General features: G+C 39.7%; 8 protein-coding genes across 9 annotated transcripts; 3 read left to right on the plus strand and 5 right to left on the minus strand.

Annotated features, from left to right (window-relative positions):
• Positions 1-103,666: 103,666 nt before the first annotated feature.
• ptger2a (prostaglandin E receptor 2a (subtype EP2)) lies at positions 103,667-118,075 on the minus strand. The gene is made up of 3 exons (XM_084922160.1): positions 117,856-118,075; positions 113,842-114,688; positions 103,667-107,021 (listed from the first exon to the last, which is right to left on the minus strand). Exons 2-3 carry the CDS (start codon positions 114,685-114,687, stop codon positions 106,746-106,748), a joined length of 1,122 nt encoding a protein of 373 aa, XP_084778286.1. The 5' UTR covers position 114,688; positions 117,856-118,075; the 3' UTR covers positions 103,667-106,745.
• A 6,908-nt stretch (positions 118,076-124,983) lies between these two features.
• On the plus strand, positions 124,984-191,648 carry nid2a (nidogen 2a (osteonidogen)). Its single transcript, XM_084921026.1, has 42 exons — positions 124,984-125,242; positions 126,628-126,813; positions 127,014-127,130; positions 137,753-137,854; positions 138,093-138,232; positions 138,761-138,893; positions 142,035-142,340; positions 142,703-142,814; positions 145,498-145,537; positions 145,859-145,968; positions 146,065-146,198; positions 147,124-147,235; positions 147,559-147,759; positions 147,840-148,070; positions 157,205-157,345; positions 158,767-158,895; positions 160,438-160,563; positions 160,968-161,101; positions 161,208-161,313; positions 161,682-161,815; positions 161,967-162,072; positions 162,698-162,825; positions 163,140-163,245; positions 163,338-163,471; positions 163,779-163,884; positions 167,391-167,524; positions 167,832-167,937; positions 171,444-171,577; positions 171,885-171,990; positions 175,497-175,630; positions 175,938-176,043; positions 179,550-179,683; positions 179,790-179,895; positions 180,848-180,977; positions 181,082-181,182; positions 181,289-181,461; positions 182,192-182,321; positions 182,437-182,608; positions 185,515-185,672; positions 185,909-186,032; positions 186,142-186,254; positions 188,114-191,648. The coding sequence occupies exons 1-42, from the start codon at positions 125,039-125,041 to the stop codon at positions 188,122-188,124; spliced, it is 5,550 nt and encodes a 1,849-aa protein (XP_084777152.1). The 5' UTR covers positions 124,984-125,038; the 3' UTR covers positions 188,125-191,648.
• Positions 191,649-191,716: 68 nt separating this feature from the next.
• On the minus strand, positions 191,717-195,357 carry rtraf (RNA transcription, translation and transport factor). The gene is made up of 8 exons (XM_084921027.1): positions 195,175-195,357; positions 194,572-194,696; positions 194,342-194,441; positions 193,412-193,492; positions 193,096-193,184; positions 192,638-192,706; positions 192,454-192,502; positions 191,717-192,303 (listed from the first exon to the last, which is right to left on the minus strand). The coding sequence occupies exons 1-8, from the start codon at positions 195,233-195,235 to the stop codon at positions 192,149-192,151; spliced, it is 729 nt and encodes a 242-aa protein (XP_084777153.1). The 5' UTR covers positions 195,236-195,357; the 3' UTR covers positions 191,717-192,148.
• A 2,331-nt stretch (positions 195,358-197,688) lies between these two features.
• Positions 197,689-201,280, minus strand: sap18 (Sin3A associated protein 18). The gene is made up of 4 exons (XM_084921028.1): positions 201,102-201,280; positions 198,456-198,565; positions 198,075-198,197; positions 197,689-197,967 (listed from the first exon to the last, which is right to left on the minus strand). The coding sequence occupies exons 1-4, from the start codon at positions 201,171-201,173 to the stop codon at positions 197,811-197,813; spliced, it is 462 nt and encodes a 153-aa protein (XP_084777154.1). The 5' UTR covers positions 201,174-201,280; the 3' UTR covers positions 197,689-197,810.
• Positions 201,281-204,543: 3,263 nt separating this feature from the next.
• LOC146361006 (gap junction beta-2 protein-like) lies at positions 204,544-210,126 on the plus strand. The gene is made up of 7 exons (XM_084922196.1): positions 204,544-204,616; positions 204,743-204,791; positions 205,448-205,619; positions 207,558-207,710; positions 207,948-208,096; positions 208,173-208,379; positions 208,513-210,126. Exons 3-7 carry the CDS (start codon positions 205,449-205,451, stop codon positions 208,598-208,600), a joined length of 768 nt encoding a protein of 255 aa, XP_084778322.1. The 5' UTR covers positions 204,544-204,616; positions 204,743-204,791; position 205,448; the 3' UTR covers positions 208,601-210,126.
• A 4,656-nt stretch (positions 210,127-214,782) lies between these two features.
• On the plus strand, positions 214,783-219,057 carry LOC146361007 (gap junction alpha-3 protein-like). Of its 2 annotated transcripts, XM_084921105.1 has the most exons (4): positions 214,783-214,851; positions 215,103-215,653; positions 218,244-218,517; positions 218,596-219,057. In XM_084921105.1, exons 1-4 carry the CDS (start codon positions 214,783-214,785, stop codon positions 219,055-219,057), a joined length of 1,356 nt encoding a protein of 451 aa, XP_084777231.1. The 2 variants fall into 2 exon arrangements, with proteins under 2 accessions (XP_084777231.1, XP_084777229.1); XM_084921103.1 differs by having other exon boundaries at positions 218,244-219,057.
• An 8,624-nt stretch (positions 219,058-227,681) lies between these two features.
• Positions 227,682-231,219, minus strand: hpxb (hemopexin b). Its single transcript, XM_084922104.1, has 10 exons — positions 231,086-231,219; positions 230,548-230,573; positions 230,281-230,373; positions 230,043-230,200; positions 229,799-229,952; positions 229,426-229,638; positions 229,249-229,341; positions 228,473-228,603; positions 228,231-228,378; positions 227,682-228,159 (listed from the first exon to the last, which is right to left on the minus strand). The coding sequence occupies exons 1-10, from the start codon at positions 231,148-231,150 to the stop codon at positions 227,933-227,935; spliced, it is 1,308 nt and encodes a 435-aa protein (XP_084778230.1). The 5' UTR covers positions 231,151-231,219; the 3' UTR covers positions 227,682-227,932.
• A 2,204-nt stretch (positions 231,220-233,423) lies between these two features.
• On the minus strand, positions 233,424-236,054 carry LOC146361009 (uncharacterized). Its single transcript, XM_084922560.1, has one exon. It carries the CDS (start codon positions 236,052-236,054, stop codon positions 233,496-233,498), a length of 2,559 nt encoding a protein of 852 aa, XP_084778686.1. The 3' UTR covers positions 233,424-233,495.
• Positions 236,055-243,793: the final 7,739 nt, after the last annotated feature.

Below are 243,793 nucleotides of genomic sequence, written 5' to 3' on the forward strand. Positions count from 1 at the left end.
TTTCTGTAAAGTTATTTATTTCATATTCTGTATAGTTTTTCATATTTATATCCTGTTCATAGCCTGTACATAGCTTGTACTCACTACAGCCTGTACATACCTATAGTTATAGAATATTCACAACATACTTCATACCGTGTACATTATAACATACCATAATAGACCCATTTCTGTAATATACTTACATATCTATATTATTGCTAATATATATTGTAATATATCTATATCACTAAAGCACTTCTGGATGGATGCAAACTGCATTTCGTTGCCCTGTACCTGTGCATGTGCAATGACAATGAAGTTGAATTCTAATTCTATTCTAAAAGACTCCTCACGCCGCGTTTCATTCCTTCCATTCAACGTCTCCTGATCATGTATTCACAGCCACCGAAGGCGCTGTACAGCACCGAGCACCTGAAACACGGACAGTTTGTTGATATTGTAATCAAAAATACAGCCCCGGGGGGGGGGGGAGGGGGGCATTTTAAAAACGCACCCTCCCTATTGCGCATGTCCCTAAAAGGTATGGCCTTCCAGATTGCCTCAGTTGTATCGTGAGTGTAATTTCAAATAAAATAAAATAAAACTCAGAAGTGTCTGTGTGTTGTATTCTTCTTTTTCTTCTTCTTCTTCTTCTTCTTCTTCTTATTATCATTATTGTGATTATGCTTGATTTTTATGTACTGGGGTATCAATGACCCCCACGCTGCCACAGCAGCTTCTGTGCGTGGCCCCCAAGTGCTACGTTTTCTTTCCCGATCCCCTGACGAACCCATTAGAATCGCTCTGGGGCACTCTTCGACCCCAAATGATCGTTCTGTTTTTTTCATTTTCATTCACCTGTCTCTACTGAGGGTGGGGTACTTTGGGACCCCCGGGGTCTGGGGCTGCCCCGAAGGGGAGCACAAGGGTTAAATGTTAGAGGACGGTTTCATTTTGTAGAGCACTCAGTGACCAGGTTTGAAACCAATCTGAAGTCTGTATCACTTCCCTGAATTACATTTGAGCTTTGCATGGCACAGTGACTCAGCATAATCACTCAAAAAGGAAATGGCCGTGCATATTTCAGGTGTATAACTAGATTATGGTCTAATCACACAGCCCTGTGTCACACGCGAGTGATGACATTAGCGTCCCCAGACTGTGTGTATCATTACATTTGTGGAAATTAAAAACACACACACACAGACCACATTTCTATGTCGCCTGCGTGTTTGTTTGTTCTCTTGGTAGTACTTAAAAGAAGTCATGTTTTTTTTATGCTCACATCACCATACAGTACTTTGAGTAAAAGCAGGCCATAGTTGTAAAGGAAAAAATGGCAAATTTCATGTGCTGTTTCTTCAAAGTATTTTTCTGGTTTGCATAACATCGACCACAGCCTGTGGTTCCAGCTATTTGCGCGTAAAGGAAGAATCTGGCTTGTTTACAAGTGCAGGATATGCTATGTGTAGTCTATGGCATAGTGACAGACAGATGTAAGCATGTAAAAAGCCAAAGAAAAAATCCAATGATAGAGACAGAGAAATACAGAAGAAGAGAGAGGAGGATGCTTTTTATAAGCTTAATCTTGTCTGTTGGAAATAGGATGTGTTATCTGTGATTGTATATTTTATATCCAAACCAAAGCTCATGCATTATTCACTTTTATTAGTCCTGTTTTTCAGGACTTCAGCATTTATGTGTGCTTTCAGCATTTAAGTGTGCTTGTGGGTGGCTGTAGCTCAGGTGGAAGAACAAGTAAGCTACTAACCGATCCCAGGCATGCCAAATATCCTTGTTGTATCCCATGTTGCTCTCCGATGCATCCATGTGAATGTGTATGAATGTTAGTAAGTAAGCACTTAAAAACTTAGAAAAAACGTGCTTGTGTGATTGGGTGAAAGAAGCGCTTTGAGTGCTCAGATAGAGTAGAAAAGCGCTATATATAAGAACCAGTCCATTTGTGTGTCATAGTTCTGCAGGTTACAGAGATAAGGAGTTGTGTTGGGATCGTAGTCTGTGTGTCCTGTGTGTGTGTGAGTAAAGTTTATCTGGCTGGGAATATATACTCCCAAGTTTGTGTGTATCTAAATCTCAACCATAATTGCACAAAAAACTCCTACGGGAGGTCAGATAATCTGTGTTCTCACAGACACAGATGCCATTGCCAAAACCACACTGCATATCTACAAGATGACGCGCATCACCCCTCCCCAAGCTCAGTCATGATAATCAGTAAGTCTTTATTACTGCAACGTTATCACTGGATGACATTAAAGCCTTTATCACAAATAAGGGACTGAACTGGAACCAAAGACAGCTTCTTTCTGTGGCATGTGGTTTTACAGAAAGGCAAGCACAGACACAACTTGTACCACATTAAAACATACTGTTCTGTACTGCCTGTCTTTTATTCTTTTAAATACACCGATAGCCTCCTGCAGCTTGCTGTACTCTTTCCTGTGTGAAAAACTGTAATATATTATTACTTATGCAGTTAAATAAATATCTACTGCATTACCAAAAATTATTATTTTTTAAATATTTTGATGAAATAGTAAAAAAATTATTGTTTTCTGTCAGACTTAGGATACATGTATTTGTTTAAGAAATACAATTGTCCCCTTATTGCTGGCAGAGGCAGGAATTTCTCTGTTCTACATAATCTGCTATTCAATTAGGACACAGATTTCAGGTTGCATTAAAACACATATTATTTCCATCATGTGTTCAGATATGAATGCTTATTTATTTTTAGCACGCAAATCTATAATAAACTAAGAAAAATGAATAGCATGTGACACAATTATTGTGTGTCCTTGCCCCAGGGTTGTTGTTGCAGTCTCCACTGTGTGCAGTGCTGCATGGGGATGCTCCAGTCACTCAGAGCTAAAAGCATGGATGTACAGTCATCCAACTGACACCACGACGTGAAAAATGGCTTAATTTAAAAAATTAATCTTAGATATGGATTAAAACTATAACAAATAAAAAATGGAAACATATCATATGATTTTTTCTTTCAAAAATCAGACCATTGGGAAGTGTAGCATTTAGTTTATTGAAAATAAGTAGCAGGTAAAGCTTGGTAGGGTCAGGGAGCTGTCTCAGTGCAGAAAGTCCTCAGGCTGAGACAGAAAGGAGGAAAAAAAAATGTAGTCTTGGGCAGGTAAATGCATTAGGAGATGAGGTGTGGTCATTTATTTAGTTTACTTTATTTGGTATAATTGGCTAGTTAGCCTTACACAATTACTTTTTTTCAACTGGTGGCTTATTTTAAATTTCTATTTTCAGTATTTTCAGTCTCATTTGAGTTTTCCACCTCGTCAGACAGTCACGGTCAAAAGGACAGCAAAGCCTGGAAAAACTATTTACAAGACTTCTTAAATGTGCTCTCTGCCTTATTTATAGCCATATTTCACAGATGTATTGGTTAAACAAATAAACTTGTTTAAATAAACCACAAAACCACATGCCATAATGTTATATTTTATTTGATATTTCACTCAGTCAACCAACCAAAATGTTGTTGGAAGAAAAAGCACAAGATAAAATAATTTACAATTAATTAATTTTTCCTAGTTCTCATTATGTGTTTGCTAGCATCACCAGGCATCAGTTAGCCTATCAAAAATCTACTAATTTATTCATGAATATGCCAACATGTTTTACTAAAGAGGTGAGTTTGACTTATGTGTGCTGATGACATACATTCTTGTTTTGTTTTGTTTTTAAAGAAAAACAGCTTACCTTTTAAAAATGCACTTCAAATTTCTATGCTGCTATATATCTATGGCATGATTAGTGTGCATTGCTTACTTATAATTATTGTGGGTGATTTTAACATCCATGTAGATGCTAAAAATGACAGCCTCAACATGGCATTTAGTCTGTTATTAGACTCAATTGGCTTCTCTCAAAATGTAAAAGAACCCACCCACCACTTTAATCACACTCTAGATCTTGTTTTAACATATGGCATAGAAACTGAACATTTAACAGTGTTTCCTGAAAACCCTCTCCTGTCTGATCATTTCCTGATAACATTTACATTTACAATAATTGATTACACAGCAGTGGAGAGTAGATTTTATCAAAGTAGATGTCTTTCTGAAAGCGCTGTAACTAAGTTTAAGAATATAATCCACCCACTGTTATCATCTTCAATGCCCTGTACCAACACAGAGCAGAGCAGCTATCTGAACGCTACCCCAACAGAGGTCGATTATCTTGTTAATAATTTCACCTCCTCACTACGTACGACTCTGGATACTGTAGCTCCAGTGAAAACTAAGGTCTCTAATCAGAAGTACCTGACTCCGTGGTATAATTCTCAAACACGTACCCTAAAGCAGATGACTCGTAATCTGGAGAGGAAATGGCGTGTCACAAATTTAGAGGATCATCATTTAGCCTGGAGAAATAGTTTGCTGCTTTATAAGAAAGCCCTCCGCAAAGCCAGAACATCTTACTATTCATCACTGATTGAAGAAAATAAGAACAACCCCAGGTTTCTCTTCAGCACTGTAGCCAGGCTGACAAAGAGTCAGAGCTCTGTTGAGCCAACCATCCCTTTAACGTTAACTAGTAATGACTTCATGAACTTCTTCACAAATAAAATTTTTATCATTAGAGAAAAAATTACCAGTAATCATCCCACAGATGTAATATTATCTACAGCTACTCTTAGTACCATTGATGTTAAGTTAGACTCTTTTTCTCCAATTGATCTTTCTGAGTTAACTTCAATAATTACTTCCTCCAAACCATCAACGTGTCTTTTAGACCCCATTCCTACAAAACTGCTCAAAGAAGTCCTGCCATTGATTAATTCTTCGATCTTAAATATGATCAACCTATCTCTAATAATCGGCTATGTACCACAGGCCTTCAAGCTGGCTGTGGTTAAACCTTTACTCAAAAAGCCATCTCTAGACCCAGCAGTCTTAGCTAATTATAGGCCAATCTCCAACCTTCCTTTCATATCAAAAATCCTTGAAAGAGTAGTTGTCAAACAGCTAACAGATCATCTGCAGAGGAATGGTTTATTTGAAGAGTTTCAGTCAGGTTTCAGAGCTCATCACAGCACAGAAACAGCTTTAGTGAAGGTTACAAATGATCTTCTTATGGCCTCTGACAGTGGACTCATCTCTGTGCTTGTCCTGCTAGACCTCAGTGCAGCGTTCGATACTGTCGACCATAATATCCTATTAGAGCGATTAGAACATGCTGTAGGTATTACAGGTACTGCACTGCAGTGGTTTGTATCATATCTATCTAATAGACTCCAATTTGTGCATGTAAATGGAGAGTCCTCTTCACACACTGAGGTCAATTATGGAGTTCCACAGGGTTCAGTGCTAGGACCAATTCTGTTTACATTATACATGCTTCCCTTAGGCAGCATCATTAGAAGACATAGCATACATTTTCACTGCTATGCAGATGACACCCAGCTCTATCTGTCCATGAAGCCAGATAACACACACCAATTAGTTAAACTGCAGGAATGTCTTAAAGACATAAAGACCTGGATGGCCGCTAACTTTCTGCTTCTTAATTCAGATAAAACTGAGGTTATTGTACTCGGCCCTGAAAATCTTAGAAATATGGTATCTAACCAGATTCATACTCTGGATGGCATTACCTTGGCCTCCAGTAACGCTGTGAGGAACCTTGGAGTCATTTTTGACCAGGACATGTCCTTCAACGCACATATTAAACAAATATGTAAGACTGCTTTCTTCCATTTGCGCAACATCTCTAAAATTAGAAATATCCTGTCTCAGAGTGACGCTGAAAAACTAGTTCATGCATTTATTACTTCCAGGCTGGACTACTGTAATTCATTATTATCAGGATGTCCAAAAAACTCACTGAAAAGCCTTCAGCTAATCCAAAATGCTGCAGCAAGAGTACTGACAGGGACTAGAAGGAGAGAGCATATTTCTCCTGTTTTGGCTTCCCTTCATTGGCTTCCTGTTAAATCCAGAATTGAATTCAAAACCCTGCTCCTCACATACAAGGTCTTAAATAATCAGGCCCCATCTTATCTTAATGACCTTGTAGTACCATATCACCCTATTAGAGCACTTCGCTCTCGCTCTGCAGGCCTACTTGTTGTTCCTAGAGTATTTAAAAGTAGAATGGGAGGCAGAGCCTTCAGTTTTCAGGCCCCTCTTCTGTGGAACCAGCTTCCAGTTTGGATTCGGGAGACAGAAACTATCTCTACTTTCAAGATTAGGCTTAAAACTTTCCTTTTTGCTAAAGCATATAGTTAGGGCTGGACCAGGTGACCCTGAATCCTCCCTTAGTTATGCTGCAATAGACGTAGGCTGCCGGGGGATTCCCAAGATGCATTGAGTTTTTCCTTTCCAGTCACCTTTCTCACTCACTATGTATTAATAGACCTCTCTGCATTGAATCATATCTGTTATTAACCTCTGTCTCTCTTCCACAGCATGTCTTTTATCCTGTCTTCCTTCTCTCACCCCAACCGGTCGCAGCAGATGGCCGCCCCTCCCTGAGCCTGGTTCTGCCGGAGGTTTCTTCCTGTTAAAAGGGAGTTTTTCCTTCCCACTGTCGCCAAAGTGCTTGCTCATAGGGGGTCATATGATTGTTGGGTTTTTCTCTGTATCTATGAAGCGCCTTGAGGCGACTTTTGTTGTGATTTGGCGCTATATAAATAAAATTGAATTGAATTGAATTGAACTTGTGGCCACAATTGCAAGGCTCCAAGTTTTATCTTTGCTATGAAGAAAACTGGTCCTGGGATCAAGGGAGATGAGAAGACTCCAATCAAGGACTCAGAGGTCCAAGTACTCATACACATCCATTAAATGGAGTCAAACTACAGTTTTCAACTGGAACCAGGGAAAGCAGAGCTTTATATGCGGTCTGGTTATTGTCCACAAAGACACATCCAAGGGAGGTGAAAGACATTTTCATGTTGGCATACCATACCCCAAAGCCTTAAGAAATCTTTAAAAAGTGGGAGAAAATGTGTCTCCTTCCTGGTTCATTGTTCATGTTGCAACCCCCTAAAGTCATCCTCATGACCCATTTAACACGTGCTAATCTCACGTATTATCATATTTAATGCAGTGATGGTTTGTCTTACAGTCAGGTCACACTGAAAGATGTTACAAGGCAACTTTTCTTTGGCATACACTTATTTTTCCTCTGTTCTGTTTTGGATTTGTTTCCAATAAATACAGGAATATCTGCCAGATCCTGGGTCCTCAGGGGCAAAGGAACGAGCCAGGATGTATTTTTGTTACAGCTGCTTAGCAGAACTGTTTTCTTGGGTTTAAATTGTCCTATGGTTCCCCTGCTTCAGGGTGCGGCTATTGAATGGCTGTGATTTAAATTTGTATTTTCATTCTGTAATCTATCTTTTTGTGCAGACCTATAAAATTGACTGTTGAGAACGATTTTATTACACACCATAACCTGAAATTCCAAATACTGTGTTTTAGTATGTTTATCGTGAGTTTTCCAAGGAAATTCTCTTTTCTCTCTTGGGGAATGACAAAGTTATGCATCAGTGTTGTATGTGTTTTTTTCTATTTTTAAACTCCATTGAACATTACTAAGATTTGTTGCAATGTCACTGGTGACGCATGTTACCCTGGAAAACACCTACCACCATTTCCGATCTTTAAGCCAAGGCATAAAAAGACTGACAGAATGGCGTGGTAACCCTGTTGAGTCAATTTTAGTAAATTCGGACTAATGACATAATGAGTTGAGTTATTTATTTTGCCTATTACACTGACCCAGTCATGACTGTTGAATAAAGGTATGAGTTCTCTTTCTGTCTCTGCAGTCTAACTCTGTAGACAACTCAGAGAAGCTTTGTTGGAAGCTTTGTTGAAAATATAATTTAATAGTGCATGTTAAGCACTATTTTTATTCTTTTGAAGTAAAATTCTATTTTTGTCCTATAAAAGAACAGACTTTCCCACCGCTAAGCTCCTTGACTTAGCTTTCATAATAAAACAGATCATTCATCTTAACAAATAATTTAGGTCTGCAAATATTTACACAGTAATTTTATACTCTATTGACTAAAATAGGAAGCTTTTCTGAACAGTTTTTATGGCAGCGGGCCATTCAGTGAAATAAATTACTTGTACTTCCTGACCTTGGTTTCTGTGATTTGTCCAAAATGCCCGGAAACCTGACAACATCAACTATGCAACAATTTTCTAAAACTGGTTAGTCGGTTCAGCAGCATTTTAAATTATCTTTAGCAAGCAAAGCAAAGAAAAAAGGTGGTGAAGAGAGAATAATTAGTATACTGCTAGGAATCTGGATTTGAGCAAGTGGTGTCTCACTGAGGACAAGCAAGGCAGGCAGTGCTTGTTTGCAATTTTTACATTGCTGCCAACTCCAGTTGGCTGTTGTTGCTGAAAGCTACACTCATTTCATTCTCATAGGAAAGTTTAGTGGTGTAATGGTTTTTTATGGATGTGTCTGTCTCCCATGAACAGTGACTTGAGCTGGGTAAGCTGAGAGGCCAGCAGCTTTCTTCGGGCGGTTAGTGCATGCACATTGTGGATTGACATCTAGTCACTGACTCTAAATTGATGTGAGACCAGCATGCAAGGCAAGCTGGTGCTGGCGTTGCTTTAACTGCTGTGAGATCAGTTACGATCTGCTCTTTCTGTGGAACCACCACATGCAAGCTTAGCAAGTAAACAGGCTTTAGGGATTTATCATAGTAACAGAGGAGTTTTCTCTTGCTAACCACCTTGTAGAGAAGTCAGTAGAAGAAGAAGTCAGAGGGTAAAAAAAGTTGTTAACTCCTTTAATACATGATCAATGAAAGCACTGACAATGATAGAGAGGGGACAGCAACTCTGACTTTTTCTATAAAGGTTGACCAAATGCAAGCTCAGAAGAACTTTCAGATTAGCATCTGAGATTAGCATGAGAGCTCACTAGAATACCTAAATGTATTAACTTTAACCATCCGCTCTGGCAACACTCCACTTTCATTTTTCAATAATATTTTGAATCTCCCCTGTAGATTTTGACAGTTAACCGTGCCACGCACTACTCACATCTTTTCATTCAACTGATTTTGTCACAGTCTGAGCTGGCAGACCGTGTAGAGTGTAGAGTGGACCCAAAAGCAGACACTTGCAGAAAAAAGTAATATTAAACAAAAGGTGAGCCATTTATTAAAGGCACAAAACAAAATGCAAAATGAGAAATGAGAATTGACTAAATAAAATAAACTGAGCAGACTAAACCTCAAACTAACACACAGGAAAGATGGAAACCTGGAGACCTTCTTGCTGTGCGGCAACAGTGCTAACCACCATACCACCGTGCTGCCCCAATCAATTCAATTCAATTTTATTTATATATTGCCAAATCACAACAATAGTCGCCTCAACTAGCTTTATATTGTAAGGTAGACCCTACAATAATACATACAGAGAAAAACCCAACAATCATATGACCCCCTATGAGCAAGCACTTTGGCAACAGTGGGAAGGAAAAACTCCCTTTTAACAGGAAGAAACCTCCGGCAGAACCAGGCTAAGGGAGGGGCGGGGCCATCTGCTGTGACCGGTTGGGGTGAGAGAAGGAAGACAGGATAAATACATGAAACAGGATAAAGACATGGTGTTCATGTCTTTATCAAATCAAAATCATAATCATAATACATAACAATCTAAAAACAAAAAAATCTGTCATGTTCTGGGTATTTGACCGAGCTTCTTGAGTTTCTTGTGTTTTTTATATTTATTGTAATTGACCCCCCCCCCCCCCCCCTTTTTCTTTTACATAGTCCTTACGGGAAGGCCACAACAAACGCAATTTATAAAATTACGGTGCATTTGGTAAATATTCACAGTGATTTACTTGTTCTGGATTTTGTCACGTTACAGCCTTATTCCAAAATAGATGAAATTCAGTTTCACCTTTTTCGGTTTTTCAAAACTCTACACCAATACCTCATAATGACAAAGTAAAAATGTTTAAATTAAATAAAAAAACAACAACAACAAAAATATAATATATACATAAGTATCAACAGCCTTTTCAGTGTGAGTATTTTGCAACAAGCTTGACACACTTATTTTTGGGCACTTTCCGAAGTAATGATATTTTATGGTTCTTTTACAATTCTTCAGCCACGAATGAGTGTGGAAAGGTGAAAACCTCCATGTAGACTGCAGCAAGCAGGTAGCATATTTGAAGACGATGATGTGAGTTTGTAGCATTAGCTTAGATAAATGTGTCCATTAACCCTGCCGTCGACTGCATTAGTCATAATGCAGATAGAAATCTAGAATGATGCTATTGATGTTATTAATTGTTATCTGCAATTACTTTTGCGCTTGTATGTGTGTGTGCAATAGAGAGAATGTGAAGATAGAGTTTTTTCTAATGAGGACAATGTGCATGGAAATGGCCTAATTAGTGTATTTTTGTGGGTTTTTAGGAATAGTTTCAGTATGTTTATATATTTGCTAGATAAGGGGACATTCACTCTTCTCTTTTCGACTCGTCTTTATAATTTTGCTTGTGAATGGGAACTTGCAAACAGTACTTGACTATTTATTTTTTTGTTTTTAACTAAAAAGTCAAAGTTATCTAAAGTATTTGACAGTCAAACCGAAAAAAGCTCCCAGCTCTTAAATACTATACTGACACAGGATTACTCCAAAGATACAGTAGTGTCTGTACCTTTGGAGTCTTGTTAGAGTCTTTATGCAAAGTTGTCTTAATTGAGTTCTTCTGCCTTTTGGTGATAATGCAACAATGCATCACAACGTTTTAAGAAGTACATCTAACATCGAGACATGCAATTATGAACACACTGTCTGATTAACTGACACTGGAGGTAATTAGTGGTTTACTTTGTGGTTAATGCTATACCATCAAAAACAAGCTGGACAGAGACCACTAGAGCAGCTGATGCCTGGAACATGCATGGAAAACAGAGTGTGTCGACCTATGTAAAATAGAGAAAGTAATACAAGATTAATGTGATTGGTGGTAATTAAGATGTTTGTTTAATTGAATTTTATATATGGTGGGGTGGTATGGTGGCGCAGTGGTCAGCACTATCACTTCACAGTTAGAAGGGTTCAAATTTAGCCTGATGCCTTTCTGTGTGGAATTGGCATGTTCTCCCTGTGTCTGTGTGAGTTCTATCTGAGTTCTCCAGCTTTTGTCTAAAGAAACGTTAAGTGATTCTAAATTGGCCATAGGTGTACTTCACCATAACAGGCTCCAGCTTCCCCACAACCTTTAATTGAATGGATGATTCTTTTGAGAGGAACAAAGCTTGTGGATGAGCAGAACATGACACCAATTCTTTAAAAAAGCAGCCTCTCAATAAAATAACCATATTCACCTAAATAGCTCCCAATCACATAGAGATAACACATAGAATTTTATGGTAGACATACAAATATATGTATGTCTACCAGTGTATCGAAATTTGTGACAACACTGTACAAAAACAGTGGTCTTCACAAAAAGCCACAGCTTCAGCTGAGCAGTAAAAGCATGGTAAGTACGTATTGATTTTTTCATAAGCCCTGAGAGTAAATTACTGTCTTTAGATGGCATTAGAGAAAATGCTGACAGACCAGAAGATTGAATGACTTCAAGTAAGAATGATAGAGGCTCCTGTTGTGGTATTTCTCGTAAGTCACATTCTTGGAGTTTGCATATTAAATGTTCAGTATAATATCTGATAGTCAAAGTCAGCTGTATGTATTTATACTAGCTCTCACTGTAGTACTGTCATACCTGTCATATCTATTCCTGCTTAATTTGTGTGGCAATTAATGACTAACTTCTACAGTATTATTTATTCTGTTGGTGTAACCTATAAGTGCTTTATTAGAAGCACACTTCTGCTGTTTATAGTATTCACTCACGGGGTCTAAAGTGACATGCTAGTTTAAAGTGACTATTAGCCTAGCTTAGCTCCTATTTGCACCAGCAGCATGGCAGCAACAACTGTCTCACCAACACTTTTCGGCTAAGTTTGTCACCAGTGTTGGTCAAGTTACTTGAAAAAAGTAATAGTAATTAATTATTGATTACTTCTCCAAAAAAGTAATCCAGTTACTTTACTGATTACTTATTTTCAAAAGTAATTAGTTACTTAGTTACTTAGTTACTTTTTAAAAACATGATACACAACCTGAATGGGTAATAAAGGAATAGACCTTTCAGCCCAGTTCTATTGCAAAATCCATCATATAAAATTGAATCAAATGAAAAAGTCTCTTAATCTTTTAACTTTATGCACATTGCGTCAAGCAAAAATTAAATTATATAGAACAGTCTTTGACTTGAAGAAATTCTTTAACATTTATACATATTTTCTGCATATTCCAGCATATATAATAAAATAATGTTTTGTGTTTACATTCACTCTTTCAAATAGATGCAAGTAAAACAAACCAAACAAATAAAATCAAAGATTCAGTGGCACTAAGTCCTGTCACTCTTAAATCTATCTTCACCTGTGTAGCAGGAGTGGAGCAGGTGGATGTTTGCCTGGTGCCGCAGCGGTCATGTGAGTGTCTGGGTTTCTCTGTGAATTTCACATTCCCCATGGCAGCCTGCTCGGTACTTGCTTTAATGGAGTCAGCCTTAAATAAATGGCTCATCCTTATTTAAATCAAAGTTTTGTTTTGAGTGTCTGCACTTGGGTCCTCCTGCTCACTCCACACAGTCAGCTTCAGCCAGACTGTGACAGGAGTCTCAGCTCCACACCATTGAAAATAACCATGTAGCTAGCCAGGCCGCTGCAGTCCATGCGAGCATTGCTTAATGTCATTTAGATTAACAACAATAGCTTACACAGCAATGGGGAATATGTTTCACTACAGTAAGGTGCGCTTCTGAAATAGTTGTGAATTCACCATATATTTTATAATACATCATCTCAATGTTCAGTCCATGCTCTTATTTTGTAAGTTTTAAAAATTAACTATATAAAAATAAACTAAGTTGAAAGAAACATGATCTATAAATATGCTTTCTGTGATTTAAAAAAAAAAAAGCCTTTCTAGTGAAGTAAAAGTGTTCCTGTAGCACCACCAGGTTTAATTTAAGTTTTAGTGATTTTTTGTTGTTGTTAATAATGACAGTTTTTACCATGGCAGTCATTGACCAAGAAGGTTTGATGTGAGATATTTATCCTTTACCTCATACTCACATACTCATGCTTATTTTGACCACTAGTATTTGTTAAAAGATTAAAAACAAAGAGTGTACTAGACCTTACTAGATTAAACTTTTAGTTTTAGTTTTTTTTTTTTAAATCCATCAATAATTACAGTCTGTACCAAGGCAGTGATTACCTGAGAAGGTATTAAATAAATTAAGTAAAACACAAATTCACAGAGTCTAAATTTCAATATTAAATTGTTTTGATGACCTGTTGCGATTGACACCATTCATAATCTAATTGTGCCTACCCCTCTAGTCTCATGAATATGATACTCTCTCTCTCTCTCTCTCTCTCTGTGTGTGTGTGTGTGTGTGTGTGTGTGTGTGTGTGTGTGTGTGTGTGTGTGTGTGTGTGTGTGGGAAAGAGAGAGAGAGAGATCTAAGAGCTTTTATTGAGTGTGTCACACGGTTCTGGGAAGAGAAACACAATAACTGGCCTTAGAGGAGAAGAGGAGGAAATCTGGTGTTTTTGTGTGAGCGTCTGTTGAGAAATAGAGAGAAAAACAAAGAAATAGAGACAATACGGCAGACAGTAACTCTTGCATAAGTCCTCTGTCACCTTTCCAGAACTTGATGCATTTTTATTCCTGTAATGTTACAAATACAGTGTGGGTGGTCATTTTTCACATTTTGTAGTACATTAGTTTAACAGTTGTTATTTTGAGTTGTGATAGCATCTCTGTAACATGGTTAATGAGTTCTGGGGCCGAAACAAATTTGTAATGTGCACTGCAGTTTTTCAAAGCAGACCTTTTCGGGAGGTTTCCTTTCAGGAATTCAGCTGCAGATAATCACTCATGTGGTGCTTCATGCTTCATGTTTTCAAAACGAAATACAGCTTTAACACTTTAATTTCAAACAGCTGACAGAAAATGTCAATAGATACAATTGTGATTTATATCATAATGATATTTGTCTTAATGGTTAAATGGATAAAATAAATCCTCCACTTATTGGCCAAAATGTCCATTTGTGGTGTTAATGATTCGCTTCTCTGACCAAATGATTTTAAATATTATAAATCTAATATTCCACCACGCTTTTTGTATTGGCATTGATATATAATGATGAATGGGGAATTCAAAGATGAATATAATGTTGGTTATAATGATTCAATAAGGGTAAATACTTGTGGACGCAGATTTCTGTACAAAGTAGAGGAAGCTTCTTTTTCATACGGGATCACCTCAGCAGATGGAGCCCCATGTTTGAGTTGGCAGACTTTTAGGCTTGATGCCCTTTCTGATGCAACCCTTGTGTTGATGGCAAAGAGGGGATTACAAGTACAGAAACACAATCTCCAAACATCTATCAGCTGATGCAGTCATAAAAGACCTGCCCTCAGGAAAATAAGACATCCCTATTTATTACTGGATAGTCTGCTGACTGGGCAGCATGATTGTGCAGTCATCTCACAGCAAGAAGTTCCCTTAAATCCAGTCTGGTGCCCATCTGTGTGGAGTTTACTTTCTCCGGGTACTCGGAGTCAAACTCATCCAATGTTCAGTTTTAGACAAGGGGTAGATGATCTATGGCAGACCTTCCCAAAGTGTGTGTGTGTGTGTGGGGGGGGGGGGGGGGGGGCAGAGCCATGGCGGGGGGGCGCAGGATGAAAAGGGGGGAAAAAAAACAAAACGCTGCTAGCACGGGCGCCTACAGAAACGCAAAGCAGGAGATGAAGCATCGCTGAATATGTTTCCAAACCAACTTCATTCTAAGCCAAAGACTAGAAAATATGGTGAAGCATATCTTCCCTTTGGCTTCACCTGCACAAGTGCCGAGGTAGGTCTCCCCTGCAGAATTGCTTTTCCCTTCGTCAGGAGCAGCGCTGGGCTGTTTAAATCACGGACAAACAGTATCCCACATTCGTGATTTTTAGTTCACAAACACTTCTTGTAATGACTAACTACGCCTGACATTTTGGAGATATACATACTATACTATACTTTATACAGTAAAGTTACAGCGGGATACAAATAATATCAGGCTGATCCTGCCACGATTTGTTCCCCCTGTTCAAATCACAGACAAACGTGACGAACTCTGTATTCCTCGTCCACACGTGAAAGAGTTAGTAGTTTATTTTATTACTACCTGTAATTTATTCCAGATTACGTGTATTTGCTTAATTGTTTACTAAATGTTTGAGGTGTGAAATAAACCTCAATGGACCAAAATATGGGTGTGTGTGGTTGGAGGATGTGTGCGTGCGTGCGTGCGGGGGGCGCGAACATTTTTCTTGTAAAACAAAGGGGGGCCCAGCAAAAAAAGTTTGGGAACCACTGATCTATGGTAACAATGTGCCGAATACTGTCAGGAAATACAAAAATGCATGAATTGGTTAAGAGGTAAAATATCATCCGTGCTCCTTGTGTTTCACCACAACACAAAGAAATGCTCTGCTTTGTCCAGCACTTGGCAGCCACACAATAGAACACCTTTTAGCACCCACTGGATTAGCTGACAAAAGTTCTATTATGTGTGTGCGCGTGTGTGCGCGTGTGTGCGTGTGTTTGAGTTCAGAACAGGGAAGCAAAATAAGTGTTTGTCAGTGGCACAGTCTGGCTGGCAGCTGCTGTCTAAAGCTTTTCACAAAGATTTTCAGAAGGAACACCCTAATACAGAATATTTGATTCCCCCCCCCATTCTTTGTCTCGACCAGAGAAGAAAAACATCGCCATCCATGAACAGTACTTTTTTTTGTTGCCTTTCAGCAAGTGCTCAGGCATGCCTAGAATTGGTAACACATCCCAAGTTCAACTCCAGGGGAATCTGGGAGCTGTTTTATTTGATTAGGAGATCCAATCTGATGGAATTTTGAGACAATTAATAGTTGAGAGTTACATTAGGTTTAAATGTATCCATGCTTATCCAACCTTAGATTGCAGAGGCTTGGAACCAGTCCCAGCTGTCATAGGCTGTGAGTCAAGGTACACATTGGTTACCAGTCCATCACAGGGCCGACACATACAGACAAATTAAAGTGGGCCAGTACAACAGTGGGAAGAGGACAGTTCAATAAAATGTCTTAGTGTTTGTTAATTACTGAGTGCAGGTTTGAAATACTTGTTAATGGGAGAACAGATGTAGTCTAAGGAGCTTGGTAGGAAAAGCATTTGGACTTCTTTAAGTTGCTTGAAGACGTTTCACCTCTCATCCGAGAAGCTTCTTCAGTTCAAAGGTCAAATGGTGGAGTCCCAGATTTAAGCCCTATGGGAGTGTCCCCCAAGAGGGACATGGACCCCCTATTGATCCTCTACCTAATCACACAAGCCAAGGTGTGAAAATGGGTGTAGGTCACAATCAGCCAAGGTAGAGGATCAATAGGGGGTCCATGTCACTCTTAACTTAAAGAGGTCCAGATGCTTTTCTTTCCAAGCTCCTTATTATACAAGGTGTGAAATATTGACTGTATCTGTCCTTGGGCAGTGGAGCCGAATATTAGAGAAGGCTGCCTGTCCAGTAAATGACGCAGAGGGTGGTCAGCATTATCTGTGATTGATAACAGTTTGTTTAGTGACCTTCACAACTGATAGAAAATCTCTGACATTTTGCTTTCCACATTGAAGGATCTCATTTTCCAAAGGAAATAGAGCACACTCATCCTTTCTGTATATAGTCTCTGTGCTGGTCTTCCACTTACGCCTGTTGATGATGTGGACAATCAGGTACTTCTCCTCCATCACATCAACATCCTGTTCCAGTTTAAACATGGGTCACGCAGCTTTCCTCTTCCTTCTCAAGTTAAGCACTATCGCTCTGATATTATTCACATTCAGGAGTTGGTGAGTCCTTCCAGAACACCCCGCAACATCATCATTAGTGCTCTGTACTCTTCCTGTTGCCCATCATTAATACATCAAAGCACTGCAGAATCATTAGGGTATTAGTGTAGGTAATGACTGAAAGTGAGATTTACACGATGAACATAAATGGAGACAGGACAGTCACCTGCAAAGCTCCTCTACTGCACATGACCGTTTATAATCAGTACAACTTGTGCATGCAACAGGTGATGCAGCTACTGTATTGAGTAGCTAGCTCAATCTACATAGTCTACATATGTCAGTCTATACGTTAACCAAGTGCTGTGTATCCTGTTTGCTAGGGTAGAAAAAGTAATTACAATGAATTGAAAGCCCCAAGATTCCAGCTGTTAGCTCCATGTTAGCCATAATTCTTGACATTTTTATGAGCTGCCTTAAATATTATAGACACCTGAAATAAAAGTAGTCATATAAATAGTATTTATATAAAAAACAAAACAATTATACTAATTATAATAACTATACAAGTATTTATAAATTTGTTGTTTAAATTCATATGCACATGTATTAGCTTCTTGCTCTGGGAAGCTAACCTTGCGGGATATTCTTGCTGTGAGGGAACACTGCTAACCACCATGCAACTGTTCTGCAAGATACGTGATATTCCCCAATAAAATACAGCTATCTGTCCTCACTTCGCTCTCAGTGTCACTACAAAGGCTCTGTAGTACTGGTGAGTATTCCAGCTATATTTTCTTTAGCTGTTTAAATCATATTTGGGGGTTTTAAATGATGATGAAGATGTGTTCTCTCCCTCTCCATCAATGAAAATATAGCAAAAAAAAAAAAACTTCTTCCCAAAAATTATATCAAATATAGCCAACAATATTTTTAAAGGCTGATTTTTTCAGTCATTTAAACAAATCAAGATTTGAAGTGATGTCTGCAAAGTGATCCTAGGAGACATCAGCAGTCAAAGGCTGACTCTACGCAGACTTCCTGGATCTTTTGCAGAACTTACAAACAAAGCCAATCAGAGACAGCGCGGCCTGAACGTCAAGCATTGATTAATGGCAATGCTTTTAGGAAATTACTCAACTTCTCTTCAGTGGGACAACAGTTCAACCCCAAAGTGTGCTGAGGTCACTTGCACTTCAGCTACTGAAGCAATGACTTGAGAGTTTCGCTATTGATATACTGGCTCTCCTACTCTCTGAGACATTCAGCTCATCCAGCCTAATTACATTTTGGCCCTGTATCTTACAGGTTTCTCAGTTTTGATTTGACACAGAGCTGAGACACAGTTGTGACATTGCACTTATTTTACACCCAAGGATCCACTGGCGAGACCACCGTATCACACCTGTATTCAGAGTTTAAAGTGAACATAAACACAACATGTATAAAGGCTAATTTACACCATGGAGTGGAGTTTTGAGATGCTCTCAAAAACTGACATAGATTAAACACTGTCTGTCTGTATAGGTAGATTTAAATAATAAATGCTTAAAGTTTTTAAGTTTTAGGACATGTTTGGTCTGACCTGTAAGAAAATTTTGCTTTGTGTGAATGTAAAACTAAATATCTCATCCATATCTAATCCTTTCACACATTCTGTCCTCTGTTGATAATGCATGTTTCCTCTTATTGTATTACAAAAAAAGACAGACTGATTTTGTCTTTTTGTTCTGTCGTTTTTTCCCACGTCACTCAGTTAGCCAATTCCAAATCCTTTTAGGCCACTTACAAAGCCCTGGGACTGTCTACCTTTGACTAATTCTGAGATCTTTACTCCCTTCATGAACCAAGTTGTCATCACATTGGCATGTCAATGCACTGAGGGAGACCCACAGCGTGAGTACATGCATGTTGTCTTTACTTGTGCATGTCCATGTCATGTCCTTGTGTTACAGAAATCACTGTAGGGTCACCGTCCCAAACAGCATAGTGATTTAAGGATGTGTGGGAGAGGGATGCTGTCCAAGATCTGTTAAGTGAACTTTTACTGGTCCTACGTATACAGGGAGGCTGCTTTATTTTTCTTCCTTTGTGCCTTTATTTTGCAGCATAATTTCAGTCAGTCCTTAAACAGTGTTTTGTGGAGACCAACAAAAAATCATTTGCTTGCTCAAAAAATATGTATTAGATAACCAAAGCTAACATTGTGATGACTAAATGTAAGTTTATACTCAACCAGTATATTTATAGACTACTATCATCCTGTCCAGGGTTTAGCCTGCCTTTCACCCTGTGTAACCCCTGCAAGCTCCAATAAGTGATGAAGAGAACTTATGTATGTTTATATAGCCTGCTGTGAAAGAACACTGTTATTCTGAACCTGAGCACTATTTTTGTTGAGCATGGAGCATAGAGTGAGATGTAGCACAGTGAAATTCATAAGCATTTTTGTTTTCAGCATTCTGGTGAATTTTTATGCACTATTTTTCTATTTTTTCTGTATCGATTTATGGTGGTAATGTCTTTGTTTATGTGATAGAATACACATTAATAAGCTATTGTGTCCTGCCGAAAATCTGCTCCTGTGTTTCTGTACTATGTCCTGCAGCTGAACCAAGATGTAAGGTGGTGTTAGCAATGTTGTTATACTGTTATTCCTAAATTTTAATGTCCTCTGATATTTCAGTACTATTCCAGATATTTATTATTACTTCTCAACTGCTAAGTGGATTATATTCAATTTAATTCAATTTTATTTATAAGCACCAAATCACAACAACAGTCGCCTCAAGGTGCTTTATTTTGTAAGAGTCATATGACCCCGTATGAGCAAGCACTTTGGCGACAGTGGGAAGGAAAAACTTTCTTTTAACAGGAAGAAACGTCTGGCAGAACCAGGCTCAGGGAGGGGAGGGGTCATCTGCTGCGACCAGCTGGGGTTCAATAACAGCTCTTTTTAATTAAAGCAACACTTTGATGGCCACTGTTTGGTTAGACTCAGTCAGCAGGAACATTTGAAGCCTAGTTAAGGTTATGGAAACTTTGTAGTTTTGCTTAAATGTTAAATAGAGTCATAGTTTCTGTAGAGTATTATAGTATTATAGTGGTGTACAGTGTTTGCTGAAAACACTGTATGAGAAACATTTCAGCCTAAACCTTTACTGATGAGTAACTTACTTTTATGAGCCTCTCAGGCCCTTTGTTTTATCTGACATCTCCGTTATTGTTCCTAAGGGACCACTTCATTAAAGTGCTGGTTTGCTCGAAATCAAAACAGCCCTTTAATGAATGTTTATACATCAAGTTTGAAGAAGCAGGAAAGGTAAGAGGAACCCTGTAAATCATTGTAATAAAGTCTAAAAATGGAGAAGTAACCTTTTTATTCTCCTTCTCCAAACATTTACATTTGTTTTGCTTCAGAGACGTCTAATTTGGCGTGGCTCCCTGTCAGACAGGAGGTCTGACCTGAGGCCTTGCTCTGATGGTCTGAATGTCCATATTGTAAGTCCTTTGATAGTGAGCTTCCACTGAAGAGAATGATAAATAGCACTGAAAACCCACGTATTATCCCAAGAACTGAAGGTCAAAGACACTATCGCAATCATTTTGGTGCCTTTGTTCTCTTGGTTACATTGCTCCAGTTTATTTCTCCGTGGCTGATGTCACTCCCTCAGCTGCAATAACAGTAGCAAAATCAAGCAAAATCTCTACTGCTTGAAGCTCTCCAAATTCAGCGAGGATTAAAAAGCCTGTGTTTTTATTGGAAACTCACTGGAAAGCAAGGGAGGAGGAAACCCAAATGAAGAAGAGCAGAGGTCAGCATTCTTGCTCATCCTCAGAGACTCTGGAAAGAATCCCATCATGAAACAGAAGAAAACAAGGGGCATGCTGTTCAAAAGAAGACTTTCAAACCACTTGGATGAGTAAAATGACTGCTCAGAGTCATCCAAGATGGATCCAAGATAAACATCCAAGATAAACCCCTAAACTTGTTAGCTGAACTGTTTTTGCACAACAGTTTTTTAGCATTTAGAGCAGTGAAGTTGTGATGCATTAGTTGTCTGTTGTTCTGTAGTTTAATCTATAAACCGATTATATGCTGTCAGAGACACAGCCGTCACTCCTGAACTCAGTTTAGTTTCACTGACTGTAAATGGTGGTGTGGCTAAATTACAGTTTAGAATTGGCCTCTGTTCCAGATGACATAGTGTCCTGAATGTTGCACTCCCCGCACAATGAAATTGGTTATGACCCAGGCATGAAAAACATAATATTACCATCCAGGCTTCTGGCCAGTGTATCCGTTTTATAATTACAAAGTGGCCAAATACATCCATTTTTCTTTGCTTGTTATCAGCTGACAGGTCATTTTATACCTTAATTTGTGTTGGTCCGTAAGCACAAGCTTGTGATTAGCAATTAGTAATGAATGCGGATCCAAATGCAGACTTAAAACATGACTATCAAATTAACACAGGATGTAACACAGCAAAAGAACACTGAAACCAGAGATGAAGGTTTAACAAGATACAAACAACGTTACTGAAAGTAAGATAAAATGTAAATAATAACTGCAAGCAGCTATAGAGCCATTCTCATCAGATAAATACAAATAAAAACATAAAAAAGAAAAACTAAACTCAAGACTCAACCGAGTCCAACAACACCGAATGCTGCCTCAAGACCCATCAGGGATCAACTGTAAGTGCCATTGTTGCAGTCTTGAAGTGTTTAAGTGGGAGACCATATAAACTTACAGAGCTGAGGCACATAGTGCCCATCACCTCCAAACAGTCGTGGGAGACGGCTGCCCCTCCCTTAGTCTGGTTCTGGTTAAAAGAGTTTTTCCTTCCCACTGTCACCAAAGTGCTGGCTATTAGAGGGTCGTATGGTTGTTGGGGTTTCTCTGTATTATTATGTCCTTACCATACAATATGAAGCACCTTGAGATGAATGTTGTGATGATTTGAACCTAAAAATTGCAATTGAAATTGTAAAAAGTTGCCACGTTTTCTCCTGAAATTGCCTCCTACTTCACTCTGTAATAATTGCTTCTCGTGCCTCCAGCCTTTCTATGTACCACCTGTGTTCAGTAACCCAGTGTCCTGATTATATACACCGCCCATTCTTCACCTTCCAGTTACCACTTTATCTTTGGGCAGCTTTCCAGGCATTTCCTTTTGTTCACATTTAAAGTCTTTTGTCCTCATTCATGCCTTTTTCCCAACAGATTATCAGAATTGTTCACTGTGTTGATCGTTTACTTGATGTGCATCATCACTTGTCCTGAGTTTGGGTCCCCTCTTCCATCCTCTTTTATAGCTGCCATTGTTGCTAATAATAATGCTGCTTGATTTCCTTCTTCGTTTCTGATTGACAGGAGTCAAAATTGCTCCTAAGGCTACAGGCCTTTGTCGCTTTTACAAAATCTTCCATTGGCAGCTTTTGGCATGTGCAAAAATATCTGCAGAAAAAAACAAAAAGCTGAAATGAAGCCCTAGCCCCAGGGACACTGGGATTCAGTAATCTGTTTGCAATAAAATTGTGTTGCTTAAAAAAAAAAAGTAAACCTCTGGTTTTCATGAACATAAAATCTGCAAGAAAGACCAAAAAACCCCAACATCCACAGTGTGTCTCTTTATTATGACTCTAACATGAAAATCCAGGTGTGTTAGAGCTTGGATGTTTCTGTTGGCGGATGAAATCCCTGTGATTTCACAGGAATACCAAAGCCAGCACAAAACAAAGCACATCAACCTCAAAAAAGAGAAGCCCCCCCCCTTCACCTTTACCCAATCATTAGAGATTTTAGCAAGGTTTCCCTGAAACTGGATCATCAACATAAAACCCAAGCAGGAAACCTTTTAAGTGGTTGAATTTGATTTATTAATGAATGTTGTTTATAGTACATGCCATTTTCTATAATAGAAATGCTGCATTAGTGTAACACACCTCTTTTTAATAACATCTGCTCCCATTAAGAGGTTTTTGCTGGATCAATATGGAGGCAAGTCCTACATATTCTGACAAAAACTGCACTTTCATATATTATTAGAATGCATTTAGGTGGAAAGGGGGGGATTGATAGTGTTCTCTGTGTGTGCCCTAGACCCCTGCAGCTTTTCTTAGTATATCCCAGCTATATATATACCTGCAGTACAGAAAACATCCTCCTCTTTGTCCCTCTCTCTGTTTCCACATGCACAGCCTGGTAAACATCCTCCTCTTTTCTTGTTCTTCAGGAATGTCCTAAGGGGCTTATGTTCATGATTAGACAGTGTGTGAGTGTGTGTGTGTTTGAGTGTGTGTGTGTGTGTGTGTCTGTGCCTGTCATCCTTAATAAGCCCGGGCAACTCTCTCTTGTTAAATTCGTGTGTGTGGCAACTTTAATGATGTCAGAGCTCTCGTCTCTCGTTTGTGTCTACATTCCAATTCAACCTCACACACTTAGATGGTTTGATGGAAGTTTGTTGTGTTTCAGCATGTACTGCGTTGGCAGTGGCAACCCGACAAAATCCTGTATTCCCACTGGATTAGTTAATCTATTGGTTGATTACATAAAAGTAACTGACAATATTTTTCCAATACATATAGCTCAGTGGATTATAGTCAAAGATGATTTCCTCCTGTTTTACAGCTGTAGGTCCACTAAGTTAAGTAAAATTAGAGAAGAATTTCAAAATGACCTGAAATCTTATGGTTACTGTGTTTTTATTTACCAATTTCTGTGCATGTTTTTCACATTTTTCCACATTTCATTTCCAAAAATGTTCAAAAAAGGTTTTAAAGTTTCTGAGATGGAGAACTGATTTATTTATTTAAGCAATAAAATTCAGTTTTGATGTACACTATTTGCTTCGCTGATGAGACTGCAAACGGGAGCTGGTGAAAATATTGCATGTGTGATGAGCAGTTGGAAAAATGTACTTTTCAAGCTCTTCACATTCATACAATACATGAAGCAAACCTGAATATTAATTTTTTTTTCTTAGATTTTCAATTTTTGAGGTTTTACTGCGGTGATTTGGTGCCAATTATTATTTTCTCTCTTTGACTTTGATGTAAAAAAGTTACGTACTAGAGTATGTTCCAAACCAAATAGTTTGTACCACTTACCACCACCTTTAAAAGCACAAGTGTTGCATATTTACTTAATTATGCACAGCCTTAGTATTGTTATATAGCCACCGATTGTTCACAGTAGATGTGATGGAAATAACTGCATATAGATCAAAAAAGTGAAACCTCCTTGAAAATAATTAGTTTGGCCTTTGTCAACCTTTTCTTATCCCTGAGGACAAAGTTTGGCTTTTGCAGTGAGGTAAAACACAAAACACATGTGTGGTCAAAGTTCAAATCTAGCCCATGTTGTGACCAGCATGCATCAGGAGCCTGATGCCTAAAATCTGTGAGGAACTATGACCAAACTGTGTGCATGCACAAAGGCAGATGTATATGTCGCGCTTATGTGTGGTCATGTTTTGCAATGTAAACCTCTTGGATATGCACAAGTCTAATTTCAACTCCCATCTCTATACATTTATTTTATGTGGACACTCCTTTATTTTATTATTGTCATACAACATTACAGTCTGAATCTGGTCAGTTAAGAAAGGAGAAAGTGGTACATTGACAGAGGCATCAGTATGTAGCTATTTACTGGCAGATCTACTGGCTCTTACCCTCACCTATGGCCATGAGCTTTGGGTCTTGACTCAACAAATGAGACACATTCTTTTGGACGCAAGAGATGAAAATGAGCTTCCTCTGAATGCTGTCTGGGCTCCCCCTGACAGACAAGGTGAAAATCTTGACCTTTCAGGGGCTACTCTTCCACATTAAGAGGAGCCAACTGAGGTTTGAACATGCACCCACATGTCTGTGTTTTAACTTCTGGTGCAGACATATCCCCCTCCCCCGGTCAATAGTATGTGTGAAATCAGCACATTTTTAACACACATTCTTCCAATAAAATATGAGTTAATTTCTGGGGAATGACTGTGCATGTTTTTTTGACCATTTCAGAAAAAAAAAACCTCAGGAAAAAATGCCACATGATACCACCCCACAGGCCCATAAACGCTCCTGGTTCTCTTGCATTCCAGAAGTATTTTTATCCTTCAAACTGAACGATTACAATGTACGCATATCCAGCAATCACAAACTCGGTAGGACTTTAAAACTCATAACTTGATGTGTGGCTTGGTTAGCTAACGTGCAAGAAACACGTGATATGATGCATTTATAAATAAGGAATGATGAACCGAAGTGGGAATAAAGAAGCAATTTTGTCTTTCCCAAAAGACTGTAAAAAGACCTGTTGGCCGGTGAAAAGGCACGTTTGTGTGCAATCGATTGAGGATGCTGGTGCCTGATTGGTAATGCAGGTGTGCCTTTGCATACCAGAGCTGATGAAGTGGTCAGAGTAAACTGGTGCACATAAATCACTCAAGTTTTGCTGCTGCATGCAGAGCTAAAAGACACACATTGTGACCTGATGCCCTATAAGAAGGATGTTTTGTTCTTGGTGTTCTTTTGTTCAGTTGTGTTCCCCCAGGTGTTTCCACCCTTCGGTGTATTTGACTCCTCTGTCTCCCTCTGTTCATTGTCAGGTCGTCTGTTTAGCTCATCTCATGTTCCTGGATTTCATGTCATCTCAAGTCTAGGTTTTCTCAGGTTCATGCACATGTTTTAGGTTTGTATATAGAGTTTTCCCTGTCTAGCTTTAGCTTTCCCAGTTTAGATTATAATTTAGTTTTCACCATTGCCATTTTGTTTCTACGTTTTTCTAACAGCCAGAATAAAAGGCTCACTTTTTGTTCAACTTCAGTTCTGTCCCTTATTTTTCCTGCTTCTGGGTCTGCTCCTCAAACACACCAGCCATCCCAGATGTGACAAGTTGTCCTTTTGAAAGACAGACCATGATTTCTGGAATTCAGGAACAATTAAAAAGTAAAACAGTTTCAGTTGGTGTAAGGTGGCTTTGTCAAAAAGTTCTGTGTCTTGGATTCAGTTTGGTTAATGTGAATTAGACTGATCTTCTCTTGCACCTCTGGATAAAGTCACAAGGAGTCAAGTAATCTATCCAGTGGTCCAGCATTTCGCGATTTGTGTACACAATTTCACAAACCTCAGTTTAAGCTTTTTCTGAATTTTCTTCCCCAGAAGACTCAGGACTATACATCAGTGCTTCGCTCTGAAGGTCTCACCTGAGGGTTGAATTCATAGTGCCCATGCCAACAAAAAGCACACTGGTTTGAGCTTGGAATGTGGATTGTCTGTCATAGTCAGAGACCGAGCTCTCACCTGAAAGAATGCAGCAGAACATACAACAGAGGTTTGTTTGCTCTCCACACCCATTTTGTCTTCTTAGCATGCGTGTGTCTGTAAACTTGGCATTCAGTCATCACATGCCCTTCAGTCATTTTGCACACTTGACAGCCAGATTCAAATTCTGCAGCTTTTCTGTCCTACAGTGGCTTTCAAAAGTATTCGGCCCCCTTGAACTTTCCCACATTTTGTCACATTACAGCCACAAATATGAATCAATGTTATTGGAACTCCACGTGAAAGACCAATACAAAGTGATGTACACATGAGAAGTGGAACGAAAATCATACATGATTCCAAACATTTTTTACAAATAAATAACTGCAAAGTGGGGTGTGCATAATTATTCAGCCCCCTGAGTCAATACTTTGTAGAACCACCTTTTGCTGCAATTACAGCTGCCAGTCTTTTAGGGTATGTCTCTACCAGCTTTGCACATCTAGAGACTGAAATCCTTGCCCATTCTTCTTTGCAAAACAGCTCCAGCTCAGTCAGATTAGATGGACAGCGTTTGTGAACAGCAGTTTTCAGATCTTGCCACAGATTCTCGATTGGATTTAGATCTGGACTTTGACTGGGCCATTCTAACACATGGATATGTTTTGTTTTAAACCATTCCATTGTTGTCCTGGCTTTATGTTTAGGGTCGTTGTCCTGCTGGAAGGTGAACCTCCGCCCCAGTCTCAATTCTTTTGCAGACTCCAAGAGGTTTTCTTCCAAGATTGCCCTGTATTTGGCTCCATCCATCTTCCCATCAACTCTGACCAGCTTCCCTGTCCCTGCTGAAGAGAAGCACCCCCAGAGCATGATGCTGCCACCACCATATTTGACAGTGGGGATGGTGTGTTCAGAGTGATGTGCAGTGTTAGTTTTCCGCCACACATAGCGTTTTGCATTTTGGCCAAAAAGTTCCATTTTGGTCTCATCTGACCAGAGCACCTTCTTCCACATGTTTGCTGTGTCCCCCACATGGCTTGTGGCAAACTGCAAACAGGACTTCTTATGGTTTTCTGTTAACAATGGCTTTCTTCTTGCCACTCTTCCATAAAGGCCAACTTTGTGCAGTGCACGACTAATAGTTGTCCTATGGACAGATTCCCCCACCTGAGCTGTAGATCTCTGCAGCTCGTCCAGAGTCACCATGGGCCTCTTGGCTGCATTTCTGATCAGCGCTCTCCTTGTTCGGCCTGTGAGTTTAGGTGGACGGCCTTGTCTTGGTAGGTTTACAGTTGTGCCATACTCCTTCCATTTCTGACTGATCGCTTGAACAGTGCTCCGTGGGATGTTCAAGGCTTGGGAAATCTTTTTGTAGCCTAAGCCTGCTTTAAATTTCTCAATAACTTTATCCCTGACCTGTCTGGTGTGTTCTTTGGACTTCATGGTGTCGTTGCTCCCAATATTCTCTTAGACAACCTCTGAGGCCGTCACAGAGCAGCTGTATTTGTACTGACATTAGATTACACACAGGTGCACTCTATTTAGTCATTGGCACTCATCAGGCAATGTCTATGGGCAACTGACTGCACTCAGACCAAAGGGGGCTGAATAATTACGCACAACCCACTTTGCACTTATTTATTTGTAAAAAAAAAAATGTTTGGAATCATGTATGATTTTTGTTCCACTTCTCACTTGTGCACCACTTTGTATTGGTCTTTCACATGGAATTGTCCAGGCTAGAAGTGATATACCTGTGTGAACCATCCAGTGTGCTCTGATGTAAGTCACAGTGGGGAAAACTGTCTGTTGTAATACAATTCACCCTAAATGTTTTTATGGGTGTTTATCTGCTCTACCAGGGGTGGGGCAACTGCAGGCCTGAAGGGTCGGTGTCCAGCAGGTTTTAGATGTGTCCTTGACAGTGTTGGGTAAGTTACTTTAAATTAGTAAGTTACATTACTAGTTACTTCTATCAAAAGTAACTCAGTTACTTCTCGTTACTTTCAAAGTAACTAGTTACTAGGGAAAGTAACTATGGTTTTACTCAGAATTCTCTTGTTAATGTGTTGCTTCCATAACTTTGCCAGTCTTCTAGCTTGCTTACTTGCCAGAAGTGCACTGTGCCACCTACCAATAGAAAGGAAAAAATAATGTGCATATTTCCACAAGAGAAATCCCACGCCTGGACTGTCGTTGACCGCCGCCATGATTCTAGCCTATGTCACAGCGTCATGTGCGCTTTTTACATCCAACACAAAAACTGCAGTCGTGGTGCTTTCGATTGTACTCAGAACTCGGAAATTCTGCCTTCCGAATAGGAAGATGTAGGTAACACCAGACTGCAGATGAGCTGCATACAGGGCTGGACTGGGACAAAAAAATCGTCATTTTGACTAGAGACCGGCCCAACATTATGGGAAAAATCATGAAGCCTTTGAATGAAAAAAAAAACACTGTTGTCACAGTGATGTACACTGTTCTGATGGTATAAATGCATCAATCTATCAATCGTTTGTTGTAAGATTCAGATAATTATTTTTTAAAAGCTAGATATTTTAAATGAGAATAAGAAAGAAAAGTATTTCTTTGTGCCCCCCTCTCCCTGTTAATGCCCTACCTGCCCCCCTGGCAACACTTTGCTAGACCTGCCCCTGCACAGTTACCAGCTGTCAGCTACACCGAAAAGGATCCTGGTGTTATTTCTCAGAAACAGTTCATAACTTCCCTTCAACTCATTCATGTCACCTAAAAGGTAAACCTGTTTGTCCATCACCTGTTCAGCTCTGATGATTCAGTAAGGACATCTCCTGGTTTCATCTTCATATTTTCCTCTCACCACATATCCAAACCGACATCATGACCAGCAGCATTTACAGCTGTGGCTCCAGCAAACATCAGCTGATACTAGAAAGTAATATTAAATAAATTCTAACAACAGCTGACCAAGCTTAAACTTGCTGCTGTTGTTTAACGCGACCGCCGCTGGTTTCTTCTTTCTGGTGCAAAGTGGGCGATAAACAAGCAAGAGAGAAAAGCTGATCAGCTGATCATTGATCAGTTTCATGATTGAAGTAGAAACAGGAGAGGGAGGGGGAGAGAATGAGAGAAGAAGAGGCAGCTGTGCAGCAAAGACACAGAATAACTCCTGCTTTGTGTCTTTTTCATTGTAGCTGAAGTACGGGACAAACTGCATTCCTTTTCACCTCAATACGAAACGCGTAATATTTTCTCTGAATACGAGACGATTCCGTTTTTTAGGGGACGGTTGGCAACTCTAATAATTAACCTTTTGAATAAAATAAAGTTCAACATCACAGCACCCACCCAGCTGTATAGAAACTCCGTCATGCTAGCTGGTACCCAGTACGAAAAATTCAGCATAACGAAAATAAACTCCACCTAAACTTGGTTTATATCTGACCCAGATAGACTGCAGGTCATAACTTCTTACCTGAAGTTCAGTTCACCTGACACTCGGACCGGCGGCCGCCTCGGGTCTCTGCTCCTCCTGCCTCCCCTTTCCCTCATCCACCTGCTGGCCTCCACCACTTGCTAATGTTACTGAATCTGTGGAAGCTCCGCGATAGCCACCACACGAAGTAACGAATAACGACCCTATCTAAACCCCATTAACAATTAACACGTTCCTGATTTTGGCATAATAACTAGTTACCGCGCTCGTTACCACAATAATAACGTAGTTACTGTAACACGTTACTTAATAACGCGTTAGTCCCAACACTGGTCCTTGATCTAACACAGCTGATTTAAATGATCAACCCAGGTTGATCTCTAAAACCTGCAGGACCTGGCACTTGAGGCCTGGAGTTCCCCACACCTGTGCCAGACCAATGCAATGATTTGCAATTAAAGCCTATAATTTGGTGAACAGTTTGGGGATGTTCACCGTACTGTTCCAACATTACTCCGCACCAGTGAGCAAAGCAAGGTCCAAAAACATGGATGAGTGAGTTTGGTGTGGAAGAACTTGACTCATTCAACTTCAGTGTCTGACCTCACAAATGTGCTTCTGGAAAGGTCAAAAGTTCTCACAAACACTTCTAAATCATGTGGAAAGTCTTCCCACATAGCTGAGGCCAACATCATATTAAACCCCTTGGATTAAGAATGGGATTGCCACTCAAGTGTGAAGGCAGATGAGTGAATACGTTTGGCAACATAGTTTAGATGTATCCTACTAACATTGTAGTCTGCATGTACTTATTTCTATTTTATTTATCTCTCTTTATTTACCTGTCTTTGTGAATAGATTCAACTGATACATCAGTGTCCATTTAACCATTAAAATCTCCACATAACTCACGTGCACAAAATTGATTTTTTTGACATAATCTGAAGTCCTTTAATGTTCTGTCTTTGCTGCTATGGACACATTTACATAACCTGACAAATTCTAATTGAATTGTCTAAGGTCACAGGATGACATCGATTTATAGTAGATATAAATCGATGACTGGACCCTTTCAGGGTTAATTAACTGTCTTGTCACTGAGTCGCAGGAAACCATGAATAGAGTGTGTTCAGTTCTATAGAAATGATCTCCCAGGAGCCGTATGACAAAGGGCACTTCAGTGTATGTCCAACAGCAAAATTAAACAAATTGCAGAATCAATAAAAATGTTCCATCTAAAATAAGATTTCCAAAGATTTCTACTCTGACTGAAGTGGATTTAGGTTGCATGAATCTTTTAAAGCACCTTACCATTGATATGTAAAATAAAAGGCGTGATCTGGGCATAAAGTGAACACTGCACATTAATGGTAAATGGCCTGTATTTGTATAGCGCTTTTACTAGTCCCTATGGACCCCAAAGCGCTTTACACATCCAGTCATCCACCCACTCACACACACATTCACACACTGGTGATGGCAAGCTACATTGTAGCCACAGCCACCCTGGGGCGCACTGACAGAGGCGAATGGTTCAGTAGGTCAGTTTTACAAAATATTCAACTATATGACGGTAAATCAAAGTCAAAATGCAATATTATTTAAATATTAAAATCATCATCTCATTTTATATGAATATCTCGACTTTTATTTGTGATTATTTATAAAGTTTTTAAGTCATGTTTAGCTTTTTTGTATTTAATATTGTTTAACAAGGGATGGACAACAATAAGATACTCCTGGTTGCAATTCCTTAATGATTATTTTCTTGATTTCTGATCAGTTTTCTGTGTGGACGTAGTGTAAAAACACAGTCATGCTTTCATTATTATTCGTGTAACTGAGGTCGTTGATGTTTGACATCATTGTTTTGCATCTGATAGAAAAATACGCTGGAACTGACAAGCTTGTAGATGTATGATTCAGATGGATTGGACAACATGGCACTAAATACGTATCTTAGATTAAACCTCATTATATCACTTCCTGCCATGCTGTGATACTGTGCCGGGAAATAGCTGCAGACGTATCTTTGCAAACTCCGACAGCAGCTGGTGGTTCAAAGGCTGTCACCAGTAAAATGTTTTTATAATTTGCTGACACAGAAACATGGAAGCAATAGCAGCTTGCAGTTCTGAGCTGATTGTAAAGTCTCATTACGTGATTGTTTTCTGGTGGTGTGAAACAGAGCGTGGGAATAACAAGCTGGGCTGTACGGATGTTCTGCTATCAGGGAGATCATCTGTGATGAAAATGCTCTTTGGTTGCTTTTGCACTGAAATAGTAACTACATCTGTATCATTTATAAGTCCTCTGAAATCATCATAAGACAAGACAATTACAGAATTATTTTATTGTGTTTTTGATATTTACTAGGGTTGATCCCTGACTTCATGTATATTACTATTATTTAAATATATATATATATATATATATATATATATATATATATATAATGTTACTAGATCATAATTAATTAATTTATGCAAATTGTCATGGTCCTGGGTCATTTAACCCAGCGTTTTGAGTTTTCTTGTATTTTGATGTGATTTTGTGTTTATGGTTTAGATTGAAGTTCATTTAGTTAGTCTTGAGGTTATTGTATATTTCCCTGTTATAGCTCCTTGTTTATTAGATTCCCCTTGTGTCTTTGTCCCCTGTGTCCCTCTTGGTGTATGTCCTTGTGTCTTGTTTCCCTTTTCTTATCCCATGTTCCCCTCCTAGTCTTTCATTCCATGTCTCCCCTGTCGGTCATGTTCGTCCATGTTTCCTCAGCCCGTCATGTCTCCCTCGCTCTCTCTATGTCTCGACCCCCTTACCTGTTTCCTCACCCTCCCCTTGTTATTGCGTTATCGCCTTCTGTTTTCTCTCTAGTCCATCTCGTTTCCCCGAGCGTTCCTTCCTTCCAGTTTCCGTGTCATATTGTGTGAATTGTGTGAGTCTGTGTCAACTTCAGCTGTGTTCCCTCATTTGCCCTCGTGTGTATTTATGTCTGCGTCTCCCTCTGTCCTGCGTCGCAGTCTCCCCCATGGCTGTGTGTTTCTCTGTTTGTTTAGTTTCCTGTAATTCCCCAGTTTTTCTTTGCAGTATTTTCCATTCAGCAATAAAAGCTGTGTTTTTTTAGTTAAAGTCTCGCCTATGAGTCTGCATTTGGATGCTATCCTGCATGCTTTACACAGACATTTCATGACACAAATAATACTTCAAAAAGGGCCTAACACTTATAAAGCTACTTACTGTAATATTGTACAATAGTATACAACATGACTACACAATACAATGTAAAGAAACACAAGGATCAGGGATGAGTGTGTACAAGCAAACTTTTCTGACCTTTTTTTTGGCTTCAAACTGAAATTAAGAAAGCAAAATTTTTCTCTTTCTTTCTATGGAAACCTCAGTTTTATCCCAACAAAATGTCATATTCAAATCAAATAACTTGATCAGAAGTGCTAATCTTTGGTGGAGTTAATTGACGTATTATGGTCACTGTCATGGTCAGTTGTATATAACGGTTGATAATAGTTTTGAAATTCTGAATTTCTTTCTTTTGGGTTTTCTAAATATCTGCCATCATCTGTTTTAATACTGTAAATGTATCTTTCAGTATCTTCCTTTTTGATTTGCCACAATAGTAGTTTGGCAACCTTACAACCAAATTCATCATAATGATATCTAGTTCTGACATATCATCACATAAAATTAATTTTTGTTTTATGGTACTAAGTAATTCTGTTTGTTTTGTTCTCGAATGATCTATTTCCAAAGGCCTTATATCGTTTTCTAATTGAAAACGCTGCTCCCTTTTGTGTTTGTTTTTATATGAGACACATGAAATATGTGACCTCTCATATAAGCTTTAAGCGCTTCCCATATATTTGAATGTGAGGAGGTATTTAAGTTTGATTCTAGATACATGTCTATTTTAATATTCATAAAAGTAATACATTCGGGGGCTTTTAACAAATATCCTTTAACTCTCCACCTAGTAGGAAAATTCAGATTGGTAGAGCTCCAAATCCATTTTTATAGGATTAGGATCTGAAATTGTAGCAGCTTAATTACTAGCTGGTTTTAATTTGTGAGAGGAGTGTCTGTGAAGCCAAAAACATGCCTATTCTTGAGTAAGTAAGTAATGAACAGTTGAATAAAATTAAAGTCCCCAACCCCCAGGCCACGAGAGTTGAGGCTTGCGTGTGAAATTTACGTTTTTCAGGGTTTTTATCGGTTTTTATCGTTATTTTTTTTAAATCATTTTTAATGTTAACTCCGTTTCCCTATGTCTTTTCCTGTGTGTTATGAATAAATCTTCTTTTTTCTGTGGTACTGGTACTGGTTTGATTTTGTTGTATTTATCCGTGACACCTTAAAGGCCGGTCCGTGAAAATATTGTCAGACATAAACCGGTCTGTGGCACAAAAAAGGTTTTGGGGACCGCTGACAGAGGCCTAATTCTCTCATGCCCTGAGTTAGAGCTATTAGAGATTTGAATAGCGTACTAGTTTCTGAGAAAAACAATCCATTGATGGGTTTGAAACTAGGTTGTAATCGCTACCCAAAACACATTGAACTTCAACTGCTGCCAGCTTTATAATTAAATTATTTAAAAAATGTGGGTTGTCTTAATTTGGGCCATAGATATCAATAGTAATTGTTCATTGTTCAAGCAAATACACTCCTCTAGCGTAGGATGAGAATGACGAATAGAAAACATGATCAACCCAGTCTCTGCGCAGTTTTAAATGTTCTATATCAGTGAGGTGGGTCTCTTGGATAAATGCAATATGTTAGCACTTTCTTCTTTTTAATGGGTGAGTTAAACCCTCTAACATTTACCAAAATGCAGTTTAACTGTCCTGTCCTTTTTATTTTATGTCTTATAAATCAATCTTTCCCTGGTTAGGAAAACAGCTTAAAATCTAAATAAACCTCCAATCTGTTGCCAAATGTTTAAAATTTCCAATACTTACAGAATCAAACATGGTATAGAGAGAGCATCCCAAAAGTCCCTCAAAATGAATAAAAGGAAAAACAAAAAAAACAAAAACACCCTACAATCCCCTCAAAACAAAACCCAGGGTAGGTAAGACTCCGTGTCTAAATGTTCGACTTTTCTTCAACACTGGACAGGAGAGTTTCCACCTCAGATGATGTAAGAGATATTTTGAATTCCCCTCTGTGCCGGATCCGCAGTTTGGCGGGGGGTAGCAGCTGATGTACTCGATGTTCTTCTCCCACAACTTTTTCTTCATTCTAGCGATCATCCTATGCTGCACCTCCATGCTGTATTCTGGGTAAAAGGAGACTCGATTAGTGTCTGGGTATACAGTCCCTTTGTCTCTGGCCAAGCGGACCACTTTGTACTTCTCCCTGTTGTTCAGAAACTTCACGAGGATACGTCTGACCTGATCTGCTTCTGTTCGCAAGCCGTGTGCGCTCTCTATGGTGACCGGGATTAGGAAGTGTTCCTCCCCGAAAAGCCGGGGGATGAGACTCTCCACGTAGTCAACAACATCGTTGCGATGTTAACAATTTTAACATTAGACCTCGTGCTCTGGTTTTCTAGATCGTCTGCTTTCTCTTTTAGAAGAGCAATCTCTGTCTCGGCCCGTACGTTGGTCAGGTTGTCTTCATTAGCTCCAATCCTGGTCACCATCTCCTGCACCCACTCGGCTAGCTTTGAAAACAATCTTTGTTAGTGACTTACAAATGTCATCTGTCTTTTTGTTTATATGAACATTGAGTTCCTCTCTCAATTCACGAATAGCTTTCATCAGTGATTTTAATGGTGGTTTCTAATGTTTAGTTGCCATCTTCTCAACTTGTGAGTCTTCAGCTTTGAGCCGATCCCCCCTTGAAACGAGTAGTTTCCTGCTAAAATTGGTTTAGTCTTGGGTGCAAAGCAACGGTCCATGATTATCTAAAAGTAGATGAAGCGTATATGACAGAGATGTAGCCACTGTGACCTCACATATTGGTTTAAAACAAACCTGGGGAATGGAATTATCTTTATATCATAAGTTTGTGCATGAAAGAAAAACACAACTGGAGCAAATAATTTCATTTCACGGCCGTAATTAAATTCCTTGCGTGTAAATTCAACAACCAGCGCATGCAGAACACACACATCGCTTTCCACCCCCACCCACCCCCCGGTCTTTCGCTACTCAGGTTAAACAGGTCTCTTACATAACTTCGAAATGTTAATATTTGGTTTATTTCACTGTTTTATTTGTTCCTGAGTAAATCGGTTTGGCTGAGATATATTTCAATTCAGGAGGAAACATTTTCACCGGGAACAAAAACAGCATGTTAATACGGGAGATTCTGAAGGCTGCTTCAAAACGATCAAATTATATTTTAAATATTTGTTCAGTTCTCTTCCAAACCCCAGCAGCTGTCTATTGTAATTTTTGCGTGGCCACTAAAATGAAAATAAAAGCGTTCTAACATCTCACCTGTTTGTTTTTTTATTAAGGCATACACGTACACTATTTTTATTAATAGAGATTTTGCTACTGAGGTTAAACATGATATATAAGTCACTTAGATAACTTCTAAATGTTAATGTTTGGTTTATTTCAGTGTTTTATTTGTTCCTGAGTAAACCAGTTTGGCTGAGATTTTTACACAGCTGAATAAACGTCAAGCAGACAACTGATTATCAGAAGTGTGAGATGCTCGAGAATTTACTCCGGTGTCCCGTTATATTTTAGACAGCAAGGAGCAGATGGCTGAGCTTATTAAACTCCTCCGAAACAATCTGCAAATTTCATTAAAATTTAATAAAATATCATCTTGTCTTTATTTTTAGTTAGCACATACCTTAAACACTTAAAGCTAATGATAGTTATATAAGAACAGATGCATGCTGGTGTAATAAACTGTACGTTTTACGTCCAATGGATGCATGATCTGATTAGTCGACTAATCGCAAAAATAATCGGTGACTAGTCGACTATCAAAATAATTGTTTGTGGCAGCCCTAACTGAAATACACTATCTCAAATACAATGTTTAGATCATGAAATGTTGGCATAAAATTATGGCGCTACTTAAAGCCTGAAAACGATCTCCCACAAAAACTGATTTAGCAAACGGCAGTAGCAGAAGTGCTGACTGGGTTTTATGTTAACATTTAGATCCCTTCAGAGTTTTGTGCACTCGGTTTAGGTAAAAATGAAAAAGATTAAGGTTTTGAATTTATTACGGAATTCTGTGTTCTTCAGTTGTTTGAGAGAGCACCATTTTAACAAACATGTTCTGGGTATAATATTTGCCTTGAAACATGGGAAATTTGTTCAGAATCTAGAATTGTCTTACTTGGCTTAACACAAGTTATGGATTAGGACTGGGCTATATCATACCGTTCACGGTAATACTGGTGTAATTTTGGGCAACGATAGGAAAATGACATATCACGATAGAATATGGGTAAAACGCGCATGCGCAGTGCCTATTATGCACATGGTGGTGACGCAGAATGAGAAGAGTGAAAGTGGATCGTTGAATGAAACGGATGAACCAGAATTGGTTTGTAAAAATGCTGCAACTTCAGTGGTGTGAAACTGGTTTAGCTTTCGTCGGTCAGATACACAACAAAGCACTATTTTTGGGAGCGCATGCAAGCGGGCCGTCGTTATTACCGCGTTGTTTGGAAAATACGGCACACTTTTTTTTTTTTTTTTGTGTCCCGTTTGGATCTTTAGCCATCAGAATTGTTGTCTTAAGGCCAAGAAAGATGCCAAGCGGATTTATTTTACCAAGTGGATCATCATGGCCTTGCCATATTGGTCCATTTGATTGACCTTTATTATAATTATGTATTTATTTTATTTTCGGTTGCTACAAACGGGACAGACGTGACTGGGGGATAGGACAGGGAGAAAGGATGAAAGAAAGAGAGGGAGAGAAAGAAAACCAAAGGGGAGAAGAGACGGTGAGAAGGGGGGGAAGAAAGGAACAAACAAACAAACAAACAAACAAACAAAACGCCTGGATCACCTGTATGGAGAAAAAAAACAGAAGAGAAAGCAAACAACAAAGAGCAACATAATAAAAACAGCACCATCACAATAAACTAGCTAGCAGTAGATAACAGTAGATACTAAATAATAAACGATATTGTGCAGCACGCAAGATAGACAGCGCACAATGTGCTTTGAGGCAGCAGCCAAGAAAGGTGTAGTCCGCGTCTGTGAACACCCGTGTGTACACCTGTGTGCATACCTGTGTGGATCAGCATGCTTGTATTCCAAAGGTTTCTCCATGTAACGATCTGCTAGGGAGTGTGGGGAGCCATAGCCCCGTCCACCAGGGTATGAAGCAGGTATGGAGGAGATCCAGGCCCCAGATATCCAGAGGCCCCAGAGTACAAGGACCCGAGGAGGACCACCAAAGGGGGGGGGAACCGTGCCACCCTCCTGGGAAGAGCTGAGTAGAGCCCCAAACGAGAGGTCACCCCGCAGGCCAGAGGGGGTTGCAGTGGCGTGCCCGCGGGCTCCGCCGGCAGCCAGCTGTGCCAGAGAGGACCGAGCTTCAGGCCCAGAGGCCAGAGGCCTGAGGGCATCCCACCCCCCGGAAGGAGCCCAGCCGGGCCACAGGCGCCCGGCCCCGCCAATCGGCCACCAGGAGTGAGCCGGTACATGCATGAGCGCCCAGCCCCAGATGACAAGGACCACCAACACACCAACGTCTAAGGGCATCAGCCACCGGCAGGGAGTGTGGTGAGGGGAGATAGGCCTCCGTACTTTAGAGGATGGAGGTTTTAAGGGGCATGAGAAATCTGAAGGTCATATGAATGCCATGTATGCTTGGAGTTAGGGCTGGGCGATATGGCCTAAAATCCATATCCATATCGTGCGGCTCGATCGGGAATGGTGTGCTATGACTTTTGGTAGGGATTCGTCGCTCGGCTTACCCAAAATTCCCCAAAAAAGACCCCATTTTTCCCCATTCATTTCGATGGGAAGGGCCCGAAAAAAGGTGCCAACCCAGGCCACTTTGAAGGCCTACCGCTCGGCCATACTTTGTCGCAGAAACATCATTTAAACTTTATACTGGTCACAAGACTTTGGACTTTTATTGACCAAATCCATGTTGAGATATATTTTATGGTTGTTTCACAAGAGCAGTTTATGTTTCAGGAAAATTGAGATTTTTCACGGAATGTTCGCGCCACTGTCAACTGCCATAAAACCAGATTGTGGAGAATAATTTGAAAAATTTGTCTTTCCCTTCCTGTCCCACCCAAACCGTTTGCCCTACATCTATAATTTGTACATCAAAACGTAGCTATCGTTGTCTTCTTTCATCCAGTGGCTTCCTCATTGAGATCAGATTTACGGTTTTCTCACAAATGCCATCAAAGCGCAGCCTCCTCCCTCTCTGTCCCCCATAGATGACCATTCTAAAACTGCTCTCAATTTTCAGCTCAAATTTAACATCGGAGGGTGTCTTTACACTGTCACCACATCAGTATAATACACTCTACAGGCATGAAAATTTAATATGTCGTAGTCTGGAAGTTCCTGCCACTCACAGTTTTCTCTTGGGAAGCATTTGTTTCAGAGCCTAATTCCTGTTTGCCTTTCTCTGTGTCTGACCCCAACTGTGGTGTGTGTGTGTCCCATCCCCTCCTGCCACTCACAGGAGTTACTATAGCAACCACCCCTGTCAGCTGAGTACTGATGACTCTCTACTTAAAACTAAAAAAAAAAACAAAAACAAAAACATCCCCATTCTGTCATGTGACAATCTGATTGGCTTACGGAGTGATGATGTCACAAGCACATCTTTAATACCTTTGATCCTTTGAAGTTCTGAAGTCCTTAAATAGGGAACAGAAGCAGCAATTCTAAAGCAGTTTGTTCGCAGCCTTCAAACGTTCGACAACATTTGGGTACATTTGGAAATATTTCTAAGCCTTTTCAGAGTCACTGTGCACAGGCTCCAATATGCGTCCACGAAAACGCAGACAAAGAAAAAAAGATAATGCTGCCTCTCCTTTGTGGTCTGGCCAGCCAAACTCTCCAGGAGAAATGACCATGGATGCTGTCTTATCAGTCCAAAGGGCATTACAGGAAAGTCAGAAGGAAAACTCTGACCTCCATTACAAAGTTAAACAAATTGAAGAAGAGAAGCTTCAACTAGAGGAGAAGTGCAGACAATTGGAAGCACGAAATAAAGACCTGGAAGGAAAACAGCAACGCCAGCCTGATATAAAAATGATCAATGAGGGCTGGGGAATGAAGTTTGGTCAAGGACGAAAGAAGTTTTTTTCCCGTTTTCTTTCGTCGGGAACACAGAGTGCTGAATTAAAAGAAACATCTGCCCAGCTTCAAGGAAAGAAAGCTACTATTGAGGAGATACAATGGGATCTCCAAAACATGGAGCAAAAGAATCAGGTGCTTCAAGGAAAGCTCAATGAAGCTGAGAAAACAATTGAAAAAATCCGCCAACAGGAAGAAGAAAAACGTATTCTCCAGGACTTTGAGAGAAGGAATCTAGAACTGCGAGAATTTTGTAATGAAATGAAGGACAAAAAATCTGAACTGGAAAGAGAAAAGGGAATACAGATGCAGCACATACTCAAAGCCATGAGGGAAATGTACGTAGATCTGACAGTCAGGTTTGATGAAACAGAGTGCAAAAATAAAGAGCTTCTTGAAGAAAAAAAGCAACAGGAAGAAGAAAAACGTATTCTCCGGGACTTTGAGAGAAGGAATCTAAAACTGCAAGAATTTTGTAATGAAATGAAGGACAAAACACCTGAACTGGAAAGAGAAAAAGAAACACCAATGGAGCACAAACTCAAAGCCATGAGGGAAATGTACGTAGATCTGAAAGTCAGGTTTGATGAAACAGAGTGCAAAAATGAAGAGCTTCTTGAAGAAAAAAAGCAACAGGAAGAAGAAAAACGTATTCTCCAGGACTTTGAGAGAAGGAATCTAGAACTGCGAGAATTTTGTAATGAAATGAAGGACAAAACACCTGAACTGGAAAGAGAAAAGGAAATACTGGAAAAACAATGTTCAGAGATGCAGTGTACGATCGATGGAATAAGGAAAAAACACTCAGAGCTCATGAATGTGATGTTGTTGAGGGTCACTGACTTGAAGAGCCAAATAACTGAAATGGAGGCACAAAAGCAACAACAAGAGAAAAAATGTGAACACCTGCTGCGTATGCATGAAGAATTCAAGAGAAAAATTGACCTGATAGAAGAGATGTACAACAAAAAACAAGAGAGAAATACAGACATGTGCAAGGCAAATCGAATGGAGAAGGCAACATACAAAGACCCGAAAGAAAAGCCTAGAAAAGAACAAGCAGGATTAAAAGAAATGGAGCAAAGATGCGAGCAACTCGAGAAGCAAAATGCAGAAACAAACGATCAGTTGAGAACCCTTATCCTGGAGAAAAAAGCGCTCATGGAAAAATACCTGGAAACGAAGAAAAGAGGCTTCTTCTGGTTATTCAGATGATTTAGCCTCGTCCTCCTCCACCTGTGATCCATCTTAATTTTCACCTCTCTTGTCCCCCCTCTCCCTTTCTCTCCTAACACATATTCCCTACCTTCTTAATCTTTTTTCTTTTTTTTACCCTCACCCCCCAACCAGTCCCAGCAGTTGACTGCCCCCTCCTGAGCCTGGTTCTGCTGGAGGCTTCTGCCCGTTAAAAGGCAGTTTTTCCTCCCCACTGTCGCCTAGTGCTTGCTCAGAGGGGATTGTTGGGGTTTTCTCTACTCCTCCCTTCCCCCCCCCTTCATTTACTTATTCCCCCCCCCTTCATTTACTTATTTGATTGTTTAACTTTTCTTTTATGTTGTTTCTGTAGTTACTTGTTTTACTTTTTTCAACTTATGTATCAAAATAATAAACCAATTGAATTTATCCTTTGAGTATTTTTCATCTAATCTTTACAGAATTAAGCTCTGTTTTTTTTTGCTTGTTAAAACTCCATAAATGGTGAAGTAAAAACCCTGGGATATGGTTTAAAACATTGAAATAGACTAACCAACTAGTCTAAAACTAAGAAACACTTAAATATTACGTTAAATTGAAAACAGTTAAAAAGAAATATCCCCGTTCAAAAATGTCATGTGATAATCTCATTGGTTTATGGAGTGATGATGACATCATCACTCCTGGAGGGAAAAAGGCGCACAAAAGTGGCAGGCAGACGAAGAAAAAACAAAGCATAATGATACGTTTACGTTTTGAAATCTACAAAGGTTTGCACTGTGAGAATCAACTTGTGAGAACTGTGACTAATCTTCATGTGTGTGTAAAAAAAAAATAAAGTGTATAAAGTGTGTGGCGAGGGGCTAGTTATTCTGAGAAACCCTGCTGCAATAAATGAGGGACCACTGTATATACTTTCTCTATGAGTCTCCAGGTGAAGGCACAGCCATGAAGTCATCCACTAGACAGTCCCAGATGGCCGTCGCTACCTGGGGGATGATCTGGCACACCGTGGACACACCGACTCTGTAACTGAACGCGATGGTCCTGAAGGAGTCCCTGGTGGCAAGGAACCTGGACAAAATTGTTCAAAATTAGTATTATGTGTACTGCAGTTACAAAATACATTATTCAAAGTCCAAAATACTTTTGTGATGTCAGATTTAAATTACAAAACATAAATCTTACATAAAACATTTTGTAATTATAAGGATAATTACATAATATATATTAGATATAATATAAAACAGTCAGTTGTGTTTTGTTTTAACTTTCCCATACGGTAAAAAAAATACATTTTTCCTGGCCAAAATATATTTCAAATATATGGTAAATATATGTTGTATTTGTGATGCTCAAAAAAATATATTTTTGAAATTGAAAATATATTTTTTTCAAACCAAAATACATTTCAAATGATATTTCAGGGTGAAGAAAATACATTTCCAACCTTACAGTAGAATGTATATCAAAGTATCCTTTATTTAAAATGTAAGTGCAATAATGATGATAATAATAATAATACTAAAAGTAACAACATGTTCTATGTACATCTGCAAAAAACAGTTGGATTCAAACAAAACAGAGTCAAAGGTTTAGCAAGAATTAGGTTGTTTATTCATTTGCTTACAGTATTTCACATTACACAATATCTCACTATAATGTAGCATTCACTTGACTTTGAAATTATCTGTCAGTGATACAGTAAACAAGATACAACAACTGCTATGTACACTTTAGTTTTTGACATTATATACAATATAGTACATAAAGGAACACACTCCACTTTTTTTGGAAATAGGCTCATTCTCCATCTCCCTCAGAGTTAAAAATGCAGCGTCTTCTTTCTAGATCCGTACGTTAATAGGGCTCTGGAGCGTGATCTTACCGGATGGGGCGTAGCCAGGATTTTTGGTTGAAGCGCCATATTAGCAGGCCAAACAAATGCTTGCTGTGTGGTCGGTTGTAATGTTAGATTGCACTACTGGCAAAGGAATAAGCTTGAAAACGGGCTCTTTTCATTGTTTCGTCACCTGGAAGCATATATAGGGAGCTTATGTGTTGGATGTTACCAAAAGAAGGCGTCTAGCCTGGATAGCAGCTGTGAGACGAGCTGATATTCAGTTCTCTACCATCCACAGATATCTGTTGGTGTGCTTCAGTATTTTCATTCTGGTAAGTTCTAAATAAGTTCATATTACTCTTTTTATTTTCAATGCGCTCTGAGGTCATAGCAAATTAGAACAAACATGCAGAACTACCTTTATTTATAGAGTTGCTAATTATTTGGTATTATTGCAGCAAACCAGCCGATGAAATGGATGAAACAAATCCTGACTGGGTTCCAACACTACACATGGGGCACTACGAAATCTTGGTTTCAAACTACATGCTACATACCACCAAGCCAATCAGATTACTTCTTCCATGTGAGGGTGAAGAGGTGACCCTCCTGGATAAGATGGCAAAGGTTTGCTGCGTTTTGGTGAACATGTGTCCCAGTGTGTTAGTAAAACCAGGGGAAGATACTCTTGTTAAATACTCTTAAGTCTTGTGCTGTATATGTAGTGATACATTTTCAAAAGAGACAGTAAATTACAGAATGCTAGTAGTGGGTGACATTATATAAATGCTGTCATGATTTTATGTAAACATTTTGTCATTTGTAAACTATACATGACATTGATTCTGGTTGTAACATTGTAACTGGTCTGATGTTCTACAAAGTGCTTTTAATTAAAAATAGGCAAACATTTGTTTGTTTCTTTATTCAACTTTTGAACAGTGGTAATTAGTAAGTACATATTCAGTTAGTAAGTACATATTCAGTAAATGCAAATTATTTACATGGCCCCCTAAATTAAAACATTATGGGTTATTCAGAACAGAACTATGCTTGGAAAAATATTTTCCCATCAGTTGATCCAACTCCTCCACAGTAGCAGGTGGAATTTTTCTGTTTTGAGGACGGCTTCTTTTCCCTGTCACTACAGATGGTCTGTTTATGTTTTGATTGAGAGCCTTTTTTTGGGGCAGCTGAAGAGGAGAAGTCTATCTTATGGCCAACCTCTGGCTGTATCTTGGTCATATTAGCCAGCAAAACCCAGTATGCAGGTTCATCTGTAACAGTCCTTGTGCCACGGATCAACACTGTTGCTGTTACTTTAAACAGAAGAGCAGGGACATGGGTGCAGGTCTCCACGACTCCGGCCATACAGCTGCAGTGGGCGGCTTCAACCTTCCCTGTGATGCTCACAGTGACCCATGGCTGCAATGCTGGTTGATTCAGTCTTTGAGAGTGCAGTACCTGAAACACACACAGACAAAGTTCAAGACAAGAACTTTAATAAGCCAAGGCCGACACAAATGTGTTGTATCTACGTTCAAATACATTAATCATAAATGTAACAAATAAAGTGTTTTATGTATCCATCTATAGAAAGCTGCATGTTATATTTTAAATCTGCATGTTTCTTTTTAGAAACCTATCAGCAAAAAACTTAAGTATGTAATGCAAGGATGTAATCACTTTCAAGAGTGAGAAAGCATAAAGTTCGACTTTAAGTGACAATTGTGGACACCTAATATGATAAGGAGATTCTGCAGGTCATTAATCAATGTATAAAACTAAAATAAAATGTATTTTTAGTGACACAGCACAAACACGGAAGCAAGATGTTTAATTAGGATTATTTATAATAAATATGAATTAATTACTGCAATTTCTTTAACCATAGAGAATAACTAAATCCTTCAGGACAATGTCACATCAGTGCACTGAACTCACTATGTTATCCCTCTAACAGCCTCCACATGTTCTCACTGTAATTTCCCCCTCATGAATGAATTTATGCTGCACTAATCTGAATGTTTGGAGGGAAATCAAACACATTTTACCCGCAGTACTCAAGCTGACTTACCTTTGTTTGAATGACGGCGTACTCACAATTGTACCCAGTCCTTGGTGAATTGGATGTGCGCCTCCAGAGATTTTTTGCAAGTACCGTCTCTTTGCATCTGGACACAATCTGTCTCTATACCGTCCTTTTTCTTTTGAGCTACTTTTCAGAATTGCTTGTCCTTCCAACACAGTGTGTTTGTTTTGATTCGTGGCCTACTAATATGGTGCTGCGCTCCCACAATGTATTGCGGCGTTACGCCAAGTAGAGAGTATGCGCATGTGCATTGTGCCATGGTGATGTTAAAAATAAAGATAAAATGAAAAGTAATTGACAAAAAGTAAATATTTAAACATTCCCACAAATGTGCAATGAACGTGCAAAAAATTCTGTTTAGTAGTTGTTGCTGTTTCTTTCTTTCTTTCTTTCTTTTTTTTGAAAAATAACGACGTCTCTGAGGCGCCAATTCCGACAGTGAGAGGAACGGCCGGATACAGGAGACGGGAAGAAACAAGCCGATTATGTTCGCGTTAATTAAGTGGTTGGAAGATGTAAAATTCTCAATTCTGCCAACTAAACATATACGAGATTTTAATGAGGATGAATAATTAGCCGGCATGGAGGAAACGGACCTTTATTTCGTGGAGTGGCGACAAGGAGCCAAAAGGCGGGTGGCCGGTCTGCGAAGCCTCCATCATCAAGATAGCAGGTGCCTTTTCTCAAATATAATATTACTTTATTCTCGCTTATTTGGCACGGAAGCGTAGAGCTGCCACCCAGGCAAAAGAGAAATATAAGTATATCACGTTATAACGTGAAAAGTATATCGTGCTAACAATATACTATCATGTTTGTACAATATATTTTTCATGTTTGAACAATGTAATATCACGTTTTTATAATATACATAATTTCCATGTTCGTACAATATTGTGCGAACGTGATAATTATGTATAATATAATAATGTGATATTATATTATACAAACATGAAAAGCATAATGTTAGAACAATAAACTTTTCATGTTATCACGTGATATAGCTCTATTTTGCTTTTGCCTGGGTGGCAGCTCCAAGCTTCCATAATTTGATAATCAAAATATGTAAGTTACTGAATTATATTGTGACGTACTTTTGCCTTTTCTTATTATTCTGCCTTCTCAGAAAGGGAAAAAATTACAAATAAAACTTTTTACACCTGTTATATACAATATTCACATTTAATTTGACTTTTACAGAAATCCCACCTCTCCTTCTGGCTACAGAGCACTTACTTACCAAGGTGAGAAACAAAGCACAGTTATGCTTTATTAATATTCACTAATTACAATGTTCCACATTTCCTTGCTTTTTTTTGTCATTTTTAGGCTTTTTAGAGGTTTTTTTTGGTTGTTTAGCAGCAATGTTTCTGCCTATTTATTTCAGCCCATGAAATCGAATGCAGATCTTCCTGATGTGAGATTTACATAAATGTTTTTGTTTGTTTTGTTTGTCGTTATCATTAATGTTGTTGCTGTTGTTGTTTTTGTGCAGTTTACAATCATATAAACCTAGCAAGCATCAGTCAGCACAGTAACTAACCTAAACAGATTCTTGCTTTATTCACATATATTATATGTAATTATATATACTTGTACATTGTACCTAGGGTTGCAGCCACTTGGCCCCACCTCATTGTTGTGACAGCCCTAATTGTCCTTATACACTGCATCTGAGCAGGGAACAGTCTCAACCTCATGCTGCCCTCTCCCATCCTCCTAAAGTAAGTATTTGTTGTTGTAGTTTTTTATGCAGTGTCTGTGTCACATGCTAAGCATAATTATTGAAATAATAACTGTTTTCTAACAGATTTTCCCAAACACTTGCTATGTTTGTTGTCATTCAGACCAGTACTACTGCTTAGACATTGCTTAGTGGTCATGCATGTTTGACAAGCTTGTTATGATACCAAAACAGTAGGCCTGTCACAATAATCGATATATCGACTTAACGCACAATATATGTACATGACCTCAATAATTGTTGATGATGCAATATATCTGCCATTATATTTACATAAAAAATACAAAAATAAAATATAATAATAACAAAACAATAACATTAAATAACATTGTTTTCTGTTTGTTAGAAATTTTACTATTTATACAAGTTTTTAAGGTATCTAATATTTTGATACCTAATTTCAATGATCTAAATACTTTAAGAATTAGATGTTGGTTTGTCAATTGAAAGTGTGTAGATCTTGCATTATTATGGTGTTATATTATGATTATACATTCAAAGACATAAAATGGTCTTAAAATGACAATGACATAACTTGTTGCAATTGTTTATGGGGCAATATACAGACCAACAAAAACTTGTTATCGTAACAGGCCTACAAAACAGACGGTTTTATGATTGTAAATTCAAAGAATAGATACATTTAATTTCTCTGAGATTCTCTGATATTCAGTTACAGTTCACAAAACAGCTACCTGTACATGCAGTACTATACTGTAAATTTAAATCTCTGCATTTAGCATCCGACTAGAAGAGTCACAGTTACTGCCTCGTTTTGTTTTTTTTTTTTTTTTACAAATACCTGGACTATTACTAACACATTTACTGTTTTACTTTTAGCCTGTGGATACAAATACAGATGTCCTTAATGTAAGTTGTGCATTTTAATTACATCATGTTATTTTTATTATTATTTATTTATTTTGAATACCTCTTTTGTTGGCCTTTTTTGACCATAACAAGACATTTTTGCAGGATATATATGGTGAATTTATATGCATAGATACAGTCGTAGAGCTTGACACATGCACAGAGCAGTAGATGGACTCGGAGGGAAATAATTACAATCATGATGTTGATTGCTGATGTCAGTATATATATTTTAGAGGAATGTTTTGTTTTTCACCCAAAATGAACTATATTGCTTTAGAAGAGATTTATTACCCTACCGGACTCTTATATGTTGTTCTGTTTTCTGTTTGTTTGTTTTTGTTGTTTTCAGGTTCAATGGTGCCTGTTCTTCTAATGGCCGCCTTCCCACTGGAGGTTTTGATCCACAGCAATTTAAAAGGTAAACAGCTTTGAAAGTCAGTTCAAATGGTTAGCTAATGGTATTCTAAAAAGCCTACTTCTCTGTCACCAGTTTCTTTACCAAAAAGTACCCATAAAAGTATCTCTCAATAGCATATCATTGTAGTTCAAATGTTTAGTTGTACAAATATCAGATTTTTGGAAATCTAAAACTAGTCAGATACTCAAATGTTCATGCTTTTTATAGGAGGACAGAGCAAAATGCACATTGGCGCAGAGTGAAGAACTGCCCTTAATAAGGACACTATGACAGCCATATATAGTAAGTGAAGACTTTCTGTGTATCTAAAATTGCATACAGCACAAGTAACTTACTTTGCAACCACTAAAAAAATTGCACAAGTAGGTGATGATGCATTGTAGTGGGTGGTCTCAGACAAAGAAGGTCAGATTTATGAATGCTGGAGGGTAAGGAGAGTTGACCAAAAGGGGTGTTAGCATTACTGTAATGTGAACTGGATAGACTTTCCATCTAGGAAAAAAAAAAAGAGGTAAACTTATGCGTAAAATATATCTGTATTAATATCTGTATCTATATAAACAGAATTATCTCTTTGCTAAATGAAGCCAGCTAACATAAATCATATTTTTATTTTAAATCTGATAAAAGTAATAGAACTGTGACTTTTGTTTGTTACAGTGGCAGTAAGGAAGAGGTTTCCCAATGTGTCCAGAAGGGCTTTGAGGATTGCAGTGAAAGCTGGGGGAATGAGACTGCTGGAAAAGGAAAAGAAATTACATTTTAAGTATGTTGACGTATGTTCATACAATCACACACACATATACACATACATATATATATATACAGTGGAACCCCGACTTACGAATACCCCGTTTAACGAAAAATTCAAGTTACGAAGGCACTGAACGGCAATATTTCTGGCCGTGTTATGGCAAAAGGCCCGTGTAACGAAATCCGCTGACTCTGATTGCCTGAGCCTACAATGCCCACAGTGCCTTCTGAATCATGTGACAACCCCTTGGCTTTCGTAATTGCGCTTTGCTGTTCCACTTGAATGATGTATTGTTGTTCTAGTTAGCAATTAGCCTATAGCCTATCGTTTAGCATCGCCTCACTCAACAGGCGCGATGGGAGCTTCGATGGGAGCTTCGAACCCCAACTCGTAAGTCGGGGTTCCACTATATATATATATATGTATATGTATGTATACAGGGAGTGCAGAATTATTAGGCAAGTTGTATTTTTGAGGAATAATTTTATTATTGAACAACAACCATGTTCTCAATGAACCCACAAAACTCATTAATATCAAAGCTGAATGTTTTTGGAAGTAGTTTTTAGTTTGTTTTTAGTTTTAGCTATTTTAGGGGGATATCTGTGTGTGCAGGTGACTATTACTGTGCATAATTATTAGGCAACTTAACAAAAAACAAATATATACCCATTTCAATGATTTATTTTTACCTATGAAACAAATATAACATCTCCACATTCACAAATATACATTTCTGACATTCAAAAACAAAACAAAAACAAATCAGCGACCAATATAGCCACCTTTCTTTGCAAGGACACTCAAAAGCCTGCCATCCATGGATTCTGTCAGTGTTTTGATCTGTTCACCATCAACATTGCGTGCAGCAGTAACCACATCCTCCCAGACACTGTTCAGAGAGGTGTACTGTTTTCCCTCCTTGTAAATCTCACATTTGATGATGGACCACAGGTTCTCAATGGGGTTCAGATCAGGTGAACAAGGAGGCCATGTCATTAGTTTTTCTTCTTTTATACCCTTTCTTGCCAGCCACGCTGTGGAGTACTTGGACGCGTGTGATGGAGCATTGTCCTGCATGAAAATCATGTTTTTCTTGAAGGATGCAGACTTCTTCCTGTACCACTGCTTGAAGAAGGTGTCTTCCAGAAACTGGCAATAGGACTGGGAGTTGAGCTTGACTCCATCCTCAACCCGAAAAGGCCCCACAAGCTCATCTTTGATTATACCAGCCCAAACCAGTACTCCACCTCCACCTTGCTGGCGTCTGAGTCGGACTGGAGCTCTCTGCCCTTTACCAATCCAGCCACGGGCCCATCCATCTGGCCCATCAAGACTCACTCTCATTTCATCAGTCCATAAAACCTTAGAAAAATCAGTCTTGAGATATTTCTTGGCCCAGTCTTGACGTTTCAGCTTGTGTGTCTTGTTCAGTGGTGGTCGTCTTTCAGCCTTTCTTACCTTGGCCATGTCTCTGAGTATTGCACACCTTGTGCTTTTGGGCATCCAGTGATGTTGCAGCTCTGAAATATGGCCAAACTGGTGGCAAGTGGCATCTTGGCAGCTGCACGCTTGACTTTTCTCAGTTCATGGGCAGTTATTTTGCGCCTTGGTTTTTCCACACGCTTCTTGCCCTGTTGACTATTTTGAATGAAACGCTTGATTGTTCGATGATCACGCTTCAGAAGCTTTGCAATTTTGAGATTGCTGCATCCCTCTGCAAGATATCTCACTATTTTTGACTTTTCTGAGCCTGTCAAGTCCTTCTTTTGACCCATTTTGCCAAAGGAAAGGACGTTGCCTAATAATTATGCACACCTGATATACGGTGTTGATGTCATTAGACCACACCCCTTCTCATTACAGAGATGCACATCACCTAATATGCTTAATTGGTAGTAGGCTTTCGAGCCTATACAGCTTGGAGTAAGACAACATGCATGCAGAGGATGATGTGGACAAAATACTCATTTGCCTAATAATTCTGCACTCCCTGTATGTGTGTGTGTTTCTTTTAGAATGTTTAAGTATGTAATTAGAAAAATAAAATTGTAAAATGAATATTCCTTGCTTGATTGATATGCTATATGTATGTTTTAGACATCAAATAAAGATTTCTTTCAGCTGTTACATGTGAATGTGTTTTCTTAGAAATATATGAAGGGTTAAATTTATATATTTTTGGATGATTTTAAATAAGTTTAAATTGTATTTTGAAATATATTTTGAAATATATTTCAAAATATATTTCAAAATATAAAATAATGGCCAAAAAATATATGTGTTAAAACACATTTCAAACTATATTATGAATATATTTTTAAATATATTTCAAAATATACAAAAAATGCCCAAAAAATATATGTGCTAAAATACATTTTAAAATATATTTATATATTTTGAAGCACATATATTTTTTGGCCATTTTTTGTATATTTTGAAATATATTTAAAAAATATATTTTTTTTACCGTATACCATATCATAATTTGATTGGTAGCAACTTTTACCACTACAGTGAGCCAATGACTCATAATTCCTAAACATGTCAATCAGGTAGGAATGAAGTAAGACATTAATAGAAATAAAGAGTTGTATGTAGCCCTTTCCTTGCATAAATCATTGTTAATATTTTTGAAAAATTAACCTGTGATAAGACAGCATATCAAGATAGAATATGCTGGATAGAACCATATAACTAAAGATGAACCAAACTGTTCACAATTTTATCTCTCAGTTTTAAGAAAGGCTGGTGACCCCTGTTATAGAGTCTGACAGCTGCGGGGATTATATACAAATATTCAACTATACCAGAATTAAACCAGGTCTAAATAAAAAAAAAGGAGTGAGTATCACTACAAAGATTAACCCACAGTGGTCCTCATACCACAGTTTGATATCAGCAAACACCGAGAGCATACACTGATATGACACCACAGCCATGCTATCAATGCAAACACTGATAACATAGCATAAATCAAATTAAATCGTCACTTGATGAGACCTTTTGAGTAGGGCTGGGCAATATGGCCAAAAATCCATATCGCGATATAATTTGAAGCATGTGCGGTAACGATATATATCACGATATATATTCTTTTCTTCTGTATAACGTATTTTCCACACAAAAAAATCCTTTAATTTTCTCAAAAATCGAGAGTGTGCCTTATGTATGAATTCTGGTTGTGCTTACTGACCTCGAACCGATTTCTGCGTGCAGAAATCTGTTAAAAAATGTTTTAGTACAACTTTGGTAAGCCGCACTGCTTGATGGATTGTCAGAGCATTACGGCTGCCGTAGTGAGGAGCTTCGCGGAGTAATCTGGGTCCAAAACTCCGTCCATTTCAGGTCCCAAAGTCAAACGAACACTAAGAGTTAAAAACGGTCTAAATTCTTTCATCTTTAATTAAATCATCAGCGTTGCTGCTTTATCAGGTGTAACAATTAAGTTTTACATCCATGAAAACAGAATTTATTAAATTTAATGGAGTTAGAAGTTAACAGAAAGTTAGCTCACTAGTTTACACCTAAACATTTCATACCATGTTCTGACAGAGACTTGGATGAACGCCAACTTTTTTTCCACTCATTAAAAGTTAACGTGAGGGATTCTGGTGGTCAGGGACAAATGCAATCGCATAGCAGGATGCTATACACGGGCCAAACTTCAGTCAGGAGAAAAACTGAGATTATTCATCCACAATACGAGGTTAGTTATTAATATACTGCAACAACATGGGAATAGAACAGCTGCGAGAGAATTCAACATTAATGAATCAATGTTACGGAAGTGGAGGAAGCGCAGTTTTTGGCTTTCTCCATATTTCAAAAGTGCTTCATCTCTTTGCTATGACTGTCGCCCGCCATAATTTGCAGATGATAATGGTTTTAGCCGCCGCTATGCTTTCGACCAAAACAGGCGCAGCTTGATGACATCATCAACATGCGCTATCGGATAAAGCGGTATAGTCAAAATCTCTATCGTTGGCCAAATTTATATTGTTTCTATTGTATATCGTTTATATCGCCCACCCCTACTTGGAGTGAACATAAGAACAACATTTTGACATTTTGTGCGTGATGCTTTGACAAGGCATATAAAAAAAAGTAGAGGAAAATTGCATATATATCAAAACTTTTGCTGAAGTACTTCTCCTTACAGCTATGCAAAACCTCTCCCAAAGGGGGCATCTTGAGACAGATACATCACAAAACAAAGGAAACTTTTTAGAGATAATGGAACTTACTTCTAAGCATAATCCACTGATTGCATAAAAAAACTAAAGCTGCAGAAAATGCAAAATATACCAGTAACACCATTCAGAATGAAGTAATGGAATGTCTGTCAGAGATGGTACATGAAGACATTATCAGAGAAGTGAAGGAGAGTGAGTACTTCTCTGTGATTGCAGATGAAACAAAAGACCTAAAGGAAACAGAGCAACTGTCATTAGTACTAAGGTATTACTACAATGGGGCTGTTCAAGAGAGTTTTTTAGAGTTCCAGAGACCAAGTCAGCTAGATGCGGCAGGGCTCACCCAAAACATCATACAGTGTCTGGAAAGGTATGGCCTTGAATATCGATCCAATCTTGTAGGCCAAGGATATGATGGGCCGTCAGTAATGGCAGGGAAATGCAGGGGTGTTGCAGCCAGGATCAAAACAGAGGCAAAACGTGCATTTTATGTACATTGCAATGCACATAGCCTTAACCTTGTTATCGCTGATGCAGTGAAAGCAGTCCCTGAAGCTGACTGCTTTTTTTCATTGTTGCAGAAATTGTATGTCTATATGTCAGGTTCATATGTTCACCAAAAATGGATCACAGTTCAAAAAGACATTTATTCAGAGGCTCCTAGAGAGCTTCAGAGACTCAGTGATACCAGGTGGGCATGTCGTTACAGTGCATGCAAAACTGTAATGGACAGATTACCAGCTATATTAATAGTACTACATGAGATACATTTAGAGAACAGTGGTGACAGATCAGTGGAGGCACGGGGTCTGTTGGCACAAATTGACCTCACATTTATTGGCAATTTATCCACATTTAGAAAAATTCTAGGGGAAATTAAGTTGCTTTCTGATGCACTTCAGTCTCCATCTCTTGATCTAGCAAAGGCTGTAGACCTAATTCATGCACTTCAAGACACCTTGGACCAATATAGAAGTGAATCCTGTTTTGATGAGCTGTGGCAAGACGCAATGGATATTGCAGAACAGTGTACTGTTGCCCCTGAGACAGTTAGAGAAGGGTGCAGAGAGAGAGCCTTAGGCTTAAGGGTTATTTTGTAGATTCTTCAATCGGGCAACACAGGTGTAAGTTTAAGAGGGAAGTATTTTACCCCATTCTTGACCATGTACATGCAGAGATGGAGAAGCGCTTCAACAAGACCAATTGTGATATTATGAGGGGTATACAGGCACTAAACCCCAAGAATAAGAGCTTTTTGTCAGAGGAAATAGTTCTAAGCTTGGCTGGTCTGTATGACTGTGATATTGAAGACCTCAAACATGAGCTGTATCAAGCTAGAAATGTTGTTCAAAGGAGAGCAGGGTGTGGGAATGAACTCTCCAGTGTTTTGGAGTTTACTAGCTTCCTAGAGCCTTACAAAGAGGTGTTTCAACAGCTTTTTCATTTATGTCGAATAGCTTTAGCCTTACCTGTCAGCAGTGCTACTTGTGAACGTAGCTTTTCAGTGCTAAAGCTTATAAAAAATCATCGATGAACAACTATGACTGATGAGAGGCTTAGCAATATTGGAGTTTTGAGTATTGAGAGGAAAAGGGCAAGATCATTAAGCCTGGATGACTTTGTAACACGTTTTGCCACCCGTCACCATAACAGGCGGATCCACCTATTCTAAGTCATTGATAATATTTTCAAAACATAAATATTTTGCAACTACAAGTGCTGCTGTTTACAAATGTTTTTGTACTTCTTGTCTTCTTAACATGTAACAGAGTCTTATTAAAAGTTCAAGAGGTTTGTTTGTGTACAATTTCTACTTAAAACATTATCAAAAGAAGGCATAGAAAGTATTTACTTGCTTTCAGGTTTAATTCAAATGTTAGTCTTTTCATTTGTTTTTCCTGTTTCAAAATCAAACACCAGCTTGTGAGAAGATTATGTTCTTTTTTTTGATAAGTTTTGCATTGCATTGGCTAATTTGCCAATTGTATGTTAAAAATGTTTGTATTTTAATGTTCAAAAATGTTGAGTGAAAATCTTATTCTAATAAAAGTTAAAAGCGCATTCGGTTATTAGGTTTATAGGGTTATTGAATTATGGTTAACGGTTGGTAGAATTTTTTTTTAACATTATCTGCCAATTACATCTGCCACCCTTCTCCAAATCTGTGCCCCTACCTGGCCCCCCAACAAAAATTTTCTAGACACGCCACTGCACGCCAGCCTTGTGCTTTGCGCTGGGAAGAGAGATATTAAAGATATTTAATTGTGTTGTGGTTTGCAGTGTTTTGTGTTGTTTCACTTTAAATTTGTTTAAAAGCAAAAAGCTTAAAATTTAAATAGTTAAAAGTTGAAATGTGAATAGTTGCTTTTTGTATTATATCATTTATTTATTACATTTTATGTGGAGTGAATAAATAAAAGTATATTTACGGTGGCCCCTAGAGACAAAGCACATACAAACTCCAAAACACGTACAAACCCCGAAGCACGTAAAAACTCCAAAACACGTAAAAACTCCATAGCACGTACAAACTCTAAAACACATACGAACTCTGAAGCACGTACAAACCCTGAAGCACATATAAACTCCAAAACACATACGAACTCCAAAACACGTACAAACCCCGAAACACGTACAAACTCCAAAACATGTGAAAACTCCAAAACACGTAAAAACTCCGAAGCACGTACAAAACACAACAGAATTGCTCCAGGATGCTAGGGGCAGTGTTGAGCTTTTGTTACCTAGTGGCTACACAAGCCAGGAAGTACCAACGACCGGATTTGGTGTGTCGTAGTAACAGGTAAATGAACTTATTATTATTATTTTATTATTTGAATATATATGAGTGCTTGTGTATAAATACACAAACAATACACATATGCTTTCAATTGTGTAATTTAAGTGATCTAGGTAGCTCTGTTTGGAAAGTTCAGTTAACGCTAGAAATGTGTTTTGGAGTTTGTACATGCTTTGGAATTTATATGTGCTTTTTAGAATTTGTACGTGCTTTGTCTCTAGGGGCCACCGTATATATTTAAATATAAACATATATAAATAAAACCAAGGGTTTTTTTACATTAGTAATTCCTTTTGTGCATAATTTTATATTGTTGTTAATAATAAATCAATTAAAGCAACAAAACAACCTGAAGAGCTGGTTGGGAGCCAAAAGAGCCGGCTCTTTTTAGTGAGCCAAGCCGGAAGAGCCTCTAAAAAGAGCCGGAAATCCCATCACTATTTGGAAGCTCCCAAATTGTGGAACGTATTGCCATTACAATTTAGGCCTCCTCAATCAATATTTTTAAAATGTTAATTTTATTTTCATTTTATTGTCTTTTTGATATAGTGTTCTTTATTGTTTACCCTTATTGTATTTTTATTTTTAGTATTTATGTTTTTTCTTATTTCATGCTCAGCACTTTTTAAAGTGCTTTATAAGTAAAGCTGGCTTGGATTGGATTGGCTAGATCCATCCCTGTGGAATCTGGTTCTGGACCTGAAGACCACAGGGAAAAACCACACATCTATCTGCTGTCTGTTGCCACTGTTCAAATATTTTTTGTACAAATTTCTTGAAATTATTTAAATTTTTGTTTGTTAAGTTGAATGTTTGTTTATTTTAGATCTTAATTGAATTTATAAAGAGACTAGCAAGAACAATATTAAAGAGCTGGTTATTACTAAAACTCTATTGATGAACAGTAAACTAATTATCAACTTTTTACAGTTGTGGAAGAAATACCTATCCTATACTTGTATAAAAGTATTAATACTATATATGTACATTCTGTAAAAATAATTTTTTACTGATGGAAAAGTATAAGTATACTGCATTAAAATATACTTCAAACTCTATATAATTGTTGAGTCATTAAAGTGTGCACCACAGCTGGAGCTAATTCATTGAAGCTACATAACACCACAATTTATTAGCTGATTTATATTTTATGTTAAACTAATTCTGCTACATAGAATTACAGTTCAAAATGAAATATTCGCATTTGTATAAATAAAATAAAAAAATCAATTTGAAACCACAGATCTCTGCCACACATCAGTCTTGAGGATTTATTGTCACGTCCGGTGTGGCAGACGTGTGGAGTTAGTAGAAAGGACCCAAAATGCGGCAGCTCTGGTGCAGGTGAGTATTTATTAACAGGAGTGGGTACAAACAGCAATGGCGGGGGAACATGAAGCTGGAACCTAAACTGGGCAGAGCTAATAAAACAAACCAGAACGAAGATGCAGGGAGGACGGATGGAGAGACGCAGGGAGACCGAGGTAAACAACACAGAATGACGGAAGGGAATAGCGCAGACGAACCAGCAACTACTAAGACAGAAGACATGACTTAAATACACCCAGGAAAACACAAGGAGATTGCACACGGGTGGAGCGACACAGCTGGGAGTGATTAACATGACGAGACCAGGGAGGCAATCCGAAAACACTCACATAAGACGCAGACCTTCACAATAAAACAGGAAACAAATACAAGCAATGACACAACACAAACTTAACACAGGCTGTATCCCAATTCAGGATCTGCAGCCTTAAAGGCAGTGTTGCCAACTCCTCAGTAAGGAAAATCGCTATTGGTTGTCCTAAAAGTCGCTAGAAGTCGCTAAATGACGTCATCGCCTAATTTGCATAATTGGTCATGCTAATCTAATTGTAACCTATGTTGTTGGAGAGAGAAATAACATCGTGGAAGAGACATAAAGTGAGTAAAAAACGTCCTAAATGCATTTAGAGTTTATTTAGAACTACAAATTAAATTTCTTTTAGGAATTATTGTTTTTTTTAATGTCACAATTCCAACCCTGCTCCTTTACCCGGGCTTGGACCGGCAAAAGTGACCCGAAATAGGCACTCTGGTGGAGTTACTTTGTGTGTGTGTGTTTATAAGTAGTTTTAAACCTTGTGATCCACAAAACAGCATAAGAGTAAAAGAGTAAAAGAAGAACTGACTGCGTTACAGCACCCGCTGCTTGTTGAGAGTAAAAGCGATACGCGCTTTCACGTCTTTTTTTAGCGACTTTTTTTCTAAAAAAAAGTCGCTAAGGGGTCTGAAAACTCGCTAAATATAGCGACAAAGTCGCTAAGTTGGCAACACTGCTTAAAGGCCGCATTTTAAGGCCGATTACGTCACAGCGACGCGACGAAGGCTGTCCCAATTCGAAGGCTGCTCGAAATGCGGCCCTCAAATGCGTCCTTCATTTCCCTGAATTTTAAGGATGTGGCGGTGTAGACTTTGTGGCCCAACATATCCCAGAATGCATAGCACGGCGGTGGGTGTGGATAATTTTGCCGAAAAAAAACGGCGGATGAGGGGCGCCCGAAGAGTAAACTTTAAGTAAGTACTGAATATTATGTCACTTATTTATGTGCAAATGTTTAATAACGAAGAACATTAAAACATTACTGTTGGCCACATGTCGGCAAAGTTATGTGACAATAGTGACGTTTGTACTAACTTGGTTTTAAAGCCTTTACTTTAAAATATACGCCGTTCAATAGCTGACCTTAATCTTACAGAGAATGATCAAAGCTCATGTAGAAACAAACAAACAAATGAACAAAAGGTTTTCTCCTTCATTTCTGTCACACAAAGCTGTATGAAACGTTTCCAGCTGTTAGTATCATGGTTGCTAGGCAACCTGGGCAGCGCGACGGAGGCTAGAGCGTCTCATTTCACAAGCCTCGCACTTCTGGCCTTAGCGGTCTTTGAGTCCCTTGAGGGCCATTAAGGCTGCGTACTTTAAGGCTGCAGACCCTGAATTGGGATACAGCCTCTGACTGGGGAACACAGCACAAAGGAACATAAAACGTGAAACAGGAGAGTACAAAAAACCCAAGATAACCAAAACCCCAGAATAATAATAATAACATAACCACGACATTTATTGAGTTTTTGAAAGCGCAGTTTTCCAGTTTACCTACGTACTGATTTATCACTAAGCTTCACTTTAATACTGAAAAATATCTTAAAAACCATAGAAATCATGGGCAAGTTTTGAAACACTGCTATCGAGTTGTGTATGTGCAGTTACATGTGTTTGCTGCAGAATGAGAAACGTTTTCTTGGCAGGTTTAAATGTCTGTATTTTGGCCCAAGTGCCAGTGTTGATTTTTCAGTGTTAGTTGAATTAAACAGCATTCCGAGTTAGTTCAACATCTAATCGAGTCACAATAACACGTTGATTCCTGAAAAGTGTTAGTGTCGATTTTAGTTGTTTCTGCATTTTAACACTGTGAGTGTTAAATTAGGCCACACCTTTATTTCCTGTGGAACCGTGCATTTCAGAATCTTCGGTCGCCATGTTTTCTTGCTGCTGCGTAAGCTTTATTGTGTGAATGCTGTAATTGTGTGAATGTTGTAAAGCATTCACACTATTGAGTTCCTGTTTCTCTTTATTCTTTATCGTGTATTATTCTTCAAGTTGCTTCCATTTTTCGCCATGGAAGTACTTCCACAATGTTTGTGCTATTTTCACCATTCAAAATTTACAACATTCTAGTATTTCTGCTAATGCCCGCTATGAGTTTTGGTACTTATTACTGTTAGACTTTTTAAAATATTAAGCTTTTTATGAATTTTGTTTTGCTTGAAATCAGAGCTGGAATTCAATAACGGGATGCATTTTCAAATCATCATATCTTCTGAACGAAACAATTTCAAGACATGAGCCTTGTGTCAATATATATCTTCAAACACTCCTGACACTAATGATTCAAGAATTTTTTTTGTCACCTTTTACTGTTTTCCCATGAATTATGTTTGTTTGAGGGTACGAAATCTGTCCTTCTCTCAGATTTCTTCAGATTTCAAACTCTGGAAATGAAGCACTTTTTTCTCTTGTCATATCTCCTACATGGATTTCCACAGAGACCTTAAAACTTCCATGATTTTTCACCAAAGCCTGCTGATTCTTACGGTGAAGAAAATTATATTGATACTCCATATAGATTCCGAGTTACAAAACGTTGTTTGAGAGCAAGTCAAGGCAGTTTGCGCTTCTCATCTGCTCAGTTATGGTACAAGTCCTATATCTTTAATAATTCATATTTTAATTATTAATTGTCAACACTTGAATATTTCCCCATCTGTTCTGAACAGAACGGGGCAAGAATGACCACTCTAGCCCCTACGGTTTTTTAGTGATTTGGAAATTATGGTGATTTGTTCAAGGGGAATCCTCAATATCAGCTTGTTTGTGGGCAAAAATGGCCACCCCTTGTTTACATTTACAAAATGCTATAAAAATTTATGTATATTTAAAATAAAATCCACTTTCATTGACTTGATTTTTTGAATTGGCATCAGTGCTCATTTCACCTTCACCTGTTTACTTTGCCTTGTTTGGTATCTTTTTTTTTTTTTCAGCACAACCTCATGTGTCTGAATTTACAGTAAGTTTTTCATTTTGACTAACTGCATTGGCATAAGTGATACAAAATCAGACACAAAACATAAAATCCGAGTAGGAAAAAAGTGATATTTTTTATTGTAAAAACCACAAACATGTTTAACGAATGGTTTTCAGAAATGAAAATGAAAATATAAATAGTAAACTTTAAAAACCTATGTACAATTTTTGAAACAACAAACTTATATGGAACTATTTGACTAAAAATGCAGCCAATGCCTCAGGTGTTTTTTGTCCATCTATTTACAAGATGATCAGGTGTCACATAAAGACTTCATACAAATCATTTGTGCCATTCAAGAAAACAGTTCCTGTCCACCACAAGACACAGGGGCACACTATTCAATTCAATTCAATTTTATTTATATAGCGCCAAATCACAACAAAAGTCGCCTCAAGGCGCTTCATAGATACAGAGAAAAACCCAACAATCATATGACCCCCTATGAGCAAGCACTTTGGCGACAGTGGGAAGGAAAAACTCCCTTTTAACAGGAAGAAACCTCCGGCAGAACCAGGCTCAGGGAGGGGCGGCCATCTGCTGCGACCGGTTGGGGTGAGAGAAGGAAGACAGGATAAAAGACATGCTGTGGAAGAGAGACAGAGGTTAATAACAGATATGATTCAATGCAGAGAGGTCTATTAATACATAGTGAGTGAGAAAGGTGACTGGAAAGGAAAAACTCAATGCATCATGGGAATCCCCCGGCAGCCTACGTCTATTGCAGCATAACTAAGGGAGGATTCAGGGTCACCTGGTCCAGCCCTAACTATATGCTTTAGCAAAAAGGAAAGTTTTAAGCCTAATCTTAAAAGTAGAGATAGTTTCTGTCTCCCGAATCCAAACTGGAAGCTGGTTCCACAGAAGAGGGGCCTGAAAACTGAAGGCTCTGCCTCCCATTCTACTTTTAAATACTCTAGGAACAACAAGTAGGCCTGCAGAGCGAGAGCGAAGTGCTCTAATAGGGTGATATGGTACTACAAGGTCATTAAGATAAGATGGGGCCTGATTATTTAAGACCTTGTATGTGAGGAGCAGGATTTTGAATTCAATTCTGGACTTAACAGGAAGCCAATGAAGGGAAGCCAAAACAGGAGAAATATGCTCTCTCCTTCTAGTCCCTGTCAGTACTCTTGCTGCAGCATTTTGGATTAGCTGAAGGCTTTTCAGTGAGTTTTTTGGACATCCTGATAATAATGAATTACAGTAGTCCAGCCTGGAAGTAATAAATGCATGAACTAGTTTTTCAGCGTCACTCTGAGACAGGATATTTCTAATTTTAGAGATGTTGCTCAAATGGAAGAAAGCAGTCTTACATATTTGTTTAATATGTGCGTTGAAGGACATGTCCTGGTCAAAAATGACTCCAAGGTTCCTCACAGCGTTACTGGAGGCCAAGGTAATGCCATCCAGAGTATGAATCTGGTTAGATACCATATTTCTAAGATTTTCAGGGCCGAGTACAATAACCTCAGTTTTATCTGAATTAAGAAGCAGAAAGTTAGCGGCCATCCAGCTCTTTATGTCTTTAAGACATTCCTGCAGTTTAACTAATTGGTGTGTGTTATCTGGATTCATGGACAGATAGAGCTGGGTGTCATCTGCATAGCAGTGAAAATGTATGCTATGTCTTCTAATGATGCTGCCTAAGGGAAGCATGTATAATGTAAACAGAATTGGTCCTAGCACTGAACCCTGTGGAACTCCATAATTAACCTCAGTGTGTGAAGAGGACTCTCCATTTACATGCACAAATTGGAGTCTATTAGATAGATATGATACAAACCACTGCAGTGCAGTACCTGTAATACCTACAGCATGTTCTAATCGCTCTAATAGGATATTATGGTCAACAGTATCGAACGCTGCACTGAGGTCTAGCAGGACAAGCACAGAGATGAGTCCACTGTCAGAGGCCATAAGAAGATCATTTGTAACCTTCACTAAAGCTGTTTCTGTGCTGTGATGAGCTCTGAAACCTGACTGAAACTCTTCAAATAAACCATTCCTCTGCAGATGATCTGTTAGCTGTTTGACAACTACTCTTTCAAGGATTTTTGATATGAAAGGAAGGTTGGAGATTGGCCTATAATTAGGTAAGACTGCTGGGTCTAGAGATGGCTTTTTGAGTAAAGGTTTAACCACAGCCAGCTTGAAGGCCAGTGGTACATAGCCGACCATTAGAGATAGGTTGATCATATTTAAGATCGAAGAATTAATCAATGGCAGGACTTCTTTGAGCAGTTTTGTAGGAATGGGGTCTAAAAGACACGTTGATGGTTTGGAGGAAGTAATTATTGAAGTTAACTCAGAAAGATCAATTGGAGAAAAAGAGTCTAACTTAACATCAATGGTACTAAGAGTAGCTGTAGATAATATTACATCTGTGGGATGATTACTGGTAATTTTTTCTCTAATGATAAAAATTTTATTTGTGAAGAAGTTCATGAAGTCATTACTAGTTAACGTTAAAGGGATGGTTGGCTCAACAGAGCTCTGACTGTTTGTCAGCCTGGCTACAGTGCTGAAGAGAAACCTGGGGTTGTTCTTATTTTCTTCAATCAGTGATGAATAGTAAGATGTTCTGGCTTTGCGGAGGGCTTTCTTATAAAGCAGCAAACTATTTCTCCAGGCTAAATGATGATCCTCTAAATTTGTGACACGCCATTTCCTCTCCAGATTACGAGTCATCTGCTTTAGGGTACGTGTCTGAGAATTATACCACGGAGTCAGGTACTTCTGATTAGAGACCTTAGTTTTCACTGGAGCTACAGTATCCAGAGTCGTACGTAGTGAGGAGGTGAAATTATTAACAAGATAATCAACCTCTGTTGGGGTAGCGTTCAGATAGCTGCTCTGCTCTGTGTTGGTACAGGGCATTGAAGATGATAACAGTGGGTGGATTATATTCTTAAAGTTAGTTACAGCGCTTTCAGAAAGACATCTACTTTGATAAAATCTACTCTCCACCGCTGTGTAATCAATTATTGTAAATGTAAATGTTATCAGGAAATGATCAGACAGGAGAGGGTTTTCAGGAAACACTGTTAAATGTTCAGTTTCTATGCCATATGTTAAAACAAGATCTAGAGTGTGATTAAAGTGGTGGGTGGGTTCTTTTACATTTTGAGAGAAGCCAATTGAGTCTAATAACAGACTAAATGCCATGTTGAGGCTGTCATTTTTAGCATCTACATGGATGTTAAAATCACCCACAATAATTATTTTATTTGAGCTCAGAACTAAATTAGATATAAAGTCTGAGAAATCAGACAGAAACTCTGTGTAAGGCCCAGGTGGACAATAGATGATAACAAGTAAGACTGGTTTCTGAGTTTCACAGCTGGGGTGGACAATGTTAAGCATCAGGCTTTCAAATGAATTAAAAGTCTGTCTTGGTCTTTCATTAATTAATAGGCTGGTGTGAAAAATTGCTGCCACACCGCCCCCTCGGCCTGTGCTTCGAGGTTTCTGGTAGTTAGAATGACTCGGGGGTGTTGATTCATTTAAACTAACATAATCATCCTGCTGCAACCAGGTTTCTGTAAGGCAGAGTAAATCAATTTGTTGATCAATTATTAAGTCATGTACTAACAGAGACTTGGAGGAGAGAGACCTAATATTTAATAATCCACATTTCACTGTTTTACTCTTTGGTTCAGATGTGGATACTGTACTGTTCTTTCTTTGTAATTGTTTATGTTTAAGTTGTTTGTTGCTGGTTTTTAGTTTGTTTTTTGTCTTTTTGGAAGCTGACACAGTCTCTATGGAGATGGGTTTTTGGGGGGGTAGCAGGAGGAGAGAAGCTGCAGAGAGGCGTGTAAGACTGCAACTCTGCTTCCTGGTCCCAACTCTGGATAGTCATATTTTGGGGGTTTAATAAATTTGTCCATATTTCTAGAAATGAGAGCTGCTCCATCCAAAGTGGGATGGATGCCGTCTCTCCTAACAAGACCAGGTTTCCTCCAGACACTACAGGCTTGACACTTCCAGGGTGTGTCACTCCTCCTGTTGTCCTCCTGGAGACAGCGCTTACATTTGAGTCTGCCTTTAGTGGCTTTCTGGACAGCATCTGTGTCTGTGAGAATGGGAACAGGAATGTGTTCAGCTCTCCTGCTGTGGGGAACACCTGTCTTGTCCATGCCACAAAGCTGACACACCAGCTCCACCATGAAATCTTTATGTGCCATGGGCTGAACCTGCTTGGCACTGCACATCTCACGATGCATGATGAATGCATTTGTGGTCGCAATGTCCAAAAAATGCAGCAACATGGTCCTGTACCAGCGGGCAGTTTTTCTGTGAGTGGAATATTACTGAATGAGCTGGTCAGACAGGTCAACCCCGCCCATATTTTTGTTATATGCCATGATTGGTGTGGGACAAGGGATTTCTCTCGTAGCCCAGTGTCCATCTCTATCCTTCACCTTTCTCTTCACCGTCTCCCCTGAAAATGCAGGATGGATGGTGGAGCACACAGACACCTCCCGTGTGTCCATCCACTTCACAAAAAACAAGTGGGCTCTCTCTGATCCATCTCACAGATCCCCTTGGACATTTTCTGTTCAGAGGATTTGCCCTGTCTTTGGGACACCCTTTTCTGTTTTCCCTGTAGGTGCCACATGCACCAAATCTCATGCTTGTCAGGTCCAGGAACAGTCTGGGACTTGTATAAAAATTGTCCATGTAAATATGGTACCCAGTGCCAAGACAGGAAGGCTGAATAAGATTCATCACCACATCATAGGCCAGCCCATGCTCACTTGCAGTTTGATTCTTGCCAGTGTATAAGGTAAAGCTGATGGTGTAGCCACTTCTCGATTCAGCCAATATAAACATTTTCATGCCCCATTTACTCGGTTTGTCTTTCATATATTGTGTCATCCCAGTTTTTGCTTTGGTTTCCACCATCCTTTCATCTACTGACAACTCCCTCCTTGGGTGGTAATAAGCCTGGCAGGCACTGAGGATCTCATCATATAGAGGCCTGATTCTAAAAAGCTTGTCATGGCCTGGTGTTCCCTTCTTTGCATCATTTTTTAGATCCTCCTCAGGATCACTAAGGTGGATGTTCCAAAATATGCTGCGGAACCTGTCTCTTGTCATCACTTTGGATGGAAGGGGCACAGACAAGATATGATTCTGCCTCCAGTAATCTCTGAGACTTGTAAGTGACACAAGTGACATGTAAATCAGGAGACCAAAAAACTGATAGAGATGTTCTGTCTCTACATCAGTCCATTTGTATTTTTTGCCTAAATGCTGATTTTTTGTAGCATTTTTGTTTGTGTTTGCACAAATTGTACTGACTGTGTCAGTAGCAAAAAACAATAAGAAAAGATCTTTTGGGCTTTGGGGGCAAAGTGTCTCTATCTGGACTCCTGGTGTTCTCCGTGGCTGAAACCTGCTACACTCTGGGGTAATATCAGCATCCCCCTCTGACTTCCAGGGCTCAGACCTGAGATGTGGCTCTGCTGCCTGAGGCAGTGGAGATCTGGACCTGGTGGGCGTGTCACGCCTTCCCTGTCTCTCTGCAGACCTCCTACTAACAACCCCGCGACAACCAAATGTCGCGGGGTTGCCATATCTTTTTTTGATTGGTTGATGTGGTTAATTTTTCCACCAATAGGAAAGGGGATCCCTTGTTGATGGGTGGGGTGTGGGTGGAGTGTGGGTGGGAGCGGATTCGCTTGCAATGCGAGCGCTGTCTTTAGAAAGTCCGGTGATTATCGGCTCGTCTTGCGGTAAACGTGACAGTAGTGCTCGGGAAAAAGTATGCCAAACATAATTAATCATAACTTTGGTTAATCTTGGCCTATCGACACAATTTAAAAACTGGTATGTAGTTTGAAGTTTGCACTTTCAACACAAATTGAAACGGAATCTCAGTGAGGCTCCGTCTCGCTGCTACATCATCTTTAATTACCAGTTAGATCATATAATTGTAATGATTTACAAACGGATAAAAGCATAAAATTCCTTTTCTAACAATGGAGGTTAGATGCATAGCAATAATTAGCAGTACCAATGATTATATATGCATTACTTTTTGTGCATTGACAGAAAAACAAAAAAACTCCCTCTCAGCTTGTTTGTGTCCAAAAATGGCCACCCCCTGTTTACGTTTACAAAATGCTATAAAATTAATATATATTAAAACATTTATCTACTTTCATTGACTTGATTTTTTTAAATTAGCACCGGTCCTGGTCATGGAAACCAAAATATAATTCAAATTCAGAAATTATACCCTTTTGAATACCAGTCAGATTAAGTATTATTACTACGTTTTGGGGGGAAATTTTTTTTTCATCATATGAATGATGAAACCTAATATTTTTTTTAATCATCATTGCAGGTCAGTAACAGTAACAATGATTTATTTTTGCTTTATTTTATTTTACTTTTTTGGATGAATTGCCAAAAAGAAAATCACACATGGTGTGTTAGTGGCCAGAAAGGCAATTTAATGACCAAATAACCACTGAAATGATCAAAATTTATGTTTCAGTGTGTGTGCTTCTGTGTGCATCCTCATTAGCAGCAAGATGTGCAAACCACAGTAGAGTGGTTTTTGTAGGCACACTTTCCACAGCTGGAGCAAGTGGCTGCTGGTCCAATCCTGGAGGTGTGCCTTTTGCACCTTCTTGTCATTTTGTTGGTGGGGTGTGGGTCACACTCTGGTTCAGTCTACTGTATCTTGAGATCAATGGCAGAAGTGGCTGAGAATTGGGGACAAGGCCATCTTGCAGTTGCTGAGGTCACCAGCATGTGCCCCAGCTCTTCCAGGATCGCTCTTCATTTGTAGGTTTTAGAGGACTCCCCCACTTCTGTGAAGACGGGACAAAGACATCGTATCCCAAGACATCCAGGAGATTGGAGAAAAGAGCCAGCAGCCATCAGTTAGTTTTCCTTCAATAACTCAAGGCGCCAACATCCTCTCTAAGATATCCAAGCTGTACTTGTGCCTATTGTAGTCCAGGATTGCTTCTTGCTTCCAGGCTTCCTCTCTTTCCCATCACTGACTGCTGGTTCCTTGTGTGTTGCTGTCAAAAGAAGCACATTCCTCAGTTGCTTTGGCATGTGGGATATTGCCGTGGTAGTTTTGGTGAAGCCAAAGACAGATAACAAAATCTTCCTCTGTTGCAACTGAAGGAGCTGGGGAGGAAGCTCTGGGTTATTTCCCCTGTGCCAGTTTTCATCTGAGGAGTTCCTCTGCCAAGGTGACCAAATTAAAGACGTTGTCCTTGGAACTCTGAACCGCTTTCCCCTTTTTACTTCCTGAGAACTTCCAGTGTTGTCATCCAACATGCTATGTATTGCTTTATTCTAGTGTAGGCTCACATTTCCACTTTCTCTATAATCCTCCAATCCTCACACCTTGGCCTCTGTGCAGGTTTGTAAGGGTGCACAGCAGCTAACAGGGTTCGTACGGGTGCACAGCAGCTAACAGGGTTCGTGCGGGTGCTTGAAATCCTTGAAAATGCTTGAATTATAATGTTGTCTTTTCAAGGTTTGAAAAGTGCTTGAATTTCAGATGTGGTGCTTAAAACTGCTTGAATGTGTAACTGTATTTCATTCACCACAAATAACTATCTGATTGAATAGTTTTCTTATCAGAAATAAAATGAGTCGCAAAATGTAAAAGCAAAATTTCCCCGCCTGGGCTGCCTTGTGCCGCTGTCTGTTTCAACGTGTGACCCCGCCCCTCCCTCGGACAGTCGGGGATGAGTGCGCTAACATCAGTGTTGCCAACTTAGCGACTTTGTTGCTATATTTAGCGAGTTTTCAGACCAGCGACAAATCTGGCGACTTTTTCTGTTGTTATTGGAGACTTATTTATGTCAACTTTTTGACGTGAAAACGCGTATCGCTCTTACTCTCAACAAGCAGCGGTGCTTTGGCATGGTGCACCTCACAGGTGGAGGATAGTCATCCCCCAGCTGCTGTCAGGGCAGGAGATGTTAACACCTATGCATCCAAACTGCAAATTAAGCGCGCATGAGCGAAGCCGCTGCTCCTGCACTGACTGTAACGCAGTCAGTTCTTCTTTTACTGTTATGCTAATTTTTGAATCACAAGGTTTAAAACTACTTATAAACACACACACAACGTAACTCCACCAGAGTGCCAATTTCAGGTCACTTTTGCTGGTCCAAGCCGGGATAAAGGATCAGGGTTCGAATTGTGACATTAAAAAACAATAATTGCTTAAAGGAATTTAATTTGTATTTCTAAATAAATTCTAAATGCATTTAGAATGTTTTTTACTCACTTTATGTCTCTTCCAAGATGTTATTTCTCTCTTCAACAACGTAGGTTACAATTACATTTGCATGACCAACTATGCAAATTAGGCGATGACGTCATTTAGCGACTTTTAGGACAGCCAATAGCGATTTTCCTTAATGAGGAGTTGGCAACACTGGCTAACATACCTGTAGGTTGCTGTTTTAATGAGTGTTTGATGGAAAACGACAATGGCGGCGTTTGCGCTCTCTAGTCGCATGATAGGTGAGTGCTAGTAAATAATTTTCCAGTACGTGTACGTTACACATGCTATTTTTTAAAATTCTGATTATTATTTTCCTAGCGATCAAACTCGCTGGAGAAATGATTGAAATGCACTGAGTGTGATGCAGTATAGCAGCGCTGTTATGGAATATGCTGTGAACTTAGTTATATGAGTTAATTTACTCAAGTGAAAGCTTTAAACATCAGCCCGATACATAACTAGCCAACTTTAGGCTTTCTGATTAACCCTCTGGGGTCGACGGACCCAGAGTCTCCATTTCAACTTGGGTCGAACGTGCGGACTTCAAACTATATACCAGTTTTCAAATTGTGTTGATAGGCCACGTAAAACCAATGTTTTTTGTTTTTTTCTGAATAAAACAGTGGCGTTCACTCTGGGAAGAAACTGTTAAAACGCCGTTTTCTAAGGAGAGTGCTAGCAAACACGCTTTGCTTGTGAGTGAAAAAAGAAAAAGAAAAAACACTCCTTCCCTATTGGTGGAAAAATGTACCATGTCAACCAATCAAAAAATGATATGGCAACATGTGGCATTTTGTTGTTTGGGAAGAGGGGGAAATTTTAGGAGTGACCGGCGAGAGAGAGCGAGTGAGCGAAAGAGAGAGAGAGAGAGTTTTGATATGTGAAAGATTTGTGACGTGTACCATGTTTGGAGTCTCAAGTTAGTGTGTTGTCTTGTGTAGTTAGTGTGTGGTGTAGTCGTTTTGTTTTGTGTGTCAGTTCTACTAGTGAATGTGACAGTTGCTGCAAAAAAGCCACCAAAGGCAGATTGCAGTGTAAACGCTGAGTGACACACCTGCTGTCAGACCTGCAGGATTTATCCCTGTGCTGTTCTCATCTGTGTTATAGTGGACACAAACTATTTTTTGGAGTTGCATAAATAATTTGTGTGCCTTCTTATTTGATGCAGAACACCTGATCGTTCTGTAAATAATTTTAAATGGTTATATAAAAAACTTTTGAGCCTTGGCTGCATTTTTAGGTAAATAGTACCATATAACTTTGTTGTTTGCAAAACTTGTGCATATTTTTTTTAAAAAATGTACAATTTCTATTTGCATTTCAAGTTATGAAAATGATTCGTTAAACATGCTTGTGGTTTTTACAGTCAAAAATATCACTTTCTAGTCGGAATTTAAATTTTGTCTGAATTTAGATCAGTTGTGCTGATACAGTTTGTCAAAATGAGTAAATAACAGATTGGCAAGATAAACAGTTTTTAAAGGTGAAATATAGAGGCCAAATCAAAAGTAGTCAAAAACGGCCAATTATACCCTGGACCCCAGAGGGTTAGAGGCTAAAAGCAAAGTTGTCACCAAGTACTGTTTATATTTGTGTGTATTGCTGCAGCTTTTTTGAGTATTAACTTGGTGCCTTTGGGTGAAATAATGGTAATATGAGGGACCGATCCATATGGTCACAAAGAATAGCCACTTGTTTCTGTGCTACCAAAGTTCCCCGGCTTTCATTCAAAATGTGTTTATCGTCAGCACCAACACATTAAACTACTTAAACATTATAAATGTCTTCAAGCTCACACTGAGGCCTGTGGGGCACTATCAGCCACTGAGACAGCACACACATTTATATGTGTATTTGTATATGAATATTTCATACTTTAAGGCTGCCTGTTTATTTAAGGGAGATGAACAAAATACATTGGAATTGTACATAATAATATCAGAAGACGAAGGAGATTGTCGTGGACTTCAGGAGAATGCACACCCAACATGCTCCTCTGACCATCGACGGAGCGTCTGTGGAGAGAGTGAGCAGCACCAAGTTCTTGGGTGTGCATATCACAGAGGATCTCTCCTGGACGCACAACACCACAGCACTGGCCAAGAAATCACAGCAGCGTCTCTTCTTTCTCCGCAAACTAAGAAGAGCAGGAGCACCAGCCCCCATCATGTACACTTTCTACAGAGGCACCATCGAGAGCATCCTGTCGAGCTGCATCACTGTGTGGTTTGGAGCCTGCAATGCGTCCTGTCATAGAACCCTCCAACGCATAGTGAGGGCTGCAGAGAGGATCATTGGTGTCTCTCTCCCTTCCCTCCAGGACATTTACAGCACCCGTCTCACTAAAAAAGCCCTTTGCATAGCGGCTGATCCCACGCACCCAATGCAAAGCTTCTTCAAGCTGCTGCCGTCAGGGAGGAGACTGCGGAGTCTCCAGGCCAGGACCAGCAGACTGAAGGACAGCTTCATCCATCAGGCTGTCAGGAAGCTTAACTCCCTTCCGATTCTGCCTCCTCTCCCCTCTTCTCCTTCATGGTCTCACTGAACTCTGTCACACACACTCACACACACACACACACTCTCTGACTTCACTCACTGGCCTGCACCAGTTACCAGTCACTTTGTGGAGCGTTGGACTGCCAGTACCTCATAAGACTTTGTTGTCATACCATCTCTTACCGTATATTACTAATCTCCATTTGCACTATTTGCTTATTTGCACTACTCTGCCTGGTTTACACTCATGGTCATTTATCCTTACTTGAATATTGTATATTGTATATTGCATAGCTTTCTTGTTATATGTAAAATTGTATTGTATTTATTTAAATTTTTATTTTTAATTATTTTATTTGCATTTTTTAATCTAGGGTTTGAGAGTAACGAAATTTCTATTCTCTGTATGTCCTGTACATGTGGCAGAATTGACAAATAAAGTTGACTTGACTTGACTTGACTTGATCACAAATGATAAATTCAATAGATTTTAAGTAGATACTTGTGCATTCTTAAAGTCTTATATGTTGAATTTAACTATGTGATCTATTCAAAGCCACTCCCAGTCAGTGCTGTTCTCCATGCCTGTCTGACTGTACATGATGTTATTAGCACAAACACTTTAAAGGTGATCGTTTAGGACTTCAGCAATAATACAGACAGCAATGTAGAAATAAAACAGTTTTATTGGGAATTAACTTAAAAAACAAAAAAACCACAAACAAACATCTATCTCCTATTTTTTGTCACACAGGAAAGAAGCATCAATATCTGATGAGAAGACTTATTTATTTCTATTTAGTTTTTTGTTTTTTCCCAACAGGAGAAGAATATCTCTAACAAGTTGATTTGTTCACATTTTCACATCTTAATTTTTAAGTGCATTTTGAGTTTATACACGATGTATATAAGGCGACCATTTCCTTTTGGAGTATTTTTGTGTGGTGTGTTTTTCTATGTCTTAACAAAAGGGGAACAAAGGTGTTTAAGTTCACCTAGGATGATTTGTTTTAATTTTCACATGGTCTTACTGAGGTGATGCGAATTGAAACATGCATTCTTTTTTTTTTCTTTTTTTTTGGGGGGGGGGTTGCTGGAAAAGCTTGAAAATGGACCTTGAAAGTGCTTAAAAAGTGCTTGAATTTGACCCTGAAAAAGGCGTATGAACCCTGAGCTAAAAGATCTCCTTTGTTATAAAAAAGTCAAAAGTAGATGCTGCTAATGCAGGGAACTGCATACAGGGTGAACCCTCCTTTGATACCAATGGCTACTGGATTGTAGAGCAGTCTCTCTTCAGTAGTGGTACCCACATGGTTTTTCTTTCATGAGGGATCCACTCAGTCACTGGCTCCTTGTTCTCAGAAAAAGCTCCTGCATTCTTTTCCATCAGCTGCTCGGCCTCCACCTCCATGCCCCCTAACCCCAATCCCCATCAAAGAAGAGGATTCAGGCACTGGCTAGTACTCCTCATCAGTGGTAATGCGGTCACCCTCTTTGGAGATTGTCCCCTCATCTTCTGGAGAGGAAGTTTCTTCATCTTGGTCAGATGTCTTTTCTTCAAGAGCAGAGGACTGCTTCGTGTGCTTGCTCTCTGACCAGATCATATAGACAGTGCTTGAAGCAGTGATGACGTTGCCATATTGCCAGAATAAATGATTTGGAAGTTGTTAGGCTTACTTACAGAAGTAACAACGTCTGCACCTGCATAAACTCCAGGACACGTTTACAAACAGTGTTTGTTGTTGTTTGCCCTGCAGCTGCAGCTGCAGGTTTGAATTCTGCAAAATGTCCTTTGATTGGGTTGTGTTTTTTTGAGAGTTTATATTTTGGGTATGGTATCTTTTTATGAAAAGCACAAGAGTAAAAGTGCTTTTAGCATGTGCTTCAAAGCTAAGTTTGACTGGGAACCTCAAAGCTCAATAACCTGCATCAACAGAAATTCACTGCAGCCTATGTAATATTTGATACATCATAATTTATTCCAGTCTATCTTGCAAATATATGTTTGTGCTGCAATGTCATTCACAAACACAAACTATTAGATCCTTAAGATCAAACCTATGTCAAAATTGTGTCATTCATTTGGTCCATTGGAGTGTGGTAAGCCATCAAACGCCCCTATTGGAAACTAAGAATATTACATGAAATTGCTTGTTTGGCCAAAAATGGGCAAATGGCGTAATTTGGTAAAAAGAAAAAAAAACATTAAAAACTACAATTTTCATGTGTTGAGTTTAGAATGAAAGCAGTTTTACTTTAATTACATGATTTAGTACTGTCAATAACAAGGAATCAAAAAAGGTGGTTATAATGGGTTTCAGTTGGCCAAAAATGGCCACGATAGAGCCAAGAGCAATTTGATATATTTAAGGAGCTGAAGTTAAAAATTAAAAAATCTGAAAAAAATCTAGACCCTTGGGAAGTTTCATTCCATTTGCATTAACACAGCGAAAATGGTTGAAAAAAGAAAAGTGAAGTGGCCACAAATGGCCACCATAGAGCCCAGAGGGTTAAAATGACATACATTAGGTGTGTCCAAATTCATAGGCTGCATCCTCCTGAGGACCCGTCCTTCGCGGTCTATGTGGGCCGGATCCTCAGAAGGTCGGGTAGGCCGGAAGTAAACGGCTGTGAAATTGGACGGTCTAGCCTTCAGATTTGCGTCACCGCTGTCTCGGTGTAGTTTAATAAACTCGGCCGTCTGCTCCTTACTATCTAAAATATAACAGGACACTGGCGTAAATTCTCCACCATCTCACACTTCTGTTTAATCAGTTTTCTGTTTGACATTTATTCAGTTGTGTGAAAACCAAGGAGGAACCCACCCGGGGGATTAATAAAGTTTTATTTTATGTAATCTAATCTAATAACTTTAATCTCAGCCAAACCGATTTACTCCAGAATAAAACACTGAAAAAAGCCAAACAATAACATTTTTAGGTTATCTAAGTGACTTTTATATTACGTTTAACCTGAGTAGCCAAAGACGGCGGTCATCTGAAAATGATATGCCAGGAGTTTGCCATTCTCCCCAGCTCTAGTGACCCACGAGCTCCCAGCTAGCTATCGAACTCCGAAAACATCGGAGCACTTTTGCGAATATGTGATATGTTGATAAACTGAGCAGATATTTGAAGTTTACACAGCTATATTCTCGCCTGAAAATATGTTAAAAGTTTATTTTGTGACCCAGAAAGAGTATTAAGAGTAATATTAAAACTTAGTAGCGGCCGCCATCGTTGAAAACTGGAATTGGCTGGGCCACGCTCTAATTTCTGGGATATGGTGGATACACCCGATCCATCCTTAAAATTCGGGGAAAAGGAGGACGAATTTGTCGGCTGCATTCGGAGGAGTCTATGAATTTGGACAGCCTTCGTTGCGTCGCTGTGACGTAATCAGCCTACAAATGCGGCCTCAGGAGGATGCAGCCCATGAATTTGGACACCCCCATTTTTGACAATGCCCATTTTGTGTAATGCCATAATTTCCCACTACCCGTGAACGTCACTTATTTTTGGTGTCTGGCTCACTCCTGCATCTCCACCCACTCCATCCCCATCTGCTGCCAGTGAGTGCTGCTTCTCTGCTCTGAAATGAAATATCTATATGCTGTTTGAGTGATTTACCGAGTTGTTGATAGTGACTTATAAAGCCAGTCGAAGTATAAGTCATATTAAAGTAACACAATGGCTGCTTTTTTAGTGAAAAGTTACAATTTTAAATAAAATTGTATTTAAAAGGAGTGTTTGATGAGCTAACCCTAACGACCCAATGCTAACGGCTAGCACTACTATAAGCCCAGTGTGAAATGAATATGTTTCAAATGACTGTATACTACAGTTTGTGTTGTTTTATAGACCCTGTGCACGAGAAAATTCTAACTTCCTGTTTTAAGACCGGATGAAGGGTTGTACATTTCCGGTAGCTTTATTTTGCGGTCAATCGCTACTCCGAAGGTGGACTCCAAAATCATGTCCAAAATACGAAAACGGAAAGATCGCGTTAAGTTACAAAGAGCAGGAGGTGGGAACACTCACCATTGCTATGTCATAAAAAAATCAAATAATTAATTTTGACCTTTGAAGCGTGTAGATCGATTGGTTGTTTACATCACTCAACACAAGCAAAACTGTATTACAAAATCAGAAGACACATCGTCCACATTCAGAAGCACATCTCTGTATAGTGACAGTTCTTATGATTTAAACAGGGAAATGTCCAGTATTCAAAATACAGGTGAACAATAGTCAAAGCCAGGTTTCCCCGTTATGTCGATATCAGCTGGTCAAGTGCACACCTACACAGCATGTCAACAAACCGTGAAAAAAAGCCACAGGATATAAAAAATACATGAATGATTGTGGGTAAGGGTCTCTATATATTAGTATTTACGAAGGGTATGTTGTGACTTACCTTCACAATTACAGTGGTCCCTCGCTATAACGCGGTTCACCTTTGCAGCCTCGTCGATCTCCTCCATGCCGTCTCTCCTGTACAGTACAGAATCGCTACATCAATCGCTAGCAGTGTGACTCTGAAGTGCTGTACTGTATGTTTGTAAGTTTTCTCCCCAACAAAAACAATGTTGACGAAACGTTTTGCACCGTCATAGGCACCCAAAAGGCAGAGGAAGATAACCATCGCACAAAAAACGTTGGACTTCTGGGACCATACGGCGCACCGGATTATAAGGTGCATTAAGCTTAAAGTTAAATTCATTAGTTCTAAAATCCGTCATTATTATTTATAGAAAAAAACAAATATACTGTATGTTTATTTTTCAAATAAAGTTTTGGGACTGAAAACAGGTTTTGATCTTCGGTTTCATTCTATAACACTGGCCTTTTTTTTTTCTTTTTACAAAGTGTTGAACTTTGAGAGTGTTTAAACAAGAGAGAAAAGTAGGAAAATGTGGATGCCTGCCTGAGAAAAGTGTATAAAGTGTGTAGTGAGGGGTTTTACAGCCTTAAAACATATAAAATAATTGTAAAAAAAATAAAGTTGGCTACTTTGCGGATTTCACCTATTGCTGGTTATTTTTAAAACATAACACCCGTGATAAACGAGAGAACACAAATACTGAGAAATATAAAATTTCAATCTTTTCTCTATTTTTCTCTGAGGCGAGGGGGAAAAGTATCGACAAGTCGATGAACATCATCTACAAATATATTTGGTAAATGCTCAAGACATCTTGAGAAATGTAAATCGCCGCTTGATTCGTCCATTTGGTTGACTTTTTCTGGAAAACCCGACCGTAAACAAGACGCGAATATCACACCGGAAACGAAGCGCCTTACAGAAGTTTCCCCACCGGAAGTAGCATATGCTAAGGTGCTAAGTGTTTCTGAGTCTGTTAGGGAAGGTGCAGTTAGTTCTCCCGTTTACAAATCAGTAGGTTAAAACAGCATCATTAGGTTGTAATGTAACGAGCCGCCATTTTAGAATCAGTGATTGACTGCTGAAGCGGCAGGTTCAAAGAGCTGCTGCTTGCTCAGACAGTTGACGGCAACATCAAAGGAGCCATTTTACCGCCTCTGGCCAAACACAGGTAGAAAAAGAGTCAAGTGTGTGCACATGTGTGTCTGTGATGCTGGTTAATTAACGGAATTAACGGAAGGATAAAACACATACTTAATACAAGAATAATAAGGTCTCTTAATAAGAAGGAGACTTTTTCATTTTTAAGAACTGTTTAACAAACGCTTGTTTGCGCAGGCCCACTTTTAAATAAAACCTAAATCTGCAGCTCTGTCTGACTTCTCACTTTTGGGAAAATTAATGAAATAAAAAAATAGCCCACCTTCAAATAAATAAAATGCAGTAGTGGGCCATTAATATTATTAATATGGTATATAGATATAAGATAAAAAATAACAGCATACTAAATGATTCTAAATGATACTGTGTGCAGTTGATAATATTTTTAGGAAGTAGAATTTGAATGCAGGTGACCTCAAATGTAAAAGCCTACAAATGTATCATCCAAGTTAAATGAATCTTTTTGACTACATAGAGTGATGCAGTATTGACTCTGATGCTGATTTGAGTTGTCTGATTCTGTATTTTTGTTTTTGTTTTGTCACACAAATTGAAATAGAACCCTGATTTTGCCATTGCTGGTAAGTAAACAGTCATTGTAACTGAAGCAATTGAGCCTGCCATTGTGTAGCACATTTGGCAATTTACATACAATACTTTGGCTTTTTGTGATGTTTCCATTTACTGATGGGCAAAAAAATATAGTCAGGATTTATAATCTGTGATAGCAAAGCCCCCACACAGGACCTCTGACTTTACCTGAAGATTTCCCTGAAGTTTAATAACCCATTTATGTCTGATTTTAGGTTTTTAATTTAATTTTTAATTTTAATTTTATCAAATCCAAACATAGCTAAACGTCAGATGTCTTTACACAGTTTTTCGTGTTCTCCTTATGTTTGTGGATTTAAATAGCAGACAAAACTATGAAAGTGTTTTTAGGTGGGTCAGTATAAGTGATAGCTTAAATACTTAAGAGCACCCCAGCTGTTGATTTATATTGTCTCTCATATTCTGCCTATGAATTAGCATTGAAGTCAAATCACTATAGAAGTATTTTTGCCTGAGTGAAGATAAGTAGTAGCTCAAACACTTAAGCAATAATAAAATCTACGAGAGCCAGAGATGTGAGTGGATAATTTTTGGAATATTAAAGCCAGTGTTTAATTAGTTTGATTATTTAGTAAATAGAATGTGTCTTAAAATTAAATATAAATATTGCAAAGAAAAAAGGGAGAAATTGCAAAATGCATAAATATTCCTAGCAACAGATACAATGGAAGGACTTTTTAGTGCAGGGGTAGTCTTCAAGTGCCGGTGTCCTGCAGGTTTTAGGTCTCACCCTGGGTCAACACACCTGAATCAAATGATTAGTTCATTAGCAGGCCTCTGGAGAACTTCAAGACATGTTGAGGAGAACATTTAGCCATTTCAATCAAAAACCTGCAGGATACTGGCACTCGAGGCCTGGAGTTGTCTACCCCTGTTTTAGTGTGATATTTTAAGAAAATGTTGCCAAGGGGACATATTGTAAAATACATACTCTCTCATGGCATGCATTTTGACTTTCTCTTTGATTTTTGGATGTATTGGGACCTGATGAATGTAAAAACAAACAATTACTAGATTTTTTTTTAACTTGATTTTTGTTTCTGGTAAGCATGAGATCCACATATAAGGGCATTCGATTTAAATTTCGATAGGACAGTGGCAGAATAATGTCCTCGTAAGTGGATGTCAGGCCCTTGTAAAACAAAACTTTGTATTTTGGTCTAGACAACCCAAAATGTGACATATATGGACGCCTTGTGTGGTCCTAGGAGATTAATTTAAAAAATGGTGTGCCACTGATGTTGCTGTAACATGTCAATATTTGCATGTATTTTAGGATTTACATAAAGTTGTGGTTTTTCAGACTTTAGTAGCTCTGACTTGTGATAGAAAATGTTGGAGCCACAAAACGTCTGTGGTAGGAAATATTTGGTATAGCCTGCATTCATGCCAACAAATACTGGTGCCTATTCTTTGCACTTCTGTAGTAATGAATGCTTTGATTACACATACTATAGCCATGTGAGACCTAAAAATTCATTCCTGTCCTCTAGAGTACAGTGAGTTCATAAAAGCTTGAAGAAATTGAGGATTTTACTAGTTAATTTATGTCACAGTAAATTGGATTGTTTGTGAAGAGGCTGCACAGTCTTTCTCTAGACTTCTGGTTCATTTCTTGGACCTTTTTGAAGTGGAATCAACTTTGGATACCATGGAAACCATCAGTGCATCTCTCAGAGTTCAATGAAGAGGACCATTAAGAAGGAGCTCAAAAAGCTTTCCTCACATACCAAGGGTAAAAAAAAAAAAACAAGCTTTCTTTACCTGTTTCATTTGTAACTGGTGGTCAGGTAGTTCTAGTAAATCAAAGGACATTCACAGTGTTTTGTACTTTTCTTTGTGTTATTTTCAATTGAATTCATGTTTGTTGGGTCTGTGCTTCCACAGGCCCCGCTGGTTTAGAAACAAGACGAACATCTTTTACTTGCTAGCAAGGGAGACTGGTCGGAACCAAGCTCTTGGAGCTAAACGCTCCTCACCTGTCAACTAGCCAGCATCAAATAAACAGCCTTCCTTGCCGCCTTTTATTGAAAACAGTTACAGTACACACAAGCACCTCCCACTGTAAAAACCCCCCTATGGTTACAAAAGATAAGGTAGTATGTGTTTATGTGTGTGCACGTGTATGCTTGTGCGAGAATGTGTGTGTTTGTGTGTATGTATGTGAGTGTGTGTGTTTGGGGGTGCGTTTGTGTGAACCTCCTGCTTACCTAAAGGATAATAAAAGCTGGAAGTTTACTAAGCAAGAAAACAGAACCTTCAAATAGATGTCCCTATAATAAAACACTACAACAAACTGGCTGGAGAGGTGGTCAGAAACAAAGGAATGTCTTTGATCCTACAGTTTGAACTAAGACTTACAAATTTAAGTAACACAATGACAACATTTAACAATTTGACTCCAACAATGTTTCAGTTCCAGTTTATCTTTAAAAAATCGCACAAACATAAGATGAAATGTCTGTATAATTTGAGGTATCTGACTTTCTTATTGCTACTTGTCACGATCCGGTGTCTTTTGACCCAGCATTTTGAGTTTTAGTTTATTTTTATGTCTACGTCCTTTAGGTTTTCTAAGTTCATTTCTATTATGCCTAGGTTGCTATTATAGTTCTTTGTTATTAGATCCCCCTTGTGTCTTTAACCCCTGTGTTAAGTCTCCCTCGCCCCTCATGTATTCATGTCTACGTCTCTTTGTTTCTTGTTTTATTTTGAAGAGGTTTTGTGTTTCTATGGTCAATGTGTTTAGTTTTACTCATGTTATGTTATGTTCATTCATATGAGCTTTTTCCCCATGTGTTTCCACCTCCCCTGATCACATCCTGTGTGTATTTAGTCTGCGTGTTTCCGTTCAGTCGTTGTCAGGTCATCTGCTAAGTTCATGTCATGTTTCCAGGTTTTTCTATGTATGCCAGGTCTCCAGTTTAAGGTTTTTTCATGTTTTAATTTTAGTTCACCCAGTTTAGGTTATTGTTTAGTTTCACCCATATCCTTTGTTGGTATTTATTTTTCTAGCCTTAATAAATAGCTTGTTTTCTGTTAAGATTAAGTTTTGTTCTTGCGTGTCTGCACTTGGGTCCTCTTCCTCACTCCACACAGTCTGCTTCGCTGTGACACTACTTAAAAGTATTTCATCTTACTCTCAAGCTAAATTTTTAAGGTAAATATGTGGTGATTCATTTGTGTTTGGATGAGAAGTCTTAACATCAGTGTTGTTTTTAAGGCAGTATTTGGATCATTTTCTCTAACTTATTATCTTTATGTTTGTCAGATGTGATTAACTGATGGAGGAATTTGTGGAGCAGGCTAACACCAGCAGCCAAATGCTGACAGTGGCAGAGGTAAGTCATTTTAACCTGACACATGCTGAATAGAAACCTATAGGAGAATCCTGTAAAGATGCCCTAACCCCGAAGAGCCAATCAACAGGCCAGAACATATGAGCCAAACTCTGCTGCACAGAAGAGATTTATCACAGAGCAAAAGGGCCAGGGGAACGGTTAATTTAGCGTATTTGGCATTACAGGTACAACCAGGATATATTTTTACTTAACTTTCACTAAAATTGAGTTTCCCTGCTCACTCCAATTATAGAATGGGATGGGCAAAACAAAGCAATTAATATTAAAAATTATTGTTGTGGTAATCAGCATGCTGACAAAGGGGGAACATACCGCTGATAGATAAACTTGATGCCTAGTGAGACACCTAATTGATATTAAGGGAGGCTTTCTTTTTTCTGAACATCATCAAAACATCTTCTGACTACACACTTTTTTTCCTGACGCACCTGACAGGAGGAGTTCATGAAAGAAGCACACGACAACTCTTCTGACATTTCCCATTTCCACTTTCTTCATGACACCTCAGTCTCTGTAAGGAGGAAGTCTATCAAATCAAATATGGTTGTAGATTGTTGTTACTCTGTCCATCTCTTCTTTCTCTTTAGATACAGACCTGCAACCCCAAAAAGACCTCACAATCAGAACAGGGTAGATGTTATGGAAGGGCAGCTGGACCTTCCCAGGCAAGATGACAGCAAACTATTCCTCTGTGAGCTGTGTGGGAAAATATTCAATCGATTATGACATTTGAAGCATCATCATCGTACCCTCACTGGGGAAAAGCCCTACTTCTGTCATGAGTGCAACAAGCGTTTAAGTCACTCATCAGCTTTGAAGCATCATCATCGTACCCACACTGGAGAGAAATGTTAGATCTGCCACAGATGCAGGAGGCGTTTCAGCAACTCCTCCACTTTAAGACATCAGAATTCCTGTCCTGCCCTCTAACCTTTGTTAAAATATTTCATTAAACCATTTAACTTAATCCAAGCATATTAAAATGTTGTTATTCAGATGTTATTTTTAAATAAAAGCCAATGACAGAGAGATTTTGAAGCACTTACAGAGGTGGGAACTGTACTTAAGTAGAATTTTCAGGTATCTATACTTCACTCGAGCATTTCTTGACAACTTCTACTTTTACTCCCTACATTTTTAAACAAATATCTACTTTCTACTTTAATGTACTCCCAGACAGCTTTGCCAAAGTGGCTGAAGAAGGGCAGGAGACAGATGCTGTCCAGTGTAGCAGGTGAATTATTTACATCTGCCGCGACCGGTTGGGGTGAGAGAAGGAACACAGGATAAAGACATGCTGTGGATGAGAGACAGAGATTAATAACAAGTATGATTCAGTGCACTGAGGTGTATTAACACAGATTCAGACAGAAAAAGCAGGGACTGAGGTTAACAAGACTTTATTCATAAACACAAGAAAAAACAATACTCAAGGGAATCGTATGTAGCGTGTGAAACTTGAATGGGGGTCTCTGAAACTGAGGGAGAGAGAGGTTAGACTGGAAGAGATGTATCAAATGGTTTCCTATGGCTTACGTGACTAGCAGGTGTAGAGTCCCTGGGGGGGAGGCACTGTTGGCTGGGTGAGTGTCCAGACGGGAGTGTGTCTTCATGAGTAAAATAACTGCGAAGGTGGAGTATGATGGATCTGTGAAGCTGCTAGAACACAAGGAGAAGAATATAAGTTTATGATAAATCGCAAGAAGCAAGGCTGGCCTAACACTAACGTAGGTTAGCAGACGAATTAGCCAAGAATAGTTTTGTGTGCTGGTCTTAAATATTGCTGATTGAATATCCCAGATCACAATCATGTGAGTAAGACAGGTGTGTTGATGAGTGCTCCGCCCAGAGATGGACTCAACGAAACGGTGGAAAAACGTAGCCACTCACCTGGACCATGACAGTTTTGTATTATTATTATTATTATTATTGTTATTATACTATACCTTTGGAAGGAATCATGTGCTCGTCCACCATCACCTCGGGACTAGGATCGTACATGACGGGCATCCTCTTGGACATCTTGTCCCACACCTCTCTTATGGCAGCAAGTTTGTCTTCTCCAGCTCCAGCCTCCCCAGCAGCTCCAGCTTGTCTTGTTTGTCTTGTGGCGCGATCACCAAAGCGTATTACGTTCGAGTACACGTAAAATATTTTGAGGGACACCATGGCCCGGAAAATAGACCTGCTGCTCTCTGTGTCTCACAGACTGGTGGTAGCCTCTCTTCGAGACCTATAAACGATGGCCAAGATCAGCAGGCCCAAGTGGGTGAGTAGGCTCGCCCATGCCTCTCGTCCTTTGCTTAAACAATGCTTGGTCTATTTACTCTGGAGGACACTGTAAAAACTGACAGTCTGTTACAGGTTACTGAGTCAAATGTTCAGGATACGCTGAACTTTTCCGTTCATAAGAACTGCAGTTTTTGATGCCATTACTGTAGCTTTCTTGGACCTAACATCCAAGGAGAAAGTGATTAAACGTGTGCCAAGTCCAAAAAATTGCAAAGTAGGAACTTGTTATTGTTCCATTTAGTGATGTTATTCGTAGCTAGGGGGTATCACAACCTCTGAAATCACTTCAGTCCTGTTGTTCAGTCCTAGAGGCCACGCGGAATACAAGAATAACGCATTTTTATGGCATTTAAGCAACTCTTACATAACACATATTTGTGTATAATAAACCGACACAAATGCGTCTGTACTTTTGTCCTGGCTAAAGTCAGCGCTAGAGACACAAGGAGCATTTGACATTTTCATCTGGCTGGAATAAACTCTCAGACAGAACAGTGGAGAGCTGACTAAGTGTGGCTCTCAGTGAAGCAGAGCAGGTGAGAGGAGGTAGCGTTGCAATAACGTTAGAGTGAATCTCAATATGTTCAGACCTGCAGCACAGGAAGAGCAGACGGGGGAGGAGCTTGTAGAACACAGCTCTGGGACAGTGTTGTGTAATAGGTAATACGAGACAATAATGAAGTCGTCAGCTGTTTTTTTTTCCACCTCAAAAGGTGGAAACCAAAGGTTTGCTTTAGTGTTTTTATAAATCTCACATAAATCAGCAGTCTGGTTTTTTTTTTTAAGCATTATTATTGTTTTTTGTGCATATATGTTCCCCATTGCTTATATTCAATATTCAGATATTCACTCTTTCATTATTTTCTTGAAGATTTTTATTGATTTTTACAACATAAATCCTTATAATGTTTGATCTAAAAGTATAAGGATTACATGTTGGATAGACTGTTTACCTGTATTATTTAACTGACCGTGTAATATATGCAAAATAGAGCACAACTCCTTGATTAGCCACTTGAGGCTGGCCCGAAAAGTGATTTGTTGCATCTGGACCGTTAGGACCATAATACCTAATGTATAATTTGCGTTACATAGAGTTTTTGAGACTCGTACATCATCAGTGTGAATTTGTTCCCCTGATGAAACCTAAATAACTTGCACAATATATTTTTAACCATTTAAAAAAAACATTCCAGATGTCATTCCAGAAATCATAAATCAAAATAATAATTATTTTAATTATTTTAATTATTTTTTTTCACGAATTTTTAATGGTTCATAAACTCTCCATTAAAAAAAAGGAATTTTATGGTAATTTTATATTCAAGGACTTAAGGGGTTAAAGTGACACACTGTGATAAAAGATACACATAAATCTTGGTCTCTGTAGCTAATTTCGCCTTTCATAACATCCACGAGGGTGATTTTTTTTAAGTAAAGACATAAATTTGTGGGTTTAGCTGCTCTGACTAAAAGCTGTAGCTGGACACTGACTGCTAGGCTTAACCTTCATTACTATTTTTAGTAAAATGGGCCTTTTAACTGTGTCAGTGAATTTTGGACCATTTTAAATTGAATTATCTGTATCATAACTTCCAAGTTTAGTGGTTTGTGCTTGACTTTGGTAATTACTCAGCACTAACCAGCATGCATGTGTGTAGAGCCTTCAGTTTTCAGGCCCCTCTTCTGTGGAACCAGCTTCCAGTTTGGATTCGGGAGACAGACACTATCTCTACTTTTAAGATTAGGCTTAAAACTTTCCTTTTTGCTAAAGCATATAGTTAGGGCTGGACCAGGTGACCCTGAATCCTCCCTTAGTTATGCTGCAATAGACGTAGGCTGCCGGGGGATTCCCAAGATGCATTGAGTTTTTCCTTTCCAGTCACCTTTCTCACTCACTATGTATTAATAGACCTCTCTGCATTGAATCATATCTGTTATTAACCTCTGTCTCTCTTCCACAGCATGTCTTTTATCCTGTCTTCCTTCTCTCACCCCAACCGGTCGCAGCAGATGGCCGCCCCTCCCTGAGCCTGGTTCTGCCGGAGGTTTCTTCCTGTTAAAAGGGAGTTTTTCCTTCCCACTGTCGCCAAAGTGCTTGCTCATAGGGGGTCATATGATTGTTGGGTTTTTCTCTGTATCTATGAAGCGCCTTGAGGCGACTTTTGTTGTGATTTAGCGCTATATAAATAAAATTGAATTGAATTGAATTGAATAGTGCGACGCAAGTGTAAAATCTATGGTTGCGTCTCACTAACTCATCCCTCTCAAAAAACACTCTGGTTGCAGCGGGTTTCATTGTGGCCTTTCACAAATCAACGTTTCCCATAAAGGTAACTGCATTCCTCTTTTTGAGTCCAGTCTAAGTTACATGTTGTGCTATTTACAGTTAAAACGAGTACTTAGAAACTTTGTTACTCATCTCCTTCTGTGCAGAACAACTACTTCTCCCCAGGACATAACTGGTCTAGACTGCTGACTTCTCACCCTCTCAACTTTTTAAACATAACACACAAACACACCTCTGACCTAGTCCACTGTGGACACTTGCTGTTGTCTTTGGCATCAACTCTAGACTCACAACACCATGTGTCTGTATCATTAAAGTACAGAAACACTTTTTGTACTTTGTACTCTGTAACCAGATGTGCCCTGGATGTGCCGTCTCCGGATAAACACAGAATACGGCTACAAACTACAAATTCTTTTGTAGCTACTATTAGTCGTTTTTCCCATCTTTGCCTGTAAATTATTAGCATAGTAAATGTATTTAGTGGAAAGTTTGTCCCCAGTTGTTATGAAGAGCAAAAATAGCCACACTGACCAAAACGTATTTTGTTAATTTCTCCTTTAAAGTTGAACATTTTAACAGACTTAAGTGACCATTCGAGGAAATGCAGTTTTAATATATATTTATTTTTAGAGTTGGCTGTTTGGATTTAAAAAATTTTTTTTATTATTGGTTGTTTAAAACATACTTTTTGCATGTGGTTCTCAAAAGACTAAGATCAGAATTACATGAGTATCAGCCCACCTCTCACTCAACCATAACTCAATGCTGATGCATGTTTCACTTTCTGTTGCCTGGAAAATGACATAATTTACCTTTTTTAGATTTCAAGAATACATGAATCCTGTTCCCCCTCTCAACAACCTGCTCAATTATGCACCTCATTGCTCAACTCTGCCCTTATTATGACGGGCAAATCCCCCTTGAGCGTGAAAGATCTCACTGAACTAAGATAACGCTTAAAATCTGAGCCCAGCCACATTTAAGGCACCCAGTGAAATGTGTTTTAATTATCTGATCGCGTATTTCAGGATCAGCATGGGCCTTTGGGGGTTGATGACACAGTTAAAGATGGTCAGTCTGAATGAAATAAAAGTTGTTATTTGAGAGAAATCACTGCCTTTTACTGTTTTTGTAATGATTCCTAGTGATTTTCTTTTGAATAATTGAAAACCAGATTAAAGTAGAGCATTACTTTACAGTGTCAGTTATTTACTCTTATTCTTCCGTGCAGCTGAACATAAACACGCTCATGCAGCATGAATAAAGTGTAACCCTAACCTATTTCTCTCTGTTTCACATGCACAATGATTGTGATTTTGTATTAGCCCCGAGGACAGTTATTTTTGTCTGAGTGACTTCAGCATTATTATTCAATGTTTCCTTTTCACCTTTATCCCTGTTTGTTGAAATATTCCTGCTGCTCCAGCTTTTGGAACAGCCAGCCACACAACATGCAACACTCTGAGAATCTGACTAACACAGATGGTGAATCACTTTCTTTAGAAGGAAGGTTTTTCCCACATATGTTTTGATGCACACTTGTGACTCTGTTTGGGAAAGCCTGTGTTTTGCTATAATTACACTGCGTGTCTAGAGATTATTTTTCAGTGCTGTGTAATTTTGGATATTTCTGTGTTGTGACATCCTTCCAATCTTCTGGATTTCTCCACGCTCTGTGACCAAAGGTGAAATCCCTCTGTATCTAATCAATTCTTTTTCACTGCCTCAAACTGACCACTAATCTTTCTTTCTTCACCAGTGTTTCTACAAGTGTGTCAGTGAGATTTGGACTGATGTGACAGTAAGCAAAGAGGAAAGCCTTAGTGGTTTGCAGAAGAAGTGGCTTCATGATTAAGATGGGTGAGAGGAAAAGAGGAAGAGATCTATCTTAGGAAAAAGTCTATGACTGTGATTATGATCTAAATTCCAAGTAATGAGTTTGTCAGTGATTAAGCTGTATAGAACTTAAGTGGGTAGAGTGGAGGTTTCATGAATCACATGATGCACTGAGTGTTTCTTCACTTACCTTTTTTACTCGCCATTTGTTTACACACCACTCTACATTTTATCTTTAGTTGTTATTAATCTCTGGCTCCCTTCCACAGCTTGTCTTTGTCCTGTCTTCAATTTGTCCTGATTCGTGATTGAGGTGTGAGACAAACGACTACTGGTCCAAGTGTGTCAAAACAATGATTTTATTAAACACGTGTGGAAAGATGCACAGCTTTATATTGTCAACACTGATCTTCCGTCAAAACATACTTTCAGCGTGGTTTTATTATGTCGGGGTTAACGCCCCTTCTCGCGTCAGACAAAACATCACATATATACGTTATAATTAACGACAGTTCAACAAGTTTCCGTGTTCAACAGCATTTTTCCCTATATGGTTGTCTGGCCCCTCCAGATGTTTCCTGTAGACCCCGGATAACTACAGGGAGTGCAGAATTATTAGGCAAGTTGTATTTTTGAGGAATAATTTTATTATTGAACAACAACCATGTTCTCAGTGAACCCACAAAACTCATTAATATCAAAGCTGAATGTTTTTGGAAGTAGTTTTTAGTTTGTTTTTAGTTTTAGCTATTTTAGGGGGATATCTGTGTGTGCAGGTGACTATTACTGTGCATAATTATTAGGCAACTTAACAAAAAACAAATATATACCCATTTCAATTATTTATTTTTACCAGTGAAACCAATATAACATCTCCACATTCACAAATATACATTTCTGACATTCAAAAACAAAACAAAAACAAATCAGCGACCAATATAGCCACCTTTCTTTGCAAGGACACTCAAAAGCCTGCCATCCATGGATTCTGTCAGTGTTTTGATCTGTTCACCATCAACATTGCGTGCAGCAGCAACCACAGCCTCCCAGACACTGTTCAGAGAGGTGTACTGTTTTCCCTCCTTGTAAATCTCACATTTGATGATGGACCACAGGTTCTCAATGGGGTTCAGATCAGGTGAACAAGGTGGCCATGTCATTAGTTTTTCTTCTTTTATACCCTTTCTCGCCAGCCACGCTGTGGAGTACTTGGACGCGTGTGATGGAGCATTGTCCTGCATGAAAATCATGTTTTTCTTGAAGGATGCAGACTTCTTCCTGTACCACTGCTTGAAGAAGGTGTCTTCCAGAAACTGGCAGTAGGACTGGGAGTTGAGCTTGACTCCATCCTCAACCCGAAAAGGCCCCACAAGCTCATCTTTGATGATACCAGCCCAAACCAGTACTCCACCTCCACCTTGCTGGCGTCTGAGTCGGACTGGAGCTCTCTGCCCTTTACCAATCCAGCCACGGGCCCATCCATCTGGCCCATCAAGACTCACTCTCATTTCATCAGTCCATAAAACCTTAGAAAAACCAGTCTTGAGATATTTCTTGGCCCAGTCTTGGCGTTTCAGCTTGTGTGTCTTGTTCAGTGGTGGTCGTCTTTCAGCCTTTCTTACCTTGGCCATGTCTCTGAGTATTGCACACCTTGTGCTTTTGGGCACTCCAGTGATGTTGCAGCTCTGAAATATGGCCAAACTGGTGGCAAGTGGCATCTTGGCAGCTGCACGCTTGACTTTTCTCAGTTCATGGGCAGTTATTTTGCGCCTTGGTTTTTCCACACGCTTCTTGCGACCCTGTTGACTATTTTGAATGAAACGCTTGATTGTTCGATGATCACGCTTCAGAAGCTTTGCAATTTTGAGATTGCTGCATCCCTCTGCAAGATATCTCACTATTTTTGACTTTTCTGCGCCCGTCAAGTCCTTCTTTTGACCCATTTTGCCAAAGGAAAGGACGTTGCCTAATAATTATGCACACCTGATATAGGGTGTTGATGTCATTAGACCACACCCCTTCTCATTACAGAGATGCACATCACCTAATATGCTTAATTGGTAGTAGGCTTTCGAGCCTATACAGCTTGGAGTAAGACAACATGCATGCAGAGGATGGTGTGGACAAAATACTCATTTGCCTAATAATTCTGCACTCCCTGTAGTTGCTAAGCAGAGACAAAGCAAGATGTCTTTCACCTTTACCCTAGAAATTATACTTAATGTCTATGTGTATGTAAGCATGTTAGGCCTTCATTCACAGCATACAAGTCATTTCATCAATATATCAGTTCAGACATAGCGCTGAACGATGCTTTTAACCTTCATTAGACTGTATGCTCAACTCTATCATAGGCACAAATGCAATGTGTGTAATAACATGATTGAAACTGTATGTTTAATAAATGGAATAAATGTTTAATCAAACGGCACTGCTCAAAGCTAAATAAAAAGATGTAAAAGAACTAATATGATATAAAATGATATAATCCCCACAAATTCAAATTTGAAATCAACATTTGGGAAACATGGATGACCCATCCTCCAAATCAAAGAGGAGATGGAGCATCTGTGCTTATCGAATTGACAGCTTACACGTCTTTAAAGTCAACATCAATTCTCAAATGTATATACAGGATTTAGAACAATGTATGCTCCCTTCAAGATCTCTTTTTTCAGTTAAGGCATTTATGGAGTGTTACTGAAATGACCACATTAAGAGTCTATGATCTCAAATCTGAAATCATACAGATCAAGACTGGACAAAGTGTATGAGCATCCCTAAGGATGAGTTATGGTTCATAAAAACTGTACATACAGTGACCTCATTACAAACCACTATTATAATACAAGAGAAAATAAAGGAACTTCTAAAAGGTCCTCTTCAGAGTTAGTTGCAAATGTGAGTACTGAGCAGGAAAACTAAAAAGGATGCTGGAGTTTGGAAGACCGAGCCAAAGGACAAACATCCTAATGTCAAATAGTCTGAACTACTGTCTGTTTGGAAGTGTTCTTTTTCCTCCCAAACAGACATGTGAATGAGATGAAAAGCAAGATTTCTAAATGGTTTGGGAAAGCCAGTCATAGATTCCATTGCATGTTGTAGCAAGACCATCAAAGTTACAGCAGTGAGCCAACAACCAGACCTGTTAGTTTCTGTTCAGCCAATTCCCCCCCTCCCCCAAAAAGTGGGAGGTGTGTCAAAATTAGTACATCTAAAAAGCCGGTTGTGTCTCTCTTACAAACCTGTTGCCTGAGCTCCCCCATGTTTACATTTGGTTTTTTTTCTCCACTACATGATAGTGCAATTAGTGTAGTGTAATTTCCCCTTATCTCTTACATGTTAAATGACATATAATCCTTAAAAACGTTTGTCTGGATCTGCACAGCAGATTAGATGCAACCACCCATTGGGTATCTGGAATGAATATATTACAATTTTGAACAAATCTGTAATTTATTCAATTAGTGGTGGTCTGTGTTACGATGATCAGTGGACAAATGGAGCATACTATCTTCTCTATATCAAGACCTGAAATCACAGATGATTACTAGAGGGCAAAACGGATAAAATCGTCTGATTTAGTGTAATTTCATCTTAAAAAATGACACATTCTAATCTTCTGTCAGTACAGCTTTGTACATTAAAGAAAGCTCAGGGCTCCATCTTAAAATGATTATGACTTTGTCCACATTATTTATCTTTTCATGTATGTGAATTAAACAGGAAGCTGAAAAAAATTAAACTAACACTAGGGTGTCCAGTTGGCCCCAGTTCCCTATACCCTCCCAGTTCAATTCAATTTTTTTTATATAGCGCCAAATCACAACAACAGTTGGCTCAAGGTACTTTACGGTGTAAGGTAAAGACCCAACAATAACACAGAGAAAACAGAGAAAGCCTCAGAAATGAGATGTGAGCCAGGTGGGAAGGAAACCCCTTTTAACAGGAAGACACCTCTGACAGAACCAGACTCAGGGAGTGGGAGCCATCTGCTATGACTCATGAGGTGAGGGGAGGAAGACAGGACAAAGACATTGTATAGATAAGAGCAAGATATAAATAACAACCATGATAAAATGTCCAGTTTTAATAAAGAAATAAACTAAATGTTATTTCTCATGTTACTAGTTCTTAGTCTCATGTCTTGGTTCCCTCTTGTGTTGTGGTAACCTTGGTTTGGCCTCTTTGTGTCCTTCAGTCTGTCATGTTTGTTGTATGTTTACCTTTTGTGTATATCAGGTTTGTGTGTCTCTACCTCAGTGTTCATGCTTCCTGTTTTAATTTTGTGGTCTCTCGCCTCATGTGTGTTATGTTATGTTCAGTTCTGCTTCCCTTGCCTCATTACTTAGATTCAGTTCTGCTATGTGTTTTTTCCCCAGGTGTTTCCACTTCTCCTAATCGCCGTCTATACAGTTTCTGTCTCCCCTTGCTGATTGTCAAAATGTCTCCCAGCTTTAGTAGTCCTGTCTCCTAGTGTTGGTTCCCAGTTTAGGTTTCTGTTAGTGAGAATTTTCAGTTTCCGTCTGTATGTTATGTTTTACCTTTATTTTTTACTGTAACTGCCTAAATAAACAGCTCGCTTTTTGTTTTCTTCAGTTTGTCTCCACGTGTCTGCATTTGGGTCCTATGTTCAGCATTTTCAGCCTCATAGCTTATTTCAGATTTCACTAAAACTGAATAGCAGATTAATTTTATGTAAAACATCAGTTTAAATTGAAGTCTAAAGCTGTGTATTTTTAGGTGTGTGGCCAGTTTTAGTGACAGATGGGTGAGTTTATGTATTCATGGTCCCTACTGCTTATGCTAAATGTCCAGTTCTACATGATTTTGTCATTGAAAATCTTAATGATCATTATAACCAAAGTCCTTTTAAAGATGTGCAGTGGTCCAATGGTACAATCTTATTTCCTCCACACCTTTTTTTCCCCCTCTTTCACACACACAAGACTTACAGAAGCAGTGTTGACAATTAAACACCGAAGCTTGGACAACATTTTAATTGCACTGCAAGAGGTAATGTCACTAAACAGCATGTAGATCTACTCAGAAAGAGCAAAATTCAGGAAAGGAGTACAATTTCAAAAGGTCTCAGTAAGAAATATTTGTTTTTCAACAAGTTTAGAAGTTGCTTTGTGGCAGCCTTTTAATATTGATGTTAGGTTTGCCTTTAAATTCAAATAAAAATAGACTTTATCTCATGCCAGCGTGTGAGAAGTAGCACAAGTGTGTGTGGATAATTTCAAATTCCTAAAAGGTCCCCTGGTATACCAGATTCCATGTGAATTGTTTTTATGATTTTGATCAGCTATAACAGAAAATGGTCATTAAAATGTAATACACATACTATTTCAGTTGTGTGGCCTCTTATTCACACAGAAGGTGTAAATGGTGATATTTTTTCATACGACCTAACTCACTGCCTGCTCACTCTTACAGCAGCCTTAATAAGAACATTTCACTGTGGAAGTGTGTTTTTCAAATATCTGGGGTGCATGGTAAGTAAACAACATATTCATTTCTGTTTTTATCCTTCCTTTATCTGAATTCCTCTCATTCAGGACAATACAGATAAGGATATGCAACACAGATGTTGGAACATGTCTGTCAAAGCCAAAACGTTACAGGTAAGCCCTTTGGTTGGTGGAGGTCAAATGATCTGAACAATATATGCAGAGAGTGAAAAAAGTTGAGTGAGGTTAAGAAGACACACTCAGAACATCCTGGGAATCCACTCAACAGACTATTATTGCAGCATAACTAAGGCATGGTTCACGGTCACGTTACCAGAATTCTAGTGTCTGGTGTCTTTACCTTACAATTTACAGCATCTAGACATTGTTGTTGTTGTAAATTAGCACAAGATAAGTAAAACTGAATTGAATTGAATCTGCAAACTGGCTTTTTTTTCTCATGACTTTTGCTTCAACAAGCCATTTAGCCATTTAGGGGCCTTAATTTGTCAGCTGCCTGAGGAAAAGCAGGCCCCTTAATTAGATACCGAAGAGGAGGAGAGCAACCTTTTAAATGAAGCTGTGCTTTCTGCAGCGTTTGTGTTTGCGGTTTCAAATATCACATACATTCACATTGTGACAGGATGCGATTTCCGCAATAAAAGCCTTGCAGACACTTTGAGCAGTTTTCAAAGCTATTAGCTGAAGAATGTCTCCAAATTATAGTGAGGACGAAGGAGATGAGTGCCAGTTTTCAAATAGAAGTCTATGTCAGACTGGAAAAGTACAACAAAAGATTCTCAACTTCTTCTGGCAGTTACCTGACTTTCTCATTGGTTATATTAGTATAACTGGGTTATGACTAACAATACTGCAGCAGTGAGAGCATCACGTATTGTAGATTTCGTTCTTAAATTACACAGTCATAAGCTGTCAATGTGTTCCCAGACTTTTACAATATAAGGAAGCTTTTGTCACCAGTGTCACCAGTTATAGATGGACTTTGACACTAAAGAAACCCTACACGGTGGTAGAGTTTGTATGTTTCCCTGACCCTGGATCGATTTCTCCAGTTTCTGGCCCACAGTGCAAAGAATGAATGGTTATTTAGTTATATGGTGATCCTAAAATCTAATCTAATTTAGTTCTGAGCTCAAATAAAATAATTATTGTGGGTGATTTTAACATCCATGTAGATGCTAAAAATGACAGCCTCAACATGGCATTTAGTCTGTTATTAGACTCAATTGGCTTCTCTCAAAATGTAAAAGAACCCACCCACCACTTTAATCACACTCTAGATCTTGTTTTAACATATGGCATAGAAACTGAACATTTAACAGTGTTTCCTGAAAACCCTCTCCTGTCTGATCATTTCCTGATAACATTTACATTTACAATAATTGATTACACAGCGGTGGAGAGTAGATTTTATCAAAGTAGATGTCTTTCTGAAAGCGCTGTAACTAACTTTAAGAATATAATCCACCCACTGTTATCATCTTCAATGCCCTGTACCAACACAGAGCAGAGCAGCTATCTGAACGCTACCCCAACAGAGGTCGATTATCTTGTTAATAATTTCACCTCCTCACTACGTACGACTCTGGATACTGTAGCTCCAGTGAAAACTAAGGTCTCTAATCAGAAGTACCTGACTCCGTGGTATAATTCTCAAACACGTACCCTAAAGCAGATGACTCGTAATCTGGAGAGGAAATGGCGTGTCACAAATTTAGAGGATCATCATTTAGCCTGGAGAAATAGTTTGCTGCTTTATAAGAAAGCCCTCCGCAAAGCCAGAACATCTTACTATTCATCACTGATTGAAGAAAATAAGAACAACCCCAGGTTTCTCTTCAGCACTGTAGCCAGGCTGACAAACAGTCAGAGCTCTGTTGAGCCAACCATCCCTTTAACGTTAACTAGTAATGACTTCATGAACTTCTTCACAAATAAAATTTTTATCATTAGAGAAAAAATTACCAGTAATCATCCCACAGATGTAATATTATCTACAGCTACTCTTAGTACCATTGATGTTAAGTTAGACTCTTTTTCTCCAATTGATCTTTCTGAGTTAACTTCAATAATTACTTCCTCCAAACCATCAACGTGTCTTTTAGACCCCATTCCTACAAAACTGCTCAAAGAAGTCCTGCCATTGATTAATTCTTCGATCTTAAATATGATCAACCTATCTCTAATGGTCGGCTATGTACCACAGGCCTTCAAGCTGGCTGTGGTTAAACCTTTACTCAAAAAGCCATCTCTAGACCCAGCAGTCTTAGCTAATTATAGGCCAATCTCCAACCTTCCTTTCATATCAAAAATCCTTGAAAGAGTAGTTGTCAAACAGCTAACAGATCATCTGCAGAGGAATGGTTTATTTGAAGAGTTTCAGTCAGGTTTCAGAGCTCATCACAGCACAGAAACAGCTTTAGTGAAGGTTACAAATGATCTTCTTATGGCCTCTGACAGTGGACTCATCTCTGTGCTTGTCCTGCTAGACCTCAGTGCAGCGTTCGATACTGTCGACCATAACATCCTATTAGAGCGATTAGAACATGCTGTAGGTATTACAGGTACTGCACTGCAGTGGTTTGTATCATATCTATCTAATAGACTCCAATTTGTGCATGTAAATGGAGAGTCCTCTTCACACACTGAGGTTAATTATGGAGTTCCACAGGGTTCAGTGCTAGGACCAATTCTGTTTACATTATACATGCTTCCCTTAGGCAGCATCATTAGAAGACATAGCATACATTTTCACTGCTATGCAGATGACACCCAGCTCTATCTGTCCATGAAGCCAGATAACACACACCAATTAGTTAAACTGCAGGAATGCTTAAAGACATTAGTAAATGCAGGAATGTCTTAAGACTTAAGCTGATGGCTTAATTCTGATCTAATCTGAGAAAACTGAGGTTATTGTACTCGGCCCTGAAAATCTTAGAAATATGGTATCTAACCAGATTCATACTCTGAATGGCATTACCTTGGCCTCCAGTAACGCTGTGAGGAACCTTGGAGTCATTTTTGACCAGGACATGTCCTTCAACGCACATATTAAACAAATATATAAGACTGCTTTCTTCCATTTGCGCAACATCTCTAAAATTAGAAATATCCTGTCTCAGAGTGACGCTGAAAAACTAGTTCATGCATTTATTACTTCCAGGCTGGACTACTGTAATTCATTATTATCAGGATGTCCAAAAAACTCACTGAAAAGCCTTCAGCTAATCCAAAATGCTGCAGCAAGAGTACTGACAGGGACTAGAAGGAGAGAGCATATTTCTCCTGTTTTGGCTTCCCTTCATTGGCTTCCTGTTAAGTCCAGAATTGAATTCAAAATCCTGCTCCTCACATACAAGGTCTTAAATAATCAGGCCCCATCTTATCTTAATGACCTTGTAGTACCATATCACCCTATTAGAGCACTTCGCTCTCGCTCTGCAGGCCTACTTGTTGTTCCTAGAGTATTTAAAAGTAGAATGGGAGGCAGAGCCTTCAGTTTTCAGGCCCCTCTTCTGTGGAACCAGCTTCCAGTTTGGATTCGGGAGACAGAAACTATCTCTACTTTTAAGATTAGGCTTAAAACTTTCCTTTTTGCTAAAGCATATAGTTAGGGCTGGACCAGGTGACCCTGAATCCTCCCTTAGTTATGCTGCAATAGACGTAGGCTGCCGGGGGATTCCCAAGATGCATTGAGTTTTTCCTTTCCAGTCACCTTTCTCACTCACTATGTATTAATAGACCTCTCTGCATTGAATCATATCTGTTATTAACCTCTGTCTCTCTTCCACAGCATGTCTTTTATCCTGTCTTCCTTCTCTCACCCCAACCGGTCGCAGCAGATGGCCGCCCCTCCCTGAGCCTGGTTCTGCCGGAGGTTTCTTCCTGTTAAAAGGGAGTTTTTCCTTCCCACTGTCGCCAAAGTGCTTGCTCATAGGGGGTCATATGATTGTTGGGTTTTTCTCTGTATCTATGAAGTGCCTTGAGGCGACTTTTGTTGTGATTTGGCGCTATATAAATAAAATTGAATTGAATTGAATTGAATTGAATTAAAATTGATTGTAAATGTGAATGTGTGCATGGGTGTTCCACTTGTGAGAGTTAGTCCTCTGACTAATTTACAACCTAGGGTTTACTCTGCTTTTTATCCGCTGCCAGACTCCAATGACAAGTCAGAGAAGCAGAAAATTGAATCAGACACTTGGTAACATGAAATTAGGCGTATAGATAGATAGATAGACATATGTACATATATACATATACACACACACACACACTGTAGCTCAGGAGGTAGAGCAGGTCGCCTACTGATTGGAAGGTTGGTGGTTCAATACTTGGCTCCTCCTCCAGTCTGCATGTCAAGTATCTTTGGGCAAGATAATAACCCCAAGTTGCTCTCCGATGCATCCATCGGAGTATGAATGTAGTCAGAAAGCACTTTATCCACATAAAAGTTTTATGTGGATGAAGTGCTTTCTGAATGTGAATGAATGTGAAAACTATAAAACTTTCAATAAAAATAAAGTATATTTAAAAAAAGAAAGCACTAAGTACAGAGAAAGTGCTTGTGAGAATGGGTGTGATTGGGTGAATGTGGTATGTTGTATAGAGCGCTTTGAGTACTCCGGGAGAGTAAAAAAGCGCTATATAAGAATCAGTCCATTTACCATTTACACACACACACACACACACACACACACACATATAGTGCTGTCAATAGATTAAAAAAAACTAATTAATCTTGCAATTTTTTGTAATTAATCGTGATTAATCACAATTACTTGATCAATAGCCTGGCTCCAATTACACTTTTTCAACTTTCTATTTAAGCTTGTAACAGACATTTATGCAATACAATGAAGTAAATGAAGAATAAACACAAAGAATGTATGCTTAAATTCAAAGAGAATTTGAATAGGTTTCTTTTAGCACAGGTTCTCTCCTGTGAAATACAGCTTTTTAAAAAACCTACATACTAATAGATAAGTACACACTATGTTAGTATCAGAAATTCAACTTGATTTCCTTTTATCTTTTTTCTTTTTTTTCCCCGTCTGTCCCGTTTGGCTCTTTTGGCATCAGAATTGTTGTCTAAAGGCAAAGAAAGATGCCCAACGGATTTACTTTACCAAATGGACCATCCCAGCCTTGCCGTAATGGTCTATTTGACTCACCTTTGCTTTTATATGTAGTGTTGATGCATGTGTGTTCTAAGGTGCATTTAAAACCCAGGAGGGCATGGAGCTACCTGCCAGAGAGCAGCAGCTAAGCGCATAGCCCCTCCTGATAGCCCTCAATGTCTACGTGTATTTAAAATTGAGAGGTGGGCAACGGCACCAGGGGTGAGGTTGTACACCCTGATGGTCTTCTGGATGACGTGTAGCGTGCCCACCCCCAAGGTCCTATATGTATGTGTTATGAGAGTGTGAGTAATGTCTAAGTTGTGAGATAAAATTGAGGCACAGGCAGCCAGAAGGGGACAGAGGGGGGGGATGCCTCCCCTGCACCCTGGTGACACACCTTTACCCCAAGGCCCTGCATGTGTGGGTGATTGTAGTGGAGCGGGAAGAGGGAGGCAGCTGGAGATGGGGAGGGGAGAAAGGGAGGGGCCACTTGCCCCTCCCTGGGGCCAGCTCCCCTGCTGACCCCAGTAGGCACCCCCACACTCTGCAACCCACCAGGGAAAGGGGGCCCAGGCCCATCCGGACCGGGGCCCAGTTCAGCAGCGCCGCCCGGCCCCACAGAGCCCGGGGCAGCCCACCCGACCCCATCACAGAGAAAACTGCACCCACCCCGTCATCCACTCATCTTCCAGACTACACAAGACAATAGACGCCCAGGCTGAGATCTTCCTTCACCTCTCCTGTATCTCTCCCCACCTGCAGAGTCAGTTCCTGGAGAGAGGAGACCTCCTGCAAGATGTAACAGCCTTCCCCACCAGTTGAAGAGCCCCCCAGGTGGCTCGATGCACCGACGGCACCCTGCGCCAGGGCTGGGCTAAACTCAAACTCAGAGAGTGAAACAAGGTGAGTGAAGGAATATATTGCAATGTAACTACAAGAGGGTTCAGGGTCACCTGATCAAGCATTAACTAAAAGTAGAGGGTGTGTGTTTCCTGATCCCAAACTGAGAGCTGGTTCAACAGAGGAGAGGCCTGAAAGGTGAAGGCATGGTACTGTGAGGTCTTTAAGATGGGGCCTTGAAAATTGACACAGCAACAATATTGTAATAATCTTAAGTGTTATCGTTAACTGCAGCAGCAGCTGGAAAGGTCAAAGATCAAAGTCTATATCTCACTCTCACTTGCCTGGAACATATTGACCTGGTGACCTGCTCAAAATTTCCTTTTCTAGCCTCTGAATCACTGACTTCTCCACGTGATCATCTGATAACTGCAGAGAGAAGGTAAGGTAATTGTAAATGATAAATAAAAGAACCACAAACAGTAAAACCTTAAAATCAGATTTCTTTTTTGTATTTGGTTGTACGTAGACTGTCCCCTGGTACTGCACTGTGAAATGTAAGAGAAACATTGCAAATGTGTACAACCAAAGTCCAAAAAAATTTGGACACTATGGAAAATTCCAAAATAAGGCCTAGGAGATGAAGGGAAAGAACCGTTGTATAACCAGGAAAAAAAATAAGCCAAATTGAGTAAAGTGTGAAAAAATAATGAAGCTTTATTAAAAAGGACTCAACTCATAGACGCCTAAGCTGCTGTTTCAGCCAAACAATGGGTCAGCCACAAATTTAAAATGTCCTGAAAAGTAAAGGATATGGTTCACCAAGTGCAAGAAATATGCTTCTGTTGCCAGAAGAGCTACTCACTAGGAGCTTAAAAACAAGACTAATCTCAGTTAACACTCCAGGAGAATGTCTGGGAGAAGAATGCTCTCCTGTTCCTGTCTGATAAAGGATTCTAGCTGCTCAACAGTGCTGGGTCTTCTCTATTGTTGTTTTCAAAGCCATGCTGTAGTTGCAGTATGCAGTTTAGCATTGTCCTGCAGACATATGCATTTTAAAAAGAAGTCATCTGGATGGCAGCAAAATGCATTGACGGTCCCTTTCCAGATGTGCAAGCTGCGAGGCATTAACGCACCCCTACACCATCAGGGATGCAGGATCTTGAACTTAGCTCTGATAACAAGCTGGATGGTCCTCACTCTGGAGGACACGGTCCATGTCCATGTTTTCCAAAAGAATTGACATTTGTCTGACAACAGAGCAGTTTTCCACTTCAGTTCACTTTGGGCAAGAGATAACCTTTAATCTGCATTTGAACTGTGTTCACAGACAGTGATGTCTCAAAGTGTTACAGGAACCATGCAATGATTTCCACGATAGAATCATGTCTGCTTTAAATGCTGTGCAATAATCAAAGGCATCCAGTGCTGATATTTCTTCCACACAGAGATTTCCCCAGAAATTATGATTTTATGATTTTTCAAATTTCTATGTTGAGCAAAATTCTTCTGAAATCATTTCATTATTTATAGATGCAGGTTTTTTTTTGGGGGGGGGGGGGGGGGGGGGGGGGGAATCTCTGCTTGTTTTAACTACTCAGAGACTCTCTAAAAGGCTCTTTTTATATCCAGTCATGTTACTGGCATGTTGCCAATTAGATGCAAAATGCTCCTCCAGCTGTTTTTTTTAGTACCTCTTACTTTTCCAGCCTTTTGCTATTGCCAGAGTTTTATATATATATATATATATATATTAGTCAATAAGCGAGAACAAATGGGAAGTGAAAGGGATTGCTATGCTATTCTTCATACATACTCTTTCCTGGCAGAAATAAAGCTACAAGCTCAGCCATGACTTTTTTTCATTAAGTTAACAACTTGTTTTTCCTCAGAACTAATGAGTTGTGAAATTTGCATATTAAAACAATATTGTTGATTATTCATCAGCAACTTGAAATTAAGTGGGTGATTACACATGATGGGAATGCTGGTTGACTAATACCAATATTACTCATGAGGAAGTGGTTATCTAGGAAGAGGTTCGAGTTTTACTCGAAATGCTACACAAAGTTAAAAAAGGGGGGCGGGATCTAAACCACAAGTTTACTGAAACCTAAAAGCAAATGTTCCTAAACATCATTCGACCACTGTAAAAATGCAGAGTGGTGTATAACACAGTTCAGAATAATCCTTATTTATATTATATAGGCCTTGATGCAGCACCTCACCCACTTTTAGCTCTTCTCCCTCCAAGGCCACCCCTGCTTTAATCCAGTTTCCTTTTGATTCACTTTTTCTTGTAAAGCAAATAAAGGTGGGTGGGGGATTGGGGCTTCTGTGACTTATATCTCATGTTAAGCCTATGATCTCTGTTGACATTATGCAGATTCAAGAGTAGGAACAGTCTTAAACTAAGTGTGACGTAACGTTTGTCTTACAGGAATTACTTGTGGACACACTGACCGCATTACAGTGTTTGCAATTTTGGTCGTATTTAATATGAGCATAAACATGGGCTAGTAAAATAAAATCAAAGCTAATAAACACCACTTAAAGCTAATAAGTTCCAAATAAACGGAGACAGGGCTGAAAATGCAAGATCAACTGCCAAGAATCTGCCCTGCATTTTGCTACAAGCTGCCAACCGGGAAATGCAAAATGATCTTACTTCACCTGTGACAAAATAAGAACCAGGAATCTTGACAGTCTATTTTTGTCTTCGTGTTCCCACTAAAACTGAAATGAAAGCACATGGCTATAGCCTGTTCGAAAATAAGTGGTTTTCCCCAAAACTTTAAACGGAAATTCTGGACCTCACAGTCTTTGATCCACAGGCCACACTGTTGTCGTTTTTGCCTGTACTTTCAGCCAAACACAACTTTTCCCACACATTCAGATGTGAAAGAGGTTAGACCTCAAAAATGCTGAGTTGTTGTCATTTCCTGGAAATTACTCAGCTTGAGCTTCCTTTTAGCTTTTATCTGCTGCTGCTGCTGCTGCTGCTGCTTTTGTCTCCCTATTCCACTCCGAACCTCATATCGAGGTTTCTGATTTGTGAGTCAAGCTGGCTGCCTCCTGTGCTTTAATTTCCCTCCAGCATGTGAGAAATCAGATCAGTCTTCTAGTCCTACTAGCTGTGGATCAGTATCATTTGTAATTCTACCCACCATCCTTCGGGTAAGCCCACAGCCACTATCTGGAATTAGCAATCTATAAAACACAAACACAAAGTAAACACACATGGGAGCTCCTTCCTTCCTTCCTCTGACCTAATCGAAATACAACAAGAAGAGATTATCAAATTAACCAGACAGGGTTAATTAATCAGTTTTCAATTTTGCAGAATAAACTTAGTTAAGGCTAATGTGTTCCTGATGTCTGGTCTGCTGACTGGACGTTAGCCGTTTGTTGTTGGGACATTAACTAACAGAACACATGGTGGAATACAGGTAATTATAAAGGGAAATGGCATTCCTAACAAGTGGAATCAAATGATGTGAGCTTTCAGTGATGACAGTGTGGGTCTGACTCATGAATTAATTTATTATTGGTTGACGTTTGTAGATCGAGGACTTGGTTATGACGTGCCTGACTGCTAATTAGTGTGTTTCTAGTAATTAAACCATGTCTTATGTACTATCATTAAATCAAGTTGGTATAGACACTGATTGCTGATGTTTTAATGGAACATTATTATATATTGTGGTTCCAAATGCCCTAAAAATGAAAGTACTGTGTTAATGGCTTGGTTCCACTGTGTTGTCTACATTGGCCATCATGGAAAAATGTATTCCCCCGGCAAACATGCTAGTGGTAGTGTGATGGCCTTCGGTTGCTTTACTCCTTTTGGATAGCTGTTTTTACTTAATAAATTAAAGCAACATTGAAAAATTGCAATTAGTTATTTATGTGGGTTAGCTCTAGCTAATATTAAAATTTGTTTAGCAATCTGAAACATTTAAGTTTGATAAATATGCCCCCCCCCCCCCCCAAAAAAAAAACACAAAAAAAACAAAACAAAAACAAAAACGAAAAAAAGAGAAACCTGGATGGGGCAGATATTTTTTCTCAGCACTGTACCAGTGTTTCCTGTTCTGACTTGTTCAAATATTATTCACATTTTCTGGGCAGTAGCACCTCTCATTTAGGACAACGCTGCAGCAAATCAAGTGCTCCAGTTTGCACAATTACCCAGCTAAGAATAAATTAGCAACACAGTATGTTGGTTAGCACTGTGATGGCAAAAAGGTTCTTATTTAAATAGTTGGGGCCTTGCTGTGTAAAGTTATTCACCCATGCTTGCATGCTTGGTTTTGGCCCAAAGCAGGAGCGATCTTTTTCCATTTGCATTCCACAATTCATTTGAGTGCACGCTGGAATATTACCTTCAAAAGCAAACAATATTAGTTAAATGGCCTTTGGAGTGTCTAAGAATAAATTTAAATGAATAATCACACATTTCAATAAAATACACCGGTTTTTGTCTCAAATCTGAGGCAAAGGCTCAATATGTGACTTGCAGAATTTTCCAAAATATGTTAAAGATTTTTGCACTTGTTCTCAGGCTGTATTTAGTCTGCCTCAGTGGTTTCAACTTGGTTAAACACATGTTTGAACAGGCCTCAGGGGTAGAGTAGCCCAATAAAATCACTGTGGCCCCTCAATTGAATTCTACTGATACACTTTAACTATGAGTTAGATTAAACCATATAATTTGGTAATGAAAACTTGCAAACTCAATTTAGTAATTTACTTCACAGTTGTTTAGTACTTCTGCAGTGATCATGGGCCTGTGCAGGTCAGACTTTTCCCCTCTCAAACAAGGGCATTCATCTCCCCGCTTTGTCCTGATTGTCTTCTGCTTTACCAGGACAGATGTTTTAGCACCTTTATAACATAGCATATATGGTTGTACGTTGCATCCAAAAGTAAGAGAGCTGATCATAAACAAAGCAGACGGTCTTGGTATGTAGTTTGAGCTGCCATATTCGACTCTGTTATCTACATCTGGAACCCATCCACATACTGCATATAAAAAGTGTGTGTGTGTGTGAGTGTGTGAAAAAAGTTACAAATCTGGTTGCTCAAAATACTTGGTAGATGAGATGTTTATTTACACAAGCCATAAAACACACACACAAGCTTGTGCGCTCAGTGCATTCAATTTCATGTACAGTACTTAATTACAGAAAAATCCAGGTAGGTAGCATTCAGGTTTGACATTACATTTGCTGTCTGTCACACAAGCTGATACATATCACAGGCACACTGATGCAAAGACTCACACACGCTCATTCTCAAAATCACAAGAGAACACAATGGCATTAGTGCACACAGAAAGAACACATTACCACTGACAGGAAGCAGTAAGTCTCTGTTGTAAACACTGAACATATTGAGCCTGAGCTAAGAATCAACAACATACCAGCAGAGGCAATAAACTGCAGATTTTAACAACACAACGGGCAATTCTCACACTGATGCTCACTGAATCTTCTGGCCTTTACCACACATTTCTGTGAAGATTTTTCCACTTTGTACTCATTTGAGCACCAAACTATTTCAATTCCTAAACCCAGTCACGTCAGTGGGAGAGTTTTCCCTTTTTTTGAGAGATAATGGCAGGAGAGCAGGCAGAAGTTTGCAGTAGCTTTATTTTATTCCCGGATAATCCGTCCACATTTTATTAGGGTTCCTTTAAAAGAAAGATATTGTGTAATTCAACCACATATAACTTTTTATCCCATTGAAAGTCTGCAAAAAAACAAAAAAACAAAGTGGAGAATACTACCCACATTTTCCAAGAAAATCAGTAGTCATCTGATTTCAGCTGCTTTGCTAAAAGTGACATCACTGTTGTGTAATGGTGGGTGGCTGATCAGTAAAGCGCGTGACCTGTGTAGGCTAACTGCAAAATGATTAATGCGGGGTACAATTTTTAAGGACCTGAAAGGAAACTTACATTGGAAACCTTTGCTTTACCAGCTGAATTTCTAAGAGGATCTTAGCTGTGAGCCCTAATTTAGAAAGATGTCTTGTTTCAACACCAGATCGTTACTGTAGGAGACACCCCCCCCTACAATGTCTTAATTTTGTATGAGCAAGTCAAGTTGCCATATTAGGCTACTTGAGTTACAGTAAAGTTTTATTCAACAGTATTTCAGTCAGAACCACTATAGTCAAAAGTTATGGAAGGGGATTAGGGCTACAGGAAAAAAACAAAAAACAAAAAAATGGGGACGTCTTTTTTTTTTTTTTAATCTCTCAGAATTCCAACTTTTTTCTCAGAACTCTGGGGGGAAAAAAAGACCTCCCCGCTTTTTTACCCCCAATGCCCTTATCGTCTTCTGTAAAAAGTTTTATGCATAAATTAGAAAATGTGTGTCAACGTTAGATAGAAAGAACTTTGAGAAGCACAGAAAAACTGCTTGTGTGAATGAGGCAAGTTTATAACATTTAAATGGACTGTTTTTTCTCTACCTGAACACTCAAAGCACCTTTCCATTTAAAGTTACAGTCGTTCCACACTATAAGGATAAAGATAAATTCAAAGAAATCATTAAACGCCCCAAACTATGAAATTCATGTCCATGAGAACTTCTGAACACAACTGTTTATGGAAAGCTAGAAGACGACCCCAAATAGGACATAGCAAACACACGGTAGGTGAAGTGTCTTGTCCTTGGGCAAGACACTTCACCTACCGCCTACTGGTGTTGGCCAGAAGGGCCGATGGCGCGATATGGCAGCCTCGCTTCTGTCAGTCTGCCCCAGGGCAGCTGTGGCTACAACTGTAGCTTGCCTCCACCAGTGTGTGAATGTGTGTGTGAATGGGTGGATGACTGGGTGTGTAAAGCGCTTTTGGGTCCCTAGTGGGGACTAGTAAAAGCGCTATACAAATACAGGCCATTTACCATTTACCAAAACAAAAATCACATCATCGGCTTAGAAGGTGGAGTTGGGTAGAGATGAGTTGGATACATAGCAACTTTAGCCAGACTAAAACCCAATAAATGGCGTGGCGTGGTTCATATTCGCCAAACAGGTGTGTAAAAGGGTATCATCTCAAACCAGCTGATGTGGATGTAGGGCTAAAGCTCAAGACTTCAGATATTTGTTGTGTAAATATTTATAATGAAAACTTTGAGACAGGATTTATAAATGGCCACTGCATATTCTTTGTATTGTGCATAAAGATGCATTTGCACGTGTATTTAGTGAACTGCTGCTAATAACTGTTTGCCATTACAGTGATAAATACTGAATGTAATCAGCCATTTCTTTACAAATCACGCAGCTGACATAATTTAATCTACAGTATCATTTAAGGCAGAAAAGGTACGTTTATGCTATAATAGTTAGACCTACCTGGTCTGGAAAATTAACTTGATCACATTATTTTTAATTATTTTGTCATTAATAAGACCCACTTTAAAAAGTACCCTAAGTTCATAAAGTGCATCAAAAGCATTACAATAACAGCCACGTGTCATGAGATTATTGATCCGCTTTTCCTTAACAGTTTAAGAAGCTTAAATCAAAATACAGCTGCATTTGCACATGAAAACCTTGTTGTTAATAACATGGTAGTGTATCCTGTATACTACACACTATACATAAAAAATAAATACTGTAGCTCGCTACCTTTTTTGGTTAAAAGATAGCTTAATCTAAGACTATGTAGGCATCCTGCCCTTTGACTTTTCTAACATCAATCTGGCAGCCTAGATTAAAGTACGAGGTTTAGACTCTCAGGGTTGATAAGAGAAGTATCATAATACCAGTGATCAATATTTGTAACGCACTTGCAGATTGTCTATGACATCACTGCCAAACTTCGGCTATTTCCTTTCCCATCAGCAGCCATTTTTCTTTCATTCATAAAGAATGCAATTCATGAGGGAGACAAAATCTCCGGAGAAGTCAGTGTGCATTTAGCTGAAATGCTGGAAGTGTATGGAAATGCCCAGTAATTGGCAAGAGACGGCCCAAAACTGATAAAGCTGCTAAGAAGTTCTTATCAGCTTGATGGCATGGACCATTACCCAAAAGAAACACTGCTGTGACCCAGCAAACTTCTGCAGCTTCGGTGCTCAGGTAGGACAGCGCACAGTCTACTTTCATGTCCAGTAAACATAAATATCACGTGATGGCAAAGCACTGCTGCAGTCACATATTTTTTACTGAATCAATTTGCTCCGTGTACAGCGTTGGCCGAGACAGTTCTAGTTTGGCATTTTCTTTAGCCAGCGATGATTTAAACACAGATCCCCTCTGGTCTATCAGGGTGGACTGGCAGACAGAGGTCCAGCAAAAGTGCTGAACACCAGGGGAGAGTAGGATGAAGACCCAGGGGTCAACGATGGAGTTGACGGAGATGAAGCGGAGAGCAATCAGGTCTGAGGGGTGATCATTCTCGCCATTGTAGTTGATGTACACTCGAATCTGAGGGAGAAAAGAGGAAGCAAGGAGTGAGGATAGAGAGATTATGAAGATTCCAAGGTACAATCTCAAAGCGAACATCATGAGAGAAAGGCACACCACAGCTAGCATCCTGGTTCCAAATCAAACATTAAGCCTTTAATAGTAAACCATCACATAAAGACAGTTTGATATAGGGGGCTGAATTTGACTTAATTTTAATTTAATGCTGCCTGCATGTGGAAGGAGTTTGGAATCATCTTGACAGTGAACAGTGCAAAAGCCAGCCAACATCCAAAGAAGAAATTACAAGAAAGCCAATGTTGTAGAATAAAAGTGGTAAAAAAATATATGTTTCATGTTTTTGCATTATTGCTCTAGCTAGCAAAATCACATCCGCTTATACTAGCCCATTTATTTATTTATCTATGCAGAATCTGTGGCTCTACTATATATTGATTATTTTGATTATTGAGGAAATACTGTTGGCACATCTAAGAAACTGGAGACTTTTTCTTTGTTTCTTCCAGCGAGATTAGCATGATAGCAATCAATCCAATGGCGAAAATGTTGCTGGCAAGTGGACTAGTGCGAGTGCTGTAAATTTTCAAAAAGGTGGAGAAATGGTCTCCACTTACACAAAAGGCTGAGGATAGAAGCCCAGATCTAAACTAGATTACATAATAACCAATGATAATTTGGGCTCAGTTTATCTTACAACCTGATCTCATTATGCATAGTTTTAATTGTTTCGGTTTTAGTCTGCATAACTGATTTCTCAAAAATAAATAGCACTACAATTTATCCCTAGTAATGCGCACACAAGATATTTTTACTAACTAATGTTCTACATCAGGAAGAATATTTGAATTTCTTGCAACTCCCAAATATGGGCTCTCATGCTTACAGCCATTCACTCAGTTTACAGACAAAAATAACAATAAAATGAAAGTATGCTTACATATTTCAGTTTTTTTTTAGCTCATCCTATCAATAATTCAAGAAATCTCCACCATTTTCAAAGCACATAGATACTTCGGGCCGTTTGGATAAACAGACCAAATATTAAAAATGAAACTCCGTACTTTCTAACCTAAAAAACAAACTAAAATCACACTCTAAGACACTCTTGTGGTAGTTCATGATGTACTCGTGTCCCCCCGTGTTTTAGGACATAAATTTTCCTTTTTTTTTTTTTATGTTCCAGGATATAAAGTTCCCTCCTTTAACTTTGTTTGCATGAAAAAGATTTCTCAGGCCAATCACATATCTACTGATATAGTAAACTACTTGGTTAGGGTTAGGTAATAATAAGCAGTTTGGTTAGCTGTACATGGTCTGGATAAAAATCCTCTCTAAAGAGTCTCAAAGCACCTTTTAAACTCGACTGAGTTCAAATTCAGATCTTTTCTGTTTTTGTAAGCTCACCATATGATTTTCATCTGCCTTGGTCTACAACCTCCAACCTTGTTCAAAAGACAAAATCAAAGAAAGGTAGTAGAAAAATTGATGTATTATAAAGTACTTGAGCTTTTAAATACAGCTGCTTTCATTAGCACCCCTTAGGCCAAGAATGAGCATCAAATTACACTGATTAGTTCCTCCTTTGCAGCTGGAATGTCAGTGAAATCAGCCACTGCATTTATTGGCAGGAAGAAGCAGTAAATTCCCTCAGCACATAACCACAAGGTTGAGAACCAGCATGTTAATACAATCCATGGAAGCTGTGACTAGTCTGCAGGTTTAGAAATGACTGCTTCTCTCTCGGGGATCGAGGGGAACAATATACAGTTAAAAGGATCAAGTAACAAGGGACAATAACCTCCTAATATTTTACATGCTCGCTGTATTCCCTAACAGTGCTTCTCTTATTCACTTCCTGTCCTCCACCCACCCTTTTCTCTTTCTCTGAAATTCTTTTTTTATTGCTATCTGCAAGTTTTTATTTAGCGCTTTCTCTTTTGCTTTCCATTCTACATTTGTGTTGGCACCTATGAGAGCACTCAATTTATCACCTGGAAATAGGGAGTAATTTGCATGAAAAGGTGTAAGAAAAATCAGCATGTATTTCAAAAATACAAATGATGAAGGAACAATGTGAACAACCTTGGAATAAAACACAAAATGTGCCTTTTGCGTGTTCTGTTCTTTAAGTGCAAACCCCAGTGCCATTTTAAACAAAGCCAGATGGGATCATTACTCTGATTAGTGACAGCCTTCACCATGTGTGAGAAACGAGAATGCGAGGAGACAGAAGTCAGACTTTCACCGTGAGCCCACGTTTCTCTCACAGCACCAACAGGAAGTATATTAATAAAAGCGTTGTTGTGAGTCTTTGAGGGTATTGATCAGAGAACTAATGTCATCTGTTTTAGTTTCATTTCGAAGAGCAAAATGTTACACAGCCACAGTGTATGCTGAGCAGATACTAAGTCAGAGGTGATGACATTATTAATTTTTCCCTCATGTTATCGTGTTACTTATTAATATTGGCTAGCGTTTTCAAATTTTAATGCAATCACAGATAACCACATCATCTGTCCACGATTTCATATCCGCAGAAAAATGTAATATGATCTTGCCATGTGGCTGTGTGTATTTGATATCCTGACTGTGGTCTCACATTGCAATCTGGACACCCAAGAGTATATACAGTATATCATTGTGTACTTGGGAATCTCACAACCATTTTGCAAACATGAAAAACCTTAAATATTTATTCAAGCCCCACCTTCTTGAGCTACAGTCATTATTAGAGAACTGCCCAGTGATGACAGTCACAACATCAGATCTTATCAGTGAAAAGGGTAGCAGTTTTATCACTTTAAAATACACTTGGCTTGAATGCTAACGTATGACTCTACTTTGAAGGCAAACCTCCATCTTCAATGTGTGCTGCACTTGATAATTTGCACTAACATTCGGCTAGTATTTGCAGGCCAACATGAAAAACTACAGGCAACTATGGCAATCTGCTAGGAACCAAAGCAATGAAGCTTTTGGTGCAACTACTTCTTTGCATCCAACTTCACCCAAGCGACCGCCAAAAACCAGCGAGCGGTGGTAAAAAGTCTGATGACTCAGCCACTTGTTGCCGCATAATAGCTGAACATGACTGACATGAAGATGCAGTCTGTCCAACAGAATCACCAACTTTTTTTCTATTAAAAAAATACAGAATAAGTTTGCATCTAAATGATGCCATCAAGTCACCATAATCATACACCCTAACTAACAGCTTTGCATGGTAAAATTAGCAGTTTTGTCAATGTAGTCTGGTGGAGTTCAAGAGTTTGACTTCTTGTTAAGAAGCGCTATCTGAAACCAGGAAAAGCACTGAAAATGTTCAACATATAACATACATTTAAACTGATATCAACAGATGTAAGTTTACTTTCTTGCTAGAAGGCAATACTGCATCGTTGATGGTGTTAAAAAAGACTACTATGGGTAACACGTACTTAAAGCTGATTATCCCCAACTAAGTGAAAACAATTTACTCAGAGAATATGATAAAAATCTTTAAATGGTTCTATGGACTGAAAAAAGGCAACCCAGTTCTGGAGATATACATCATCAAATACATATTTTTATTTTATCTCTCTCCAGTAAAAATAAAACCACCAAAATTTGACTCTTCATTTATTTGGAATTTAGCAAACTTACAAATTTAGTAGGGGACCAAATAATTATTTCCCCCACTGCGTTCTACTGTAGCCCAAGTAGATTTCCTTCCTCCCTCATGTCCCTGTTTACCCTCGCTGTACCAAAAGTCATGCATTTCACTGAGTTGCCTGTTGAGGCAGTGAAGAAACCTGATCTCAGTGTCTTGTACCTGCCTACAGAATTCTACATCTGGCTGCAGTTGTCTGATAGTTGATTCTCATTAACACAATTAGAAGCTGTCAAAATGTTCAGTTTTACGGCATCCTGTGATGATTACGCTCCTCATTAGTGTTAAAGACATTTTTTTTAAAAGTCCTGTGTATGAATAGCTTATGTTACAAAAGCACTAGAAATTTTAAGTGAGTGGATGTGTGACAATTTGAGGGATTTACATAACGATCCAACAATAACTGTTAAATGAATAATACTCCTTGAGGAACACTCTCTGAAGGGCTCTGCTTGTAAGAACATGGTTCATAAAGTGGCTTCCGCCTTGGCGTCGTCTGCTTTTTATATTGTGGCTGATATTAAGTTAAGTATAATGCACAACTTGGCAGACACTGCAGAGCTGAAGGTTATGACTCCGTATTTCAGGTCAGAGCTGAGAAGCAACAGCACACGGGATGGCACTTTAGCACATAACCGATGTCTGCAACAAAGTGCATGGCATCATATTCTGCTGGGAAAGCTACTCATTTAGCATTTAAAGAACAAAGTGACGCTTAGGAAATCAAATTTTCTCATATGTCTACTTTGTAAACACGCTAAGCTAGTCAGAAATATCATATAACAAAGTCTAACAACATAGAGGTTTTGTTTTTGGTGTTTTACTACCATCCCCCTGAGCAATCATCACAGATGTTGTTACATTTGTGATGTTGTTACAAGTGACATTTCTAATTGCACTTGGAAAGACAGATACTCCTGATCTTCTCATTACAGCCTGAATCCAAATTGCTTTCTGATGACATTACTGATAAAATCTTAAAGGTTGCTTCCAGTTACCAAGCATACTGCAAGTGAAGCCTGCTGTTTGGAATGATAACTTGACCTTAAAACATAACTTATATTTGATGGGGGTGTCGGGTGGGGTTGGATTGTAGTCTTGGACATTTCATTATATACTCACTATTTAAATAAAACTTGAGCATAATAACAATGTTTATGTGTTAGTCCCCGTAGGGAAATTATTCCTCTGCATTTAACCCATTCACCCAGTGAAGCAGTGGGCAGCCACCAGTGTAGGGACGGTACCTTGCTCAGGGGTACCTCAGGGTAGCTGTTCAGTAGATTTGAACCCCTAACCTTCCAATCATGGGGCAACCACTTTACCTACTGAGCTATCCCTAAATATGTGAATCAATATGTGATGGAAGAAATCATTAGGAAAAATATAGCTTGGGATCATAAATAGCTTTATAAATATCTTGGATTTGTTTATTTTTAATTTAATAATTTCGTAATTCAGAGTTGTGGCAGTGCAGAAGCCTGGCCAAGCTGTAATAAACCCTTTCACATAGGAAGTGGCATGTGCTGTGCTGCGCTCTGAAACCCAGTCTTTTCTATGGCTTGTGCCATGCAGTTTCCTGCTGTTTTGAGCAATGCATAGCATAAGTTTGCCGGACAGGGAGCACTTGTGGAGGCGTGGCTCAACACAAATTTCTGGCTGATCATTCAACATAGCCGTTAGTGCAGCGCATGCTGGAAAACACCCTGAAAAACTCACCAGTCTATTTTATTCATGCATCCATCCATGCATCTATCCATTCATTCTCTTCCGCTTATCCTTATCAGGGATAACTTTTCAGACACAATTTCTCTGCTGTAGCTGCTTAGTGGCAAAGTGCCTAAAGATACCATTTAAGTTTTCTGATATGTAGACAAAACACTGGTTTATCCCTTGAGTTAGGTAGTTTTGTATGCTTGAATGATTCATAGGCCAGTGTTACGTGGCTTAACAAAAAAAAAAAATCAAAAACAAAACAAGACAAAAAAAAAAAGTTAAAAAAGAAAAGATGTGAATATTTTAGCAAGCCGCTGTACACAAACTGAAGTGCATCATCTTTGGCTTTAAAATAGGCAGCAGCTTCACAAAGGCACTACAGAAATTCCTGTCTACACATTGGCATCAAAGCAACCGATAATCTACTGCAATGTTTATGAGTACTGCATTTCCACCACGTGTCCACAGAGAAACGGTTACATTTGCATATGTATCAGACTTCACATAATAAACAGTATTGGCTGTGGGTGACATTTTGACACACATCTGATAAGATAGCAGTTTTTCAGCAACCAGGCTAAAAAAACAAAACAAAAAACAGTTTTATCTTTCAATCAGTACTCGAGATCAGATAAGCTGAAAAGAGATGCATATACATGAGTTGCATATCAGTCAAACCGCTAAGCCAGTACTTAGCGGTTTGCTTTCCTTTTGTAAATAGCTAAACATTGTCTCTAATTTTGTATAAGTGGAACGTGGTTTGTGTTCTAAGAGGTCTGAAATAGTGGTAGTGTAGTATTAAGGTAATGTGACACAGTGTGAACCTAATAACAAGTACTAACAAGTAATATCACTATCACCAAAGTGTATAAAGGATATAAAGTGTCCAAAAAGACTAGCCTGTAAGCCTGCATGACCAACAATGTAGCACAAAAACTGCAGTGACCTAATCAGGCCGGTCACAAATAGTAGACAAGGGATGTTAAACATGTGGTCTGGCGGGCAGAACCAGACAGCTAGGAGTCAGTTCAGTGAAGGGTCTTGCAATTGTGAAAATTGTAGGCATTGAAGAATTTTTTTATTTATTTATTTTGTCTACGGGAGGAGGCGCTGACCCTTCCTATTGGTCCCCACTCCCTGCTGTGATTAAGCGGGAGACGGGACATATTTAGGGATGGGGAGAAAAGGACCCCAGTGCCCATCTGACCCCACCACAGAGAAAAAAACTACACCCGCCCTAACATTCAGTTAACTCCCAGACTGCATAAGACAATAAACAACAAGGTTAAGTCCATCCTCCACCTCTGGTAGATTCATCCACCTGTAGAGTGGTCTCCTCAAAAGAAGAGACAAAAAAAACTGAATTGGCCATGAATGGCTCCTACGGATTCAGTTCAGCCCAAACAAACTGATGAACAAAGGTCATTTGCAGAACAACACTCCATTGTCACTTACCACTAGTGGTAGTGTACAGATGATAAAGATAACGGTCATGACGACCATCATGATCAGATGCTCCACCTCCTCTGACATGGACAGAAGCTTGCGCTCACTGTTGGATCTCATTGTGGACATCACTGTGCCATTTCTCCTCCGGCGCTGGTACATCCTATACAGCTGGTACACCACAAAGGCGTTGCACACTACAATGGCCACCACGAGCACCAACATAATAGTGGCATACAGAATGGCATAGGCTTTGTTCTGTGGTTTCACTGCATTCATGTCAATGAAGCACCATGTGCCCGGGCAGTATTGTACATATCTCCCAAATCCAGCAAAAGGGAGGAGACAGAATATTGTGCACAACAAAAACACCAGCAATATTGTGATGTATGCACACTTCTTGGTGACATGCCGGCTGTACAGGTAGGGGTACCCAATGGCAAAGCATCTTTCTAGTGCTGTAGAGAAGAGGAGCAACATGGTAGCCAGGCTGAAGAAGGTCATACTGGCACCAAAGTACGAACACAAGCTGCAAGTTTTAGGCCTCATACCAATCAGGGTTAAGTTGCGCGAGTATGAAAGCAGCACTAACGGGCTGACCAAACAGGTTCCAGTCAAGTCTGTAACCACCAATGATGTGATGAGGATGTGGAACAAGCTGCGCTGCCACGTGCCTCCACTCCTTACGTTCCTGCGTCGCCGTATTTCCAAGATCACCAGGGCAGCTACGTTTCCAAAGATGCCTATAGCAAACATGGAGGCGCTGATCAGGGGGTTCACAGGAGGGTTAATGTGGTGCTTGAAGTGGCATGTATCGTTGTCTACATCTATCCTTGAGCAGTTGCTTTCACCCATCCTGTTAAACCAAAAGGAGGAAAAGAGATCTGTGAGACTTAGTCTTGACAACAAAATTTTTTTTCACTATTATTAGCTTGATCAAAATGATTGGTGAAAAATGTCTTAACAAAATACAACTCAATTGATATAAGTACTTTTAACAGAGTTCCAAATAACACTAGCAAAATTGAATATGGGAATTATTATCACACTATCAGTATGTATTATTTACTTTTAAGAAAACGGAAAGAACTAGACTCCACATTGCCTTTCTTTCACTGTACCACCGTGGCCCTCATCAGCATACAAAAGTACAAAGAACCAACCATGTTTAGTATGAGCCAATGCCACGGTGACAGTATATACAGTCTGGTCCAATAAAATAAAATATAATAAATTACCACCTAGACTTATATATTTTATGATATTCAAGGAAACTGCTGAAACTGCTAAGAAGTATGAACATTGCAACAAATTATTAAGACCTGGAAAGATGGTGCTCAACCATAAGCTTTGAGTAACAAATTCAGTTAGATTAAAATAACTAAATAAAGATACACTGTTGTATGTAACATGTTACAAAGTTACAAAGTAACGTGATTACAAAGTAACATGATTACAAAGTAACGATTGACTGTAATCATATTAGAGTTTTCTATAATGCAGTAAAGTAAATTACTGTACCAACTGCATTATAAGGCTAACACAACTTCAGCTCTTTGCAAGCACCTGCACAGACAGCATGCAAACACAAATCTAGCCAAGAACCCAGAGTGATGATAAAGCCGAGTCCATGATGACTCCAGCACAGTAACCAGGCCCCGAATTTCCACAGTGATGGGCCATCAGCCTGCAGCCTCCATTTCTACCTGTTCTTTGTTCTAAAACAGAATTACTGTGGCGATTCTACTTTAATGTTTAGGCTGGTTTTCATCTTTGTTTGGCTTTGTGTTTATAAGTAAAATGTAATTATGTTTTACAGAGTAACGAGAAAGTAATATGCCAAGCAGTCAAATTACTTTCTCCGGCATCTAATTTCATTCCATAGTGCATTCTTTTAAGTCGAGTAAAGAGGAATGTGTAATGCAAGTGTAATACATTGCAAGAAAGGCACTTTCATACACATATTATGTAAAGAACTCAAGAGATTGGGTTTCCAGAGCTATGTAGCCCTTAAAAGACCGCTTATCAGTGAAGCTAACCAGAAGAAAGGCTTCAATTTGATAGGGAGTGTAAATATTGGTCTCTACACCAGTAGAAAAAAAGTCACATGGTCTAATGAGCCCAGTTTTACCCTGTTCCAGGGTAATCGGAACATCAGGGTAAGAAATGAGGCATATCATGAGCCCATCATGCATAGTGCTTATTTTACAAACCTGTGGAGGCAGTGTTATGATCTGAGGTTACTTCATGCGCCCAGAAAAAAAAAATAGGTCAGATGATTACCTAAATATGCTTAATGATTTTTCCATGAATTCATTTCTTTCTTCCCTGATTGTGCGGCTATATCCCGAAAGCTACATACTATCCTTTTAAATTGTGAAAGAGTAGTTCGGGGGGCACAAGACATCATTTTCACATACTGTGGCCACCACTGACTCCGGACCTTCACACCACTCAGAATCTTTGGGATGTCCATGTGTGTCCATGTGACATCATAAAAGCTAAAGTCAGGTCAATGATATAATAGTGTATGATGACAAATAAAATGAAAGAGCATGATAGATTCCCCTCCAGAGAAAAACAAACATGCTACATAACTCAACTACACCCAGTCATAGTCATCTTTCATGTTTGCAGTTGCTCATGTGTTTTGTGGGTGAAACCGAACTGCTGGCAGTTGAAGACAAACTCAAGTCTATGCAAAGGAAAAACTAGAGGCCTACAAATCTCTTATCCAGGACTTTTAATACAAAGATTTGTTGATTTATGGGTGTAATGTAAATGATAAAATACTGGCTTTAACAACGGAGCAATATCATAAAATATACTGAACTAACAGAAGTAATGCATGCAGCTCCAGCAGGTGCCTCAAACTCTGTGTCACAGTTGTGGCTTAATAAGACAAGAAAAAAGAAATCATGTTTTCCTGTACTAAACCACTCGACAACTGCATGAAAACTGTTGGTTTTAATGTTCATTTTGACATGATGAGGGAACATGAACCTCAACACATGATCTTCACTGCAAAGCAAATTGAATTCTGACTCAGCTTTAGGGAATGCTCTAAGCGCTAAGTTCCAGCAGTTTCAAAATGACTTTCATTTGTTTAACTTCCGCTCACTGGTCCAAGAAAACCCAGTGTTGGCTGCCAAGAATGTTTACTGGTGTCATTTAAATTCACACCATTTTGACTGAAGCCAATAACGCTGATAACACATGGCGCACACTTGATGTTTGTATGACTTTGTCTGACCTTATTGACCGCACGCATGCTGTGCGCAAAGGAAGATTTTCTCCCCCCCCCCATTTCTCATTTTTTACATTTGCAAAAATTCCACTAGTATATCTTTTGGAATTGTGAAACCCAAAGTTGTTCCTCTTTTTCCTCAGCAGTTAAGAGATATCAGCTGACAGGCAGAAAATCAGAAAGTGTATCTCAAGGTTTCACACAGTTACTTTTACAACAGCTGTGCTGATTTTTCAAAGTCTACGTCTGCATACTAATATTGCACATTTGCGCCGTTTGCATGACTTTCTGTGGGTGTGATTGCCTTCACTTCCACTGGATGTGTAACAGGCTCACTTGCTGTGACTGATTACGCCCGCTGCTACTTTGAGTTTCAGATGCTCCTGAACTGTTTAAAGAGCTACAAAAACAACGTCGGGAGTCTGAAAGATGTGTCCAGGTTTTGGTTCTTGGATGAAGTTCTTTGCAGATTTTTCATGAAGTCAGTTTTTGACAGCTATTTTAAAACGTTGCGAAAATTCTGGAAAAATGTGACTTTATTAATTAACACGCTTTAATGAAAACAAACAAGCCGGCTTCCGTTTAATTTAATATCAATGACTTCTTGTAAACAAGACACGGCGGTTTGCTGTCTGGTTTCAAAGTATTTATTTAATTGGTAAAAATGATGTTTGAAGCATGTGACGAAGGCTTTCAGTTACATCATTCACACTCAAGGAAACAACGCGACTGTCCCTCACAGAAGCAACACACATCCAAAAAAATTAAGTTCTCACCTGCTTTTTGACTTTCTTTCACTAGTGTAGAAGTTTGTCGTTTATCAATGTCCCAGTCGAGTCGCAATGCAGGTAAAAACACAAGAAAATACCCACCGTATATTCCCGCTTCTTTCACTTACGGCGCCGCTCTGGATTCAAGGTAAGTTGGTGCGAGAGCGAGGCGCGCGCTGCTGTGAGAGTCAGGCATGAGTGGACCCGGGTAAAGGGAATCGTGCGGTGACGTCACACCCAAAAGGTCCACCCACGCAGTGAATGCGTGCCCGTGCAAGCCTTACCTTAAAATACTGCTAAATAGCGCTCACTGTGAGTTCAGCTGCAGAACAGTCTTTGTTCAGTTTGTCTGTCAGACTGCAGTCACATGACGGGGATGATACTTCCCTGTTTAAACAAGTAATGTAGCTTCACTTTGGTAAGAATGACAACCGATCACTCCTAAGTTAAAGAAAGTACCACAGAAGCGAATTATCTACATTGTTTGTAACATTATATGTCTTTATTTTTGGAAATGCTGCATTATACTAACAAATAGGTTATTTAATGAAGAAGGGGTTTCACACTAGCCTTCAACTGGCTTACAATGTTTTTAGAAACAAGGCCACTCTCCAGATTGTACACAAGACTTTTAAATGCGACAAGCAGCTATTTTGGGGGTACTATTGTAAAAAAAAATTTTAAACAAACAGCTGTAGCACTAATGTGAAGTAATTATATAAAAATGTAATCTGCTCCCTTTCTTTCTGAAGTCCCTAAAGCAATATTTCATTAAACAACTAAAAACACCCTCACATGTACATGGCATTATTATTCATGGTGAGTTTCCAACACTAAAAACAGAAACAAAAGTTATAGCATGGACTGTTTCCTGTCTGATAAAATGACATGTGTGTGTGTGTGTGTGTGTGTGTGTGTGTGTGTCTGTCTGTGTCCTGCTTTTATCTCGAATGTACAATTAGGACATTCAAAGAAAGATGTCTGTTTTCCCATATGTAGGGTTTGTGCATTCTTTTGGGGTTTGTTTTTTTTCTTCAAATTAATGTACATTTGAGGTGAGTTTCCCAAGAAGATGAATAAAAGTGTTTGTCCCGTATGAATCAGTATAAAAAAACCAAACAAACCAAACAAAAAAACTGTAGAAAAATTCCATGCCAATACCAATACATCACTTGATAAAACAGGTAGAAGAAGAAAACAGAATAAATGCCAAACAAGATCCAATAATGTGCCTTTATTGGAACATGTTGCCATCATTGGACATTGTAAGATTAAGCTCAATGGGGATTTCAGGTCAGTGAGTGACCTTTTTTCTTTTTCTTTCTTTCTTTTTTTTTTTTTTTACAATTCGTCTCCTCTGGTTTGAAAAGTCTTGTAATCAGCTAAAGTCTCATAATGTCTAAAGCACACGTGCAACCACAGAATTGTATCACATATAATCTCCTGCCCAACACCTCAAATTCTAAATGTTATTTACAGTTTTCACAGCTCACACACAGAAATTTTACACACCCTTCCTTCCTGCCTGGTCTTTCTTCCTTTTTTAAAAACTCTTTCTATCTCTCGCTCTCTTTCATATTGTAGATCTTGTAGCTTCCCCTTTTATTTCCTGTAATACCTTTCACATCCCGTACAGCTTGTCTGCTCCCATTTTGTTTCCTTTCCTTTCTTTTTCCTAACTTTCCTCTGTCAGCACCTTTTCCATTATGTCCTTTTTCTTGTCATTTCCCCGTCCTTCTACTTTTTGCCCTTAAATTTACAGTTGATTTCATGCTTTCTTTGATCATCTAACCATTACAAATTAAAAGACTCAATCACAATTTTCAGCTTATAGATACAAAACCTACAAATCCAGATTTTTCAAGTAACAGCCCCACCCGTGAGTGGATATTGATCCAAGCAAAGGATTTATAAATAGCAATCATTGTTGTCTGTCTTTGCTCTTTATTTAGAACCATTTCAATTATTGATCAAGGTCTTGATCCACAAAGTCTATGTCCTGCTGCTCTGGTAAACAGCCTTTGTTGGGAGTTTGGCATCAGTCAAAGTGCTGACAGCTGCTGTACAAATTGTTAGTCTCTCGTGATTTCTTTTCTGCACAAACACACACAAGCCCCACTGCTGTCAACAGGATACGACTGTATGTGTGTACTTTGCTGTAGCCTGCTAATGGTCTGTGTTTGAATCATTGATGAGTTCATCGATTTGTTTTTCTTTTTTCTTTTTTTAGTGAATATTGACTTTCACAGCTGAAGCATAAAGAACTGACATCCTGTAATTACACACTGAAACAGTGAAAAGCAAAACTGAAGATGAACACATCAAACCTTCCAATCACACTATGGGAAATGCACTTTGTTATATATGTGTATTTATTTTATGGCACACGGTCGTCCAATTATAAATATGGGATATGATTGCATGTGGGTCTTCCTTTATTACATGATAGACAGACGGTTTAAAATATCTCTCTCTGTGTGTGTGTGTGTGTGTGTGGTTTTGTGTGTGCAAAGTAAACCACAAATCAGACAGCAAAATCACACAGAATAGACGACCCACACTGTGTGGAATTTAATCTCTCTGCTTTGTCTTTGTCTCCACCTACAGGTTTCTGTGTGTAAGTGCAAGCTCGGATTTCCTGTCTGAAGAAAAGCTCGCTGATACAGGTATGTACAGTAGGAAATACTCCTCACTTGTGTCCCATCACTTCACAACACGTTTGCGGTTGTTTTTAGGTCTCGTTTAACTTAAAGGAGAAAGTATTCATTTTTTGGCAATCAGTTCTGCACACAGTAACCTCAATGTCAAGAATCTACCTGTATGAACTTCCCTTGGCTGTTGGACAGGGGCATTTTCAGGGTTTTTGAAATGAAAAGTGGACAAGTGGAGACAAAACAAGAAGTGGCAGACCTAAAAAGGACAAACAGTCTGAAAGTCATGTTATTAATAAACAGGAAATTATTCAGCAAAAATCTGACCCAGGACCTGATCCTTATGTCAGTCTCAGTGGAAGACTGGCTGTCACAAGGCCATTCTTTAAGAAGGGAAAAGTCTGAGGTATGCTAAATTACACAAACCTGACTAATATCATACAAAGTAACAGGCTATATGTTATTACTGATTTGTAAATATTATCATCTGGTTGTTACACTGTTTTAAGAAGGTTGCCGGTTCGAGCCCCGGCTCAGACAGTCTCGGTCGTTGTGTCCTTGGGCAAGACACTTCACCCGTTGCCCACTGGTGGTGGTCAGAGGGCCCGGTGGCGCCAGTGTCCGGCAGCCTCGCCTCTGTCAGTGCGCCCCAGGGTGGCTGTGGCTACACTGTAGCTTGCTATCACCAGTGTGTGAGTGTGTGAATGTGTGTGTGAATGGGTGGATGATTGTGTATAGTGTAAAGCACTTTGGGGTACTTAGGACCAAGTAAAGCGCTATACAAATACAGACCATTTACCATTTTACCATTTATTGTTAACAATGACTTTAAAGTATGTAAATGATGGTCTTTAAAGTGGAGTGGTTTGTGTCCACATGAGGAGTTCCAGAGAGAGAGAGAGAGAGCCGAGAGGCTATAGCTGGGACACCAAGACAATTCTAAGAAAGGGGAGAAGAGAAACTGGTAAGTACAAAGAGTAATTTAGCATGACACTACAAGTCTGTATGCTAGCTGTTGATGAGGTAACGCAGAGCAGATATGCCAGTTATTTCAGCTCATGCTCCAGCAGTGCAGCTTGGAGGCCGTGTCTCACAGGAACAGTAAGCCTGTCACTCACACACATCAGCACACAACAGGGTGATGGGGGAGAGTGAGAAAAGGGATGGTAAATCACACTGGTGGGATCGCAAAAAAATATCTTATTATTAAATTGTTTTTCCCCTTGAATCTTTGATTGATTGGTGCCTAAGATACATTTCCCAAAACAATTCATACATGCAGCAAAATACTACAGATAATTGGATACTATGGATACCTTTAACAGTGTCTAAACCAGAGTGGTCAAAATGTTCGGTACCGTCAGAATCACAAAGTGAATATTTCTCCATGGGAGACGTAACCTCTGCTTTTGTCAGATGCTGATTTCAGGGTTTTGCATTCTACTACTGGCATGAATTATCTGCAGAGAACCCAAGGGCAGAACAAATAAGCAGATTCAAACAAAAAAAAAAAAGACCATTTATTTGGGTAAACAAAGTAGTACACTTTACAAAAAATCAAAAAATCAAAAATGAAAATCTACCCATCACTGAACAGAACAAAGCATATGGACCATCTGTACTACAACTATGGAAATAAAGCATAGGCTGTGTACAATAATACACCGCTCACAAAAATGAAAGGAACACTTTTTAATCAGAGTATAGCATCAAGTCAGTTAAACTCCTGGGATCTTGGTTAGTTAGGTAGCAGATGGGGTTGTTAGTCAGTTTCAGCTGATTTGGTGAAATTAACAACAGGGGCAGTAGAGGAGCTAGACTAGAGAATCTTTTCCCCTCGTAGTCTTTTATCTGACTGTTTTTCACTTGTTTTGCATTTGGCCAGGTTCTGTGTCACTAATGGTAACATGAAGCCATACCTGGACCCTACAGAGGTTGAACTGGCAATCCAATTCCAGATGGCTTGGTGTGTCTCCTAGCACGGTGTCAATGCATGGAGGAGATTCCAGGAGACAGAAAGTTACCCCAGATGCTACCCAGTTACTAATCAGCAGGACCAGTATCTGCTCCTTTGTGGAACTGCCAGCGCTGCAAAATGACCTCCAGCAGGCCACTGGCATGAATGTCTTTCTCCAAACAATTAGAGACAGGTTTCATGATGGTGGCCTGAGGGTCTGATATCCTGTAGTGGGACCCGTGTTCACTGCCTGGCACCATGGAGCTCAGTTGTCATTTGCCATAGAATAGCAGAGCTGACTGGCGCCTGGTGCTCTGTGCTTTTTGCAGATGAGAACACATTCCAACCATGAATACATGTGACAGATATGAAAGAGTCTGCAGAACTTGTGGAAAACATTTTGCTGCTGTTACATTCAGCTTGACAAGTTTGGTGGTGAAGGGATGTGCAGACCTTTTCCGGCTAGGCAATGGCACCCTGACTGTCATGAGGTAAAGGGTTTAAAATCCTTGGACCCACTGTCAGACCTGGTGCAGTGGGTCCTGGGTTCCTTCTGGTGCACGGCATTGCCCAGAGTATGCAGGCAGTTCTTGAAGGATCTGGAACTGATCTAGGAACTGATACTACTTACTGGTTCCCAAGCTTGTCTGAACTAAATCCAATAGAACACCTCTGGGATATTATGTCTCGGTCCATCTGATGCTGCCAGGTTGCCCCTCAGATTGTCCAGATCTGGAAGGAGTTCCCCAAGTACACCATACACCACAAACTAAACACACTCTCACTCACTGAAGCGCAATTTGCACAATAATTCGATGCAGAACATTGACCACAGATGCCAAAAGTTGAAGCAATAGAAGCCAGAACCCACAAAAACAGAGAGAGACTTAAATTCAACACTAAAATGTAGAAACAATATGCGAGACATGTCTGCTTTATATTTTGGTAATCATTGTAATATTGTGAAACAACCACTTGAGATTAAAGGTCCAAGTTCCAGTTCCTGCACCAGTTGTTTTCAATTTTTTTGATGTGGTGTGCTCTGAATGCCCAGTATTTTCATCATTTGATTGCATGCATGATCAGATAAAACGGTGTGGTTTGAAGCACATCAAAACACAGCTGTTTTGATGTGTTTGTGAGTGTTTTTGTAAATGCAGGGTGGAAACTTTCAAGAGAAACAATGGGCTGTGACCTGCCCAGCCTGTCCAGTCCTAAATGGATGGATTCAAAAAACGTTTCTTAGCAATTGCTGAAAACTGTAAATGACTGTTTTCAAACTCAATTTAGCTGGGGCATGGTGCATATGCTGCAGTATGCCTTTGCAGACACCAGGTGGCACACAAGATTGAGTTTTTAAGGCTTCTTGCATGGTTCTGGGTTTTCAGTAAGTAGTCTCTGAAATGCTCATACATTGGACGTGGTGTAAATTGTCTGTAAGTGTGTGTCTGAATTTGTACACCCCATAAAAAGCACGAAAGAATTGTTTATGTTATAACCGTACTACTTTTTCTTACTTAGTCAGCTAAGAAAAGTTCGTAATAATTTTATTTTTTGATTTTAAGTGACACCCTCTAAGGCAGAGGTGTCAAACGTAAGGTTTGGGAGTCCAAAGTTGGCCCGCAAAGACTCTAGTCTAGCCCATTGGACGGCTTTTCCAAAAATGTGATAGAGTGCATAAAATTTCAGACTTATTGCTGTATTTCCACAAGTTTTACAGCTGGTCCTACTGATAAAGATTACCATCACTACCATTGCCATTCATGTTGTCTGTACCTCAGACAACTGGACGTAGCACTATAAGCTTTATTTATTTCCTTGTTTTTAGCATTTTGCCTAATCGTACAGCCCATCCAAGAAGCAGATGTGGATTGTCAGGTGATCATACAGGTATATGCTTAGAAACAAAGGGTGCAAAACCAAGAGTGCTAACTCCTTATTATTCCATCTAAATATCTCATCTCATTCAAATGTGGCTTCCAAAAAAACAGACAAAGAAAAAAACGAAGAAAAAACGATCTATATACAGTATATAGAAGTGTGAACCTAACATACCTGTTGTGTCGGAATTTTATGTTTTCCTTTACATAAAGATATTTCCATTACGAATAAATGCAGAAAAGGCACATATTTGTGAAGAAAACTTTACAAGAATTCAGGAAGTAAGTTAAAAGTTTCCCAGGGAAGTCCTCCAGATCCCCTCACTTAATGTGTCCTCCTCGAAAACCTCAAATTAAACCTACAAACTATTTAAGAAAACATGTTTCTCACTTTGTTTGTTTTTTTAAATGACACCACATGTCTTTTCAGTGTTGTGAAACAGATAGAGTTACATCCGGATTAAAAATGCTCTATTTGTCTTTTCTTTAATACGAGCCAGATGTTACCTCCAGCCCCGGCCTGCTGTCACTCACCCCGCCTTTGACCAATCACAGTGGGCATAAACTCCTCCTTCCCTCCCCGTGGAGTTTGCGGGGGCTCGGTGGAGAGGAGGAGTGAGTAAAGATCTCTTTCTGAGTCCAGCTGTGCTTCTCTCCTGCTGCTCCCTCTCATAGCGCTGCTCGATCACTCAGGCTGTGCAATGGAGAGATGGGCGATGCTGGCCGCGTGCGTGTTGCTGTGCTGCAGCTGCACTATGGTTACTGCCATCCAGAGGGCTGACATGTTTCCTTACGGCAATTTAAATGGAGATTCGGTGTTGAGAGAGGGCGACGATGAGACGTCCAAAGTGCTGTCCCTTCCCAGACCCTTGTACTTCTACAACTCCACTTTCTCCCAGCTATATGTAAGTACGACTTCATTACTATTCATTTGCACTCAGTCGAGGTTGTCTATTTTGTGAGCGCCTAAAAAGATTCGCTGAAGTTCCCGCTTCACGTGTCTCAGGTGATATTTGCAGCTGTTGAATAATCTGCGCAGGAGAGTTGTGCTGCTGTTTCCCCTCTGCTCAATGGAGCGATTCATTCACGGCTGAATAAAAAAAAGACATTGACAACAGAGGACATTGGGTTTATTATCATGTGTACTCTTTTTTTCATGAAGGACCAATGTTTGCATAGGATTTCAACAAACTGCGCTCCTAATATTTAAATCCAAATCTTTCAGCAACTTCACTTTTATATTCAGCAGATGTCAACAGATGCAAATGAATTAACTCTTTTTCTTTTTCCATAACTGCTGTAGGAGCATCCAGTATAAGTAAAAGTGTTGCTCAGTCAAATGTACTTAATGCTTTAAAAGTAAAAGTAATTATTGCCCAGAGTGCCTCCTGTCAGAGCCTGCAAAGTAGCCATGCTGCAAAGTAGGAGTGAACCAATGGGTTCAAAGGAAAAAAGCCACTTAAAGCTTCTACTTAACTATTTTCTAACTGACTATTATTTGATAGCTTGCAGATCTGGGAAAATAACTCAAAATATAACCAAGAAATAAATGATGTTGTATTGTTCTTGTTTGAGATCAACAACGTTTTTTAGATCCAAAGAAAGTGGTAAACTGTTATTATCCTCACTTAAAACTTGAACTAAGTCTCAGCAATGCACTTCTACAACACCATGGGCTGGTATGTGATAAATAGAGATTATGTTGAACTGTGACTCATGCAAGCTATCCAAGGAGAATCAAAGATAGATAGATAGATAGATAGATAGATAGATAGATAGATAGATAGATAGATAGATAGGTTTAAGTGGTAGCAACATTGCACTGAATAGTACTGTCACATGTGAGAATGCTCATTATGGGGCTTCTGTGCTCACAGTCAAAGGTTTGGGCTCTCAATGACCATATTAGGGATAGTCCCTCTGACTGATGTCATACAGAGCCAAGAGTAGAAAAAAACTGATCTTTTGACTCACGGGGATCTATCTACAGCCTTGTAAAAATCTCCTTCTAAAATGTTGTGAAATAGCATCAAATGGAAATATTGAATTGCTTGAGTACAGCTGTGGCTGCATGTGGTCAGGACTTTTCTAAATCTTGATCAGAAAAATTTGGGAGGGCACCCCGAGGTTGTTCCAGTGGTTTTTGAGGAGAATAGGGGTTCATTATGTGGTTCCTGGAGTCCATGAAGGGGTTCTAGTGGTTTACAAGGGCGAATGGGTTCATTAGGAAGTTTGTTGGGTTCGTGATAGTATTCCAAATATTCCAAACTAAAGCTTTCCCTCCCTTTAGGTGGCCACCAATGGCATCATATCAGCCCAGGACTTGCCAATGGAGAAGCAATACGTTGATGACGGATTCCCCACAGACTTCCCTGTGGTGGCTCCATTCCTAGCTGACATTGACACAAGCGGAGGGCGAGGACAGATTTACTACAGGGTGACTGAAACACCCAGTGTGCTCAACAGAGTCGCACAGGTGTGTAATGATTACAGTTTTAGTGTTGAAAACTCATAAGATGCTATAAAACACTAGAGAAAAAAATACCTGTTGAACTTTAATTAACTACAGATTTGGTTTGTCTCAATCCATCAGCTCAGTGTTTGTCTTTCATTCCCTTATTTCATGTGTCGTCCTTTCCCTTCCTCCCTCATTCGTTCATTCATCTCCTCACCTAGGAAGTACACCGGGGGTTCCCAGATGCAAAGTTCACACCCACACACGCTGTAGTGGCAACGTGGGAAAATGTCCCGGCATACGAAGAACAAACTCGACCCCCTAGCCCTCCAAACAAGGTAAGATGTTTTGAGGAAGAGACACCAGTAGCTCCAGGGCCTCCCTGTGTGGAGGAGTTCTGTTTTATCATCATGTAAACAGCCCACATACCCCACACTAGTATGTTTTGGTTCTTGTGTGACACTTAATCCCAAATTCCTGGCTGTTGTGCATGACTTGTAATCACCCTAAGGTGGGGGAGATTATTTGTAATCCCTCTTCCCCAAATTTGCCTCTTAACCTTTTTAAAGGGTCAAAGATCATCTTTAAGAGTCATCAAAGTGTCCCCCGCCCTCTTTATCCTCTCCAGTTCACACACCAGTAGACACAAACATGTATTGACCATTGTTCCCCTCCGCCACTAATGGTTTTCCTCGTGTTTCACTCTTTAAATCCTTTTTTGTCTTTCCGTTTTGTGTAATATAGGATAATTGTGCCATTTTTTAAATGCTGTATTTGCCATTTAAAGTATTGGTCGCTGATAGTTCCTGTTTGCTGTGTAACCACGACCGTAATGACAGCTATCACTAAAGCATGATGATTCTCAGGAATGGTCAATATCAAATCAGTGGAGTCTAAGAATTCCTGCCTCTCGTGTGGGTGCAGAAGCAGTGCAGTCTTAATGTCATAATGCAGCTCAGCAGTGACCCTTGCATGAGACCTTTCCTGTCACCTACATGCTCATGTCTTTTAAAGTGTAACAAAGTGTAGTGACACTAGCAGGGTTTAAATTATGGTGTATCCGTCAGACATTTGTATCTGTTTTCTTTCATATTAATGTCAATATCAATACTTTCTAAAATCTTGTCCAAGCAAATGATTCAGAACTTAAAGAGCTGTATTAAGAAGAGTTAACAGGAGAAGCATTAGTTGCTTTGTTACAGTCCAACTTTGGGAGAGACTCCAAGTAAAGCCAGGCCTACTATTGATCAAACAAACAGCGCCTTGATGTTCTTGGTGTGCAGAATTTGGGGTGAAGAGGAATAAAGGGAGTGGTAGATTTAAGGAAAAACACCAGGGGATCTTTCTTTCTGTCAGCCCTCCTCGTCTCTGTTTGTTCTTTTTGTTGCTCTCACAGTCTGCTTTCTTTTAGGCTTGTTTCTTCCTCCTTGAATGTTTAAAAAATTATCATAGAGTAGTCTAATGGGTACTGCAACATTAAGCCTCTTAACAGCTTTCTCTGGAGCTGATCGGGATTTACAAGCCCCCAAGTGGACAAGGGCTTTTTCTCTGAGCCCCAAAATTGGAATTTTGTCTTAGCTCAGTTCTTGACAACATGCTAATTAGAGGATGGAGCGTACCTCTTAAAGTACAAGAAGTGACGTGTTTTGCTATTTAAGCGCTCCGTGCTGCTCATCAGATTGGAGCGCTCTCTGATTTGCTTGAGTGGGTCTCTCTTTAGACTGATAGCATCTTCCTTTGAAGTGATTAGCCAGAGGTGCTGGGTGGGGTGTGTTGAGGGCAGATTGGTTTGTGTGTGACCTGAAGTGTGTGATTGTTGGGGTGGGTACTGGGGGGTGTTGGGATGCTGTTTCAGGGGGAGGGGGCAGAATGTGTGGCGTCTGGACGTCGGCTGTGGAGATGAAATAACAGGAAAACAGAAGACAGAGAGAATTAAAGCGAAAGAGTGAAGGCTCACACTTCTAATAAGCTGAGCTGTGTTTTTGATGAAATTAGCCTTAGAGATGCTATTATCAAAATTGGACAGAAATTACTTGACTTAAAATACACACCCATACATCAACTAGCAGGAAGCTCTGTTAGCTAATTACCGCAGTCATTTCGCTAAAGACTGCTTTCAGTGTTTAGATCTTTTAAGAAGTGTTGACTTTACTTTGAGCGATTATCAGTAACACTAAGCAGCCCTAAGTTGGAAAAATATGTCATCCAAAGAAGCACTAGAGTTATCTTGATGTTAAAGGAGCAGGTTGACATTTCACACATACTCACTGTCTTGTCACGAATTAGATAAAAAAGATGACTATCTTAGCTTAACGCAGAGGCCAGATGAAAGGTAAACAGCTAGCCAGGCTCTGCAAGTTACAACAGCTACAGATTCACAAGCTAACTAATTGCATGTTATAACTTGCTTGTTCATCAAAGCAAAACTTGATAACTTCAGTTCCTTGTGTCCTACTGGCCATTGTCAACCTAGAAGCACGACTCCCATCAGAACAGGCATGTTTCATAGCATAAAGGTAAACAATCAGAAACGCCTGTGTGTCCCTTGAAGTGAGCATTCTCTCTGAGGTGATAAGTGGAGCCAAACCGCAGGTTTATCAGTTCATCTGTCAGATGTCTCTATTTATGTTTAATATTAATATATTGTAGGGGTGGGGAAAATGTTGTGATACCGTATAGTATTGCAATACTTTGCTTGGGGGTATTATATCAATATAGGAACACCAAATATCAATATTTTATCAAATACATTTAAAAAACTCTGGGAATACTACGAGCAAAGGGGCTCATCTCATGCACCACCATCCTGAGATAACGTTAGCCAAGCAAACTTACATTAAATCGTCTATATTAAAAAAAAACAAAAAAACAACAAACATTCGACACTGGACACACTCTAATTCAGAGCAAGCTAAGTGCCCGGTCATGCGATTGAAAATAGGACAACAGTCTTTGGACAGACTGCAATTACTCTCAGAGAGAGTCAAAGTTTTGCACATAACTTCTGTCTAATGTATAAATGCAGCAAAAATTTTCTGGCACAACTTCACCTGCTTCCAAGGTGCATGGAGAGGATCAATGAGTTTTTATGAACTATACCTCCTTTTTTTTTATCAGTTAAATTACTCTCACATGAGTAATGTTTATTCAATTAATCTTATTATTTTAGCCAAAGAAGAAGTAACGTTTTAGACATCTCATCTTAAGTCTACAATTTAAGTCTAAATTTTAGAGATTTTACACTTTAGAGACATAAATAAGGATCTTTTAACAAATGTGTTCCTATGTGATGATGTAATCTTGTTTTCAAATTCAAACGTGCTTTTACCATTAAAGACCTCCCCCCTTTTTTTTTTTTTTTTAAACCTGTGTGTATATTTATAGCATCCTCCTTATGCATTTCATGCATGTGTTATTTTCAGACATATGGGGGTTATGTCACCCCCCCCTCCTCCTCATCAGTAATGATCTAGTCCGGTATTTACTTGGGCGTGACTTAGCCAATTAACCAATACCTACCTATTATATGTCAGCTGACCTATCTATGAAGTTTTGACTGGTTAATTTGAAATTTTTTTCTGTTTCCTGTCTTGTATTTAAGCAATTTTTTACAATGTTTTACTATGACCCTGATGAAGGCCACAAGCCGAAAGGCGTTGGTCATTTATTAAAGTTGTTCATCTTCCCTCAAGTGTTGCTGGAGTTCCTGCTTAATGTATAAATGCAGACAGATTACCAACATGTTGCCATCACGCTTAGGTCTTTGTCACTCGACTCAAGTGGTCTTGAGTTGACTTGAGTGGACTCGACTCAGCTGGCTGCCCGCTGGTTGTATTCTGGTTATATTCCTACAGAACAGGTGGTTTGCTGACAGCAAATGTAATAGTTAAATGTGAATTTCTGTCTACGTAAACAGCTACAGATATGTCATTTTCAATGATTTATCCCTGTTAATTGCTGGATTATCAGAAACAGATTGCACATAATTGAGAACCTGACCCCATTCAATTGCAGACTGTCTGCAGACTGACTCCATCCTATGGCAAAATTTGGCCAGGTTTATTGACAGCGTTGGTATGCTTGTCAATCTGAATTTGCAGCAAAAAATAAGTGAGGTAACTTTATCTTGTTATATAAGATAGATACTGACAAAGTTTAACTTTGAAGACATAATTTATGGTTAACAAAAGGTGATAAATCTTAATTTATATATTATTACAGTACTTAATATATTGCAAAATATTAAAAAATTGATTCTGTTTTTCACAGATTTTGGAGTGCCTTAAACCTGTGCTCTTGCTAATGATTGGCATGAGGGGAATCATTTGGTCGTAAAAACAAAATCTAGGTGTATAATAGAAGTCAATAGCAAAATGATTCTCGGCTCCCTTGACCTATTATCTCATTACCTGATGAATTTATGATGATGTGATTGTCCAGTGTCCCTCTGTTTCTAAGCTAGATCCGTCTCTCACCCATACGGAGGATGGCAATAATGCTCAACAGCTGGACTTACAAACCAATAGGTGCCATCCATCATTTTGTATAGTTATATATGGTTTTACTCAGCTTCAGTTCGAGACGTAGTTCACAAGCATTATGTAGATCAACTCAGATAGTGCGTGATGCCATATGTAACATGACTGTCTTTCAAAGTGACAACACAGTCATTTCTTAGCAATCGTCCTGGGTTTTCAAGAGGAAACATGAAGAAGATTTGATCTTAGAATATATCTTTGCATGTTTTCTGGTTTTATAAATCTGTCCTCTGCATTTGCTATATGTGGAAAAAGAAAGGTATTGCCAGCTGAACTGTCTTGTTACTGTACCACAATAGGAAGTGCTGTTGCCATCGGTGTTATTTGTTATTTCTGGTGGCTCCTTGCAGTGACACAGGAGGCATCCCCCTGAAATATGTTCATCCCGGTCCAAAGCAGACTGACTGAACTTCAAGTTTTAGAAGATGTTACTCTGCTTTTACGCCCTGAGAAAGATTCTGCTTATTAGTGGACAAAAAGTAGGGGAAAAAATGAGTTTGCCTTAGTGTACTGCTCTGTGATGTCCAAAAAATGACTCATGATGACTTGGGACATCGCTTTAGTAATTATAAGTACACATTCATAGCTGTCTGGTTTGTAGTTACGTAATAGATTCATGTTCGCAAACCTTTGAGGATCTAAGAAAATCAGCTATGGTTAACCACCATTTGCTCTTGATTTTAAAAAAAGCTTTTGAAAAGCTTTCAAAAGCCCCAAAGCTGGACAGAAAAAAAAAAAAAGTCACAAAAAAATAAAATTAGTGTAGAGATTTTCATATGACAACAGTAAAATACTGACAGGAGTGTTGGGCTGTAGTCAGTATGTGTGTATGTGTGTGCCAGTTCCCACGCTGCAGGCAGTTCCGTTTGTAGCACTCTGGTGAGGCTGGCAACTGGGCTGCAGCTGCTGTCTGCCTCAGTCTGCCTGCTTGCAGCTGTGCGGCCGACGAGATAAAACACCAGCAACTGACAAACAAGTGAAGTCCATTTATCCCGAACTCGTTTCCCTGGGATGTTCCAGGCAAAGCAGACTGGGTTCCAGCTTTAAATATCTGTGACATGATTCAGAACATCAGCTACAGTGTGTTGAGTCATTTATTTAAAAGCCAGATGAGACGGAAAATCAACGAAACTGTCTTCAGTTTAATTTATGTGAGGTAAAGTAGACTCAACTATCTCAAGGCAGTAAACCACACTACTAATAAATAAGTAAATAGTAAACAAGCCCAAAGTAAGATAAACTATGTTGAGTAAACTGAGAGAGTCCTAAAATTAATTCTACACAACAGTTTGATATATGTTTGCAGCTGCTGTCGTTTATTCAAAGCCTTGTTAACGTCGTGTCAAGAAAAGAGTGTATATAAAAGATGGATACAGCCAGTGTGCTTACAGAGCGCACTGTGGATTCATGAATTCTAAGTTTGTAGTTTGGCAATCAGTCTTGACCATGCATGACCATATTTGCATGAGATGTTGTCATACACGTAGTTTAGTGTAATGCTGTATGGCATGCTAATTTTGGCAAGAAATATCCTAGAAAGCAAAGTTAACTTAGTGGAAAAACTGAGGAAGCAACTCACTAAAGTGATTTTTAGTACAACTGAATGCTGAAAGCGATGACATTTTAAAGTGGCTGTTTAACAACATTAAACATGAATAGATTTTGATAGGGTGAGTGATATGAATATTATCATATCAGATAGTTTTTAGAAATAGGGAAACAGTTTTTGTACCAGGCTGTAAGAAAATAAGTTAGGTGTTTGGATTGACTCCTTTTAGCTTCTTTTTCATTGCTACTTGGCATCAGCTAAGCAAACTTTTGCAAAAATAACTTCTTGGCTGTAAATAATTGGATCTATATTACAGTATATGTAAAATGTTGTTTAGATTAGGGCTGATGAGGAATATTTCTTGCTTACATGATCTGTGTATACAGAATAAAGCTTATTAAATAGTATTATAGTATCAAGTCTGTATGCTAAGCAAAGCTAATCATAGCTAACTAGCTAAGCTAGTTCTAGCTTCATATTTAGAGTGCAAACTTAAAAGTGATATCAGTATTTTAATTTTAATTCTATTCCTTTAAAAGTAAAACGCCAAAAGAAGGAAGATTGTTATGCAATCACATATATCACCGGGCCACTCAAAATGCAACAAACGATACTTCATAGGCTGCCATTGAGAGACAAAAATAATGAAGAAAACAAAACTTGATACAGGTTTCAGTCTTCTTTCTCTTCTGTTTTGTCCTGTTTGTTGTACCTGGTCTCATTCCTCTTCTTTTTACCTTCTCTGTCTCCTCAGTCCCGATTTGTCATAGCGAACAGCCGCCTCTCTCTGAGCCTGGTTCTGCAGGTGGCTGCTTAATGTTAAAGGGGAGTTCTTCCTTCCCACCATCGTGATCACCTGATATGTTGGGCGTATGTCTCGAATATTGTAGGCTTGTTTCCTTACAGTGCAGTAAAAATCACTTTGCGACAGCGGTTGAAGAGAACTGGTCCCATGATAATAAAACATAATTGACTTTAATGTGATTTATACACAGGTCTATAAAGCCAAGTTCATGTAAGTGCTTATCACCTTTCTAAATAAACTTCCGGTATTTTTCTTTAGAGGTGTTTTCAGACTCTCTCACCACTTGCTGTGAAGCAGACAGGCCTAGCAGATGGATGATGTTACCACCTAAACCTTAAAACAGTCAGCATGGCCCCCAAAAGAAACATTTGTTGGTCCCAGAGACAATTAAACGTCTGTGCCCGTGTCTGCTCGCAGCAAAGAGTGTGAGGAAACGCTTTAAAAAGGTGTGACACAACGCCTGTAGGGAGTCTGAGTGTTGTATATGTATGCGTGTGTGTGTGTGTGTGTGTGTGTGGAGCGGGGGACCTCTCACATGCATACTGAGCTACCGAGTCTAACCGTCTTTGATGTGTGTTGGCTGCAATTTGTTGTTCTCCAGCTGTGAGACTTCTTTACACACTTGGGGAGACAGACAAACACATGAGTACAAAGACAGAGACGGGATGGGGACCAGCACAGAGGGCCTTAGAGGACTGAGGCTACGTCCACACTAGCCTGGATAGATTTGAAAACGGTGTTTTCACAGAGTTGTGCATCCACATTGTAACGGCCGAAAACGCTTACGTTCCAGTACTGTGCATGCGTGAAATGCAAGGAGATTCAACCTGCCTCATTTCTGTCTGCCGTTTATTTACTTTCCGGTTCTTTGAAACATCGCGGCAAAATGTTGAGGAAAAGTTTTTTGAATGGACTAACAATGAGGTGGAGTTGCTGCTGTGAGTAACACAAAAGTACAAAGTTGCAAAAGCGAGTGAGAGTTAAAGAATTTGAAGAAAAGCTATCTGAAGCATGTACAAACTGATATTAATCTTTAATAGGGCTGTCAAAATTGAGAGTAAACAAAACAACTGCTGTACAATGCCCTCTGCTATCTTAGTTTAATTGGTCACATGACTGCATCATATGACTAATATGCATCATCGTTTTCTAAAGTCTCAGTTTTCACTGTCCACACTGCATTTGAAGCACCGTCTTCAAATGTATGGTTTTCAAGAGCGTTTTCAAAACGCTGTGTTTTCCTCCATCTCAGTGTGGACGGGAGGCCAAAACTGAGAGAAAACGATGCGTTTTCATTAGTGTGGACGTAGCCTGAGTTCAGCATTTTATGAATGGATTTATTTCTTGTGAAAATGAGATCATCATCTATATCCCCGCCATGTCCATCACCACACTCTATCTCTACAGGCTGGAACAGGCTGGTGTTTGCTTGAACACTTGGGAAAGATTAAATACTCTCAGCTACTTTCAGTTGTGTGTTTTAACTTCTTTTATCTGTGTTTTCAGTGCTGATGCAGTCCTTTTTTTCTGATTAGCAACACTTATAGTTCAGGAGTAAATCACATCGAGTTGAGGGGTTACTAGGTTTTATAGGGTTGTAGTTTACAACAATATTTCAGTGGATAGTACCTATCAAAGTAACATCCACATGGATGTCAGGCCCAAGGTTTCCTAGCACTCACCTTATCGTAAAGACATGATCAGCGTTACTCACCTTACCTGTCACTGTTTTTAATGTTGTGGCTGATTGGTATATGTTACATGTAGACAGAGAAAAAACAAACAAACTTCCCTTTGCTTTTCTCAACTTAACCTTACATTTTAGTGCTCCTTTTGCTTCTCACTCTGTCCTTCATTTCTCCTCCTCCTGCTCCCAAGAAAGCGGCAACAAAAACAGGAGAGAATAGTACAGACATCTAGTTGGAGTATCAGAATTCCCCCCCCAAAAGTCTTCTCCTCCTTCCCTGAAGACAGAAAGCAGAAAAACACAAGCCCCCCTCCTCACTAACTGCGCAGAGCCTCCAAAATCTCTCCCTCCCACAAACAGCAAGAGCATTTAAAGATGTTGATGTAAACAAGGTGGGGGACACACACATGCATTCACATGAGATTAATATAGGTGGAGGAACATCTGTAGGTGTGTGTGTGTGTGTGTGTGTGTGTGTGTGTGTGTGTGTGTGTGTGTGTGTGTGTGTGTGTGTGTGTGTGTGTGTGTGTTCCCTCCATGGCCCCTGGCTCACATTGTAGCTGGTCTCTGGTTTGCATGTTGTAAAGTCATCCTGAAAGATGTTCAGACACACAGGAAGACAGCTGTGGAGATCAACATCTGGGCTGGGGGCTGAGAGTATGAGGTGTGTGTATATCTGTTGCTTTCTTTTTATGTGTGAGTCTACGGATAATTGGATTTTGTCCCAAAGGAAAACAACATGGGATCACTCACAGTGTTTCCTTCATTCACTAAATCTGTGTTTGTTCAACTGTGGTTGAGCAGTGGGCTTGGCCTCCCCCATACGTGTAGGAGATAAGTTCTTCAAGTCACAGTCTCCCGTGTAAATGGAATTCCCTCATTCGTCAGTCCATGCAGACTCAATTCATTCAATTCAGCTTAGTTTGTGTAAAGTGAGATGAGATTAAGTAGTCGTTTTGGTGACCGCAAGGCGTGGGGGGTGTGAAAGGTGAGAAGTCTAAACATGGGACCCAGCAGATGAGAGAAGAAGAGCAGGCTACACAGGGAGCAGGAGAGGGTAGGTGCGAGGAGAGATGTGAAGTTTAAACATGAGGAGTAAGTGTAAAAATAATGAATAATCTGAGGGAGGTTAAGCTGAGCAGGACACTTTGGAGGTGATTTTATAGATGTGTAAAAACTGGATTCAACACTACGTTAATCAGAAAAACATAAATATGTAGTGTAGTTTGCTTCCAGTGAGCCAGACTTTCTTATTTTATTTTTATTTTTTGGGTTAAGTAACTTAACCTGCGAATAGTTCAAGCATAAAAAAGGGAAAGGGGAAAACAAGGCTCAAGCAATGAACTGAATTAAACTGTACTTTAGGTACTTTCTTATTAGTAGCCTTTCACAAAAACTTTTGTTTCCATTTATTTAGTTCAATCGATGAAAGATTGCAAATATAGAACAGTCTCACAGGCATACAATACAATAGAATACAACAGTGACGTTTATAACCATCTGTAAACACGTTGGAGGTTTTGTCATGGTTAGGAGCTGCATGTCAGCCAATGGCGTTGGGGACCTTGTCATATCTGTTTAGATGTTCCAGATTTGATCCACCTGGAAAGTGTTTGATTGACGCCATACAAGCCCCTTTTCCATTAGTAGCTACTCAGATCGGTTCGACATGGATCGACTGGTTTTCCATTACAATTTAGTACCTCTTGATGGACCTGGTTGTCGTCATAGCAACGCGTCTGAGCGTCCCACAATGTAATCAATATGCAACACAAAACCAACAATAAAAGTGGACTTCGAGGCAAGATTATACCTGCTGCTCGGGGGAACACGGCGTTGTTCGGCCTTGTTGCTAGGTTTCAAAAATGTGGTTTTGATTTTCCTGAACGACACGCTCTCATGACTCATGGAATGACGCCACTGACTAGCCAATCGGTGGCATGCAGTGTGATGATGTCACATGCGGGCAACCGTGGAACAGGGGGTTGGGAAGCGCGTCTGTAACCGGAAGGTCGCCGGTTCGATCCCTGGGCTCTCTGTCCTAGTCGTTGTGTCCTTGGGCAAGACACTTTACCCTACCGCCTACTGGTGATGGCCAGAGGGGCCGATGGCGCAATATGGCAGCCTCGCTTCTGTCAGTCTGCCCCAGGGCAGCTGTGGCTACAACCGTAGCTTGCCTCCACCAGTGTGTGAATGCGAGAGTGAATGAATAGTGGAATTGTAAAGCGCTTTTGGTGCCTTGAAAAGCGCTATATAAATGCAATCCATTATTATTATTATTTTAGTACCTGCTCAGATCGCTTGGAACCCTGGCTAAGCAGGTTAGAGTTAGGGTTATTTTTCCTTGCTGCCCATGTTGTAATCCGCTTTTGCCTCCACAGGTCAATACGTTCCAGGCTGTTATTGGTTATGATGAGACAGACTCATATGTCCTCTTCCTCTACCCTGAAGGCGGTCTGAACTTCTTTGGCACACTGCCTAAGGTAAGCAAACAAGAGTTAAGTCATCACTGTTACAGCTGTAGGGCAAAATGTACACGAGCAAAATGAACCATTGTATTTATATCACTATTTTTATCACTTCACATAGCCACTGCTGTTATTGTTAGTATTCGTTGATAAATATTTGACAAATTATTTTATTTTATTTTATTTTATTTGAGAACGTGGTTATTATGTTGTTCTGTTTTTTGTTTGTTTGTTTTGTTTTTAATTTTTCTAGGAGTCGTATAATGTTGAGATAGAGCTTCCAGCAAGAGTTGGCTTCAGCAGAGGAGAAATTCCAAATTTCCTAACTTACCGAAATGAAGGCCATTACTACAGTGTCACCAGTAATGAGCAGAGTGTTAAAAACCTCTACCAGTAAGTAAAAAAGGTTAAACCATAAATTTCTTTGCAGCCAACAGTTTAACCTTAGAATTAGATGTACGCAAATAATGACTTGTTCCATGATCAGAATCGAAATATATCCAAACTCCACAGAATTAAATAATTCGCTTATTGCTAACTACCTAACATGCTTACTAAACAATGCAAACAATGCAACTTTTTAGTAACAAGATGCATACACACACAGTAATCGCTAAAACAAATACTGGTAAATAAATGTGTATGTAGTAAGAGCTTGCTAATGACAGTGCATGTATAGCACAATAAGGGGCAGATAGCTAATAATTACAGGTTGTAAATGTAAAGCTAAAATTAGTGACTCAAAAAAAGACGTTCACATTCATTGTTATGTGCCTTGCTTTATGTGTGCTTTGTTGAACCTTTTCTTCAAATGCTGTTGCAGGAGAAGCTTCGGACATTTATAACAACAGAAAATGTTTTTTTTGTGGTGCACATAATTATTTACATCCTTCTGTGAATGTCTGATTTCTTCTGCTCTAGGTTTGGTAACAGTGGAATTCCAGGCCTTTGGCTTTTCCACACTGGAAACCGTTATTCCTTTGACAACATTGTACCTGCATCCATTAAAGGTCTTGATTCTATTCCACCAACTGTAGGATATGACTCCCATATGGTAATTTTGTTATTTGCTTGATTTAGCTTTTGGACAATAACAATATATCTTCTTGAAATATACCTGTAGTGCATCAAAAATCTATATTTTCTGCCTTATTTGCTTGCTTATTATGCACCAGTCTACTGCTGTGTACAGTGTTGTCGGCCACAATTTTTTCTCCCCAAATGACCTCTAACAAGAAAGCCTAATTTCTGCTGTTGAGTACATCAGAAATTTCAACTTTCATAAATCATTCCAGATTATGCTAAATTGCAAAATGCTTAGCCATGTCTTTAGTAAAACCTCTGTAACTTTGTGAAAAACAGAAAAGTTTGGTTTTCAATTTCTACTATAGATATTTCATTTTTTTATGACTACAGTTAAAAACAAAACAATTAAAAAACAATTAAAAAAACAAATAACACAAAACTGGAAGTCTGAGCAATGAGCTACCAGAACTTTTACTTTAATTTTATTTCTTACAATTTAAGTCCAAAGAGCCGTGCTGACAGATTTCTGTTATGTAGAAAAACAGTTAAATATGTAACTTCTTTACAGAATGGGGAGTTTCAGTCGTCCGGACCGCTTAAGATCAAAGTGGGTTGCACGTAGCCCGCCATGTAAAATGAGTTTGACACACCTGCTGTAGCACATCTCTGCCATCGTGGGTTTCCCAACACACACAGTCAGACACAACGTTCTTGCTATGCTGCTTTCTTTATTCATTCAGTGTTATCTCTAACGCTTTTTTAACAGTGACATGTCCACTCAATTTTATCAGCTCTAGTAGCTCTTCTGGCTGCTAGTCCAAGTGATTGCTATACACACCTTGGTCCCAGCGAGCTACTGCATAAATAATGAGACAATTGCTGACAGCTGTGCCAGCCAGCCCAAAGAACCCTCTGCTCCAGCCCTCCCGGAGCTGAGCCAAAACCACACCCCGCCACCAAATACCCCGATCGCCCAACCTGGGATGAGGAGCCATCCGGCCTAAACTTCCTTCGCCCACAGAAGAGGAAATCAGCCACAACCATCTATACCTCAAGCCTTTGGATCATCTTGAATTTGAAAGGCTGTCAAACTAGATATCGTTGGATGATCTGGGTGTTGGCATCCTTCGTGCAATGGAGCCATCATTCAGCAAAACATTGCCCGAACATAGCATCAGCATATCAGGAGATAACAGTGGAGGGCTTCAACTGCCTACAGAATGGCCAGACATTCTTTATCTGCTGTGCTGTATTTAGTCTTGCGCTCTGACAGCTTACAACCGATGTATACCTCAGTCGAATCCCCTCACCTGCAAACACAAAACGGCCACCTGCCCTCAGGGAGAAGTTAGGAGTATGGAGCATGGTTACCCCCAGAGAGTTTATTTTACCTAGTCAAATGGAATTTAAAGCTTCCTTGGCACTGCTCTGTCAATGGACCAGGTCTGACTCACACTTTCGGGTGAGGTTGGTCAGGGGACTAGTTAGCTCTGCAAAGTTCTTGATGAACCCATTCAGCTCCAAGAACCACCTAACAGCATCTGCTCTCTGGGCTTGTGTGAGATGGTCGTCACGAAGGAATGGCGGGAATGGGCCCCAACCCATCTTTGTCTTTCATCAAGCTCACCAGAGAAACAGGATCTGCATGCCTCTGCACTTTCAGGCGGTATATTTTTGTTGCTCTACCCCTGGCAGAATGTGCTAACTCATAATTGACATCACCCACCCATCACGTGTGACCACAAAAGACCCTTACTACTTGGCAAGTACTTTTCAGCTGGAGGATGGGAGAAACACAAGTAGTTTACCTCCTGGTGTAAACTACTTGAGTCTAGCCTCTCTGTTGTCATCCTCTGACATCCTCTCTTCTTTTATTTTTGCTTGGACTTTTCTCACAGTTTTCTGTAAGTAGGTCCAACACCACACGTGGTTTTCTGCCAAACAGCATTTCAAAGGAAAAGAAAAATTCAGTGGAGGCCTGGGGCACCTCCTACAGTGGAAACAACAGTGGGTCTAATCACCAGTCCCAAGTTCATTCATCCTTGTGAATGAACTTCTCCTCAAACATCATGGAATTTAATGCTTTATTCACACACTCCACCAGACCATGTGTGAGATTTGAAAAAATTGCCCTGGTCAGTAAATATTTCTTTTGGGATTCAGAATATGGCCAGAAACAGCTCATGCACCACACTCTCAGCAGAAATTGAAATGCTTCACAAAGCCACCTGTTCATGATATTGTGTTGCATAATTCACCAAGACTAAAAACAAAAGGATATCCTTGTGCACTCCAGTGAAATGACCTGACTGGCATTCCAAGTAGGACTCATCCAGAAGAATTGGGTCATGATTTTATTATGGTTTTATCATATTATATCAGCACCACCAACAACATCCCTAGTTACAGCCAGCTGGGTGTGGCCAATAGCTGATCTCCCACTCCCAGTCTGGAGTTGTGGAATTGGCAGCACTGGTCTTTATGGGAGTATCCCAAGCAGTCCAGCACAGTCTTCCGGACATCTTTAAAGTTCCCCTGAAAACCGCTGGTAGGCTGAGCGCTGCTGCCTGCCCTTCATCAAACAATAGGGGAAGCAGCCACACAGCCTTTTCCTCCACCAGCTGCTTACCAGCCTCCAACACTGTATCCTCAAACATATCCAAGACCAGCTGCGGTCATACGTCTCCACTGTCTTGTGTGGCATGATCAAAGAACCATGGTAAGTAGAGGCAGTTGAGTTGCGGCCCCAGACCAGACCACAAGGTTTTCCAGCACCAAGTTGTGCCGCTCGGCCTGGGCCTGCAGTTCCTCCATCTGCCCTCAGTTAACCACCTCCTGCTCCTATTGCATATGGGAAGTTTTGCCACCATCTGATCCAGGGCGTAGACTTGTTTAACAGTACAATCTGTTGGTGTGACCCTTCTTTGGGTGTTGGGTGGAGTTGGCACCAGTGTAGGACATTTCTACCACCTTGGGCTTCCCAACAGATAAGACAGTCAGACACAACCCTCTTGTTATGCTTGTTTTCACTGTTCTTTATCTTACACACTGTTTCTGATGTTCTTTTTAGCTAATCCCCAGTCCAATCAGTTTTATTAGCTGCCACCACAACCTCAGACACCCATGCTGCTCTTTACTCCTCTGACTTTTCCATTCTTTTTCCTTCCAGGGCACCACCACCCCAGACTATGATGAGTTTGAAGAATATGTGGAGAATACGTTCGACCCTAATACCCAAGAAAGAGAAGATGATTATCCTTTAACAGGGAGGAACCCTGAATTCCAGCCTGCACCTGCTGATGGTGACCGATCAAGTTTCCTTCTACCGCAAAACCATTATGGGAGCGACAATATACCATTGACCTTTGAACCTGTGTATGGTTTCGAGCCACCAGAGAGGCAGTACGCTTCCCCTAATCCTCCACAGACAGCCGCAGAGGGCGGTGCTCAGCAGCCCCAGGAACAGCAACCACAGGTAACACTGAAAAACAGGGCAAGTGGTTCAAATGTGCAAAGAACTGTAGTATAACCCACTAACCATTTATCATGCACAACTTGGTATTATGCACACCTTTTGCCATCACAACTGCCTTAGTTAGATATGAAAAAACGGAATTGAAACAGCAGGGTTGTCAGGTGTTAAAAGGATTTTAAATTCAAAGGACAGTTTAAGAAAATATCATGGTCATAGTGGGATGGTGTTGTCAACAAAATAATGAGAACATAGCGCAGATCATAACTTTCTGGATTATGATATTTGTAGAGAATTACAGCTACAGGCTTGGATTTCAGTGCTTCCAATGCCAGAACATATTTCTCCTGTGTCTTCCTCTGCAGCTGCCTCTGGAAGTGGTGAATGTGCACACCCCACATAGAAATGCTCCGCCTCTTTCCCCTGGAGCACATGTGGTCAGTGTGGATGAAGATCAGGTTAATTTTGACACAGGAGGTAAGAAAAAAACAATGAGTATTTTTCTTTTTTTTAAACTTATCAGCAAACTTCATCCTAAAGAAGTGCACAGAGCAGTCAAATCAATATGTGGTACCTCACTGAATCGTCTAGATACACTTTCCAACAGTTTTCCAAGTTACTTCGAAGCTTAGGCCAAAATAGGCCATTTAAAGGACGTCAGAAGAAAAAGGACAACTGGTCAAAAGTCTTTTTCACAGTCAAGTTGTCATAGTGATAACTGGGCAAGTACACACTATGTTTGTTTGTTTTTCATGCAATTTTATTTATTTATTTGTCTTTGGATTCCTGTGACAATGAAGTGAGTCACATGAGACTATGTTTTGAGGAGCCATTCTCAAGAAAGCCACAGCCAACAATGTGCCTATTTCACACAGCCACATTTTGAACAGGCACAGTCAAACCCATACACATATACAGAGAGTGAATTCTCATAGCTGTCCTCTTTTCATATCAGTAACTTTGTCACTGCCTGCATGTGATGCATTTGGGGACATCTGTACATTGTAGCTATAACAAAATAACCTGGGTTGCACTTTCTCTACTCTTTGAAATTAGTTTCATGGAAAACGCTACCTCGCTGTCTTGGCCAGCTGCCGAGCGGTACCTAATACAATACTGCCGTTGTGCTGTGTAGCTACCAGGTGTGTGTGCTCACGCTCCCTCCCCTTCAAACTACTCCCACAGGATTTTGCCATAAATAAGAATGTGTTCTCAGTAAACCTCTTATATAAGGTCAAGCAAACTGTCTGTGTAAGTGAGTTCATCTTATTAGGTCAGTTTGGGAAAAAGAAACAGTTTTTTCTGAGAAGCCTTCGAGATCTGTCGCCAAGTGTTTAATGTTCTATCTGACATTTTTATGCATGTTTTTAGGAAAACAAGATATGTCTTTAAGCTCACTATTTTGTTGTAGAGCTATAGTAAAAGTGGAAACAGGCAGGATAGGAAATGGAGCATCTTGCTGCTAAGGCCATTTTAGACCATATCTTGTAGACTTAAAGAATATCAGACTTCATGTACTAGTATACGTACATAGAGTATTTGGCTATATTTATCAAATCAAATCAAATCAAATTTATTCATAAGCACATTTAAAAACAACACGGGTTGAACCAAAGTGCTGTACATAATGGAAATAGTAAACATTCATAGTAAAAAAACAATGAAAGACTAGTCACAATTAAAAGCTAAAGAATACAAGTGTGTTTTCAAGCGGGTTTTAAAAATGTCAAATGTCAAGTGCTATATTTATGTGTTTTGAAGTTTTTAGAAAGCACATTTATATTTTTCGGCATTTTTATGGATTTGATGTTTATGAAACTTGGAGTGGAATTGTTACGTCTTTGTCTCCCTAGAAAATTCCGACATCCTGCCCCCCCAAAAAGAGAGAAAGAAAATGAGAAAGTCAAAGAGAACAATACACTCGCTCAGGAGTTATGCAAGCTTCATGTGATGTTTTTTGTTAAGAGAAGTTACTTAAGCATGTGAGGCTGTGGTCAGACTTGAGCAGTTCTAATAAGAATAGGCATTAAAGGTTTCATGCAAAATATCTTAAGTCAGCAGTTTTCTTGCTGACTCAGTTATTTATTTATTTTTTTGTCGATTCAAAAAAAAAATTGAGCAGCATTCAAGTCAGAGACACTTTCAACAAATAAACAGTCTTTTAGTTTAGAGTCTGTTTAGAGTCGTAGTCAGAACATGTATATGCTGTGAAGACATTGGGTCTCATCTTGGCCACATCCAAGGACTGTTTATTACTTGGTATTGAGGTTTAGGTTAATATTTGGCTTAGTTTAGGGCTGTGGTTAGCCAGTGAGTGGTGAGGGTTACAAGACTACACAATGTATTATGTCAATGAAGGTTCTCATTAAAGAGGAAAGATGTGCATGTGTGGATGTTTGAAGCAGGACTGCAGCAGCTGGTTTTCTTTTCCTATAGCATCTTGGAGTGTATGCATATATGTCTGCATGTATGTGTGCAAATTTCATGTTGTTCCACTCACCCCCAACCAGTTGCAGAGTCTCTTCCTGTTAAAAGAGTTTTTCCTTCCCACTGTCAGTAAGTTCTTGGTCACAGGGGGTCATCTGATTTCTTTGTGTTATTGTAGGGTCTTTACTTTGCAGTATAACGCGCCTTGAGCTGACTGTTGGTGTGATCTGGTGCTATACAAATACATTTGAATTGAAGTTTTTGTACAATGTGTAGATTGGAGACAAAATATAAATTGTTCAAGTGAATCATCTTACCATCGCTCATTTTCAGGTAAAAGTCATAAAAATAATATAGAATGTTGATCATTATAACATCTTTTTCATAAATTTTGCAGAAGACATTCACAGATGATACAGAGGGAGATGTTGCAACAGTTTGAAAAGATAAGACTTAGTCGGAAAAACTCTTCTCCCCCTAAACCATCAGCAATATGAAGGTTTTGTCTGAGTAGCAACACTTACTGTTCAGGAGAATACTGCAAGTACCTGCGCCATAACAGAGAGCTTAAATGAATATGGCTGAGTGATGATGTCACCAGTGGAGCGCAAACTAACCAATGTAGTGGGTATAACTGAAGCATTAGAGTGGAAACATTAGGCTAATGAGTTTAAATGTCGTGTATTATCTATGTATCATGTATCCTCTAATCTTACTTTTTTTTCTCTCATAGTGATTCAATATACTACAGAGAATAAGGAAACATGTGCCAGGTATGTAAAGAGTAGACATGCAATTTAATTTTCTTACCTACACAGCCAATCAGACATTGCTGGTAAGACATTGAAAAGACATCAAAGACAACTTTGTTAGGTGTCTTAACAACACTGAGATTTGTTCAAAACAATGTAAAGAGTAAAAGTTGCTTTCTCAGAATCTGAAGATCTTTCTTAAAAAAGAAAAGCTCTTTCCTGCAGAAATAATATTTTAAGTTAGTGTCTGCTTGATCTGACACTTGTCCATTCTCATGCCTTGTCTGATGCCATAAATACATCGATCGTACTTAAAACTACAACTTTCTCCTTCTCATTTAGATTCCTGCAGCAGTGCTCCCAGAATGCATTTTGCACTGACTATGCCACAGGCTTCTGCTGTCACTGCCAACCAGGCTTCTATGGAAATGGACGCCAGTGTCTGCCTGATGGTTAGATCTTGGCCATTTTTTCTAAGTGCTGTGCCCATTGGTTGTCTTTACATATTAAAGCTGCTTTGTTGTGTGCGTTCTGTGCTGCTCATCCAGGTGCCCCCCAGCGTGTTAGCGGTAAGGTGAGCGGCACTGTGTTTGTGGGATCGACTCCAGTATCGCTGAACAACATTGATCTCCATGCCTACATCGTGGTGGGAGACGGGAGGGCGTATACTGCCATCAGTGAGGTACAACCTGAGAAACAGCCCCATTAATCGTGTACAAGCTTCTTCTATATTGTAATTAAGATTAAGACAGCCAGTACTTTTTCCATAACAAATTTAAGGAACCAATCTGGTAAGCATTCAGAGTGGGGCTAACTTATCAGATCAGGAGATCAGGAGCAAGGTTTAACTTACAGTCATGAAAAAGAAAGTTTTCAGAGGACTGCACGTAGACATGAGACAAACTAAGCATACCCTTACTGCTTCCACAGGAATTAAGAGGGTAACCCTAATACTTGGCTAATCGAATGTTTTTGATTAATTGACATCAGCAGGTTTGAGCACCTCTATAAAAGTTTTGTCAGTTTGCTGGTCTGGAGCATTGAGGTGTGTTAACATGATGGAAATCCCAGTGAATTCATTCCAATGTCAGACCAAGAACTACATCTCAGACTCTACAGCATGCAGCGTGGGCATGCTGAGGCCTGTAGAGTCTGAGTCCATCAATGTTTAATGTCATGACAGCATCGTTATTTAATAAAAAAGTGCATGTATGGTTTGCTTGGAAGTGTTATCAGGAGAAAGCCTCTAAGAAACAGACAGCACAGCTTAGGTTTTCCACTTTGCATCTGAACAAATCACAAAACTTCTGAAACAATGTTCTTTGGATGGATGAAACTAAAGTTTGGCTATAATGCACAACACCAAATAAGGAGGAAACCAAACACAGCATATCAGCACAAACACCTGATATAGTGTCCATTGGGGGAATTCGATTCGAATTTTTTTCAACCACAATTTTTTCAAATCCACCTTGGATTTAATCATTTTTAAGTAAAGGAAATTGAAATATGTTGGTTAAAAAGCCTCTGAAAAAATGAACATCTTAATGTCTTGCGTCATTTACGTAAACTTAGTCAACTTAGCAAACATTATCTCTCTTGGTCAGGTACCAGAACCAGTGGGCTGGGCACTGATGCCAGTTGCACCCATTGGAGAGCTATTTGGATGGCTGTTTGCTTTGGAGCTGCAGAATAGCCAAGCGGGATTCAAACTGACAGGTAAACATGTTTGCACAGTTTTTTGCCTTGTACGTCCTGACTCTTGACATTCTGGAGAGGCATGAGGGAACTCCTTAATAGCAAGGACATCGTGTGTCTGTTTCTTTGCATGTGTGTGTTTCTGGTCTCCCAGCCAGATGTAGTGTCTCCAGGGATGTGATGTGATATCAGTCTTCCCCCTCCCCTCACTAATGGGAAACAGCTGTGTGGTTGTGTTAGTGTGTAACCATTGTAGACACTGCACTTTTTCTGAAATGTAGCTTCTGCATGTTTGTTATATATAAACCAGTAAATAAAAGATTGATGATTATTTGTGTTACAAGGTGCTGAGTTCAGTCGTCACGCAGAGGTTGTATTTTACCCTGGGAACCAGCGCTTGTCAATTATTCAGACGGCCCGTGGCCTCGATGACCACAACCACCTAACCGTGGGTACTGTAATCAGCGGCAGTGTGCCCTTCCTTCCTCCTGGTGCTGAAGTTACCATGGAGCCCTTCAAAGAGACTTACCAGTACTACCCCTCAGGTAAAGTCAAGGATTGAACAGTATACATCATTCGATTGCCCTTTTTGTTGCTTAAAGTGATTCCATCTCTCTTTCTACAGTTGCCACCTCCACCTCTGTTAGAGAGTATTCAGTGGTTACAGCAGACCGAGGGTCCGAGTCCTTCTCTTTCCAGCTGAAACAGAATATCACCTACCGTGACTGCCCACACAACAACCAAGCTGCCACCCCGGAGACTTTGCAGATCCTTATGGAGAGGGTGTTTGTCATGTTCGTGAAGGAGGAGCAGACCCTGAGATACGCCATCACCAACAAAATCAGCCCAGTTAGAGGTGAGACAAACTATGTTTACAGAGATCACACTTTAATAGCAATTCACAGGGGGTCCAGTTACTGTATATACTACATATTTACTCATATAATGTGTTTTAACATGGTAGTGTTTTCTTAAATCGACCATAGCAAGTAGTGCCTTGACCTGAAGTAAAGTGAACATTTGCGACTTGTCAAGCCTCTGACCAAACGTAATGCAAAGTTCTTATAAAATCAAGTCAACAAATTTAGACACATAAACAGCAAACAACAACACAACACAACAGTAGTTTAAAAGCCTGAAGTCTTGCTGGTTTTTTAGACAAATACAATAAGTCTAATGCATTGTGTTATCACACATAAAAACCAGCTTGAAATAAAACATGTTTAAGGTATTTAAGAATATTATAGTCAGATATTTAATATCAATCCAATTCTTTCCACTGTAGAGTAAATCAACATATATGTGACCCTGACTTGATGCTGTCCCACTGGAATATTTTATACTGCAAGTGGGAATTTAACCAGTCTCTCCACCTGCATGCACATTTAAAGATCTTCTGTTTTGTCTGTGCCTTTGCACAATCACCACTTACCATGATAGCTCTATATGGCTGCAACATGAAATTGTTATAATGTTAAGTAGCTCTGTACTCAAGTTTGTTTTTTTGACAAAATATGAAGACAGATAGCAGTCATGCTAAGTGCTGTATTTATTTAAGTATTTATTGGCCAGCAATAAATAATAATAAGAATAACATTAAATTTTAGCTAACATTAGCAGGAAAAATTTGTCTACTGAAGCCTGTCTAGACAGAAATGTGCACGCCAAGCGATTGCTATGGCCCACATCAATAGGGCGTTTGATTCATGAAGGGACTGTTTGGTTTCGGGATAATATTTGTCTTTCCCTGCCGACAGAGACAGATTGCAAGCTCACATAAGAAAATACTGTCTTGAGTAGTTGCCCCTTGTTATAAAATTATAAAAGTATTCGGTAAATCAATTACATTTGCTTTACGCTGTAATTGCCAGCATGGGTGTGGTTAGCAGGCTTGCTGGCATTTTTTGTGCCAAAAGTGAAAAAGTTTTTATCATTTTCATGATACTTGGTATATAGATATAGGTATTTAGTACACATGCCATTCCCCTACTTGTAATATAAGATAAATAACGCATGGTACAATGGACAGTGTTTACAAGGTTGCACACATTTTATGAACCTAAACTCATGAAAAGATAACTGACACTGCAGTTCACTTAATGACTGGAGGTGTCGATAACTGTGACAGTTTTTTGAGCTGAGATTTTTCTTTAAATGGTAAATGGACTGATTGTTATATAGCGCTTTTTTACTCTCCCAGAGTACTCAAAGCCCTCTATGCAATATGCCACGTTCACACAAGCACTGTCTTCTATGCTTTTAACTCCTTAGTAACTACCATTCACACACATTCATAGTCCAATGGACGCATCGGAGAGCAACCTGGGGTTAATATCTTGCCAAAGGATATTTGGCATGCAGACTGGGGAAGCCAGGGATTGAACCTTCCAATCAGTAGATGACCTGCTCTACCTCCTGAGCTACAGCAGTAAATGCTGCCATTATGTAAACTGTTTCTCAGCAAGCTTTCATAAAAACATCTATTAGATACATGATACATGATACAGTCATACATGATGACCAAAAAAACAGGCTGTTCTCCAAACTGAAACAATTTAAAGTTTAAATCAACAAATCTTATGGTTCTAATGCCTAAATGGATTTCAGACCATCCCTGTCATGTATATTTTATGATCTACCAGTTGTGTCTGTTTGCGTATGGCATTCCATATGGACAGTTTCTGGTGAGGGGTTTTCACCCACCGCAAACATCTTCCTGTGCAGTCTTCCAAAACCCCAACTGCACGTTGCTGGATGCAGATCAAGCTGTCTGTTGTCGAATGCTAACTGGTTGACAAGTGGGCCGCAACAGAGTTCGCCAGAGGAAAGAGAGAAGCACACAAAACTCCATCAAAGATAATAATAAAAAATACAATATGAAAACCACAGATAGTGACTGCAGTGAACACGTCCCATCATTTTTAAAACTTGCTTTCACTTCAGCTCTTTGTATGTTATAACTTGGATGGACCAACAACACAAGCCAGACTAGTCCCGAGAATGGTGTACCACATATTTTGTAACTTCAGTCTTTCAGCTTCAGTCAACGCCTACAGTGTTGGAAACATGACTTCTCTTCCAGAGCCTTTAACCATTCAGCTATTAATTATTGCAGGGTTGCCACAGAAACCTCAGCCAAACCAATGGCACAGAGTTTGATAGAGCACAGGTTTAAGAACACATGCTGTGGATTTACAGATTGAAACCATAGAAAATGTTGTCATAATGTCTCCATTTTCACTTCAGTGTCTACCATGGTGCAGACACACCAGACCCTTTTAAGGATCATTTGAACCACAGTTTACGTCACAGCTGTTAAGGATTTTAACAAATTCAGCTGCAGATGAATCCAGACATGTGTTAACACAGTTAACCAAAAGAGCTGGTCAAGGAGTGAAAACTGTAGACAGGCCAACAGAATTTAATGAGAACTTAGCATGAGTGGAAAAAAAATCTCAGAGTGTTGAAAAAAAAAGATTTGCCTTACTGTTGGACTCTGTTTTTAAAAGCACCTTCTGTTTCCAGAGCACAAGCCAAAACCACCAAACCAGACTGGTTTGGTTCTGTGGCATATGGACTTGGATAGTTGTTTCTTAATGGGATTTGCCCCGAAGTTTGTGTTCTGCCTTATCGTCTGCAACCTACTGATCGGAATGTTGGTGGTTCAATTCCTGGCTTCCCCTGGTCTGCATGCCAAATATCCTTGGGCAAGATACCAAATTGCTCTCCAATGCATCCATTGTAGTATGAATCTGTTTGTGAATTAAGAAAATGTGCTTGGGTGAATGCACAAGTTGTGTAAAGTGCTTTGAGTGCTCAGAAGAGTAGAAAAGTGCTATATAAGAACGAGTTTACCATTTACTATGTTTCTTTGATGGCCTGGGAAAGAACAGCTGGAGGTAATGACCTTGGAAAAGAACATCTGGGCACTTCTGCTAGAACTTTGACATGGTTTCAAATAAGTAATGAAATTGAATTGATCGAAGGTCTTTAGGTATCAAAAGAATAAAGGATCATTCGGAATTCAACTGCGTCCTACAACTTACATTTTATTTTTTGACATTAATATAGTTTTACTAATAGAAGGTGTAGCACTGTCATGTGATGCGACAAGCCAATGATCACTCTGGATGTTAGTCCGCTGTAAAACTTTAATGCGTACCCCAGCACACGACAAAACACAATGCCAGTACCGGAAGAACAAAACTCCCCCCACCATGCTATTCCAGTTGGACCACAGTTACGGCAGGTCTCATAAACAAATATTGCTTGGCGATCATTTAACCAATGATCTACAGAAGGTAAACCTGAAATTCTTTTCGCTGCATTGGTCACAGAATAGTAACTGTAGGCAGTTAGGTCCAGTGCTATCCAAGGTATGGGTTGGATTTGAATGTGTTTGGGGAGTGTGTGTGGTTGACAGGCATATTTGATGTAATCTTTCCTATTTACAGTTTTATCGTTGTTAAAGCTTTACTGCACCCAAGTGAATGGTAAATCAAGCACTTTGAGAATCACAGAGGTCTTTGTGGCTTGCTAAGCCAAAGAAAATATCCTTTTAGATGAATTATGTTACATTAGATGAAAAGTTTTTCAACAATTTTTCCCACATTGTTTTTAATTTTTATGTCCATTACCTTCATCTGCTCTCCTTAAAATAATGGAAGAAAAAATGTTCATAGATATATAAATACAGGACAGAACATGTGTTGTGTTCTTTTTCTGTCAACATGCAGCAGTTGTGCTGTCTTTACCCACTTTGTCTGCTGAAAAGCAGATAGTGACAGTTGGATACGTGACCTTGTAAGATGACGGGAAAAAGAAGTCTGAAAAAGAATTTGAGACAGACACCACCACCTTGTTTTTGGATTCAGACCAGGAATCTGTCGTTGAGACGTCAGCACGCTGATTAAAAACGTTATGATGACATATCTCACACATGCACATGCTCACACACAATGATCCACCCAGACCACAGCTGGAAGAGCTTTTGGGGATAAGGGATTTTGTAAACATGGGTTAAGTATGAGCTTGTCACACAGAGGGCATACATGTGTGCTGTGGAGTGGGGGGGGGGTGTCTTGAATGGGGGTTGCCAGGTAGAATAGCTGACTAGTGATGTCATGAGAATTGTGGAAGAAAAGACGCTGAACTGACAGGTAAACCAATAGATTTCTTACATTGTTATGTACATTAGTGTCAAGCTAAAATTGGTGGACCTGCCCACTCCACTAGCACACTTGGCTTTCTACTCACGCATACGCTTTATTAAACTGCAAATTAACTAGTTGTGGTATAGTTTATTGAGGGCCCCCTATTTTCAGTGATTTAATTGAATCTAATGTAGCCACCTGTTATTTAAAGTATTGGAGTAAATAGTTTTGAAGTAAATATTTGAAATTATTCATCCATCTGGAGCCTATCCCAGCTGTCTTAGGGTGAGAGGCAGGGTACATCCTGGACAGGTCACCAGTCTGTCTCAGGGCTAACAGATAGACAAAGACAACCATTCGCACTCACATTCACACCCATAGGCAATTTAGTGTTTTCCTATCCCCACTAACTGCATGTCTTTGGACTGTGGAAGGAAGCCGGAGCAACCGGGGAGAACCCACGCAACATGGGGAGAACATGTAAACTCTGCACAGAAAGACCCCACCGTGCCACGGTACCGCTAAAATGATTCATCCATCCATTTGCTTCCGCTTATCCTTTTCAGGGTCGCGGGGGGCGCTGAAACCTATCTCAGCTGTCATAGGGCGAGAGGCGGGGTACACCCTGGACAGGTCGCCAGTCTGTCGCAGGGCTAACATACAGAGACAGACAATCATTTGCACTCACATTCACTCCCGCATTCACACCTATGGCCAATTTAGATTGCATTTTAGACCTAAAATGATTCATATTTGTCTTACTTATCTGGATTTTGCTTTGAACAAACATCTCATCATTTTAAAGAGTCTGAGTCTGTTAATGAGACTTGGGCCCCTGTTGTACATTCCCCGTAGTGCAAAAGCCAAAGCTGCATATTTTAAAAGAACTGCATGTTAATTGCCCCCATGTTTTAAGCACCATGCCTGCAGTTAGTTTTTTATTTGCAGCCTCACTTTAGCTAACTGTTGACACCACTATGGATTCATTTGGGTAGTTTTCTCCTTAGCTGTGCTGGGTTTTTTTTTAGCCCGATAAACCACTTAAATCCAGCTTTCAGTGCGTTCAGATGATTTAGTGTTGCTGGACTTTAAGTGTCCAGTGCATAAACCCAGTTTGTTTGTGTCTACGTGTTTATGCGTGTGTGGAGGAGATTTTTGAAAAGCAACAGGTGGGAAACTGCACTCACCACTTTGATGATGATGATGATGATGTGTGTGTGTGTGCGTGTGCGTGCGTGCGTGCGTGCTTCTCCCATTCTCTCTCTCTTTAATTATCCCTCAGCCTTTTCTTCAGTCCATGTGTATCTCACCCTCTCATCTCCCCTTTTTTACCGCCACATTCAGACTTTGCAGGGTCTCTCTCTCTCTCTCTCTCTCTCTCCCTCTCTGATAATGAGCCAAAATTGCTCTCTGGCCTCAGGAGATGAAAACAAGCTGCGTGTGTGTATGTTTGTTTTTGTTTATGTGCAAGTGTATTGTTGTTTATGGCATATGATGAAGCTGACAGTAAAGCAAAAGTCCAGCATGAAACACTCTAAGATTATTAAAAACAGATATTATAACAGATGTGTTCATGTGCATAACTGAGAATATTTTACATCCCAGCCAACTGGAGCCGACTAACTATAGATGTCCTTGAAATAAAAGCGAAACCATGCAGACACTGAAGGTTTGTGTTTGAGCCGAATCTAAATTCCATATTTGGGCCAATATTTAAATTGTGTGGGTAGAAGGAATATTTAAAGAATGCCTGAGCAGTGTGGGGTATTTTACATTAGATAATATTTTTACATGACACGAGACCAAAGTTATCGATCAAAGATGCTGAGACTTGTTTTAACGACACTATAATATTGCTTAATGTTAAAGTTATAATAATACAAAAAAATAAGAGTTGGCGCATTCTTATAACAGTGCCAGGATCATTGCTGTATCCTGCTGTACAGAGCAAATTTGAACTTTAAGCATATTTATTCATCTTTAACATTTCTGTTTTTCCCCCATGGTTTTCTTTGCTCTTTTGTTTATATTTCTGATTTTTTCAAAATTCGTCTGAGGTTTGTTTTTGAAATTGTCTGTCTGAGCCACGCAGCAGTATGAAGAAACCCTGAACTCACATCCGCTCACTCATCCCTCTGTCCATGTGTCTACCCCTCCATATGCGTCTAAGCTTGTCCATATGTTGAACATAGAGAACATGAAGGGAGTTGCTTCCTAAGAGGAGTCCGTCCTGTGGGAGTTTGTCTGGAGTGATTTTACATGTGTGTTTGGTTAACTTGCCCTGTAATCATTGCCCTAATCACTGAAGTTTCACTAAATAATCCAGACCTCAGTTGATCTGAGTTCAGGATATTTGGTGTGTAGCAGATTTTGTGTGGTTGTCTGGTTGAATTTTCTCACACCAGCTTTAACAATGTTGCTCTTTTATGTCTAATGCAGTTTATTTTCAGATTATAATGTCTGTTAATGTTATTGTCTGCTTCTTTAAATTCTCTCTTTTTTAACATTTGTTGAAGGTGCCACTTTTAATGTGCTTTGAAAGACTAGAAAATGAAAATGAAATCAAATGGACAACAGGACATTACTGACAGTACACAAGCAATTTTTTCTAATAGAGTAGCTTTGCATGAGTTCCATCAGGTTACCTGAAACAAGCCATTTTACCTGCTTTTGGCTCTTTAGGCCATCTTTCGTCTGATTGGCTGCTACTCCTAAACAGAAGGTTTTACCAGCAAGTGGGTGGGGCTTCTGTAACCATAGCCAAAACAGTTTGACTGAGATGACTATAACAGGGATATGGTCTCTCTTTGTCATCATACAGAGCCAGTGTAAGACAAAATAACGTCTGAAATAGAAGAATATTAGGTGATGTGCATTGCTGTAATGAGAAGGGGTGTGGTCTAATGACATCAACACCCTATATCAGGTGTGCATAATTATTAGGCAACGTCCTTTCCTTTGGCAAAATGGGTCAAAAGAAGGACTTGACGGGCTCAGAAAAGTCAAAAATAGTGAGATATCTTGCAGAGGGATGCAGCAGTCTCAAAATTGCAAAGCTTCTGAAGCGTGATCATCGAACAATCAAGCGTTTCATTCAAAATAGTCAACAGGGTCGCAAGAAGCGTGTGGAAAAACCAAGGCGCAAAATAACTGCCCATGAACTGAGAAAAGTCAAGCGTGCAGCTGCCAAGATGCCACTTGCCACCAGTTTGGCCATATTTCAGAGCTGCAACATCACTGGAGTGCCCAAAAGCACAAGGTGTGCAATACTCAGAGACATGGCCAAGGTAAGAAAGGCTGAAAGACGACCACCACTGAACAAGACACACAAGCTGAAACGTCAAGACTGGGCCAAGAAATATCTCAAGACTGATTTTTCTAAGGTTTTATGGACTGATGAAATGAGAGTGAGTCTTGATGGGCCAGATGGATGGGCCCGTGGCTGGATTGGTAAAGGGCAGAGAGCTCCAGTCCGACTCAGACGCCAGCAAGGTGGAGGTGGAGTACTGGTTTGGGCTGGTATCATCAAAGATGAGCTTGTGGGGCCTTTTCGGGTTGAGGATGGAGTCAAGCTCAACTCCCAGTCCTACTGCCAGTTTCTGGAAGACACCTTCTTCAAGCAGTGGTACAGGAAGAAGTCTGCATCCTTCAAGAAAAACATGATTTTCATGCAGGACAATGCTTCATCACACGCGTCCAAGTACTCCACAGCGTGGCTGGCAAGAAAGGGTATAAAAGAAGAAAAACTAATGACATGGCCTCCTTGTTCACCTGATCTGAACCCCATTGAGAACCTGTGGTCCATCATCAAATGTGAGATTTACAAGGAGGGAAAACAGTACACCTCTCTGAACAGTGTCTGGGAGGCTGTGGTTGCTGCTGCACGCAATGTTGATGGTGAACAGATCAAAACACTGACAGAATCCATGGATGGCAGGCTTTTGAGTGTCCTTGCAAAGAAAGGTGGCTATATTGGTCGCTGATTTGTTTTTGTTTTGTTTTTGAATGTCAGAAATGTATTTGTGAATGTGGAGATGTTATATTGGTTTCACTGGTAAAAATAAATAATTAAAATGGGTATATATTTGTTTTTTGTTAAGTTGCCTAATAATTATGCACAGTAATAGTCACCTGCACACACAGATATCCCCCTAAAATAGCTAAAACTAAAAACAAACTAAAAACTACTTCCAAAAACATTCAGCTTTGCTATTAATGAGTTTTTTGGGTTCATTGAGAACATGGTTGTTGTTCAATAATAAAATTATTCCTCAAAAATACAACTTGCCTAATAATTCTGCACTCCCTGTATATTAAATAAGGAAATTATATTAGACACTGGTTACAGGGAGTTATATGAAAGTTAGCATATAAAAAGTACTTAAGCTTACTTATTTGTGTAAATGGGAAGTCCTCTTCACACACTAAGGTTAATTATTCCACAGGATTCCTTGCAAGAGCCAATTCTATTTACATTATACATGCTATCCTTAGCCAGTATTATTAGAAGGAATAGCATACATTTTCTCTGCTATGCAGATGATACCCAGCTTATCTATCCATGAAACCAGATGACAAATACCAACTAGTTAGACTGTAGGTATGTATGAAAGACATAAAGATCTGGATGACCTGTTTCTAAATTCAGACAAAACTGAGTTATTGTACTTGACCCTAAAAATCATAGACACGTGGTGTCCAAACGGATCCTCTCTCTCCAGCAGCACTGTTAGGAATCTTAGAGTAATTTTTCACTGTCACTCTCGGTCACTGTTAAGTTGCATCCACTGTGATTAAAAACACAATCCTTTCTTTTTCTTCCCTCATGAAATGGAAGCTCCAGGCCCTGAGCTGCACAACCCTTGCTATGCCGGGACCCACGACTGTGACACCACGGCCCAGTGCATCCCGTTAGAGGACCTGGCTTTCCAGTGCCAGTGCGCTACTGGTTATACAGGAGATGGGCACAACTGTTACGGTATCTATCTGTGTCTGTGTCGGTCCTTCTGTGAACAAGCACATAGAGTGAATTCTTCTGTGGATATACTGTGCAGCAATGAGATGGTTTATGTACATTTCAGAGTGCTTCCTCTGCCTTTGTTTAGTCTAGCGTTTTCTGTCGCATACAAAATGTCGAAGTCCAAGACAGTGTTTCTGTGTTTTATCAACATCTGTCCAGCCAGTGTAGAGGGGTCAAGTACAAGCTGGTTGAGCAGAATCGTCTGTAATCACTCTTTTCTTTTCTTTTCTTTTCTTTTCTTTTCTTTTCTTTTCTTTTCTTCATCCTTCCTCTCCATTCGTCTCTTCAAGGTTAATTTTCAAGTTAAAAGGGCCTTCAGGACTTCAAGCTGGTGTGTGGTCTGTCATTAGCCCAGCAGCAGGTCTTTTTCGCTGCTGACAGCAAAGAAAGCCCCAGGCTCATCCTAAGTTCTCATGGATGGGCCTCAGTGCGCCTTTCTGCTCAGATGATCTCCATGTTGTATTACACAATGCATTTTACAGTCATGTGAGGAAAAAAAATGTGCACAAGACTCGCCACCATTTCTCAGTTTAGCAGCAATAACTTGAAGTAATTGTTTTCTTTACGACTTATCATTATTTCACGTTGTTGTGGAGGAGTTTTGGCTCATTATTCTTTGCAGTGTCACTTCAGGTCATTGAAGTTTGCAGGCATTTGTTCATGTACAGTTCTCTTAATGTCCCTCCACACATATTAATCGGGTAAAGATCTGGACTTCGAATGGTTTGATGCAACACCTTGATTCTTTTCTTTTTCAGCATTTCTGTTGTAGATTTGTTGGCACGCTTGAGATTCTTATCCTTTTGCATAGCCAATGTATGTGCAAGCTTCAGCTGTAAGACAGATGGCCTGACATTTGTCTAGAATACTTTGGTATGCAGAGGAGATCCTGGTCGACTTAATGGCTACAAAGTCCCCAGGTCCTGCAAATTAACCCTGAATCATCACTCCTCCACCAACCTTTAATATTTAACATGCTAACTGAGGTCTGTAGAGTCTGAGTTGTAGCTCGTCAGTTGTACTGACCTTAGACATTTACTTCTTGGAAGATTGTGGCATCGTGTTAGCACACACCTGGATGTGTCAGAACAGCAAACTGCCAAAACCCCTGCTTTTCTAGAGGTGCTCAAACTTGGTGATGATCGCTTAATCAAGGGAAGCACCTGCCTGTTATTTACCCTCTTAATTCCTTTAGAAGCTGTTAAGGGTGTACTACTAGACTGCACAGAGTCCTATGAAACCTTGCTTTTTCTTTTTATACAGTAAAAGCACCAGTAATGAGCCCTAATTACAGCTTTTACATGTGTTGACAAGGAATTCCTGATTTACAGACTTGTAAATTTAAAGAAAAGCTAATTTCTCTGTCTCCCTCTCTGCAGACATAGATGAGTGCGCTGAGGGTTTGGGCACATGTGGGGATAATTCTGAGTGTGTGAACCTGCCTGGGAGTCACCGCTGTCACTGCCAGAGGGGCTACGAATTTGGCTACGATGGGCGTACCTGTGTTGGTGAGTTTGGAAATTCCTTCAAGAAATGCACAAAACATCTGTATAAAATGTGAGAGGAAATTTTTTTGCAAAGTCAGTAGATCTCATCAGTTATTACGGGTCGCTCTGAGGGAAACATGAATGACTTGACATCAATCAATGGAACTGTATCCAATAATTTCATTAGAAGCCAAAAATGTTGTGTTTCTTTTCTATGTTCTTTTACTTCTCGTCCACCTCTTTTGCTATCTCTTGCATGAATTCTTCGTCTTTTGCCTCTCAGATTGTTTACATTAAGGGCTGATATCAGCTTCCTTGCGACACTTGCAGCCTGCACATTCTGAACTGCCTCCTATCAGTTTAATCACATCATCAGCAACAAGTGTGAACATTTTCAGTTGTTCTGCATAAGAACTGACATGTGTTGCATCATCTATCATCAGTTTATTGTTGGAAAACCCTTTCTTATGAGCTCTTATTTTTAAAATTTTCACTATTTGTCAGCTGGCTAGCCAGGTGACTGGTGTTGTGGCGCTCGGTGTTATTCAGTTGCTTCTCTAGAGAGGATCCAGTCCCTCGGTTGATGATGATGATGACGGTGGTGGAGGGCTGATGATTAGCTTCAGCGAACAGACAGTTAATTTCAACTAAACCGAATGTTTAGCATTTCAGAATTCCCACTTAAGAATATCCCCTGTGTGCAAAGAAATCAACTGGAAGCCATAACACCGTGTCAGTTTTATCAATCTCTGCTTAGAAACGTGCTGGTTTCTGCTGACTTTTTAAGCTGTGGCATCCTGTCTGCTTTCACATACCGTACCTTTGATGCAAATGCAAATTTTAACCAAATATGTGCACACATATATTTTGTGGCAAACACATCATTCTTCCATTCTGCCTTTGTTGCATTTTATCCGTTGTCAGCTGGACTAACTGTCCCCCTGAGAAGTATTCTCGGAGCATTTTGTCCTCCAAGTTCCAAAATGAGTTGAATATTTGGAAAAGGTCCACTTGTTTGTCCAAACAGAGCTACAACATTTCTTCATCCACAGCTGCAAAAAGCTAGAAAACACAGGCAGAGGGGAGGATAGATGAGAAATGTGAGAACAGAACTAATGTGAGAACGACAGGGTGAGATTAGACAGGGCGGGTGGGGGTTAAGGGAAAGACAAATGGAGCAATGGCACAATGTGTTTGTTGCTTTGGAATGTGTGGAGGAGCAAGATCCTGGCTGTGTGTGTGTTTGTGTGTCTGTCTGTGAATGTGTGCGCGCATACATGTCCTCCTTTTTCGCAACAGTGTGAACTTTTGATGAACTTTCTTTGAGGCCCCCACCCCCCCCAAAAAAAAATAAAAAATAAAATAAAATAAAACTAAGTATAATACTTTACATTTAGATAATCATACTACTGATAAATCACCACTGAAATAAATAACATCTATTAAGCAGCCAGCTAGTATTTTTTGTGTGAGTGTTTAGTTGTATTGGTAGTGCAGTTTCCAGTCCAGTTGTGGTTTTTGACTCCTTTCTCTCCTTCTGTTTTTTTTTTTTCTTTTTTTCAGATATAGATGAGTGCAGCTCTTCTCCATGTCACATCAATGCCAGATGTATTAATGGACTGGGATCTTTCCAGTGTCAGTGTCAGCTGGGGTTTTTTGGGAATGGTTTCTACTGCTCTCAGCAGGAAGGTCAGTAGCACTCCATGGATATTGTATTCTGGGCTAAATCTAGTCAACCAGTGCCTTTGCAAAAGATGCCTTTGGTTTAAAGGCAAAGACTCCAATTCAGTCTGATTTTAACCACTAAGGGATTGTCTCGAGGGCTAATATATGTCCCTGCTGACAAGGGGTTTTGATATGGTTCATAGCTTTACACTAGAAGCTCTTTGTGCCTTAATCCCAGAGGGGCTTTGTGATTTCAGGTGGAATTGAACTGTTCACCCTTGACTTTCCAAACAGGTGTCTTTGCCAGTCCGAAACTTCTGATGTTGACAGACTGTCTCTTGCAACTCGGGAATTTATGCTTTTTTCTGGTTTGTTTGTTATTTTTCCTAATAGCTTTTTTCTGTCTTTGTGTTTTTTTTCTCATTCAGATCGACCGGAGCGTCTTAAAACTCGCTGTGAGCACCACAGAGACAGCGTAAAGACCACCAGTGCTGATGGATATCCTATAACTGGAGTCTACAAACCACAGTGTGATGCAGAAGGACAGTATCTACCTCAGCAGGTGAAACTCTGACTTTATATTTATTTGTCAGTTAGTTTGGCTTTGGGCTTTCATCTAAAACTTAATTTTGTTCTTCTAAATAATGTGTTTCTCATCTTTATTTCAGTGCCATGGCTCCACTGGCTATTGTTGGTGTGTGGACAGTAGAGGAGAGGAGAGAGCAGGAACCAGGACTCCACCTGGTGCAGCACCTGTAGACTGTGACAGACCAGGTGAGACTCTTATTCTAGTGTCCTGTACTTCATTCAGATTAGTTTTATTACCCCTCAGCCCTAAAAAGCTGTGGGGGTATTGTTGTCACCCTGCAATAACTCGAGAATAAGGCGACATGGGATTTTCAGATTGGTACCACAGGTGTATCTAATAAAAATCTCAGATGATTTCAAATCTCAGTGACCTTGACCTAAAGGTCAGAGGTCAAGTTTTCTAAAACTCTTATTTGTGAACAAGGATTTTGACATTGATGCATGCAGGTGCAGCTACTATGAAGCTGAGGGGTAGTACTGGCGGCCGCCAGTATTTTACAGGTTTATTTGGAGTTGACACAGGAAGGTTTAGATGTGCTTTGTTTCTCTTTCAGATCAACCAGAGCATGTTAAAACTCACTGTGAGCACCACAGAGACAGCGTAAAGACCACCAGTGCTGATGGATATCCTATAGTTGGAGCCTATGTACCACAGTGTGATGCAGAAGGACAGTATCTATCTCAGCAGGTGAAACTCTGACTTTATATTTATTAAGTGAATAAGTACAGTTTCTTCTGCCACTCTTCCTCCCTTCTTTCATGTCTGAAAACTCTTCACTGTTTATCAAATAAAGTTCAAAATGCCCCAAAATGGAATGTATTTCTCATCTGTATTTCAGTGCCATGGCTCCACTGGCTATTGTTGGTGTGTGGACAGTAGAGGAGAGGAGAGAGCAGGAACCAGGACTCCACCTGGTGCAGCACCTGTAGACTGTGACAGACCAGGTGAGACTGTTTCCTTCCAAAGACAGGATGTATGTAATCAGTTCCATTGGTTTGGTTGTCTCTCTGTTTGTTTGTTAGCAAACTAGCGTCCACTGTTGCAAATATATAGTTTTGGATTGGCCTTTGTCTATGATTTGTGATGGCAGACCCCAATAACAGCTTGAGCTAATTTCATTTTAGTGACAATCAGTTCAGGTCACACCAAATGTGAAAAGTAGTAAACATTTTATGTTACTCACCAGTTTATACAGATTACATTCAAACTTCATAACAATATACAGGGTCTTGGGGGACATGAGTACCGAGGTTGGCTAACCAATTGACTTTGACTTTCATTGTTAACACTCAAGGTCAAAGCTTAAAAACCAGACTGACGTCAGCATGTTGTAATGAAATGTAATTATTAATCATTTTGTTACACATTCTTGTATAATGATGATAAAGTTTTGTATCATAAAAACATAATATCACTGTTTTTGTATAGCCTTAGCCCTTGAGGAGCAGTGGTCCTCTTTGGATGCTGTTGGTATTCTAGTGGCCCGTACTTCATTCAGATTGTTTTACACAGGTTTATTTGCTGTTGACACAGAGAGATTTAGATCAGTGTTTAAATATTCTCTTTCAGATGAGCGTCTCAAAACTCACTGTGAGCACCACAGAGACAGCGTGAAGGCCACCAGTCCAGATGGAAATCCTATAACTGGAGTCTATGTACCACAGTGTGATGCAGAAGGACAGTATCTACCTCAGCAGGTGAAACTGTAACTTTTTATATATTACGTTTTTATATATATTTATACCTTTTATTTATTTAGTGAATAACTACAGTTTCTCTTTGACTTTTGTCTATAATTTCTTTTTGTTCTTCCTAACAAATCATTTGTTGGTGGCAGTTTAGCTCTCCTGGTTGAGCAGGCAAATGTAAACTACAGGGCTCAATGCAGCGGCCTGTATTTGATTCTGTCCCAGTTGCTTTTGCTGTGTGTCTTTCCTGTCTGAAAACACTTAATTGCTTATCAAATGAAGAACAAAAAGCCCCCAAAATAATGTATTTCTCTTTATTTCAGTGCCATGGCTCCACTGGCTATTGTTGGTGTGTGGACAGTAGAGGAGAGGAGAAAGCAGGAACCAGGACTCCACCTGGTGCAGCACCTGTAGCCTGTGACAGACCAGGTGAGACTTCTTCATTCAGATTGTTTTACGCAGGTTGATTTCATGTTGACACAGCACAGCTTGTATGTGATTATTTTTATTTTTGCCTTCAGGTGTACCGGAGCGTGCTAAAACTCACTGTGAGCACCACAGAGACAGTGTAAAGGCCACCAGTGCTGATGGATATCCTATAACTGGAGTCTACAAACCACAGTGTGATGCAGAAGGACAGTATCTACCTCAGCAGGTGAAACTCTGACTTTTTATTTATTTAGTGAATAACTACAGTTTCTTCTTTGGCTTTTATCAGTGATTTCTTTTTGTTCTTCTTAAGACTGTTTTTATTGGTGTTAGTTTAGCTCACGTGGTTGAGCAGGCAACTTTATGCTGAAAAGCTCAACACAGCAGTCTATGTTCGACCCTCACTCAGAGAGCTTTGCTGCGTGGTTTCCACCACTCTTCCTCCCTTCTTTCATGTCTGAAAACTCTTCACTGTTTGTCAAATAAAGGTCAAAATGCCCCAAAATGGAATGTATTTCTCATCTTTATTTCAGTGCCATGGCTCCACTGGCTATTGTTGGTGTGTGGACAGTAGAGGAGAGGAGAGAGCAGGAACCAGGACTCCACCTGGTGCAGCACCTGTAGACTGTGACAGACCAGGTGAGACTGTTCCCCCCCAAAGATTTATGTAATCAGTTCCATTTGTTTGGTTTTCTGTCTGTCTGTTTGTTAGCAATCTAGCGTTCCGAACCAGAGACATCATTATCCTTATGGGAGATTTTAATGTGAACCCAAGATTGGGTTTGACAACACAGGATATGAACAAATCATAGGGATACATGGGCTGGGAGTGATGAATGATAATGGGCAGAGATTCGTTGATTTGTGTGCATTCAACAACCTGGTCATTGGAGGTAGCATTTTTCCGCACAAGTGGATCCACAAAAGAACCTGGGTATCACCGGACAGTGTGACAGAGAACCAGACTGACCACATCAGCATTAGGAAGAAGTTTAGAAGATTTCTCCAGGATGTTAGGGTGAGAAGAGGAGCAGATGTGGCATCTGACCACCATCTTGTAGTAGCCAACATGCAGCTGAAGTTAAAGAAGAACTGGACAAAAACAACACGGCGTAGAGCGAAGTATGATGTCAGTCGATTAAAGATAAAGGGAGGAGTTCAGTTGAAGAGCAAGATCAAGGTGCTTAATTAGCTGCACCAGGGAGAGGAGAAAAGCAGCATACAGGCCAATTGGCAGACCATAAAGAAGACACTGAGAACAAACAGTGAAGAAGTGGTTGGAATAAAGAAACAGCATCATAAAGAGTGGATCACAGCTGAGACCTTGGGCAAGATAGAAGAGAGAAAACACAAGAAGGTGGCAGTAAACAACAGCAGGACTAGGGCAGAAAAAGCCAAGGCCCAAGCGGAATAGGCAGAAGCCCACAGAGCAGTGACGAAGAGCATTAGGAAAGACAAGAATGTCTACATAGATGGACTGGGAGCTGAAGCAGAACAGGCAGCATACAATGGTAACATGAAACACCTTTACGCAATAATCAAGAAATTGTCTGGTAAGTACAGCAAGCCAGAACGACCCATCAAGGACAAAGAGGGAAAGGCCATCACAGAACTAGTGCAACAGATGAAAAGATGATCTGAACACTTTGAGGAGCTCCAAGAAAAGACCAGCATATTGGCAGCCACATCAGCACATGTTGGACTCATCATCAACAAGGAGAAGACCAAACTCCTTAGGATCAACTCCAATAGTATTAGTAACAACCCAGTCATCCTCAGTGGAAGGCCCCTGAGGAAATACACTCTTTTACTTAACTAGGTGGAACCAATGCAGATGTCAAGACAAGGATTGGCAAAGCAAGAGCCGCCTTCATCCTGCTCAAGAACATTTGGGCATCCAGAGAGATTCCCTTACTACCAAGATCCGACTGTTCAACTCCAACGTGAAGTCAGTACTGCTGTAAGGGGCTGAAACCTGGAAGACAAATAAAACCTCAAATAGGAAAATCCAGACATTCCTCAACAGCTGTCTCAGAAGGATTCTCCACATTCGCTGGCCAGACACGATCAGTAACATTAAACTATGGGAAATAACCTGTCAACTCGCTGCTAAGGAAGAAATCAGGCAGAGAAGATGGTGCTGAGTAGAGCAGGGCGATATGGCCAAAAATATTTATCACGATATATACTTGAAAATTTGCGATAACGATATAACTGACGATATAATTGATGCGAGACGAAATACAAAATACAACTTTACAACATTACTAACGCAAAAAACCCATCCATTTATTTTCACTTAAACAAGCAGCTGTTTTTTATGTGCATTAAAGCTATATAAAAATTTAACAGTGCAAATGCAAATTCCTTGCTGAAAGTTTAACCAAAGGGCATTTCCAGTAGAAATGGGCTGACATATCCTGAGCATAACCATGTATAATATCCACTAAAGGTAACCCTTGTGGTGTCCTCGGATCACAAATGGTCCCTAGGTGAATGGCAAACAAGCATATGAGGACACCACAAAGGTTTAAAAAGAGGTGCTTTGCAACATTAAACTGCAGTGTGCCAAATAAAAAAGTCAAATACGTATTCTTCGAACCATAAGGTGCACGGGTTTATAAGGCACATTAAGCAAAACAAAGCGGTCAAATAAATCAAACTTTATTCAACTCATTCTTCTTGCTTCCTCCACTTCTGTACTATTGATTCATTAATGCTGTATTCTATCACAGCTGCTCTATTCCCATGTTGTTGCAGTATATTAATGACTAACTTCGTATTGTGGATGGATTATCTCAGTTGTTCTCCTGACTGAAGTTTGGTCCGTTTACAGCATCCTGCCATGCGATTGCATTTGTCTCTAACCATCAGGAACCTTCACGTTAACTTTTATCGAGTGGAAAAGTGTTAGCATTCATCCTCCAGCTTTACTGTTTATGTTATGCTAACATAGCTGTGTTGCTAGCAATCACGTAGCACATCATTATATACCAGCTAGCCCAACTTCAGTAACCCTACAAACATCACTGCTGTTTAGTTTCCTGTCTTCATTTATGTTGGAAGTGATAGGCGAGCTGTACGTTTTAATTTTTTTTCAGAAATCTCTCAGTCAGAACATGCTATATCATGCTTAGTTTCCCTAGTTACCCAACTTCCTCAAACTTCCTGCTAACTTCTAACTCCGTTAAATGTAATAAATTCTGTTTTCATGGATGCCTGGATGTTAAACTTAATTGTTACACCTGGTAAAGCAGCAATGCTGATCATTTTATTAAAGGTGAAAGAATTTAGACAGTTTTTAACTCTCAATGTGCCGCAGTGTTCGTTTGACTTTGGGACCTGAAGCAGACGGAGTTTTGGACCCAGATTACTCCCAGATTTACGAGCACCTTAGTCCGACAAATACGGCAATAACGACGGCCCTACAAAATAAATGTGCTTTGGTGGGTATCTTACGGACAAACCCCAAACCAGTTCCACACCACTGAAGGTGCACGATTTTTACAAACCAATTCTGGTTCATCCGTTTCACTCAACGATCCGCTTTCCCCCTTCTCATTCTCCGTTGCCGCCATGCTTTTTCGGCCATGTGCGTATGAAAACAAAGGCACTGTGCATGCGTGTTTTACCCATATTCTATCGCGATATTTTATTTTCTTATCGTTGCCTAACATTATACCGGAATTACCGTGAACGGTATAATATGGCCCAGCCCTAGTGCTTGGTAGGGCACGCTTTACGCAAAATACCAACCAACATCACCAGGCAGGCTCTCAGGTGGAACCCCCAAGGCAAGTGAAAGAGAGGCCGCCCAAGGAAGACCTGACGACAGGACCTCGAGGCAGAAACAAAAAAGATTGGCTACACCTGGACCCAACTAGAAATAATGGCCCAGAACAGAAATCTCTGGAGATCTACAGTACCTTTGGAGGCCCATACCCTGGGAGAGGTGACAGGCAGTAATAATAGCGTCCACAAATATTAAAGTTTTAGTGGAGCCCTTTTCCTTCAGGAGCAGTTGTTCTCTCTCTGTGCTGTTGGTATTCTAGTGGCCCGTACTTCATTCTGATTGTTTTTATTCAGGTTTATTTCCTGTTGGCACAACAAGGCATAAATTTCCTTTTTTCTTTTTTCTGATTCAGTTCAACCAGAGCGTGCTAAAACTCACTGTGAGCACCACAGAGACAGCGTAAAGACCACCAGTGCTGATGGACATCCTATAACTGGAGTCTACAAACCACAGTGTGATGCAGAAGGACAGTATCTACCTCAGCAGGTGAAACTCTGACTTTTTATTTATTTAGTGAATAACTACAGTTTCTTCTTTGGCTTTTATCAGTGATTTCTTTTTGTTCTTCTTAAGACTGTTTTTATTGGTGTTAGTTTAGCTCACGTGGTTGAGCAGGCAACTTTATGCTGAAAAGCTCAACACAGCAGTCTATGTTCGACCCTCACTCAGAGAGCTTTGCTGCGTGGTTTCCACCACTCTTCCTCCCTTCTTTCATGTCTGAAAACTCTTGACTGTTTGTCAAATAAAGGTCAAAATGCCCCAAAATGGAATGTATTTCTCATCTTTATTTCAGTGCCATGGCTCCACTGGCTATTGTTGGTGTGTGGACAGTAGAGGAGAGGAGAGAGCAGGAACCAGGACTCCACCTGGTGCAGCACCTGTAGACTGTGACAGACCAGGTGAGACTGTTCCCCCCCAAAGATTTATGTAATCAGTTCCATTTGTTTGGTTTTCTGTCTGTCTGTTTGTTAGCAATCTAGCGTTCCGAACCAGAGACATCATTATCCTTATGGGAGATTTTAATGTGAACCCAAGATTGGGTTTGACAACACAGGATATGAACAAATCATAGGGATACATGGGCTGGGAGTGATGAATGATAATGGGCAGAGATTCGTTGATTTGTGTGCATTCAACAACCTGGTCATTGGAGGTAGCATTTTTCCGCACAAGTGGATCCACAAAAGAACCTGGGTATCACCGGACAGTGTGACAGAGAACCAGACTGACCACATCAGCATTAGCAAGAAGTTTAGAAGATTTCTCCAGGATGTTAGGGTGAGAAGAGGAGCAGATGTGGCATCTGACCACCATCTTGTAGTAGCCAACATGCAGCTGAAGTTAAAGAAGAACTGGACAAAAACAACACGGCGTAGAGCGAAGTATGATGTCAGTCGATTAAAGATAAAGGGAGGAGTTCAGTTGAAGAGCAAGATCAAGGTGCTTAATTAGCTGCACCAGGGAGAGGAGAAAAGCAGCATACAGGCCAATTGGCAGACCATAAAGAAGACACTGAGAACAAACAGTGAAGAAGTGGTCGGAATAAAGAAACAGCATCATAAAGAGTGGATCACAGCTGAGACCTTGGGCAAGATAGAAGAGAGAAAACACAAGAAGGTGGCAGTAAACAACAGCAGGACTAGGGCAGAAAAAGCCAAGGCCCAAGCGGAATAGGCAGAAGCCCACAGAGCAGTGACGAAGAGCATTAGGAAAGACAAGAATGTCTACATAGATGGACTGGGAGCTGAAGCAGAACAGGCAGCATACAATGGTAACATGAAACACCTTTACGCAATAATCAAGAAATTGTCTGGTAAGTACAGCAAGCCAAAACGACCCATCAAGGACAAAGAGGGAAAGGCCATCACAGAACTAGTGCAACAGATGAAAAGATGATCTGAACACTTTGAGGAGCTCCAAGAAAAGACCAGCATATTGGCAGCCACATCAGCACATGTTGGACTCATCATCAACAAGGAGAAGACCAAACTCCTTAGGATCAACTCCAATAGTATTAGTAACAACCCAGTCATCCTCAGTGGAAGGCCCCTGAGGAAATACACTCTTTTACTTAACTAGGTGGAACCAATGCAGATGTCAAGACAAGGATTGGCAAAGCAAGAGCCGCCTTCATCCTGCTCAAGAACATTTGGGCATCCAGAGAGATTCCCTTACTACCAAGATCCGACTGTTCAACTCCAACGTGAAGTCAGTACTGCTGTAAGGGGCTGAAACCTGGAAGACAAATAAAACCTCAAATAGGAAAATCCAGACATTCCTCAACAGCTGTCTCAGAAGGATTCTCCACATTCGCTGGCCAGACACGATCAGTAACATTAAACTATGGGAAATAACCTGTCAACTCGCTGCTAAGGAAGAAATCAGGCAGAGAAGATGGTGCTGAGTAGAGCAGGGCGATATGGCCAAAAATATTTATCACGATATATACTTGAAAATTTGCGATAACGATATAACTGACGATATAATTGATGCGAGACGAAATACAAAATACAACTTTACAACATTACTAACGCAAAAAACCCATCCATTTATTTTCACTTAAACAAGCAGCTGTTTTTTATGTGCATTAAAGCTATATAAAAATTTAACAGTGCAAATGCAAATTCCTTGCTGAAAGTTTAACCAAAGGGCATTTCCAGTAGAAATGGGCTGACATATCCTGAGCATAACCATGTATAATATCCACTAAAGGTAACCCTTGTGGTGTCCTCGGATCACAAATGGTCCCTAGGTGAATGGCAAACAAGCATATGAGGACACCACAAAGGTTTAAAAAGAGGTGCTTTGCAACATTAAACTGCAGTGTGCCAAATAAAAAAGTCAAATACGTATTCTTCGAACCATAAGGTGCACGGGTTTATAAGGCACATTAAGCAAAACAAAGCGGTCAAATAAATCAAACTTTATTCAACTCATTCTTCTTGCTTCCTCCACTTCTGTACTATTGATTCATTAATGCTGTATTCTATCACAGCTGCTCTATTCCCATGTTGTTGCAGTATATTAATGACTAACTTCGTATTGTGGATGGATTATCTCAGTTGTTCTCCTGACTGAAGTTTGGTCCGTTTACAGCATCCTGCCATGCGATTGCATTTGTCTCTAACCATCAGGAACCTTCACGTTAACTTTTATCGAGTGGAAAAGTGTTAGCATTCATCCTCCAGCTTTACTGTTTATGTTATGCTAACATAGCTGTGTTGCTAGCAATCACGTAGCACATCATTATATACCAGCTAGCCCAACTTCAGTAACCCTACAAACATCACTGCTGTTTAGTTTCCTGTCTTCATTTATGTTGGAAGTGATAGGCGAGCTGTACGTTTTAATTTTTTTTCAGAAATCTCTCAGTCAGAACATGCTATATCATGCTTAGTTTCCCTAGTTACCCAACTTCCTCAAACTTCCTGCTAACTTCTAACTCCGTTAAATGTAATAAATTCTGTTTTCATGGATGCCTGGATGTTAAACTTAATTGTTACACCTGGTAAAGCAGCAATGCTGATCATTTTATTAAAGGTGAAAGAATTTAGACAGTTTTTAACTCTCAATGTGCCGCAGTGTTCGTTTGACTTTGGGACCTGAAGCAGACGGAGTTTTGGACCCAGATTACTCCCAGATTTACGAGCACCTTAGTCCGACAAATACGGCAATAACGACGGCCCTACAAAATAAATGTGCTTTGGTGGGTATCTTACGGACAAACCCCAAACCAGTTCCACACCACTGAAGGTGCACGATTTTTACAAACCAATTCTGGTTCATCCGTTTCACTCAACGATCCGCTTTCCCCCTTCTCATTCTCCGTTGCCGCCATGCTTTTTCGGCCATGTGCGTATGAAAACAAAGGCACTGTGCATGCGTGTTTTACCCATATTCTATCGCGATATTTTATTTTCTTATCGTTGCCTAACATTATACCGGAATTACCGTGAACGGTATAATATGGCCCAGCCCTAGTGCTTGGTAGGGCACGCTTTACGCAAAATACCAACCAACATCACCAGGCAGGCTCTCAGGTGGAACCCCCAAGGCAAGTGAAAGAGAGGCCGCCCAAGGAAGACCTGACGACAGGACCTCGAGGCAGAAACAAAAAAGATTGGCTACACCTGGACCCAACTAGAAATAATGGCCCAGAACAGAAATCTCTGGAGATCTACAGTACCTTTGGAGGCCCATACCCTGGGAGAGGTGACAGGCAGTAATAATAGCGTCCACAAATATTAAAGTTTTAGTGGAGCCCTTTTCCTTCAGGAGCAGTTGTTCTCTCTCTGTGCTGTTGGTATTCTAGTGGCCCGTACTTCATTCTGATTGTTTTTATTCAGGTTTATTTCCTGTTGGCACAACAAGGCATAAATTTCCTTTTTTCTTTTTTCTGATTCAGTTCAACCAGAGCGTGCTAAAACTCACTGTGAGCACCACAGAGACAGCGTAAAGACCACCAGTGCTGATGGACATCCTATAACTGGAGTCTACAAACCACAGTGTGATGCAGAAGGACAGTATCTACCTCAGCAGGTGAAACTCTGACTTTTTATTTATTTAGTGAATAACTACAGTTTCTTCTTTGGCTTTTATCAGTGATTTCTTTTTGTTCTTCTTAAGACTGTTTTTATTGGTGTTAGTTTAGCTCACGTGGTTGAGCAGGCAACTTTATGCTGAAAAGCTCAACACAGCAGTCTATGTTCGACCCTCACTCAGAGAGCTTTGCTGCATGGTTTCCACCACTCTTCCTCCCTTCTTTCATGTCTGAAAACTCTTGACTGTTTGCCAAATAAAGGTCAAAATGCCCCAAAATGGAATGTATTTCTCATCTTTATTTCAGTGCCATGGCTCCACTGGCTATTGTTGGTGTGTGGACAGTAGAGGAGAGGAGAGAGCAGGAACCAGGACTCCACCTGGTGCAGCACCTGTAGACTGTGACAGACCAGGTGAGACTGTTCCCCCCCAAAGATTTATGTAATCAGTTCCATTTGTTTGGTTTTCTGTCTGTCTGTTTGTTAGCAATCTAGCGTTCCGAACCAGAGACATCATTATCCTTATGGGAGATTTTAATGTGAACCCAAGATTGGGTTTGACAACACAGGATATGAACAAATCATAGGGATACATGGGCTGGGAGTGATGAATGATAATGGGCAGAGATTCGTTGATTTGTGTGCATTCAACAACCTGGTCATTGGAGGTAGCATTTTTCCGCACAAGTGGATCCACAAAAGAACCTGGGTATCACCGGACAGTGTGACAGAGAACCAGACTGACCACATCAGCATTAGCAAGAAGTTTAGAAGATTTCTCCAGGATGTTAGGGTGAGAAGAGGAGCAGATGTGGCATCTGACCACCATCTTGTAGTAGCCAACATGCAGCTGAAGTTAAAGAAGAACTGGACAAAAACAACACGGCGTAGAGCGAAGTATGATGTCAGTCGATTAAAGATAAAGGGAGGAGTTCAGTTGAAGAGCAAGATCAAGGTGCTTAATTAGCTGCACCAGGGAGAGGAGAAAAGCAGCATACAGGCCAATTGGCAGACCATAAAGAAGACACTGAGAACAAACAGTGAAGAAGTGGTCGGAATAAAGAAACAGCATCATAAAGAGTGGATCACAGCTGAGACCTTGGGCAAGATAGAAGAGAGAAAACACAAGAAGGTGGCAGTAAACAACAGCAGGACTAGGGCAGAAAAAGCCAAGGCCCAAGCGGAATAGGCAGAAGCCCACAGAGCAGTGACGAAGAGCATTAGGAAAGACAAGAATGTCTACATAGATGGACTGGGAGCTGAAGCAGAACAGGCAGCATACAATGGTAACATGAAACACCTTTACGCAATAATCAAGAAATTGTCTGGTAAGTACAGCAAGCCAGAACGACCCATCAAGGACAAAGAGGGAAAGGCCATCACAGAACTAGTGCAACAGATGAAAAGATGATCTGAACACTTTGAGGAGCTCCAAGAAAAGACCAGCATATTGGCAGCCACATCAGCACATGTTGGACTCATCATCAACAAGGAGAAGACCAAACTCCTTAGGATCAACTCCAATAGTATTAGTAACAACCCAGTCATCCTCAGTGGAAGGCCCCTGAGGAAATACACTCTTTTACTTAACTAGGTGGAACCAATGCAGATGTCAAGACAAGGATTGGCAAAGCAAGAGCCGCCTTCATCCTGCTCAAGAACATTTGGGCATCCAGAGAGATTCCCTTACTACCAAGATCCGACTGTTCAACTCCAACGTGAAGTCAGTACTGCTGTAAGGGGCTGAAACCTGGAAGACAAATAAAACCTCAAATAGGAAAATCCAGACATTCCTCAACAGCTGTCTCAGAAGGATTCTCCACATTCGCTGGCCAGACACGATCAGTAACATTAAACTATGGTAAATAACCTGTCAACTCGCTGCTAAGGAAGAAATCAGGCAGAGAAGATGGTGCTGAGTAGAGCAGGGCGATATGGCCAAAAATATTTATCACGATATATACTTGAAAATTTGCGATAACGATATAACTGACGATATAATTGATGCGAGACGAAATACAAAATACAACTTTACAACATTACTAACGCAAAAAACCCATCCATTTATTTTCACTTAAACAAGCAGCTGTTTTTTATGTGCATTAAAGCTATATAAAAATTTAACAGTGCAAATGCAAATTCCTTGCTGAAAGTTTAACCAAAGGGCATTTCCAGTAGAAATGGGCTGACATATCCTGAGCATAACCATGTATAATATCCACTAAAGGTAACCCTTGTGGTGTCCTCGGATCACAAATGGTCCCTAGGTGAATGGCAAACAAGCATATGAGGACACCACAAAGGTTTAAAAAGAGGTGCTTTGCAACATTAAACTGCAGTGTGCCAAATAAAAAAGTCAAATACGTATTCTTCGAACCATAAGGTGCACGGGTTTATAAGGCACATTAAGCAAAACAAAGCGGTCAAATAAATCAAACTTTATTCAACTCATTCTTCTTGCTTCCTCCACTTCTGTACTATTGATTCATTAATGCTGTATTCTATCACAGCTGCTCTATTCCCATGTTGTTGCAGTATATTAATGACTAACTTCGTATTGTGGATGGATTATCTCAGTTGTTCTCCTGACTGAAGTTTGGTCCGTTTACAGCATCCTGCCATGCGATTGCATTTGTCTCTAACCATCAGGAACCTTCACGTTAACTTTTATCGAGTGGAAAAGTGTTAGCATTCATCCTCCAGCTTTACTGTTTATGTTATGCTAACATAGCTGTGTTGCTAGCAATCACGTAGCACATCATTATATACCAGCTAGCCCAACTTCAGTAACCCTACAAACATCACTGCTGTTTAGTTTCCTGTCTTCATTTATGTTGGAAGTGATAGGCGAGCTGTACGTTTTAATTTTTTTTCAGAAATCTCTCAGTCAGAACATGCTATATCATGCTTAGTTTCCCTAGTTACCCAACTTCCTCAAACTTCCTGCTAACTTCTAACTCCGTTAAATGTAATAAATTCTGTTTTCATGGATGCCTGGATGTTAAACTTAATTGTTACACCTGGTAAAGCAGCAATGCTGATCATTTTATTAAAGGTGAAAGAATTTAGACAGTTTTTAACTCTCAATGTGCCGCAGTGTTCGTTTGACTTTGGGACCTGAAGCAGACGGAGTTTTGGACCCAGATTACTCCCAGATTTACGAGCACCTTAGTCCGACAAATACGGCAATAACGACGGCCCTACAAAATAAATGTGCTTTGGTGGGTATCTTACGGACAAACCCCAAACCAGTTCCACACCACTGAAGGTGCACGATTTTTACAAACCAATTCTGGTTCATCCGTTTCACTCAACGATCCGCTTTCCCCCTTCTCATTCTCCGTTGCCGCCATGCTTTTTCGGCCATGTGCGTATGAAAACAAAGGCACTGTGCATGCGTGTTTTACCCATATTCTATCGCGATATTTTATTTTCTTATCGTTGCCTAACATTATACCGGAATTACCGTGAACGGTATAATATGGCCCAGCCCTAGTGCTTGGTAGGGCACGCTTTACGCAAAATACCAACCAACATCACCAGGCAGGCTCTCAGGTGGAACCCCCAAGGCAAGTGAAAGAGAGGCCGCCCAAGGAAGACCTGACGACAGGACCTCGAGGCAGAAACAAAAAAGATTGGCTACACCTGGACCCAACTAGAAATAATGGCCCAGAACAGAAATCTCTGGAGATCTACAGTACCTTTGGAGGCCCATACCCTGGGAGAGGTGACAGGCAGTAATAATAGCGTCCACAAATATTAAAGTTTTAGTGGAGCCCTTTTCCTTCAGGAGCAGTTGTTCTCTCTCTGTGCTGTTGGTATTCTAGTGGCCCGTACTTCATTCTGATTGTTTTTATTCAGGTTTATTTCCTGTTGGCACAACAAGGCATAAATTTCCTTTTTTCTTTTTTCTGATTCAGTTCAACCAGAGCGTGCTAAAACTCACTGTGAGCACCACAGAGACAGCGTAAAGACCACCAGTGCTGATGGACATCCTATAACTGGAGTCTACAAACCACAGTGTGATGCAGAAGGACAGTATCTACCTCAGCAGGTGAAACTCTGACTTTTTATTTATTTAGTGAATAACTACAGTTTCTTCTTTGGCTTTTATCAGTGATTTCTTTTTGTTCTTCTTAAGACTGTTTTTATTGGTGTTAGTTTAGCTCACGTGGTTGAGCAGGCAACTTTATGCTGAAAAGCTCAACACAGCAGTCTATGTTCGACCCTCACTCAGAGAGCTTTGCTGCGTGGTTTCCACCACTCTTCCTCCCTTCTTTCATGTCTGAAAACTCTTGACTGTTTGTCAAATAAAGGTCAAAATGCCCCAAAATGGAATGTATTTCTCATCTTTATTTCAGTGCCATGGCTCCACTGGCTATTGTTGGTGTGTGGACAGTAGAGGAGAGGAGAGAGCAGGAACCAGGACTCCACCTGGTGCAGCACCTGTAGACTGTGACAGACCAGGTGAGACTGTTCCCCCCCAAAGATTTATGTAATCAGTTCCATTTGTTTGGTTTTCTGTCTGTCTGTTTGTTAGCAATCTAGCGTTCCGAACCAGAGACATCATTATCCTTATGGGAGATTTTAATGTGAACCCAAGATTGGGTTTGACAACACAGGATATGAACAAATCATAGGGATACATGGGCTGGGAGTGATGAATGATAATGGGCAGAGATTCGTTGATTTGTGTGCATTCAACAACCTGGTCATTGGAGGTAGCATTTTTCCGCACAAGTGGATCCACAAAAGAACCTGGGTATCACCGGACAGTGTGACAGAGAACCAGACTGACCACATCAGCATTAGCAAGAAGTTTAGAAGATTTCTCCAGGATGTTAGGGTGAGAAGAGGAGCAGATGTGGCATCTGACCACCATCTTGTAGTAGCCAACATGCAGCTGAAGTTAAAGAAGAACTGGACAAAAACAACACGGCGTAGAGCGAAGTATGATGTCAGTCGATTAAAGATAAAGGGAGGAGTTCAGTTGAAGAGCAAGATCAAGGTGCTTAATTAGCTGCACCAGGGAGAGGAGAAAAGCAGCATACAGGCCAATTGGCAGACCATAAAGAAGACACTGAGAACAAACAGTGAAGAAGTGGTCGGAATAAAGAAACAGCATCATAAAGAGTGGATCACAGCTGAGACCTTGGGCAAGATAGAAGAGAGAAAACACAAGAAGGTGGCAGTAAACAACAGCAGGACTAGGGCAGAAAAAGCCAAGGCCCAAGCGGAATAGGCAGAAGCCCACAGAGCAGTGACGAAGAGCATTAGGAAAGACAAGAATGTCTACATAGATGGACTGGGAGCTGAAGCAGAACAGGCAGCATACAATGGTAACATGAAACACCTTTACGCAATAATCAAGAAATTGTCTGGTAAGTACAGCAAGCCAGAACGACCCATCAAGGACAAAGAGGGAAAGGCCATCACAGAACTAGTGCAACAGATGAAAAGATGATCTGAACACTTTGAGGAGCTCCAAGAAAAGACCAGCATATTGGCAGCCACATCAGCACATGTTGGACTCATCATCAACAAGGAGAAGACCAAACTCCTTAGGATCAACTCCAATAGTATTAGTAACAACCCAGTCATCCTCAGTGGAAGGCCCCTGAGGAAATACACTCTTTTACTTAACTAGGTGGAACCAATGCAGATGTCAAGACAAGGATTGACAAAGCAAGAGCCGCCTTCATCCAGCTCAAGAACATTTGGGCATCCAGAGAGATTCCCTTACTACCAAGATCCGACTGTTCAACTCCAACGTGAAGTCAGTACTGCTGTAAGGGGCTGAAACCTGGAAGACAAATAAAACCTCAAATAGGAAAATCCAGACATTCCTCAACAGCTGTCTCAGAAGGATTCTCCACATTCGCTGGCCAGACACGATCAGTAACATTAAACTATGGGAAATAACCTGTCAACTCGCTGCTAAGGAAGAAATCAGGCAGAGAAGATGGTGCTGAGTAGAGCAGGGCGATATGGCCAAAAATATTTATCACGATATATACTTGAAAATTTGCGATAACGATATAACTGACGATATAATTGATGCGAGACGAAATACAAAATACAACTTTACAACATTACTAACGCAAAAAACCCATCCATTTATTTTCACTTAAACAAGCAGCTGTTTTTTATGTGCATTAAAGCTATATAAAAATTTAACAGTGCAAATGCAAATTCCTTGCTGAAAGTTTAACCAAAGGGCATTTCCAGTAGAAATGGGCTGACATATCCTGAGCATAACCATGTATAATATCCACTAAAGGTAACCCTTGTGGTGTCCTCGGATCACAAATGGTCCCTAGGTGAATGGCAAACAAGCATATGAGGACACCACAAAGGTTTAAAAAGAGGTGCTTTGCAACATTAAACTGCAGTGTGCCAAATAAAAAAGTCAAATACGTATTCTTCGAACCATAAGGTGCACGGGTTTATAAGGCACATTAAGCAAAACAAAGCGGTCAAATAAATCAAACTTTATTCAACTCATTCTTCTTGCTTCCTCCACTTCTGTACTATTGATTCATTAATGCTGTATTCTATCACAGCTGCTCTATTCCCATGTTGTTGCAGTATATTAATGACTAACTTCGTATTGTGGATGGATTATCTCAGTTGTTCTCCTGACTGAAGTTTGGTCCGTTTACAGCATCCTGCCATGCGATTGCATTTGTCTCTAACCATCAGGAACCTTCACGTTAACTTTTATCGAGTGGAAAAGTGTTAGCATTCATCCTCCAGCTTTACTGTTTATGTTATGCTAACATAGCTGTGTTGCTAGCAATCACGTAGCACATCATTATATACCAGCTAGCCCAACTTCAGTAACCCTACAAACATCACTGCTGTTTAGTTTCCTGTCTTCATTTATGTTGGAAGTGATAGGCGAGCTGTACGTTTTAATTTTTTTTCAGAAATCTCTCAGTCAGAACATGCTATATCATGCTTAGTTTCCCTAGTTACCCAACTTCCTCAAACTTCCTGCTAACTTCTAACTCCGTTAAATGTAATAAATTCTGTTTTCATGGATGCCTGGATGTTAAACTTAATTGTTACACCTGGTAAAGCAGCAATGCTGATCATTTTATTAAAGGTGAAAGAATTTAGACAGTTTTTAACTCTCAATGTGCCGCAGTGTTCGTTTGACTTTGGGACCTGAAGCAGACGGAGTTTTGGACCCAGATTACTCCCAGATTTACGAGCACCTTAGTCCGACAAATACGGCAATAACGACGGCCCTACAAAATAAATGTGCTTTGGTGGGTATCTTACGGACAAACCCCAAACCAGTTCCACACCACTGAAGGTGCACGATTTTTACAAACCAATTCTGGTTCATCCGTTTCACTCAACGATCCGCTTTCCCCCTTCTCATTCTCCGTTGCCGCCATGCTTTTTCGGCCATGTGCGTATGAAAACAAAGGCACTGTGCATGCGTGTTTTACCCATATTCTATCTCAATATTTTATTTTCTTATCGTTGCCTAACATTATACCGGAATTACCGTGAACGGTATAATATGGCCCAGCCCTAGTGCTTGGTAGGGCACGCTTTACGCAAAATACCAACCAACATCACCAGGCAGGCTCTCAGGTGGAACCCCCAAGGCAAGTGAAAGAGAGGCCGCCCAAGGAAGACCTGACGACAGGACCTCGAGGCAGAAACAAAAAAGATTGGCTACACCTGGACCCAACTAGAAATAATGGCCCAGAACAGAAATCTCTGGAGATCTACAGTACCTTTGGAGGCCCATACCCTGAGAGAGGTGACAGGCAGTAATAATAGCGTCCACAAATATTAAAGTTTTAGTGGAGCCCTTTTCCTTCAGGAGCAGTTGTTCTCTCTCTGTGCTGTTGGTATTCTAGTGGCCCGTACTTCATTCTGATTGTTTTTATTCAGGTTTATTTCCTGTTGGCACAACAAGGCATAAATTTCCTTTTTTCTTTTTTCTGATTCAGTTCAACCAGAGCGTGCTAAAACTCACTGTGAGCACCACAGAGACAGCGTAAAGACCACCAGTGCTGATGGACATCCTATAACTGGAGTCTACAAACCACAGTGTGATGCAGAAGGACAGTATCTACCTCAGCAGGTGAAACTCTGACTTTATATTAATTTGTCAGTTAGTTTGGCTTTGGACTTTCATCTATAACTTGTTTTTGTTCTTCTAAATAATGTGTTTCTCATCGTTATTTCAGTGCCATGGCTCCACTGGCTATTGTTGGTGTGTGGACAGTAGAGGAGAGGAGAGAGCAGAAACCAGGACTCCACCTGGTGCAGCACCTGTAGACTGTGACAGACCAGGTGAGACTTCTTCACCCCCAGCCCCCTCACCTCTCACAACCAGTTTTAAATCACCAAGAATACAACAGACAAAATGCCTGTTGTAGCTGCAAAACAAGTACATCTTTAATATATAGTCTATGAACTGCAAACGAGATTTATTATTTCATAATGACAACATTTCTCACTCACATTTGGTTTAGGATCTGAAGATATCTGGCCCACACAGGCAATTTGTCTGATTTAGTCATACTGACAAATTTATTTTGTTCAAATTCAATTGTAGACTTTTTTTCTATCTGTTTTTATCTGCTTCCACATAACTCATTGCCATCCTAGTTTGCCAGTCTGCAGATGGAACTGATGGATCATCCAGTTGTTGCTCTTTTCCAAACCACCATATTTAGTGGGTAGTCTGAACATTAAATAGAAGCATAACCAAGTGATCCAGAAGACTAAATTGCAACATGCTAACTGCCACTATAATAAACACTTCTGGAAAAGCTAACTGCATTTAATTGTTTGGTTTGTCTTTATCTCACAATAGAGAACTGTTCCCTTTCAAATTGTGTCCTCCTCTCCTTCTCAGTCTACAAACAGCAAAGTCTCACATTCAAAATTGACACTGAGAGAGCAAGGCCAGCGTAAACACAAGTAGAAGCCAGAAATGCTCTGAGGTTTAGTTTTAATGCTCCAATAAAGCAAGTCATTAAAGGGATTTGAACGTGGTAAACATTTCTGACAAAAGTACGATCTGTGTATATGTGTGCCTCTTTAAACACGAAGCATCCCCTCACCATTAGCCTCCAACTAACACTGTAGTATAAACTCAGCAAAGTAGGGAACATCCTGAGAGTATAATTGAATAAATAATGATGAACTACAGAAGAATATCATCTGACTTGTAATTTATCTTTAGCTTTATGAATGGAAGTACTGATGGGTTGTTTTGGGGTTTTTGGCTTCCCCTTAGTTGCAGTGACTCCAACAGAACGCCCTGAGAGCATGTGTGAGCGATGGAGAGCCAGTTTGATTGAGCACTATGGTGGGAAACCTGGCCCACAGCAGTATGTACCTCAGTGTGAGCCAGATGGAGAGTTCAGGTAAGCAGCAGATATGCAGTCATCAAAGGAAGTTCTCAAGAAAAAAATAATTGCATTGCTGTTTAAAAGTCTTATGATTTTTCCGTTTGCCTGCACCATCCCAGTCCAGTCCAGTGTTACGGGGAGACCAACTACTGTTGGTGTGTGGACCAGAATGGACACATGGTTCCCGGAACCAAATCAGATGATGCTGTCAAACCTGCATGTAAGCAATAATCGTCAAAGACACATGTCATTGTACTGTATTATATAAGTTTTGTCTTTCACTAATTATGACTCAAACATTTCTATCCATCCAAATCACATCCCAGGCATCTCGTCAGTGCCACCGCCTACGGTGCGTCCAACATCCCGTCCAGATGTCACCCCTCCCACAAACACTGGCATCACACTGCTGTACGCTCAGGGCCAGAAAATAGGAGCGCTGCCTCTCAACGGGACCAGACTAGACGAAAGCCGATCCAAAACACTATTGGCTCTACATGTAAGAAATTAATGGGTAGATCACATACTCTATAAAAAAATTTTTTTAATCTTTGTTAATTTTTGTAGTAAATTTCTTTGCTACTTAAAAGAAAGAAAGAAAAAAAACTGTCAGCATTATGTCTTAAGCAGAATTATGTCTCAGAATTATAAGTAAAAACTGACTTCACATCGTGTATTTCAAATTGTATGTCATTGTGAATACCCTGCACCTCGATTATAGAAAATATCTGACTAGTATAATAAATATTATGTATATAAATATAAAATATTACATATTTGGGTAGAAAGTTTTAAATCTGTCAGATATATAAATATGGTATTTTAGTTATTTTGTTTAGTTATTTTTAGTCATCTCAGGGCACTTTATACTTTAGGAAAAACTAACTAAAATATTAGAGAAAGAACCCCAGTGAATAGGCAGTCCCCAATAAGCAAGCACTTGGTGACAGCGGGGAGGAAGAACTTCATTTTTTAACAGGAAGAGACCTCTGGCAGGATCAGGCTTAGGGAGAGGCAGCTATCTGTCTCGACCAATTTGGTGATGGGAAAGAGAGACCACAATAGAAGAAAAGCACATAGTTCATAGTATCTATAACTAACTTTGAGTTTTGTTGTTGGTTCACACCATGACCAAAATGTTGGAGGTGAGTTCTCATCTTTGAGGTACACTTGTGTGAACTGATGTATGTCAACACTGGTGAAGCTTGTATTTATGTGTGTGTCTCCAGGGTTCCATAGTTGTTGGTATAGCCTATGACTGCAAGGAAAACCAAGTCTATTGGACAGATTTGTCTGCGAGATCAATCAACAGAGCTTCAATGGTGTCTGGTGCTGAGCCTGAGGTTCTCATTAACACAAGTAAGCTTTCACAGTTGTGTGGTGCTTGTTCCTGTAGTGATTGTTGTGGAATGCCTTAAATGATTTCAATATCTCCTCTATGATGTCCGGATCTCTGTTCTTCTCGTTTCTGCAGATCTCGTCAGTCCAGAAGGTTTGGCAGTGGATGTCAAACGCCGGCTGATGTTCTGGGTTGACTCTACTCCTGATGTGATTGAAAGAGCCAACTTGGACGGCAGTGGGAGGAGGACCCTGTTTGACACAGACTTGGTCAACCCCCGTGCAATCATAGTGGTTTCTTCCACCGGGTAAAACCATTTGTTCATCTTTCTTTGCTTTCACTAATTTCAAAATGCCAATTTCCAGATTTTATTTGAAAAAAACTGTCCTTCTTGCTGTTGACGTCAACGTGATGCACTGTCTGAAGCAACCCGTCTCTTCCTCTAACTCCTGCTCTCCTTCCCTTAAGCCCACTGCCTCTCACAAAGAGCAGATTTGAACAGATGGAGTCACAATGACGTCTTCCGTGGGGTTCTGGATTCCCCATACGAAAGCTTCAACATTAGCAATTTGGCTACGCTTATGTTGTTTTTTTTTAAGACCCTGACGTAATCACATTTGGATGAGATGACTGAATGTTGAGTTGTCAGCTAATGCTAACAGAGTTCTTGATAGTCTGTGCCACATAGCAAGTTGTTAGATAATTCCAATAGTAGAGAGGAGACCTAGCAAACAGTTACTAGCTACATCTGCTGTCAGCACACCTGCTAATCAAAGCAGCCAATTGTTCTTAAGATATATATTAAAAAAACAAAACATCCACCATATGTTCATGGATACAGATTGCTAGCCATAGCTTGGGTAAGAGATATGCGTATGCAATCTAATCTGTCGGTTTGAAACTGGCTGCAGTATTATGACAAAAAAGGTTAGGGCTTTTCGATGTCACTATCAAGAATATTTTGCTTAAATTATTTTGTCATAGTTTGAAGAATTAGAAGAATTGTAAGAAGGGATAATATGAAGTCTGCCTTGAACACAGAATACCATTGTTGAACAGTCAAACAGAGGCATGCAGGTGATGTTCAAGAAGTACAGCGAGTTGATGGCAAACTTACATCTCAGTGTCTGCACAGCTTTCATTTTGAAAGTATTTTTCAGACTAGATAGGATAAAATATACTGAACATTGAAATGTTTGCAGGGTTACCACTCAGTTCTCCCATACAAATAAGGATAGCCTTGGCTGAGTGTTTAGAGCAGTCTGAAGCCTCAACAACATCACAACATATGTATATGGAAAAAAATACAGAAAGGCATAAAAGCTCTACTTAGAAATGAAGAAAAGTATGTTAACATAATCTGGATTTGCAGACATGGAACAAGAAACAAACAAGAGCCCACACACTGTCTTGCAACAATTTGGAGGTGCTCTGCTGAGATAGCCTTCACTGTAGCCACAGAGATTTTATGGAAGAAGAGGGCACAGATGGTTTTCAGTCTGTTACTACGAGAATGAAAATTAAACACTAGTTCTTTAACAGGCTATGACTCAATGAGGCTGTACCTAATTCATTAGTACAGTGCAAACTCTGTTTTTAAGGCTATTTGGCAGTAAGGGGGGTTGTTGAGTCTGGATTCTAAGATTTAGACTGTGACCAAAACATGACTTCATCATTATGAGACTGGCACTCATAGAAAAAATATGGCAATGGGGATTTTCAGGTGGAGTCTGTCTTTAGTAACACATGTTTGCTAATTCTATCACAAGTGACTTTTAGTGCTGTGTGTGTCGCAGCAAACTGAGCCAAGAAGACTGTCCTGAATTTACTGATGCCATTAATCCTGGACACACACACTCATAGGATGAAAGCAAGAGGCCTTGATTGGCCAACTCGCCAGGAATAACATCTGCTCTTCATCACAGCAACTAATCACATAATCAACAGTTATGCGCGTGCATGTTTGTGTGTGTGTGTGTGTTGGTTAATGTGGTTGTTACAAATGATTAAACACAGCAGCAATAACCCTGGTCATAAAACCTGAAATGTTTGCTTGACATTATTGATTTTACAGCTTAGTTTCTGATTTAGGGGTAAATATATGGGGTGTGTGTGTTCTGACAAAAACTCAGGTTTGAAAAGTAATTACTGTTCCATACGGGCACACTTATGCACTTATGATTAAGCATGTCCTCTGTGGTTTCTTAGGCTGTAAAGTGAACATGTGCAGTTAACCCTAACCAATAACAGGCGAATAGACCAAATTGGGGAGGGTCGCTGAATATTCTCATCCCTAACCACGACACTCAGCGAAGCAGACACACCAAAATGACACGCAAAGGCTTTATAAAAGCATATACACATGTGTGAACGTGTCAGACATCTGCTGCCCTGCACCTTCACCAAATTCATAAGTGTGTGTGTGTATAAGCTGAATGTTCATGTGGTGTGTATTACCTGTAGTTCCCAGAGGACTGCCAGCACGTAAGCAGCCCACACACAGTGCACTGTTTAAAATATTATTTAAATCTTCATTAAACAGGAAATATGAAAACACTGATAAATATGCCTGCATGTGTGAGGCAGTGTGGTCCACGTTCTCTATGTACACAGATAAAGCATGACTAAAAACTAAAAAGATAAGCCTGACCTTGACCTCATTATCAGGGGACCACTGGTCCCTTTAGTCATGTGTGTGTGATTTACCACTCATATAAGTGCCCGGCACTGAAACAAATCAATGCAAAATGACTGTAGTCAACAATGCAGATGGAAGGGGGTGGAAAGGGGTTCATTCTGCACATGTCCAGCTCCATATTTTTAATGTTGGACTCTAGAGTAGCTTTGCTTGACTCCCACAAGTAGGTCCCTTTTAACTCTTTTAGTCCCTGAAAGCTCACTAGAAGAAATGCTTGAATTTCTTTTCCCAACAGAGTAGTTTCTGTCATATTCCAGGCCTGCTTAAGAAGGAAATGACTGGGTTTGCATCAGAAATTAATGAGGGTGGTTTCTGCATATGCAGCTACCTGTTGGAAAAACCTGGACACTATTCTAACGGTCGTCAAATCACGTCTTTATTAATATATTCTGAGGTGTTAAAAATCACCATCATGGTTTCGGGGGAGGTTATCAAATGTTGTCTTTATGGAGAAAAGAGTAAAGGAACAATCAGAGTAAGAGTAATAAGTTTTCCCCTCCTGTGTCTCCCTGCAGTACTCTGTATTGGACAGACTGGAACAGAGAGGCCCCTAAGATCGAGAGCTCATCAGTGGATGGTCAAAACCGCCAGGTGATAGTGTCTGATGGGATTGGTTTGCCAAATGCTCTAACATATGACTCTGCTTCTGAACAGATCTGCTGGGCTGACGCAGGTAAACGTGGCCTCTATGCTGATGCTGCATTCATGTCAATTGGTCCCTTATTTATTGTCCCAGGGTTTTAAGACATCTGTAAACAGTGTACAGCTGCCTCTCAGACTATATACTGTCATATCTTGCTTATTGAGATAGTTGAAAACTCTTCAGTTAAAAGTTAATGCTCTAGAATTGACCTAACCTATATTTTCTTGATGTTGTAATGAGCCATGCTGTCTTCCTGTGTCTGTCAGGTACAAAGCGTCTAGAGTGTATATCCTCAGATGGTTCAGGTCGAAGAGTAATCCACGCCAACCTCAACTACCCATTCAGCATGGTCTACTACAGGAACCACTTCTATTACACTGACTGGCGGAGGTAGTCTTCATTCATCTCCCTCTACTCAGATCACAGTGGTTGGTTGCAGTTCAATAAGTTGATATGTGTATATCGCTGATATCATTCCTCTCTAACCTGTTACTCACAGGGATGGTGTGATTGCAGTGAACAAACACAGAAGTCTGTTCACTGATGAGTACTTGCCTGAGCAGCGCTCTCATTTGTATGGCATCACCGTAGCAACGACCCACTGCCTACCAGGTGAGATATATTGTGTAATCAGAGTCAGTCTTTCAAGTTTGAAGGAACATCCACCCATCCATCCATTTTCTTAACCACTTGTCCAGTTAAGAGTTATGGCAGGGGGCAGAGCTGGAGCCTATCCCAGCTGTCATTGGGTGAAACACAGGATATACCCTGGATAGGCTGCCAGTCTGTCACAGGGCTAAACTGAAGGAAAACTAACTATATTATGCACACACTCTAACTTAAAGGAGTTGCAGACAGTGAACTCATTGGTTTGTGTACCAACTTTGCTTTTCCTGCACTGCACTTTCCTATAATCTCACAGATCCTTTGAAAAACATGACATTTGACAGTATGAATGAAATGAAACTAGATGCCTTCAGCAACATGTTGTGCAGGCTATATCCACTGATTACAGTTCCTCTGAAATGAATGGTGTTACTTGTGTGAGATTTACATTTCTCTCAGTTCATCAGAAACATTTCTGAGTAGGGTATCTTTCTGCCATCTGTTGCCATCCTTAAGAATCGTTATCACCCATTATTGTTCTCTCTAACCAGGACATGCAGCTACTGTGCTCAGTTTTTAAAACCTTACGATGTAACTACAGCCCAGCCCATGCAGCAGTATATTAATAACTAACCTCGTATTGTGGATGGATTATCTCAGTTGTTCTCCTGACTGAAGTTTGGTCCATTTACAGGATCCTGCCATGGGATTGCATTTGTCCCTAACCATCGGGAACCCTCATGTTAACTTTTATCGAGTGGAAAAAAGTTAGCGTTCATCCTCCAGCTTCACTGTGTTTGCTATGTTATGCTAACCATAGCTGTGTAGCTAGCCATCACGCAGCACTTCATTATATACCAGCTAGTCCAACTTCTGTGACCCTACAAATGTCACTACTGTTTAGTTTCCTGCCATCATTTATGTTGGAAGTGATAGCAGAGCTGTACGTTTTAATTTTTTCAGAAATCCATGTTACTGATAAAGGTTAATCAAACTGGTTTCTTTGGGCAGTCTTTGTTGTTGGAAGTAATCACAGCTCGTGTTTGATCACTCTGCACTCATCACACAGCTGGCTAACACCCACCACTCTGCAGATATATGTGTCTGAGGGGTGACTTCACATACACCCATGAAATAGACAGGAACAAAGATTGCACAGCTGTCTGTGACCGTCTACTTGTGACCTGCGTGTGTGAGAGACCAAAGAACAAAGATTACACAGCTGTGTGCGACCCTCTACCTGTTTTTTTGCACGCATCATGTTTGATGTGTTGTTGTCTGCAGATGGCTTCGAGTCCTTTAAAAGCCTCACGTTAAAGTACAAAGTACACAGGATAATCCCTAAAGTAGCACTTTGGCAAATGTCACCATTAAAACTACACACATCTGCAGAGTACATAATCTCGTCACAATGCATCTGCCTTTGAAAACAGTCGGAAGGAACACTATCACTGGTGTGTGTTGCTGTAAAAGTCACATCCTTCAACAGTCAGACTAGATTATAGTCGCTAGCTTTAAAGATGACGATGTGTGGTGTAATTGTTGCCATGATGACAGGTCTAAAACACAGATCCTGAAGTTTGGGAGGAGCTTGCGAGAGGCTTAAAAGCTCTTATTGTGCAATACATAAATATACACACATTCTTTACAGAGATAATTCTCAGTCGCTTCCAGTTACAAAGTGCACGACTGTTTGTTCTGTCATTAGAGCACTGCAGCGCCCAAGTTTTCATCCTGTCACATTTGGATTCACACAGAAAATGAAACCTTTAACCTCTCATTTTAACTTATCCTTAAAGTACTTCCACTATAGGATGATGATTCAAAGTGATGAGCTTTTATCTTTGTGTGTGTGTGTGTCACAGGGAGCCACTAACGACAGCCTGCACCCGCAGTGTGCTTTGGTGCTAAAGTTCTGAGGCGATTCATGGACATAGGGCAGGTCCAGGCCCTCTGGTGTCCCTCTGGAAGAAGGACACTCAGCAGGGAGCAAAGATGGCTTACGACAGCCAGATCAGCAATCAGAGCAAATTTACACCCACTCCAACCCCAGTATCTCACCTTAATGTAACCCAAAGTAAATGATTTGTAAATTTGTTTTATACCTCATTTTTAGTTTTTTTCTACTGTATTTTTGTATTGCTTGAGATTTTTGTTTTTCTGTTGAATAAAGGTGCAGAACAATGAAATCAGATGTTAAAATGCATGGTTGTAGTTTTTGGGGGTTTAATTGTACTTTAAAGCCAAAGAAGAATAATTTGAAGCTTTTCCTTTTGGGAAAACTAACATCAAGCTGTTGGGTTTTTTTTTATATATCAACAAATAACATTGGCCATTAAGTTGAGAAGTTACAGCTGCACTCATAGTGGTCTCTGGTTAACAACAAGAACAACTGCACATTAAAGGTGCAGTCTGGCTTTTTGGGGAATACTTTTTGGGAATAACACTGCACTCACATCTGTGAGCTAAATACACAGACTAAGAAAAAACTGGATATACGATATATGGACAAACGTCCTTGCCACACATTACACCTAAAGGAGTTGCTCAACCATGGAAACCCATGCCATGAAGTTCCTAGCACACAGCTTTTTGTGCTGATGTTAATGACAGAGGAGGTTCGAAACTCAGCGGTAACTGAGTTAGCAGATTTTGGCGACTTTTGCGCACTTCGTGTCGCAGCACTTTACGTGGTTTGATAATGTGTCCAAATTGTAATAAAACAACACTTATGTCTTTGTTACACTGAAGCTAGTTCTGCCCATAAAATGCTAGCATTATGCTAATGTATGTTAAAGATTTACATCAGAAAATGCTCGATTGATGTTAGAATTTAGGTACACTTTAGAAGTTGGTTGTTGGTGACTGTTATTAGGAGACATTGTCTGGCTACTGCTCCACCGAGCCCCTTTCATTCTGGACTGTCTTGTAAACAGTCTGTAAGAAATAACAGTTAAGAGAACAAGAGCTCTCAGACATTAAACTCTCAGCGTGCAAAGTCCTAGTTTCTCAGTCAGATCTATGCCATGCTGTCTTACACCTTGGCATTTCACTCAGGCTACATCCACACGTACACGGGTATTTTTGAAAACTGAGATTTTCCGTTTTCGTTTTTTAAAAAAAAAAAAATCCTGTCCACACGTAAACGCAAAAACGAAGAAAAACGCTGCAAGGAACATGCCAAAACAATAGGTGGCGATATATTCCTAACCGTGTAGAAATGTTGGCCAATCAGAAGCCTAGAAGCCTGGGTGGGAAAGCGTAAACAAAGATGGTGCATAGAAGCAGAACTGAGTCCTATGTGTGGAGGGACATAAACTGTCTGTATATATGTAAGCATTTAAACAGTAAAATTAACAGTAACAGTATTTTGTCTAAGTCCGCCATTGTAGAAATTCATTTCACCAAAACAATAACGTGGCGCACAATGTTCCCTCTAATTTTTCACGTGTCTGAGCGAACACACAAACTCCCTGAGCGGTCCCTTGGACCACTGTGAGCAACAGCAGACGTGTGCACTGTGGTCACGCCAGCATCGAATCCATCCAAGTTACATGGTTTATAAAAATAATCAAATTACAGCATTTACATCTATGTTAGACTACTTTTAATTAACTGCTTTAGCCCACTTACAATGAAAAATTAAAAAAAATCTAGTCATTGACCTGTGTAGTATGTTAACACTATTGGAAGTAAAAATAACTTGAACTCCAATTTCGAAAACACAACTTACTTTTTTCTTCTTCTTCTTTTTTATAAAGCTCTGATTTGTATTATGAGTCTGTGGTCTGGGAGAGAGTCCTGTAACTCTCTGTCTGTAAAATACAGTATATAATGACCAATGCTGGGCAGTTAATTATATAGTTACTTCTTCAAAAAAGTAACTGAGTTTGGCAAACAACAAATTTTTTTGCAGCTATTTTTTTTTTTTAAAATGCAGCCAAGGCGTTTTTAAATAAACATTTCAAAATATTTACAGAACAATCAGCTGTTCTGCATCAAATTTGATGCCACACAAATTATTTGTGCCACTCCCGCCGTCACTCCTAAAACTTCCCCCCGTTTCTTAACAACTAGATGCCACGTTGCCATATCATTTTTTGATTGGTCGACATGGTACTTTTTTGGACGAATAGGAAAGGGAGAGGGGGTGGAGTTTGTTTTTGCTCACAGGCGGAGAGCGCTTTCAAGCCTTTTTTCTTATAAAACGCCGTTTTTACCGTTTCTTCCCGCAGTAAATATAAACAATGATAGTATTCAGCAAGGAAACCAAACATTGCAGATATTTTTTTTTATCGTAACTCTGGTTTTACGTGGCCTATCAACACAATTTAAAAACTGGTCCACACTTTTTCCGTCAATTGTTCCGTCTGTCCTGCTCACATCTCCAATGGTTGTACACGTTGTCATTAACGTGGCTTCACTCCACATCAGCCATGCCGCTTTGCTAGCTAAAACACCGGTGTCGGCACATAAAGACGCTGTCATAGGCTGTTGATTAGCTGCGTATATACGAATGTGAATCGCATTATTGGCTGGACTATGGGATACGGGAGCAGCCAGTCACTCACTGACTAACACTGCAAAACAGAATCTTTAAAGTATTAATTTTAATTTCAATTCAGGTTAGATTTTTTTTGTGTGCAAGGCAGATTTTCTGTGCGCAGAGACCGTGCCAGCAGTGCGCAATTGCGCACGTGCGCAGCTTAGAGGGAACATTGGTGGCGCACAGTGTGACGTCAAAAAAGGCGCACACCTTTGACGCTGCGTTTTCCTCGTCCACACGTAAATGCAAAATATGAGTTTTTGAAAATCTCCACCCTGGCAGGACTTTTTAAAAATCTCTGTTTTTAGTGACCGGAAATGTTGTTTACGTGTGGACGAAAGGTGCAAACGCATAGAAAAATCTGTGTTTTCAAAAATACCCAGGTACATGTGGACATAACCTCAGTGGGTAAAGTCACAGTGGCTACTTTAAGCATACAGTATATGCTTAAACATAAAGCCACAGTCAGGAGAAGACTGGTTTACCATCACTGAACGAGTGGAAGCAGGGATAAAATACAGCACCTAACACTAAAGATTAAAGATGACTTGATTCTTTTATATCAGCAAAGTAAAATGTAAGAGCATCTTTTCCCCCAAATGTATCGATACCCGTCAAGGAATCATGATACTTGTAACCCTTGTCACTGATACTGTTGTATGCTTACCAGTTTTTGTAATCCGATTACTATAATCAGAGTATGTTTCTCCAGCCTCCCCCATCCAATTAGCCCTACTATACATATCTGCACTACTAATTGTATTTCACACAAATGACATTTTTTTTAGCAAATACTTTTTCTTCTTCTACTTTTTAATTTTTTCATAAGGTGTGATATTTATAAAATAAAATGTGACTTGTTACGGGAGATGCTTTTTGAACATTTGTCTGATTCACCACAAAAGAAGCGCAGGAGTCAAACTGTGTGCAGCTGGATTTATATATTTTCCCCTCACACCTCAAAATAACAATTTCTGTCCATCTGCAAAAAATATTTCATCAGAAACACCAGAAACAAATATAACAGTCAGTTTGAATATTGCAGAAGAAAAGATGCTGTTTCAGAAGCTTTAAACTTTGTTACTGGATAATTAATGGAAACCATTTTTTTATTATTATTATTTATACATTATTAAGTTTTAAGAACTTATCCAGGCTGCATGTCCACACATGAACACTTGGGTCTTTTATTTATGAGATTCCCAATTTAAACAGTCCGATCTCATGCAACAATGGAAAAAAAACCAACAAATATTCTTTGATGTCCTTTAACCAAACAAAAGGTTTTTCCTCTCAAAAAATCAAATCAGGTTCAGTCCCTCACTTCCTCTGCGGTCCGTCACCGTCCTCGCTCTCATCTGCCAACCTTGCCCAGCCGGTGGTCTGTCTTGGGGTCGGCTATGATGGCCTGAACAGCTACGATGGCCTCGTTGATCTTGGTTTGAAGCTCCCTCAGCTCCTCAATGTGAAGCAGGCGCAGGATCTGAGCCGCTTCGTTTAAAGTTGCATCTGAGGAGAAAAGACAGAAGTTTTACCAAAATCTGACCAATACTTTAAGAGAAGCAATTATTATGAACTGTGGGCAGACCGATCGTCATAGCATTTGCTCATCGGCTTTCAGCCTTTCTGCTGAAAAAATTAATTAAATAAATAACTCACCTCCAGTGTCAAAACCCAAGATGTGCTTGTCTAAAGCTACTGGAACACCCTGTAGGAAAAAAGAAAATATAGCTGGCTGAGTTTTGTCAGTAACGCCGCTGAAATCATGGCTCTAGACTTGCAGCAGTCGGTACACAGACATATGATTTTTGATGCATATTATGTACATGTGTCTTCAGTTTACCTCTCTATTGTTGCTGGCTTTAGCAATGGCTTCTGGAGAAAGTCTCTCTTGGATCAAAATACGAATGGCCTGGCAGTTGCAAAGAAAAACAAGAAAAACTCTTCTTAATGATTTGAGATCATTCCAATACATAAGACTTCCATTAAAAAAACAAAAAAAAAAACATACCCTTAATATGGTTAACAGGATTACTTTCTATTGCGAGTGGCAAGTGAGAGTGCAAAATTTCTATTCTGCATTTTTTGAGTGCCAACTATTATCTCCGTGTTATCAGTCTGACCATTACCCTGCATTAAAAGAACGACTCAGGCCTGCTGGCTCACATGGAAAGCATTAAATCATTTTAAGGGCTTTTATTGTGAAGCAAACGCAAACTTCACCAACTGACCAACTTGTTCTTTCTCTGTGCCCAGGGAAGCTTTGCTACAGTATTAAAGAGCCTTTTAGTGCGCTCTCACCTTAAGCATAACCAGGTAGTCGTCATGCCGCTGTATCTTGAGGATGTTGGACAAAGCTGTTACTCCAGCTTTGAAATCTGGAGAATTACCTGAAAAACAAAAACAAAAACAAAAAAACAAAACAAAACAAAACAAAAAAAAAAAAACACACACACACACACACACACACACACACACACACACACACACACACACACACACACACACACACACACACACACACACGTACGTTTTAACTTTTATCCTGCAAAGATTTAAAGAGGGAAAGAAGAAAGAATGCCAGCACAGAGGAAGCTCAAATCCAAGTTTTACTTACTGTCGAGGTTAACCAGAGGGTCTACGGCTTTATTGCTGTTACTGGAAGCTGCCAGGGGCTGACAGTTTTTGTACTTCTCCACTGTGAAGAGACACACAAAACACGTCACTGATGAACAGACTGACTTGCACTACATTAACAGGGGAGCTCACAGTAACGAGTAGAAGAGTAACAATTTGTTCTTCTTATTCTGCAGTAAAAGTAGACATATGATCTGACACTTAGCAAAAAGTATTCCTTTTGTAATGTCTCCATCTCCTGGTCATCGTTGGCATTTCAACTAGTGACACAGGTTAAAATGACACAGAAAAATGTTTGTTCTAGTGGCACCAATAAAACAAAAAATGTCTTCATGTAACCTCTTATATGCACACAACTTAAAGGGTATGCAATAATAGATTGGTGATACTTTTTTCCAGGGAACTGACTGGCCAGTAAGTGGCAGTTTTGTGCACATTATCCCTTATCCTAACCATAACCTACTAAAAGTCCGATTAGGAGTGCGGCACACAACTGTGTTGATGTGAACCCCCTCTGCAAACCTGTAAATCCAAGTTAACCCTCAGGTTTCCCCAATAAACCTCTGCTCTGTAGCACAGCTCTCTACACGTACTGCATTCAATTCAGTTTTATTGATATAGCACCAAATCACAACAACAGACACCTCAAGGCACTTTATATTATAAGGCAAAGACTCTACAATAATACAGAGAGAAAACCCCGACAATCACATGACCAACTTTGAGAGAACACTTGGAAAACAGCGGGAAGGAAAAACTCCCTTACTGTAGCTACTTGCACTTTTGCACTTGATGGTGGTCCCCTCCAGTCTGGTTCTGCCAGGAGTCTTTTTTTTTTTTTTTTTTTTTTTTTTTTTTTAAGGGATTCTTGCGCTATACAAGTAAATGTGACCCAAATGAAACCCCTTACCATTGTCTCCATATTCATACCGCACAGCAAGGCCCAGTAACCAATCTACAGCCTCCTTCCTCTCATCGACTTCAAATGGACAGTTCACATCCTGTAAGTACTGCACACAGGTAAAGAAAACTCAAACACAACTCACCATGCTCCTCATATTATATCAGAAATGCAGTTTTATGTTAGTAATACCCATTAATAACAACAGTGATTACTTTCAGATGATCCAGCAGTCTTACCTTTTGGTAGGCTTTGGGCCACTCTGAGCTGGGGATGTTTCTCAGGTTGCCTCGGTCTTCGATTTTATAATGTCGAATCTTCTGGTCCTCCAGCCACACAATGCAGTTCCTAAACTGTGTCTCATCTGAGCAGAAATTAGACAATACCGATAACAACACATCAGCAGCTACACATGGCAAGTAAGTGAAGAAGTGAATAAATAAAACTGAGGTTCCAAGACCATATCTGCTGAATCACTCACTACAGGACGCAAACAATTTACTTTGGCACCAGGGAGTAGCCAGCGTTTGAACTTACTGGTATGACTGTGCTAAGCTGGTATCTGCAGCCTACCTACTAATGAAGCCCGAGTGTGTGTTTATTGCGTGTAAAATGCAAACAACCTATAGTCAAAACTAGTTAAAATTATTAAAAGTGTCGAGCATAAGCACCTTGTACATTGCTTTTTTTCATAAAGATACACGTTTGCCTCATACTGAACATACATGTTCTACGTTATTAATCTGGCAGCTCTCTGTCTCCATACAGACAGGACACGTTAGCCGGCTCCACGTTCAACTCAACTGACCAACCGAACTGCTCTTTCATAAGTTTATTCTTACCTGTGCAGTCAAAGCCGTCGGGGTTGTGATAATCTAGAGCGCCCAGTTTTCTCCGAAACATTTCACCCCGTGTTTAATACGGAAACCAAATAGTTTCTTTAGCTAACAGTCACTTGGATTTTCTGCTAGCCTTCAGTATGTAGCTTCGCGCATGCGCTGTCGGAGAGCGTACAACTTCCTCTTATAGCTATCAAAATAAAACTTTTCCCACACTGACTACCGCCGTTAGACATTAACAAGAGTAAACTAATTAATTAAAACAGTTACAAAATAATTATAGTCAGCCTAGATCGGGGAAATCTGTACTTAGATTAGTTATAGTTGGTTATTTTTAATAGAGTAGCTTGATTTGAACACTTTTAAATTCGTTTATACAAAATTAAACGAATGGTGACCAATGTTCCCTCTAATTTTTCATGTGTCTGAGCAAACACACAAACTCCCTGAGCGGTCCCTTGGCGTTTTTTTTGTGCCACTATTCTGAGCCCACGTAAAAAAAATTGCAGGTGCAAGTGTTGCATTTTGAGGAGAAATTTATTTTGAGCGAAGAAAAGCTAAATTTGAGTGAACAAAATTCATTGCTGCGTGCAAAAAAATGTATTTCAGTGTTTGCTATTATCCATACACATACACAATAGCAGCCCCTCTCGCTCAGTTTTTGCATTTGCGCTCGCTCGCAATGTGTTGCTTGTGCTCTCAACATTTCTGCCCGCGCGTTCAACTCTTTCTGTACATCCTTATAGTTGTGCCACAAAACCAGCCAATCACAGACTTGGATGCAAAAAAATCTGATTGGCTGTTTTGGTCTATAAGGCTGAACTGACAAAAAAATCAGCCAACTACACCACCAGGTATTATAGGAAAAACCATAAAGCCTTTGAATTAAAACAAACGCTGTTGTGACAGTGATGTACACTGTCTTGTTGGTATATATGTATGATTTGTATCACCTTCATGTTTCCCTCTCACCACATATCCAAACCGATATCATGACCAGCAGCTTTTACAGCTGTGGCTCCAGAAAACATCAGCTGATACTAGAAAGTAATATTAAATAAATTCTAACAACAGCTTATCAAGCTTGCTGCTGTTGTTTTAATTTTTTTTTTCAATAAAGCTCTGACTTGTATTATGAGTCTGTGGTCTGGGAGAGAGTCCTGTAACTCTCTGTCTGTCTACCAATGTTGGGCAATTAATTATATAGTTACTTCTTCAAAAAAGTAACTGAGCTATGCAAACAACAAAGTTTTTGCAGCTGTTTACCTAAAAATGCAGCCAAGGCATTTTTTTAAATAAGCATTTCAAACTATTTACAGAACAATCAGGTGTTCTGCATCAAATTTGCATCAAACACTATGAGATAAAGGAGAACAACAGCCTGATACCTGCAGGCCTGACAGCAGGAGATGTGTCACTCCTGTAACACCTGTAGCATTCACACAACAAAACTATTGACTACACTACACACTAACTACACAAAACTTGCGCTAAACGTCGCAAATCTCTCACATCTCAAAACACCTCCGTCACTCCTAAAACTTCCCCCTTCCTAAACAATTAAATGCCATGTTGCCATATAATTTTTTGATTGGTCGACATGGTACTTTTTTCGACAAATAGGAAAGGTGGGGTATTTGGTTTTGCTCACAGGCAGAGAGTGCTTTCGAGCATTTCTTCCCGCAGTAAATATAAACAACGATAATATTCAGGAAGAAAACGAAACATTGCATATATTTTTATCACAACTCTGGTTTTACGTGGCCTATCAACACAATTTAAAAACTGGTATAAAGTCCACACTTTTTCCGTCAATTGTTCCGTCTGTCCTGCTCACATCTCCAGTGGTTGTGTCGGCACATAAGGACGCTGTTACAACCTGTCAACGACGTTGATTAGCTGCGTATATACGAATGTGAATCGCATTATTGGCTGGACTATGGGATAAGGTAGCATCGTTCTAATCCCATACGGGAGCAGCCAGTCACTTACTAACACTGCAAAACAGAATTGTTAAAGTTTTAATTTCAATTTAGGTTAGATTTTTTTTTCTGTGCGCAGACACCGTGCCAGCAGTGCGCAATTGTGCACGCGCGCAGTTTAGAGGGAACATTGTTGGCGACCATGTTTTTCTCATTGATCTTTAACTATAGATCAATGAACATTTTGATCAAGCAGTTCTTGCCTTACATGTAGCTTGGACTCATTTGACATGGTGATTTGTGGGTACTGTGAATATTGAATATGAACTTTTTGGCATTCAATTTTGTTTTGCACTTAATTTGTAACATTTATTCATGTTTTTAATTAAAATGCAATTCAGTTAATTTTAATATTATAGATTACAAATACAAAGGTAGCGAAATAATGTGAATTCAGTAAATGGCTACATTTCCAATCGTGGAAATTAATACAGCATTCAAGGAAGAGGCGAGCTGCCTGCTTCACTTCTGTTTCTTTGCTAGTTTAACAAGTTCAATAATCACCTCACAGTGACACAGAAAAAACTATTCAGACTTTGGAAAAAAAAAGGGACAATTTTATTACAGATCACATTCTAAAAAAAACTGAGTCAAAATCATCCAAGATGATGAAAATAAGACAAAATACAGAAGGAGTAGGTTTGTGCATGTGTATTTTCAGAATGGCCTCATGCGTGTGCCAAGGGGCGGTGCTCTGTTGGGTGGTGTGATGGCTATATCCAGATAGTCTCCAATCTGGAAGCGCTGAGACTGCAGTGTCATTGAGTCATCTGCACCTTTTCTGCCAGACACAGTGCTGCCAATCTCTTTCAACCTGAGGGAGGTGGGAGAAGAGAGGTTATTAAAGACGCAATATACATAGATCACCACATTCTTTAGCTGCGTGAATCCAAAGAGCGCAGTCTTTGGTGTGATACTCACTTGTACATCTTCCCTCTGGGATCAGGGTAGACAATGGCAAAGCTAAAGTAGGTGCCCTTTTTCCTGGCCTCTGGATATACCTCCTTCACCAAGCTGGTCAGCTCTTTTAGTGTAGCATCCATCCTGAAACACAAACACAATCAGAGACCAGCTCCACTGATCAGCGATGCTACAGGGAGATGGCCAGGAGCACTGATTTGAGAAAATTATCCAACCCCGAAGAGCATCATAACACTATGCTTCTGTTGTTTTACAAACTCAGCTTAAAACACTGGCAAATCCTCGACTCCGGCCAAAACACCCACACTCACAAAAAAACCAACCAACCAAACAAACAAACAAACAAAAAAAAAGAAAACAGTGACACATCTGTGATCTTACCAAGTATATATCTGCAGTTCGCTGGAAGGAACATTTCCTCGAGCAAATTCATCGACTCTGTGGTGTCTCCCACTGTTGGTGGTGAAGACTCGCAGCAGAAGCGGGCAGGTCTGCAGCAAAGAAACATAATAATATTACTGAACAAATTCAGTTTACAATGGAAGAAACACAATGAAAACATTTGATTCATAAGAGATATAAAAAAATATTGATTTCAAATAATTCAGGTGTGTATTCTCTGTTATTTTTTAAATGACTACTAAGAAACCCTGCACAAAATAACAGAACCTGATACTAGAGCAGGGCGATATGACCAAAAATATTTATCACGATATATATTTGAAAATTTGCGATAACGATATAACTGACGATATAATTGACATTAGACAAAATACTTTACGACTCCACAACTTCATTAGTGCAACCCCCCCCCCAAAAAAAACAAAACATCAATGTATTTTCACTTAAACAAGCAGCTGTTTTTATGTGCATTAAAGTTATATAAAAATTTAACAGTGCAAATGCAAATTCCTTGCTGACAGTTTAACCAAAAGGCATTTCCAGTGGAAACTGGCCGACAGATCCTCAGCATAACCATGTATAATATCTACAAAACTTAAAAAGAGGTTATACACACACAATACAGTAATATTATGTTGAAGCACAGTACATATTACTACGCGCGGCTCCTGCGTACGACAGCCGTAATGCTCCGACAATCCATCAAGCGGTGCGATCCACTTTCGCCCTTGTCATTCTCCGTCGCCGCCACGCTTTTTCTTCTCATTCTTATTTTTTACTTTGTCAGAGCACTAAACACTCCAGAGATTGCAGCTGAAAGAACAAGGTACAAATTGTTTTACAGTTGTAATGCACTAGCATGGCCAAGGCAGCTCCTTTCATGTGAGCATAATGTAGTCTGACTGGAAAAATCTGGGTTTACTTTCCAGTTGATAGAAAGACTGTATAAACTCTCACTACCAATGTCACAGTAAGTGAAGCCAGTTAATGGAAATATGGTCAAAATTATTTTACTGCAAGATTAAATTAAGTGAAAGTTTTGTTTGCTTTGACTTCCATCTCATTATTCTGCATTGAAAGATGTAAGATCTATTTCCCAATCTCAATCAAGAAAGCAAGCAAAGGGAATCTATGGTGATCGAGGCACAGGCTTGTTTACACACCATTCAATCACAGTAATAAGATCAATGCGTTTTCATTTTGTCTGGTGCAAGCAGACTGTTCTAAAGATATGTAAGAGACGCATTAGAGTAGGGCTGGGCCATATCATACCGTTCACGGTAATACCGGTATAATGTTGGGCAACGATAAGAAAATGAAATATCGCGATAGAATATGGGTAAAATGCATGCGCAGCGCCTTTGTTTTCATACGAAAATGGCGGAAAAAGCGTGGCGGCGACGGAGAATGACAAGGGCGAAAGTGGATCGCACCGCTTGATGGATTGTCGGAGCATTACGGCTGTCATACGCAGGAGCCGCGCGTAGTAATATGTACTGTGCTTCAACATAATATTACTGTATTGTGTGTGTATAACCTCTTTTTAAGTTTTGTAGATATTATACATGGTTATGCTGAGGATCTGTCGGCCAGATTCCACTGGAAATGCCTTTTGGTTAAACTGTCAGCAAGGAATTTGCATTTTCATTGTTAAATTTTTATATAACTTTTAATGCACATTTAAAAAAAAAAACAGCTGCTTGTTTAAGTGAAAATACATTGATGTTTTTTTTGTTTTGCACTAATAAAGTTGTAAAGTACTTTGTCTAGTGTCAATTATATCATCAGTTATATTAATATCGCAAATTTTCAAATGTATATCGTGATAAATACTTTTGGTCATATCGCCCTGCTCTACATTAGAGCCTTCACATTTTACTGACAGATTTATTTTACGCACTTCACAATGTTTCCCTGATTGCTAATTTCTGAACTTTTGCCTACAAATCTAACTTTAAACTGCAGAGCTATTTTATTTGTTTACTCAAAATGCCACAAAAGTAAACTCATAGTAAGACATCACTGAAATTCTTGAACGCTAAATCTAACAGGACAACTGAGCTAAATTAAGTGATAAATGCTTTTTCTTGCAATTGCCTACAGGCACATTTCAAAACGCCAGGATTTCGATAAAGACCTTAAAAGGTATTCTAGCTTTAAAAAAAAAAAGGAAAGAAATGCCTCGTGCTTTTGCCAGCTGTGAATTACGATTCAATAACAGCTTTGCTTTTTTAACTTAATTTAATTTTTTTTCTTACTATTTTACTACGTAAACACTAAGCAAACGGTTACTAATCAGCCGCAAAATTATATCAGGTTAACATGATATATGCAACGAAAACAACTGCATAAATCATATGCAACAGTGCCGCTGGATGCTATCGAACTGATTTTTAGCTAACTAGCACACTTTGTATCCAAACTGGCGACTCTGAGCATTAACGCTGCATATCCTGAAAACAAAGCGCAAATGCAGCTTTATCTATTTTTACCCCTAAAACTGCGACAGTTCTGAGCAAACATCAGCCAGTCTGCATCAAACTGACCAGTTAGCTTTCAGGGCTAACTCAGGTTAGCTCGGAGCTAATAACAAAAACAGCACGCGAATCAAAATCCGCTGGTTACCTTTTCTCTGTCAATTGGCTTCTCTGGTTCTTTCTTTATTTCCTCCTGTGTGATCCGCGATTCAAGTGCCATTGCTACTTTTTAAGTAATTTACTGCTTCAGTTAGGTGACTTGTGCCTCCGTGTTGGATATTTCAGCCAGGCTGCAGCCAAAAATGAGGCGGATAGCATGTAGTTTCCGTTTCCCGTGTGCTTTCGTCCACCGCAGAATAAGTTACTGCCACCTTCTGGTCAGGGACGGCTCCAGATTTTTCTTTCACAGGGGCGGCTGTATGGAGGGCCATTAAAAATATTGGGGTGGCACACCAAAAAGAGAATTAGCGGTTTTATTATGTTGTTGTCAAATATAAGTTATATAAGAGAGAAAGAAAAGAATTATATGCCTTGTTAATTTCCTGCTATTAAAGTTAATATCACTGAAAATAGGTACATATGAAAGAAAATAAGATTTTGAAATCTGAATTCGCTCTCTCAGTATGGAGTGGGGGTGGCCAGTGCACCCCTGTCTGAAACACCTGTAGTAGCCTTTCAGATGATGTTACTGAAGGGGGTAAATGCTCATCCTGCAGCACTTGTACAGACTTCCACAGAGTGGCTGATCTGAGATCAGGCAGCCAAGTCCACCTACAGATGTGAAACCTGCTATTCAGTCACATGCTGCTCTCCCCCTCACTCATTACATGGTGTGAGGGTGAGCGTGTGTAGATTTCTGGGTAACATATATGTGAGCGTTGTACAGTGCGTCTTTGTACAGTATGTATGTATGTGTGTTTGTGCAGTGTGTGTATCCTAACAGTGCCTCTCTCTGTTCTCCTGCAGTTGTGGCTGATCAGGAGCTACTCTAACAATCAGCTCTATTTTACCTCTCTCTTTTTCTTTCCACCCATTCACTGTGTGTGTGTGCATGTCTTTGAGCCCCCCACCATCACCACTGCATCACCACCTCCTCTCATCAGAATGGGCAGCCAATCTGCCAGCTTTCACCCCTGTGTTTTCACCCTGTGCTGACTGAAAGATCAAACAGTGGCTCTTTGAGTCGGGCCCTGACACTGATACTCATTCATTGATATGCATCAAGAATAAGTGCCGCTGTTATTCCCCTAATGACTCCATTACAATCACTAACGCCCTCTCTGTCTCAGCTCTTGTCTCCTCATCATGCTGGGTCATGTTACGTGTAGTTATGCACATGAGATTCCAGCCAGGATGTCTACAATTCTGCACGGGGACGCTTCTGCTTCATTCGTCAACTTTTAACAAGCTGCCACCTTTTTGTTTGCAAAATATTTGTTTCACAGTTTATATCCGTACCACTCAAACTGCAGCACAGAATGCAGAACAAGTTAGAGCTTCCTCAATAGTCTTCATTTCTGAGCGTCCTTATTGTAAACTGAGGAAGTTGTGCTTTATCCTCCCACACGTTGACAAACAGTGGGAAAGGCTCATCGGTCACAGCCATCAGCAACACACAGAGCTGCTCTGTCCTGCAGGGTGACTGTTGCTAAGTCCTGGTTTGGACCTGAAAAATCATCTGACTCTACCTGTTTCAGCTTACAGCCACAAACAGATCGCGCACACACATTAAACCCCAGCGCAGCTTTGCTTCTTTCTGCTCTCTGACTTCCACACTGCAGAGGAGGTGCAGTGGATGGTCATCCAAACCAAGTTTATTTAGTTGGGAAAATCCAGTATGTCAAAGAAAAGGCAACATGACTAGTCCCACTCATCTTGCACATGAAACTGAGCTCTTTTCCAAAGAGCACTAACCAGCCTGTGAAACATTAAAAAGTGGAAAATTTCTATGAAACTTTAATGGAAGCAAACCTTTCTTGCATTCCCTTTGTTCTTTTACTTCCTGCCCAGGTTATCTTTTTTTCCCTCTTTAGTAATTGCCTGCTCTGTGTTAGGGTACCTGGGTCGTTGACCCAGTGGTTTCAGTTTTGTACCTTTTATTTGTGTTCTCATCTTAGTTTATTATTGTGAAGGTTTTGGTTTGTGTTTTGCATTTCTATTTCCCCAAGTTCTTCTTGGTGTGTGATTATGTAGTTCTTAAGTTTTGGTTTCCATACTCCCTCTATTCTGTGTCCAGTCAGTGACTGTGTCTGCCCTGGTCCCATGTCTCTGTTCCCTCTGTTGCAGTGCCTGCTTGTGAGTCTGTGTCTGTAAGTTCAGTCTGTGGTTCCTGTTTTACTTTGAAAGTCTGTGTCTCATGTTATCTGGTTTTGCTTCCTTTGTCTCGTCAGCCCTGATTTGCCTCAGCTGTGTTTCCCTCCTGTCTCTCATTCCCTGATTGTTCCCTCTGTGTATTTAAGCCCTGTGTTTTCATCTGTCTGTGTTATGATCCACCCTCATTCAAGCTGTGTGTTTTGTCTGCATGCTTGAGTTTTTGTATTTTGAAGTTTGTTACTTTTGAGTTCATGTTTTGTCTCTGGAGTCTGTACTGTAGGTCCTCCATTTCACCACTCCTGCCTGCACACGACGCCCTGTCCTTATTAGTCGTGATCAATAATTGGTGTTTCATCTCATTACTACTTTGAATTTATATTCCTGAATAGATTTTGATAAAACTTTGTAGCGGTGTAGAGTGAGGACATGTGAACAGTCCATTATAAGTTGATTTACATCCATCGAGGACTTCAAGGTCAACTTAATGGTTACTGGTGAAAAATGGACAAAAACCTTATAACTTGAAACTATGAATCTTACAAGTTTTGGTGTGTATTATCAACATACAGAAAGCACTGAATAAAAATTAATTTGGCCTCTGACCTCTGCTTCAAGATCAGTAGATTGATCTGAAGGTCAAAGTAATAATAATTCTAGACAAGGCTATTTAAAACTATGTTTCTTATTGCCATTGTTTGTATTATATGTATATTGACATATAGGGAGTGATATATGGGGATTCTAGCTATCACCTTTCTTTGGATCTCTGACCTCTTCTTGAGGTCAAATAAGATCAAAATTTAATAAAATGCCTTGTATCCTTAAAATCATGCTTAAAAATCAGCTGCTTTTACCAACATTTATTTCATGTACATTACAATAACAGGCTATGACCAGTTAAATACGTAACAATATGAATATCCTTGCACAATGTTCCTAAATAAGGTTTTTGTTGAAAACAATATAAGGTTGTGATCAAAAACGTTTTAAAGTTGACATTGATTCCTAAACAATAAAACTAATTTTACTAAGTAATGAAATTAATGCGCTATATCCACATAAAAATAATTTCAAAATTATGTCAAGCCTTTTAAAATGGGTTTTAACAGAGCAAATAACAAAACTCTCAGAGTGCTTCTTGTCACAATCCAGAGTTTTTCTTGTTGCTACATTTCTGCTAAAAATATTATCTGTATTTCTCCTCTCTGTTATCTCTTCCTCCTAAAATGCACAATCTGCGCTGTTGTTTTATTTTGAAAGTCATCACAGGAAGTTATCAGACATCATCCTGGCTCACTTCACACTGTGAGGCGCATCTTTGATTTCATGCAAAGGAAGCAGGAGCTGCAGGTTTGTGTTTTAGTTTCTTAGACTGAGATTTTCTTTTAAATGTGACTGATGCAACAACAGGCTGTGTGTGTGTGTGTGTGTGTGTGTGTGTGTGTGTGTGTGTGTGCGCGCTTTCATACTGAAAAGGATCATGTGGAATACTTTCATGGAGATATCCTGACACTGAAGACACAAGGTAAGAAAACGACAACAAAGACAAAACAAAGGTTAATCTTAATTTGGTTTGGTAAATTTGGTAAAAGTCGCTTCAGGTTTTTATCAGAATTTCTGTTTTTACTTTACAACAAAACATCTCCAGCTAGAAACAAACCTCTTAATAAGCATGTCATGTGAAGTATATCCCAGGTTCTTTCAGTGCAAGTACACATCATCTAAAAAATATGAATGAACCAATCAGTGACCGAGTGTGAACGGTGAAGCTCAGTGAGAACCGCAGCAGTGTGCTTGTACAGTGTGTTTCAGTGTGCTTTTAGATGAGTGGGCTCGGTTCAGTACAGTCCACAGTGGGCAGAGAGGTTCATCAGTTCACATGAATGCTGGCAGTGGACCTTCTCCCCTCCTCCTCTCACTTTCATTCCTTTTCATCCCGTCCTCTTTCAAACTCGTCTTTTGTTCAGCGCCGGTCTCTGCTTTCACCGTTTGCCACTGACTTCCTTGTAAATCTGAAATCTGAAATCTGAAATCGGTGTCCATGTGTCAGACGTGTAGAGGCTGTAAAAGTAGCAGATAAACACGACCGTGTAATGACAAGAAATGCAAAAGAGTATGCTGATGAATCCCTGTTCTGTAGTACAAGCATTCCCATTCCCTTGTCACTGTCCTTTCCCCCAGGATGTCTTGGCCCGCTCTGTACACTCAGTTGGTCGGGGCGAACCGTCATGCCACCAGCCTGGGTAAAATCTGGCTCTCTGTGCTTTTTATTTTCCGGGTCATGGTGCTGGTTGTTGCCGCGGAGAGCGTCTGGGGGGACGAGCAGTCTGACTTCACCTGTAACACATTGCAGGTAGGACGTGTCCATTTTTACATCTGATCCACACATGGGATGTAAGTCATAATGACACTTATTTGTTAAAATAAGATTTGGGTTTTATTGTCTGAGCTTGAATTCTGCAGCTCAAAGAATCATTCTCTCACCCCTAGTTCTCGAAGAATACAGAATCTACTCTTCTCACTGGTTTTAACAGATGGCTTCTCTCCACTGGTTTCCTGTCTAAGAACTGACTTCAAAGTTATACTGTAAAGTTTTATACTACATAAAGTATTAATAATCTAAAAAGTAGTCACTATCTATCACCACTTAATATTTTTATTGTGCTTTTATTGTGTCGGGCGCCACTCCTGTCAGCTAGGAACAGGAAACGGAGACTCTGTGACAAGTTTAAATGACAGCTGAGTGATGGCATGGACCGCAGTATCGGAGGAGTGTTTCGAGCTTTTGTTGAATTGTTGCCACGAAGAATTAAGACAGTTCTGAAGGCAAAAACAGGTTCATCCCAGTACTTGTGAAGTGTAACTAACAAAGTTGCTGGTGAGTTTAGTTACACAAAGACTATCTCAAAGCAGAATGATCTTGGCCTTTTAGCATAAATTTGTACATTTGTACTGCAATAAACTGTCCACAGGTACAAACGTATGGACAAGACGTATAAGATGACACAGAGTGTGATAATTATTAGCAGCTTCCACCTACTTTTTACTCAGTAGCTGAGCTTTGATTTTAGTGGACCAGGCAAAGAGAAAGACTATGTGCACGTTAGCATATGCTACTTCCGGTGCGGAAACTCCTGTTGGGAGCTTTGTTTCCGGTGTCCTATTCGCGCCTTGTTTATGGTCCAAAACAAGTTAAGCAAATGAATGAATTAAGCGGCGATTTACATTTCTATAGATGTCTTGGGCATTTACCCAATATATCTGTAAATGATGTTCATCGACTTGGCGATATTTTCCCCCCCGCGCCTCAGAGCAAAAGAGAAAAGGGATTCAAATGTTATATTTCTCAGCTGTCCCTCGTTTGTGGCGGGTGTTATGTTCTAAAAATAACCAGCGATAGGTGAAATCAAGTAGCCAATTTTATTTTTTGACGGTGCAAAACGTTTCGTGGGCATCATGGACATACAGTACCGCACTTCAGAGTCACACTGCTAGCGATCGATGCAGCGATTCTGTACTGTACAGGAGAGACGTCACGGAGGAGATCGTCTGCAGCGATCAGGACGCAGGACACAATGTGACGTAAAAATAAGCATGCAAACTTGCACTAAAAAATCCACGAAACAGCGAGGTGAAAGGTGAACCGCGTTATAGCGAGTGACCGCTGTAATTGTGAAGGTAAGTCACAACATACCCTTCGTAAATACTAATGTATAGAAACCCTTACCAGCAATCATTAATTTTTTGTGTGGCTTTTTTGTCAAGGTTTGTTGACATGCTGTGTAGGTGTGTACTTGACTAGCTGATATCGACATAACGGGGGAAACATCTGGTTTGACTATTCTTCACCTGTAGTTTGAATGCTGAACATTTGCCTGTTTAAATCATAAGACCAGTCACTATACAGAGATGTGCTTCTGAATGTGGACAATGTGTCTTCTGCTGCAGTAATGCAGTTCTGCTTGTGTTGAGTGATGTAAACAACTGATCGATCTAAACGCTTTAAACGTCAAAATTGATCATTAGATTTTTTATGACACAACAGTGGTGAGTGTTCCCACCTTCTGCTCTTTGTAACTTAACGCGATCTTTCCGTTTTTGAGTTTTGGACATGATTTTGGAGTATATCTTCGCAGTAGCGATTGACCGCAAAGTAAAGCTACCGGAAATGTACAACCCTACATCCGATCTCAAACCAGGAAGTTAGCATTTTCTCGTGCACAGGGTCTATTATCTATACACTGATGTTGTCATAATTGTGATGATTATGGTGGGTTTGTTTTTCCCTCAGCCTGGCTGTGAAAACGTCTGCTATGATCAGTTCTTTCCTGTGTCCCACATCCGTCTCTGGTGTCTTCAGCTTGTCTTTGTCTCCACGCCAACACTCCTGGTTGCCATGTATGTGGCCTATCGTAACCACAGAGATAAGAGGAAGCTCCTTCAGGTGTGTGCATTGTTTTATTATGATTATGGCAAAGTCATCGTGATGACAGACAAAACGATGATGTCATTTGGGGCAGCTGTGACAGAGACCTAATTTGCCCCCAATGCATCAATCAGTGTGTGTAAGTTAATATTAGATAAAAAGGCACTTAGGCATGTATGAATGTGTGTGTTTGGGTGAATGAGACTTGTAGTAGAAGCTCTTTGAGTGCTCAAATGATCTCATCCTGTGCGACAGAGTCCTGGTAGAGCTGGGTTTCTCAGCGCAAAGGGCCAAGATGAGGAGTTAGAGACTCTGAAAAAGCGGAGGCTCCCAATAGCTGGTGCCCTCTGGTGGACATATGCCTGCAGCCTGGTGTTCAGGCTGCTGTTTGAAGCAGGATTCATGTAAGATCAGTGCTTCCTTTTTCCGTCAGTCTCAGATGGCTGTTTTGGTTTGATGGTACGATATCTGTGTCTCCAGGTATGCTCTGTATGTGGTGTACGATGGTTTCCAGATGCCACGGCTGGTGCAATGTGATCAATGGCCATGTCCTAACCTGGTGGACTGCTTCATCTCACGTCCAACTGAGAAAACCATCTTCACTGTTTTCATGGCCACTACCTCATCTATCTGCATGGTCCTTAACATGGCTGAACTTGTATATCTTGTCATCAAGGCTGTCACTAGGTAATAGTATTAATCAGACAGTCAGCTGATTGACGCAATTCTTCTTTGCATTATTTTTGTTTTTGAGTTTTAAGCTGTGCATTCCATATGCACTTCTTTATATTATATATAATTTATTTATTTTTTCTTGCAGGGGTCTCTGTGATCAGAAGGAGAGGAAATTAGGCAGCAGAGAGAAGATGCGGATCAGGACTAACCAGAAGTCACTTGTTTCAACCTGATTTTGAAATGTAGCTAGAAGACGGAGGGTGGAGAAGAAACTGATAAAAACATTGTCATTTTAGCGATATAATGCATGTGTGAGAATCATAAATGTAAATACAACTCACAAATTGGACATTTTTGATGATACTCTATAGAAAATCAAGGGGTGGAGAGGATGTTAGCATCTTAAAACTATACTTTCATGTTAAACGAGGTTGTATGTAGATAAGCTGTTTAACAAATAAAAATATAAATACATCATATGTATTTAACTACATGTGTTTAATGTTGAAGTCATTTTAAATACTTTTTATTCTGTTCAATGTCCAGAATCATGTTCTATAAATTGTTTGTAGAAAGAAAAAAATGGGGACAGCTACAATTTCCTATGAGTACAAAACAAGCAGACCACAAGAAGGCAGTAATGTAAAGCAGCAGTCCCCAACCCCCGGGCCTTGTCCTGATTGAAAGGTCCTGATGAAAAGCCACTGATGTACAAATATTTACAAAAAGTTGTATTTTTCATAATAATTAATTGAATGTAAAACTTCTCCAGATAACATTTAATCTTCTTTTCATTTGACTGGTTATGTAGTTTATTCTTATGACATTTATGATGTTTGTTTTTAAAGGAATGAAAAAGACAAACCCATGAATTCTTTTGTTCTGTAATGAGGTACTGTACTCTGCTGACCCCTGCTGGTGAGCAAACAGGTCTGCAACAATTCCTTCCCCTACCCAGAGGGACTTTCTTTGGGTGACACAAAACTAAGTGATAACATAGGTGAATAGATGGTGTCACCCCATCCTTTGTAGTTGTTAAGAAGCAACAACAAAAAACTTGTTTTCTTTTACAGAAAAAGAAAAAACTTTGCAACATTTTGGAGTGAAAAAAGGTTTTAAAAAAAGCTACAGTGACATTTATAATTTATTTGTCTCTGCCTGCATTCTTAAGACTGTGGATGTTATTTATCACTCTACTTTTCACATTTATTGCAGTCAACATTTATACTATGAATCACTTAATCTCACATGAATACTGAGGTAGTCTTTTCTGTTTAAAAGATGTGAAAATGGGCTATATGTCAGTGTTTAATTATAAGGCTGTCATTGGGTGGATAGAATTCATTTTATTGTACACTGGTGCTCTGGGCCATATTAAGCTTGGCCACACGGCTGACTATTGCTGCAAGATTTTCATGTCTGTACTAAGCTTGGGATAACTGATTTTAGTTTCTGTGTTTTCTGCTTCTATTTATATTGTTTTTGTCTTTACACTTGTATTTTGTTGTGTTTAATTTCTGTTATCCTGTATCTTTTATTATTAAAACTTGATGGTGTTTAATGTGTCTATTCTTTTAAATCATTTAAAATATCATCTTTGTAAGTGAGGTTTACCCTTAACGAGTAACTGAATGTAATTTACTTGTAACTAAATGTCATGTATGTAATGTAACACTTTAACATGTAATTCCTTTTGGGGGCTAAAAACTGTTGCAATATGAAGAACTTGTAGAAATATGAGCTTACTTTTACACTTCAATTTTTGTCTATTTTTTCTGATTTCTCCATTTTTGACATCAGTAATCTTCCATATTGATGTTTATTTGTAATGACAGTAAAAAGGCTAGTAAGTTATTAGCTAATACCCAGAGGGTGTTTTACCTCATACTGCATTAAAAAAAAAAAGGAACAATCCAAATATATATTTTTCCCTTAACAGAAGTTGTTAAAGAAAATTTTTGTCTGGTCAGGAATGTGATAGTTGCATATACACGCGCGCGCACTCAAACGCGCGCCTTCCCCTTACCACCCCCCTCGTGCGCCCCTTGCACGGGGACACCAATGTTTGACAGTGGCGGATGGCCTTGGCCACGCGGGACGCAGCCGCTGTGCTTCGCCTTCGCGGGACAGGTTCCACACGCGCCCTTTTTTTAGACTAGACTAACCTCGCGTATTCTTCTTTTCTTTTTCCCTCCTTTTTTGTTGTTAACTTTCTCTCTCTGTTACTCTGTGTATTGCTCTCTCTGTGTCTCTCTCCCTCCCTTCTCCCTTCTATCAATCTGCCCAATCTTCTCTTGGTTGCCTCGAGAACCTCCGTGGGACTAAAAGAAAAAAGAAGAGAAGAAACGCGGTACCGAACGGTAAGCAGGGTCACCGTAGAGTGATGCTGGAGGCTGAAGTGGGAGGGAAGAGGGATTATCATCTTTCCACCTGCTGGATTATCAGCACCTCTCATGATGCGTTCACATCCATGTGGGAAAGACGGCAGACAGGAAGCCACAAATCCAAACCAATATCGTCCAGGCTTAAATAATCTTTGGGAAAAAAGAATGCATTTTGTGGGGTCTTAGGGTAGATTTTGATACTTTAGTTAAAAAAAAAGTTTTTTTTAAAGAGTCATGGACAAGAAACTAATGGAAAACAGGCGGTAGGACTGTTGTTTGTTTTTAAATAAATTTGAGGTAAACTGTAGGGAAGCTTACATTTTAGTTTTGATGGCTATTTAAATGCAACCATTGCTAGTTGTTTATCTTTTGTATAGGAGACACACTGTCTAATGTTACCACGAAAGAAAGAACCTTCCTGTAGTTTTTTTGCTTGTTGGAATTGTACTGTGTGACTTGCTGTAGTAAATGGAGGAAATAAGTTGCTGCTCCTAACCAGCCAACCAGCTGCTGAATTGATTATTTCCATACTCTCTTTAGATGCTGTGTGCCATTCTATAAATCTTTGCACACTTTAAAAAAAACAAACATGTTTTGTACTTTTAGTATCTTAGGCAACTTTGGGCCCATTTATTCACTTGTGTGTACAGTTACAAACTCTTTCCACATTTTTGGAATGGCACTTTTAGACATACATTTACATTTTTAATATATGTATCAAAAATATCTTCTCTTTCCTGGCAAACTGCATTTAATCATCTTCAGTACTATTCCACACCATGTGAAACTAATTGCTTAAACACTGAGCACGGTCTTCTCAAGTTTCTGGATATACACTAGGGTAGTTGATTAACTGAGTAATTAACAGAATTGTCTTTTATTGTGACTGTGCATATTTTCGGATTTCGTTGTGCAAATGGCAGGCCAGGAGTTAACTGTTTGGGCTGTTTTAGCACAAAGACCTCTGATCCATCAAAAGCACACAGCAGCCAGAACAATATCCATCTGGCAGCTTCCCTATTGTCTGCCATGGCCGATGGTATTTCATCACGTCAACACATCATGTACATGTACACATACCACCGTTAGACTGGTGAATTAGTAGCCATTTGTCATTTGAGAATATGTTTCACGTGTAAGACATCTGAAAAGTCTTTGTTATTTATTTATTTGTGTTTCTAAGCAGTTTTTTAAGAACACAGTTAAATCATGACTGCGATATTTCCTTTCTGTCTATGGAGCTTCCGTTCTCTCTCTTTCTCCTTTTTTTTTACTCAGTTGACCTACCTCTCATCAGACACAAATTCCTGGATTTACATTTTATTTTGGAAGTAAGTTACACAGTATGCAGGAGTACAGAACACTGCTGAAACTTTAGAATGCGTGTATATGTTTGTGTGCGTTCATATCAGTGAATCCCAGGCAAACATTTGCCCCCATCAGCATTCCTGGGATGTGATGAGTCCAGCATTCAACAGCGACAACCTGTTATTCACTCACTTCACTTCTCACAGATGGCCAGCCATTGTCCACTAACCAGCCAGTCTTGCATCACACACACACACATACCAACGCAAGTACACACAAATTTGGCACATCCAAAAGCAAATGTATACCATGGAATAACCATCAAACAATCAGACACATGCAGTGCTACTGTGAGCATTGGATTGCACCAAAATGTCAGATGAAGAAAAAAGAGTGAAATTAAATCAAAGTAGTGATAAATGAACGCTTTTAAACTGCAGCTACCAATTCTTAGTAGTACACTTTGTTCAGAGTACTTGACTGTTCCGGGTCCTCTGTGGAACCTCTTTCTCCTTTTTCATGTAATTCCACATGGAATCTATGAAGCTGAAACCTGGACTCTGTGAAGGTCCAACACATTCTCATCCCAAAACGTAACTTACCGACACTATGAGATAAGTTGTCGGTATGTTAAGCTTTCGGAGGCACGAGAACCGTTTGGAATGAATCTACACATGTAAATTAATTTTACGTTCTGATCATGCATTGCTTTGGAAAACACTATCTGATATGGTTAAGGTTAGGGTTAAGGTTACGGTTAGGGCTGGAATACACAGCTGGAATGTGTGTTACCTCCGCGAGCATCATTCTTTTGGATTCCATCCACAATCCGGAGCGTATCATAGGGATGCGGAAGGTTACCTTTGAGATGCCATGGGACGTGACAAATTGTAGTTATGCTACATATTGGGAATGAGAATGCTCTGAAAGGTCATACCATACGCTGCCGGACTCAATTTAGCTAGTTCTTTATGTCTTATGCTATGTTTCTGGGGTTTTCATCATGCTACAGAATTAATTTTGAAGTTATCACTCTATAGACCTGTGTGATTGATAATTTAAAATATCTGAACTGTTTAAAAAATTTGGACAGTTCTTAGCACTGGTACTAATCCTAGCATCAGGTGAGGAGTAACAAGACCCTTTCCGATGCCATACTATAAGTATATGGCATCATTTGTACCTACTGTGCACTAAAATGTTTCTGGTTAAAAAAAAGATTCATATTGGCATCAGCATCAAAAAGCCCTGTATCCTTTTTTGTGTGATGTCTGTATGATGATGAGCCTAAAAAGCTAACGCAAAGCATTTTGTGTCTTCCTTCCAGATATAGTTTTTGTTCTGATTTCTGGTCGATGGATTTATCACTGACAACACAACAATATTTTAGTAAGTCAGCTTAATTTGTCTTTTTTTTTCAAAACTTCAAATCCAACTTGTTTGAAATTTTATTTTGAAGTCTTTTCTCTTCTTGATTTTAGCATTGAAGTTCAAAAGTAGTTATGCTTTCTGTGCTCAGTTGAAAAGAGCTTTTTGGGCAGCAGCCAAGTTTTTGTAAAATTTCACAGTGAAACACCAAGGTTTAAATGGTAAAAGAAGACATTTCTAGGTATTGTAAGGCAAGATACTGCTTGAGATGTTCATGCAGTTATTTTGTTGGTAAGTATTAACAGCACTTGTTTATATGAAGCAATATTTCAGAATATCAAAGAATTTTGTTTTTGATGATGATAGCCTTTATATTGTAAGGTCTTTACCTTAAAGCCCCTTGAGACAATTACTGTTGAGATATAAATAAAATTTAATGGAATTGAACTAAATATATGAATAACTGTGGCTTAGATTAATACTTTCAAAAATTTCTAGGCTAAAGAGTTTATAGTTGAACTGGCCGTTAGATCTCATTAGGACTCTCTAGTCTGTGTTTGACACAGACTAAAAATGGAACAATGCTAGTTTTTTATGTTTCATGGAAAAGAAGTGTCAAACTGATTACAGGAAGAGAAAGTGAATGTTTGGCATAAGAAAAAAGGGAAACAGACTGACAGAGATTGAATGATTCCTCATAAACGTCATTGAAAATACACTCACCGAACACTTGATTAGGACACTTGCTAGTACCGATTTTCAGAACTGGCTTAATTCTTTGTGAATTCAACAAGATGCTGTATACATTCCTCAGAGATTTTGATACATATTGACCAGGTTTCACAGGGGCCAGGTTTCACAATGAACACACCCGAAACTCTGGCTGATTGGGACCCACACCCAGTTTCACACCTTGGCTCAGGCGATTAGAAGATCATCAGGGGGTCCTTTTGTCCCTCTGTGGGGGGAAACTCCCACTAGGTTTATATCTGGGACTCTCCACCATTTGACCTTAGAACTGAAGAAGCTTCTCGGATGAGAGGTGAAACGTCTTCAAGTAAACTTAAAGAAGTCCAGACGCTTTTCTTTGCAAGCTCCTTTGACTACGATGACCTGGATGACTGAGAACCTTCACAGACAGATACATATTGACATGATTTGCTGTGATAAGACACACAGACACACACACACACACCTACAATCAGACATAGAGACACAAGGTAAAACAGTATCAGCCATAAAAGTTAAGATAAAACCCTAAATACTGACTTTCTGTGGTATTGTTCTTTAATTGACTTTTTGTTGTTCACCATAGACTCTCATGTCTCTCTGCAGGCTAGAAAACTGAGAGAAGCATGGGTGACTGGAGTTTTCTAGGGCGACTGCTGGAGAATGCTCAAGAACACTCCACTGTGATTGGAAAGGTGACCGACTATTGATAACAAAAACATGATCTGTTAAACATATTAAGCTTACCTTTTGATGATTTTCACTGTATTTCCTTTTCATAGAACTTTTGATACGCCAACATTGTTGACGACATTTTCTGGTTTTCAGTTTGGTAAAACGTAGACCATACTGACACTGTGGAGAAACCACAAGCTTTAGTTACCCTCTGCATTATCCAGGAAGTACTAACTACTGTGTTTCTAACTGTCATGTTTGTCCGACCCAGGTTTGGCTCACAGTCCTCTTCATCTTTCGAATTTTGGTGCTGGGTGCAGCAGCTGAAGAAGTTTGGGGTGACGAGCAATCAGACTTTACCTGTAACACACAGCAGCCTGGTTGTGAAAACGTTTGCTACGACGAGGCATTTCCCATCTCCCACATCCGTTTCTGGGTGCTGCAGATCATCTTTGTCTCCACACCAACCCTCATCTACCTGGGCCATGTACTACACATTGTTCGCATGGAGGAGAAGAGGAGGGAGAGGGAAGAGGAGCTCAGAAAGGCCGGACGACACCAGGACGACCATGACCCTCTCTATCACAATGGAGTTGGTGATGGTGGAGGGAAAAAGGAGAAACCCCCAATTCGTGACGAACATGGAAAAATCAGGATACGCGGGGCATTATTGAGGACCTACATCTTCAACATAATATTCAAGACTCTGTTTGAAGTGGGCTTCATTCTGGGGCAGTACTTCCTGTATGGATTCCAGCTGAGGCCTCTCTATAAATGTGGCCGCTGGCCCTGCCCCAATACTGTGGACTGCTTCATCTCCAGGTAAGAAAGTTCAGTTTTATTGTTTTTCATCACAATCAAAGATTTTTTCTTTGTGTCTGTTTCATAATTCTTCATTATACTCTACACATACATCCTGTCACTTAGTTATATTTACTAAGTCTATCACTCTCTATGTTCTTGTACAACACTAATAGTCTAAACAACACCCCACATAGCAAAATTGGTATGGCCCAGATCTGGCCCACACAATGTGCTTAGACATGGCCCACATACCGCAAAGAATGACGGCCCTTTGGTGGCCCAGATCTGGTTTGCAAGAGGTGGCCCACACATGGGCCAGCACAAGGCCAGTTGCAGACACACTGGTGGTCCTGTGCTGGCCCATGTGTGGATTACCTCTGGCAAACCAGATCTGGGATACCAAAGGGCCGTCATTCTTTATGGTATGTGGGCCATGTGTAAGTTGTGTGCAGCCATGGGCCAGTTGTAGACACACTGCTGGCCCTGTGCTGGCCCAGAACAGTTTCAGCTCTGGCCCCAGATGTCAGCCTAATGTGTACCTTAATCAAGCCATGTAATAACAACATGTGCCAGAACATAATAGTGTAAAAGTAACATCACGAAACTCTGTTCAGACAGTGAATGGACTAATTCTTAGATAATGCTTTACTACTCTCCCGGATTACTCAAAGTGCTCCACATTCACCCAGTCATACACTCTCTCTAAACTGGGTGCTTCCTAACTACATTCATACACATTCACACTCTTGACATGCAGACTAGAGGAGCCAGGGATCGAACCACTAACCTTCCAATCAGTAGTGATAAACATGAGTAAACCCTCACTAGGTTTTGGAGAAAGTGTACACTCACAAACCTGTCAAACCTGCATTTGAAACTTTGGCTACAATAGCAGTATAGTATTGAAACATGGCATTTGGGTCTTCTAACTAAAATAGGAAAATAGGAACATAAATAGTGCCATCATTGCCAGACCTGGCCCACATCTGGTAGACATACATCCTGCCATGACACCAGTCAGTCAGAAGTGCTAGCTTGATGCCAGATCCGGGCCAGACCTGTCTGCGATGTGGGACCTTTTGTTTCTATGAGCCTATGGCCCAGGCTCATAGAAATATCTGGATGACATACCACATATCTGGATGACATACCACTTACCATGCCAGAAGTCAGCCAGCAGTGCCGGCTTGACACCAGATCTGGGCCAGACCTGTCTGCGATGTGGGACCTTTTCTTTCTAAATGAAAAAGAGCAATTCTGGCTGGCATTGCAGTTTGATCAGTTGTAGTGTTGTGGCTAATAGACTGCTTCAAAGAGTTGAAAGAAAACAACAATTAATATTCCTGTCTCCAACAGGGTTGCCACATTACTAGAATTTTGATACCCAATAGTATTTTAATACCACAGGGGCAAAAAAACAAAACAAATTACGAATCATCTTTCCTTTCCTGGAAGAGGTAGAAATAATGAGCTAAATGAGGGTGGTTTAAGTGTCTGATTAGGTCTGTTTTTAAGAAGCTTTTCGCGCCGGTCCTCCTACAGCTTACTTAGGCAAACTTTCCTTCACTCACATTGAAGGGCTTCTATGCTGATGACATGCTAGTGTGTAGCTGTGAGTCTGACTATTTGCTCTAGGTGTGTTGCACATGCGTAAAACAAACCAGCCCATAATTAAACAAGGCTGACGGGCTTGTTACCAATCTGGGCCATGGCCACTGAAATATACACACTGTTTTAAAGAGGTGACACTAATGTTAGTTAAAATTATACTCAAAGAGTAAGGCATAAGGTACATAACTTAAAAAAAGTGTAAGGCTAAAGCTACATATCAAGACTAAAGCTTTGCGATTCTGTGTTAAAAGAATGAGGCTAAAGAAGCTAAATTACATTTATACATGAGCACATAATACTATGTTAAAAACATTAAGGGGCCAACTTGGCTAAAGGTTAAACTAGTTAAGTCAGTTTATTTATAAATAAACAAAATGCTCTTAACACTCATTATCAGACAGTTTGTATCACATTTGTATGTTGTATGATGTCAATAATAGTGATAACCTTAGCATGGTCAAATCAAATCTTTTGTTTGTAAGTGGCAGTCAGTATGAATCAAGGCAAAGGGCTTAAAGAGAAGCCTTATTTCAATATGTGGATGAATCTAGGGCCTGCAAAAAGGCTCAAGGATTATTTTGAATTATTTTGAACTGACAATCATGCAAAGCTACTCTAGGAGAGAGACCCAGTTGGAAGTACAGCGTACAGCGAGTATAATAAGGTTCATTTCAGTTAACACAAGAGGATTTTGTGTTTACAGAGGGAGTCTAAAGTAAAAGGACACAGTATGAACAAAATAGTATACTGAATAGTAAGGAGCTAGTTACTTTAGTCTATGAAGATATTGTTCAAATACTAACATTTTTGCCCTTGTGGGTTATTCAAAATTGATTATCACCAAGTGTTCCCACTGCAGCCTTTATCACTTTAACAATGAGAAATCCAACAATAACATTGGATTTTCTTCCTTCTTCTTCTTTTAATGTTACATTTCCTATTATACACTGGTGTGATTTGTTAATCACAACCTCTTTTTGTTCCTCTGTTGCCATAGGCCCACTGAAAAGACAATCTTCATCATCTTTATGCTGGTCGTTGCCTGTGTCTCTTTGGTCCTCAACCTGCTGGAGATCTATCACCTAGGCTGGAAGAAAGTAAAGCGAGGGGTCACCAATGAGTTTGCACCTGACAGTGAGTCACTGATTCTGGCTGAAGATGAGCCCACAGACGCAGAGACGATCCCTGAGCAGACCTCTCCTTTGGTGCTCGACTGTCTGCCGACATTTGGCAGCGTGAGTGTGATGGGAGACGGGGCAGCTGAGGGAGGGGCCTACAGCCCACCAGAGTCTTCCCCTACTGTGACCTCCTTAAACGCTGCGACCACCCCTGTGCCTGCTGGGATGAAGATGGACAACACGGCGTTCCACCCAGACGACTTCTTGTTGGATGCTGCTTCTTTTTATAGCAGCAGTGAGAAAGTGGGTGTTGGAAGTCAAGGACAGCTGGTGGTGATGGAGCAGAACTGGAACAACATGGTGCTGGAAGTCCATGATCTGAATGGAAAAAATTTAGCCTCAGCCTCCTCCTCTCCTGAAGTGGAAAAGACCCCAACACCAGAGGAGCAGCAATCTGCATTTCCCACACTTCCGCGCAACACCCCTCTTTCTTCTCTCATGCCAAAGGAGACGGCAATGAAAGAGGAAACCGCTGTCATCACAGCACCTAAGGTCCTGCACAATGACTTCACTGTGGTAACCAGGGCGGAGATGCATCAGCCTCCTGCTGCTGCGGGGACAGACAACCGCAAGCCAAGTCGGGCCAGCAAGAGTGGCGGTGGACGAGCTCGCCCCGATGACCTGGCCGTGTAGCTAAAACACACACGCACTCACACTTTTACCCAACTATGCATGCATGCTCTATACACAGAGAGAGCCTACACATGCTTTTTTTATTTTAATATGTACTGCAGCATAAAACCACACCTAAGCATGCACTTCAGCATGAGCCTGATGCCTACTGGAGTTGGCTGCTTAGTTTATAGTCAGCATTGTGAATCTGAAATGATGCCCTACATAGATATTGACAACATCAGGGTATGTCCACATTAGTTTCTTAACGTGTAAGTTTTCAGTTCAAAGGAGGTTCAAATTGTTTAGAGTAATGGCTGTGCACATGGGGGTCCATTTTTTTCCGTTTACAAACATATAAAAACATCCAGATTATTTTTATTTTATTTTTTTATTATTAGGTTTAGAGGCTAAATTAAATAGACCAAGAAACTATATCTTTTGTGTATAGATTTTTTCAAGACCAAAAATCCTGTCAGGCCATGGTTGTCATTCCAGCTTAGAGTTTTCAGGAATTTTCTTGTAGCCATGATATTGCCCACTGAAAAAGTATCACTAAAACAGCCCCCAGCCAATTTAAGCTAATCATATCAAATCCATTGTTTTAGTAGTTTACTGAAACAAAGACAGAAATGCAGAAGTCAATTTTGCTGCTTCTTAATTTTGCTTCTCTGGCCATTCTCTCACTCCTCTTTGACAAAAGAATAATATAGGATAAGAAATCTAGATGATATTTAATGTAACTGCACACTTAAAATATCCACACAGCCAGCAAAAATACAAATAAGGAAAGGTTATTGTGATGATGATGATGATGACTGGACCTACTAATAAGTTTTTGTGCAGTTTTTTTATTTTCATCTTTCTTTTATTTCTTTCCTGTGAGACATCAGAGGAAAGGTTTGCACTTTTGTTTCTTGAGCTTTAATTTTTCTTGTGATGTGATGGTGGAGCTGAAGTGTCGTAAGTGTGTAGAACTCGTCCATCTCTGTGTACGCTCTCTACACAGCCTGTAGTTTTAATAAATAGAGGGATTCACCAGCATTAGGAAATAGCAGGTGACCATAAAGCAGGCCCACCCAGAGATGTAGTTCTAAGGCTTTACAGGCTGTGTGTGTGTCTGCATTTAGGTATATTTATAATGTTTCGTGTTTACAAAATAATATCTCTGCGGTTACATCAGGGTAAACTATATATAAATATGTAAATACATAATAATTAACAGCATTGATATGCACGACAAGACTTTATACAGAACTACCTATGTTTTTAAAAAGTTTGTCTCTGATCAAACTGCAGTTTTACATAAGAAACCAAAAACCATAAATGCTTTAACATTTTACTGACTTTGAGCCAAAGTTTGTCACTATGCAAAACCCCTTAGCATAAGAGTTGAGTCGACTAATAAGACAGTATTTCAAAGTTCCTTACTGAACAGGTTTAAGTTTTGCAGCTTGAACTGAGTATAAAAACTGCCTTCTTTCTGCTGGTTGTGTTTGCAGTGTGGCACAGAAGTGTTGAGTTCCCTGGAGCTGTTTTGTTTAGGAGGACTCTTAAGTAAATTTTCTAGATGAGCTGTAGATTATGCTGTAGCTCTTAGATTTTTTTGAGAGAAAAGAAAGCAATATGATCTAAGAAGTGTTCATTTTTACTTTGCTGTTAGTACTTAACACATCCCACATAGGAATGTTCATTTATGTCCTGTTTTTCTATTAATTCCTGCCAGATTAAAAACACAAGAAAACATATGGATAATGGTTTATGCATTCTAGGTTGTTATGTTGCTTATTAGTAACTTCCCTAAAGCTTTAATTTACCCAATTTTATCCATTGGGGGGAAAAAAGTCAGCCTTGCATCAGGACAGCAAGAGAGAGTGGTTTGGAGCAAACTGTGTTTTGTGTTTTTGCAACTTTGTGTTCCTCTATGAACAGATTTGAGTTGCTTATAAATGACACGCTTGAAAAAAAAATGCAGCCTACCAAAGAACAGTCAGTGATTAACATTTGAATTTAAACACTTTTTTCCTCACATACTTCACAGCTCAGCTGTCAAATATCAAAGTGCTTTAAGTAATGCTCATATACTGAAACCAAATGCATAAACATAGATCTAGTGATTGTTCGATAATGTGCATTCATTTCAATTTGAAAAGATTCATATTTTACACTTTTTGGATGGCGTAGACATGGTGTAGTGGATAAAGTCAACTTAATATTCTTAATAAAGCTAAGTTCTAAATTTCCAGAATAAACTGAATGTTGCTGATGTTGTGCCTGGAATCTGCTGGAGCCACTCTTTGAGTTTTAGGGTTAAAGCTCCTTCCATTCCCTTCCTATTGCAGTTGTTCCTTCAGTACTTCTCTGTTTTCATAAGCGCTTTCTTCCTGATGTTTCTATCTGCTGGAATTGCCACATTTATCACGATTGCAGTCTTCTGCTCCTTTTCAACCACCGCTATGCCTGGTTGGTTGGCCAACATCTGCTTGTCTGGAACTCAAAGTCCCACATGACCTTCGACCTGTTTTTCTCAGTCACCTTTGGCTCTGTTCTCCCATCAGGACTTGGGGACTTCTAGTCCATATGCAGCACAGATGCTCCTGTACGCCATCCAAGCAACTTGGTTGTGCCTCTCAGTGTAAATGGCCCCAGCTTGCATCTTACATCCTGCTAATATGTGGTGGATAGTCTCCTGGGCACCTTTGAACAGGCTGCAACTTGGGACCTGTTGGCGGTGGTAGGCTCCTTCCTCTCTGAATCTGGTGCTTAGGGCCTGTTCTTGTGCTGCCATGATCAGTGCCTCTGTGCTGTCCCTTAGGCCGGCCTTTTCTAGCCACTAGTAGGAAATCTTGATGCCATCTAGTTCCTCTATCTGTCGATGGTACATCCTATGCTTGGTCGTCTATCGCCCTCTGTCTTCAGCTGCCAGAGGCATTCTTGCAGCTGCTTATCTCGGGGGTCCATCCTCCTGATGTATTCGTGGATGCTCTATGTTTCATCCTGGACTGTGGATTTGACACTCACTAATGCTTCCCTTCCCTTTTCCGTTGCTCAGAGAGCCTTAGGAGCTTTGCCTCAGGAATTTGGAACAATAGGGTCTGACCTATTGTTCCAAAGATGCTAATGCCGCTACTAGACTAGACTGCTAGCTTATATATTATATATAGCTACCCTTGCTCCCAGGCATATTGATTAGCACAACCACCTATCTTTTGGATTTACAGATTCACAGATAAATAGCGCTTCAATTGGATCTGCTGGATCGTTTGTCTAGTATAAATTTTAAAAAACATAGCAAATGTGGTTGTTTCCCCAAAATACAATATCCCTTGCAAGCATCTACCACGTTCATGGTACAAACCAGAGCCCTTTTCAGACATTAACTATGTCACATTTCAGGTTTCATCAATCTGTAAAAGTGTTGACATCCTTAGGGTATTTTTTAATGGCCTAATACCAATATCAATATCAAAACAGTGAAGGAGAATGCCACAGTACTTGCCAAATATTTGCTATTTGCTGGAGATGGGACATGCCTCAAGTGACATTGAATCTGTTCGTAGAGTGTTACCTCTGTTTTATTTGACTATGATGTTATTGCAGTCATTATGTTTGTGATTAAGAATGTATTTTCTGTAAAACTAGATGGCATCAGACCATTGATGGGGTCACCCTCAGGTTCATGTTTGGAACTTTTCAAAGTTCAGAGTTAAAGATTTCCATCTTGTCATGAGTTCAACTCCTAAAGTGCATAAATGAACATAAGAAACAAGGTGATAAATTAGAATCAATATACAGTGAAAGGAACTACATACTTTGTAGTTAAGAACAAATCATTTTGTAATGAATAAAATAAGCCCATAAATGCTGTTTGTGGATAGAGTTTATGTCTCTGATCAAGTTTGGGTGACCATAAATTCAGCACACTGTAGATGCTGAACCACTTAATCTATTCTTAGAGAGGAAGTTGCCAGTTGTGATGTGTTGATTTAACCAAACCAAAGAAATATCCACCAAAGAGATAATACAGAAAATACATTATGTTAGAGTTTCTTTTAAAAAGATGACTTTTTGAAATAAGGTATTATCTTTTTTTATTGCTAAAATGTTTTTTTTTTTAACTTTATTGTACCAAGTTGTTCTTAGTATCTTTGACATGTAGGTAAAGTTTTGCACAGTTAGACAGTTATGAAGACATTGAAATATTTAGAGAGAAGCAAAAATCATAAGGGTTTCGTATAAAGAGGGATATATTAACATATTTAGTTTATTTGTGGAAATAACAAACACAATTAGACTTGGAATGGACGAGAAATGAAACTAAAGTGATATTTTTCTGTCCTGAAAATGGTTGAAGAGATGTTGGCTCTAGCTTTTACCAGTGGATGTACCTTGAATCAAAGACTTTCTGATGGGAAATGATGAAGATTATATGATGGACTTATCATCTACACAAGCAGGAGCACACACAGAATAACCCCTGCGACTACTCCCACTGTAAAATGATTGTCTTTGAAGAGAAGGGCCTTTTGTCTGAACCTTTTGTTGAAGAACATGTTGATGTAAATGTTGATTTACCTCAGATGTTTACAGAACTGTTACTCAATAAATATTTTGTACCATACCTACATTTGTTGCTTGTTTTGGAATATTTTGGGGTCCGGAGCAATGTCGCCAATTGATTTCAATGGAAAGTAGTTAAAACTTAGCCTAACCTGGTTCTGCTAGAGGTTTCTTCCTGGTAAAAAGTGCTTGGCCATTGGGGTTGTATGATTGTTGGGATTTTTTTCTAATATTTTAGGGTCTTTACTTTACAAAGCCGTGAGGTGACTGCTGTGAATTGGTGCTATATGAATAAAATTGAATTGAACTGAGAGTGCTAATTAGCATATTCATGGTTTTGTTGCATCAGTCTTTTATTCTGCCTCTCAGCCAATGTGGGCTTTTTATCTGTTTCTTCTTTACTTGTGCAGATGTACACTATGCACAGCTACTTCTAGTTATTTCCAAGCTCCAAGGGAACACTTAAAGATTCTTTAATTAAATTTTTGGTGATACATTGAATCTAACCCTCAGTGATTCTACATAGTCCCCCATTTTCAATTGGACAAACAACGATCATTTTAAGTGCAAGGAGTATTTTGTTTTGTTTTTTTACTTTTTTTTTTATTAAAATCTTGTGCAGTCAATGATTCTCTGGAACCCTTGGACTGATCACCATATGTTGTGCTTGATACCTTGAGATACTCTTTCAGACCTTTTACTGCATCTGCCATCACTGTTTGTGAGCCTTTTTTGCGTCCAGCTGGGTCTTTTTTAACTGAAAAACATGCTCTTCATATTTGCACTTTTCCTTCCCATCAGTTTTGCAGACTTTGTTTGAATCTGAACAGACAGTGTGCCATGTAAGCTTTAGAACACATCATCAAAAGTACTAGTGATGTCCATGCTATAACATAACTATAACACTGCCTCCACAGCCTGTTCTCACTCCCGAGGAGTAATATAATGACGATTTGTCAAGTCTCGCATTCCTGAGGAACGCGAAAGGTGACCGTCCGCGTTCTTATGCTACAAGCCGGGTTATGGATGAAATACACGTTCCAGCCATGTATTCCAGCTCTAACCCTAACCTTATACCTAACCATAACCTCATCTCTAACCTTAACCAGCACTCTAATGACGTTAGATAGTGTTTTCCAAAGCGATTTAATCGAAATGAACGTACATGTGTAGATTCATTCCAAACGGTTCTCATGTTTCCTCATTTTTCTAATCTCGTAATGTAGGGACGTGTTGGGTGCCCAGAAGCGTAATATGTTGACTATTTGTCACCTAGCGTAAAATGTTACGCTTTGGGAGTGAGAACGTGTTGGTGTCCATCAAGTTTGATAGATGACTTGGTTTGATAGATCAAACCATACGTGTAAGTAGAGCTAATAATTGGGATTGATAGACAAGCAGACTAACATTCTAAGGAATTGGAATACTGGGAACCAGTTCTCGATTCCCATCCCTACTTCTGTGGTATTTCAGGCCACAGAAGATGCCTTCACTTTGACAGATTTAAGTGATTTCTTAATTCAACAGGTGTAATAGTGATGAGTCCTGGGTGTGGCTAGTGGAACTGAAATCAGCTTTAAAAAAATGTAGTTAATTCATGGGGGCAGTTACAATAAATGAAATCATCATTTAAAAACTGCATTTTGGATTTACTCGGGTTTTCTTTGACTAATAATAAAATGTATGTTATGACCCAAAACATGACAGTGTGACAATTATGCAAAATCCTAAGAAACCAGGAAGGGGGCAAATACTTTTCCACATCACTGTAAAATCAACTGTGTTGGTGTACAGATGCCAAATTACAAAAGTTGTGTCGTTATCCAAAAATGTGTGAACCTAATTATGTTCTAGCAGTCTGTAGGCAAAATGTGAGATAGAAAAAAAGCAGTCTATTAGTTTGTATATGTATGATATTGTATGATATCTATTGCTGAGGCTGAGGAGCTTCATTTGGAGTCAAAGCTACTGTAAACTACAAAGAAGAGCTGTTGATATAGCAGATATCAAATAGTTACAACGTACTGAGCTTTTGTTATTAGCTTTCCATGCTACGCTAGCTCTCCCTCTATCAAACAAGGCATAGCTCCTGACATGTGGTGAAACAAACAACATACAACTTAATGGAAAGGATAGACCCACTAACACAAGTATAGCCAAGATAGTGTATTCCTAGTCTAAATCGAATTGAGTCGTTTTCTTTTAATTACATCTATTATCACAAATCAAGTAACTCAGTTGAAGTGTAAAAATATGTATCAGGTATGAACTGTGCTCTCTGCCAAGTGGCAAAATAGTTCACTCGACCTGCAATCCCTCTAAATACAGGAAATGGAAAATATATATGTTTATTTGCATTTGTCTTTTGAAAGTCATAACTCACCATGACACCATGAATAAATAAATATTAGAAAAACAAAAAGTCCTGCTTCAGCTCAGGAAGCTCCTTCAGTTAAATGCAAATGTGCAGTGCTAGAAAGCGGAACAAAAACTGGTCTAAAAGAAGCTAACAGAAGCATTGACAATCAATAAATTCATAAACAGATGTTTATTATTTAATCACAGTAACAAGTACACTGGATCGCATGCGCGAATATGCACTTACACATGTTCTAGTGTGTGTGTGTGTGTGTGTGTGTGTGTGTGTGTGTCCCAGTGGCCTCACCCATTAAACTGTGCTGAGGCCAGCACTTCTTTTATGCTGGCTGAAAGTCCCAGGGATTTTGGCTGAACAAAAACCTCTCCGGGGAGAGAAAAGGCCTTGAATGCCTGCTAATGCTATTCCAACCTCTGGACTCTTGCAGGCTGGTGCGTACGTGTCTGCATGGTCCAGTATGGCTACAGACAGTAATTTAAATATTTTGCAATAAAGAGAGAGAACTGGATTTATAACTCTGTTATATATATCTACATATACATATTGATAATAAAAGGATGATGGAAATGCAATACCTGACTTTGATGTTAACATATTAAAAATTAACTTTGTTTTCATTTTTTAATTTCAAAAATAATTGTAAAACCTACAACACGTTCAAGAAGCTAATAAAAGGTATGATCTTGTAAAAGTTTTATTTGTCATATGAGAACATGGAGGAGTTTATAGGAGAAATGTGATGGAATGAAACACTTAAGTGCACTGCTACACTCCAACTTCTATATGATATCTATCTATCTATCTATCTATCTATCTATCTATCTATCTATCTATCTATCTATCTATCTATCTATCTATCTATCTATCTATCTATCTATCTATCTATCTATCTATCTATCTATCTTTTGATATTGAGATAACATCATGCACAACCCACTGGTCTGATTTGGGATTATGTCAAAAAGTCTGCACTTTGGTTTTTCAAAAGTTAAGGTGAAAAAGAGATTGTCTGAGGAAAATTATTTTAAAAACAACACAATGGATAAAAGCTCCATCACGTGCATTACTGTGCTGCCCTTGTGCATTTGTGCAATCAATAGGCTATTTAAGAGGGAGGGGTTAAGCCAAAAGTTCATTTTTTAATTCCTAGTTTTCACACTAAAGGAGCACTTAAGCTAACCGAAATGTTATCTGGGCCGACCGAAGAGCCCCTTGGAAGGCAGATGCACTTACAAAAGAGGCATTTAGAGCACTCAAGTGCCCCCTTGGATGTGACATCAGAGGATGTGTCTCATTTGGGCACAGAAGCAATGACTGAAAACAATCTGCATGAGCTGTTTGTTTGACCTGATGCCTTTTAGTCAAATAATAGTCCTGAACAGGATTTTTCAGATACCTGAATATTCCGTATTGATTGTATGAAGCTGACAGAAAAGAAATATATATAAGTTTTAAAGTACCAGTATCATTTCTGAAAGCTATGGGAAAAGAAAAAACTTTTGGTCAGCAAGAGGACCTGTAATATCAGTGCAACAACAAGAAGAAGTCACACTTTGTTCATTAAAGAAGCAAATCACTGGGACAGAGCCATGCATGGGAATATGCATGCCTTTGTACAGCAGGTCCTCTTGTGGCCAAACTCTGACATTACTTCATTTTAACTGAACTTGGTTGATTTCAGTTCCAAGCTTGCAGATTCAAAATATAGATGCTTTAATAATAAAGATTTCACCATGAAAAATGCTTTATTCACCAAGCAAGTCAAACTTCATTGCAAGACATGATCATTTTTCCAAAAACTGACTTGAATGACCCTGATTAAGGCCACAAGCCGAAACGCGTTGGTCACCTAATAAAGCTGTTCCCTATTACTTTAGCTTTCGCTGGAGTCTTCACGTCCAAAAACTGACTTGCCAGTAAATTATTATTAAGGTTTCTTCCTCATTTTTCTTTTTCTGATTAATCCTCACACCCCATCATTCCTGACGTGATGTTTCGAGGAACAGGAGCGATCTTGCTTGTAGCCAATATCATGGGACTTTCATAGAGGTAATACTGTGAACCCTTGAACACTTTAATGCCATCTGGACCACAGAGACCAGCATCAATGTCAGGCAAGGGCAAAGGTATTTCTCGGTTGATGACCCTGGGCGTGGCAGTGAGGTCAACATCACGAATCATGTGTCCTTTTGGAGAAAGCAAATGTAAATACCAATTTTCTCCACAAAAACCAAGACATAAGCACTCAGTAACTTACCTTGGAGTATATGAACTGTGTGTTCATTGGGACAGAGGAAAGCGGCATCCACGGTTCCTTCAATGCCTAATTCCTCCCTGAGGGATTTAGGGTAGCCTTCAATCAGGACGTAGTGGGCATCAGTTTTATAGATGTAAACCTGATCATCCTGTAAGTGTTTTGTTAGAATAAGTGGATTTTAGTTTTAACTTCAACACAGAAATTGGGGGGGGGGGGGGGGGGGGGGGTTATATGGTGTCTACCTTAATCAGGTACATTTTGTTGGTGTAGGAGAAAACGGCATCCACCCCGTTTGTCACTTCTTTCCATCCCCTGGTTATTGGAAAGGCGTGAAGGCCGTTACGCCTGTTGTCCACACGCGTGTAGTTAAGCCCTGAGAAATTGAACTTGTTCTTTATCATGGCAGAAAACTTAAAGACATTTTTTTACAGGATCACATTTGGATGAAGCACTCCTAAATCTGTACGCTACATATAAAGTGTGGATCAACATACTATTAGCTCAGCTGTTTCCTTGTAAACTTTCCGGGTTAGCCTGACTCTCACTAAAGTTCAAAAATACACCTGGCAAGTTGTAAAGTTACAAAAAAGAAAAGTGACAATTTGTTTGTTTGATCTGTGCAACAACTAAACTGCAAAAGAATCCTACTTTAGCAGTTACATAAGGCTATATGTTACTTAGCCAAATAGCTAAATGCTATTTTAAGTGTGTTATTAATACGCACCTTCTTAGTTTAGCTTGGTAACATCATTATTTAGTTGACTGTTAATGTTATTTTATTTGGTATTTAAACTCTTACAGTTTGATGTTTGATGGCAATAAAATAACTGAAATATCTTTTTTTTTTTGCTTTAAATTTTATTGCTTATCCTAAATTAACTCAAAATACAAGGACTGTCCCAAGTTCCCTCAGCTAAAAGCACATCTAGAAATAATTAAATTATAATCTATTTATTCAGTTATGGGAGATCACACTAAGTGAGAGCTGACTGAGATTTTGAAACATATGTCACATTACCTGTAAATAAATAAATTCTGCCTCTGTCATCTGTAGTAATGGCATCTAGTTTGACTTCGCTGCATTTAGGAGCCTTGTGATCACCTCCGTGACCTGCGGGAAACACACAAGATTGTATGTATCTGACAAAAAAACCTCCAAAATGAATCTCTAAGATTCTCTTCTTAATGAACCCACCAAAGTTTTCGCACTTCATGAAGTAATTGCGGGCATCCTTTGGGTACGTGCCGCTAACTTCTCCTGATACTGGGTTGAACCTGGTGAAGTTGTGTCCATGGAAACAGTAGTAGTGTTCTGCCCAGCGGAAAGCAGAGGTGCAGAGAGGCAGGTGGGGCCACGTCTTGGTCTTCACTGTCTTTGTGACTATATCATAAACATACACATCTTGCCCTATGGAGGGAAATGACCACTTTGAGAAGGAGATCACAAGTCATCACAATGTTCTTTTTTATTTATTGTAGCCTCATTATATCACAGTACTCAACAAAATGCTGTCAAAGAATTCATTTCGACTTACTGAATAGTTTTGCAGCAGTAAATGCCAACATACCTTTGAAGAACAGAACAGAGTCGGTAATGCACTCTCCTTGAGGACACTCCACAGCAGCATCTAGATGTGTGGGGACTCCAGGAAAATCCTCCTGGATAGTTTTTGGATATCCGGTCTCCAGAGTGTGGTTGTAATAGCTGAACACGTGGTCATCCTGGAAATAGTACACAATAGTACACAATATCTGAGATCAGTAAAAGATGTCTTGACCCATATGATAGCTGAAAGCATATGAGGATTGTACCAGGAAGAGGAAGATGTGATCGTGGGCATCTTGGTTCTCTGGGTTGTGCATCCGAAAAGCAGCATCGACATGGCCGAGGTGGTGGTGTTCATCTAGCTCCTTGAAGAACATTGTTGAGGGTTTAGCTGGACCATAGAAACCATTCCACAGGTGGCCCTCTGAGGAGAAAACACCACAGACACAATATTTTAGAGGATGATTTAGTCCAACATTCTAAGAAAAAGAACATGTCCAATACCTTTGAAGAAGAAGGGGTTTTTTCCACTCTCATCAAGAGTGATAGCGTCAAACTCAATTCCTTCACACCGGTCTGGTAGAGCAGCATCTCCATCTTTATTCCCAAGATAAAAGTAACATACTTTTAACTGTTAATGTAACTTTAATATTCAAAATGCATGTCATTAGACACATACGAGTATTGCTCAGTATAGAATGCTGCTGTGATTGAGATCTAGCTGTTATGTAACTGACAAACAACGTGCAGTTTATGTACATAAAATCCTACCTTCTGGTGCTGGCTCGTCTTGATGCCTGTAGATAATTTCAAAAAGTTATTTTTCTAGATGAAAAAAAGTGAGTCACTGACAAAACAGCGCCATAATATGATGACTAAGTAGTCTTAAATTTGTTCAATTGATCCATCTGGTGACCTTTGTAATCTAACAAACAGGGTTCCAAATGGATGAAGCTGACTTTTTCACTAAATCGCCAACTGATAAGAAGAAAAAAAATCCAGAACTTATTCTATTATTCTATCTAAATAGTTACAGACTGATATTTTGAGAAAGGTTATCAATTTTAATATGTTCCATTATTCCTGAATTTACAGAAACAAAATATGAGTTGTTTCACATTTTGCCTTTTTAACCTCAACAAAGAATCAACACACAGAGAATTCGTACTGCAAGTGTTCACAAATTATTTTAAAAGACATGGTGCATCATGTTGCCTTTAAAGCCAGGATAGTAGGAAAAATCCTGCCAACACAAATTGTCTATTTTGACTAAAACTTCAAAATATAAATGGAGCTCATTAACACTCACGCAGGTGCTGCATTAGTGAGGGAAAGTGCCAGACCCAGAAGCAGAGTTCTGGTGATCAGCTCCATGTTTCTCTTGCTGAAGTCCTCAGATGTGGCGTCTCACTCTGGACTGGTGCTGTAGCTGTAGCTTCACAGGAGCTGAAGCTGCACTTTTATTCTGTGCTGTGCATGTGTGGGTGGACAGGTTGGGAAATCCTGTGTTCCTGTGTGTGTGTTTGTATAGCCAGAGTGATGAAAGTTTTGTTGTTGCAAAATATGGCTGTAACATAATTATTTATCACTTTTCACTCAACTTTGCTAATTTTTATTCTTTCTGCATGAGAATGTGTGCAGACCAAACTATATTTCTATATCTGCCTTGAGATGAGAGTAAAGGAGGAGAAGATTTACTTTCATTATGGAGCAGATTAAAGTGTAATTATTGATCTGTCTGGTTACCACTTCTAACACGCACATTGGTCAAAAAAGACTCCATTTGTGTTACAGTGTTTGTAAGAGATTTCTGGAAATACTGCAATTTTGGACAGTTTGTCAGTTATAGAAATACCCAAAAGCTATTGAACCACCCTTGAAAGTGTAGGGTTAAAAAAAAATCTCCAGAAACAACAAAATAGCTGGAAATTAGATTTCAATGAAAGTTTAATAAAATTAACTAAGAAACTGACAGTACAAACGTTATTCAGACCTTCCCAAGCCAACTAAAGAGTTTGATACAGGAGATATTACAATGAGTTTATTATATTTTGTCATGATTATTATTCATCATCTAAATGTTTTCCAATATGGGAATATACACAAAAAGTCCAAATATCACGCAGAAACACTCAATTATCAAGAGGTACAGATGTACCCGTTGCACTGTGCTCACAATTTCCAAGCATGCCATATTGCTTGCATCTTCTGGAATTGGAAATTAAAGGAAAATATTGAAAATTTATTCTATCAAAGTAGTCATTTTCTACACCACTCTAACTTATGACACTAAATCTTTAAACCTCTTCAAGCATGATCATGTCAAATATAACTGGTAAGAGGTACAAGATTTTAGAAGAATCTCAAAAAATGTCAGATTATAACTCTTCTAAGAGTTTAACCTACCTCAAATTATTAGACCAATTATTGTTAGTATATACTACCGGTCAAAAGTTTAAGAACACCCAAATTTTTCCAGTTATTTAATGCAATTCAAGTTGTTCAAGTCAAATGAATAGATTGAGAAGGTAAGTGGTGAACTACCAGAGGATAAAAAAGGGTAAGGTTACCCAAAACTGAAAAATAATGTGCATTTCAGAACTATTCAAAAAGGCCTTTTTCAGGGAACACAAAACGGGTTAACAATTTAAAGCTGTTCTGCAGCAATAGAGCTTGATCAACCCTTGAAAGTTGGTGCTACTAATTCTTACAGGTGTTCCAACTTACGTCTGCATGAAAGCAGTATTGGAACACGTTGTGGTACCATACCCTCGTGAGCATCAGCTGAACAGTATTGCACGGCAGAAAGTAGTTTGTTGCTACAAAAATGAAAGAAAGAAAGAGGCAATTAACAATGGAAGAGAGACAGACCATCATAACACTTAAAAATGTAAGTCTTTCCTAAAGAGAAATTGCAAAGAAAGTTAAGGTGTCAGTGAGTACAGTTTCTTTCACCATCAAAAAGCATTGAAACTTGGGCAAACTCTGACAGGAAAAGGTCTGGAAGAAAGCCATCGCTAAGACGTCAGAATAAGACAAAGAGGCTTGCCTGGGCCATGAGACATCGCCACTGGACTACTGAAGACTGGAAGAAGGTATTATGCCTTTGAGTAGGCGAAAGGATGGCTCTACAATGTGTGGCATCAACTGTCAAACATGGAGGAGGAAGTGTGATGGTTTGAAGTTTGATTTGACTTGTACAGTGTGAGAGGCACCCTGAACCAAAATGGCTAACACAGCATTCTGCAGCGCCATGCAATACCCTCTGTTATCCTCCTAGTTGGTCAGGGTTTTATCCTACAGCAAGATAATTGCCTCAGGAAAAAAAGAACAAGATGGTAAGCTTGAAAACATGGAGTGACCGGCACAGTCTCCAGACTTAAACCCCATCGAGCCGGACAGAAGAGTGAAAGCAAAGCAACCTACAAGTGCTACATTTATGGGAACTTGTGCAACAGATATGGGAAGAACTTTCTGAAGAATATTTGATCTTTGTTGTAGAGTGAATGCCACGGGTGTGTGTTCAGCTGTTATATCTGCCAAATGTGGCTACATTGGTCAGTCAGAAGTTTAAAATACATGCTTTCATTTCAGAGTGCAATGAGACATAAAACTGCATAGTTTTCAATAAAAAATTGGAAAAATTGGGGTGTTCTAAAACTTTTCACCCTTAGTGTATCTCTATTTTGTTGCATCTCAGTCTTTACCATGCACTGCATTTATTTGTACTGGTAGATCTTGATGCAGTGATTCATGCTGTCTGACACTACCATGTGGCCATCAGGGAGAAGGGCTAGACCTCTTGGGCTACTTAGGTTGTCAGTCACCAGAGGCCAGCCAACTTCCTTGGATGGGTAGATAAGAACACGGTGGTGCTGTTTACCCCAATCTGTCACCAATACATCCCCATCACTGTCGATACAGAGGCCCCATGGACAGGTCAGGACTGGCCCCAGGCCAGAACACACTCCCAGTATTCGGATAGTGTTCCAGCCTGGCTCCAGGACTCGAATGCATGGAACACGCCCAGTTTCATTGCCTCTTTCTGATATTGCCATGAGCCCAGTGGTGAGACAAGCTGCAACCAAGTAGGGTCTGTGGTACCCTGTCACCACTGTGCGCTCTAACCTGGCCCCTGTTTTGGGATCCAGCTTTAAGGCAGTTAAAGTGCCGCGCTTGATGTCAGCAACTAAAAACTCATCTTGACGGTTAACAGTGACCCCTCTCGGAGCATCTAACTCTTCAGTGGTAGAACCGATTGCAGTGCCTCCAAACGTTTGCAGGAGCCGTCCATGACGACTGAACACCAGCACAGCTCGTTCAGCAGCACAAGTCAGGGCTATGAGGCCCTTTGAGTTCACAGCCACATCAAAGTAGTTGCAGATGCGGGACGACCTTTCAGGTCCTGAAGGAGACACCTGTTGTACAACATTCTTCTGGAGATCTGTGACTTGAATTCTGGCATTACCACAATCCACCACAAATAGCTGCCCTTTGACAGTTGCGTGGATACCACTTGGCAGGTTGAAGTCAGTACGGCCTGATCCTTGTTTTCCAAACTGTTTGACTAGATAAGCCGAGTCTAAGGCAGTTGAACCACCAGCTCTTTCCACCAGCCCCTTCAGACCAGACACAGCTCCCTCTTCCATATCCTGCTGTGTTTCATTGACTCTGTGGAATTTGTCACCTTCAATGGTTGACATTGACAGAGATCTGCTCACACGATTTGAACTCAAACCCTGTGTAACTTGAGTCGTGGCTGTGGACTGTCGTTCATCACGGCTTGTGTTCCCTTCAAATTCTGGGGAGTTTCCTTGGCCTTGCTCAAAAGTTGAGGTTTCAGAGACAAGACACATTCTGTTGACCTTTCTGATTCCACTGCTCTCAGTCTTGTCATCACTAATTAAAGGACGGAGTTTACCATAGAGGTCAGCTGTGGATACTGATCGACAGTGCTCTTGCCTAAGGGATCCATTTACTGGAGTATTCACAGTATAGGTGTAGCAGAAATCCTCACTGTTGGCTGGGGATGGTGGGCTTCCATTGTCCAATGAAGATTTCTGTGAAAGGCCTTGTTGGGAAAGAGAAAGATGCCTTGTAGAAACATCTACAAGACTGTGCCTGGAGAGTGAACTTTTGTGCCTAGTCTTTGGAGATGTTGCTGTATCAGTTTCTTCAGGAGGGCAGGATGGCTCCATACAAGACACCAAGACAAGAGACTTTTGCTTTCTTTTACCTTTCACTGTGTTGCGTCTCTTTGTTCCCTTTGGTCTGCTGTCAGAGTCATCACCTTCAGATTCTCCTTGACTGGAGACAGGTTGGACAGCAAGGAAAAGGTCTTGCCCTTGTGTGTCTGAAAACACGGATTCCAATTCATCTTGGGAAGACTCGGATACACCACGGCGTCTTGATATGGGAGAGTTCGGTGATTTTAAGTCTTCCTCATTCTCTGTAGAACTTGACAGACGTAGTTTCCGGACAATACGCACGTTCCCACTATTTATCTTCATGCTCTCCTCTGGACTATACCTTTGGCCAGTTCTGTTTGGTTGAGGTTCCTTTCTAATTTCTAGAGGGGAAAGGTTCAAAAATTTCATATCTCCTGAGTGCAAGGCACACTTTTGTCCTTGAGCACTACAGACACCAATGTGGTAGGTCATACCTTGCTCATGAACATCAACTTCCCCTAAGCTTAAAGATTTGGACTGAGGGCTTGGTAAAAAACTGACTCTTTTAAGTGTTAGAGAGATTTCCCATGGCTGGATGATCTCTGCCACCCCTCTTTGCAGTTGATTTTTATTGGATTCTCCAGCTGTACTCCCCCATCTTTGTATCTGTTCTCTCAGCTGACCAATTTTTCTGAGTTGCTGATCAACAAGTGACTGCACAACTCTCACCGCCGCAGCATTTTCTCTCTTCACTTGACTGAGGTGCCGTTGGGCTTCTCTGTGATCTTGCTCAACCTTTTCAAGAAGGCGACGCTCCTCTCGCTGAGCTTCAATTGCAGCGCTGTCCAATTCGCGGTTCACCTCCTCTACTTCGGCCTGCTGTTGCTCCCTGAGATTTAACAGCTCTTGTTCTCCTCGCTCCAGATTGGAAAGAGCCTGTGTTACCCATGGAGGTGGTGAAGTAAGAGATATGGGAGTAAAGATGGACTCCTGTGGGGTTTGAGAAAGTGGAGGTGGGAAAGTCACATCTTTCAGTTTTGGAGTGCTATGTGTCAGCAGGGCTGAGAACCCAGGAAGGGCTCTTCTTTCTGAGTGAGACCTCATTAACATTGTGCCGGACAGATTTCAGTAGTCCTCTTTTTACTTTTTACTCCTTTATGTTTCTGTAAAGAATTAAAAGATTATTCATGTAAATAGAAAATACACAGACTTTTGTAGTATTTGAACGCATTAAAAAATGTAAGACATGTGGAGGTACAATTCAAAATAAGATGTTCATCCAGCAGAAAAGTGGCAGGTCAATATAAAAGCTAAGTAGATCTGAAGCAAAATTAAGTATGGTATGTCACTGAGATTTCTTGGGTCTCATCAACACAGTCTGTGGTGTTTTATCAATGAATGCCACAGTCCCCCCTGTGAAAAACCACATGGCCTATCTGTTGCTGTTTTAAAACTGGGACACAGAGTCTCTTTCATTGCAACTTTATCTATCCCACACAATATCCAGTTTCTCACGAGACTCCAAAATACTCTCAGGTAACCACTGTTCCATTTCTCTGAGGTCAGTGTTGTAATCAGACTTTGACTCTGTTGGAAGAGTTTGGTGACAACAATAAATGTCTCTAACAGGGTGCTAATCGACAGTTGGCTCAAGTATATCTTATTTTATAATCTACTGCTTTTTCTCACTTCAAATTATTATTAAATCCTCATTACACATGGAGTCCAGGCAAAACACATTGGTTTATGCTTGCCAAGTTGTTTCTCTTGATGTTACTCATCGTGAAATCTTAGCCTCAAATATTTTTTCTGAAAGCAGCACAGGTGCCCCATTGTCGCTCTTGATGGAAACAGCCACGCTTATCTGCTTAAAGCATTGAAACTGAACTCTGTCTTTCAACTCTGACACAAAGTATGCGAGAGAAGGTCAGTGCTTTCAGCAAGCCTATGCGTTTTATGGCCATTTATAAAGGGATCATATTCGGAGCTGGCATTTGTTGGTAGGAGCATGTACTGTATATGTTAGTGTAGACCTGGGTAGGCAGTTCTGTGCTCCCTTGGAACAAACAAAAAAGCTTTTGCGAGGATGAAAGGGGTGGTATCAGTTTACCTGTGCAGGTTCACAATAAGGCCCCAAAGGAAAGATGTGAACTCCTGTTTTGAATGGATAAAATCTATTTACTATGGGTTTTTTTGTTTAAGATTTTCCATGAGTGATTTGTTGTACATTTTTAGGTCAATTGAAACATTATTTTAAACAGAACTCAGATGCAGGAAATCACGGAACACATAAACACAAGTTTAATCAAACTACAGTTTATGCACACATGGGTTAAAAGATGCACAGTTTATGAATTAATCTGTCGGTTAAAGTTAAGGAAATTGTAGGTTACATTCAGAAACAAATCCCTGTCACTTATCTGGAGAGAAGACACTGACTTCTCATGTTACCCCACTTTAATGTTGAATGAGAGGCAGTAGTTGCTAAGTTACCAAACGCTCTCCACTGAGTGTAAAATAAATGATACCATTCATAATTGAAAAGATTATGCAGTACGGTCATGAGCGTTACTGCATACCCAAACTAAACAAGAGAGCTATTCAGAAAGCGTTACGGAGTGTAAAGCTCAGCACAGCTAAACACCTCTTTGAAACTTGCATGTCCTGCAGGATTTTCTTTCAACCAACTGCATGCAGTTGGTTGAAAGAAAATCTGTGAGTCGCAAATTGTCCCTAAAAGCCATCATTTGCATTTTTGGTATTTATATAGCATACCAGCATTTTAAAGGTGAATATACAGAACAATGTATACCTTTTTGTCTTAAAAGTAGCAATGCTAAGGAGGTCCTACCTGTAACCAAGGTGTGCACTGCTCCTTCTGCTCCTCACTCTGCTCTGACCTGCAGCCTCTACTCCTTCCCTCCTCCCCACTCACCCTCACCCCCAATCTTTCTCCCCTCCCCTCCCTTTTTTTGTCCTTGCATATTTCACAGGCTGCATTGTTGTGTTATTGAATTACAGTAAGGGATAATAATTTTAACTTCTTTGAAAATGTAGATCATTCTGGGGAGCGGGAAAATGTATGAGGGGGGAAAAAGCAAAAACAGTTTATGCATGATATATGTAAACGATAGCTAAGAGGGTGTACCTTCAAACTTAATCCGGAGTATATTCGCATTCAAGCGCCCTATCAGCAACATGAGACATAAATACTTCACCCCACCCCCAAGACGATGAGATTGATGGAGCACAGAACTATTCTGAAACAAATGTAATGTGTATTATGTTTTTGTCATTTTGATCCTGCTGGTACATTTGTGATGATACATATTCTCCCACAGAAAGATGCTGCAGAAATCATCTGCCATCATCAGTCTGCTCATGACAAATGTCTCTCATTAAATACCTGCTGATCTGAGGCAGACTTTAGCAGGTGAGGATGAAGATCTACAAACATCATGAGGATGACTGCTTTTCAAAAATGAATTCCCATTCAAAAATCAATCAAGTAAAAAGGTTTTTTTTGCAGACTTACTCCTTATTATTTTGTAAATATTTGAATAATAAAATCCATCAGCAATTATATAATTACAGATGGATTTTTAATTTTGATTATTTTATGTCACATTAGAACTCACTTTGATTGGACTCTGGCTCCTAAACTAGATAAACGAAATACACAATAGGCATATAGCTGTCTCTAATAATACTACTAATAATTTTAATGTAACTGTTAACTATTCGGTGTGTTATATCAGCAAACTTTCACTAGGTTTAGAAACACAAACAATGTATATTATAAGCCATCAGTTTTTTAATTTAATGAAAATACAGCAATTTACTAATTCAGTACATTTCAGTTCAATTCATTTAAATAAAGCCAAATCACAAAAGTCGCCTCGAGGTACTTAATATTGTAAACTAAGGACCTGATGCAGAGGAAAACCCAACAATCATATGACCCGAAATGAGCAAGCAAATGTCGACAGTGGGAAGGAAAAACAACTAAAGGGTCACCTGATCTAGCCATAGCAATAATCTTCAGCAAAAAGGAATGTTTTAAGCCTAATCTTAAAAGAAGGGAGCGTATCTGTCTCCTGAATCCAAACTGGGAGCTGACTCCACAGAAGAGGGGCCTGAAAGCCAAAGGCTCTGCCTCCCATTCTACTTTTAAATATCCTAGAAATCACATGTTGGCAGCAGTCTGAGAGCGAAGTTCTCCATTGACGCTTGTTCTACACATCCATTTCAAGTTTGAACCACTAGATGTCAGCAAATATAAAGAATCGAAGGGGAGACTGCCATGCAAGTTAACACAATTTGTTCTTTCTTAGAGCTGTTTAATTCCAAATTAAACAGCTCTAAGAAAGCAATGTATTTTATTCTATAGAAAGAGGTTATCATTCAGGCTGAGTGTCAAGACTTACTTTCTCACCAACTGAACAAGGAGCCAAAACTCCCAGGGGTTCACCCCAAAGCTATATTTCGTTTCACACACAACTTAAAGATACTTTACTATATAAATAAAGATTAAATCATTTTCATAAAGTCATTTAATTAGAGGAAAATACTTCTTAGTTGTGTATATTTTCATATTAAATAACTTGAGCTATGAAAATTTCCCATCATATAGCATTTTACAGATTTGTCTGTCGGTCAATCTTATCAGCATCTCTCCACAGGAAGCTCACATTTTGCAACCAATTAAAGACTCACACTTACCTTCCTATTTTTTTTTTAAAGCTGCCATTCCAACCAGGGTGGCCACTTTGGAAAAGAAACTGCGCACATGAATTTAAAATAACAGTAAACCTACAGGGTTTGTTCCTCAACAAGGTTCAAACCACGTATGTTCAACAGCTGCCTGTCGATATTCAGTTGCATTATGGGATTTTGCTTATCTAATTACCATTATTAAAAACCAAATGATCTCACCGGTTCTGTGGGAGGAGACTCGAAACCTCTCAGAGGTAACAATTTACAGAAGAAGGTTAAGGAGATACTGGAATGATATTGTGCTTGAATTTGTCCTCAGCTGCTTGCAGATAATTTCCATCTTCATTTTTTGTCACTCGTTTTTTCAAAATATTCTATTGTCAAGCTATTTTTGCTGTCTCTTTTCTTTTCCTTTCTTTTCATTTGATATCTAAAAACTGTAGCGTAAAATGTTGGTTTGCCAAAGCAAGCACTGGATACTTGTTTAAGATGGCACGAAAGAGGTTTGATATCCACTGATTAACACAGTTATGGTTTTTACTGTATGAGCCTTTCAGCACAGTAACAGATTCCCGCTTCTTATAGGATCCGGCATCTTCTCACCAATTATCGTCAGCGACACACTCAAACACACACACTGAGCGTTGCCCCCTGGACACAGATGGGTCCTAAGCCATCAGTGTTGCTGGATGTCACACGGGGTCCTACAGGCTGCCTGGCTGGTGTTGTGACTGATTATTTCTATCTTCCGCTCTGCCAGGAGAGATGGAAAATAATATCGGCCTAAGGTGGCGCTCCGTTATTGATATCACTGTTAAAACTCTCCAATCCAGCTGCTCGCCTCGCCTGCAACATCACCGCAATTAAATCTACACGCCGCTACCAGCCCGTGTGTGTGGCAGAGAGTAATGGGCCCAATAGTTACTGTAACAAAACAATATTGTGATTCAGCGTGGCAGCATAACAACCACACATATAGATTTATCAGTGGGTTATATGACAGGGAAGTTAATGGGTTATTATTAGCACTCTCCCACAAATGGCAGCGCCACAGCAAAGCAGGTACAACATGGACTTGTTGCAAACAAACAATTAAAAGACAAGTCTGTAAGCTTCCACAGATGGAATTAGAAAGGTGGTCAAGAAAGTCATATCACACTCTTCTTCTCCACTTTGCATACAGCAGGCAATATTAGGTGATGAATATGGTAATTGTCCTCATTCTAGTGGGACTATCTCCTTTCAGAGGGGAAGATCTGGTTCGACTGTTAGATTCGATTAATTCCTCTTCATGCCACTCCTCATTTTTGTGCCCCCCTCCACTCTTACCCCCACCCCCCCACCCCGCCATCCTCTCTAACACTTTCAGGCCTATGATATTAGACGAACAATCGCAGAAACAAAACGAGCTGGAACAACCAAGATGGGAACAGATGGCACGTAATTGCCTGGTGGAGGAAGCCAGGGAGTCAATTTTTACCAGTCCTGGGGGAGTTGCAGTTGCAAGGAGGGAAAAAAAGTGCAGGTGCATTTGTTTTGATCAGCTATGGCCTGAAGGAAGCATCTGAAAAATATTCATCACACGCACATTAGGGAGAGGAATTTAACAAAAGCTTTGTGGGTGAGACCTGGGATGCAATGCTGAGCTTTCATCAGGGCAAAGAGAGAGATGTGTGGCTGAGTCAACAGCAGCAGATGCATCACAAATTAATATCATACTGAAGTGTTGCAAAAACTGTCAAACTTTCACATGGTAGCAGTCTGTTCTAAAATTTTACAAGCCATATTTTAGTTTAGGGGGTGAGTTATTTCCATGTATCTGTTTATTTCAACTACAAAAAGAAAGAAAATAAATGTAGAATTTTATTTTATATGGTATAAAATAATATGAGCCGTTTTACTGCAAAATGTAGAAATTCTTATTCTGATCAATTTTAAGGAGTAGTAATAATCCTAGGGAAATGTCTCACCTTACGCATTTTGCCGGTACCTACAAATCTCTCTCGGGTCATTAAAATTCCAAAAAATTACATTTTTTTTCCCACAGAAAATATGTTTAAAATGGAAAATAACTATTTTATGGAAATATGTTGGTATATTTAAGTGAACAAGCTTTCTTTCTCAGAGTGAAACAAGAATATTTATACTGCTAACAGTTCTGCTAGCTGCCGGTTAGCTTACTTTAATTAGAATATTCCCGCCATTTTTAATTCTAATTAGAAACATCAATCGCACCAGTGGAAACACCAATCTGGATAGTGCTTGAACATTGCTGTAGGCTCATTGTTCCACAGCTTTTAAGCCATAAACAGAAATGCAAAAGGTTTTAACTGATGTTTGACCATTAAGTTTCCCGATCGGGATCCCGATTAAGTGATCCCGATTGCTCTTTTTTTAATCAAGTTTACATAATTGTCGAAGTGAAGTTTTGTATGTACCAATTCCGCCAAATTTATTTTTCTTCAAACTTGGTTCCATCAAACATGTTCTCAACTCAATCATTTCTTGTGTGAATTTCCAAAAGCTGTCGTGAATTTTTTTCCAGCACAAAAAGATATTTGTATCATCTACAAATGAATTAAACTGTGATATATCAGATATTTCATATATATCACTAATGAAAAGGATAAACAAATTTGGTCCTGATACTAATCCCTGAGGGACTCCAAAAACAGTGTCCGGGCATTTTTGATTGATATTAACATCTTTTCACAAATTTTTGTTTGCTTCTCAAAGAACTCTTGAGCCATTCCAACACCACTCCACTAATGTCATAGTGCTCCAGTGTCCAAGGATTTCATGATTAATTGTCTCTAAAGCTTCTCTTTAGGTCAATGAAAACTCTACATTGTGCTCGATCTATTATATTAATAATATTTCCAGTTAATGCCATAGATGTTGATCTTTTGATATATAATCTTTATATCTTCTTTATGGCTGATAACCTTTTATTACACTACATAAGCCATCTGTTTCCAGCTCTTATGCTAAGCGAAGCTAACCAGCTGCTGCTCCAGCTTTGCGTTCACCTCACAGATATGAGAGCGGCGGCAACTTTACCGAAAGCAAAGAAGCAGAGTTCCCTATATATCAAACCAAAATACATCTAAATGAAACCATGTATTTGAAATCAGATCAGACATTTATCATATTTTTAGTTTTTATTTCTATCAACTTAATCAGTCTGATGCAAGCTCTGCATAAATTTACCCTGCAGGTACTACAAAGCTGGATAACGCTATTTGTCTGCAGCCACTTCATCCTTGGACATGAATCAGTCACATACTGTACTGAGATGAATTCCTTTTCCTCGGTCCTCTAAGCTCTGACCACATCTGTTCAATTACCAGCATGGAAAGTGCATTACTATTGGCTTTGTTGTTGGAGATGCTTGATTTTCTTAGTAAAAAGCAGATGAATTTATAATGTTGTGATCCCCTCTGTTGTGAATCTCTTCAGCGAACGGAGGCCCAGGATCAGAATGAGCATTTTGATGAGCTATAGGCCGTCTCTTCTTTTTACAATCCCAAACTTGCGCAGCCTGGCCAATATCAAACTAATAAATTACAGCCCCCGTCTCCCACATAACTCACTGATAAATAAAAAAAGGGTCTGCCATAGTGTGCAGCTGTGACCCAGAGTTACCTAGCAACAGGTCATGCCCAGACGTGATGCACAAGGTAGAGATACACCTCTAAGGAGAAGGAGGGGAGGGAGGGATGGAGGTGGAGGAGATGGAGATGGAGAAGCAGCAGTAGGGAGGGAGAGACGGGGCTCATCCTCACTCTCTATGACCCTTGACAGATAGAAAACGCACTCAGAGGAAACGGTGTGTGATTGACAGGGATATTTGAGGAACCTGAGACTCCTTGGTTTCTCCATTACTGTTTTCAGGCTGGATTGTGAGCTGTCGTATGTCTGCTATAAGTGTGCAGAAAACACTTGCTTGTTTTACAAGAGTAACAAGTGCTACGATAATACAGCTGAATAAAATTCAGCTAAGGTATCTGAGCAGAGACTTAATTAATTTGTATTCTCTGTAACTCCATTTGATGTTTAGCATAAAGAAAACAATCAGATTATGCTCTTGTTAATTCCCTCTAAACAGTCCCCTCGTCTCTTCTTCTATCTCC

Source organism: Perissodus microlepis, chromosome 23 (assembly GCF_051167445.1).
Source record: "Perissodus microlepis isolate ML-2025 ecotype Zambia chromosome 23, ASM5116744v1, whole genome shotgun sequence".
Taxonomy (NCBI): Eukaryota; Metazoa; Chordata; class Actinopteri; order Cichliformes; family Cichlidae; genus Perissodus; species Perissodus microlepis.

Coding starts and splice junctions, on each gene's coding strand:
- LOC146361006 (XM_084922196.1), top strand. CDS start 205,449: ATGTCTTGGCCCGCTCTGTACACTCAGTTGGTCGGGGCGAACCGTCAT. Junction 205,620..207,557: donor TCACCTGTAACACATTGCAG/GTAGGACGTGTC, acceptor TTTTTCCCTCAG/CCTGGCTGTGAAAACGTCTG. Junction 207,711..207,947: donor ATAAGAGGAAGCTCCTTCAG/GTGTGTGCATTG, acceptor CCTGTGCGACAG/AGTCCTGGTAGAGCTGGGTT.
- nid2a (XM_084921026.1), top strand. CDS start 125,039: ATGGAGAGATGGGCGATGCTGGCCGCGTGCGTGTTGCTGTGCTGCAGC. Junction 146,199..147,123: donor CGTATACTGCCATCAGTGAG/GTACAACCTGAG, acceptor TCTCTTGGTCAG/GTACCAGAACCAGTGGGCTG. Junction 163,472..163,778: donor GACAGTATCTACCTCAGCAG/GTGAAACTCTGA, acceptor TCTTTATTTCAG/TGCCATGGCTCCACTGGCTA.
- LOC146361009 (XM_084922560.1), bottom strand. CDS start 236,054: ATGTTAATGAGGTCTCACTCAGAAAGAAGAGCCCTTCCTGGGTTCTCA.
- hpxb (XM_084922104.1), bottom strand. CDS start 231,150: ATGGAGCTGATCACCAGAACTCTGCTTCTGGGTCTGGCACTTTCCCTC. Junction 229,953..230,042: donor ATCACATCTTCCTCTTCCTG/GTACAATCCTCA, acceptor TACTATTTCCAG/GATGACCACGTGTTCAGCTA. Junction 229,639..229,798: donor CTCTGTTCTGTTCTTCAAAG/GTATGTTGGCAT, acceptor TTCCCTCCATAG/GGCAAGATGTGTATGTTTAT.
- LOC146361007 (XM_084921103.1), top strand. CDS start 214,783: ATGGGTGACTGGAGTTTTCTAGGGCGACTGCTGGAGAATGCTCAAGAA. Junction 214,852..215,102: donor ACTCCACTGTGATTGGAAAG/GTGACCGACTAT, acceptor TGTCCGACCCAG/GTTTGGCTCACAGTCCTCTT. Junction 215,654..218,243: donor GTGGACTGCTTCATCTCCAG/GTAAGAAAGTTC, acceptor CTGTTGCCATAG/GCCCACTGAAAAGACAATCT.
- sap18 (XM_084921028.1), bottom strand. CDS start 201,173: ATGGCACTTGAATCGCGGATCACACAGGAGGAAATAAAGAAAGAACCA. Junction 198,198..198,455: donor GAACTGCAGATATATACTTG/GTAAGATCACAG, acceptor TTTGTGTTTCAG/GATGGATGCTACACTAAAAG. Junction 197,968..198,074: donor CCCAGAGGGAAGATGTACAA/GTGAGTATCACA, acceptor CACCTCCCTCAG/GTTGAAAGAGATTGGCAGCA.
- ptger2a (XM_084922160.1), bottom strand. CDS start 114,687: ATGGGTGAAAGCAACTGCTCAAGGATAGATGTAGACAACGATACATGC. Junction 107,022..113,841: donor TCTGTACACTACCACTAGTG/GTAAGTGACAAT, acceptor TTTCTCCCTCAG/ATTCGAGTGTACATCAACTA.
- rtraf (XM_084921027.1), bottom strand. CDS start 195,235: ATGTTTCGGAGAAAACTGGGCGCTCTAGATTATCACAACCCCGACGGC. Junction 192,707..193,095: donor ACTACCTGGTTATGCTTAAG/GTGAGAGCGCAC, acceptor TGCAACTGCCAG/GCCATTCGTATTTTGATCCA. Junction 192,304..192,453: donor CTTGGGTTTTGACACTGGAG/GTGAGTTATTTA, acceptor TTTTCTCCTCAG/ATGCAACTTTAAACGAAGCG.